Here is a 288,358-nt window from a genome sequence, read left to right as displayed (position 1 = left end):
GAGGAGTCAGGTATGCTTCAGCTGGGGGTATTTTTGGAGATGTGCTGGCCTGCTGTGACACAGCCATTTGTAGGATCTGCCTCTGCATGTCTTGGGGGACTTTGCATCAGTTCCAGGGAGAAGGAATAAGCTGCTCTGAAGTCTTCCAGGGCTGTAACCTGCTACAGAGCTTTATCAGGGAGAGTAGAAGTGAAAGCACTGAATGACATCTCTAATGGGTCCTGTTGTTAGTGTCTCATTTCTGGCTTCGAGAGAGGCAATTGGATTCTGGAGTCTGTTGGAGTGATGGATAAATGACAAGCAATTTCATGAGCTAGAACTGAATTGATGTGAAAGCAAGAAGCTAATTGGATTATATGCTTGTCAGGAGTCTTTTTTTTCCTGTCCTGTCAGAGATACGGGTTGCTTTGCACAGAGGCAAGTCAGAGCTGCACAGTGACCAGCACTCCTCTCCCAATGAGAACAGGACCAGTGGTGACAGCACCTCACATGCCCTCAGGTCTCGACTCCCCAACTTCAGCAGTGCTTCTCCAGATCACCACAAAAACAAGAAAAGCATTGGGCTAACAGGCCTTCCAAACAAATCTGCCCTCATTTCTGCCAAGTAACTGTGTGTTCAAATCTGTGGGGTGCTCCCACTATTTGGGGCAGAGCAAGAAGAGCACTATTCCTCAAAGTCATACGTTGCAGGAGAATGAAAACCTGCTGATAAAGAGATGAGACACTGAGGACAAATGTAATGAAAACTCTTCTACCCTAAGAACATTAAGAGGAGGAAGAGTGGCAGCCCAGGGAGTTTGTGCAGTTTTCCTCCTTAGAGGATTTTGGGACCAGAGCAGGAGAAGTCCTGAGCAAACTGCTGTTGTTAGAGCAGACATTGCTCTTAAGATGATATCAGACTATAGATCTCCCACGATCCCTTTCCCTCGAATTATCTGATGATGCCACAGCTTAGGAACTGGATCTGTCTTCAGAGACACCGGTACAAGCAATCTTCTCTGATCTTTTAATGCAGAAGCTATGTATGTGAAATGAATATTCCAAAACACCCAAAATGATTTAAATTCATGGCACTGTTCCATGCCACGAGGAAGCTTTGGGACAAGAAGTCCATGAAAATCCTGCTATTGAGTCAACCTTGTCCCTACACTTAGAAAACAGTGACTCTTAGCAGAGTCACATTGCATTTATGCACATGGGTAGGGGAATTTTGCACCAGCCTGGTTATCACTGACTACCCCATGATATTTAAGTGGAATGTGCTTGGCATCAGAAAAACTGCTTTGTCTGTAACTGATGTCATCCCATTTTGTCAGAGACAGGAAGTACAGTCTTTGCTGTTTACTTCAAAATGCAAGATAAAATCATCCCTAAATGAGATGGAGCGTTGGCACCCTGTCCTAGGTAGATTTGGCCAGAGGGTGTCTTATGCATTTCCACAGTCATCTCCTGTGGCAGTCTCAGAGGAAGTCTGACCATCTCTCAGCACTGTCCCTCACCCAGGGTGGTCGATGAGAGATCCCTGAAGGCACAGAGGGCAAGGACCTGGTGGGAATTATGCTCTAGATTTCTTTGGAGCCTGGCCTGTCAGAGTTGTTTCTCTGCTAGAAAAGGAAGATAGGAAATGTACAATCAGTGCATTGGAGAGGGTACACTGCTTGTTTATCTGGATCTTGGCCTGGCGTGTCCCAGGGAAGAGTGCATCATTAACAGCAGCTGCCAGAGGATGGCAGCAGAACCGACACAGTGAGGGAGAAGCTCCAAGTCCTCTGAAGTCCACAAAGCTCCTCTGTGCTGCTACTGACTACGAGAGGCTGATCAGCCCTGCAAGCCCTCCTGGCCCCAGAACACTGCAGGACTCTGGTGTTCAGGGTGCTGCAGGTTTGGGCTGGAGAGGACGTGATCCCCTGTGTCCCAGGGCCCAGGAAGCAGGAGGTCACTGCCTGGAGAGAGGTCACACTGACAGCAGCTCACAGCTGCTTTGTGTCCCAGGTGATACACCAGGACACAGCAGGAGACAAGTCTCTCTTGGAGAGGCTCCTATCAGTAGGATATCTCTGCCCAGCAGTAAGTTGGTGCCACTCCTATCTTGTCTGCCATGAGTGATGTGCAGAACTCAGGCTGTGGGTACACAAAAGCCCACACAATATGACGGTGGTGGTGCATTCAGTTCAGCAAGAGGAAGGTCAAATGAAACCCTTGGTGAAGATATCCAGCCAGTCTGGATGCAGGTCAGCCAATAATTCCCATGCTCCAAAGTCTGGTAAGGTAGAAGCTGAAAGCCAGAAGAAAGGTACCCAGCACAGCAGTGTTTGTGTATTGACTCAAACAGAAAGTGATTGCTGCCATGGAGCTCAGAGACCAGAGACATGAAGAGATGTTGGTGGCTGGAGGGCATTTGGGTCCATCCAGCTGCTAAATCTGCTGAATCAGATCTTTATTCTTTGTCAGTGTGCTTGGAGGAATCTTCAGAGAAGGGACTGGGCCAATGTCAGAAGGAGAAAAGAGAGCTCCATCAGTGTGAGGGTCGTTACTGATTGAAGGAATTAATTCTGACTTTTTAGATGTTTATTTTTCCCTGTTGTCATCAATTTTAATTACATTCTCTTTGTGGATTTCTCATCAGGTATTTCTGTCATTTGGGTTTCAGGATGCTTTGTAATCTCTGATATTTAATCATTCCTGTTCACAGGCATTTTTCCCTTTAAGACTGCCTTCACAGTGGGCTGTGCTGTTCAGAAAACTACAAGTTTATTAAACAAACAGGGATCTCAGGGGACAAAAGAAACACTGCAGCTGCTGGCTATCATTTTCAGAGTATACATTTCCTATTGCGGCTCATTGGAAATGCAGCATGGGCTGAAACTCATCACTATCATTTGAGGAATACAATATGCAGCAGAGAAATTGAAGCCACCAGTGCTGACAGGCTCAGCAAAAAAGGGGCATGGAAGTCCACGAGGCTCTGGAGCTCTCCTCACTGGTTTGATTTCCAGCTCTGTACTGGGACACCAGCAAGCAATTTCCCAGTTCTCTGGACTCTGCTAGAGGACAAAACCAATGGACTTTGATGGTGATTCCATTATTATGCCTGAAAGACGCCTCGGTCTAGAAATCAGTTCAGCCCATCCCCAAACACAATGCCATGCTTACAAAGCACAGAAATGCTCTGAGGACTTCCATCACCAGTTCCCTTGTTTTGGAGGTGGAGGGAGACTCTAAGCTCTGCTAATGTGACTTTTTCTACACTTTCTGGAGTATTAAATTGCCAGTCCTGACCCTGCTTGCTTGCTTTTTTTTTAATTCAGTCCCATTACAGTGAAATCAGATTGTACAGTTTCATTTTAAATCCATTCCTGACCTAGCAGCTCAGCACACCAATGCTTTTTTTTTTTTTTTTTGCTTTTTTTTTTTTTCCCAAATAGGATGAAAACCTTTTCTATTCATAAAACATATGGGCTTTGTTTGGCTTTGTTTAACAAAGCTTAAATTTGAAGCTGCAGACTACCCAGTGCCTTCCCACAGCACACACATGCTGCACGTGTCCCTTGCTGGCAACTCATTCAGATCAGATATTATTTGCCAGGAGATTATTCATCCAATATGCCCATTATTCACAGCATAATTTTCCTATTATTCATCAAATTCTGCCAGCCAAATTCCCAAACCTAGCAACACTTTCTGCTCTCCAGCATCAGAGTGAGCTAGTCCATCTCCATGCATCACCCAAGGCGTCTCAGTCACTGATAGCTCTACCAAGGCCACCGGAGACCTTCCTTGCAGGTTCAAGTGGGCAAAGCCCACTGAAACAGCCCCATCCTTTGCCATTTGCTCACACCCTCATCCCAGTGGTGGCAAAGTGGTGCTGTTGATGACCACAAGCTCAGAAATGCCATATGATGCCCCATCGTGAACCGTCATCGGCGCTGTTCCCATCATTGAGACCCAGTTCAGGTGTGGTCCTGTGCTACAGAAGAGATCCTTAGTGTTGGGACCCTTAGTACATGGTGAAGAGAGCTCTTCACAGCTCAACTTGGACAAGCCGTGTTACATCCCAGATGCTTCCTGTCATTTATTTCATAAGATATTAGCTAGTATTAAACCTAACCCGATTTCCTACATTAAAGCAGTTTGCTGGCAGAGGTTATTTTATTAACACTTTATTTTTACATCTTAATTCTCAGATTTATTTCTTGATTCATTTAGGAGCACAATTGTCATGCAGTTAATGAAATAAGTAATATTTTCTCATTCCAAGAAATCTCATTAAGCTAATTAGCATGCTCCACTGGCAAGCGACTTTGATTATACTCTTTTAAATGTGTGTGTTATTTATTTCTTTGCTCTCTAGGCCCTGCCTTCTCCCTCCCCATCTGAAGCTAAAGAAGGGCTGAGGCAATGCTCTGTGTCACCCCAAAGAAGTGCCACCACTGCCTGGCATAGGCTGGCCAATGTTCACTTAGGGTAGGGGAACCTCCTGCATTAGCAGGTGAGCATCTCTGCTTCTGGGATAAGGCACCCTGTTAAACATGAGAGACAGAAGGGACGCAGTTCAATGTCACTCTTTCAGCTCCATGCCATCTTTCTTGCACCCACTGCTGGTGCTGTAGCAGTCTGTGCTTGGGGTGAGGTGCTCACTCCCTGGGGGTTCTGTGATGTGAGGACAGCTGGTGCAGTGCCACTTCTGATGGAACAAACTGCTTGCGCCTGTCCTTCCTTGTGGGTCCAGGCACAAACCAGAACCAAATGAAGTGCAAGTATGTTGTTAAACCACGCAAAACCCTGTCTAGACATCCTCATTTCTGTTTGATTGTAATTCAACCGAGATCAGCTACTGATAGACTGACAGTAAATCAAACAAAAAAATACCTGGATGCTGCTTCCTCCACCTGTAAATTGAAGTCAGTGAATCAGTCATGACAGTCACTCATGGAGGGCTCAGGACGTCCTGAATGCTCAGAATGCTGTCCAGACTGACCTTGAGTGTCTCCAAATCCTTTGCATTTCTACCCTGAGAGCTTCTTTAAGGTCTTTTACACATTGAGAAAGATTACAGCTTCAATTCCTTTCCTAAGGCAGTCTGAAATTTCCTGTTTTTCAAAATACCCAATCAGGATATCCTGAACAGCAGCAGACCAGGATGTTCTTTCTGCATCCTCTTAGTTTTCACCATCTTGGTGCCCTTCTGACTCTAGAACATCCTTTGACAGTGCTTTAAGTTGTGGGATCGCAGCAGTTGTGCCATTCCTGGAGTTGGAAAATTTCCTTCTTGGAAATGATCAGCCCCTTGGCCTCCCATCAGTTCATATAACATTGTTTAATGGGAGCTAATTGCCTGTTCCTGCTGTCTCCTGCCCATCACCCTGACTGCAGCTTCTGGATATATGTCACATGGACCCTTTGGTCCCTATACAGCACAGATCATGGCATGTTCAAGGGGAGGAGATCTTTCTAGAAGCCCAGTCCATCAGAGGAGGTGAAGATATGATAGAGAGCAGCTCCTGCCAGCGAGCAACCAGCCAAGAAATGCTGTTTGATGGGATTCTGAGCTGATTTGATACTAACCAGCCCCATGTGAATAAAGAAATGAAACAATCTGATATAGGTCAAATATTCTATTCCCAGCCCTAGGGAAAATTGAATGTCTTTTCAGAAAAAAAAAAAATAAAAATAGCTATTGGAAAAGGGAGGAATGGCATCTCCTAAAGGAAAAATAATTGACAAAATTCCTGAATGTGTCCTGCAAGAGGCTCTGTAGAGTCCAGCCAGGGAAATGGAACGTAGCTCCAAAGTCACAGGAAGGGCAAGCTCACACCTGTTGGCAGCAGCATCCAGCTCTGCTCTGCTAAGTGCTTTCCTGCTGGCCATTTCCATTGGAAGCCTTGCCAGCACCCACTGCTGGATCTTGCACAAAAGAGCCTAATGGTCTTTGTGCTTTCTTATCAGGAGAAAAAAAAAAGTGATAACATAAAGAGCATTTAATCATTTGTCAAAGTGAATGCAGGTTCCCCATCAAACCCTCTGATGGATATGCTGGAGGAGCAGGGGACGAGTGTCCCTTCATTTCATGCTAGGAAAAACTGATGCTTGCCAAGGGGCTTCATAATTAACTTGTTTCTCCATCCAGGTGGTGAATGCACTCTGCAGCTCACTCATGAGGCCAGATGGAAACCACATGTGTTTTGCTCCCAAGCAGAACACATTCCTCCCTTTGGGTTTCATTAAAAGGTGAGTGATGTTCTTGTAGGAGATCAGTGTGGAGAGTAATGAGGCCCCAAGGAAGACATTTCCTGCAGGGCATTTTTTTTTTTAAGCTGAAGCTTAAGGTTTTTCCATTTATCATGTTTCTAAAAAGAGCTCTTGATTCCTGGTGACTTGCTCTAACAGGGGTGGTGGTATTGAAGCACCGATACCTGTGCAAGATGACTCAAAGGGAGAGGATTGCTCCAGCAGGTAAAACAGCGAAAGGGGACGGGAGGGAGCTTCTATGGGCTATATTAATAGTTTGCACTTACAAAACTGCATGTCATCTGCTACAAAACATAGCAGAAAGACTCTGTCCTAAGAGAAGCACATCTATTCCTTCCTGATCAGCAAGGAGAGGTGTTTTGCAAACACATGCGATCTACCCAGAGACAGGACATCCATCCTCCAGTTACCTTCAAATGCATTAACCTCTGTTGTGACAATATAAGGAAGGGTGGGTTATTGCGTGCTCAAGAATAAGACAGAGCAGTGAGGCTAAATCACATGCAGGGAGGTCAAAGATAGATTTACCGTTCCATTATAAGACATGTATTTGCACTTTCTCTCTTGAACATGCCACCATCATCAGTCCTTGCAGAACTGTTACACCTCTGTGCTTGCTGCCTGTGCTTGGGAAGACCAAAGCCAGAATGAATGATTTCCTTTCAGTCCCCAGTTGCTCACACTTCAGGAACCAACCACTGATGTTTAAGCACAGATTCTTTAGAACAAATTTATTGCTTTGCTCTGCCCAGGACAGCAAGTTTAGGTTGGCTGCCACAGTGAAAAAGAACAAAAATCATGGAATTACAAAATCATTTTAGTTGGAAAAGACCTTTATTATTTATTGGACTTAATAATAAGTCCAACCATCAACCTGACCTAATGAGTCCCTTCACTAACTCATGTTCCTTAGTGCCATGGCCATGTGTCTCTTGAATACATCCCAGGATGGGAACTGCCCCCTGGACAGCCTGTTTCAATGCTTGGCTACCCTCTCCATGAAAAATGTATCCTGATATCCCATCTAAATCTCTCCTAGTGCAGCTTGAGACCATTTCCTTATACACTGAGTCCCCACACTCGGTTTCACCAATGCTTTCACCAACAATAATTTGATCTGCAAGGCCCACGCTTCTGATGGCTTTCGGTAAAGACAAGACACTAAAAGTAAGTCAGGGTGCTGGAGGAAGGATCTGCCAAGATTCCTGTTTCCAGATTGAAATAGAAGATGGAGTAAGCATGCAAAATGAAAGTAATAAGAAGAAACAAAAGTTTTCAGCTTGGATTGAGATCTGAGATCAGTATTTCTAGGAGAGTTCATGGAAATGTGACTCTCCAAATGCAAGGCTCATCCATCAGTCCTGCTGTGGAGACGTTCAGGATTAGTATAAGACCAACATGTAAAAGCTTAGCCAAAATTCTCCTTGTCCATTTTAATAATCTAGGAAAAGGGTCTGACTAACGATGGATAAGATGGTTCACTTGGAGCACACGTGATTGTCAATCCGGCATGGCATTTGATGTGAGTCCTCCAGACAGAGGAGCACGTCCTGTAACACTGGAGAGATTAGACCCTGGTTTGTGATATACAGCATCCAAAAGAGCACGGGCAGCCTGGCTCCCACTGAGTCACTAATGCTGAGCCAAGCTGGGCAGGGCAGCTGAAGAACATTGGTCACAGTGGGTGCCTTGCATGTCCTGATCAGGAGGATATGTATACATAATAACGTATTATTTTTTACATAAGGTCTTGTATAAATCAACAGTCTTTTGGCAACAAAGCTCCTTTTCTGCTCTTTATAAAGTGTTATTATACTGGAGATATACGGAGGGCAGCAGTAATGAGGGAGTGTGCCTGTTTTCTCACACAGGGCACTGGGATGCTTCCTGTTACAAAGCTGACCACAATGAGTCCTTATAAGGCTGAGGTGGAAGCTCTGTTTACTCTGGTACACACTCCATCATCATCTGTCATTAATTAATCTAGCGTTTCTGCAAAGTGTTAGTGATCCTTGCCCTGCCAAAATGCATTTCTCCCTCAGCTACTCTTTAGCCAGTGTAAGCAGAATCATATTGGCATGGTGATTAAGGATTATGAAGAGGAGACATTATCATCTCTGAATAATTTAATGAATGCACACTTAACATGAATTGTAGCTGTAAAATCAGACTGGCTGCATGTCGGGAAAGAATTCTTTGTTAATACATTTATGGCTTCTTTACTGCTTTCTGATAGCTCCAGGTAGGGCTATCATAAAGGCTTAAGAATATTATCATAATTCACCACCAAAAAATGTCATTAATGCAGATTTAGTGACACTTCTCCTGTGCTGCTCTCTGCCTGTTCAATCACAGACTGCAAACAGAAGCGATGCACCCCAGCCCCCTCCTCCCACACCTCCCTGCTCCTGGGACAGGGATGCAGCTGGAGCTGCAGGTAGAGCTGCAGCTCTGTGAGGCATTCATTTTATGGTTCATTGATCAAACAGAGACCAACTGCACTAATAAATAATTATTTCTAGCCCAGCCAAAGCAAGACAAATCCAAACTTTTTTTCTATTGTGTAAGAGATGGAAAAATAGAGGAAAAGAGGAATCTCTGTAGCTTAGCTAATATTTTTTTGTCTCCTCCGGCTATGAAATAGTGCATTTAGGTTTTGCTTTTAAAATCTGAGAACAAAGTCTGTTTTACAGAGTAGTTTGGCTCAAAATCCCAATGGTCTCTTGTTGCTGGGAGCATCTGTAGGTGGTGGAGTACAGTATGATCTGGAGAGAGGCACTGGGATGTACACAAATGTTATGGAGCACATAGAGGTCCTGTGCCTTGTGCAGAGTGGCAATACTGGGCTAGCTTCTATTGCCAGTAAACAGTCTCAAAGAGCATGTATTTCTTTCAAAGGATGTGTCCCCTTTGAATATCAGGACTGCTAAGAACAAGTTCTTGAAATCCAGCTCAGGTCGCATCTGTACAAGCCTCAAAGAGTTCTCAAATGTTGCAGCGTGCTGTGTGTCCTGACATACTGTTCATCTCTTCTAATACCTGAGTTCCAATGCTCACCAGCACACAGGAACCTCTTCCTGACACTCCATGTGGTATAAAAGGAAACGAGAGCTCAGATTCCAAACAGAAATGCATCCTTATTTAGCCGTCTTCATAATGTTTGCTCCCAAAGCTAAATTCATACATCTGACAATTCCACCAGCCCCTCTTCCCTGTCCTCTCCCGCTTTACAGACAACCCATACAGCTGACTTTACTGCCAGTTTTCCCACACTGCTGATTTATTTTTCATTTTGTTCTGCCTATTTCTATTTTCGTATGTTCTAACAACTGTTTTCCTCTTGTCCACCTCTTCAAAGCAAAACCCCCAATGCAAAGCTCATCTCCTTCAAAGCCTTCTCCCCACGGATGGCTGCAGATGGTATCTGACAATGAACAACAGCTTTCCTCCATCCATATTACCTGTGTGAATCCCTGAAGGTGACTGGGAAAATCAGGAGCTGCTGCCAGCAGGCACTTCCCATGCATAATAAAGCACAGGAGGGAAGGAGACTTTTTCTGTAAGCATCATCACAGAGTCCTCAGCGCTGCTTGTGTGCAGCGGGCAGGAAAGCTGGCAGCTCAGTGGCTCTGGAAATGTTTGTCTTGATTAGCAATACGGACAGTATTTATTGCTGGGCTGTGCCCAGCGTGGTGTATGGGGAGGACACATGGGGCTTTTAGCAATAGGATGCTATCTGTCACGTGGATCAACTTAAGGCAAATAAAGACTTAAGAAGATAAGAGTTAAAAGCTCTTCCCTTCTTACTGCGCTTCCTTGGAATGACTGCCTGCTCACACTGCAGTTACAGCCACACCAGTTGGCTTTGGGATGTGATTTCTCCATTTGGGCTGTCGGTGTCCTGGTTATTCTCTGCGGCCCCTACTCACTCTGGTGTCACTCCATGGAAGATGACAGTGGCACCTTGTGCAGTTGGCACGCAGGGCTGGGAACACATCCACTGCCAGCTCACACAGAGGTGTCACTGCTCACACAGAAAAATGAATGAACTCATGAGGAAAATTAGCAATTACTCCATGATGTCTTCCTTATGTCTCTGCTTCAGAATTCTCTCCGTGTGACACATGGCTTGCAAGGTTCACCAGGAACAAGCGGCTGTCATAGTGCTCCAGCCAGCCATTACTCAAACACACACAGGCACCAGCTCTGTGAAAATCCTGCCTGGACCCCAGACAAAGCAGCAGTGGACACAACAGCATCAGGTTTGTACAACTCCCCAAGAGCTGGATTTGTTTCTTAGCTGACAACTCCGTTTATTAAAGTCTCTTTTCGGGGAAGGCTGCAACAGGTTCCTCTGTGATGAGCATGAGCTAAAGGACAGGTCTGCAGTGACTGCAGTACAGTATATGCAGGAGTTTTGTCGTAGTGTGAAAACCTATGGTGTTCAAGCTATGCTGGCGCAGCCCAAAAGAAATATTCTGGAGGAAAATCTCATGAGAGGAAACCCCCAGGCAAAATGACAGCAGGATTGGGTAGCCCAGCTAAAGAGCTGCATGCATTCATTTGGTTATTAGTATCTTTAATGTGACCTACATAAGGAGTGCTTTCCTGAAAACCTTGATATAATGATTGATAAATGTAAGAGCTTGTTTCATGTAATTCTTTGTTTTATCAGAGAAATCAACCAGGACTGATTCTAGCCAAATCCTCTCCTGTCCAGGGCAGTCCAGTCCTTGAGAACCTCCCAGTCCTCACTGCACTGAGCAATAGTCACATTTATGAAGCTCTTTCTCCATGGATAGACTAGAAATACTCAAAAGCCTATAAGATATACGTAGTCCAGACCACAGAAATGAACCCTTCTGGGAACTTTGGGAGGTTTGCATCTAGGATCAGCAGATGATCAAAAGACAGGGTCAAATGGAAACATGGTTTTGTATTTTGCAGTCATTTAAGGAACCTGAGTCCATAATTTTTATTTGGATTTCTTCCAAGTATTTACTGGAACAAGAAAACCTTTAGAGATTCTTCCATCATTAATAGGTTTTCAAGTGAATTGACATGAACTCAAGAAGCAAAGATACGGTATTCATAAAATTTAATAGCCCTTGTAATTAAAAATACAGAAAATATGCTTTTTTAAAAAAGAAAAGAGGATAAGATCGCCCCTATAAATGAAGGTGTTGCTCTAAATCGTTAGCCTGAATCAAGGGCTGATGCCCAGCAGTTCAGCTGCACTGCCTTTAGCACACTCACTTGACACTCTGCCCTCAGGTGCCCCACAGAGCAGCTGCAGAACCTCAATAATGGCCAGATAGATGCAGACTAAAGCCAGCTCCGTCCTCTGCAGCCAGAAGCCCTCAGGGCATCGCTGTCAGCCTGCATTTCTGAAGCGTGCTGTAATGAATGTGAGTATTTAGTACAGCCACTTGACACCCAGACTTCCATATCCCCAGCTAACAGGGCAGGAGCTCAGGACATCTATGCTATACGACTGTACTGCTCCCCCTACCACATTAATTTCACGAGAAGGGAATTTTTATCTAGTAAATGTTATCATTACAGCTTTTTATTATCATCCATCAATATCTTTCCTCCATAAATAACCTTCACAAACTTCTCCCTTCCGTTCTTCAGAGCCTGAGAAGTTATGCAACTTCTGTGAGCCTCTGACAGGTAATTATACAGTGCCTTCATATTTATTGCAATAGGAAAGAAACAATCAGATCTGTTGTTCTTGAGACTTTTGTACAGAACGTAGGTCCAGAGAGAGCCAATTCCTTAAAACTGCTGTAGTATGGAGTGGCTGTGCCATTTCCCTCAGTGCTGATCAGACACAGGCTGCTGGTGGAGCTCCCATCTGTCTTTGCAGAGGAATGGAGGTAGAACCTTGGTACCAAGGAATATCCACCTGAATGAATGTGTTTGTGTCTCTTTCCAGCAGCCCCATCTCCACAGTGGATAGAAAGGCTTCAGCCACTTCCTTTCTTCCTTAAAGCATATACCGGTGCTAAGTTTAAGAAGCAGGGACACACAGTGCTCTTGCTCTGTTGTCATTAGCAGAGCTACGGTTGTGGCAGCAAGTGTCCATCACAGACTCACCATTGTGTCAAAGGGAAATATTTGTGGCAACATCCCCCTTCCAAGGACATTTGATAGGAAGAGACTTTCTGATTTCATTGCAACACTGATGAAATACTCGTTTTTAACGATTTCTTGGGGTTGTCTTTTCATTCATTTATTTATCTATTTACTTACTTATTTATTTACTTGTTCTGAGCCTTTCTGCTTAAATATGAGTTATCACCATACTCTCTGCCCTAACGCTGTTGAAAGAAAACATTTATGTCTTGATAGAGGAAGAAATTTTAATTAGAACTGGTGGAAACATTTAACAAAACTCGCTCCCACAAAACCATACTGCCAGCCTGTTCTGTGGGAACGTAGTGGCTTGAGCATAGTTCTGGCAGAGGGTTTTTGAGTTTCAAGGTTTCCTTAGTCAAGAAACTCAGACTGAAACCCCTTCACTTCCCTTTTGCAAACAAATATTCAAGGAAATGCCATCAGCATGAAAATGTTGAAAGGTTTGGAGGTATTTTGTTTTTGTTTCCCCTTCATTACAATGTAAACAAAAATTTTGAAGCACAGAACACAATACCCGTTGGCTATTGTTAGTTTCGGTTCACTTCGGTACAATCTTCTCTTTTAAAAGCCAGGAGACAAGAGAAGCAATGTCAGGGCACTGGTGAGCTGCCCATGATGCATAGTTATCCTATGAGAATGGAAAGCTTTCAGGGCCAATGCTCTGGCTGGAGAGTCCCAGTCATTCCCAGTTTTGCATGATCTGGTACTGGCCCAGGGAAAGCTACTTCAATCTGCAAGACTGAGAAAGGATGCAATGAAATGGGTTTAGACAGATCCCCAAAGGCTCTTCAAAGCTGAGCAAACAACCAAGCCTTTATATTCCATTTAGACAACTTCCCAAGATGAAAAAAGACCATTGTGCACAGAGGAGGAAAGTCTGCACGTGGCTCAGTAGGAATTATGTGAAGGTTGATGGCTGCAAGCCAAGCTCACCTGTGGACCTTCATGTGTGTGGCTGCCCAGGCTGAGGGCAGTCATGCACTTCTCAGAGTCCATGGAGAGGCAGTGGGAAGTGGGAAGAGGTAAAGGAAGCAGTGAAATCTGTCTGACTGTACCCCCGAAGCTGGATATGAAACTGAATGGGCACAGTAGGGGACCACCAGAAACTAGAAAGAGAAGAAACATCTCTTGTCTTCAATTTCTGGTTCCATTTCTGATTCAAAATATTCCTCTTAAAAACTATTCCAGAGCAGTGATGGCAGTATTTTTGAGTTTTTCAGTATTTTTCAGTATCTTCGTAGGAGCAAAGGAGCCAGCAAAGTGTAAACACTGTATTTCAAAGAGGAAAGCTACATAGAAATAAGGAAATTTGTTTAGAGGAAACTAAAAGGAACAGCTTAAGGACAAAAATATGCAGAATGAAATATAGCAGATTGAAAAGTGCTTAAAGACACTGGGTGGAAGGCCCAGAGGAAACATATATCACTTACCGTGTACACCAAAAACTGCGGGATGGACAAAGAGTGTTGAAGTTTTCAAAAGCCAGGAAATAGTCGAGCTCTTGCAAGAGCCAAGAATAGCCTTTGAGGAACAACTTGCTAAAGGCATCGTAAACTGCTAATAAATCCCTTTTAAATTCATAAAGAACTGAAAGCCAGCCAGGAAATGTAGCACCAATAGCTGACCCAAGTATTAACGCGTCAAGGAAGAGAAAGGAACAGCAGAAAAACTAAATGAAGGTGCTTAGAGATGTGCTCATCCATCTTCATGGTGGATGAAGAAGAGGAGATTTTTTTGGACTTTTGGATCGGTAGAAGAGGCTTTGAACAATTCAGTAAGATAAACGGCGATAGATCAGGAGAAACGGGAACAATTTGCCCAGCAAACTGCTGAATTACTAACCATGGAGTGGAGCATCCTGCAAAAAGTTTCCTTAGTACAAGAAGCAAAGTCAGTCATAAATACTCTATCATTTCTTTGAAAATGGTACGTCTCAGATGTGGGAAGCTGCAGATGAGTATGTTTGATCTCCACAGAGCAGAATTAGCAGAGAAGTGATAAACATGATATGATGAAAAAGAGCTTCATTGCAGAGAAATCCACCGGAGGATTTGGGAGGAATCAATGAATAATCGAACAAGAACAGGGATTTTCGAGAAACTTTTAACAAGCTGCTTCACTGAAGCATTGGGATAAGAAGGAAATCCCTTGCATGAACTAAGAACTCATTAAAAGGGGAAGCAGCGGGCCGGAATAAATGAAAGGCGGTCCCAGGGCTCTGTGCAGTGACTTGTACTCTTCAGCATATTCATAACTGATTTGGAGAAGGGACTGAATAATAAGGGACCATAGCCTGCAGATATTTCATTATTCATGGGAGTAGAAAGGAAAATTGTCTAAAAGCAGTTGTAGAAGGACCTCATTGTAGTGAATGACTGTGCAGTAAGGTAGCATGTGAAGCTCAAGCACTTGCACAGAAGGACATGCAACGGGGGAAAAGCAAAGTGACGGGCTTTGAACTACCACCCCCACCAAGAACAGACAGCTGGGAGTCAGACACCTCAGAGAGCCATTGTGGGCCAAAAAAAATAATACACTGAATGTGAATAATTACCCAGAAAGAGAGAAAGAAACAGAAAATACTGACCTGTTTCTACATATATCGAGAGTGCTCCCCGTTTCAGTGTACATTCTGACTTCCTGGCCACAGTGGCAGAAGTGGAAATTGTTCAAAACAAGGATGAGCAGAAGGGATCCACACTGGTAGTTTAAGTCAAAGAGACTAAAATCTTTACAGTCATAGAATCATAGAACGACTTGTGTTGGAAGGGACCTCAGAGATCATCTGATTCCAACCCCCGGCTGTGGGTAGGGTTGCCATAAATGTATGGGAATGTGGCAGAGATTATACAAAGTGAGAAGGCATATGGATAGGAAAGAATCATTGAGCATTTCTCAGCAAAAGGATGTATTGGGGAAAGGTGATTTCTGTTTGTTTTTAGTTTCTCACTGTTCTAGTCTATTAGTAACAGGCTAATAGTTCATCACATTGATCTCCCTGTGCTGACTCTGTTTTGCCTGTGATGATAATTGGTGAGTGATCTCCCTGCCCTTATCCCAACCCTTGAGCCCTTTTCCATCGTATTTTCTCCCCGTTTCTCTGAGAAGGGGCAATGTGAGAGAGGTGTGGTGGAGCTGAGCTGCCCATCAGGGTTAAACCAGCACAGATTCACGGGAGGAAAAGGTTTCGGGAACTTAATCACAAAGATCAGCTTCTGAAGTTTCTGAGTCCCAGTTCACTGGAATTGGAACATAAGAAGAGAAGCATGGCTGGCTACTTTCTCTGTTTTTCCACTTCTCAGTAATATTATCTATCCAATGTGTTTGGTATACTAGGCTAGGATGGATTTCTTTCTGATTCACTGCAGCCAGTCCTATCTTCAGAGAGCAAGGCACAGATGTGAGATGATCCTCGAGGCTCAGTGCTGCCCTGCAGCAAGGTCCTGTGTACATCCTCTGCAGCATTGACCCTGATCTAGCTACCAGCAAGGGATTCAGGCAGTAGGGCTATGCCCTACCTGTATCCACCCAAACTCCTTACCTGAACCTTTACTATATGCCCACTGTGTTGCCATTCAAGTGCCAGCTACATGATGTCTGAAGTTGAAACATCTCTTGTTCTGCTCGGTGTTGCTTTTTGTTTAAGTGCAGTTCCAATACAATGATCCTAGCATGAAACACAGCTGCTGTCTGGGCTGACTGTGCATGTGTGTATGGAAAAACAGAAGATCTGATAGAATAAGGCCAGAGCATCTGTGACTTAGTGCAGAGTAGATCTGATTCAGCAGGGCTAATCTTAAATTTAGTGGGCGCTGGAGCCAGCTCAATACTCCATCTATCTCATTTATCTGGGAAGGTTCTCTTCTTAATAGGTCATTTGCCCATTTTAGCAAGAAAAGCATCAAATTTATGCTGTGGTGTGCTGTTTCTTCTGGGTGACCGCCACACTGTAGTGAGAATCTTGGTAAATCACATTTCCATTTCATTGGGCAAGGCAGCTTTTCGGATATGATAATCACTTTGTTCCTCCCACGCAGCACGTTTAGAGGGCTGGGAAGAGCTCTGGGGGACACACAGCACACAGCAATGTAACCTTGAGGCATGCTGTGGAGTCAATGCCCAGCACTCTGCTTGCTGAACGCGATGACGTTCACATCATGCTTTCACCTAAGAAGAGACAAAAATCCCACACAGGGCATTGTATGGAGCAGGATCTGAACGTGTGACAGTAGCAAAAAGCAGGGTGATATGTGGAAGCCGGAAGCCAAGTCCTAACAGAGTTTATAAACAAGTTCTAGAGAAGATACTTAACCAGCCAGTCATGGAATAGGCAGGCAATAAATCACGGATTATTTGAAACCGCTTTAAAACAAGATGGTAAAGGCTCTAACCTTCATGAAGAAATGATTCTTGAGGCTTTCTGGTCATGTGTGAAGGTCAGATGAGATAACCCAACCTGCCATCACTGTTCCTGTGCTATGGAGTTGCCTGTATGTTCAGGAGGCTGTGAGCAGAGCAGGTACAGAGCTGTCTTACTCAGTGAGAATCATCCTTTCTGCTGTTCTGCTGTTCACATGCTGACTGCATGAGGTTTTTTGTTTCCATTTGCTAAGCTGTCGTTCTACAAACCCAAATGGATGTACACTTGAATATTTCTTTTTATTTCAGTCTTTGTTGCTCCGTGGGCCTGTGACTTCCAGACCCATTCTCCACACCTGAGCCAATCTGCCTGCTTTTTTGTTCTTGACCCTCCATAACCCAACTGCAGGACTCTCTCGTTGAGACCACTAACAGCACATCACATCCCAGCTCCATTGCTGGCTCCACACATTGCAGACAACAGCAAGCAGAATAGGAAAAGCAAGAAGCCAAGGTGATATCTTAATAGGCTTCAAATGGAGGGGCCACAAAGTCACAGTAATGGGCAGAGGGCTGGAGTGCAATCCTCTCCATATTCACAGGGTCATTCTTCCAACTGGCACCATACCAACAGGAGAAAACCATTCCCTCCTCAGTGCCTCTGTTTTCAAATAATAACTAAGACTGCAGGAACAGGACGACTGCAGGAACAGGACCACTGCATCACAGCCAAGTAGTAAAGCAGTGAGTAACTGAATTCACTTGCTGGCCATCAGAGCCACAGCCTGGGAATGTGGGGCTGGACCTCCACCTTTTGTCTGCCAGGGAGCAAGAAAGCACTGCTGTGGATCTGAACACCACTAATAACTACACTTTCTGCAGCTCTTTCTTACAGAAGTTCTGCATGAGCTCCCAGGGCAGTTCTCTGGCATGAGGTAATGAGATGTTTGCATATGGAAATGGGGGCAAAGGAGCAGAAAGGGCATTTCCTCTCTCTGGAGCAGCAGTGGTGCTGACTGTACTGTTCCCATCTATATCTGGCACTTACTGTTCAGGAGGGAAGATGAAAACACAGAAAGAGTGCCTACAGAGCCATAACAGGATGTGACTGCTGGACAAAAAGTGCTGGAGTGATGTGAAGCACTCAGTCTGACTTGCTTTTAGAAAACAGACTGAAAGGTGTCTTAATGAAGGATAAAGTTACCTTACGGAGAGAAAACTCTGAGTGCTAATGGAATTTTTGGTCTTGAAATGAAAGGCAAAGCCTAAATACATGTCTGGGAGCTAAAGCTAGCAAATTCAAACTGAAAGCCAGGCACAGAGCCTCACAGCAAGGGTGACAAGATAAGGAACAAACCATGGATGAAGTAGGATGTTCTCTTTGCTGGTATCTTCAAATCTTGATGGACCTTCACCTGGTTAGATATTCCAAGGCTGCAGAGTCCCTTTGGTCCAATCTCTGAGTGCTACCCAGAAGGTTTTCCCATGCTGAGTGTTCTGTTGTGTTAATGAGGATTTTGGCACTAGACTGGTAGAAAGACAGGATATCCACATGATGAGAGCCCTGTGCTGGGATCCAGGACTACTGAGTGGTAACTCTGACTCCCGCTGATGACCAGTGCCCCTGCAGTACAGTTTTATGTCCTGTTCCAATCCTCAGGCTCACTGTGTAGTCAAAGGGACAGACTTACCCCTGATCTTTGATCAGTAAGTGCTCTTTTATATATCTAACATTTCTTCCTTTAAGAGTTTCTACGTTCTACTGGCTGGTGTTGGACCTGAAACACTGCTCTGTTTAGGCAGAAGTTCACAGTAACTCCCATCCATGTGTCTCCTCTGTCTCTTTGGGTACAGCCTCTGTGAAAGCCCACTGCTTGCTTTGCAAATGCACCTTCAGCTCTTCCCACTGCCACCCTCCATGCTCCCTCTTTCCCCAGAGCAGACCTCCTTTCTCCAGGGACTCTCACTGTCCTGTATGTTATCCAGACCAGGGACTGATGGAGTCCAGGCTGGCTGCCAGCACTCCTAGAGATGGGAGCTGCTGATCCAATGGCCTCCAGGCTAAAAAGGTGGGTGAAATCCACGAGAATGATCTTAGAGTGAAGTCTGAACAAGCTAGGAATGTTGGTATGAAGACAAAAGTTTCCTGCACAGGAAGACAGAAGGTCTTTTTGGCTTTCCTTGGAAGCAGACAGGCAGAAAGGGAGTTTCAGGCTGAATGCGAAGGCACTATCTTGTGTTGAGGTCAGACTGTGTGGTAGTTATGTGCCTGTCACCAGAGACCTGCAGGTCAGGCTAGACAAACATCTGTCAGGGGTGGCCCTGAGAGGGCTGGTCTCATCCTACCCTTCTGACCTGCAGAACTTTCAAACTGGCAATTAGCAATCACCATCAGCCAGCCCCTGCACAGAGCAATACATCTGATGGCAGCTGTCACCAGGCATAGCATTGAAGAAAATAATACAAAACATCAAAAAAAAAAGGCAGAGCTTTCAGCGGAAGCTCCTGGACCCCATTAAACATCAGCAGCAGAAGGGGTGGCAGGAGATGTGTCCTTCAGCACAAAAATTAGAAGCCTCCTAAAATGCTTTCATGTGCCAAACATTTTGTTCAGACAAACCCATGGGTGCTGCTGCTGGGGACTCTCAGCTCGCTTTGGGTGGTTGAGTCAGCAGAGGTGAACCAGGTCGTAACATCATGACCCAGTGCTAGCAAAGTGCATCATAAGAACTTCATTATCAGCAAGCTTGTGACAGCTGCAAGGCCTCTCCCCCAACCTGCTGCAATACAGCTGGCTCTGAGCTGAATGCAGGGGATGGGCAGAGCCCAGCATGCAGCTCTCATCTCCAAGAGGCAGAATGCTGGGGCCAGGTCAGGGCCTGGCTGCCCACTTCTGCTCTGCCAGGAGCCCTTCATGAGTCCGTGCACAGGCTTTCACCTGTCCCAGGCAGTTTGTGCCCTATGGGATCAGAGTTAAAGCACAATGAGATGATGCCATTCTAGTGCATCATTGGATCACCCTGGACAGTGATCCTTCTCTCACTGCTGCTCTGACCACGGCCCAGAACTGGCACTCAGTTACTGACTGGGCAGTGCAACTGCTCTATCCAACCCTTGCATATCTCAGCAAGCAAAGGATCCTGCACATCTGCTCTGAAACTGGCAGGCACATGGCACAGGGCACATGGCTCTCCCCTCTGCCTGAAAAGACAGGATTCAGAGGAAGGTCTCTCCTCAGGGACACTCTGCTGTCTTGGAGCCCCCAGTGCAGGGCTTTTGGAGACCTTGCAGGTATTTGGTCTGCTGCACTGAATTTGAAAGAAACCTATAAGACAGATTCCCGGTCATTCCTATGTAGAAGGCAGTTTTAGACCGTAGGAATCCAGAGGACAAGAGGGAAAGACAAGCTAGGAGACAACTGTGCTCAGCAGATCCTCCTTTCTGCAGGACTGCAGGCTGTGCATCACCAGACCCAGCCAGATCTTTACCCTCCTTTGGGATTCTGCAGCTCTGAAGCAGCCAGAGAGCACTCAGTGCCTGGGCTGCAGAAGGTTAAGAGAAAAATGGGGCTCTATCACTCTACATATAAACCACAGAGGAGTTCTTTGTCCTCCACCCTCTGCTCTTTTTGCCTCAAACTTGCTCATTTTTCCACTGCTGGCCAGTAGACAATTAGCACCACTGTACAGAAGGGTCTGAACCTGTACAGAAGGGTCTGAACTTGTACAGCAAGTGCTGACCAGCCTGCTGTGTGCTTTGAGACTGACAGTACAGAGTGTCTGTGCTTTTGTGCTGGAGTGTCCTGGAAAGGCTGAACCTAAGTCCGTTTGCATCTCTGTCTCCAATCCTTCCATCCTTCTTTACCTCCTAAAGCACTCTCCTACAAGGTTTTCTTCAGCTCAGGATGGAGTTGAAAACATAACAAGAAGGAGCATGCACGAGACAGTCAGAGTGCAGTTTTCTGCAGTCCCAGTGAGGCTCAGTGCTGGGAGGAGAAAGGACTTTGGGCTCTGTCCAAGGCAGAAATGTGTTTTGATGTAACCATGAAAATATGGTGCTTCTTGTATTGGATGCTTTTGTTTGGATTTGGTACTGACATCCTGCACTGCTCTTTGTGTGTTGGTGTCCTGGTCAATACCTCCTGGGTCTTGTTCACAGCAACACAGTTATAGACATTTCTCCCCTAAAGAGCTATTAGCAACTGATTTTTCTTTCCTGCTGGATCTGCATTAACAGCCCTACACCAGCCTATAGGAACAACTACATCAAGCCTTGCATGAGACCATCTATTCTAGCACAGCATCCTGCTATTCACTCTTCTTTGCAAAGGTGGCACTAGGTGCTCATTTTCTTGCTATCCTCTTCTAGCTCAACACAGACTGAATTTTATTCCCCCTCCTTATTTTACCCAGTAAGAAAGTCAGGAGCAGTTTTCAGTTGTGCTTGTTAGGGATGGGAAGCCATCCTTTCATCCTCCAGCAAGACCATGTGTGTTAATGATTCCCTAGCTAGTTCAAGGCACGTTCTGCATAATGAAATCAAGTTGCTGGGATGCTCTGCATACACATGCTCATACAATTTCATTAGCTTTGGGCATAAAATGACAACATGCCCTCAAAAAATACAAAACTCAGAACCCTAAAAACATCTTTCAGTTGCACATTACAAAATATGTTTGAGTTACGCTTTCTTATTCTTCGTGGCCAAGGAGATGCTCTGCATCCTATGTTCCATGACTTCTGACCCTTGAGATCTTTCTGGGACTGTGAACATATCGTAGAATCACAGAAGTGTTTGAGTTGGAAGGGACCCTCAAAGGTCATGGAGTGCAGCTCCCCTGAAATGAACAGCTTGATTGGGATGCTCAGAGCCCCACCCAGCCTGACACTGAGTGTCTTCAAGTATGGGGCTTCTGCTTTGTGCAACTTTTTCCAGTGTCTCAACTCTTACTGTAAAAAACCTTCTGTTTGTATCCAATCTAAATATCTTTTAGTTTTAAACTACTCCCCTTTGCTCTATCACACCAGACTCTACTAAACAGTCTGCCCCTTTCTCTCTTACAGTCCCCTTAGATACTGACAGGCTGCTCTCAGGTCTTTTCCATGCTGAAAAGCCCCATCTCTCTCAGCCTGTCCTCACAGGGGAGGTGCTCCATCCCTGGAAGATAAGGATGAACTGTGATGTCAAGACCTCCAGCAAGTTGGTTCTGCACCTTTACATAGACAGACATCACTCATATTATCACCTGCATCTCCTGGGACCTTCATTTAAGCTTGCTTGTGGCTCATGCCTTCACTGTGTTGATGGATGCCCCACTAATCCCCAACCTGCCTCAAGGCTGACTCTGGGCCTGCTTTATCACCAGGGGCTTGTCCAGCAGTCCCTGCGCTCTTGACTGGCCCTGATCCCTGTCCCAGCTGGGCTTGGTCACCTATTTTGGACACTACAGGATTGCCATGCAAGGACACAATCCTGCCTAGTTGCTGTCCTGATAGCAGCCCTTCCCCAGAGGAACCCACTCTGTGCACAGATGGCCGAGAGGAGACAGAGGAGTTCTGTGCTTACTCCCAGCTGGCAGGGCAGGAGGAGGGGAGGATGCAGATTTTCCACAGCTTTGCCCCAGATTGCAGCTCACCCCAACTCAGGCAGCTGCAAAGGAGACTGGGCAGAAACGTGCCCCCTCCCATCTGCTTGGATGTCACAGCTGGGGGAGGCTCTTGCAGATGGGCTCTGTGCTGTGCAGTCCTCTGCACAGGTTTCTCATGGGAAAGCCTACTGCGTGCCGAAGGAGGCAGAGGGCCATGGGGAGAAATGGGTTACTGCCGTGATGTGAAAAGCTAGAAAGACCCTCACCAGGCTGCACACCCATCACAGCTCTCAGCCCGCTCCCTGCTTGTATGTGAGAGGGGATTTTGTAGGCATCTTTGACTCTTCTAATACAACTTACATTGTGCATAATAACAAATAGCACGGGTCTGAGGTAAACTTTCACTTGGTTACAGTATTTATGGCCATTATTTACGGCAGCTCTGCGCAGCCACAAGGAGACAGCGTGTGTGACAGATGCACAGTGCTTTCTGCTGTGCTTTGTCAATAGTAAACTGACTTTTGAACTATGTGTTTTTCCTGCAGGAGTCCAAGTGATTCATATTTGTTTCAGCCCATGTTAACCTTCAGTGGCCTCTGCGCAGACTGCATGCAGGAGGCTGCAGCTGGCAATCATGTCCTTTTCCTGCAGCAAAGCTGTGGTTAATTAGTCCAGAGCTACCTCCATGCCCTACTTTGGAAGTGACATTTACTCCTCGAGTCTCTTCGGCTGCTGATCTTTAGCTCTAATTAATTTCCACGCTGCTCACAATGACCTGAGCTCTGTGCAGTGATTGCTGCCTGCCATTGCTGGGGGAGCCTTCACCACCCACTGTGCCCTTCCTAGGCGGTGAAGGCACAGCCATCCTTTTGCCCTTCCCCTAATAGATGTGCTGTTAATTGGCCTGGTTCCCTTTGTCACTTCCAGAAGATTTTTCTTCCTCGTCTGCAAAGCTTTAAGCAATAGCAAATGTTAATGGGCGACTGATGAAGCAATGGGAGTTTCCTCCAGGATGCTGCTTAGACACCAACTGCTGCTGACTAATAGAGTCAGGCAGCACCTATCTAGTGCAGGGGACTCGCTGACACTTCCCAATCTGCCAGAAAGATGCTGAAAGCTCATCAGTCATGAATGCTTTTAATTGCTGAAGGTATCAGATCAAGGCACTAATGACCACGTTGTTTCTGCACATTGCAGGGCAGCTCTGATTTGGGAGAACTGAGAGGCTGGCAAGATAAATCCCCCGTAGTAGAGGGTGTACCCTGGAGAGAATCCCAGACCTTCAAAAGCCAAAGCAAGTGATTCATCCAGCGGCGTGTGCTGCCTGGCTTTAAAGCTCTCCACAGTGTTTGGTGCTGTTATCATGTCCCAAAGATAAAAAGTGGGGAAATCAAATCTCCAGCAAAGGGAAATGAATGCTCCTCCTCCAGAGGAACCAGAGCTGCCTGCATCAAAGCCATCAGCACTTATTTTACTGGCTTTGAATGTACCTCTGCCACTCACACTTGGTCCTCGATTCAGCTGCTTCACAGGTGTGCTGCTTTACATCTTACAGATGGCCAATGGTATTTGATGGGGAAGGAGAGGGAATCTCCCACAGATTCTGAGCAGTGGATGAACCAAAGGCTCCGCTCAACCACCCATAAAGCAGAAGGGAAATGTGCAGGGAATGCTCTCACAGATCTCTGGGGCTGTCATGGTCCACTGCGCTGAATGCATTCTGTTTAATTAACAGTTATGTTTTTGTTTCTGTGGGCTGCATCTTTAAATCTTCACCATCTCTCTGGATTTCCAGCTGTTTTGAGCCACAGAAATGGGAAGGTGCAGGTCCTGCATAAGGAGATAGGCTCTGGCTGGAGGGAGTTCTGACCGCCTCTTGCTGCTGGCTGTGTGAGCCTTCATTCATAGCCCTGCTGAAATTGTGTGCAACCAACTCAGAAACTGCCTGAATGGCAGGGGAATGCACAAGTAACAAAGGAGCAGGGCTCATCCCCTGCAGCACAACCTGGCAGAGCTCCAGCGGGTCATGGTTCTGGTGTCAGCATCTCAAATTCATGATTTCATTACCTTAAAGGTTCAGGGAAGGGTTCTGAATGGAGGAGATTCCCCATCTTCCTGAAGGCTTCATATGGTGACACGTCTGTGGAGCAGCCACCCAGCCCCGGGTCTCAGCTCTGCCTGTGTCCCCTCAGAGCCTTGAATCTTAGCAGCTTCCAGATAAAAATGGACAATTGTTCAGGGAAGATTTTTTTCTCTACCTCTAGGGTTTCAGAATACTTGAAATCACTCGGATGTGGAGGTCAGGTTTGTCAAACAACTGGGTCGATGAAAAAAATATATATATTTTATTATTTTTTGCCAAAGGCTGTATGTTTCTCTTCTTGAAATGTTCCTAAATCAATTCTTTAAAGTTGATTTAAAAATCCAAGTGGAAAACTTCAGGAACTGTTTCTGAGATTTCAGAATACAAATGGTCTGAAATTTGGGCATGGGGATAGGAGATTAATTTTCTACAGCCAGAAGAATGAAACCCAGCACTTAAAGCTGTACTGCCAACTAAATCCCATCCTACCCTCTGCATTCCCTCTTGGAGCTGCATCTTGCAGTACAGACCTGGGTCACAGGATGGGCAGCAGGAGGATGAGCAGCAAAACCTCCCCCATGGAAAAACCCTCCACACAAAGGGATGACACCAAGCTGAGTGGTGCAGTTGATACAACAGAAGGAAGGGATGCTATCCAGAGGGACCTGGACAGGCTTCAGAAGTGGGCCCACGTGAACCTACTGAGGTTCAACAAGGCCAAGTGTTGCAGTCGGGTCAGGGCAATCCCAGACATGAGTACAAACTGTGAGAAGAACTTGAGAGCAGCCCTGCAGAGAAGGTTCTGGTGGATGAAAAGCTGTACCTGAGTCGGTAGTGTGTGCTTGTGGCGCAGAAGCCCAATGTATCCTGGGCTGCATCAACAGAAGGCTGGCAGTGGGCAGGGATGGGACTGTTCCTCTCTGCCCTGCCTTCATGAGGCCCATCTGGCCATCAGCACAGAGAGACGTGGAGCTGTTGGAGCTGGTCCAGAGGAGGCTCACTAAATGTTCAAAGGGCTGGAGCACCTCTGCTGTAGGGAAATGTTGAGGGAGCTCAGACTGTTCAGCCTGGAGGAGAGAAGGCTCCAGAGAGACCTCTCTGTAGCACTCCAGTACTCGAAGGAAGCTTATAAAGAAGCTATGGTGCCCCTGGAGCTGCCCAAGGCCAGGCTGGATGGGGTCCTGGGCAGCCTGAGCTGGTGGGCGCAACCAGCCCACGACAGGGGTTGGAGTGAAACAAGTTCAAAGATCCTTTCCAACTCAATCCATGCTGAGATTCTATGATTCCATGAAAGGTGGCATCTCCTCTCCTCACTTCTTCACCATCTCCAGCCTTTGCAGCAAACCAGCTCCCTCCAGCAGTACCAGATCTGTCACGGCAGGTACCAGCATGAAGCAGGGCTGGAGCAGGGCCAGGCTGCCCGCTAGCAGTGAGTTGGAGCTCCCTGAGCTTTGTGTGGGTTTCTCCCAGCACACGCTCCCGCAGCGAGGAGCAGACAGGAAGGCTCCTTTGTGCTGACTCCCGCACCGCCAAGCCAGCCTGCAGTCATTCTTTTTACTGCTGATGCTGCTTCCTATGGAAACAATTTAGTGCTAATAAGCTCCATTTATAATAGTAAGAAATGGTTCGGTGGAATAATTGTCACTAAATACCATTCAAGGCTTTGTTGCTTTTCCTGCATGTTGCTAATTATTCTGCATCTGAAATAGCACCCAGAGAAACCACTGAATGCCACTGAATAGGGTTCTCAGCACTGAAAGAGGCTGAGGCAGGGTATGATTAGAAATATCAAGGCCCTAATCCACCAGACAATGCCTTCCTTACTGTATGTGTTTCTGCAAAATCATAGCCTTTGCAAAAGCTGGGGGAATGCAATGTCCTCCACTGAACCTCGGGGCCCAGCAATGACTTCGGAGCACGCTCCTGTCCAAAGGAGCAGTGCTGCAGGATGGAAAGATGTGGACAAAGCAGCCGTAGGAACAAGGAGGTTGGGCCTTTCTGAGGGCCTCACAGGACCTCTAAGATCACTTAGTCCAACTGTCCACCAGTATTGCCCACTATCCATGTCCCTAAGTACTGCATCTACCCCTTGAATACCTACAGTGACTGTGACTCCACCACCTCCCTGTGCAGCCTGTGCCAGTGCATCACCACTCTTTCTGAGAAGTTCTTCCTAACATCCAACCTGAACACCCTTGGTGCAACTTGAAGCCATTCCCTCCTGTCCTGTCATGTTAAGGCTGGTGTTCCACTTTACTTAATGCATTTATCAGTAGGACACAGTCAGTATCTGTGCCACGTGTTTCACATGTGTTTAAATGAATCCACATAAATGAATCATGTGCTGACAAAAGCAGCTGTGCTGTCATCATGGGGCTCTGAAACCTAGGTGACTCCTGTTTATCCTTTCAGTGGTGCCAGACTTAAAAAGCAGCACAGGAAGTATTAGGAAATAATAATGTCCATCTCCATGGTGTGGCACTTGGCCACAGCTGGCATCAAGCCCTGGTTAGGTGCTGGTTTTAGGGCAGGACACTAGGAGACAAAGGAAAGGGAGAAGCCCCAGTGCTGAACACAAAGGCAGCATTTAGGGGTTTAGCTGTCTGCACCCATGGGTAGCTCACTGATAGCTATTTGAGAAACTTTATCAGCTTTGGACCTCTTCAGGAAAAAATTGGCTCAACTGAGACCTGATCAGGGGCTCCTCCTCCTTGTGGGAGCTGCTTTTACACCTAGGTTCTCATAGGATCACAGCATGGTTGGGCTGGAAGGGACCACAAAGCCCATCCAGTTCCAACCCCTGCTGTGAGCTGGTTGCCCCCCACCAGAACAGGCTGCCCAGTGCCCCATCCAGACTGAGTTTTCACTGGGCTGCATTACACACCAGCAGAACAGTTCCCCCATATTGGCCATCTGCAATAATGTCTCTTCTACCAGTGAAATCACTGCATGGCAGCCTGAGTACCTCTGGTACCAGTCCAGGACTGACACACAGTGGGTGAGAGCCCCATTCAGTCAGAGGGGACCATCACAGGCTGTCAGCTCATAACTAACACCCTACAAGCTGGGGAGCACTGCAGACCTACAACACATCCCAGTGGTGAAATGTCCCTCATGGGCTGCTCACTTCTTGAACCAGACAACTGCAATGGACCCTGAGCTCTGGAAATTGAAATCCGAGCCTTCTTCATCCCACACATGGTCAAGCTTATCCCATCCGACCCTCAGGCACAGTTGATTTGTGTAGACTTTAGGGTTTAATTCTCAAATAGGCTGTCAAAAGTATTTGCCATTTGACTTGCAGGCTCTTATCAGTGTAAGGAGCTGGGAAACCAGGTCCAGGACCGGCTCCAGCATGCACTTATTGGTGAGGAAACAGATCTCTTCGAAGTTGTATCCATGTATCACTATGGTAACCTCATAATTGACATTTCTGGGGTATTATAGAGCCTGAAAGTCATAAACTTAATGAAAGTATGTTTTTATTGCACTTCAGCTTCATCTCTGATTAAATCAAATTTGCATAATGGAAAGTTATTACATTTCCATGTTTCTAATTTCCCCCTTTTTTTTTTTCCCTCTCCTTTTCACTCCTTTTGCCAAGGATGTGTAAGGCTTTGTTTATGGTGGAAGCTGCTGAAGGAGGCCGTGCTTTTTTATCTGAGAAATGTTTTTAATAATTTGTGTCAGAGGAGCCCGGGAAACGAACCCCCGAGAGCGGGTTACACTGTGGTTCTTTGAAACACCTCTCTTTCTTCCCTGTAATGAGAGAACTGCAGTGCCCGTACCTTATTAAGTGGTTGTTGCAAGAGAGAGGTGCTGGAAGCACTGTGAAAGGTAATTTATCAAGGAGAGATGAAGCGTACCGCTCTTCCCCAGCCTTGCCCTCATGCCACCTTTGCCAAGCATTTTAAGCAGCGTGTATGTTTTTATTTTCAATAAACAAAAGCTCACGTCTCTGCCAGCACGTTAGTGATAACGTGTTCCTTGCAGGACTGAGTGACGGCTGCTCCTAAACACAAGTTAAGCAGAACAGCCCTGGAAGTTTTGCTCTCCTTGTGTTCTTCAGCACTGTGCAGCAAACAGTTCTCCATGCAGAAAAGACACTGCATGGTCCTGGTGTCACGGGGCAGGGCTCAGTGAGGTTCTTACTTCTGCTTTGTTCACCAGTGGTATCACTGTGGCTCTACCTCACTACTGCACGTCTTAAGGTGGGCTCAGGCAGGCTGTGAGAGTTTGAGGGCAAATGTAGTCTCTCCAAGTGAAGTTGTAGAGTTTGGGTCCATCCTTGGCTGGCAGTCATTGCTCATCCTTCATGGCTGTTTCAACAGAATGAGATGGAGGGCAGCCATCCGAGGTGTTTGAAATCAGGTCTCCTCCACCATGAAACCTCTGATCCTCCAGGTGCTTTCTTCCCAAATCATATCTCTTGTTGTTCGACAGATCACCCTCTGAGCAAGATGGAACATCTCCAAACAACCTGAGCTGCTCTGCTCTATAGGAAGGCACTGGAGGGAAAAAAGAGATCCCATCTTCAAGAACAGGAAGAAGATCTGCTAATGATCCAGCACTGCCAGGTGTGACAAGCAACAAAACTCTGGCCCATCACCTGAGGATCAGACATCCTGCTACCCACCAGCACACTCCCAGTAATCACAGAATCAGAGAATGGCTTGGGTTGGAAGGGACCTCAAGGGCAATCAAGTTCCAATCCTCCTGCCACAAGAAGGGTTGCTGGCTGCAAGATCATGTACTATATCAGGTTGCCCAGGGCCCCATCCAAACTGGCCATGAACACCTCCAGGGATGGGGCATCACAACCTACCTCTCTGGGCAGGCTGTTCCAGCACCTCACCACTCTCTCAGTGAAAATCTTCCCCTGACATCTAATCTAAATCTCCCTTCCTTTAGTTTAAAACCATGTCCCCTTGTCCCATCACTACCTACCTATGTAAAAAAAAAATTGATTCTCCACTTGTTTATTATCTCCTTTTAAATACTGGAAGGCCATAATGAGGTCTCCCCACAGCCTTCTCTTATGTCTTATCACATATTTTATGTTTTATCACTTTTTTTTTTTTTTTTATATTAACAGTATCACTTTGAATTGAGTGCACAGTTCTCCATTGTGCCTCAGGAGGACACAAGAAGTGGCAGAAGAGACTTTTAACCCCTTGGAACCTTCAATTATAGTCATGTTTTCCTTCCCAACCCCCAGCTGTTGCTTCAAAGGCAAGAAGAAATGCCTGGAATAGGTGAGATTGAAGGGAGAATTAACATAGCTATTGGCCAAACAGATGCAGCTCCCTCATTCTCACTTGTGTGTTATGCCATGGAAGAGTCCTGTTTCAGGGTTGCTCTGAAGGGCTGTGAGTCTTCAAGATTCATAGAACCATAGGATGTATTGGATTGGAAGGGCCCTTACAAGCCATCCAGCCCCAACCCATGCCATGGGCTGGCTGCCTCCCACCAGCTCAGCCTGCCCAGGGCCCATCCATGGCCTTGAGCACCTCCAGAGTTGGGGCACCTCAGCTTCTCTGAGCAGCAGTGCCAGTGTCTCTCCACCCTCTGAGTAAAGAATTTCCTCCTACTATCGAATATCTAAAGCTTGGAACACATCATTCAGGGCTCTACCTCTCGTCCTACTGAGCCCTATGGTTTTGTTATCCAAGCTTTCCATGCAGCACAGAGCACAGTCAGCGCCTTCCCTCTAACATCTCCACTGTGGCACAACTTCTCTCAGGTTTTTCTGTAGAAAATTTCACCTCTAGAGAATTTAACTGGGCCATTTGCTCTAGGGTTGAATGCAATTACAGGTCAAATGCCTGGGAGGTAGCAAGAAAAGCATGTCTGCAAATGTCCAAGTCAATGAGTTGCACTCAATCAGTGCCACTTGGCCCCAAGTGATGTCTAAGCTTAAGTACATAAGCTGGGGTCCTGAGTGGCCTGGCAAATGCTGGCATTGCTTGTAGAGCCCAGTGCTTTCTGAAAAGTCTTTATTTGCTGCCACCATAGGTGAGGCCCTTTTAAGGACCTCTTGGAGATAACTTCACTTCCCTAAAGAGGAAAACTGCAGAAGATCCCCTGGGTGTCCCAGAGTTTGTCAGTGCTGCTGTTTCATTAACCCAGGGCACGTTGATTTCTGCATACACAAATGTACTTGGACTTTGTGCAGGCATCCAGGAGCTCAAAGAGCATTGCTGTCCAGGATGGAGCAAGCCATGCACTCATCACACCTGTCTCAACTTCTCTGTCTGTGCAGGTCTGTGTCTTCCCAAGCACATGTGGCTGTTATGGGATGGCCTGTCACATTAATGCTGCCTCAGTGATGTTTGATCCCTTTCTCAAGCACAATGTAGCAGGCTGACAGGTATGAAACCCAGGAGATGAATGAGCACCATGTTTTGGCAGAAGGAAGACTCATAAGTGGTTCATCTTGACCACTGTCTTGGAGGGTGGCCCTTGGCCAGCCCATGGCCTCCTGGTGGCCCTGGACCCCACACAGATCTCCATACGGGCGAAAGTCACAGGTGAAAGGTGATGATCCTCCCAAGCAGGCCCTACAAATGTTGAGATCTTCTGGAAATTCCAGGCCAAATGCAACAAAAAAGGCATGAAGAGAAGTGGGTGAGGGAATCGCAAAGAAGGGAAGAGAAAAGCCAATGTCTGGTCCAAGAAATACAATTACTGGAATAATTCCGGACCTCTACGGAGATCATGCTCAGCCCTCACCATTGCGGGATGCCATGGTGCCTGTTCTTGTGTTTCTGTGCCTTGGATAGCAGTGTACTGACCCTGTGGGCAGCCTGGCATCAGATGCATTCCCCTGCAGCCCATTATGGGCATAGCGCATGCAGAATGCAGCAGAGCCTTGCTGAGGGTGTGGTGGGAATAGCAGATGAGACCTGCCTGCTGGCATCCCTTTTCCTGACCATTAACAGCCTCATTTCTCCCTCAACGAGGCAGCACCTGGAACAGAGGCACTATCTCTCAGAGGGACCGGTGCTTGATCCCAGCCTTGCCCCAGCTTAATTTACTGAAGCAGCAGTAAATGATGTGCTGTGGGGCCACGGTGTGGGGAAGGCTGCCGCTTGCTCACAGCAGAGCATGACAGCACTTGCCTTGGTCATAAAAATGAAAATCAATAAAACTGGAGCAGTGAAAAACCAAGGCTCATGCTTGACAGAGCAGGGCAAATCAGGCATTGGACTGACACCCTGGGGGGAGAGGGCAGCTTTACTGGGCAGGAGTTAATGATCCAATTGAGCCCCACAGAGGACAAGGGCTGGGGTTATTGTTCCCTTGCTGGTGTCTGCAGCCTAGGGGAGGATAGCACTGGAGAGAGCAGCAGCACCAGCAAGGAAACATTCTCAACACAACCAAGCAACATACACAGCCTGGGTTCCTGCTCTCAGTATGAAGGGATGAAAGCCTTTGTCCCATGGCAGGGAGGACAAGTCCTTTGGAAAGAGTTTGAGCAGAGCCCAGTACCAAGAGCATTCAGCAAACAGCATTGCATCTGGCTCTGGGGCATGAGGAGGGATGAGAGCTGCTTGAGCCATTTCTCAGCTAGTCCTAGCACGGGGCTGGGCTGAATCTAAAATGAAAAGTGCAAGAAAGTGATATTTCTTCATCCATTTTGATCTGCTAATGGTCAAGGAGATCTATTACTTATAATTGAAAATACAAACAGTAATTGCCCTGCATGTCCCAGTCCCTTTCTAATGCTGCTGGGCAATTGAGCTCTTAAAGGCATTTTTAATAACAATGATAAAAGAGTCAGAAACTGTCTGTCACAAAGCTGGTGCTACTTCTGTAAGTGATATTGCTCAGGTGGAGGACTGAGGTGAGGGTCAACACTTTTTGTCAAAGTCTTTTGTGTTGCCATTTGGTTCTATCCAGGATGCTCTGACCTCCGATGGGGACATGGAGCAAATGTGCAGCTGGAACCAAGGAATGTGATGCTGCTGACACAGCACCTTGCAAATGCCACAGTCTCAGAAACAGCACATGGCAGGCTTCAAGCTTCAGCGATTTGAACCCTATCAGAAGCGTGACATGAAAATGAATGGTCAGGAGGAGGATTCAGATGCCAAAACAGGTGCAGCCGAGATGCTTGTGCAGCTGAGATGCCATGCAGTGTAAAATGTGGGCCTCCTGTAGGCCTCCCTTCATATCTGACATCACTGTGGAAAGACCCTTGCACACTCTGGGTATCTCAGGCAGTGCCAGACACCGGTCTGGGTGACTGAATTCAGCCCTATGTGTCGTATTTTGGTTTCTTCCTGCCACACCTGAGTGGTGTTACAAGCTCAGCATCTCCCACAGAGCCTCTCAGTAACATGCACCATGGGAAGAAGTGACCAAACCAGATATGTCAACTTTGAAGGCACTCCATTTCTTGGAATTTCAAACCCATTCCTGGAGCCCATGCAAAGCTCAGCATCACCATAGCCATTGCACTAAAGCACTTTTGTGCCAGTGACCTGGAAATCAGCCCTTGCACTAATAAAAGAGAGCTGTGCTTATATTTCGTCATCTCACACATCAGTTCCCAGAAGTTTCTTTCTGCTCCGTCTGGCTGTCAGGGTGCTTACACAGCCAGGATCCAGCACTTGCAGTGAACCTACCTCTCTAGTGCTGCTTTTGTCTATGATGGTAATTTGGACATGAGTATGCCTGGGTATCATAGATTCTCATCCTGTGGCCTTAGAGGAGCCAGGCAGCCCAGTTCTTCCTAAGAATCAATTGAATTCTTCCATCTATCTTTAGATATTGCCTATGGGTAAGAAAGGGAGAGTTATTTCCTGTCTAGATATTAAAAAGAATCTGGTAAAAGGACCCCTGATACTTAACTGCAAGCATTTCAGCATTAACAGCAGCCCATGAGAGGGAAATGGTGGAAGGAAAAGGTCCATAGAGGAAGAGTTGTACAAGTAGTAGACATATAACACAAAGATATCCCAACAGTCTGGGGGTGATGGCAGTTTGGGTAATGCACTGATTACTCAGAGCACCAGAGAATGATCACAATCCAGAATTAGCCTTTTAGGGGCAGTCATCTCTTCATATCTGAAGAAACAAGGGCTGGTGTGTTGCCCTCCATGACTGATCTGGTGTACCATAAAATAGCTTATCTGTTCTCCTGTGATTTCAAGGAAGGTCTGTGGTGTTTGTGTGAAGATTGATGACACCTTGGACTAGACTGTCTGTGCTGGGCATGGGTCTGTGATAGCCCTTGACCTTGCACGCTTTGTTGTCAGCTAGGAATTGTCCCTTTTCGGTGTCCCCAGCTTGGGTGTTTGTGCACAGACACAGCAGACAATATGAGAAGGAACCAGAAGACTTGTCTGTGCTTTACCCCTGCTAACATTGCTCACATTTCCCATTTTCAGTCATTTCCCATCCCTGACACTGTTTGCCCATGGTTTTCACCTACACATTCTTCAGATCATCAACCAAATGGCTTGCTGCCACTTGGACCCAAGGTGCCTGTGTCTCCAGGCTCTGGGCCAGACACAGCCAACGCTGGCTGCACTGCTGAGCTGCAGATCCCCTGATCCAATGTGAGAATGTCTTTTGCTCCCTTTCCTCAGAAGTCAGAATCAGAACAGGCTGTGGGTGATAGTAGGACCTGCCACTGTTTCTCATGCTGTGAGCATCTTCTCCATGCTGCCCCACCAGAGCAGCCCACAGCTGGGAGCACCGACAGGCCTGTGGTCTGTGAGGGAAACACCTACATACTGACTTTGGGTTTACTTAATTAAGAGGTCATACGTTGTTAAGAGATGTCAAAGGATTTTCAATGTGAAGCTTTTCCACAGAGTTTCAGTGCCTCAGAGTTGGATCTGTGTCCCTCCTCCTTCCTTCCAGAGCCTCAAGAAGTGATCCCATAACTCATCCTTCATAACACCAACTGTGTCTCCTCTGCTGCGAGGTCGGCATTTGGGAAGGACCTTGGTCTATGCAGGAGCCTGCACATGGGAGAGAAGGTGCTGCTTGCTAGATGGGCCCATGGGCTGCAGTGCAACAAGCCTGATCTCAGCTTTTTGAGACACAGATGTAGGCAGGAAGTTGTGCTCAAAGCACGAGAAAGCTGTGAAGATGGGCCCGTGGGGATAGAGTCCTGTGCTCCAGGCAGTTTCCTTCACATGCTTTTCAAGAAGAGAAGCAGTCAGAGAACATCTGTCACATTTGTGATCCACCAGGACTGAGGCAATGCATGAAATTGGTCTAATTTTGCTGGGAATGCATTTGGGAATGCATTTGGCTCTGCTTGGCTGCATGGGGTGGGACTCAGTCACCCACACACAATGATGCCCACAGCACTCTGACGCATCCACGCAGGGTAAACAGATGTGACACAACAGTGGAGGAAGACCAATGAACCACAATGGGCCACAAAGATGATCAGAGTGCTGGAGCAGCTCCCCTATGAGGACAGGCTGAGGGAGCTGGGCTTGTTCAGCCTGGATAAAAGAAGGCTGTGGGGTGAGCTCATTGCAGCCTTCAGTACCTAAAGGGAGCCTACAGACAGGAGGGGAGTCAGCTTTTTGAAAGCGTTGATAAGCAGGACGAGGGGAAATGATTTTAAGTTGAGGGAGGGGAGATTTAGGTTGGACGTCAGGGGGAAGTTCTTCACAGAGAGAGTGGTGAGGTGCTGGAACAGCTGCCCAGAGGGGCCGTGGATGCCCTGTCTTGGGAGATGTTCAAGGCCTGGCTGGATGGGGCCCTGGGCAGCCTGTGCTGGTATTAAATGGGGAGGTTGGTGGCCCTGCCTGTGGTGGGGGCTTGGAGACTTATGATCCTTGAGGTCCCTTCCAACCCAAGCCATTCTGTGATTCTGTGATTCTGTGATTCTGTGATCCTGTGAACTCTTTCTCAGACGGTGATGGGAGGATCGTTGCTATTCTTGCGTGCAATGACAATGGGCACTTCTGTTCGGTTAAAATATGATACATACACACAAGAAAAGCTGGGAACATGGGGTGAATCCCTGTTAAAATACTTTGTGTGAGCAGCCATTGCCAGGAACAGTGCAGCTGCAGGAATTTGCACTAAAACCTTGCTGTAACCAAAAGAAGCTCTTTGAAACCCAGATTCCATCTGTGAATTTGATGTGATCCTTTAAGAGTTAACCAAAACAGTGACTCCTGTCCTTTAAATAAAAGTGTATTTAATCAAGATTTTTTTTCCCCTAAGTATGTGTTAATGTGTTTTCATATAGTTTTCTCATTTTTTAAGTTTTGGGAGTATTTGGAGTATGAGATTTAAAAATGTTCCAGCAAACAGAAATCCAATATTGACCAGAGGGTGGATTACCAGAGCTGAGATTCTTCTGCGTGCCCCAAAGACTATGCAAACATCACCGATGTAAGGGAGCAGATGGCAGCAGTGCTCAGATGCAGAGAGGTTGCAAAGACTCATGAGAGGCAATCAGGGCATTTTTTGAAGAGGATCTGATAAGAATTCACTGTCCCCAGACCCTGCATGCTGCATTATCTCTACAAACTTTTATCAAATGATGCCAACTGGCAGCACCACGTGGGAACAGGTCAGTCAGTTCTGTGTGCGCCTGCCTGGGGTAAAAGCAGCTGGATTCTTCCCAAAGCTGCCCTGGGACCCACACTGAGTGGTGCTGAGAACTCAGTATTGAGTCCCTCAATAGCTGACATCTCAACCTTGGTCTTTCAAGCCACTTGTGTTCCCTCCTGCATGTTTCAGAGAAGTGATTATAATGGTCAGTATTTACATGACTGCATAGTCGTATGGATTCTCAGGATGGTGGGCTGTCACATCCATAGCCAGATGATGTACTCATGCTTCATGTACATACATACATACATACATATATACAGAAGATGCGTCATAGTTCAGGTTGGTCAATAACCTCAGGCTGAAGCTATCTTGTCTCAGTCAGTGTGCCTGAGCAGCAGACTGTGGGCACAGCCCCAAGAAGCCCACCTTTATCCCAGTGGCTCAATGTCCTCATCTCCCAAGGGGTGCTCTATCTGCAGTGCTTTGAGATCAAGGATTTGGATGCACTTTCCTACAACATGCAGTGCAAAGCTTCCTCCAGCTGCTGTAATGCCAGCATTCTGCATTTCTCTGTGAGCATCTTCCATAGCTCACTGATGGGACAAACCCACAGCAGCAGCCATGGGCAAAAGAACAATGTGAAAAGGCACTTTAATATGGTTCTTTATGGGGGAAATAGGCATTTCTCAAGGACAGCAGCCACTTTCCAGTCTGAGGAGGTGTTTGCCTATGAGGGTGCAGTGGGCAGGCAGGGCTGTCTAAAGCAGACAAGAAAACCCTCACTGTGTGGGACCAGTGCCCAATGGCAGCCACTCTCTCCCTGGTACCCTGCTGAGTCTGGAGCGAGTCCAAGGCACCCAGACCTCAGTGCCATCAGGAGATGAAAGCAGGGAGTGTGTGAAGCTCCAAGATAGGAGTGATGGAGAGAGACCAAACACCAGGGAGCTCCAGCAGGAAGAGAAGCAGTAAATCCCTTGGCTGCTTGACAGGGACGTGTCAATCTTGCAGCAAGCAACGTTTCCAGCCTGCAGCGCCGGATAGGAACAACAAATTTTCCAACAGAAAATTCCCATTTCTCTGCCTTTTGGCCAGAACGCACAGCACTCCAGCACACCCCGTGCTGAGGACAAGCTTTTGCCTCTACCAGCACTACCCAGAGAGGGGTGGTGGAGCAAACATTTGTGTATCTAGAGAGGAGCCTCATGAGAGCACTGCAGCATAGCAGTGGTACAGGAAGACACTGGAACTGGGGTTGAACACCCTCAAAATGACTGAAAAAAACATTCTAGGAAGTAGATCCAGACACTTCTGTCTGCTTTGGAGACTGACGGGACTTGTTAGCATCAGTTTTTTCCCAGAGCAGGAAAGGAAAGTCCTTAAGACATCAAAGCTGTTTCCATGAGGGACAATATTCCCTGCTCAGCTTCATCACTGCAAGCACCACGGGAGCTGGGCACTGAGGTGTGCCAGCACCACGGGAAAAGCTGGTACCATGCAGCAGCAGTGGCCTCCCAGATATTCAAGGACGTCCTGCTCCCCAGTGTTTGTATACATACAGAACTTTGCAGCTTTCATCACAGCTTTTGTTCCAGGGGCTTTAAGGGCATATTTGAGTGTGGCTCAGTTTCCCTGCTCGTTCCTGAGGAGGCACCTGGAGGGCTGTGACCCCGGTGCTGTGGGATGCGGTCTGATCAAGAGCAACGGGTGGAAATCATGACAGTTGCTGCACATGGGGATGCTCCAGCTCCCAGGGCAGGTAGCAGTAGTGGCTGGCCATACCTGGCGTGCATCCTGAGCCATGTGGCACCATGCTGAGCCATGCACTACCATGTTGAGCAGCGCTGTACCATGCTGTGCCATGCAGCACCATGTGGTACCACGCTGTGCCGTACTGTGCCATGTCAAAAGGCACCATGCTGTGCCACGCAGCACCGCGCCACACTGTGCAGTATTGTGCTACGCCTTGCAGTATCGTGCCCTGCCATGCAGTATCGTGCCCTGCCATGCAGTGCTGCGCTGTGCCACGTGTTAGCACGCCGTGCAATGCAGAACCACGCTGCGCAGTACCACGCCGTGCCGTGCCGGGCTACGCGCCGCCCGGCGGTCCATCCCTGCCCTCTAGCGGTTCCTCCTCCCGCTGCTCCGGGAGCATCCGGAGGGTTTCAACCCGTGGAACCATCCGTGGGTCGTGCCTTATGGTGATATCTTGGGTTCTCCAGTTCCCCCGGGCTTTGCGGTGGACAAAACGCGCAGAGGAGAAGAGAGGATCCGCTGCCGGTATCACACACGGAGCAGAGCTGCCTGACTCCAGCTGCTCTGAGATTTGTGTCCACATCATCATTTATTTTTTTTTTTTCATATCAAAACAGGAAATTGGACAAATGGACAGCAGCAATGGACGGGTGCTGCTGCTGAGAATGACAGCAAAAGCCTTGGGCCAGGTATGCCCCTGACAGACAGACTGGAAGAGGAGCTCGGGGAGGTAATGGCTGAGCCCTGTTTTCAACAAGAGCATATCTCAGCAATTCAGGTCGCAGTTTCCCCCCTCAAATCTGCGTGGAGATGGGAATGGGGCAGGACAATGAGTTTCATTCAGGAACAAGTGTTTCCTGAGCTGAATATGTTCTGCAGATAACTGCTGTGCTGCCAGCATCTGTGTGTGCCACAAAGCCTGGCTGGAAGCGGGCTGGAAATGAAAGTAAGGCGAAATGTATCGGAACTGCACACAGTCTTCCTGTAAGGAGAGGCACTTTCAGAGATAAATGAATCTGGTATGTTAAAATATACAGTGAAATCAAAGGGGAGCCAGAAGGAGGTACAAAATAGATCGTAGAGATATGGAGGAACAGCTGGAGTAAATTAAGTTAGGTAATTGGAGCAGGATAAGGTAGGTGAGCAGCAAAGCTGGAAGGAGCTATTCTTAGTGCATGCATTTACCCATCAACAAACGCAATCCTCCTTCTGGCTTGTTGGTGGCCTCTGTGCAGTTTGCCGTTGGGCTGGGTCTGCTCTGCTCCAGGACCGGTGGAGACACTGGTAGGGGAACACAGACAGTGGCTGGGAGGCTTCTGGGTGCTACGAGGGGGATGCAAGGAAAAGCACAGTTCTCCTGTGCCATGCAGGAGGTAACAGCCCCATTATGGGGATGCTGTAGACTAGAAGATGTGTTTAGCCTTGTTTGGACCAAAAGCTGTCAGGGTCTGGAACCAAATTCAGCAGCTTCAGTCCTGCAAGCAGAGGCACTGCCTCAGCTGGGACAACCATTCAGACCAGTTAAGCCTCCTCCATTTGATATAAAATGTCAATTGCTATAAATCGTTGGAATGAAATAGCATGCTGCAGCTTCTTCTTATCCCTCAACAGTAGAAGAAAATCCCAACAAACAATTTAGAGTAAATACCGTCATTAAACACTTTAAGTGAAGCAGTTAGGATTACAACACATCTGTAAACAGGGGAACAAACACACTGATATAATCTCATACCAGAACAAAGCAAATGCCAAGGGGACAGATCCCTGCGCGCAGCCGAGGGAGCTCTCTAATAAATAGCTGATAAGTAAATAATAATAGGAAGGACTAATTCATAAATGTCAAGGCCTTGAAACTGCACGGGGTTTCCACTGATGGTTTGTGCAGAGAGAGCACAGGGAGCTACTGGGGACAGAACCCAAAGAGCCACATGTGGGCACTGGGATGGATGGAAGCCTCCATGCAGCACCCAGCAGCTGCCTTGTCCTCACCTTCCTCACTGTCCCAAATCCACCTGGGCAGGATGTGATGGTGAAAGTCCCGACACCCATCTCAGAATGGCTTCTGAGTGGTTCATCCTCAGCTAAACGTCACCTGGTCACGAGGTGGTGCAGCTCCAGTAGAGGTACATCATCATGGCCTTGGACTTAACCAGCACCAACATGTGCTCACCACATCTCTGTAGCTTCCAGTGAGACCAACTCAATAAACTCTTGCTGCAAGGAGAGTGAGAGAAATCTACTGGGGGAGAGGGGGGGCAGGAAAGAGGGGTCTGTCACTCATTGCCTGCCCAAGGACCTGGGGTCATGGGGCTCCTCTTGCATACTTGGTGCTCTTGCCCACTCACCCAAGCCTGTCTCTGATCCTCTCTGGACCAAAGGGGAAACTCTGGGGCTGGAAACTCTAAATACAAAGGGGAAAATGGGCAGGAACATACGTGCACGTGCGTGTGCATCCCCAACCACCCCCTCCATGCATCCGTTGCCGCCCTCCTCCAGCCCCATGTGGCAGCAGCAGAGCTGGGACAGCTGCTGGCAAGCTGCTGCGAGCAAATGAACTTCATAAATCAATTTACTGCCTCTGCTGTTCCCCAGAGAACACCCTGCAAAATAAATGTACCTCCTTAAAATGTAAAGAAATAAATAAATGCAGGCAGCCTGGTGTGAGGCTGAGCCTCAGGGAGGAAGGATGGAGGAGAAAAGATATCTTGGGACTTGGAAGCAGAACTTTAAATGTTTTGAGATTGTTGTTTGTTTCTCTGTTTTGCTCGGGGGAAAAATGAGGATAAAGAGACCATCACTGTCCTGGAGTCAACAGAACAGAGCTACCTGTTGTTGTGCACCATGTGAAATCTGGCTGGTTAACTTTTGTGTGCGGAGGAAGATTCCTGCTCGCTTTTCTGACACGGAAAGAATCACACTGCCAGCTTTTTGCCTCTGCAAGTCAGCCCTCCACTGATCCCTCCATGAAAAGATTTACTCCAGTAGCTGTGGGGCTGTACAGTACTTATTGCTAGTCCTGTTCTGCTTGTAAGTGCAAGGAGTGGGCAATGCCTATCAACACTTCTCTTCCCCCCTCACCCCGAGTAAAGTTTTGCTATTTTTCCAGAAAAAGGATTTGTCAGAAGGGGTTGCAGCTTTATTCCTGCAACTGATGGACTGGAAAGAAAAGTCCAAGCATCCAGATGACTTACCTGTGACACAGGGCTTGTCAGGCCTGGCACAAAGAGCACCAAATCCTGAGCAGCACTGGCAAAGATTCATCTCAGAACATCGTGTCTAATAGTTTGTCCTCCACAGCCCCTTGTTGGATCTCATTAAGAAGAACTAACAGCCAAGGGGAATTTTCATCCAAAGAACTTCATTAAGGTGGTGTTAGGGTTGTGAGCACCTAGAAATTATTTGCTGTCTGCAGGTCTGGCTTTCAATTAACACAGAATGAGAGCATAGATTCAGGAAACTCCCAGAGCCTTTGGGTGAACCTGAGCCAAGCTGGGGCTCTCCATTCTGCCATGGCTTTGTCTGACAGCCTCTTAACTCTATCTGCATTCCTCGTGGCAGTGGTTCTCCACCAACACCATGTCTGAGACACGCTACTATTTGCAGTCTGACATACTTAGGTCATTTTTTCCCCTGCCAGCTTTTCAATGCAGAGCAAACTTACAGAAATTTCAGCACAAAGCACTCTTTTTTCCCCTAATAGATAAAGAGGTTGGTGCTGGTTGGCTGCATCACCACAGAGGTGTGAAGATGCCTAAGTGCTGCTGTTTGCAGCCTGCTCATGAGAAAACTAACTCTCCATCCCTGCTGGGCAAGGGCCTGTCTCTTGGGGTGGCTTTGGGCTGATGCTTCCCACAGGCTCTGTGCCAAGCTCTGCACAGACATTTAGTCTGTCCCTTTGACTACCCTTGACTACCATTTTCCATTAATTTTGACAACCAGCACAGTTTTGCAGCTGAAAAAAGTCAACAAAGCTTCACGACCTTCCACCCCAGCTGCCACCCTTTGCATTTCTGACCATCCCCACCTCCTCTGACAGGTGGGTATCTCTGGGACTGCAATAGCAGATGGGGATAAACAAAGCTCCCATCGATCCCCAACTCCCACCTCCTCCCACTTTGTTTAGGAAACATCAAAATGCCTTGGGAAGCTTCTGAGGCTGCCAGGAGCTCAGATCTTCCCCTCAGACCAAAAAAAAAAAAAAAAGGGTTTCTTTCTTTGTTGTTGCTAAAAAACAGGAGGACTGGGAGGACATTTTGACCCCTTTTCTGAGAAACCAAGTTGCAGAAAATGCCTCTGAAACCCTACAAAGGAAAGCAGGGTTTTATTTTTGTGATTTCATACTTCGGTTTCATCAGTTCCATCAAAAAGGGGTGTTAAGCCCAGAGCCTAGCCAGACTTTAGAACAGGTGATTACAATTCAACCAACCTAAATTTCTACCCCAGTGTCACTTAAATGTTTTTTTTTTCTCTTTTGCTGCCTATGCTCACTGAATCAAAAGTGTCCTAAGCAGTGTGTACTCTTCACCATTTTGCCCTCCTTCCAGAGCTGGGCAGAGAAATGATCTCTACTGATCCCAGGTGATGCTACACCTGGAGGTCCTTGGATAAAAAGCTGCTGCAGAAGTGCAACGGATCATGATGAGATGAAGGCTGTAGAGCTGTAACCCACCCACGTTTTCACCAAGATAAAATCCAGCCCCTCACCCCCCTGATGCACAGGGCATATTCTCTGTAAGCAGGGCAAAAGTCCTTGGTGTGGATTTTGTTTTCACGTTCTGTGATGATGAGAGGTGATCCAGAACAAGATCAACTGAATCTCCAATTGAGTCCCCCCATTACACTGCCTGTACATCACAGCAGGCCAGTGGTGCACCGTGGGAAGGAGCCTTTTCTCCCCAGTGCTTTTCTGTAGTCTCAGAGTCTCTGACTGAGGGTGTTGACACCTTATAAAAATAAACAGCCTTGAAGAGACAGGCAAGCTACCGGCTACCATGTGGCTTCCAGCCACTCCACTCCCACTCTGCCATATGTCACACAGGGACCTGAAAGCAGCATCTCCATGCTGTCAGGGAGAAGCACCACCAGCAGGAAGGGCTGTGGGCTCTCTCCTTGCATGCAACTGCTGAGAGAATACACGGGGCTGGTGCAGGCATGCAGACCCCAGGCTAGATCTTCATCCCCTCTGCACGGTGAAGATGTCCTTGGACCTGCTGAGCATCATAGGGGCAGGGACCTGAAGCTGCTTCTTGTTCTCAGTCTCTCCTACAGTAACTGCTCCCTCCTGTCTCTGGGATGCTGTTCTCATGGGGCCATGTGCTGGGTGGCTCATGGTTACCCAGGGCTGGAAGTAAGGTGGGGATCAAGCATGGTCAGCACACGGGAAGAACACGGGAGCAAAAACTTCTCTGCCTTATCCTCTGTGCCTTATGAAACTGCTGCACAAAGGCCCACTGAGTCTCCCCTCTGCTTTTCAGCTCCCACTCTGCTCCCCTAACTGCTATCCTCATCCTGCCTGCACACTCTGAGGATGGCAGGGGCCTCCTTAGGCTGGGCATTCTGTTGAGGAGTGTCCCATAGATAAAAAGATAAAACACGACAGGATAAAAAGATCCATTTTTTTGAGCAGCCTTTTAGGAAAAGCTGTTTTGCTGCTGTACCCCACCAGTGCTGCTTTATATGAAGTGCTTTGTTCACTTGCATCTGCTGTAAATTCAAGATCTTCTTGATCTCTACTTGCAATGTCCTATATGTGTTTGCAGGGGCCACCTTCATGCTCCCTCTGTTCCTCCTTCCTTTTGCTTCCCTGGATGCCTCCTGTTCCTGAGCAGCGCGATGCTGTTTGATGGAGACAGCTGCTCTTGTCTGTTTGTCTCCTTGCTTTATGGTGTGTGTGAGCCAGGAGCCAGCAGGTCACAGGTTTGCAGATTTGCAGTGAACATGATTTGTGTCAGCGCAGGGGTCAGTGGCGTTCAGGAGATGGCATCTCCTCTTTCTTCCCTTGCCAAGATCTGGAGCAGCATCGCTGAGCATCGCCCTGCATCTCCTCCTGCTTCTATGGGTGAGCTCTGGGGCCCGGTGCTCCTCCTAAGGAGTACAATTCTTCCTTCAATCTGGTATGATTCTGTATTTGCCTCTATGCTGTTGCCCATAGGTTTGGGTCTCCTTGCCCTTGCCATTCCTTTAGGCAGTAGCTCACCCAATGCTGTATGTGTGGCAGCCCTGAGTCCTGCACTCTTGCTGTAACACCTAATTTTGTTCCACGAAGATTCACCCGGTGTAAACACAGGAGTTCTGCTCTGCATCCTTAGCAGAACCACTGGGGGCTTGAAGCACCAGATGTCGGACTGCAGATTCCCCTGAGCTTCACATCTGGGATGTAACCAAAAGCTATTTCCCAGGAGAAAAAATACTGCAGGGACCTTCTGTTTGGATGCAACCTCCCCACCTTTTGCTGCAAGTCTGAGAAATTCGGTCAAGCCCTGTGCTAGTTCTCAGCGTGGAGCACAGAGGAAGACAGGCAGTGCCTGCACCAGCTCCTCCCTGCCCATCTGCAGGGAAGGGAACCAGGCCTTGCCTTTCCACATGCATGCAGGCTCCTGACTGGGGATATTTCAGTGCTGAAAACCTGAATTGAAAAAGTTCTGTCTTTTCTGTAATTGCATCAATGAGAAGGAAAAAAAAAATGTAAATAAGAATTTTAATAAAAGCGTAACGGTAACCAGATCTAATCTCTAACCTTTAGAAATATAAAGAGGCTGCTCTATCTTCGAGGCAGCGCAATCTTTCCGCAGCCGCGATGGGAATTTGTGGGAGTTAAATTAACTGAGGCAGTGCTCCCCTCTTGCTCGTTGAATGTAAGCGAAACATATTGAGGATTATTGCAAAGGAAGAATTAATAAAAACTGAGTGGGGAAGTTCCAAAGTCCAAGCAGGTTTGCTCACAGCTCCCCACGCACAGCCGCACTGCATGGGGGGAGCAGCCTGCATCGAGTCTGCTTCCACTGGGAAAGGGGGAGAGGCAGCAAGAGGATCCAAACTGTGGGCTTTGCACTCCAAACACACAGCTGCTGGAGTGACTGATCCAAAGCCTGGCTCTAGCCCTGGAAATAAGTCTCCATTGTATGTTATGCCTGCCTGCAGTCATGCAGAGTGAGTGCAGGTTGACCCCAACCTGCTGCAGCTGGGGGCTGGGAGGGGAGGGCAGTGTAAGACCCTCTGCACTGAATAGTAAGCATGGAGCCAAGCAGGGCATGGATGCTCCTGTTATTGGAGGGGCATGACCAGTTCCAATCATCTGCAGTCTGACATCACAGCTATGACTCCAAATTCCCTCTCCTTCGTGGCCAGGACTCTGCTGTGCTGTTGGCCATACAGTTCATGAATCCTTCACTTTCCACACGGCTTCCAGTTTCCATCACTTGCCATCAGGTTTCTCTCTCCAATCCCTCTCTTCTCATGCCATACCGTGGCTGCTGAGGACAGTGCAGGTTATGCTGTTGGCAGCGGGGCAGCCATGCCTGATGCTCTTTACGTTTGTTCAGCACATCATTGCTGTGCAGCCACTTTCAAATCAGACACAGTTTGGCAAAAAATGCCCTTGAAGCACGTAGGTGTTCCCAGGAATACCACCACAGCATCCTACTACCACACAGCCATGATTTGTGTCCATTTCCACGGGCACACACCCTGCAAAACATGCAGGGAGAGAAAGGGAGTTTCCAACAAAAAGCCCATGCTGCACACACCCACACACAACAACACAAATGCAGCTTTCCTTTCATTCCACAGCAGCAGGGCACTCCTGGCATCAACTTGTGGCTGCACAACCAACAGAAGTGGCAGCAGCACAAAGATTTAAGGCAGAGGTTCCCATTTAGCCCCAGGGATGTAGTGGTAGAGGCACTGCCTGAGCAGCTGTGCTCTGTGACTTGACATTGCTCACCTGCAGGGTGATGGTTATCCAGCCCTGCCATGCAAGCAGCTTCCCATCCCTCTGTCTTTTCTGAATTTTGTAAGCCTGGGGCTCGGCTTTCTTTGGTCTTGCTCACAGCCTTAGAAAACATCCTGATCTCAGAGTGCTTCAGGCTCTCTTCATTATCAGCCACTTGCTTGGCCTATGGATAACCAGGGAGAACGGGCTCATGTCTGAGGATTTCAGAAAAGGTATAAAGTTCATCCGTGCAGAGAAACTTACAGAGGACTTACAGAGACAAGGGCAGGATGTATTACACTGCCTGAAGGCACTGCCACGCCTGTTGCCTGATGCACAGATCTCCCCTACAGACAGCCTGGCTGCAAAGAGGGGGATTGAGCACCCAATGGGCTGTTCTTCTGAGCTACAGCTACCTTCTTTAAAGACAGCAATGAGAAGACCTCAGGAGAAGCCCTGCCAAGGAAGATATATTATTATCTGCATATGAAAGCTGGGTCACATCACACCACCAGCAGTGTGGGAGCAGACGAAACCCCTCCAGGACAGCTTTATGCCCCCCATCCTCCCCAGCACACCTCGAGGAAGCTCTGGGGAGGACTCAGAGGCTCACCAAAGCTCTGCTCTGTGCTGTGAATCAGGCAGCAGGAATGGCTTCTGATCACAGCAAGGGGACAGGCAACCTTCCAGCACAAGGCCTGTGCTGCAGCTGTGCACTGGTCAGATTCGGGGCCAGTATTCCTGCCCTGTCTCTTCCTGTGGTCTCTGACTCAGCCACAGGGCTCAGCAGGATGAGAACAAGCCCCAGCAGTCACCATCCGTGTTACACCCACTGAAATGACCTCAGGCTTTATTTTTCCCAGCACCTGAGTTTCTCCTTAAAGAGCTACTGCAGATCTGCTGCACAGCCTCCCCATCTCTGTGTCCTGACTGCAAAGCAATCCTGATAGGCTAGGCATCAATTACAGGAATCCCATTGTTTAGGCAAGCTGCAGACTCCATTTTAGCACCTAGTCCCAAAATACCCATGGCCTGGTCTACTTCTTCTGAACAACTGCTCTGTTTTTTAACCTATCTTATACCATTCCATCCCATTTCTTATCTGTACCATCTTATGCTACACCCACCGCTGTAGCTTCTGTGCATCCTCTATCATCTGTCAAACAGGATTCCTTACTGACCAAAAGTGATAGAAAGTCTGATTTCTGCAACTGAGAAACCAAAATGAGCAGAGAACACAATGGCAATCCTATCCTAGAGGAGGTGCACAGTAGTCGTGCATGTGACCTTCCTTCTGATCAGGCTGAACCCTCTCTGTGAACCTCACGTGTAATTTGTTGGGAGTGGAAGGCCTTCGGGATTACAACAAAATAATCGATTTTTCTTCTGACAGCAGCTGGGAGTACCCTGCCCACAGCTCTCCTGAGATGCTGCCAGCCCAAGGCATCTGTCTGGGTTGTTCTCAGGCTTAAGGATGGGGCTGAAGGCTTCCTGCAAATCTGAGACCAGATAGGTGGGATAGGTGGCAAGGAACTGCTACAGCCCAGGGTGGTCTATGAGGACACGAGAAGGACAAACCCCCCACCTGGAAGTACACCTTTCTGCAGCACTTCAGCCCCTGGATTTTACTATTAGATGAATACATCCAGATAAAACTCTCATAGCTGAAGATCCACCCTTGGAGGTGATGCCTGGAGAAAAGAAAGATGCCTGTTCACATCACCTTGAGGCTCTTCTGACCCTGCACTGTCATCGGTATCCTGGCAGGTATGGAGACAGGACTTTCAGAGTTCAAAAGCCAGAACAGCATCCAGGAGAAGGAGGAAGCTGTCTGAGATCTATGATCACCAACACCAGGGTTAATAACTCTCATTTTGAGTTATCATCTGCATCTGCTGGGACATGACCGCGTAAGGTCTGCCATGTGTTGAGTCTGGTTCCTTCCATCTGCTTCTCTGCAGTCTTGGACAGTTTCTCCTGGCTCGGACTGGTTGGTGATGAAGGTTATTGAGCATGAGAAGAACAACTGCCAGCTCCAATGGGACAGTCTGATCTGTTGGATGCTGATGGAGCTGCTGGGAGGAGCAGGAGGAATCTGCCCTTGTGCTAGTGAGCTGTGCAGGCATTCACTGTTCCAACAGGACACAGTGCATTTCTGGAGCAATCTAGGGGTCTGGTTGGTCAGCTCTGTGCCAGAGCTTCTTCCATGGGAAAGGAAAGCACCCAGCTGGCTTCTGTTCATGTCAGGACCTTGGGGTTTGCAGAGGTGCAGCCATAAGAGCATTTTCTGAAGCCTTCCCTGTAAGCAAACTTGGATGATTAATGATGAATCAATCATTTGCTGAGAGGTTTTACCACGCTCTGCTTACAGACAGCCCATGTGGACATTCCAAGTGAGTGCAGTGACAAACTGTTGAGCCAAAGGACCTCAGGATGCACAGGGTCTGGAGAACTGCGTGCACATTTGCCAATGGCTCTGGCAGTCACTGCTCCCTCACCCCTCACTGAGACAGAAAACACAGTGTGAGTGCTGGGAATGCTCTGCAGACAGACACGGTCATCACTGTGTGTGACATCACAGCCTGCGGCACTCACTGCCACAGCGGTTGGGTGGATGGGCGGCAAGAAGGTGAGAGAAGCAAGATGTTCCCATGGGCAAAGGCAGCCAACGTTCCTCAAACTGCAGAAAACCATATAAACCACAGATTTCTCTCAGGCTCCAGGGAATAAAACAACTACTACAGGTTGATGGATTGCCTCTTTTCTGAGCTAGTTCGTTCCTGCTTCAGGATGCTGCAGAAGGAGTGCATCCCACCTGGCACTGCCCATGTTGTGCCTGTGAGCCAACATCTGCTTTTGTTCCCCACACTTTTCCCTGACTGGTTTCCATTCACTATCTGTTCTGCAGCTGAAACTGAGCAGCTCTCCAATTAAAACAGACCTAAGATCCACTCCCTATCTCACTACAATCATAAAGCAAGCCTATATTGAGCCAAGCAAGGGAAAAAAAAGGCTTCATAGAAATAATCCCCCAAACTCCTGTTACTGGCTTTTTGTAGCTACATTAATTTTAGAAGAAAAAATTAGGTTCAAAGTGCCGAGCTCATTTTAATAAAGATTCACGGTCACAACTGAATCCCTTGGTGGGGAAGAATCAGCTTTTGAGCACATCAGACTCATTACAAACTCCTCACAAAGTCATCAGAGTCCGACAAGTGGTGGCAGAGAAAAGAGGCGAAAGGTGAGCAGATCTGGGTACAGTGTAACAGAAGGCACTGAAACTGCATTTCCCCTCACTGCCAGCAGCCACCGGATTTCCAGGAGAGAGATGAAAGCGCCCAGCACAGCAGATAAACAAGGCAACAGCTCTGAACCGTGCACGCAGATCAAAACAACCCGGGAGGATGGGACGTGAGATAAAAGCGCTGGAGATCTCGTAGTGACTCCTAGGTGGGAAGGCAGTCCTGCTCTGCTGCGAGCATCTCAGCTGCTGTCCCCTGCTTCTGCAGCAGCAATGCAGCTGCAAGCCCAGAAAAGTTCCAGAAATCAGATATGGCTCCTCAGGGACTGTTTCCTTCCTTCTGCAACACCTTTAGCTCTTTCCATCCCAATATTTTGGCTAAGGGAGAGGCAATGGGGTTATAAAGGAGATCTGTGGAGGCTTTGTCCTTCTTTAGCATGCTCATGGATAAACTTTAGCATGCTCATGGATAAACGGAGCAGGAGGAGGGAGAGGTGTCTGGATATCTCATTGCCTCCTTCCAGTCCAAGCAGTACCACCCCAGCAAGTGGAGCCCAAATCTAAGCCAGAGCTGGAGTTCTGTCCAGGTGCACTAAAAAGGTAATTTTCTGACCCAAAATATTCTGTAGGGCAGAATACTTACTGCTCAGTGCTCTTCTCCTGGGGATGTTGTTTCGCAAGAAAATTTCTATGTCACTGTAACACTTGGCATAAGGACAGAGGAGTGTCAATAGAGTTTATGTCTCAAGAAGATAAGATCTCAACAAGTTCCTGACTGCCTCAGGCAGGGAGCTTTGCCCATGAGTGTGAGGATGCTGGGTTTCCCCTGCAGCAGTAAGTCTCCTCCCTAGAGGGGTTGCCCAAAGAGGTTGTGGATGCCCCATCCCTGGAGGCATTCAAGGCCAGACTGGATGTGGCTCTGGGCAGCCTGGGCTGCTGGTTGGTGGCCCTGCATGTAGCAGGGGATTGGAACTGGATGAGCATTGGGATCCTTTTCAACCCAGGCCATTCTATGATTCTGTGATTCTAAAGCAATGCCTCGCTGCAGACTTCAGTTCCTGCCCAACAGAGCAGAAAGATATCAGATGTGGGGAAGATTTGAGCATCCTGGCCTTGCTTCCTCCATGGAGGATGAGGAGGAAGGAGTCTGCTTTGCAATCTTTCAGATAAGGTTTTGTGAGACAACTAAAGCATCATCTCCAGAGGGAGGGATGTGAGCTGGGCTCACGGGAGGCAGAGTTCAGGAGGGTGGATGTATTAAACCAGCTCAACCAGCTGCCAGCTCACCACTGAGGCCTGGGCATGTCCCTGCACTCCTGGGGCTGTTGGAGTGGAGGGAGGAGGTGGCAGAGGGGTGGGAACTTGATGATCTTTGAGGTCCCTTCCAACCCAAACCATTCTATGCTTCCCCAGTCATCCCCAGCACTGGAGAAGATGTAGATGGCAGAGCTGAAGTTTGCCTTGCCAACCTCATCACCCACGGGCTCTCCTCAGTGTGTCACAAAGTGTGTCCAACCGTGAGCTGTGGGCACTTAAACTTATGTAGTCTGAGGCAATGATTCACTGTTGAGAGGTCCAGGGGAGGAGATTTTGGGGTGGTATCCCCTCCCACTGCACCGCTCCCCCTCTCCCTGTTCCACCATCCACTCCCCGTGTCCCTGACAACTGCTTGCCTACAGCCACAGGGAGTTATCATGGAATCACAGAACAGCTTAAGTTGGAGGGGATCTTAAAGACCATCGAGTTCCAGCCTCCATGCTGTGAGCAGGGTTGCCACCCACCAGATCAGGCTTTCCAGGGCCCATCCAACCTGGCTCAGCAATCAGCTGCAAAAGCAGTTACTGGTTCAGCTTACCTTGATCATCCTGGGGTTTCTGCAGCCCACAACAGATGGCTTTACCATCTTCTCTACCTCTCCAGGTATTTCAGATTCAAGAGATGATTCCTGTAAGACAAAGACCTGGGCCTCCACGGCTTTATAACTTGTTCAATATATCTCCGCCTAAAAGCAGCACAGAGCATTCTGGGGTATACAAGAGCTGAAGGCACAGAGATAGAAAGAATGGCCTGTTCTGCTTCCTACACATGGCACCAACAACTGGGGCTGCCTGATGACTTAGCTGCCCTTTACAAGTATTAATAACACAGAAAACTGCTCCAGTAAAATCTCAAATCCTAGATACATAACCATATCTTTATTCACCTGTGTCTTTCCTTTTTGATACACGTCATCCTCCTCTTCCTAGGAAGCTCAGTAAACACACATATGCATGTTCTTCTTTAGTTTCTATACCAGGAGAATGACATCCACGTATTGCAATAACACTGAAGCTCCCTGTGAAGTCTCCTTCTTCCATATCTACAATTTCTTAGCTAATTGGCTTCTTCCCATGCAATCTTCTGTATTCTCCCACCCAAAGGTGAACATCACCTGACTTGCCACATGCAGAAATATTCAGAAGAAAGCATCCTTCAGACCTAGTACCATTTACCACCTATGCTCCTCTAGAGCTGCTAGCAAGTACAAGAATTTGTTACTACCAGCTGTATTTCCTATGGGATCTGATTCATTGCTTTTAGATACTTTTCTAACCTGTAACCCTTCCCATTTGGTTTCTTGACTGGCAACATAGCAGTATTATTTTTAGGTTACTAACAAGCCAAATTTTCTTAGAGAGCCTGCCTAACCTCCAGTTTGATTGTAAATTGCTTCTGCCTTGCTGCTTCAGCTCCAGGTTTCAAGATTATCCTTAGAGGCAAAGCTCACTTTGAGCATCCTGGGACTTCATTTAAACTCAGTAATTTCTTTGCCTGGTTTCTCTGAAACCTCTCTGTATGTCCATGATAAATCATCTCTCTCTGTGCTCGGCTGTCCCAAACTTGGACTAACTTCACTGTTTTTCTCTGCCTGCGTGCTGCTCCTCGCTGCGATTCCTCTCTGCCCTCTGTGTGTCCTTACAGCTGGCAATGCCTTTTATGTCTTCGGGAAATGTTTATAAAGGCTTTCCTTCAGTTTGCAGTGGGACATGGGGGAAGCACCAGGACTTTGGATACCTGCCCAGCACTGTGTTGTGTTGGGACCACTGTCCTGGGACAGAAACTTCTGGAGGAGGTAATGGAGCTCTGCTCCTCAGCTGCTCAGCTCACAAACCTTGGCATCTCACACCTGATTGCACAGTTTCACACCAAACCTGCCTGCATTTATAGGGCACTCACACCATGCACACGGACCATACATCCCACTGTCAGGAAACATAACCAGTGTACATCCACAGGGTCCTTAAAACTGATACACACCTACAAGGTCCTCATAGCCCCCAAAATCCACAGGGACCACCATATTCCCCACACACACTTATGGACACTGTAACTTCACACACAACCTCACGTGCAGTGCATGCACACTTATAGTGACTGCACAGACCGTACAGATACAGCCACCGTACCCCCTTCCCCACTGTCCCCCGTACTCCTATAGGGTGTGTACAGCCAGCTGTCCCAACGGGACCGCATCCCCCGTAAGGATCACACCCCATGACTACGGGCCATCGCTATAGGGACCAAACCCTGGCACAGCTCTATAGGGACAGCGGCCCCACGCTCCACATCCCGCACACACCGGCGGGGACCACGCCCCCCGCTATAGGGCCCTATGGGCTCCAGCCCACGCAGCCCTTCGGAGCCGGCCGGACAGGCGGGACGGAGAGGCGGCGGCGGGCGGGGCTCGCTGCCCCGAGCGGGCCGGGGGGCTCCGGGGTACCACGGCCCGGGCCGACCCGGCGGCGGAGCGGCGCCCCGCGTGCGGTGACGCCGGCCCCGAGTGATGTAAGGAGCGGGCTCGGCGACGGGAGGCGGGCCTTACCGGAGCGCCCGGCGCGGCGCGGCTCTGCTCGGCGCCCGCCCCTGCTCCGCGCCCGGCTCCGCGCCGCTCCGCCCCCGCCTCCGCGAGGAGCGCGGGCAGCCCGCCTGCTCCGCGGCCGCGCTGCAGTCCCGCTCCGGCATGGTAAGGCCGTGGGCGGGGGGCGGGAGGCGGGGGCGGGCCGGGGTGCCCGGGGCGCGGCGCGCTCTGACCCTCTCCCCGTCTCTCGCAGCCCCTCGCCGGAGCAGCGCCGGCCGGCACGGGACTCCGCCGCCTCGACCCGCGCTCCGCCGGGCTCCGCCGCTCGCCGGCATGAAGCGCCCGGCGCCGGGCGGCCGCCGCTGAGGATCCCCGCGGCACGGGACCCGCGCCCCATGGGGCGGCACCGCGGCCGCTGAGCTCCGCGCCGCCGCCCGCCGCCCCCCCACCCCGCGCCGGCCGCCCCGCGGCCCCCGCCTCGCCCCGCTATGGGGCCGCGGCACCTGCTGCTGCCGCTGCTCCTGCTCTCCTTGCAGCTCCTGGCCCTGCTGCCGGCCGCGCAGGCGGCCGGGCCCCCCCGCGCCAAGGGCAACCGGACCCAGGGGGCGGCGGCTCCGCGGCGGACCCCTAAGCCGGGCAAGGAGCTCCTCAACCAGACGCTGGCGGGCCCGGGGGCGGCCGCCCCCACGGCGCTGCCCGGGCGAGGGAAGGGCGCGGGGGGCGGCAAGACGCCCTCCGGAGGCGGAGGCGGCGGCGGGAGCTCGGCACCGGCGCACGAGACGTGCTGGGGGTACTACGACGTGAGCGGGCAGTGGGACAAGGAGTTCGAGTGCAACAACAGCCTTACGGGCTTCCGCTACTGCTGCGGCACCTGCTTCTACCGCTTCTGCTGCAACAAGCGCGCCGAGAAGCTCAACCAGAGCCTGTGCCGCAACTACAAGAGCCCCGAGTGGGCCCACCCCACCACCGCCAGCGGCGCGCTGCCCGCCGACGGCAGCAACGGCGCCGACGGGGACGCCAACAAGTACGACCCAGACAAGGACAGCACCAACGCCACCGTCTACATCTCGTGCGGGGCCATCGCCTTTGTGCTCATCGCCGGTGTCTTTGCTAAGGTGGCCTACGACAAGGCGCGGCGCCCGCCGCGGGAGATGAACATACACAGGTGCGATCCTCCCCCTTTGGTCTAGGGACACCCCGTTGTCTGAAGTTCCCCCGTTGCTCTGATTGCCTGATGAGCTTTCCCTTTGCGTTTCTGTCCAAGGGTTCCCCCAGCGCACTACTCGTCCCACGAGTCCTCCTTTTAATCAGCCATCCAAGGGCCCGTCAAAGAGTTTCCTCTTTGCACCACCTGTCCAAGCATTTTCCTTTTGAACTGGCTGGCCAGATGTTCCCCTTTTTGCACCATCTGTCCAGGGGTTCCCCCGCTGCACTCCTGTTCAGGGGGCTGCCGTGTGAACTACCCATCCAAGGCTTTGCAGTGTCTGGATGAGTTTTCTCTTTGCAGCACCCTTCCAGGCTTTTCTTCTTTACACTGGTTAGGAGCTTCTCTTTTGCACCAAGAGTCCAAATGATCTTCCACCGCACAACCGCTTTGAGAGATCCTCCCCTTGCACCACTCACCCAAGGGTTTTCACCTTTGCGTCCAAGAATTCCATTCTTGCAGCACCCATCAAACGATTTTAAATTCCACCACCCATCCAAAGGTTCCCCCCTTGCACTGTTTCTCCAGGGACAACACTGCCCCGTGGAGCACCCCCTTTCTACTCCCCAACCCGGTGCCCAGCTCAGCCCTCCTCTGCCGGGACAACACCTTTCCCTTCCCTCCGCTGCACCCCGCGCATGGGGCAGGTGAGGCCGGGCTTTCAGCACCACGGTCTCGGACAGCTCCGGGGCTCGGCGCAGCCCCCAGGAATCCCGGCCGGCCTGGGGCCATCGCTGGAGCAGCCAAGGAGAAGTTTAAAAAGTGTGCTTTGTGTCCTGCAGGCAGGTGTCTTTGCCTTATAATCCTCAGGGGTATTAGAGAAAGCAGTGTTGGTTTCCTTTCCTTTCCTTTCCTTTCCTTTCCTTTCCTTTCCTTTCCTTTCCTTTCCTTTCCTTTCCTTTCCTTTCCTTTCCTTTCCTTTCCTTTCCTTTCCTTTCCTTTCCTTTCCTTTCCTTTCCTTTCCTTTCCTTTCCTTTCCTTTCCTTTCCTTTCCTTTCCTTTCCTTTCCTTTCCTTTCCTTTCCTTTCCTTTCCTTCTTTCCTTTCCTTTTTTTTTTTTTCCTCTCTCTTTTCCCTTCTAAATCCAGATATCCAAAGCTCGTAGTCTTTACTGGTTGGATGCTGGGGAGGCAGTTTGAAATCCTTGTCTCAGTGGTTTTACACATTGCTGTTTTAACGAGAAAGCACTTCTGATGTGTCAAAGGGAATCCTGTTTAAAAGCAGAAGCTCAGGCTTTCATAATACTTCTCCTTTTAGACAAATGCGTGTACACTCTCAGATCATGTTTATATTTGGTGGAAAAGTCCCTTCAAATTATGTGTACTTCTTGTGTGCTGGAATAGAAGAGGTTCTCATTTTGAACATAGAAATTAGTGAGCAGCTTCTTTATAAGAACAGCTGTGAGCACATGAGTGGGAGAAGCTCTTACATCTTCCAGATACTTCACAGAAGTTATTTTAATGAAGAAATTTTAATCAATACCAGTAAAACCCTAGACAGCATTTTTGAGGTTGAACTTCAAATGCGGTCGACCGAGTCTGGGGGGAAGAATTTTGTCTTTTTACACAGGAAAAGAGGTGAATGACGCAGTTTTTATTTATTTGGGATGATGTGCTTTATTTAGACTCCTTCCTATATAAGACTAGACACGCAGAAGTGCTGGCTGATGTAAACTGCCATTTCTTCAATGAGGCCAAGAAGTAATGCTGCTTTACGGTTGCTGAGGGTCTGTCCCACACATTCCATTGCAAAGCCCATCTCTGCAAGAAAATAACTTTGAGGTGTTAGCAATATTGTGATATCTCTTAGGTCACTTGTGTCTGTACAGTGGAGAGTCCTGGAAGCAGCTTAGTCAGAAAATAGGCTCTTTGTAATATTTCCCAAACTACGGTCTAGTTCCCAACTGCCCAGCTCATTTGGCTTCAAGGCAGCTGAATTTGGAAAGCTGACTTGGCTGTCCATGTGTTACTTTTGCTGTAGCTCCAGAGTGTTACAGGGTTGGATCCTACGCCCTTTGAAATCAGAGACAGTGTTGCCAGACTTGTCTGAATTATTCCTGATGTTTTCATTTCTTTGATGCTTGCTTTTCTTTATTTAGATAAGTTATGGAGAAATGATTCACCTGTGTGTAGAAGTATGAATGGCAGATTGAGTGCTTGGAAAGCTTGACTTTCAGTGCATTTTAAGGAATTGATTGACTTCTATAATATGGTAGCTGGTAAAAGATTATACCTTTCAGAGCTCTGTTACCTGAACTTGATCAACATTGCACGATGGTTTAAATATTATGAAGTGCATCTCCAGCAGACAGGATCTGCATCTGTCTGAGGAATTGTGCTATCTGCGCTCTAAGCAGAATGTAAATATGTGGAGTGAAGTGGTTTGTCTTTGTTTGCCTCAGAGAACTGCTGCTGAGTAACAGGGAGGGAGCAGAATGTAGTCAGATATTTATATCTATTTGAAGCTGTGTCAACTGGAGTTAAGTGTAACATCAGAAAAATTCACTGTAGTAATGGCACGTGTGCTAAATCTCCGTGTGCATCTCACCAAAAGCTGCGGATAAAGAACACCAGTTCAAACACTGCTGTCCTCGAAACAACCCATTGTGAGTGGTATCCTACACCCAGGGAGCACTGAGCCATCTCCCTACATGTCAGTGTGAGCAAGATCCTGCTTTAAGTCGTATTCCCTCATATATGGTCTGTTAGCAGCACTGTAGATGCTGTTTCTCTGCTACCTTCTCATCCAGCTCTTACAGAAAATCCTTATTAACTTGGTTAGAAGGAACGTTTTGATGAGGGCGGGCTCGTTTTCTGCCTTTTCATAGAAAGGAGGGTTTACAAATTCACAGGAGAGCTGTCACTCTTATGTGAAATGAAAGGCTGACTGTGCTCTGCGATATGCATGTGCATTTCAGAGCTGAAAATTGGGGCTTATTTTCAAGCATCACCACACACCTTTCAAGCAGAAGCACTGCTGTGATGCTGGGCTGAGCAGTGCCAGTAGCTGGTGCTTGGGTTCGTTTACGAGAGCAGTAAGTGGAAGTGCTTTGAAAAACAGGAGCTCAAATATTCATATTCTACAAAAAGCACTTGTAATATTTTATACCCAGCTGATTTTGTAATGATTAGAAGATCTTTCAGCCCTGCCGTACGTGGATGCCTCTTGCTTGGATCTTGGTCTGGAGTTACGCAGGCAGAACTGATGCATGCTGGGCTCCAGGTAGAGATGGGCTGATTTCTGAGAGTCACACCTAGCAGCGTTTCGCCTGTGCTTTCATCTGATTGCTTTTGTGAGGACGGTTTGTTTTCATCAGTTTGCTCAAGCATTTCTTACGTGAGCTGAGTGTTTGCTTTATTCTCAGCACAAAAAGGAGTTAGAGAATCTTTGGCAGCGAAGGAGGAATATCAGCTATTTGTTTTCAAAGCTGGTTATGTTCTTCAGCAGCGAGGAGGGGTGACCCAGAATATTTTCTGCCGGTGCTCACGACCCTAAATCCCCATGCCACAGTCCATAAATAATTCACTGCTCGTAGTATCACTCCGTGACCCCTATTTAGCTCTCAGCAGCGGGAACCGTCGCACTCATTGCTCAGTTAGGGATGCACAAATTAGAAAGCTGTTTATAGTTTGCAGCTCGGGTTGGAAATTCTGCCTCTCGCTTGCTGCATGGGCAGCCGGAGCCTTTGCTCATCACCATAGAGAGGTGGTGGCATGGGCGGCCCCGGGGCAGCGGTGGGAGCCCAGCTGTTCTCAGCGAGCTGTGAGAAGCGGCGCCGGGATTTTTCCCAGCAGATGAGCTCTGTGCTCTGCTAAAAGGCTCTGTCCAAGCACGGCGTGTGTGCCGATGAATGTTTTGGCTGTTGGAAGGGAGAAGGGACGCAGGTGCCTTCTGCTGGGTGCCCCGCTGCCGGGGCGGCTTTGTGCTGTGAAGAGGGGTGGTGTTTGTGCTCCTCTTCAGTCCCTGCCCGCGCATCCTCTGCTCTGTGAATAACAACAGGGGCTGTCTTTATAAGTGAACATCCTTTTCCCAAGTAGAGCCCCAGTGAAACTGATCCGTTCCTTGCCATTCTCTGAATTTCAGCAGGAACTGGAGGCAGCGGAGCTGTTTGTCCACAGCTGGGTGCACTGTTCTGCACCACGCTGGCTTAAAGCGCAGGAGGTTTTCCCTTCCTTCAGGCTGCACTCAGCACATCTCCTGCACCCCATGGCTGCTGGGGGGCTCACAGGAGGGCAGCTGGTTTCAGCTCTCTGTACCAAGGTGTGGGTCACCACCACCCACCTCCTGATGTGGTTATGTGAGCCATGACCACAGCTGGCTCGTTCAGCTCTTCTCTCTGCTGCTGTGCATTGCTTGGGCCAACCAGTCCAACTTTATAACTCTCCAGCACGCACCTGGCCATGGGGTCTGTGCAGAAGATTTTCTTTCCCAGATTCCACCATCGTTTTCTTTCTCTTTCTGCTGTTTTGTTTTTATGCTCTGCTTATTTTTACTCCACTCTGTCTCATTCACCCAACACTCGCATGCCTTTCAGCTGCTCCTTGCCCTGCTTCCTGTCACTATCTCTGGTGGCTTCTGAGTGTTGTGTTGCCTCAGATCATTTGCCCATGAGTTGGTTCTTCTGTTTCCCACCAACACAGCTCCAGACTCCCAGACCAGGACAGCCCTGAGCTCTGTCCTGCTTTGCTTGATGAATCTCCCACTCCCAGCTGGCCCAGCTATAGCAGGGTGTGTGTCTGTGTGCACACACCAGGACAGATTTGCTTCAGTCCCACATCCTGGGCTCAGCACGAAGCTCTGATCCCATTTTGTTTTTTGGGGGTTTTGCTGTGCTTCCCACTCAATCTGTTTTGTACAACCTCTGCCTTTGGTAACAGCACAGATTCTGGCTGCTCCTCAGTCTTCTCCTTTCTTTTTGAACTTCTCCCAGTAAAAGGCTGCACACACAAACTGTTCTCCCTCCACCAAATCCTTTCTGTGTCTCCGCTTGCACACATTTGATATTTTTCTGCTTTCTAATTAACTTGCTCTGTTAGCAACCCTCCATCACAAAGGTGTCAAGGGATTCCAGCCCAGCTCTGAACTTCTGTTTTCTTTTTGCCTCATATCCTTAACTACCAGTTGATCTCTGTGCCTTTGGAGATCAGAAGCTTTTTAAAACTTCTGTTTCACATAAGAAGATCTGAACCTTATCAGGAAAACAAGATCATGGTGTTTTTATGCCTGCCTTTGCCCCTACTCACATGGGCAATCTGTGTTTCCTTAGATCTGGGTGCTCTGTATTGTGCAGAAGTCTCAAACGTCTCATTACCCAGGCAGATAAGCCTGGAACTCTTTCACAACAAATATTTTGTTGTAGTTTAGCCCTTGCCCGATCTCCTTTGTTGCAACAATAGGGCTCTTTGGAGAAAGTAGGTTTTGCATCAGTTAGTGTAAAGCACTGTAATTATACCTGCAGCACAGGCTTTGGCGCAAAAGATACCTTGTGCACGAGTCTGCTTCTGTGTGCAGCTCACCCATGCGCTTTACAAAGTAATTCATATCCACCAACTGCTCTCGCTGGCTTTGTGCACCCAGGCACACGAGCACGGAGCCATACACGGCACACTGGAAAGCTGCACCAGCCGAGCTCCGAGCGCAACCCCTGCGGCTTTTCGTGCTTCCGAAGGACCTGCTTTTCCTAATTCCTCCTCTTTCCCCAGCCAGGACGAAGTCTCGTTGCCTTGCCGGTACTCCCGTGCTCTCCGTACTGCCAGGGCTCCCGCGTACAGCAGGTGGCAGCCGGAGCGCTGCCGGAGCGCTGGGTGCGGTGCTGGGGGCTCCGGCGGGCTGAGCCCCTCCCCGCTGTCCTGTCCCCTTGTTGTCCTTCGGGTGCCCCATCCCTGGAGGTGCCCGAGGCCATGGATGGGCCGTGGGCAGCCTGAGCTGGCAGCCAGCACGCAGCACAGGGGGTGGAAGGCTTTAAGGTCCCTTCCGAGCCAACCACGCCGTGGTTCTGCTTGGAATTTTGCTGGCAAGCATCACTTGAGAAGCTTTAGCTTTTACTTTTTAAGGAGGAAATCTTTGCTTGAAAATCTCCTTCTCTTTGGATGCGATGTGCTGCTTTCCAACGGTATTCATGTTTCCCACTGTTCAGTGATTTTAGCTAATTCCTTTCCCACGTCACAGCAAGAATTAGAGACTTAATCAGTGTGTATATTAGAGATGTAAACTGCTTGAGTCTCAGCCTAAGCACTGCTGGCAATTTGTAGAACCATAGAAGCTCAGAATGGCTCGGGTTGGAGGAGACCTTAGAGATCTTGTAGTTACAAACCCCTTGCCATGGGCAGGGTTGCCACCCACTGGACCAAACTGCCCATCCAACCTGGCCTTGAATGCCACCAGAAATGGGGCACCCACAACCTCTCCGGGCAGCCAATTCCAGCACCTCTGCACCCTCTAAGTAAAACATTTCTTCCTAAAAGAACACTGTCCTCTACTGTCCTTGATAAGAACCTGTCCCAAAGATGAGATCTTGGTTTTCCTGAGGTTGATTCCATCACACCTTAATGTGATGAGCTCATAGTGCAATTTGTTTTCTTGTTTTGGTATAAGTCCTATAATGCCATGTCTGTTTCAGCCGAAATGTGAGTTCCATACCTATAGGATAGTTATGCCACCTGTGTGCTTGTTTTATTTATCTTCACTAGGAAAGGTGGTTCAGGAACATTTCCAGCCTCATCCTGTAGCAGTGTTGGCTAAGAATCCCTCAGAATGCCCATAGTTTTCTAGTGAAATCTGTTCTTAAAGCTGCACTAAATTCCAGGAGCTTCACAGGTAATTTTTTCTTTGATGGCATCTGACCTTTCCTTGTAGCATTTATTTTCAAGAAAGAAAATTTCCTCAGTTTTGCTGGCTGCGGGAACACAATTGCTTCACACTTAGAAGGATGTCCTCATGTTTAGTCCTTTTTCCTTTTTAACTCCATGTGTGCAGTCACCCATTCCCATACACACACACACACGTGCATACTCAGGCACCCTGGTGTGTCCCTAGGGTTACTGCAGTGACCATTTCCAGACTTCCTCCCCAGAAACCCAGCTCTGAAGTTGCAGACGTTTCCATTTCTCACTGCAGGATCGTTACCTCTTTTGGTGTTGGGCACCTCCAGCTGCTGCCCAGCCCCTGCACCTTCAGAGCAGCATCTGCCGTGGGAGAATCACATCCAGCCCCATGGTTCTGTGCTGAGAGCAGAGCTCTCCTGTCCCTTGGGGTGAGCTGGCTCACTGCTGGATAAATCACCTCTCACGGCCGAACTGCTTTTCTGTCTAGTTAGTAAGAGGGCATAGGGGAGTCTTTAACCTCACTCTTTTTTTTTTAAGGACTTGTAGTGAAATCCTGGCCGTGCTGAAGTCGGTTGGAGTTGTGCCACAAGCTCCATCACTGCTATGCTTTTAGCAGGCTTTTAGCTCAGCCAGACGCTGCTCTTTTTATTGTGCTCTGCCAGATCCATTTGGTCATTCTTTTTCTATTCTTCCCCAAACTCACAGGGTCTTTGGAACAGGCCATTCTGTTTTCTAACACTCCCCTCGTTACCCCACACACGAGGAAGTCAGGTCCCCAAGAGTTGGGACTTTCAGAAGGTACTACTGCAATGCATTTGTGTGTTCTCGTCCCTGTATGATTTTGTGCAGACATCCTGCCTTTTGGAGTGCCAGCTCTGCCTGGTGCCTGCCAGAGCTCATTGCAGTGGCAAATGCCAGTGTGTGTGGCAAACTCACTTCTTAAAATACACATTCCTCGCTATTTCAGTGTTTTACTTCTCCCTGTCTACCCAGGACCCGTTGATTTTTATTATTTTTTTTATCTCTACCCTGAAAGGAGAGGGTTATACATGGACTGGAGACGTCCCATTAAAAACAGTCCTTCCCCTTCGCCCATATGGTCTTTGCCAGCCCTGGGATGCTGATGTTCTGTATTAATATAGATATATCCTATGGAAAGCTGTCAGGCACGCAAGGATAGCAGGGGTATGCTTACCTGAGTGCAGCATCCTTGGCTGGTGGAGAGGACGCTGGGCTGATGCTGTGGTTTGTGGTGGTCCCAGCCACATCTCAAGCTGGGAGACCACAATGGGATCAGTGCTTTAGGGTCCTGAAGGATCAGCTTCCTGATGAGAATTCTCTCTGCTGTGTTTTGAGCCCATTTCTTTGTGGTATCATGGGGCTGTGTCCTATGGGAGGGCTTGGTTTGGCTGCACAGCCTTCTCAGAAAAGCTGAAGACAGAGGCAGTTCTGGGGATCTGTAGTCAAGTCCATACCCATGCAGGCTGCCTGCAGTGGTGGCCCATTGGGTTTTGAATATCACTGTGGATGGAGACCAACAAGTAGGAAACCTGTCTCAGTGTTGCGTCACCCTAAGTGCAAAACATTGTTTTCCTGTGCATGAATAGAATGTCCTGTGTTTAAATTTGTGCCCATTACCTCTTGTCCTCTCACTGGTCACCGCTGTGCTCCCTTCAGGCATTGCTGCACACTGAGGAGATGCCGTAGAGCTTTTCTCCAGGCTGAGCCCCAGCTTGCTCAGCCTCTCCTCCATACACAGTGCTTTAAGCCCCAAATCACTCCTGTGACCCTTCACTCTCAGGGAGTCCAGCACTGCACGCAGCCCACAGGGAGCTCTGTCTGATCAGCACTGAGCAGAGAGGAAGGCTCACATCCCTTATCCTGCAGAACCTTTACTGGTTATTTACTGCCTTACTGAACAAAGAGGCTCCTCCAGCCCCTCCCCCATGCTGAAACCGAGATTGAAGCCTAGCAGATCATGCCTTCACTGTGGTTTGTTCCTCTGTGTTTTCCCATTCTATCATCCTCTGCTCACTTTCTCCTTGTTCTGTCCTGGTTTTCCGTCGCCCCTTGCTGTTGCCTCTCTCCCACCTTACATCACCCTTGAGTCATGTCTTTACCAAATTTTGTTGGTTGCATCTTTTGGCACCATGGTCCCATCTAACACCCAGCCTTGCCACTCTCCTGCTTCTGTCTCATTTATCCCATTGTATTTACAACAAGCCTTTTTCTTTTCCTCTTCTAAAATGGTCACAACTACTTCTTCACCCCGTTTTCATCCCTTTGTGATCCTTTCCAAGGAGCTCGCTTAGGCTACGCCTTGGAGTTAGGTGACACCTTCCCTGCTGCCGTACCCACTACCTGGGACACCCTGTCATCATCATAGCTCTGCTCCCACTGCCAATCCACCCCGATGTCGGTACCCGTGTGCTGGCTTTATGTGGAAAGAAGGGTTGGTGCTCTCACTTAAATGACGTGAATGGAAGTGCTGTCAGAAATGCTTATCTGGGGAGATGATGGTGCAGTTACGCAGCTCTGGCTGCTCCCTCTGCTGCCACAGGTAGCACGTCCTGGTGAGTGAGGTTTGTTTTCCTGAGATAAGAGCTGTGTCATCACAGAGCGACGTCTGGAGTGCCTCGGCTGGGTGCAGGTGTGTAGGATGCTGTGACATCAGTGAGACTAATTGCACCTGAATGGCTGCACATGCAAGACCCAAATATTTCAATAGAGTGTTAACCCTGCTTAAAGCTTTTTCAGTGGGTGATTAGAGTAGCTGCATCTGGAAGGCTTACCTGACCACAGCTTCCCTCAGTGAGGTGTGATGGACCTTTCACTGGTGTGAGGATCAGCCCTCTGTGCTGAATGGAAATAAACTGGATCGCACACAGCGGTGTGACTGAGTTGCCAAGGAACTGACCAGCCTGATTCAAGTTTAACTTCTACCTCCACCTGTTCTGCTGCTTCTGAGCAGGACATTTTTTCTCCACAGACATTAAAGAAGAGGATGAAGTGAGCAGTGAGGACACCCAGCTGTGTCCTGACCAGTGTGCGTGGGGTATAGCACCATTACTGGTGCTGGTGAGGAACAGTGGGTTCAGACCTTGCCTGTAACCCAGCATGGCTCTGTCAGGGGCTGTTCACAAGCTGAGGTACTACCCAGACATGTGCTTTGGTCCTCGTGGAGGGCAGCATGCTCTGGGTACAGCTCTCAGGTAGACAGTGACCAAGAGGATGGTTGGCTCCAGTCTGACCAGAATGTATTCCTATTGATTACTTCAGTTATTCTCAACGAAGGGAAGCAAGCTGTGCTTACAGGAGGCAGGGAAGCTCTGCTCTCGGGACTATATCAACCCCCTCTCAGGAAGGTGTAACACTAGGAGAAAAGAGAGCTGAGAGATGTGGTGACCAGCAGTGTGTGGTGTGAGCTCATCACAGAATGGAATGTAGGTCAGAAGGGGTCTCTGGAGGTCCCTCAGCCCTTCCTGCAACTTGTTCTGTTCCCCTCGTCCTTCTGCTGTGCACCTCCAAGAGCAGTCTGGTTCTCTTTGCTCTGCTGCACCCATTAGTGGGATGTGGATCCTCTCTTAGCTTGTCCTCATTGAATTATGAACAAGCTCAGCTCCAGGGAGAACTGGTCTGTACTCTGCCATCTCCATCCCACTGCTATCTCCTACTTCATTCCCACAGTTCTGAGTTTTCTGCCCTATCTCTGCATTTCTCACCTTGCATAGCTCCATCTGAGTGACCTGACCCTTTTGCCCAGGCTGTGTTATATGAAACTAAGTGGGATCTTAGTGTTATCCGTGCTCTCATCTTTCTCTGCCCTTTGAGTGATTGCACTCTTGACACTAAGAGTCTTTCAAAGGGCTCAGAATGAGCCCAAGCTGCTATGAGCCAGTAAATAATGGTCCTAATAGCATCCATGGGATTGAAAAATTATACTTCGCTTTTCTATCCTGCTGATACCATCAGATGGGCACCTGATGCTTACTATTTCTTGGAGGTGTGTACTGAGGGCTCAGTTCTGCCAGCCTGCCATGTTTAGGGAAAGCGTTGTCTCCAAAGGGGCACACTGGGTGCTGAGCTCTGTGCTCTGATGCTCCTCCTTAATCCCTAAGTAGAAGTATGTATGCACATACACACATCATGCAGTTGGTTGCAGCCTCTGTGTCTGCTCTCTCTATAAGCAGGGAATAATCAGATAAGGATCGAAAGTATTCTTATTATTGAGGGGGTGGTTGTGAGCTAATGCACTCCTCCCCTGAAGCCTCTGAGGTCTTCCAGGAGTTCCTTTGGTGCACATTAGTGTTGCGATTCATTCTGTACAAGGATGGCAGCCTGTAAGGGAAATGATTTGGAAAATGGAACAGTCTCGGGTCATACACTATTTCTTACATAAAAGACCAGAAATACAGTGTTTAAGGAACGCTAGAAGGTACGAGCAACACCACAATCATTCTCATCAATGTGCAGTGAAGGAATATCTCTTTTCTTGGTATCTGAGGTGACATTAGGCAGATTCCCTCTGCCAGGAGAAAGGAACCTTTCAAACTCCATCATTTTAAAATGCCCCTGTCCCTTACAATCCACACAAGCCACCCCTTTTCTCTTTTCCTGTGGCTCAAGAGATGGCTTGTGGTTACACTGAGAAAATCAGTGCATCTCACACTACAATTGTTCCACTGTGTCTGTGATATTCACGGAGAAAAAAATCTTTGAGTCTCCACTCATCCAAGGGGAACATGTTGGATGCTGCTGAATTCTGTGACATTTCTTTTCTTGGGGAATAGCAGTGAGACCTTAGAACCGTTAAAGGAATCCCTAATGGACAAATAGTTAACAATGGGAGACATTAACCCATGAAAATGTTTTTAGTTCTTTTCTTATGGACTGCTTTTTCTGCTCTGAGAAACCCACTCCCATCACTGCTATGTACTGAGGTAATAGCAGGAAAAGCTATTTATGGATTTATGGATTTATGGAGTGTGGGGACTGCATGTATGGAGCGTGGGGACTGGACTTATAGTGTGATTCAGTCTTAGACCAACAATAGCCAAACAAATCATAGAATCACAGAATGGCCTGGGTTGAAAAGGACCACAAAGATCACCTGGTTCCAACCCCGTGCTATGTGCAGGGTCACCAACCAGCAGCCCAGGCTGCCCAGAGCCACATCCAGCCTGGCCTTGAATGCCTGCAGGGATGGGGCATCCACAGCCTCCTTGGGCAACCTGTTCCAGGGCCTCACCACCTCTGGGTGAAAAACTTCCTCCTAATATCCAACCTAAGCCTCCCCTGTCTCAGTTTAAAACCATTCCCCCTGTAACTTTGTGCAGCAGACATTCACACACACAAAGAATCTGAGCTTTGAAGACAGATTCTGTTGTTGTTTTGTTGCTTTTTCTTCTGCTTGTGGTAGGAATCCAAGCACTGCGGGTTTCATACAGCGGCTCTGCGAGTGGAAATGCTGAATGCCATTCCGTCCGTTTTGTGAAAATATGTTTTTTTTCCCTCTCTCTTTCTCTCTCCTCAGGGCTCTGGCTGACATCTTAAGGCAGCAGGGACCAATCCCAATAGCACACTGTGAAAGAGAAACTATCTCGGCCATAGATACCTCCCCCAAAGAAAACACTCCAGTGCGGACATCTTCCAAAAACCATTACACCCCTGTGCGCACCTCCAAAAGCAATGCAGGTAAGTGCTGTGTTCTGCTTTCCCTTCCGAGCTGCTTGTGCCAATGCTTTGTTAGAAGTCGGCAGGACATCACACTTGGCTACAGCAGAGTTTGAAATCTAAAATTAGGATTATAAATGGTTTTCCAAGGTGATCAGATAGAGCGGAGCAGTGCAAGGGTTCTTGGTGTTGATTCTTTAAGGTTTTTGCTGAGCAGCGTAGCTATTCTCTCTGGGCGTCTTAAAAATTCTGAATCAGCGAGGTATGAATTCAGCTCGTACCAAAATGCTTGTAATAAGCTCAGAACACTGTGTATTTCCAGCCAAACACACATGCTGTAAAGCATAATTGGCCTCTCCACATGCAGCAGCTGAAAAGGAAGACATCCACATAATGGGGCCCATCTCTTCCATTTGGGTGAACCTCAGGCGTGTGCCAACAGCACAGTGTGGGAGGTGACCCTGGTGGTGTCCCAGTGGCTGAAGGACAGTGGCTTGAGGTCCTCCAGGAGCACTGGCCTGGGGGTTAAGACACACAGATGTTTTTCTGGGTTCTGCTGCTGGGTAAACTCGGGGAAACCACTCTGTTCATTGCCTTGATTTCCCCGGTGGAGCAGGATGCTTGCCTCTTAGGTAAAGAAACGGCTCTGATTTGTTTAATGCTTTATGTATTGATAATTGTCAGAACAATGCCTCGGTGGTTGCTGACCGTCTTCGTTAAGTGGGATGTGGTAGGCTTCCCATCACTTCCCATCTCTCAGCTGCAACTGGATGTGTGCCTCAAAGATATGCCCTCATTCAGTCACAAGCTATTCGGCTTCCCACAGAAGTTTCTGGATGGCATCTCCTGGCCTGTGTCATCCAGAGATCAGAGGGCTTTTGCTGATGATCCCTTCTGGGGGGGCAGGGCTGCTCTGCGACCTGCAGGACTTGGTGTGCTCCCCTCTGTGCAGGAAGAGCCGTGGCTGGGGGCACCGACTGCTCCCATGGCCTCGTTACAGTGACTGTTGGAAGGCTTGGGCTGCACTGTGCATCACCCTACAGAGACAGAACCAGGTGACTGTCTTCTCTGGAAGGCTCCTTTGCTACTGGGAACAAAATAATTTCCCTGAGAAGACAGAAGGATTTCTTTTCTTTCCAGTTTTTGCTTAGAGGCCAGTGAACTCTACAATTTTTTTATGCCAGGGAATTATACATGTGAAATGAGATGTTGGACTGGAGAATGGTACTTGAGCTGAACTGTCTGCAAGAGGAAGGTGCTTTTGCAAATCTGCTGGCTCGTGAGAGGCTGTGTGCTTCTGCCCCAGGAGAGAAACACAAGAAGTGAGGGTTTATGGCCAGGGAACAGGTACAGGCTCTTCTGGAGAGCAGCTCTGACACGGTGCTTGCAAGGAGGCAAACACCTTGTCTCCTCCCATTGGCTTCAGTGGTGGAGCAGGCATTGGTCAGGGAAGGTGGAGATGCAGATGAAATTCCTTGCTTCCAGCTAGATACTGGAAGCCTGAATTATGTCACATTTATGCACTGCCAAGGCTGAAAAAAGGGAAATGGGAAGGTTTGAAAGAGGAATGGCTTATTGCAGTACTCTTCTCTGGTGTTTGTCGATGGCTTCAATGGATGCTCTTAGGGCTTAAAAGGCACCCAAGGATGCAAGGACCAGAGAATGGGTACATCAGTGGGATGCTGGCACAAATATTCACAAATCCAGGTAGGGAGGAGAGGGACTTTGCTTCCAGCCCAGCCTGCCACAGCCACTGGCAGCTGGAGGGGCCATCAATCTCATCTGCCTGGGGCAGCTACTTGGACTCGCTGTCCCTTTGAGCCCTGGCCAAGCTGGGAAGGGAAATCTTGCTCTTGTAGTTTGCTCAAAAAGAACTTGTTCCTGGCTCAGTTTTGTCCGCTATTAACATGTTCTCATATATCAGAAGAGACAGAGAGCTAATCACTTACAAAAGATCATGAGCTCATAAAACAGCTATACAGTTAATGCTTTTTTATACTGTTTCATTTGCAGAATAGGGCAATGCTCTATCACAACTGTGCTTGATTACTCAGATTATTGCGTGAATCAGAAAATTGTATGAGTGAATTCTGAAATCTTTAAGGCTGGGGGAGAAGGAAAAGTTGGAGTACAAGATTGGGTTATATCATGTTGAACTAGAAGAGAGCTTTTAAGCTGCAGCATGGCAGTAAAAGAAGGCTCACTATCCATCCTTGCTTTTTGAAAATAAGATTTATTTTTTTTTTTAAAGAGAGAATGAGAAAAAGCTGAGAGTGGAGAGTGAGACAATAGCACGTAGTAGTAGGACCCAAGTAAAGCAGTGCTCCCTGGTGCTATAAATTGACTTAAGAAGACCACAGCTGTGGTGGGGTCTGAAGCATCAGCTCTGCTGGCTGTATTTTGTCTCAGGTCTCCAGAGTAAGGGAGGTTAAGCAACCAGAAAGGGCCATAGCTCTTACAATAGGCTGAGACTGAGCTTTATATTTGTTTTGCTTGGAACTCATGTTTCCAAACCTAGAACTGGAAGAGCATCCTTAAGTCTTCTAAATAAACCATGGCTTCATTTTGCCATCAGCCTCGTTTGGTGTCACTGAACAGAATGATGGTGGGTGACAATGACAAATTGAGGTGGCCCGTGCCCAAAGCAGCAGAGTCCAAGCAAAGCAGTGTGAGCAGAGCTGTGAGGGCATGGCCATGGTGCACGATATGCTGGCACTGCCTGTTCATTCCTGGGGCAGTTTTGGAGCAATGCCCACCTCCCACTGCCTCCATCTATCGCAGGTGCCCAAAGGGGGGCTTAAGACCAAGGCAGTTATGGAGATGAGTCCTCACTCAGGTGGTTTTAGAGCAGTCAGAGCTCTGCAGAGGGGAAGGAGGGCTGATGTTAGGTGTGTTCTGCAGTGCTTTGCCGAAATTTGAGACAGAAGGACTCGGGTCTAAGTGATGCTTTTTGAAAGGGAAAGAGAATAAGTAGGGCTCTTTGTCCTAAACATGGGAACTATTACTCTGGGGACCATTTTCTTCTGGTAAGAATGCTGGCTGTGGAGGCTTCAGCCTGCTGCCTTACAGCTGCCACTTTCCCCAGGTGTTAGTCAGAAGAAAAATGCATTTCTTCTTGCTGGTTCCATGTGCCTGTAGGGCTTCCCCCCAGAGATTCTTGCCTCTGAGAATCCAGCTGAAGTCCTTTTGGGATAGCAGGGAATGGTTCATCTCTTCTTCCCTCCACCCTCGCTGCTGCTGACATTTCTCTTCCTGGCTTTTACACAGTGCTGCTGTTTCGGTGGTGGGAGTGCTTTGCAGATAAGGGAAGCTGAAAGCTGTGCCTTACAGATTGCTTGGGTCAGAGCACACTTTTCCAGCTGTGCACCGCCTAATTAGTATGAGCTACAGTGCTGTCTGTAGACAGGAACGTTCCTCCAGCCCACTCAGACCTCCTGTTAGTTCCCTGTTTGCTATTGTGAGTAGCAGGTAAAGTATGATGAGGCTGAGATTGCAGAAGATCTATCTACAGCTATCAATTGGCATTTTTAGTGTCGCCATTGCAGTTGCACCTTTAGGGCTGTTGGAAGAAAGTTCTGCTCACGTTTCCCCACTGCTCTCTCCTTGGCCTCGTTACCTCTCTTGACATCTGCTGTGAAGGTTGGTGCCATTCCTTTGTTCAGCAGATGGCTGAAACTGGTGGCTTTGCTTCTGCATTGTTCACAGTCCTCTGATGTGTCAGAAAAGGTGTGGGCAGTGCCTGTGACAGTGATGCTGATGGCCCGTAGCATTTGTGGTTGCCGTAGCATTTCAGCTTAGACCACTATTTCCAGTGCCAGTGGGTACTGGAAAGCCTTCTGAAAGTTGGATGCAAGGAATTGGTTGGCTTTCATCCCAAAATGCAGTTGAGCAAAGGAACTGCAGGAGATGTCAGATTGGAGGTTTCTGACTGCTTTGGTGAGTGAGCAGCCAGCTTAGGACTGACTGCCGTGCAGGCAGACATGGGCCCTTTCTTTTCTTGCTCTCATTCTGGTTCTTCTGTCCCAGCACTTCTTCATACAATGCTCTTGAGAAGGGGGATACTCAGGACCATTAGGCTGACATGGAAAGCTCTGGGGGGGGAAGAATCCCTCCAAATATGTTCAGGACAAGGATGTCCTTGCTGCCACCATGCAGTGCTTTCAGTGACAGAGATGTCATCTACTCAAGCTCAGGGCAGTGGGTAAAATCTGTGCCAGGACTGATGCTGCTTCTCACTACCTGCAGGATCAGGAGGCAGAAAAGGCAATGGCAAAACTTTATTTTTTTTTTTTGAGCTTGGAGAAGGGAGTCTGGCCTAATTTTATATTCTTTTGTTCTATTAATTCTCTGAATACCACATGATCTCACCAACAGAATATGCTGAGTTAGGTCTGAAACCAGCCCCAGACACGCAGGTGAAGAGCTGACCTCGAGGCTAGGCTGAGATCATTTGCCAGTGCAGAAAATTCACCTGCCATAGGTCTGGGGGTGCCTGCAGGTGTGAAATGCAGCCTACAGACAGCATTACAGCTTTGAATGCAGCAAACAACGCAGCCTAGCGCTCTGATTAGCCTGATATATCTGGGAAGGCTTTTAATAAGCCATTTGAGTCAGGATGTTCCAGAGATGTACATATTCAAAGTGCTGTTTTCAGCGGTGCCTTCCACCCAGAGGCATCCTCTGAGCTTGTTCTGCATGTGAACAAGTGCTGGAGAGACCTTTAATCTTTATGGAAATTGTAGCTAGCATCTCTAACCAAATACAGGCAGAGCAGCACCATCCCAACCACAGCACAGGACAGAAGCTGTGCGGCCAGCATGCACACCCCCATAAGGGCAGTGTGAGTGGAGGCTCAGGTCTCCTCCACATTATCCAGGTCTTATTCCATCCACCCCTCCTCCTTCCCCATCCCTCCTCTCCCCCAGGGTTCCAGCTGCTCTCTGCTTCGGATTGCTTCCTTTATTCATTCAGCGAATCCTCCAGCTTCTCCCCCAAATCCCCAGCAAGTATTTGAATTAATTTACCAAAGATCAGTGTCGAAATGTATGTCGAAGGCGTTCAAATTCCCTGCTGCTTCACAGTTTGTGTTGTCATTTACAGCTGTTCAGGGGAATACAAAGCAGGTGTAAAATGATCCCCCAGTCCCCGCAGAAGCATTTTACAGCCCCTGGGCTTCATTGTAAGAAGCTAGTTAAGGTGCAGGGGGGGGAGAAGAATTAGGGAAACTGCTTGGAAAATACTCAGAGAGTTCCAGGAACAGGGTTTTTCTTTTCACTGTACTCCTACAGAGAAGCAAACAGCTCCAGAACCTCTAGGATCTGCAGAAGATAGGGCAACTCGAGGCCCCATCTGCTCCTCCTCCAGGCACACCTCTGTTGCGGTTATCCCCAGCCCTTCCCACAGCTTTCCCACCCAGGAAAATCCCAAATGGGTTAATGCTCTTTCTGAACAGCCAGGAAATGTCAGCTTTTTCTGTCTCAAAGCATTCTGAGTTACTCAGCATCCTGGAATTTGGGATGTCATTGCCAAAGGGGGGATCAGCAGAGAGTGGGGGTGAGGGGGTGCTGCCAGAAGTGGGGCAGGGCAGCTGAGCTAGGACACGGGCTGCTATCTCCTTTACTGTAGGATCTGGGCTGTTCACCTGTATAGGAGCTGTGTTAGACTGTGTCACACAACTCAGATATTCAGTCAGTTGCACTGGGGCAGCTGAGCCCCTCCTGCCCTTTGTGGCAGTGCCAATCTCCACTTCAGAGGTGGGAAAAGGGATCACAGAGAGGCAGGCAGTGTTAGTACCTTGGCTTCAAAAGAAATGCCCAAAATCTTATCCCTGGGTCATTTATGCCTCAGGACCACTGCCTTCCCACTACTGGCCCAGCTGCTGGACATGTGCTGCTGGGTGCATGGATCCCACCACCCTGCTCTCAGTGCCTGGGGAAGTTTCTTTTGCATGCAGCTCCTCAGCACAAACCTGGCTCCTTTGGCCTTGCATCTTGGTGGTCAATGAGAGCTCTGATACCTGGTGCTGGAAAGCAAGCACCTTGTCCCTAAGTATTTGGAGTCTGAGAGGAGTGGGTCAGAAAGTCAAGCAAGTGAGCCACAAAGCTCATGAGCTTCATACATGGGAGATCCACCTGATTTCAAGCGGATCTGTTAAACTGGGCATTCTTTCTTTGCTTATCTCATTTTCTGGACATCTTCTCTTCCTCCAGCTGCAGCCAGAGGTTGAGAAATGCTGTCATGGGGCTGTTCAGCTGTGGACAGCATAGGGACTTAGCACACATTGCCCACCAACAGCAACAATCCCTGCACCGTGCAGCTGCCTCCATCCTCCCCCCACCAGGCTGGGTCTGCACCTACCCTGCCTCCAGCCATTGATTTATTCTGCTCTCCCGAGCATTCCACCAAGCTGTAAAGTTTTAGGGTAATTGGTGAAAAGGAACCTTTGGGAAAACTCTGCCCCACTAACAAGCCCCATGAGACAGCAGAATATCCCCACTGCAAATGTACGTTGAGGTGAGTGTATTGGAGAACGAAAAGCGACAACGTTTGCAGCATCTCGTGTCTCACTTCCAAATATTTGTGCTGACTGATGTCAGGCTTTCATGCATCAAAGCAGCTAACGAGTGACAATGTTTTAAGAAATTTTTAAAGAAGTCTTCACTGCGGAGAGAAACGTGGGTAGGTGGAGTGCGTGTGTGTGTACACACACAAATAAATATAGGATCTGGGTAGTCTTGATACTCATGTGAGCCACATAGCCCTGACAGCAGCAACATCTAGAGCTGCAGGATAAATATTAGGCCCCTGGTAAAAGTGTTTTGGTGGAATTTAGCATTCGTTGGGCAGAGTGCAGTCCCAGAGCCACAAGGCCAGGCACGGCAGTGCTTATCATCCACAGCGATATCCAGAAATGCGAGGTTACTATGGGAACAGCATCCTTTTTTAAGAGAGACTAATACAAGTTGTGAGCAGGAGGGAGGATTAAGCACATAGATTTACTTTGAAACAAAGCCTCACAGGGAAACTCAGCTTGCTGAAAACAAGACAGCAGAACGCATGGGGAAGGAGGAAACTGACTGAATCAGACTTTTCTAGCGTTAATGTGGGAAGAGCATCTGGCTGGCTGATCACATAGTCAAAGAGTAACAGCACTGTAGGGGTGGCAAGGGGCCTCTGGAGATCCCCCAAAGCAGGTTCCTTACTGCAGGTCATACAGGAAAGTGTCCGGATGGGTTTGAATATCCCCAGAGAAGGACTCCACTACCTCTGTTCTGGTGTTCTGTCACCCTCATAGTACAGAAACTTTTCCTCGTGGGCAGATGGAGCCCCCTGGGTTCCAGTTTGTGCCCATTGCCCCTCGTCCTGTCGCTGGGCGCTGCTGAAAAGAGCCTGGCCCCATCCTTCTGATCCCTGCCCACTAGATATTGATAAGCACTGATATGATCCCCTCTCAGCTTTCTTTTCTCCAGGCTAAACAGCCCCAGCCTCTTGGTTTGAACCTGCATGCTTGCCTATTCGTCCCACCGAGCCCCAGGTTCACAGGCAGCTCTATGGCTCCTCTGCTGCTGGGCAGAGGTGTCCATGTCCTCCCTCCCTGCATGCTGACTCCATGCTGTCACATCCAGAATTTTCCTGAATTCACTTTTGACCCCACCGGTGGCTTGCAGTTATGTGTTCTAGTTTTCAGCTTCTCAAGATTTTCCATAGGGAAAAAAAGGGAAGCAGGAAAGCCTGCTGCTGTGCCCTGTGCTGTCCCGCAGTGCTGCTGGGCACTGGCAAAGGGTAAAATCATTCCTGCAGCAGGTTGGCTTGTCCCTGTCTGCCCCCACGCGTAGAGCTGGATCAATTATTGTTTGTAAAATGCATTAGATCTTCAGATGAAAGGCAGAAACACAATGTTTTCTTCCATTAATCAGAGCAGTTTAGAGAAAACATCAATTTAAAATGTTAAAGCCAATTTGCAACTTGTATTGACAACAATTAAATTGGCCTCCAGAAAGTAATGCAAGTGCTTGATTTTGACACTGTGAGGAATGAAATCTTTATAAGGACTTTATACTTGTTGACTTTCTCCCATTTTGTGATTGCTGATCTGATCATGCTATATAAACAAAGGTGAGGAGCTGGAAACAATCCTCCAATTAAGAACATATCTTAATCACTAAGCTCTTCTTCCCCTCTTATTGGACCCCAGCCCAAATATTGTGACTCAATCTATGCTCTGCTTTCATCGCTCTCAGCTTCCTTTTTTCTTTTCTTTTTTTTTTTTTTACTGCCCAGCTGGCTTTGCTGCCTTAAAATGATGCAGAAATGTTCTGAAGCAAAGCTTCGCCCCTTTATCCTTTATCCCTGGCGTTACACCAGAGGTGATGATCTCACAGATGACCACTGGCCACCACCTCCATGAAGAGCAGTTCCATGGTGTAATTCCCAGTTCCCACCCCAGTTCCGTGCTATCCATCCCAGTTCAACGTCATCCAACCCAGGTTCTATAGTTCCTCTCCCAGTTAACATCCCAGTTCCATAGTGTCCGTCCCAGTTCCCGTCCCAGCAGTTCAAGGCCATCATGGCCATGGAAGTCTTCCAGCTCAGCATACAGAGGTATAAAAATAAGTTTCAGAATCTTTTATTAGGGGAAGTGGAAGCAGCTCCAGCAGAAGATATTGCTCGCCACACTGAAAACCTAGCTGTTCTGTGGTTTAGTCATCTGAATCCTTAGAAGTTTTGCCTGTTCTCCCTTACTGCCCTGTCTCAAGATCTGCTCAGCAAAGCAATGAATGAGTAGCATCTGCAGGGCTGCCCCCCATTCCTTTCAGCTGGAATGTACACGAAGCAGTTGGCTTCTCCTTCCTGAGGCTCACATCTGTGGGTATTCCCACCTTCTGTGATACGCCAGGGCTGTTTTCTGAAGGCTTTCAGCAGGAAAGCATTTCTGGATTGAATGACAGCAGGAAGGTTTGGCTCACATTGAGGATCTGGAGGCAGCTTTTATTGTTGGCTGCAAACAGCTTTTATCGTCGTGCAAATCCCTGTTCCTTCTGGCAAACCAGCCGTGTGTGTGCAGCTCAGGGACTTTGTGCATCTTGCCTCCCTTCCTCTGCTTGGAAGCTTTATTACCCTCAGACCGTCCTACTTGTTTCAGGTAGCTGGAAGGACTCCCCTGTGGCTATTTATATGGGCATACTTAAGAGGGAATGATCCCCTTCTCCATAAAAGGACAAATGTAACTGCTCTTTCTGATTGATTTAAAATATTTGAGCAGAAAGGAAATGGGAGTACATCTGTCACAATCCTACTTACAATCAGGGAAGTTAATGGAAAGATCCCTTCTGACTCCTGGGTTTTGGACAAGGCTTATGCTGCAACATTAGCAAATAATGTAGTTCACGTCTCATCAAATCCTTCCCAGGAAAATAATTCTAATACAAGGAGATGGCCTTTTGCAGCTTCCTTCCCAAATCTGTCCCTGGCTTGTCAACTGTGCCAGCACCTCTATCTCCCTGTGCTAAATCACTCCTGTGGATAACTGTTGCTCTGCAAAACAAACCCCACAGATGATGTTCATTTGCTGCCAGTCACAGACCAGTGCACCATTGCCTGGAATAAGCACACTGAAAAGGCAGGAAGATAAATATTTGTTCCCAGGCGTGTGTCTTTCTACCCAATATCTCCAAACTGCAGGAATGCAGCCTCTGTGGCACTGCCTTTCATCTCACATCTCTTTTCCCTGGATCCACAGTTTTTCCTACCAAGAAATCATTTCTCAGCAAGCTCCACAGGCTGGGTGCAGCAAAACTGGCTACATCTTGTTTGCCAGAGGAATGTGAAATCCAAATCAGTCCTGGAACCGTACAACAAATCTCTTTATTCCTCATGCAGGCAGCCTGCACTCAGAATTCAGATACCTACCTACCCCCCTTGTAGCAAGCAGTGCTATGGCCTTTATAGCTGTCTTCAGGGAAGTTTGAGAGGAATTAGCCCTCGTGTAAGTGAAAGGATGCAAGAAGGGTGGTGAGAGGTCCATGCTGTAGACTAAATGCATATTAGGCACACGGAAGTTCTCAGGCTACTGGAAATCATAGATAAAGAGTGTACATCCACGTTGCCCAGCTCAGCAGAACAAGTGTTTCTACTAAATCCCACTTAAATATTAATGTATTCAGTGATCAGGAAGCAGGCAGGGGAAGGGAAGTTGAAAGGGCTCTTTGTGTGCAGGATGGACTCAGGTGGCTCCAGCTGCTGCCATCTCCGAGGCATCCCCAGCTGCCCTGGGGCTGAGCACTGTGGATCTCAGAGCTTTTCACCCCACTTCTCAAGTTTCTGAGTGCCCTCACTGTGTCACATCAGTGCCTGGTGCTAGCAGTGCTGCAGTGTGCTGGGTTAGCTGATGTCCTCTTCCTTCTGAGGCTGCTTGCTGTGTGGGTCATGCTACTCATAAGCATTTGCAAAATACAGGGATGACCTGAATCAATTCAGGTGCTACTTGACTGGAGATGCTAAGGTGGAAGACGAGCCTCCCTGTCAAACATACCTACCTTCATGTCCTTTCCTTTTTGCCCTCAGTCTCTCTGCTGTGGCAGAGAGCAGCACTAAAATCTGGGTTAATCACAGAATCGTAGAATTACAGAATGACTTGGTTTGGAAAGGACCTTAAAGATACCTAGTTCCCACCCCTGCTGTGGACTGGCTGCCCCTCAGCTCAGGCTGCCCAGGACCCACCCATGGCCTTGGACACCTCCACTGATGGGGCACCCATAAATCTGGGCGGCAGTGCCAGGGCCTCACCACCCTCTGTGTAAAGAATTTTCACCTAACGTCTAACCTAAATCTTCCTTCTGTAAGTTTAAAGCCAGTATCCTTTGTTCTGTCACCACACTTCCTTACAAAGAGTCCCTCTCCAGCTGTCCCGTAGGCTCCCTGAGGTACTGAAGGCCACGGTGAGGCTCTTCTGGAGCCTTTTCTTCTCCAGCTGAGCGTCCCAGCTCTCTTTATTAATAGAAGAGGAGCATCGTCTGAGCACCTTCATGGCCCTCCTCTGGATGTCCTCCAATAGCTCCTCATCTTTCTTGTGCTGGAGGCCCCAGGTCTGGACACAGTGCTCCAGATGGGGCCTCATGAGGGCAGAGCAGAGAGGGACGGTCCCCTCTGTGCCCACCGCCAGCCCCCTGCTGATGCAGCCCAGGATACCATTGGCTTTCTGGGCTGCAAGAGCACACTGCTGGCTCATCTCCAGTTTATCCTCCATCAGAACCCCCATTTAGTCCATCGGTGTTCCAGACAATCATGTTACACCTATACTTCAGTTGGAGTCTGTTTAGACTGTCTACATGATGCAACCAAACCCCAGTCCCACAGCATGACCCCTGGTGGTCCTCCTGCCTGGTAGAGAAATGTGTCAGCTGCTGCATCCAGAAAAAAGCTTTCCTGTTATCAGTGGTATTATTTCTCTGATCTGGAGGTGGGAGTTAAGCTCTCCCACAATGACGCACTTCTCAGTGGTGTATGACTGAGAACATCACGAAGGTTTCTATTGAAACTTGTGTCCCACTGTGCAGGCTCATAGCAGGCTTCAGGTCCTACAGTAACCTCCTTTTCAGCATCTTCTCCATAATTATTTCACCTGTGGTATTTACTGAATTCTCCTTCCCCTCCTAGTGCTCAGTGCCATGGACACATTTCTTTGCACCTCTCCCAAGGAGCATGCAGCTCATTGTGCCCAATTTCCCCTTTGTGTTGCTGCTGCAGACTCTGCTACCTGTGCTGTGTCCAGTTGCACATCCTGCACCTGAATTCCAGTTCTGCTTCCTTTTGTTCCGGGCTCCAAGCAAAGCCATTTGTGTCACTCACTCCTGACTATACCCCACAGCTTTCCAACCCCAGCACACTGCTGTTTCATCTGATCAAGTTTCTCCCAGATGCCTCCTCATCTCCCCTTTGCGCACTCCACATTTCATTGCTCCTTCTCTACGTGCTGTTGTGTCAGCTCCTCTGTCTGTTTCTGTTTCTCTGAGCATGCTTTGCATGGATGCAATGTAAAAAATCAACATTTTGCATAGGATTGCTGAGATTTTCAGCTGGGATCTCAGGGGGTGAGCACCACACTCAGCACAGGTTCAGCATCAGTGTGAACAAGGAGTACAAGTGCCCAAGGCAGGGCAGGTGAGGAGCACCAGCACCAGTGATAGCAAACTTACCCAGACAGTATGTTCCATCAGAAGTGAGCAGATGGCACAATGAGCGGGTCCTGCTGCTATTAATTTGTGCAGCTTAGTAGCCAGAGGAGCAAGGGACCAGCAGCAAAGGTCTGGTTCTTTTCTGTAGGAGAACCCCGTGATTTTGATGCATTTGGTTCTCCCGTGATTGGACTTCTTCAGTGTTCATAACCTCGAGGCAAAGAGCTGCTTCTCTGCCTTTGGCACTGAGGGACATCCTGTGCTGCTTTCTGCACAGAAGTACAAATGTTACTCTTTAACTCTCATCCTCACCTTTCTGCTGTCACCACATGTCTGTGTGTGTCCAAATTCAAAAGCATAGGTGCTTTCTTAGGAGCTGACAGAACCCAACTGTCCAGTCATGCCAAGGGATTTAGCTCTGCTCACACAGATGTGGTCCCAGCGTTGCATTAAGTTGCAGGATGACACCTGTGAACATGGGCTTAACATAATTGTCACAATCGTACTTGGTGGAGCTAATGAAATATTTACCTTTGAACAGCTGTAAGATCATTAATGTTTCACTGTCTGCTGCCAGCCAGCCCTTCATGATTTACAGTCTTGAATTGTGTATGAGGCTAATTGCACTGCCCTCCATAAATCAGGCACTCAGGCTTTCCTGGGGCACTTTTAATTAGCAAAAAACCCTCCACCTTGCTGGTGAGGACATCCATGGCAAGCAACCAGAAGATGGAGGCTGGCCCAACCCACGGCCTCCCATCTCAGAATGCTTCTTACCATCAGAGTGGGAGGGGTTCCAATCTGGGATTGCTCTTAGTGTTGGGATCAGTCAGTACCTCCAACTCTGCTGCAGGGAGCTCTGTTCCCACACAGCTCGGATGCATGATGCAGGGACTTTCCTTCTGCCAGACAAAAGGAGGTTTGATACCAGAAATATGTGTGATTTTTTTATTTTGTTTGACGTCTTGGGTTACCTTTGCTGGAGTGAGATATGGAATGGCGACCAAGGAGGTTCCCAAAGAAGTTTTTCCAAAGAAGAGGACACCAAGAATCGTTTCCAATTTTTCTCAGAATTCATGATTAGTGTTGGTGATGCCAAGCTTGGAGAACTATCCCCAAAAGCAAAACACAATAATTTTATAGCAAGTAACACGTTTGGAGCATGCAGTATTGCTAGAGAACTAAGGCAGTGTGTGTCTTCAAAACAGGAGGATGTTCAAGGAAGACAAAACCATTGGCCAATGGCTTGATGAAATCTGAACTGATGTTCTGTGCAGCATAGGGACGGGATATTCCCACGTACTGATGGTGCAGGGGCTGCTTCTGAAGGCTCCATAACACTAAAGGGCCACTGATGTTCTGTATAGAAAGGGAAGGGATTTTTAAGGAGTTCGCTGTAACCATTTAATCAGCCTTTGTGCTAGATGAGAGGAAGGAGGTGAATGCAATGCTCGTCTATAGAAAGTCTTTAGAGATGATGCTAGGAAGGTGAAAGACAAGCTGGTAGAGCAGGTGCACTGTGAGGGATTACAATAAAATGAGGCAAAAGAGTTGAGATGGCTTTTGTGAAAGGAAGGTGTGCATTGTGAGTCTGCTGGCACACTGTGAAGGAATCGACTGACAGGTGATGGAAGTGGTTCTGTCAATGCAGCGCAGACATTTTCCTTCAGAAATTGTCAGCGAGGTCTTTCATCAGCAGTGCTTGCAAATACCATGGGGTAGGAGGAAAGGGCTTCTCAAGAATTAAGAAGAGATGAAAGGATAGAAGGCAGTGAATGAGGATAACCAGACAGGTTTTACACGGGGCGAGCATTCTTGGAGTGCTAGAAGATCTGTTCAGAGATATGTGCTGCTCAGTGTGCTTTTGAGTGATCTAGAAAAGATGTGTGGTGTGGTGACAAAGGGTTGTGTGTGATGTGGGTTTATTCTGAACTCTCACATGTGACAGCTTGGATTTAGCTGGATGGAGACAATCACCTAACAGAAAGATTTCCAAGGGAGGCCATCCTGTTGGTCCACAGCACAGGAATGCTGAGCACCTCAATAGAGATTTATGCTGCAGTAGTTCTGACTTCACCTTTGCATTTAGTTGTTCAAAATGTGAAGTCTTGCAGAACATGTGCTCTGTATTTGCAGTGGCTCAGGCTGTCCAAATCTCCAACCAATCACACCTCTCTGAGAATCCAGACAGCTTCATCAGCTGCCTTTCTATCAAGACCTCTGGGTACCTGGTGGCCTCTCCTTGAAAGCAGTGAGCTCCTGGATGGCTGAGCAGCACCGTGTGCTGTGTGAATCAGTGCTCCGAGGTGTGTGCTGCAGCATCCCCAGTGCATGCAGCTCCCAGGAGGACACTCCTGCTCGGGAAGTTTGCACTTCTGATGTGACTTGGACCACAGCCCCATCCTTCCCCAGTGGTCCTTCAAGGCAGCCAGCTTTGCAGATGCTCAAGGAAGCATCTCCTGTTTATAAAACAGACATTGCTCTCCTTGACCTATTTGTTCATTACCTCCATAAATGTGATTTTGATTAAGGGTTTTTCCTAAGTAATTAGGATGACATTAGCAATTCAGCCAAACAGAAAATAGTCCCGCAAGCAAGGTGGCATGATGTCTGCCCCCAGGGCTGTTTGCTGACTGCCAAGGGATGGGCAGGGATGGAGCCAACACCAGCCCTGTGGGTGGGAGAAGTGCCCCAGGTGAGGGAGGTGGTGAAGGTTTATCCTGCCCATGGAGACACAAGGTACTGCCCATGGGGACAGGGTGTTCTGTCCATGGGGACATGAGGTCCTTCAGGCCACCAGGTCTATGAGCAGTTCTGCAGCTTTGCATTGCAGCTTCCTGCAGCCAGAGAGAGTTTCTGCTGCGAGCTGCAAATTCATGGGGTAAAACCACTCTGCTTACAGTTGCTTGTTAAAATTAAAATGCCCGCTGAGCTCGTGCTTTGAGCAGCAGGAGAGGAAGATAACACAGGGCTGGATGCGAGGCTCGATGGTGGCCATCACATCTCCCAGCTCCGGTCACAAGGAACAAGCTCAGTGTCACAGACCAGGCTGCTGATCAGACTCGAGCTGCTAATGCAGCCCCCACTCTGCAAGCTGCTTTCAGCATCCTTCCACATATGGCACCGCAATGATTTTACTGAGCCACCACGTACTTTCTCGTTAAGACTTCGCCACCAGAGAGCTCTGCCAGCGTTTTTCCAGATAGGAAATGACCAAAATCATGTGCAAATGTGGCCCAGGACTGGAGAAGGACAGGCTCAGAGTGACTCAGACCAAGAAAACTGTTGTTCTCAAATAAAACTATTTGACAAAGGGGCCAAAGCTGAGCTCACTTTCAGGAGAGGCAGAAAAATAATGGTGTCACCTTTAAGATCAAAGCGGCTGGCTGAATTCCTCCGTGTGAGAGTAACTACCTAGTAAACAGAGCCAGCACTCGCTTTCTGCAAGCATCTGCCTTAGCCTTCAGCAGCTTTCTAATGCAATTCTGGGGGAGTGCTGCCAAACAAGAAGGGACTCGTTCCAGGGCTTCGGCAGCGAAAATATAAATATCCCTCTTGTTAATTTTGGGTGCCATAATCCATCAGTGGCTGTCTTGTGCAATTTAACTCCCTGACATCTCCTGACAGCATGGGCACTAAAGCACTTCCATGCTAATGTAGGGCAGGCAGGTGCCAGGGTGCTTTTTCCAGCTGCCCGTTGCGCTGAACAGAAGGATCCATGGGTGGTGGAACGGTGCTGGTGTGTGGAGAAAGGAGAGAAGATCCCATCAGGGAGAGAGGAAAGGAGTGCATTGCATGGAGAAAGCTCGGAGGTAGATCTGAGGCGAAGTCAATGCTGTGCTGCGCTCACAGCAGTTCATCAACTCGGGCTTTTGACAGCATGGGGGAAGAACAACAACCAGAACCCTGTGAGATCCACAGAGATCTCAAGTGTACTGAAATCCCTTGCTCTGGCACCTGGCATAATGGGTGTGAGCCCTTTGGTGTCCACATCCTTGGGCTGCAGCTCAGGAAGGAAAAGAGAGGCAAAAGTAGAAGAGCTGTGTCATGTCAGCCTCTCACCCGTTAGTTCTTTCAGCCTCTTCCATCAGCACAAGCATCCTATCAAACATCTCCAGCTTGCTTCTCCAATCTGTTTTCTTCTCTTTTATCTTACTGTTGGCTTTCCTATTTATTTTTATTTGTATTATTACTCTTTTAAGGCTTGGCTGTAATATTTGTTGCCTTTGTTTCTGTTCATCCATTTCCAACCTACTCTGGACTGCACTACAAACACCTCTAAAACCTCTTGGAGCAATGAATGTCAAGGCTAAAATGAGTTTGAGCTGTCAGTGATGCATTTAGCCTATTTAACTTGTGATCATAAGCATGTTACCAGCTCTCTGTTGTGATGTGCACAGCCCATTATCATGGGCAGTTAAGATACATGGCGGGTCTGGAAACAAGTCACTTTGTGAAGTCACCTCCCTTTGGTTGGACCCTTGAATCACGGCCTCTTGGCAGGCAGCATCTCAGCAGCTGCACAGATCATCCATTGCTTGTCAGCACAACCTCTTGTGTTAGAGGACGGAGCCATCCTCAAGGGTCAGTTAGCCCAGTAATTCAGGGAAAGGTGAAAACACATCAGCTAAAATTCAATGAAAGCATGTCTGATAGTTATGCAGGACTGACATCCTTGTTATTCAAAAGCCATTTTCTAAGCAGTGCTTTCTTTCCAGAAAGTTACTTTTAAGCATTTAGATTCAACACCCATGATTTTTTTACAGATGGGAAAACTGAGTTGGGGGGCAATATGAACCATTTCCCCAGATTCAGTGAGCCATCATGAAGCCAAACCAGAACCAGTAGACAGGTCTTCTGAGCCGTGGTATCGAAGCCTGTAATGTGAAATATGCTGCATTCAGAAGCAATGTCTTTAAATAAGTGCTTGAGTTACATAGGGAATATTGCAGGTGGGTGAGTGTTTGATGGGTGACCTGGATGATGAAAGCACTGTTCAGGACAGCTCCCTTCAGAAAAAGAAAGTTTTTTTTCTGGTCCTTGTGGAGTAGCTTGCATAGAGGAAGGAGTGAAAAGTGCTGTGAAATGACCACTACATGAAAGAACTGCGTTTAGATAGTGGTAGCAGAAGGCACCTGCGGCTCAGAGCTCTACCATTACATGGGCAGTGAATTTTAGAAGGGATGAGTTTAGAAAGGTGAGCTTGCAGCTGTCTGCTGCGTTGGAAACAAGGACGAGGACAGAGTCAAAGCTGAGGACAGAGGAGGATGGGAAGATGCAAGAGGGAAACTACTACAGATGTCATGGGAAGATGTGTGGGTGAGAGGATCCCAATCCTGTTGAATATTTGTGCACCATGTTTCCTCTCAAAGTGATGTAAGAAGAGAACAGGATACTTTAACTTCAGCAGGCACCTGTCCACATCTTTTGGCATTTGAAGTACCTGCAAGAGGTTTACAAAATTTTTCCTGAATACAGTGGGATTTGTCTCTTTTCTTTCTTAATTGGGGCTCAATTTGAGGTGTGAGAGTTTTTGAAGAGGTTGGTGCTGACTTCCTCACTTGAAATGAAAGCAGAAACAAGAAGTGGTTGCATTTAGTGTGTGAAATAGGACAACTTATATCCTTAGACTGTCAATTTCCATTTATTTACTCACAATTATAAACAGAGCTGTTCATAAATATTAATAAGGAGCATCCCAAAGCCCAGCTGAGAAAATAAGTATTATCACCGTTTACCAGTTGTCAGACTGAAGCACAGGAGGAGACGTGACTTGTCCAGAGGGACCAGGCAGGCTGACATCACAACTGTCAGCTTCCCATCCATCAGAGCCACCACTGCTGTGTCCCCTTCCATCACCACTCCCACACTCAGCAGTGCCACCAACCGCTGTGCTCACGTGGGTGAACGTTCAAACACTTCCTTTGTAGCATTGGTTTTAATCACCACAACCCCTGTAGGAAAAATCTGAATTATCTTGGGTTTGGTGGCAAGTCAGGATGCGGGGCGTTTCAGTCATGCCTATAGTAACCAATCCAGTAAAGTTAAATGGCATTATTTTCCTAATAATTTCTCAGAGTGGCTGACATCCATCATGTCCCTGTGATGCTTGGGTCTTTAGAGCCTCTCATGTCCAGAGGCTCAAACATCTAAGAGCCACCTCTCTGACAGCTGCATTCAGACCTCTGAGGCTGAATGGGTCACCAGGCTCCTGCTGAAGTGGAGGCAATAGCAACCTTGGAGGTGGCTTTATCAAGTGACCTTGAAATGAAGGAGTTCATTTCTTTCCACTGGATGTAGAAGGGAGAGAACAGGGAACAATTGGATGTCTTGAGAGCTAAGTTAGGGCAAATGAATCTGTAGGAGGCTGAACTTTTGTTTTTCTGTGCATTGCCTTCAGAGCTGGGTTAGATCACCTGCCACAGCAGGTTGTATTACTCTGCTGAGGACCTTAATACTTGGACTGGAGTGTGAGGAAATGCAATTAAAACTGCAGTCTCCCTTCGTACTGACGTTTGGGGATCCTTTGGAAATTGTCAAGGATCCTTCTGGATTTTAGAAGTGGGTTGTGTTGAATTCTGGCACAAATAGCACAAAAGATGCAGAGGCACAAGAAGTGATTCAGTTGAGGTTCATGTTATGGAGCTTGTTTGACAGCTCCATATAGGGCTGGTAGAAATAGGAAGGTAAGTAGTGCTCAACACTGATCCTGCTTGTAAAACTGAGGGAAATGCAGTGCTGGATTGGGTTCTTGAAAGCAGGCAAGGTTTTGTAAAAAAAAAAAAAAAAAAAAAAAAAGTCTTTTTTTTCTTGAAGACAGAAGAAAATGTCATTTCTCTGTGTGAGTTGTAATAGTCCAAACCCCATCCCAAATGCAAAGTGATGTAAACCTGCAATGAGCTTGAAAAATCCCAGTATTTTAGATGTGGACATTGAATTGCTTGACTCCTGGGAAAACATTTGCTCTCAGCCTGCTCCTGCCTGCATGAACATGGAAATCTCTAGCAGCCTCATTTTCTGACCCCCCCCTTCCACAGTGACTGGGATAGGGATGGGAAGGCTCCTGGTTCTGTGTGGGACACCTCCCCTGATTGCTTGCTTTTGCATAGTCCTCTAAGTATGCCCCTTCCCCTCCTGTAAGCTGTAGAGTGCCCTTTCCCTTCAGGAACTACTCATGACAATCTTTAACCTGAATGCACAGGGCTACTCCTGCTAAAGAGTTTTTGGCTAAATTGCATCCATCCCTTTTCAGTCTTCATTTCTTTATCTTTCTGCCTTCCCACGTTCCTTTTCATCCCTCTATCTCCCAGTGTCTCCCATTCTGTCTTTTCTACTACTCCCTGGCCATGTGTTAGAAAAAGGAGGGAGGAACATGCAGATCTGCTGTTGGATCCGTTGGGATCAAGTCTGGGAAGTCAGTGGGACTTCCTGACATTTCTGGTGATCTGGGTCTGAAACTGAGGAAAGGGGGAAGGGAGGTTCCTCACTATTTGCAATAGGGACAGTGACAGGTAGCCCCACTGCTCCAGCACCCAGTGTGCCTCGTTGGGTTCCACGTTGCTCAGGCTTTGTTGCCTGTCCCAAAATTCCCTGGCTCCTGGAAGCAGTGTGCCCAGGCAGAGCAGGAAGCTTTGTCGCTAGGAACATTTTTTTCATTAGTGTATCTGAACAGCACACGTTGCTACTGGCAGATTCTCATTAAAGGGCTGAGGCTCCCTGAGGACTCGTTTCCTTCCTCTTCCAGCAGCAGGGCTGGGAGCACGCTGGGGTGAAGCAATGGCTGCACAGCACGATGCAGCAGCCACAGCAGTGCAAGAGAAAGCTGCCCGTAGTTCCCTGTGGTTTCGTTGCTTTTAAGATGCAGTTGTTGTGACACTGATGCCACATTTAGAGCTCTGGTTATTTCATGCTTTGGGAGCTTATCAGTGGTTTGCACCAAGTGCACATCGGTGTTGTGGGGTGATCCTACACAGCACCAAGTGCTTTCTGGTATGTGCAAAGCAGGCTCCATCCCTGGGCTCTCTTTCATTCACAGCTCAGCAGCACTCAGACATGAAGTTCTGTATCACCCATCTCCTTGTGTTTTCTCTCCTTCAAGTAGCATACCAAAATCAAGGGACACCAACACTGAGTTGTGCTGGGCTCTGACAACAGCCAGCTTCTCCCTTACAGCAAGGTGCAAAGCCACCCCATGGCAGATGGAAGACAATCTGCCTTCCTGGGTGCATCATCCTGCTGTCCCATAGAGTTTACAAAGTACAAGTTACTGTATTCTTCTAAAGCCTTTGGTTAGTTTCAACTATTTTCAGGATGCCCTCGGACTCCTAGATTAATTTTCCTTAGTATTTTAGGCTTATTGCACTCTCCAGATCTCATCTTCAAAGCACCACAATGTGTCTTTTCTGGTTCCTGCCTTTAGGGTTAGGCCAGAGGGTGACCATCAGATAGGAATTTTTTATAATTCTCAATGTGCATTCTTTCTTGGGCTTCCTTTTCTACCAGCCTGATGCATTTAACATTGACATTCTCCAAAAGAAAAAGATAAGGTTTCGTGCACAAAATAAGTTGCAACATCAATAGCTTCTCATCTTAAAAACAGGATAAAAAAAATGGAAGTCTAAAGTGAAATGCTTGGTTAAAGTTATAGAATGCCTTCTTTTCTATGTAATGATGAGGCTGTGCGATTTTGTGCCATTTCAACCCTAATTTCCATCCACTTTTGTCCGAGATCTCCAAAGCAAAAAGTCGTCTTGATGTCTTCTGGTCCCTTCTTTCTTGTGGGCCAGATGCCATGAAGTCAATCACCCCCATGTTCGGCAGCTGGGTGTCACATAAACCCAGTGTAGATGTAGGAACATGGGTCTCCAGATATCTCGTGTGTTAGTTCACTCATGCTGCCAGTTCTCTGAGCACAGAGGGACAGAGGGATGCTGACCTGGGATGACATAGTCTGAGTGCAGCTGCACAGCACCATGTGCTGGGGTTTGTCACTGTCCTTCATCCCATCATGAAGAAAGGTCACCATGCATGGCTGTGGCTCCTCCCAGCAGGCTGCCTGGCTCGTAGTGCTCCTCTCCTGCTTTGGAGTCCAAGTTCCAGCTGCAGACAGATGTTAAATGGAAGGAACTGCATTTTATGTGGGCTGGAGGAGCATAGAGAAGTCATAGTACTCTTCATCCAGAAAAAAAAGCGGTGAGAACTGGTGTTGGGACACAAAGTACCACAGGCCACATGAGAAACCTCTGTTCTCCTCCTAAAACATGCCATAACACTACTGAAAAATTTCCCAGACTGAACTGAAATCTATATTGCTTTCCCTCCCATAGCCTGTTCCTCTGTTTCAACACAGTCACTGCAACTTGCTGTAAGTCACTGCACTGGGCAGCACAGGCACAAGAGTAGGGGTAGACATTAATCCCAAGAGATCATTGTTGGTCATTATCATCACCACTGTCAGAGCTGTGTCAGATTTGCTCTGCTTGTGATGTCAACAGCCATAAATTGTAAAACTAGTAAATAAACAAACAAAAACCCAACCGGCCAATAACCTTTGGGAGCAGCAGAACAAATGTACAACTCACACTGGACAGTTTAATATACTGTTAGCAGTCAATGTCAAATCATTCTTGCCAGGTTTCCCAATTTGCCATGTTCTCCCCAGTTTACATCTCTCTCTCTGGAAAGCAAGTTTATTACATTCAATCTCATGCATGTGACGAGAACCCTTATAAATACTGGAAAAGTGAGACTGGTGCATGCTGAGGAGCAAAATCGAAGACCATTTCAATTCCACCTAAAGAATTTAAATGCCAATTAACCCAGCCTTGACTGTAGATTATAAGACAGCATAGGATGTGTTGTGCGGTCATGAAATTGGTGCCCAGTACTGTTGCTCTTGCTTTGTAATGATGAATCACAATTCAACATGCAATCCCATCGTCCATGCACCAGCTGCAGTTGACTGAGATCCAAACACGTCAGAAAATGTCACAAAACTTCTTTTATTTCTGGTCTCTTACTGTCATGTTCACATGCAGTTGGGTGTTGGCTGGATGTGTGTTTCCTAAGGAGAGCAAGGCTTAGCATTCTGAGCCTTAAAAGATCTTTCCAGGAATGTGGCAGGCTCTGAATGCCAGTGCTTTGATCAGCTTGTTTAAGGCAAAAGGCTTTAACGTGGTTTTCTTCCATTTCCCATCACTTACCCTGACGATGCTGTAGGAACGTGCAGCCCAGAAGACCATCTCCAGGAGATCTGTGTCCACGCAGCCCATCCTAAATCTCTGGTACATCTTCACAGGAGGATCTCACCACTCTGAGAGCAGAAACAAATCCTCTGCCACCTTCCTGTCCAATGACTTTCCTTTACAGTGACAACTTTGCCTGTCCCTGGGTTAGTGCTGTGGCCAGGAGGTTGCAGCCACCCTCGTCATAGGAAACTGATACAGCATTGGATATCTCTGGCATTACAGATATCTGGGCCTTGAAACATCCCTCTCCCACTGCTTTGGAACCCAAATCGATAAGGGATCTGCTGGCACAGGTTGCCTGAGCATTGCTGCTGCTCAGGTACCTTGAAGGGCAGTATGAGTGTGGAAGTTTGTGTAGTCTGTGCTTTATACAGCCTGAGGGGTGCTGCTATCAATGAATATCTTCAGTTGTGTGACTTTCAGCAGTTTCCAAGAGTCTAACAGAACAATTTCTTGTGATAAAACATTCTCATTTGTCTCAGTCTCCACTCCTTCTCTTTGCTATTTTTCCCTTTCATGCCATTTCACTACTTTTCTCTGAATAATTGCAGAGAAGGTCATGGCTGCAGTGACCAAACACTGGTGCTTTGTGCAATTTTGCAGAATATCTCTTGAAGTTTAACCTAGGAGCCCTGCTGCTGAATTCCCTTCACTTTTAGCACTCAGGTAACTCTGTTCTCCCACTGAGAACTGGGAATAAGGTCCAGGGCTTCCCAAGCTCCAGGACAAGCTGGCCGTGGCAGAAGTCAGGAGCAAAGGTCTCAGTGCTGAGCTCCATGGGGACCCTTCCCTAGCTTGCTACTCTCCTGCAGTGGGAGCACAGAGCTCCAAGGGGATAAGAGAGCATCAGGAACACGATCTGCTGCACAAGGCCAAGGGTGAGGTTCAGACCTGTTTTCATCGAAGCAGTGTCTGAGAGAGATCCAGCCATCATGAAGTAATTCTCATCGGACCCTCACAAAGGCATTCGGCTGTCACAGGAAGTTTATCTCTACCCTTGAAGTTCTGGCTGGAGGCAATTGCTCCTTGGTGTTCTTCCTCCATCTGCGACAAAGCAGCCTCCACCTTCCCCTCTGCTAACACCCTTGAAGCCGTGTGCGGTGCCATCAGCCCTCCTTTCGCCCTTAATCGCTTTCTCCCAGCCTATATAATTAAATTCCATCAGGTATTGCATCTAATTTTTGAGGAGCTCCCAAAGAACAAAAGCCAGTTCAGTTGCAGGCGAACAGAACAAATTAATTAGAAGGGGAATATTAGGCCCTCTCTAAATTAGATCAGCAAATCTCCAGCAGAAGAAGTGTAGCTTGACTAGCTCTGATGTTGCTCACTTCCCAAGCAGCTGCTCAGCTCCACGGATTGCATACAGCATTCTGTGTCTCTGAATTAGGCTTGGAGCAACGCATGCTGAAAGGCACTCCAGGGCACAATTTCAAAGCGCGACGCAGGGAGTTGGTGGCCTTGTGCCTCTCATTAGTGTTGTGCTGTTAGATTGCTTCGCTGTACTCGGGGAATGTCTCCCTGTCATATCCCTGCGTATGTAACCCCAATAAAGGAGGATGTTACTTGATTGCGGAGCCCTGCACAGTGCTATTTACCAGTATTCCTCCCAGCTATGGAGATTGTTATGAGAAAGCACTGGAATTATCATATAAAACCAGATCAAATACCCAGAAGCGATTCTTCATAAGCATTTAAACAAGTAAACAGATGGCGCCAGCACAACTTACTTCTACCTCTAGGAACCTGCAGTCCTGGGGGATGATTGGCACAGTCCCCTGTTAGCAGTGCGGGATGCAGATTGCACTCGGAGCTCAGGGACGGAGCTCCACACAGGTTGTGCTTGTGTCCTGTGCTCCTGGTGCAGTGAGGAGAGCTCCAGCTCTCCTTTTCCAAGTTGGAAAAAGACAACTAAGATCATCAAATCCAACTTTCAGTCCACCCCCACCATGCCCACTAACTGTGTCCCCAAGTGCCACATCTCCAGGTGTCTTGAACACCTCCAGGAACAGTGACTCCACCACCTCCCTGGGCAGCCTATTCTAATGTCTGATCACTCCTTTGGAGAAAAAATTATTCCAAATGTCCAACCTGAACCTATCCCAGCACAATTGGAGGCCATCACCTCTCACTCTATCATTGCTACCTGGAAGCAGAGATCGACCCCAGCCTCACCACAGCGTCCTGTCAGGAAGCTGTAGAGAGCCATAACATCCCCCCTGAGCCTCCTCTTCTCCACACTGACCCATCCCAGTTCCCTCAGCTGCTGCCCATCACACTTGTGCTCCAGACCCCTCACAGCCCCACTGCCCTTCTCAGGACACGCTCCAGGGCCTCCATGTCGTTCCTGTAGTGAGGGCCCAACACTGAACACAGCACTCCAGGTGCAGCCTCACCAGAGCTGGGTAGGGGGATGATCACCTCCTGCTCTGCTGGCTGCTCTGTTACCATGCTCTCTATCATTTCACAGTGTGCTTTTACCCAAGCTCTTTTCCTCCAGCCAGAAAAAGTCTTTTTGTTACTACCAGACTCTCATTCTTTAATAACAAACCCCTGTCTTTCCACCTTCTGCCCTTTCTGTTCCCACCGACAGGATCAGGCCCCTCAGAAGGCCTCTGAGGCTGTGACGTACATAAAGATATTTCCTCTCCATTCACCCCATGACATCTCCTGTAGGTTTCCTGAGTTGGCGTGGTTTAAGGACTCAGCTTCTCAGATCTCACTGAGACAGCAGCAGCTGCACTGCCATTAATTGCTTTACCCAACAGCCATTATTGCTGCTTTCCCCTGAAAGTCACTGCAGAAACATCAGGCTGAAGGGTCAGCACACGTGCACTGTGTTTCTGTAAAAGTTCTGTTTGCTCAGAAACAACCTTGCTGGCCCAATGCATCTGAGGATTGTTTCTGGAGTTTTGTAGCTTTCCTATTCAAAGTAATTATTGTAAATGCCGTCATTTCAGGTATTTCTGAAATGATTATCTTCTTATCAAAATGGCTGGTTTAGGATAATGTGGGCACATCAGTTTCACCAGCTATCTCAGGAGATAGCATTGCTTGGAAATTAAGGGCCACAGCTGCAAAAGTCCTTACAAAACACAATCCCAGAGCAAGGCTGGGAAATGTTGTCATTTGATTCAGAGATCACATCACCTCTTTTACCCTCTGGAGACTTCCCATTTCCAGCATAATTTGGTAATTTGTTCTTTTCCTTTACAGAAGTGCATCTCAATAGCTCATAGATTGTTAACATTATTTCTGAGCACCTGTGGTAGCAGAGCAGTAACTCTTCCCTGCTGCTTCCCCTTCAGAAGGCAGATTAGAGAGAACTGGAAAAGCACTCAGCACTTCCCCCGGGTTACTCTTCCGTGTCAGTAATTGCTGCTGTTTCCCTAGGGAGGCAGTGGGAGTGTGGTTGGAGGTGAGGGGCTGCAAGGCAGGCAGCATGCTGAGGGGGCTGTGCCTGTGTGCCTGCGGGAGTGGAGGTGTCCACTGCTATCTTTGAGTGGAAATGGGTAAAACCTCCCTCATTGTAGGGTAAATGGAGTTCTGCTGTGTTTGTACACTGGCCACAACATGCAAACCAAAACCCTTTAGAAAAGCATGTTATATAGACTGTATTCCAGTAGCACAGGAGCAGTGGCTACAGGTTGGACTAGAGCTCTGAACAGCTTGCTCCCATGCATCGCCTCTTTAAGCCCAGTACAGGTGCTGCAATCAGCCCTCCCTTACTTCTAATCCCCATGTGAATCCCTGTGTGTGTGAGTTGTCTTTGGGAAGCAGAGGTTCGGTCCTTTCTCGTAATGCAGCAAAAACAGCTGAGTCGTGAGTAACCCCAGCATCCAGCTCACCCAAGATGCCCCCAGCTTTGTCCAAGAACAGGGCAAGGCACACCCAACCCCAGATGGAGAGGATGAGACTTGTTTCAGCAGGGGAAGCTTGTGGATCTGACTGCAAGTGAGAAGTCCAGCTGGCACGTAAGAAGGATGGTTTGAACCCTGGACTGCGTTGCCTGCAGTGCTCTGGTAATGAGGGGCAGTGGAAGCAAGCAGGAAGGTTTGAGCAAACATCAAAGCATGGTGGTGTGACACCATCAGGACACTGAGTGGGGCCAGGGCCACGGGGCAGTTCCTCCTGCTCAGCATGGCTGGGGAGAGCTCGTGAGACGTGGAATTTAACTCTGCAATAGGGAAAGCAGCCGAGATATTTATGAGATAATTAATTAAGGTGGTTTCTGTAAATGTGTCATCCAAAAGGCTTTATGTGCGTCTAAGCTGGCATTTTCTCTGGCTGGAAACTTTTGAATTTCTTCCACATTCAACTGGGAATTAGTGCTGGGAGAAAGAAAACAGATTTATGCCCGAGCTGCATGGATGCAGTGTTACACACAAAATCCTGCACAGCCCACAGGAGATCACCTTGTGTGTGGAGCTGAATTTGTATGGTTAGTTAATTAGTGTCTTAGCACTCTAATCAAAGCACAGCAGTTGCAACAATACTAGCTCAAATTAATACAGAAAGGCTCATTTATAATGCCCTCAAAATGGATATATAAAACTTCATACTCATAGAACCACTGAATAGTTTGTGTTGGAAGGGATCCAGTACAATCCCTGCCGTGGGCTGGTTGCCTCCCACCGTATCAGGCTGCCTAGGGCCCATCCTCTTGGGCACAGAAGGGCAGAGCCTGTGACACGCGGCACTGGTGTAGCCACCATGGCCTCGTGGGATGAAGCCATGGAGCTGATGGCTCCTTGGGTGATGTATCGATCGCCTTCTGTTCTGTCACACCTGGCAACTGTGCCCTGGAGATTTTCTTCAAGAGATGTTCTGTATTTTTATTTCTGTGGTTTTGGTTGTTTGTTTGTTTTCTTTTTTAATGCTGTGAAGTAGGTGGAAACAGAGAATTACTGAAACCAGAAATCTCCCAACAGATGAGTGCTGTGTTCAGTGTTGGGCCCTCACTACAGGAACGACATGGAGGCCCTGGAGCGTGTCCTGAGAAGGGCAGTGGGGCTGTGAGGGGTCTGGAGCACAAGTGTGATGGGCAGCAGCTGAGGGAACTGGGATGGGTCAGTGTGGAGAAGAGGAGGTTCAGGGGGGATGTTATGGCTCTCTACAGCTTCCTGACAGGACGCTGTGGTGAGGCTGGGGTCGATCTCTGCTTCCAGGTAGCAATGATAGAGTGAGAGGTGATGGCCTCCAATTGTGCTGGGATAGGTTGAGATTGGATATTTGGAATAATTTTTTCTCCAAAAGAGTGATCAGACATTAGAATAGGCTGCCCAGGGAGGTGGTGGAGTCACTGTTCCTGGAGGTGTTCAAGACACCTGGAGATGTGGCACTTGGGGGCATGGTGAGCATGATGAGGATGGGGTGGGTTGGGCTTGGTGGTCTTCCAACTTTAATGATTCCGTGATTCTCAGATGGGCCTGGGGTTTGGAGCTGTGGGTACTTCTGGACATCACTAGATTCCCAGGCTCACAGACCAGCCAGCCTGCAGGGATCAGGAGAAGAAGCCTGGACTGTGCGGACCATGCTGGGTTCAGAAGAGCCATAGGCATGTAGATGCTCACCCTCAGTGATGAGGCAAAGCCTTCGGTGCTGTGTTGCAGGAGGGAAATTAAAGATAATGCTTCTGAGAGCTGGGGGAGCAGGATGGCCACTTAACCAGATAAAGCCATGCACACATTGATGTGCCAACCTGCAGCATTTAATCAGAACTGATAGTCTCAGTGTAGAACAGTTGAGATCAACCTGCAGTAATTGTTTCCTTGCTGGGGAGTGCAGCAGGTTGATAAAGCAGTCCTTGTGCTCTGCTTCCCTCAGAGGGTGTTAGGTGCTAAGCATGACTGTGTGTGTGCTGGGGAGATGTGAACTGATTCATGGCCTCATTTAAAAAGCAAAATACATAAAAATAAAACAAAACAAAAAACAGGAAAAAATAATGTTTTCTTCCCCTCCTGAGTCATGCAAGATGTGAGCTACCTCTGCATCCTGTGCAATTATAGGGTGTGGTAAAGGACGCAGAGGAAAATGAAGGGCTGCTTTGTCACTAATTTGTGACAGGATCCCTCGACACGTGGCTGCCCTGCTGCTCCCAGCATGTTGGGTTGCTTATGTCTTTGGTAGGGGCTTTTTTGCACTCTCTGGGCAAGGACTGCTCCCAGAGTTGTTTCCTATGGAGGTATCAGCCTGTTGGGTTTTGCTCACAGTTTGGGTGAGTCCCTGGTGCGCCCATCCCATCTGTTGGATCCCATCTCTTTGCTGATGGGAGGGTGGTTCCTGCTGGGGTTGGATGCTTACTCTTTGTGGAGCTGCAGGGCACATTCCATGGCATGCTGATGGGAAGCAGACCACAGGGAGCATCGCTGCTTCCTGCACACCAGGAGCTGCACTCAGTTATTCCACAAGCCAGCACGCATGCGTGTAGCCTTGGTGAGGTGCTGCATTTTGTTCTTCTGTCAGTGCAGTCCTCTCTCTTTGAAGGTGTTTTTATTTGGATGTTTCAGCTGAATGTGAGTTCATTGCTGTATTTGTGTCACCTCCAGTGGATGTTGCTGGTGAGACCCTCCAGCACTGCACTCTTTTCACAGATGCTCATTTTTTTAAGTTAACAGAATAGCAGAAATTGATATTTTCTGAAATTTTGTGTGGCTTGTTGTGGCTTCTAGGGAGGCTGCAAAATCAAGGGCAACTGCTGTAGTTAGTAGAAAAAAACAATTAAGAAAAGGAGATATTACCTCGATCTCTAATCAGGAAATGTAGCACAGCTATTAACTTTGCTTTCTTCATCTTTTATGTTGCCAGAAAAATATATGAGCACAACCAGCACTTGTGCAGCTCACTGCACCGGATTTGGCATGGCTTTTTGTGCAGTAAATGGGCGTAATTTAGGGCATGTCTATTGGTTGGGACTAACACTCTGTGCCAGGAGCTGTTTCCCATTCCTGCAGTGCTGGGGGAAGTCCTTCGGTCATTTCAGTCTGTGCCATTTTCCAAAAATCCCAGTTTTTGGCTAATAATTTCATTTGAGAGCTCCAGCACTGATGTGGATAGGAAGCTTTCACCCTCTATGGTTGTGAAGCGGACTGGATGACGTGATGCAAATGCACTCTGAAAACTGATAAGCATAGAATCATAGAATTGGGTTGGACGGGACCTCAAGGATCATCAAGCTCCAACCCCCTGCCACATGCAGGGCCACCAACCTCCACATTTAATACCAGCACAGGCTGCCCAGGGCCCCATCCAACCTGGCCTTGAACACCTCCAGGGATGGAGGGGGCGTCCACAGCCTCTCTGGGCAGCTGTTCCAGCACCTCACCACTCTCTCTGTGAAGAAATTCCCCCTGACATCCAACCTAAATCTTCCCTCCTTCGACTTAAAACCATTTCCCCTTGTCCTGCTGTTATCTACCTTTACCCTGATAAGCCAGAAGTTGCCCTGAAAAAAATGAAAAGGAAGAATAAGGATCTTCTTCTGAACCTGAAGTTCTCCCCTGGCTTGGCAGTGCTCCTAGGCTGTCCTAAAGACCTTACACAGGTTGCTGTGGTCAGCAGCCACGTGTGGTGAAGAGCCAGAGGGTGAGACAGGGGCAGGGGCTTAGGAACTCTGGAGCTGCCCAAAGCCATGGGTGGGCCCTGGGCAGGCTGAGCTACTGGGGGACAGCCAGCCCATGGCCGGGGCTAGGCACTACATGGTCTTTAAGGACCCGTCCAACCTATGCCGTGTCCTCAGCAGACACCTTGTGGTCTTTTTGTCCGTTCACATCCTTTGTGTTGATGTGCTGGGGCTGCTCTCTGGGCGTAGTTTATTTCCAAGGAAACCTTGGGACGGGGATGAGCTCAGCATCAGAGTGTGTGTCATCCCAACGGCCGTCCTCAGTGGTTCCTGCCTGCCCTTCCACGGGTGATGTAATCTGTGCTCAGTTATACCATTTCTGAAAGGTGGATAGCGGCATTTTAGTTCAGCTCTAATAACTCTGTTAAATCACAGGGCCCGTAATTGCTGTTTGTGGCTGAGTTTGTTCCATATGTGTGTTATGCAGCGTGCAGTCGTAATGAAATGTTCCCTCTTTCAGCTGTATGCCCTAAAGAATATGTCTTTGTTGTGCGGAAGGCACAACGCTCACCTGCTCTCTGCCTCTGCTATGTGCTATAAGCAAAGGAAAAGGGGGAAAAAATGTCATGTTCTCTCCTTGTTTCAATTTCTTTTGGAAATTTTAAGTTGAGTAAGTCCTCATTTGCTTTGGTAACATTTTGGCTTGCTGGACTCCAGGTCATTTCTTTTAATGGAAAAGCCTGCGAGCCCCTGTGTGTCTGAGAGTTTACATGCATTAGAGCACAGGGATATGAGTGTGAGCAAGAGTGAGGAGTGAGAGAGCAAGAAAAGCCTCTTCCAGGCACTCAGATACTGTGCTCTGAAGCAGCATTTTAAATTCCTTCTCAACCACAGACATTGAGGATGCAAAATTGCTTGAGAAATACCGTATTAAAAGGCAACATGCTCCATGCCATGAGGTGGGTGGTTGTGTGGCTTTGGAAATAGGGTGTGCTAGAGGGCTCCAGTCTGCCTGTTCAAGGGACAGAAGAGCTCCTCTCAGTGCATTGAACTGAGCAATGAGGAGAGGAACCCCACTGCCCGTCCCTGTGGCTGCTTGGGCAGTGCTGCCTGTGACCTTCAGTGGCTGCCAGCGTTTCAGCTCCCTGATAGCTGCAGCCGATGGCACATCTCGTCCTAGGGACATTGCCTCCAAAGGGAACTGTGCTGTGATGCACTGTCACATCAGGGGGAGAGAAAAGCAGTAGGAAGGAGCCTCGTGAGGCTTCAAAGTGAGATCCTTTGTGTCTTGGAATGGCAGAGTTTGCTCGGTTGGGTGTTGATCAGCAATAAAAATATCCTAGGTGTCTAAAATGGATTGAAAATAGATGAGTTTGCACCTGTTTTTCAAGGAATTGGGCCATCAGTTCTCTACCGTGGGGCAGAGGGAACGAACTTTTTGGCCCATGGGGCTCTCATCTCCATCAGCAGCTCAGCTCAGCTCAGCTCATGCTGAGCCCCCAGTCCTGACCCTGAGGTGGGAGCACACAGAGTAGAGGGGAAACACACAGCCCCAGTGAGGATGGGGCAGGGATGCTTTCTGCTTCGGCACAGCCCCAGCAGCCCCCAGGGCACTCCTACCAAGCTTGGTGCCAAGCACCTGGCCATGGCAGGAGGAATGATCAAAAGAGAGCAGGAAGAAAGAACCTTGTAAAGCAAATGGAGTGTCCTGTAATGTGCCCACAAAAAGGAAAAACTCGTGCTGCTTGAAGTCTACAAATTCAGGTTTCCCATGGGAAAACATGACTCCTGTTCAAATGCTAATAGGATGTTATCACAGGAATCTTTTAATTTAACTGTTATGTAGTGCAAGAAGGGGCAGAGCAAGGTTCAGAGAGCAAATGGGTGATGAATGATCTTCAATCTGCCAGTCAGTGTTTGCTTTTTTTTTTAAATATACTTCCCCTTCTTGATCTCTGACTTAAGCAGATCCTCCAAAGGGATATATAAAAGACAGCCATGGCTTCAGCTGGAGGTAATGGCACATATTTGTGTGTTTCTTTTATCCTCATTTAAAACCGCTAAGTGATGGCACTGCTGAAGTGTCAGTCACCTGCATAGCTGGCTCTGAGAGCATAGAAGTTGATGATGTCTGAGCAGAAATCGGTTTAAGGGGAAAATACAGCCCATTTTTGAAATGCAGTAGAGAAAAAGAGAAGAATTGGGCACTGTGACCACACACCCCTTCAGGTTCTCACGGCAAAAGCAGATCTCACATGGAGCAGGAGGAGCTTGCAGGCACTCATAGGCAAATTGTGCCATCCTCACCCTGCAACACAGCATGCAGGGCATGAGGAGCAAGGTGGGAAGAGCAAGAGAGCAGCCCAGCTCCTCTCCTCTGCAAACAGAAAATTCTTTTTTTCCTAGGAACTTCTTAGTGGATTTATGGGTGAAAGCCTCCACGTTTCAAGGTTTTTGCTACCACTTTGCATTGCTGTAAGAAGGAAACTCTTGCTGCTAATTCTCCTGAACCTGTAGAAACACTTTGTGTGTTTTGAGACGTTTACAGGGAGCTTTTGGCTGACCTTGACCAGCAATGCTGTGTGAGGAAAAGGAGTGGGATGCTTTTTCTAGTAGGTTGGAATAAACAGTTTTTTCAGAAATCTCAGCATCTCCTGCCACCACCATGTGTGAGCCTTCTCCAGGGATCTTCAGCATGCTCCTGGGGTGGCACAGTCCCACAAGTAGGGGGTGGGGTTTGCAGCCTGCTCAGCTCCACAGCAGGGCATATTATAGGGCAGGTTAGACCTGGGAAGGGTGCTCACCTTCAACCCAGCCGTATGAAAGGTGTGCTTTGGTGATGGGAATAATGGCTTGCAAGATTGAGAGCTAATGGTCTTGAGTTGTGCAAGGGGACATTCAGGTTGGATATTAGGAAAAATTCTTTCTCAGAAAGAGAGGTGAGACATTGGCACGGGGAGGTGGGGGGCACCATCCCTGGAGGTGCTCAAAAACTGTAGAGATGTGGCACTGAGGGATGTGGTCTATGACCATGATGGGGATGGGTTGGTGTTGCATTTGGTGATCTTAGTAGACTTTTCCATCCTTAATGGTTCTGTGATTCTGTGATGCTATGATCACTAGGATTTGTCTAGGCACTGTGGTGGTAGTCACTGGCAAAAAGGGAAAGAAGACGACTTTGCAGACTAATGAGATTTCAGAATTGTGTTTTAGTTTTCACAATGTTCCCAAAAAGCCTGAATGTGTGTGAGAACACACAGTATTTTGTCTCCGTTTGAAAAACAGGAAAGGGCTGTAGCATCTGTCAGAGGCACCATCAGCCAGCCAGAACACTGCCTTCAGGCTGCGTTTCCACCTGGATCTGGGATCCCATTTTGCCTTCCCCGTTGCCTCCTGACTCAGCTCTCCGTTCGGGTGCCATGCACTGCACCATCTGCTGAGCCCAGCTCACAGCCACCGGGGGTTGGAGGAACAGAGATGCATCCCAAGCATGTGCACCCCAGGCTTGTGCAGAGAGGATGGGAAGCTGGAATCTAATAGGGCAGGAGCTGCGTTCCCAGCCCCCAGTGCTGCCCTGCTTCCCTCCCCCTGCACCTATCTTATCTTTGTTTGTGAAAAAAGGGATAGCAAAATTAACAACATGAAAAGAGGAGGAGATGATAAAGAGTGTCTGGAAAATTATCTGTGTCCTCATTTTGGAGCTTTGCATGGTAACCAGAAGCCCTTTTTCCTTATTAATATATGAAAACCTTGAAAAGCTGGATGACTTGTGAGCAGTTGGTACCACTCTGTTGTGATGGACTAAGAGAGCTCTCAGGAAGTGTTCTGCAAAAGGCTGTCATGCTTGAGAAATGATCTGGGGATGTTGTTCAAGGACCAGAGCAAATAAATCACAGCTAAAAGGCAAAGTCTGCTGTTGTGCTGCTAATGGGCACTTGGGACAAGAGAGATACTGGCAACTTCACTTTTGGGCTGCAAAAAACTTCAGCAGTTATGTTGCAAATGCTGCCAAGGGCTTGTGTGATACCTCTGGAATTTGGAGTGTTTGCTCAGCAAGTTTAGGCTGTTTGGCTCCGCTGTCAGACTCCATTCATGCCATGGAAGTATCAAAATACTCAATTGTTCTTCCTGAGCCTTTGCCCATGTAGAAATGCAGTATTGCTGCAGTTATGTTCTGCTAAGCCCTCTGCTTATCATTCATCAGGTAACCGTGTGGTGGGGCTTGGTGCTCGTGTACGGGGGCAGCAGCGGGGCTGCATGGCATATAGCTGCACCTATACAAACACCTGAATAAAGTTGTTTTATTTTCTTTTCCTTGCCAGGTCACTATGGGAAGGATATTTATCGAAGTGGAGGGCCAGATCTCCATAATTTCATCTCCTCCGGGTTTGTCACGTTAGGACGAGGACACACGAAGGGTACAGTGGAAACAATTTTTTGCTAAATAGAAAAGATTCTTTTAAATAAATAAATAATAATAATAATAATAATAATAAAGATATAACTCAAAAGCTGGCTTCTAAGTGCTAGAGCAGTATTGGACTGCAGTCAGTCGCTTTAGTCTAGCAGATATAGCTGCAGGTAAAATACTGTGCTCCTGGCAGAACCTTTTAAATCGTAGCAGGGGAGACAGTGGGAGAGTGTTGAGTCGAACAGCCAGCCTCCAGGCTCCGCTCTGACTGTGCAGTCCAACAATTTATACTTCTTTGTGTGTTTTCCTGGGTGCATGGATGCAAACCACCATTGTGCTGCTGTACTTACAAAGGGAAAGGGAAGGAGTGTCATGCTGTCCCAGGGCAGGCAGTAACAGTTCCAGAGGGCGTTTATGGATTTCTTTTAGTTTCCAGGCTGTTTTTCTTTTTTTTGGTGGGGAAGGGAGGGGGATATTATGAGTATTTTATAAAATTATTTCTTTTTAGGTCCAAAACGTATATTTTATGTGCTCATATAATCTGTGATATAATGTACAAACGTGAAAACACAAAAATATACATATACTGCTCTGTGTATGTTCTGTGTATATGTACTGTATATATGATATATATTGAGAGACAGCTGTAGCTATAATAGATAAGTAACCACATATCCCAGGAGTTGTGGTGACGAAAAAGCTGTGTGATTTGACTCAAACCTGGCTGGTCACCAGAACCCCGGGGGAACGTTTGTTTTATGACCTTGTTGCCTGTTTGGTGAGTTTTTATGGTGTACAGTGAGACCGTGTTGGGAGCACCTTTCTGTTTGCACCCACACCCCGGCTGTGTCACACGGGTGCACTGGCAGTGGGTTGTGGCACTGGGTGTGCAAGCATGTGCCGTGCCAGTACGCCTCGGTCCTGTGTCCTGCTGACTACTGAGACTGCTGTACATCTCTATAGACACAATGTATGTGGAGATAACCTATATAGACAAAATGTACTGTATGTGGAGATGTGTCCATGTGCTCGCCTGGTTGAATGCACCTGTGTTGTTTCTGTGGATGACCACGAGTCACAAATTATTAAAATACCTTTATTTTTCCTTACATTTCCTGCACTTTTTCAAATTCTCCACGAGTGTCATCCAAAGCAGTGTTGGTCCTGTAGAACTGTCAGAGAAGAAACAAATATATGTATATTGTCTGTGTATGTCTGTGTGTGCTTAAATAAAGTTTACTGAGGCTGAGGCAGCACCCGTGGGACTTGTAATACAATACCCTGCAATTCCAGCCTGGCACCGCACCGGTGGAAGGAAAGCAGAGAAAACCACCATGAACCTTCAGGTGGGCTGGGAACTAAAGTGGTTCAAGGAAGGACTCATGGATGGCGTTTCACACAACGTTTCCCTTTCTCCTCTCCACCCAAAGGAGGTTTTACAGTCGTGTCCCATCACATTAGGCCTAACTTTGTGTTTAGGGTAAGGCAGCAAGAGGCACGTTCTGCTGAGTGGTGTGTCCTGATGGCCCTCGTCAAGAGCATGGTAACCCTGGGCAGAACCTTGCAACCTGCCTCTTTCTCTCTGACACTTCACTCATCTTTGAGCAGTTTTCTGTACAACATGCCTTTTCCAGTTCCTTCTCAGATAAAAATAAAACCTGCTTTCCTTCTTCAACTGAGGAGGCTTGGGGGGGGTTGTTCTTCCATAGATGGGCCAGTGGTTGTCACACCTTTCCCAGTGGCTTTGCTGGAAGCCTCGCAGAGCACCTTTCCCATCCCTGACAAATGGTAGAGTGGGCAATGGGAGCCAAATTATGTATGTATCAGAGTGCCAAACAGCCATCAGATAGAGTGGTGCTTTCCACCCTATCTGATAAAAGTGAATAACAGGCTTTTAGTTGAAGAAATTCAACTAACACAGCTGTTTATGTACCAAAAGTAATGGATTGTCTTTCCAATTTACTTCTAAGCTACCTGTAAATTCACATTTTATTTGAACTGTACCATAGTGTTAATTTCTAACTTCCTAATGGTAAATTCACATGCCCATGCTTGACTGGTGCAAGTGATTAACGTGTGCACACATTCTGCAGGCAAACTGTCTTGTTTGCTTGAGTAAATGTGTAGGTTTGTCTTTGTTTGTGATCTGATTTAATTGCCTATTTGTGCTGGGAAGGAAGGGGCTTTGTGTGTAGCAAGTAACTTAGGATCTCTGTCATTATGATTGCGCCCTATGTGATTGGATTATTTCTGGAAATATTACATGATAGATTCCCTGTATAGTGCTTGGACTGGCAGCACAGTCGGACATGTAGACAGAAAGGATGAGTGCACCTGCAAGGGATACACTCCTGAGCTTTAGCTGAGCTACTTTGTGCTCAGATTTCATCTTACTTCAGTTCCAGTGAATGAATGAAGATCTACACCTCAGCTACTGTTAACATAACCATGTCCTGTGTTGTCATTACCCCACCATGGAAGGGGGTTCTTGCTCTTAGGCTGAACAAAGCCAATGAAGTTTATCTCAATATTTCACATTTTTGGTGTTTTCTCAACCGTCTTCTGTGCTGTAGCAGGACTCACAAGTGCTGGGTAATATCTAAAAGCAAGTAACTAGTCTGTTTTGGGCAGAAAACAAAGATGCCAAACTACCATGGCTACCAAATCAGCATATTCACATCTGACATCCACAAGCTCCTTCAGGATTGTGATTTATGCATCTTACATGACACTCCACTGGGCACTGCATCACCGTCTGGCATTTAAATATATCAAATCACTGCATAGTTTGTTCTTCAAACCATGGTAAAGGCTTCAGTGTCAGCCTGTCACGGTGACCTCAGAATGAATCCAAAGGCTGTACAAGCTCTCCCAGGAGAGACACACAATGCAGATAATTTAATCTAGCTTTAGATAGCCAGAAATTGGACATTTTCTTCCGAAATGGTAGCCTTCAATTCCATGTATTGCAAGGCATGTACCTCTAAATGAGTGCCAGTGTCTCCTGGATGGTAAGAGGTGCTTCTTTTCACAGTCTAGCAAGAGGGGGAGCTGTAAGGGGTTGGGTCTTGTAGCATCAATGGCAGCTGAATCTCGCCTGTAGTTGCTAGCATGGGAGTAGTTACTATTGCTCTAATTGCTACGGGATTCACGAGGAGAGTTCAGTGCTCCAGTGGCACGAGCAGGAGCACTGAAGACAGGAGAAATCCCATTCCTCTGTGCACTAACTTAATTAAAGAAACAGCTTCTTCAGTGAGTCTCAGAGCATCCTGCTAACGTCAGGTGTCCCTGGTTGAGGCAGTCCCAACAAGGACCATTCTCACAGTCCTGCCAGGGCTCTGCTTGGTCACACAGGCTGCTGCAGAAACTCACCTGGCCGCAACAAAACATGGGGCAAGCAGCCATGGGGATTCTGAACTGTAGTGAGTCCATATGTCTTAAAGAACAGTAAACTCAATTCAGATCAAGATTGTTGAGTTTTCAGGTTAAAAAAATGTAGTCTTTATTTCATTTTATTTCATTGTATTTCATTTCATTTCGTTTTCTCACTGCCAGCCTCACACTCTAAAAATTGTTTCGGAATTGAATTGGGCTTTCTGTATTTCACCAATCCTTTTTGTATTTCACCAATCCTTTCTGTATTTCACCAATCTCTGCCAGCAGCAGAGATTCTGTAGAGCAGATGATGAGCTTGCTTCATAACTAAAACACTTCTTTGTTTTCCTGGTAGCGCTACAACAATCTTAAATATAGTGAGGCTTTTGCAGGAAAAGTTGAACTGAGCACTGGGGATGAGGGAAGAGTGAAGCAGGAAGAATGTGGGATTTCAGACTCCTCTACTGCAGAGTCATCTCTCAGGAACAAAAAAAAAAAAGACTTTTCCTAGAATTTGCAACTTTCATGTAAGCTCATGCCTTTAGGAAACTTTTTTTTCTTGAAGCATCACTCTAAAATTTGCACCAAAGTTGTTCTCCAGTGGTGCCAGTAGGCAGGAAAGAAAATCGAACCTTACACACAAGACAGCATGATGTGGCTGTTGAAGCATGACTCTGCTGCTGGCGTCGCCTTGGAGCATCCTGCAGTGTGGGCAGTGTGAAAAAGATGTTGGTGTAGGGTCTGGTGACTGAGCAATAAGAGCTACCCACAGTTAGGTTTTATCATGTGACATTTGGTGTAGATGTGGCAAGATGTACAGCCTGAATGTGGTATTTCTTGATGGGGCTTCTGTTCTTGCTGTCCTGAAGCACGTTTGGTACCTCATGCAGTCACATAGTTATGAGGAGAAAATTGTCCTTGTGGTTGTCTTACCTTGGAAAATGATCGCCTTTTCCTCCCAGGCCACGTGCAGGTGAATGAGCTGCTGTAAACAGAGACAGACCGTGCATCCCGAGGTGTCAGAGCAGTGGAAAATAGCTGTTGTGCGAGTTTGGGGTTTGGAATGGTGGTGTTTGTGAAAGTGAGAGGAGACAGAGATGGGGGGGAGAGCTGATCTGCGCCTCGTGGCTGCTCCTCCCTTGGGCTCAGTTTAGCATGAGCTGAGGGAGGTGTCGTGCCACCATCTGCTGCCAGTCCATGGCCAGACCTTCACCCTGCAGCCTCCTGCAGGGATTCCACTGTGCTCCCACAGTAACTCAGTGTGCCAGCACATGGAGGTGGAGGGCCTGATGTCATCAGGGTCAGCACACAGGTTTATTGCAAGACAAGCCTCAAGACTAAAGCAGCAGCTCGCTCTTTCTGACGGAGTAGCATTCATGTTTGCTACAAGGGAACCTCCTACAAACACAAAAGAGGACAATGCAGCTCTAGATCATACTTAGCAACCAAGATCTTCCCGAGCTGCTCTGCTGTCTCAGCCAGCGGAGGTGGGTGGCAGCTCCACTTTCTCATCTCTTTCTGCCCTCGCAGCTGCAGAGCTTTCCCTGCACTGTGTCTGGGCTGCCCCCCAGGTGAGGTGCTGCCCTCCTGCTGGATGGGCTTGGGAAGCACCAGGAGTTGACTCGTGGCTGTGTCAGTTTCCCCAAAACACTGCAAGTTGGTGTTAGTGCGACACTAAGAAGAGCGTGCTGATAATGATAGGGCTGTGGAATGTCCCATGCCATCAGATCATTTCCTTCCTGAGATGTCTTGACCTACCCATCCACTGTATTCCCTCATTTGCACATCCTTTCCACCTTCCTTGGTTTTTCTGCAAGCTGAAGAATATCTGCGACAGGCTCTGTATTTTGTAAATGACGTATCTGTATGCAAACTAATCTTCATGCAGACACCTCCGTGGATTTATAGCATTCAGCATGCTGCCAGCTTTGCTTAGGCGCCAGATGTGATACAGCGTGGGGCAAAACGGGATCAGGTTTTTATACTTGCTGGCACCATATCCTCCCCTTGTACATGTGCTTGCGTGCATTCCCCTTTTCCACACTCTTCTGTTCCTTTTGGAGAACCCGACATACAGAAGGCTGAGCTCCTTTTGCAAGCAGCAGCTCAGAAACCAATAGTTCTATTGGTCCATTGGCATGTAAATATGAATCAGAGATGAGTGTGCTAGGGGAAGAGATTTATTAACTAATTTGTCATTAGCAGTTTGAACGATCTGACTCCTCTCTCTCCAGCATTCCCCTGGTTCCCTGCTGTTGTAGCTGTTTTCTTGTTGCCATCCTGGCAGCCTTGTGTTTCTTTCCCATAGCCCAGGTTCTTACCTTCAATCTGTTCTTTGGGGGTCTTGGCTTGTATCTGTTATAACCCAGCATTGATCCCCTACAAAACATGCAATGAAACATCTACAAGGTGGAGTTTACTGCCTCCCCTGTCATTAGTAATCCTCACGTGCAGCAGACTCATTAAAATTGGGGAAAAAAAAAGAAGTTTAAGGGTCATTTTTTCATGCCTGCATCTGTAACACGCCATGAATAGATTACGTGAAAATTGAGGGTTAGGTGTCTTGAGTCCTTTTTCTCATTAAACATTTGTTACACATGTCATATCAATGGGGAGATGTCAAAGCCAGAGCCTGCAGCATCCCAATGAATCATTTTATGTTCATCCTGGATAATGTCTAATGACTTCGATGGTGTCTTGCAGTGTGTGTGCGCTAAAGATCCCTTGCATTCTGATTCCAGATTAATTTCAACGATTGCATATTCTGACACCTAATTGTATTGACTTGAAAATAGGATCATTGGGATGTGGAAACTGCTGCACGGCTTTGCAAAAAGATTCCATTACGCAATAGGGCATTTCAATCCACTCTGAATTATTTAGCCGACTCCAGGCGCGACCGTCCATTTCTCAGCAGTCTGGACAGCTCTTTTTTATAGCCCTCCGAATATCTGGCAGGGAGGAGAGCAGGAGGTCGCTGAAACCGTAGTAGCGCCTGCAGCAGCTGTGCAGCATGCCGCCTCTGTGGGCTTAAGCAAACCCAGAGCAGCCCCTGAGGTCACCTTCTGGCCTTGAATGCCTTGAAATAAGCAAGGTGAGGGGCTGGAACCCTTCTGCCTTCTCATCAACTGGCAGCAAATGGGGCATTAAGCACAACGCAGAGAAACTTTTAGAACAGGGCTCTCAGTGAGCAATGAGAAGGAGGATTGGTAGCTAATCTGAGAGCTTATTAAGCAGCAGAAAAATGACCACAAGGAGGGCATGGGGCACATATATCACTGCCAAGCCAGGAGGTGCAGCTTTATGGGGCAAGAAGCCCACAGCCGGCTATTGAGCAGAGCCCATTTCCTGCAGCAACAGCCAAACCTCCTCCTGCAGGCAGCCTCAGCGGTGTGTGTGAAGAGGCACTTGTCATTCAGAGTTCATGTTGCATCACCTGTTGATGGTGTTTTTAACTTGGCCTCATGAAGCGTGCTTCCTGGAGGACGCGGATGGGACTGAATCAGGAAGGGAGGATGCTCACCAGGTTGGGCGACTTCTTTCTTACTCAGTGAGCATTAAAACTTATGTTTCAGCAAGAAAAGACCACCCTGCCACTGCTGATACCTTATGTTTCCATGGCAATGTAAAGCACAGAAGCTCCACTCATTCTTCTGTGGTTAGCAAACTATTTTGCTGCCCACTTGTCCTGCAGACCCAACCACAGCCAGCATTCTGCTCAGTGCCTGGGAATGCTTTTCAGTAATGTGGTGCTCTAGAATGGATTTCTCTTCATACTGCTGTGTGCCAGCAGTATATCAAAATAAATTGCAGTAGCTGAGAGGAGAAGAAAAAAGCCCTGCCTATTGGATGCCCTTTCACAGGGAGTCTGTCAACTTTCTGCAACATTTTGGCAGGTACCTTTGAAAGCTGAGCTGAAGGCTGGTGAAAAACTGGCAATCACAGACCAGCTACCTGTGAAACAAGGAGCTTCAGCTGCATGCTGCAAACTTCTCTTTGAAGAATGTCTTTTTCTGTATTTATTATCAAGAATTGGTGTATAAAATAACCGTATGATTTTCTACTACAATGTTACTGAGCACCTCAGGCTGGTTATCTCCTCACAGAGGGCTTTTAAGTGAAATTAGGAATCCCCTTTGGATTTGCAATACTGTTTCTTTAGCAGGCCACCAATCAATTGTAATGTGTTTGCAGATTGTAAATAAGGAATATTGAAGTGCTATGAAAGAAAACCTGTGATTCCTGGGGGCATATGGAGGACTCAGCAGCAGAATCTGTAATTCTGATCTCTCCTGTTTCCTCAGAACAACCAAGTCCCATAGTCAGAGTTCAGCAAGTGAAGAGCTTGGCTGTGCCAAGTATGTACCGTTACAGCAAAGCCAATATATTATATACAGTTTATCTTCTTAATGCCCGTGGAAGGAACATTGGCTCATCATCTAAGAAGTGTCTTCGGAGACACAAGCCCTAGATTTGTTTTCCAGATTTGCTTTCCAGGTTTAATACTCACTCGTAGGAAAATTGATCCCAGGAGTTTCAGTTTACTCTTCAGTAGTCACTACAAAATGGTAGACAGTTGTAGGGGCTTCAAACAACGAATGCCATAAATGTAAATGCAGACAGTCTTTGAGAGACAGACTTAAGCTCATTTATTGACTTTTTCTGTTCTTTGAAGCAGATTAATCTCCATCTGTCTGTGCACAGGCCCATGGCTGTGATCGTTTCACATTGTGGTACTGTCTAGAAGTCACAGCATGAGGATGGGAACCACAATTCCTAAGTGGGGATAAATCAGGAAGAGTCATACACCAAATGTTTTCTTCCTTCTGAGTTGACAATAACCTGGAGGCCAGTTCCTGGCACAGGACAGCAGGAATGTTAGGTTTCACAGCTTACAGCATCACTTTGTTGCCCCAGACCTTTTCAGAGCTGAGATCACCAACAGGATGTGGCTTCCGCTCTGCTTCTTTTCCTTGCAGTGTGCCAGTATACAGTGTGGGCTGCTGGAAGCCTTGAGCTAGAGAAAGTGCTCCCATGCAGATGGCCTGTGCTTTCATAGGTTGGCACAGCAGGTATTGAAGGGACTGCTAAGAAGTTTTCATTGTGAAGCTCAGATCTGAGAAATTGGAGCCATTCCAGAGAAGGAGTGGTTTATCTCTGGCACGTACATGAAGGGTATTGCTTCAGCTGGAAGATATTTCTAATTGCTGAGCTACTTTTTGGGCATTCAAGGAGACAGAAGGCTTAGCAATTTCCCACATGCCAGAGTGGCTTTGCTGTGATGCAGTTTAGGTTATGGAACCAGGTTGTGGCATACCTCTTCTGTAGGCTGGGGAAGTTTGCGGAGTCCAAAGTTTGCTATTGTTCTCCATGGACAAAAACTGCAGGAACCTCAAAGGAGCAGGAATCTCACAAAGAAATGGGTAGGTAGTGATAGGACAACGGGAATGGTTTTATACTAAAGGAAGGAAGATTTAGATTAGATGTCAGGAGAAGTTTTTTTTACTGAGAGAGCAGTGAGGTGCTGAACAGGCTGCCCAGAGAAGTTGTGGATGCCCCGTCCTTGCAGGTGCTCAAGGCCAGGCTGGATGGGGCCCTGTGCAACCTGATCTGGTGCATGATCAGTGGTGGGCAATCCTGCCTGTGTCAGGAGGTTGGAACTTGCTTGTCCTTGAGGTCCCTTCCAACCCAAGCCATTCTAGAATTCTGTGATTCTAAGGATGCATCTTACTGGGGCACTGGGGAGGGCTGTGTGCTGAGGAATGGGAACATATTTTTTTTCTTTTTGCACATACTTTCCAGAGCAAAACCCCTTGCCTCTTTTCATAGACCAGCAAGAGCCATAAAAGTTATGGTCTGTTGAGAAGGATAGAGGTCTAGGGTTGATCAGAGACATTGGAAAGGAGAGGAGAGTTTGTACTGAGTCCCCCACAGCTCTGTCAAAAAGCATCTCTTTTGGAGGGCTGAGACCGTTCCTACTGCTAGGCTACTGCTTGTTGCTAGGATAGATGTTCTCTTTCTGAAAGCATCCCCATTTCTTTTCAGAACTTGAGGAATCCCATTCTGTCTTGCATACTCTTGGAGGTATTGGTTATAAAATTCCCCAGGGTCCTGAAATCCCTCATGCTATGTCCATTGTGCTCCTGAAAATAGATGACCAAACTCACTTACCATAATGGTGTGCTCTCATTTTCTCATATAAAGCAAGTCATGATGATTTCTCTAAAGGATTTTCGAGATGAGGGCATCATTTCCATTCAGTGCCTTGAGGCTGCTGCTGGTGCTCTCCCAGAACCTGGGACTGCAACAATTTCTAAGACTGGTGGTTAGATTGAACCTATAATTTTTTATCTGACAGGTGAAAAGCAAGAAGCATCTCTTTTTCACTGATTTTCTTTCTAGATTAACAGCTGTGTTTCAGCTGGCGGCAAACGACGAGGCAGTCCCTGTAGAAACAAGGTGCATGGAGCAGGAAGCCTTCAAGCAGGAATAGATCTATTCATGGCATTTTTTCTGACTTCTGGATAGTCGTAGCATTAAGTGAATGAAGAGAGAAGCTGGGATTTTGCCAGGAGTTCATATAGCTGACATACAGTTTCTGGACCACAGCCTAGTTCCTCAACTAAAGAGCCGATTCCAAGCCCACTCTCTGCTAATGACTGGTGTTTTTGAATCGATTTCAATGGCATTGGCTTGGATGTGTGGCAGAAAATACACTCGTGTATGCCAATGCAGACCATACCACATTTCTATTGCACACTTGCCCTGTTCTCCATCTTGAGAAAGTGTTGCATTTGTTTTCCCAAGCTACATTTTCCCCTCTGAGCAAGGATAGCATGTTAGTGTCTTTTTCTTTAAATATGCTTGGGCAAAATGTGCTTATAATATGAACGAAAAGGAGTTTACTGATCAGACTGAATATTTATCCCTGGCTCTCGGGGTCAAACTGGATTTTGCTATCAAATTCTGTGGGTAAGGCATAGAGATGGAGCCTGCCCCGACAGTGGCAGTAAGAAAAATGCCAGTGCAGACAGCAAGATGTGGATCTGCAGTATAGAAACCCTCATCCTGCACAGTCCTGGTTCTGAGCAGATCTGTTCTGTATGTGTGCCCATTTCTGAGCACACAGCACACAGATTTGTCTCTGGTAATGCAAACCTTCAACATTTTATTAAGGTGCTATACTCTTATCTGTTCTTCTTATGTCATCACCCTGCCTCTATTGTTTAAATGTAACACATTTTATTCTAAAGTACATGTTACTGTCATTAATTCAAGATATACTCAGATACTAAGAGTGTGCTGTCTATAAAAGGCACGTCCTCATATTCATTTTGAATTAGGAAACTAAAAATAGAGCCAGTTCAAATATAGGTGATGAGAATAACCTGAGACTCATGTTAGGAAGCAAAATGTGAATGAAGATTTTAAAAGTGCCTGATAAAGTGTGTGTGCTTCAGCAGATAGAAGTTTATAAAATAGCTTTGGGACAGAGAAAGTAGTTTTGGATACTGTGCATTCTCTCTGCATAGCACCTGAAAGGCATTGATTTAAAAGTGCTCTACTGAGCATTACAGCAAGAAATGCCTTTTTACGCAGTGTAATCATTGCCTGTGAATCTCACAGACACAGGATGGTGTTGGGAGTGCAGTAAGACTGCAGCCCAAAGGGACACATGCATTTGAACCCACAAACCACCAGCACTTTACCTTGTACCTCAAGCACTACCAAAGCCCTGCTCCCTGCCTCCAGGCTGGCTGCAGATTAGGGCATGGTAGCCACAGGGTGCCAAGTTGTCCCCTTCCCACTTGTGCCCTCCAAACATAAAGGAGAGAATAAGTCAGGTCCTCCAGCAGCTGAGCATCCTTCAGCACCATCAGTGTCTGGTGGAACATCCTGACACCAATTCTGCCATGTAAAACAAACACATGGCCCAACACCTCCATATCTCACTGCTGAAGCATCCTTCCATGACTTAACAGGGCAGCTCCTGATGATAGGACATTGTCAGTTCCAACTTTTCCTTTGGTGAGTGATAGGAGTTCCTGCTGTTCCAGTGAGGAGCTTCCTCAGAGAAGCTGTCTGGAAAATCTTGAATCTCTGGTCTTATTTCTTAGGATTCCTGAGGTGGCTGGTGGTTCTTCTGAAGTTTTTCGTGTGGAAGTAGAAGGGGAACAGATCCTGACAGTATGTGAAGGATGCAGAGAGCCATAGCTAACAGACAGCCACTGGGGCAGCCTGTCCAGGTCCCATCATGGCCTTCATCACTCATCTCCCTCCAACTTGCCACCAGGAAAAGCTTTTCTTCTTGTTCTCCGGAGTATCATGCATTCCCGTGATCATTCTCATTATGGAGCTTTCATTCCTTAGATGCGAACAAAGATTTGAATAGAGCAAGTGAAAACCTAATAGATAGCTGCTGTTGGAATTTCTAAACAAGCCCTTCAGAGCTGCTGGCTTCTTTTCATATGCAGATAAGAAGGAAGTACCTTGAAATATTTAGGCTGAACTCAGAAAAGGCACTGAACAGGGGGGATGGATGGCAAAAGTAGAAATAATTTTAACCATTTGCAAAGCATTTTCCTGCACAATTTTTCCCAAGAAACCCAACATATAATTTGGGATTACTAACTTAATTTTGAAACTGGCGAAACAGAGACAGGACAAGACAATGTATCTGAAATGATGCAGAGATCAGGAAATAAGTTTGGTGACCAGAGGGGAAGAAGTCTCAGTGATAGGAGACACAGTGACTGAATCTACATGATCATTAGTCATGATCAGCACATGACTGAGGTGATTTTCAGATCATATCAGAAAGGTGCCGATCTGCAGCATCCTGAGGCTGACCAGTCAGCATGGGTGGTACAGTCATGGACGTATTCAGGCTGTCCTTGCACCAAAAGAACAGGGTTTGCATTATCCTCATGACTTGATGGCATCCAGTTTCTCCATTGGTCACTTGCTTATGCCAACACGAGCGAACGTCTTTTCTTCAGGAGGATGCTGAGGTACCCTTTGCCATCCAGGCTTTAGGACAGTCCCATCCAGAAAGCATTCAGACACAGATCTCTGTGCTCTGGTAACAGTACTGATGAAGCTGAAATAGTGACTCTTTCTTTTTCTGCAGATTTTGAAGCAACTCTTCAGCAGCATTTGAAGGGAAGTGAGAGAGCATAAGCAGGGTTCACTTTTCAGGTTTCCTCTCATCATCCTGCACCATGGGGACTGAGAGAGACAATTCCCAGCAGAAGCCCCATGTCTGCACAGATGTCAATTCAGATATATTTATGAGCAGAAAAATTGCTCGAGTGGGACTAGGACCCCTGCCAGATTAAGTTGCTGGCTAGGAGAGAAGCCCATGTTTGTGGCTGCACATTTGCTCATGCAGATTTCCCAGGCATATGTGAGTCACAGCAGATATTCCTCTTCCCTTTCTGAAACAAGCAGCAAAGGCAAAATAGAGTCAATGTGGCCTCTCCATCTGACTTCGCTGCTCAGTCTCCCTCAGTATGGCCTGGGAAGAAGGAGACCCTGCTGTGTAGGACATAGAATCATATAATCATAGAATGGCTTAGACTGGAAGGGATCTTAAAGATCACCTAGTTCCATTCCCAATGGGTCAGGCACAAACTGTTCTTGGTGGAGCCATGCTGGTTGTCTCGGATCACCTCATCTCACATGTGCCTCAGCATCTCTTGCAGAAGGAACTGCTCCATGAGATTCTCAGTGACAGAGCTGGGACCCCCTGTAGTTCCCTACTGACTTAAGAAGATACTTTTCTAATAGATCCACTCTGAGGCGCTGTACTGATTCTGATAAATGCGTAGTCTTGGCATTGATCAGATACCCTGAGACAGAAGCCTCCAGCCCTCAAAATGATATGGCCATGCAGCTGTCTTGTATTATGGGAGAAGAAGAAAAGAGGGAAAGAAACCAAACAATCTGGTGCCTTTGAGCTATTATTTAGTCTTCTCCAGGTAAGAAATGACCCACAGAATTTACAGGAGTCACTGAGCAGCTTCTTTTTGTCTGCTGTGTTAAAGGAAGATTAGTTCAATCTCAAGCACACACAAAACCACGGCACAAAGAGGGTTTGCTGAGGAGTAGTGGTCATGTCAGGCAAACTGAGGCTGCAGGAGTGCAGCTTGCTTAGCCCAGGAAAGGAAAGATGGGAGGCAGGGGGACATTCTACACAAACACACAGTGACTTAATAGTTGTGAGGGAAAATTGTGTGTAAACCAGAGGACAATACCAGCACAAAGACAAGTAGGTGAGGACTGGCTATGGACAAGATTAGTCCAAGAGGTTTGAAGGTCAGAGCTGTGAAGTTCTCTGACCGTCAGCCAGTCGGTGTATTGGTTTGCGCTGAGAAGAGCGTGCTGGATCTGCAGCATGGAGCTTGGTCGGCGCATGAAGGAGCCTTATATCCCAGCATTCATGAAACAAGGCTCAGAGGATGGCAGCCTTCCAGTTCTGGTTACCTTTTTCTAAGCTAGGAGCACTGAGAGGAAACTTGGAGCCCAGCAGGGACAATGTTTCTGTAATAACCCTGGGCTGGCAACCGGAATGCCTGGTGAGAGTAGAATAAAGGACAATTTCTTTGAGAAGGATGGATTATTTGAGTCTTTATAGCTTTGTTCTGAAAGGACAAATAATATCCCCAAAGAAAGAGCTGCTGTCCTTCTGAGTCCATCAGCTTCCAACTGCTCAGATTTTTCATGAGAGTTGTGTCTACTTGCAGGCTTATTCTGCAGGAACTGAATGCATAAGAAGTAAAGCAGAGTAGGCTGTTGCATTCCTTGTCTGCCCACTGGTTTTCCAGCCAAGATAGGACCCTTGCCCCAAACATTAGGCCCCCATTGCTCTCCAAAAAGGAAACACTCCAGTGCAGCCTCCTTTCTCAGGTGGCCCCATGTCTTGCAATAATGTTGAAGTCCTCTATATTGCTGAGGGACATGGGATTTATATCGTCTTGTTTTCAGCAGCAGTTAAAAATTGGGCTCTCAGCCTAAGCTAATCACGTAGGCTCTCAAAAAGTCCATGGTGAGAGGTGGACATCTCTTCAGTGGGATAGATGTGTTTCTCTGCACACACAGCATGGATGGTTAATGAGACAATGTGTACAAATTTTACAGCTAAAGTCGGGGGATTTGGATGTAGTTTAAAATTGCATCTCCCAGCAGGGCAGCTAGGATAGATATTTTGCTCATCCTCTTCCTCTCCAGTGCCTCTTATTTTGTGCCACCACAAACACTGGTGTCACCACACAGTGGGTCAGGCTGGAGACTTCAAGTGGGACGAAACCAAACCCAGACTGGTTTGAAACCGAATCAATTCCTGCTGTGTCCCCCTGGATGCTGCACTGGCTGGATTACAGACATGGCAAGGAGCAAGTTGCCAAGGGAAGGGGAGGAGTGATAGACCGGGTCAGCAGCATCACTCCTTAAAACAAGTATGAAACTCCAGCATGAGTTGAAACCCATTCTTTAGAGTCACAACAGATTGCATTACCAAAAGTGCATGGCTTTATAGAACGACTAGCCTGGATTTGTAGCTTGCATCACATTTTGAGATTTGTGTTATGAAGTACGAGCTCTGGCTAACAGAAGCTGTATTTATCTTGCTTGTATTGATCCTTGCTGTGCCACAGTAATTTCTTGTCTTTAAGGATTGCAGGGTGTTTTAATGTAAGCCTTCACTGATAGCAGGGAGAATAGCAAAATCCCTTGTTGTTGTGTGAAAACAGGAAATTTGGGCTGGTGGAGCCAGCTGGCTGAAGCCACCCAGAGAATGGGGGTTTGCAAGGTGTTGAGGTGCTGGAGCACGCAGAGACTGAATTTCTTTTTCTGCATAAGTCAACACAAGCCGCTCTCACAGAAGGGCGACTTTCTCCATATCCATCCTCATTCTCTTTCTAATATAGAGAAGGAGAGCTAAAAAAACTGCAACCCAGCAGTTCTGCAAATGGTGCACAAAGCCATCCTCCATCAGGCTCCGAGGCAATGGTGACTTTGAAGGAAATCACTTAGGAGATTCTTTAGAATGCTTTTTCCATAAGAAAGAGGACAATGCCAGCATGGCTGGGGGCAGATTGGTCTGAACTGTAAGGGTGTGAACGTGCCCATACTTCCTCCCACTTCCTTTAAATCAGCTAATGCTGCCTCATCAAGGCTGCATGCAGATTTACAAACCCTAGGCTACTAAATTACTCTCACCACCCAGTGTGAGAAAAGTTCAGAACAGGCTGCTTCTGCTTTGCATATCTGCAACAAAGAAAAGAGCCCTTTGATGGACGCCTCAGATGTCCAAGAGCTGTGAATATTCAAGACATCAATGACAAAAAAAAGTCTGATAAAAACAACAGAAAACATGTCCTATCAACCACAAAGAGCAATGCTGTCTCCCTAGCAAGATCTGACATGACAACAAAGCACAGCTACCACTTTCTAAATAGGATGAGGCCAGTATAGGCACTTATCCCAATGAGAACAGCCATGGGCAAGCAGAACAAGGGCCAACAAGCTCCAGCTTAGTAGACAAGCAAGAGCCATTTTTCAGGCTTTTGCCACCATTGTGCTATTTTGGACTATTAAGGTAAGGGCAAATACGAGATGAACTGGCCAAGACTGTGAGCTGCAGGCTTTGTCTTTGTTGGAAATTCCTTTTTTTTTTTTTTTTTGTCGCCAGGGAAACAGAAGCAGAAATGACAAATGCTTTCCATTTGTCAACATTTTCCATGGGTATTTTTGGTTTTCTGGTGAAAAACAAAGCGTAGATATTTCCCAGTTTAAAACTATCTGATTCACTTTCCAAATTGAAGGTGGAAATGTAGTTGATGGGCTGAAGATCCAGCTGGGCTTCCTTATATCCCCTTCACCACTTGGGACCACCGTATCTGTGGAGTCCTTGGCTGGACTCCTTCCCACAGGGAACATCTCAGCTGCCACTGTGTCACATCCTGGAGCTGTCATTTCTTAGGGCACTGTGACCCAGAAGGGAGAACAGGAACATGAAGCAGCTCAGCTGCAGCTCAGTTCTTCGCTGTAGACAAATTCTGATTTAAAATGGTTTCATTTCCGGCACCATTTTGAATTTTGAACAAGCCATATTGCTGTCTGGAAAAATCGGAAATTGCGGAGAGGTGGGTTTGAGAGAGAATGTGTTTTCTGCATGGTTTTAAGGGGCAAAACTACAGACTTCCTTTCCTGTAAAACTCTCTCAGCACAATCATTTGATTTGCGAAGTTAATCTGGAAGAAATCCTCGGAAGTGAATTGAGGAGCTGTGACCTGCCTGGACTTTGCTCAGCTCAGAGCCATGTCTCTGGAGATTAGGTTTGGCTGGGCTGATAAATCCTGCTGAGATTTCTATGCAAGCGCCTTGTGGAGAGCAAAGCTCTTTGATTATCCTGTTGCTATTTGCCAAATGCAAAGGACCATGTAAAAAAATTACTTTCAGCCTTCAGAATTGCTATACTTTCCCTCTCCTTTTGATGTCTGAGAAGAAAATAGCCCTGTGAAGCAACTTGATTTGTTCAGAGCTATTAACGAATCTTCCCAGGGTCCCAGGGTGACATAGCAGGTCTGGTCTGACTCATTCCATTTAAGAGTGTCTCCTCCCAGCCAGAAATAGCTCTGTGTGCAGCCGTAAAGCACGTGAATCAATTAATGGCTTTTATTAACTAGAAATGCAGATAAATCCCCTGCATCAGGCGCAGGAAAATTGCTGGCCGCCACTCCTGCTCCCTCCCCACTCTCCTCTGTATCTGCTTTCTTTTATGAAAGATCTTTTTGGAAGTTGACTCCAGTTCACGTGGTTACTTGTGCAGCTGAATCTCAGACATTCTGGCATGGAGAAAGATATGTCAGGAAGATGCTGGATCGTGCTCCAGGAGATCATTAGCTTGCGGGGAGAATGAGGAATTCAAGAAGTGTCTTGGCCAGGGAGCAATAAGTTAAATAGGAGCGTAGGCTGGACTGGGAGAATGAGGCAGAGATAATGGCTTCACATTGAGTATGTGGGTGTATCGTACACAGGGAAGTCAATGAAAATCCTATGCACATACGTTAGTGGTATTTATATTAAAGAACGTGGCACACTCTGCTCCTGGCTCAGCTGTGACTGCAGCCTCTCCTTTGCTGTGATCTGATGAGCTGAATCCCAGCAGCTATTTCCTGGGAGCTGAAGGAGGAGGAGTGTTCCTTTATCCTCTGCTCTGGGACGTGGTGCTCCCACATCACGTGCCCCACAGCTGCACCACAGTGGGTTCCTTTGGGGACGGGTCCCATCAAATCCAGCGAGCGCAAGCGTGAGGACGTGAGGGAATGCTCTTTTGCACTAGGGCTGTACTTTTGGGTTTAGTATCCATTTTTTGATACTTTAAAGATCCATATTTCCATCTCATTCTCTTATTCGGTGGTCAAATATCATCTGCAAAGGTGTTTTAGCATCCCTACCTTTTGCTCAGCTTGGTACCAGTGACTGGCCATGCACACAGATAAGGCTCAGTCCAAAAACCTGCTTGCTGCTATTTTTAAAGGTAGAGGAAAAATACCTTTACTAAACAATCTCTACATCAAAATAGGTACATGAGTCAGAACACACATTGAGAAACAGGCAGGAAAGGCTTTAAGTAATAAGATTCATTCAGCTCAACCATCTAATCACCCCTGAAAGTGAAAGATTAGTTAAAACAAAAGAATTATTATCTGGGAAAGTAAAAAGAGAATCTGAATTTGTTCACTTCCGCACGTGGGGAGTACAGGGAGTCTGCATTTCATTATATGCCAACCCAGAGGGCTTCATTAGCCCCCGCAGTGGAAGCAGATCTACAACAATTTATGAACACCTGCTTAAAGATCTCCCTGCACCATTGCTTTGGTTTAACCTGCTTGCCAGCACAGCGGCTGCAGAGGGAGCAGCACAGGAAACTCCATCCAGCCTCGTGTCTGGGAGCGCATGAATAAAAGCAGTACAATCCCCAAAGAGTGGCTGAGCCTGAGGATTTTAAATCAAATGCAACAGGCTCCACTGTGCACTACATGGGCAGAAATGGGAGTCCTAGGCAGGAGAACATTTAGAAAATTTTCGTTTTACTTCTTAAAACAACAAATGAAATCTGCTGGGCAATAGAAACAAATGATAGACAAATAAAATGATTTTTAATTAAAAACAAAAACTCCAATCTGGCTATTGCTAACAATTTGCTCTGCTTTAATAGATTGGATTTTTTCTCTGACCTTTTCCTTCAAACTTGAGATTTGGTCTGGTACATTTTCAAATGACAAATATGAATCACTTGAACCTTCTGAGTTCATTTATTATCAGCCCATGCTGAAGATGTTACTGAGCCTCTAATCTATGCTGACACTCAGTGGAAAAATCAAATTTTTTGTTTTTCCTCAAGCATGTGAACCTTGGGAACAGTGGAATTCTGCCTAGCTGAGAGGTGGGAGGAAGAAAGGAGGAGAAGGCAAGATGATACTACTAACAATTATGCACAGTGCTGAAATCTGCCTTCCCTGCACTTCCGTGTCTGAAAATTTCCTGTAGCTGTGCAAAAAGCCCTTTTGACCACCTCCTTTGTAAGCAGGGGCCAGACATGGAAAAGTAAGGATATCTACCCATGGTTGTGTAGCTGGGACTGGAAACCTGCTTGGCTTTCATGATACTGGATGAAGCCAAACAACACAGGTATTGTGGGGAAGAGGCGAACACCAATGGAGGTATCACACTGTCGGTATGAGGCATGTGTGCAACAGCCTTCCCTTTGATCTGGTTATTTGGTTTGTCAAATCAAGAAATCCAGCAAGCATATTTTTACTTATGAGCCTAGCACTATATTCAAAGAGAGATATTAGAGAGATATTATTCATTGTTGTTGTTTCTGCTGTTATTATTATTTCTACTACTACTACTGTTATCACAAAGATAAGGATGCTGCTTGTTGGGCAGGTGGCAAGGCGCTAGCTGACAAAGTGAGAGGGCTCTCTTCCTTGAGGGAAAGAAACAATTAATAGTCATACTTGCATTTAGTCAGTGGATCTGGATAACATCCACTTAATGCGTCAATAGAGTTAACTGATAAGTATTCCACACCTCCACCAACTCCGCTAAAAAGCCACAGAGAACAGCAGGGTAGAAGAAGTAGTCACGTGTAGTGACAGTGCTTGGGAAAGGGATGAACAGCTGTCCTGGCAGCAGTCACCTGGTAAGTCTGATTTACTCCTCAGCACATGCTTCAATATAGCAGGCAGAAGTATCAACAGCAGTGGGCACAAAATGGGGTATTGCAACAGAAGTGGTGGATGTCTTAGGTGCATAAAGAAGGTAAGGAATATCTTAGAGGTCAAAGACAGGATTGCTTGAGAGAACTAATGGCACCCTCCAGGTGTGTTTTGTGCTGATGAAATGCTAGGTCTGTAGTACAGTGAGGTGTAGACGTGGGCTTTCCCCTTCCTTGGAGTAAAGAGCTGTAAAATCCATCAAGCCTTGAAAGCTTTGCCACCTCAGACTGCCTGAGATCAGAATCAGCCCTACTCCGTCTTGATTTCAGTTGAATGTTTCTGAAATCCTTCACACAATTAATTCAGATTGTCTTGGAGACGGGTGCTGACTGGGCAAGAGCAAAAACTGGGCAGAAGACTGCAATCAACGGATAATGATACGCTGCAGCACTTCAGATAACAGAAAGAGCTGTAAAAGAGCACTAAAAAAGGCCAGCATTTGCTCCATCTCTTCTCACTCTCCTATTAAGCATCCCATGGAGAGCAGGCCATGTGTTAATTGCATCCACACCAAAAGCTGGGAGCAAAAATGTGACTGAGGCCTCACACCAGGGATAAGGACACAAGAAGTCTCCTTTCTCAGCATTCTCTCCTTTGTAGGATCCTTGTGCAGCTTTCTCTGGTGGCTGGATGAGGCCCGTTGCCACCTGCTCCTCCTTGGGCAAGGCCTGGCCGTGGGGCCTCCTCATCTTTATTGCAGATCTGAGGAGCCCTAGTGGCACTCAGAAGAACTTCTGGGAAAAACACAGCCTGCAGAACACTAGGAGGGATAATCAGTGCTATTTCAGAGCAAAGGAAATGTCAGTAGGGCTGAGGCCATATGTCCTCCAGCTGTTTGGCGCCTGCTCAGAAGTACTCCCATTTTGTGGAGAAGGCATTCAGCTCTTTAGTGACCACATAATAGGCCTTGTGGCTCACAGGGCAAAAAAAGGTTGAATATCAGTGATGTAATTACAGAGCTGAAAGAGCAGCAGCAGCTTACAAATTGTAGTTAGCCTCTCATTAGTATGGTTGAGTGATGACTGCATGTACGAGTAGGGCTTATTCAACAATAAATGTCATACTTAAATAACGTATAAAATGATACAGGCAGATGTAATCAGGAACTAAAATAAATTAGGAAAGAAACATGTGGGCTGAAAAGCAGGAAAATGAAGGTTTGCTGGTGGACGCTGTAGGCAAAAGCAGTGTGGAAGCATTTAGAAAAAATTCTGTTATTTGGATTCTAGTGCTATCACTGGCAATCAAGGTGTTTAAATCCCCTAGACAGCAATGGAATTACTGGCCTTTAATCCACTGTGATATGAAGTATGTTATTGGGGCTGCCCTATCTTAGTGAAGGGGAAAGGAATTGTGTAATATTGATATTGTAACCACCTTTGGGATTTATTTTCAAGAAAAAAAATGGTGCATGAGTGCAAAATCCCTATGAAGTACCCCTTGTTCCAGGAGAACAAAGATCTGTCCTGAGTGCTGCTATGAACTGCAATCCCAATGCTTTTATAAATGACTTGGAAAAATTCACTCCGTACTATCTCAGATCAACAAACCTTCTGTATATATAAATCATGCAAGGTCATCCAATAAGTAAACCAATTAGAAAGGCTCTCAGTAAAATTACCAGATATCAAGCAGCTATTTTACCTAATAATTCCTTTTGGAGTGATGATGTAGTTATAGCGTGTTCCAACAGCACCTTCACCTCATTATGGACTTGATTTATTACCAGTTTCAGCCGACCAAAGGGACTAAATCAGCATCATCCGGATGGGTCTGCCAGAGCACCTCCGTGACTAGTTAGATGAATGAGTCTGAGCTGAGGACCTGTGGCAGCAGCCACACATGACGCATCAGCTCCAGCTGGAATTATATATCTAGTCCTCCTCCATGGGGTTTTAGCTAATTGGCACGAATAAGAGCTAAAGATGACATTACTCTTTGCACGAGATGGATAACAAAGACACTCCACTTTATAGATTTCTCAGTTCAATGTCACTTAGCTACGTGACTACCTCCAAAGTGTACAGATGAAAACCTAGCTCAAGTCATACAGGACTTGTAATGCTCTGCATTAGGTTTTAAGCAGAACCTGCATTACCTGGCAGTAGCCATGTGTTTAGTGTAAAAAAATAATTGGTAGTTATGTGCCATCTGGTCCACGAGAAGCAGCAGGACCTCATGACTAGGTGATGATGGGCAGCTACATACAGAGTGGTGTCTTTGGGGTGAGACAGGCATCCAGAGGGCATCTGCCCCTTTGTAAGAGCGGTGCCTTGAGGCAAGAAAACCTGCTTCCATACACCCTGTATCAAAATACTGAAGAACAAAGAAAACTCTTACACGTAGCCCTTACCCATCAGACAGCATGTCTTGGTGTCTGAGCCTCACAAGCCCAACAGCAGAGCACAGCAGGACTTCAACTCACCTAAAACATCTATTGAAGATGGAAATGTGTATGTACCTTTTTGGTACACTGACCTTTATGTTGGATTGACAGGCACAATGCAACTTAGCATACACACACAGAGGCTCGCAGCACTGTTAAGGAAATCAGCATGTCCATGGAGTTGGCCATGGAGTTGGCCATGGCCTTACAGGTAGTGTAGGGGGCTCTTCCCCTTTATCTCATCTTCAGAAGCATCGAATACCTGGGCTTAATGGCAATAAATACAGGTGGGTCAAAGTAATAAAATTTCTAAGACATTAAGTAGCTTAAAGTGCAAAGAGCATCTGGCTGCATTTTCAGAGGACTATTGCAAATTTCACTAGGTGCTTTTTAGTCTGACTTTAATTGCATTTGATGGTGAAATTAACATAATTTCTATTAATATCATCATTCAAAATGAGCGATAAGATGACAGGGTAGTTTGAAAGCCAGGATACTTAACGGGCGCTGCTGGGTCATGGCAAACAGCCTGGCCACACACATTGCCTTCCTCTTCAGCTTGGAGAAGAGCTAAAATTGCTCCATATGGTCAAGCATCCTTTTCGATGCCAGTGACCAGTCTTGACTTACAGTTCAAGCGAAGGTTGTGAGAATGAGCAGCAGCCTGGCTTCTCTTTTTATTGAAGTTTTTTCTGGTTTTCTTTTTTTTTTTTTTTTTTTTTCTTGAAATGACCAGCCTGGAAACTCGTAATTGCTACTATCTTTCCTTAAAATGAAAAGAATTAGCAAACCAAAATCTTACTGCTAACAAATACAATTACTTACTAAAAATGTTCTAAAGAAGTCAGGGTCATAGGAGCATGGGAGGTGCTGTCTTTATCTGTAGACTTCCCTGATGGTCTTACCTGTTTGACTTACCTCACAATGTGACCAAGGCCCAGTTTATTTTCACATTTCCTTTCAATCCTTTGAAGAGGAAGAAGCTTTCTTATCACTTTCCTGGTGCAACAGAAGTCATCCCCAGAAGTTTTTGTATTTGAGTTCTTTTTTCCCCCTCCTCTAACACCCAGTGTGGAAGCAGGGTCGTCAGGGATCTGGTTGAACAGCAGGCTGCCAATATGCAGTCTGGGAACTCAGATGTTGCTAAAAGCAATCTGAACCTGGAGTTTCCATAAGGCCAGCTGAATGTGCTACTTGTCAACAGCAAGGTGCTCTTTGTAGTCAAGGCGTAACATCTCATCTTTTAAAAGCAGACACTTTCAGTCTCTGTTGTGAAACCCAGCAAAGGCACACAGAGGCTTGACCGTGTCATTTTTTTTCACCCTCAATCACTGCATTAAAAAAAAAAAATCAAGGTCATAATTCCAAGTGTGTGTGACAGAGCTAAGATAACTGGCTCATTTATATGTAATATTTTGATTGGGGTTTTACATGGTTGCACACAGCTCTGGTCTCATCCTGGGCACAAGACTGATGCTATTTCTGATTCGGTACCTGCTCAGTATCTCATTAGGCTCTCTATGTATTTGTGGTGCCAGGCATGCTTTACTTTACTGCATATATTCCATGCTCTGCACTGAATACAGAAATATCAATTTCCTCATCATCCTTTCTAGGATGATCAGAGCATATTAATTCTCCCATGGTATTTTTCACTTTCTTTCTCACCATTTTTAAGGGAAGAAGAGGTATTTTTATTACAGCCAGATAGGTCTGCTCAGATTAAAGCCAATGTTGTCACTGTAGGCAATTTACTAATGCCAAATTAGAGATTTTCACTCTTAACATTCTCACATACTCCTGCCTGTTTTATCAGCTGAGTTTGCTCCACCAACTCCTTTCTCTATGTCAAGTATTGCAGCTCCTGCGCAAAATACTTTTGCTTGCATTTCTGGCACTTGCATTCACAATTGAGTTCTCATTGCGTTCAGCTGTGGGTATGAGAGCAGAATGCTTTTGTAGCTCTGCTCCTGGAATTTCAGACCCACTTTGCAGTTTCATGTAACACTAAAAAGTAGTAAAAGAGAAACTTCTACTGAGTGCCCTACAGGGCATCAACCCCCTGCTTCAAAACAGACAGGTGAGGTTATTAAAATACAAGCAAACCCTTTCCTTGCTGATTTTTACTTGGAAAAGGATAAAATATTTATCTGTGGAAATAATAGTAATAATGACAACAATGATAACAACAACAACAATAATAGTAACAATAATAATAAACTCTTTGGGATAGCTTGCCCAAGGAATTCAAATTTTCAGTCATTGCCATATTGAAACAAGTCATAACAATACAAGAAGTATAGGGAAACTTAGATTTAGGCCTTGGCTATTGTAACTGGGGAAATCTGCTCTTCAAGTATTCCCATCCAGCATTCAGGGAAGCATGGAGCTGTACACAGTGGTTTCTCATAGCTGTTTCGTACCATGGGTTGAAGTTTGTGCCGCAGTATTGCTCAGTCCCTTATATTAATTGCTCTAAATGTCACTGGAATTATGTTTTTTCACACCTAGCTAATATATATATGTAGACATTTATTATCTGCATGGATTTCTTGCAATAGCAGGTATTTGTGAAGCACCTTGCAGCAAGTACTTGGCAGTGCTGATGCACTTTATCTAGCTCTGGATGGCTCATTCTGTTGGGGTTGCAATCCTCCAAAAAATATTGAAACTGTGACTTGAAAAACAAAGCTTGAAAATTAAACAAAAACTTGAAGGTAAACACCATCAGAATGGTGGGCTGGAAGGAGAGCCTGAGAAGGACCAGTGAGCCTCAGGCACCTGCCAGGAGCTGAGATCACAGCAGAACTGTATGAAACAATATGAAGCCTCCCCCCACACGCCCCCCCCCAAAAAAAATAAAAAATAAAAAGAGAGAGAGAAAGACTGACCTGTCGTAGTGCCTGGCTAGGTGTTGTACTGAGGGACATGGCTTAGTGGGAGATATTGGTGAGAGGTCGATGGTTGGACTGATGATCTTGGAGGTATTTTCCAACCTTAGTGATTCTATGATTCTAATTTGCCCAAGTAGTTACTACACCGTGGCCATGACAAATGGCTTTGTTATGGCTCAAGTAGGCATCTCCTTGGCGGGTACATTATTTGTGGAGAGCTAATCCCTGCCCTGGCTGCATCTGACTGCAGCATTTATTTTTGTGTGGTCACTCTTGTCTGCAGCTCAAGTTGTAAACTTGAGCATGGCTGTCTTTACCTCCTACCTGTAATCTTATTTGATGATATGCTTTAAGTTGGCAGAGACAAGCTAAACCAAATTCACTGCTAACCTATGCATCAAAATGCTGTCCTTGGAGCCAGTTCTTCTCCCCGAGGGTTCACGTACTTAAGATACTGCTCTGGTAGTCTGAATCATGATCTCATCAGAGACAATAAGATGCTGAAGACAGTTCTTAAGTGCTCTGTTTAAGCTCCTATCAGGGAATCCATCTACCAATGTAACTAACATGTTCTCCATTTCCAAAGACATAATTCTATTTAGTCCCAAAGCTATCTTTGCTCCACTGTAATTTGGGGTCAACCCAATTTAAAATTGAGAAAAAAAAATGTAGTTGTGTCAATCTTGTAGTTTTGTGGAGGAGGTTAACTGAATAATCCCAGTTAGACAACATCAGTTATTCACAAATATGTGTGCCCACAAGCACAAAACAAATGCAGCTTTCTGAACAAAATTACAAAACTGCAAAACACGGGGAGTAAAATTACTGAAAACAGAACAAGTTTTGAATGTAAAAGTTCCAAATTTTCATTTAAAACACACTTTTGAAAAAAAATATGTATATATATATTTCTTTCATCAAAGTCTCGTTTTATCACTGGATGAAAAAAGATGCCTGCCCATAATATCTTCTGTATCATACATGGTTTTACTTTCCAACTTCAGAAGCTACAGAACTCCATCACAAGCTATTCATTTGCCCCAGTTCCTCTCTTGTGCAGTGGGAGAGGAAAAGGTCTATCAGCTTGTCAAAGGGTACCAGCATAGTACAGTAAGTTTTACTGTCAGTGATCTGCAAGTAGAAACTACAAATCTTTGATGCTTTGGTCTGAAGTCAGTGTTTGTTCAATGAAGGAACAGAGGGGAAAAGGCTAAGTAAATGTGCATCCACGTGTACATCTACTTCGCAGTAAGAGCTGGGAAGTGGGCTTCTTAATGGAGGAGTCGCATGTAAATGAAGATTCCTGCCTACTTTGTGGCCCCTAAAAATATTTCTTTTGAAGGAATCTACAGGTCATGGTCTTGCTAGCCTTATCCTTGATTCCTCGTGAGGTTTGTATGGGGAAAACTACTGGTAGCTGACACTCCACAGCAAGTCTGAGAAGCATCCGTGCAAGTGCAACATTTCTGATGCTGCTGCATCAGTCACATTTCCTCCATGACAGTGACACTTGGCATTGAAGCACCTTCAGACTCTTAATGAAAACTCCACCTCCAGCTGTTCCCATTTTGTCCAGCAAAGTGTAAGCGCTAGAAGATTTTCGAAGGTCTATACTGAAGAAGCAAGTGCCATGTTCCTACTCATAGAGTTAACAGAATACACTGTCCTGCCATTTCTTACAAGGACAGTAAGAAGTGCCATGCCAGCTGGAGACTTCTGAAAACTTCTGATTGTTTTTTAAGATAATCACTTTTCAGCTAAAAATCCAAAATAAAATAATAACAGGAATAAAGCTGAGGCTGGTTGTGACTTTCATAGAGGGATGTTCCTAGCTGATACTTCTTTGTTTCCATTAGTTCAACATGAATTGGCTTTTGCAGCTCCCAGCCTCCCCAGAAGGGGAAATATCTCAGGAGAATTCCCATCACTGCTCCCTGTGTTGTGTGATACCATGACAAGCTAGTGCAGGACCAAAAAAAAAAAAGATTGCCATTGCTCTAGGTTACAGGAGGCATTCCAGGAAGCTACTCTCAGTTCATAGAACGTAGAATCATTAAGATTGGAAAAGACCACTAAGATCACCAAGTCCAACCATCCATCCATCCCAACCCCTGCCCACTAAACCACGTCCCTCAGTACATCTACTCTTTTCTTGAACACCTCCAGGGATGGGGACTCCCCCACCCCCCTGGGCTGCCTGTTCCAATGCATCACCACCCTCTCTGAGAAGAATTTCTTCCTAATATCCAACCTGATATTATTCTACACTTTCCAGCTGTGCCAGTTTACTGCCTGTATTGGTGATCAACCAAGCTCTGCACTGTAGATATAAATTGCAGCCAGTGCTCACAGATCGGTAGCAGATTATTTTATTTACTGCCAACATAAAGCTTAAAAGACATTCTTCAAATGAAACCGGGGGGCAGGACTTATCTAAGGAAGGTTTTGTTTGTAATAATTGTTATTACAGATTAATGGTAATTCTGTAGGACCTACTGAATCCAGGAAAAGTCAGAATTTTGTTGTATAGTGTTGTGCAGCTGCAGGCAAAGAAGGAGTTGGTGATGCCATGGCATGGCAGTGCAGGAACAAAAAAAATGATTACCATTGCTCCAGCTTGCATAGGAGGCATGTTAGACACATGGTCTAAGTTCAGACATGCTTGTATCTGAATGAATTAGCCTTGGAAGTGCCCATTTCTGTTCTCTACAACCAAAGAACCTTAAATTACTTCTTTAGATTGGTCTCCTTGGAGAGGTGACGTGGCTTAGCAGAGGATCCCCAGGTGGCCCATTTGAGTCACCCACTCTTCTGATTCAGACACCAGAATCTGACCCCATCTCCCAGCTGCTAACTTCCTATCCAGAGCTGTGACATCCAAATGCACCCAGCCATTTGGGGACAAGTTGCAAAGAGATGGAATCTCCCCAGCCCACAGCTCCTGCCTGGGACTCCCCACACGTGGGTGCCATGGCCTGGTACATTTGGACTTGAATTCAACCCTCTGATCAGACCAGAACGCAGTCAGATAATTATAACTAATAACATGGCTGTAATTACTGTTATTACCATATTACTACTGTTACTTCTTGTTCCATCCTATCATTTTCATCTTATTATTATGCTATTTATGATTTGGTCATTATTCAAATAATAAAGTCAGATGCTCTGTCATGCTTCAGAGCTTCATGCTGCTGGATGCTGTTGTATCCCCAGTGAAAAGTCAGTCCTCACCCCAAAGCACTTAAAAATCTAATTAGAAAAGACGTAGCAGCATTATCTTTGTCTTCAAGAAGCTTCAGTAGCAAATCTGCTCCTTGGGATGTTCAAGGTCATTTCAGTAGACTTGCTGAACCATTGGTAGGACTCCCAATGTTCTTAATGCCTGTGCCAATGCCAGCTCCTACACAGTTCCATTATTTCCACCTTGTTTCTCTCATTCTTCCCGAACCACACGCATGCAGACCCACATATATATACCCTGCCTCACTCATTCTTTTATGCCATGCACACTGACTTTGCAAGAGATGTGGACTTTTCTCCACATCTTTATTTAATAAATCTGACGTGGCTAAACCACCAGAATTAGAGCCTCTGTTTATTTCCCCGTTTCCGATCTTTTTCAAGAAGTGAATGTTAGAAATGATGTATGAGCCCTGAGCTATAGTGCTTATTTATGGCTCTTGCAGTGCTTTCCCCGGGACTGGGAAGCGCTGGACATTTGCAATCAATTAGACTTCTTAGAACAGCTTCTGTCCTCGCTTTCATTAGGAGGTTGTCACAAAGTTATTTCAAAACCTTGCTCAAGTAAATTGGCTGCAAGTGGCGACTGCTCTGTCTGCTGCTGCTGACACCCTGCTCCAAGAAGCAAAGATCCAGAAAGGATTTGTTTCACCTCAATATCAAATTGTGGCATGCAATAATACTGCTAAAACTCTGTCTCAGAGAAATCTGGGATTACCTGCTGAAAGCATCGCATGTAACTACTTGCTGCGTGGATTTGCAACACAAGGACCTGCTGGAGAGCTGCAAAAAGATGTCCTTGGGGTGTGATGCCAGCTTACCCGTTGGGACAAAAGATGCTGATCTGGCACTGCTGGTGTTCCAGCTCATCGCTCTGCTGTGAGATCCTCTTAACACCAGCCCTGATTTTTTCCCACTCAAGTCGGCAATGCAAGTCCTACCAGTTCCAGTAAGATAAGAATCAGGATGTATTTTTCAAATATTCCATCCAGTTCTAAATCCCAACCCTTTTGGAGGACAGACAATGTATGGAGTAGCTGTTTGCATTCTAATAAAACATAGAAGGAATTATTGTTCCCTGAAATCCATAAGTATTCTCAAAATCCACCACTTCCTATTAGAATGCTGCAGAAGCCCATGGAGAATGATGACATTTTTACCCAAAAGGTTAAACAAAACATAATAAATGGAAAAAAATTAGCCATGATAAAATGGAAGCAGAAATTCTGAAGACTCGGAAAACATCTAGATATCTAAAGGTGTTTTTCTGAAAGAACGAATGCACTTGAAATGTTCTACGAAATGTGTTTTGGGCATGAATGCTGAAATATAATATTCAAATTTTGGTCAAAGTCACCTCCTCAAAATACTCCACAGGTGCTTTAAAACCTAAGTCCACTGGGTCTGAAACATTGTCCTTTAAAATGAAAATTGGAAATATTTGTTTGCTGTAGCTCTGATAACCAACAGTGATATCCTGAAAGCAGCTGCCAGGTTTGCTATCTGGGTCATCCAAGTGAGATGACACATTTCAGAACATCAGCTTTTTGACATCATTGGTAAAACCCTGGGAGAAGTTTGAGCACATCCCTTCAGTCCAGTTTCCTTTCCTTCACACAGCACAACGGAGATTACCCATTTTAATTTGGTATTACATCTTGCTTTTCTATAAGCTGCTTCTTGCAACCAGAGCATCTGCATAATTCTTTTGTAATTTCTTTCTCTTCAAAATTCTTGCCCAGGAGGAGAAGCAGCAGCTAAAATCATGGTATTTACCTGTTCTACAGGTGCTCAGAAGTTTGTCTTATGGAAGTTCAAGGGTTGACCTGGGGTGCTACACACTTGATCTGTAATAGATCAAGTTAACAAGTTACTGACAGCAAAATCTCCTAAAATTCAGGGCATATTTGTCCATTAACTCCAGCTGAACCCCAAGTCTTCCAGGCAGCATTCCAGATTCTCCTGGAGGTTTTAGAGAATATGGCTCACGTGATGCAGTGGTCATAGAAAGAGAAGTCAAGAAATGCCAAGGCATGCCTGCTGCTTGACATCTTCCACTAGTTTCTCCATTCACTTTAGCTGTCAAGGGAGGTCACCTCAATTCACCTGTGACATCCAGGAGGCACCTGGTTTCCTCACTGCTAACCACAAGGAAACCACCTCAAATAGCTGCCCAAAATGCTCCGACTGAACAGGAATCTCAGGGTATGAATGTGGCGGCAGCCATGCAATAAATGTGTCTTTGTGTCCCAGAGTCACCTACCTGCCATGAAACTTGAAGGAGGGATGGTAACTGTCCTTAAATGCCCTGTCCTGATAAAGGGGCTGATGGCAAATGCTTGTCATCTAACACTGCCACAGCATATGGCCAAGTGCAGCCGCTCAGAGGCAGAGGGCAGCAACTGGTTGCTGTTTCATCCACGGCTCTTTACTTGTTTACTTGGTATAGACAGTGTTGCTTGTATGTCTCCAGAAAAAGTCTGCTCGTGCCAGACACTCTGGTTAACAAAAGAACATTGTGTCAGTATCACTAGAAACCTGTGCATTGTCAGTTGTGCAAGGCAGGGGAGAGAATGAGTCTGTCTGGTTGGGATTCAGCCCCTGCCAAGAGGAAACCTGGAGCTTCCCACGTTACAGTCAGCATTTGAGGTGGCAGGTGGATGTGTGCAGCAGCAGAACCCAGATAACAAAGTGCTACTTGCCTGCATAACGAGATGGATGGAGGGATGGATGGATGAACCGGCTCTCTATCTCCCTGCAGCTGTATCAGCTCTGCTTCCTGATGGGAACACAAGAAGCAGCAAATATCCCTTGAACGACCTAGGAAAGGAGCTGATGTACCCAGCTCTTACCGATCTCATAAGCACCTAAAATGCTCCAAAGATCACAGAATCTGCACTTCATAGCAGCTTTTGCTCCAGGACACTTGGATGGAACTCAATGGCATGTGACTCTCCAATGCTGCAGTGTGAAGAAGCTTCTTCAGCAGGTCCAAACGAGAACACAGAGGAGATCTCCTCAGGTCTGCTTTGTGGCAATGTCATGAGCACCCATTTTCTGTATTTCACAGGGCTGTCAGGGAGTACTCAGTAGTGCACCGGCAGCATTGCAACAGTCCACACCTTCCTGTTTAGTTTTTTGTCTTTCACTTAGGGTGAATGCCTCAGTGAAAGTGCCCCAGATCCTGCAGAGTCATGTGGCTCCAGCTTTATTTGCTGTTATTGCTGCTTTCAAGTGGAAAATTGATATAATAGCAGTCCTTTCTCAACACACAGCAGTCTGCACATTTGTACAATGTTCTTTGAGGATGATCAGCATCCACTGGCATAGAAAAGTGACAGATGCTGTCTGCAAATAATGAGCTGAAGCCGTTTCCTTTGGAATGGAACTTAAGCAAAGTCCCTTTGAGTCTGAAAAGCCAGCGAGGTTCCCATGTGGAATCAGAAGCTGCTCATAAGCCTCTTCTGGAACAGGCATATTCTGTTAGTTCATATGGCATAATTATGTGTTAAGTCTGTTAACTCTTTCTCTTATGCAGACTTCTCTGGAGAGAGAAAATGACCAATTACTAACAAATTTACGGAGCCTTTTCTACCAGGGACAGGCAAGAAAAAGAATGAAGCTTATATCTTCTTCTGTTCATCCCTGCAGTGATCCATGTGGCATCTGCACAAAGTGCAGCTGTATAATGTATGACTTTGTGGTGGTATGTTTATCACATACCTTTGTGATCCCCATTTTTCCTCTTTCCATCTCACACGACCATTTTAACCATTTAACTAGGTCTTTCAGGAGTCTCACACTTGTAAGGTTGAAAGAAGACCACTGAGATGTTTCCTCCTGAGCCACTGATCCTTGCTCCTGGCTTTGTGCTTTCATCTAATTCAGATGCAGAGACACAGTCATGTACAGGGGAAGTTTTTCCAGATGTATTATCAGGTGTTCAGTCATCCCACCACCTCCTAGATGTAAATCCAGATTACTTCCCAGCCAGGCATTTTTAAAACATGTTAGTGGAATAGAGTGCACAGTTTTCCTTTAATTATGTAAATCCACTTGGTTTCTATTGTAATGCACACATTTCAGAATTTCATAATTTGTATATTCCTGAATATAGAATAGTTCTGAATCCTGATACAAAAGTAAAATATTTTGCTGTTGAAACTTTAGCTCTTGAGATTTTATAAAGAGACGTTCAGTTTTTGTTGCTTTCCACAATTATGAGATAAGTGAAATTAGCAAAGGTTACCAAATGCATGGGGTTTCTTCACAGCAAAACTAGTTCTTGATTTACTATCAGTCTCATTAGAGGGTTTAGAAAAGTCTATAGGAATTGATTTTCTTCTAGCATGGCCTGTTCTCTTGAGTTCCTCTACTAGTGGAAGTTCAAGCAAATCCAAAACAGGATGCTGTATTTTACCTCACATTGGATGGTATGAATAATGGAAGTCGCGCTGCACAGCACATTGAATTGACACACAAATGTATCAAAACAATGAAGCATCATCCTTTAAGGCATCAGAAGACAGAGCTAAGGAACAGCCTCAGTCTTAATTCTTGGTTTCTTATTTCAGATAGCACAATTCATAAGGCATTTCTCCCAGGAGTCATTTTATCTCTTTACCTGTTACGTCTCTGCACCCTTCTTTCTGAACATCTATAAATGAAATGCATCTGGGCACATTTAGAAGTGCACAACATTGTGACAAATTAATCAAGACCAATTATTGTTTATAGGTTCTACAGATGTAACATTTAAAAAAGAGAATGAAAAGACGAGGATCATGAAAATAATAATTCCCTTTGGACCTAACCCTACACATGACAATGACAGAGAGTTTGAGCAGTTGCAAAGAACAGAGACTTTTGTGTTATGAAGGGATGCAGAAGAGAGGAAGGCATGAGCAAACTACAGAACTGCCCTTCCTGTCTGCTGCCTCTGCTGACTTCCCTGCTTTCCTAAAATCTCCCATGGTTGCTGCTGAATGTATCTGTAGCACTGAGACTGCCCGCTGATAAATAACAAATCAAACACGAGCTCTGCTCACAGAATGTTCAGTTCACACGAGCTGCAGTTCTGCTGAATTTAAAATCTTCCAGCTCTGGACCTGAATTCTGAACATCCTTTTTATTCAGGCTTGGGGCTGGTTTGTTGGGGGTTTTTTGAGCTTTGTGGTGTTCAGTGGACTATATACCCTGTGAGTCGGAAAACACTGGTGCAGAAGGGATAATAATTTAGTGACAGGGAAGGACAAGAAAGCTGCAGAGTATGGAAGTTAAAAAAAAAACACAACAAAACACAACACAAAAACATTCCCAAATTGACAGACCAGGTAAAATACATCTTGCTGCCTTTACTGTCAGCAAGGTAGTTGCTTGAGTGAGTTAGACAGTCTGTATAATTAATAGGAGGAAAATGAGCATCTACAAGGAAAAAATAATCTAGAGTTGCTGGGGTGAAAACACAGTCTCAATGGAGGCAGGGCTGCAAGCAGTAAGGAACTGGCAAATAAATCCAAAAGCAAAAAAAAAAAAAGGAAACAAGTGACCAGAACAGGATGTGGTTTCACCTGACATCACATAGAAATGCTGAGAAGGAACCTTGGTCTTCAAAACAGCATCCAATTCTTTAAACACAAAACCATCTTTCTTTGCCTGCGATCCCTGTCATTATTCTCCTTCAATTTTTTTTTTTTTTTTCCCACAAAAGAAAAAGACATCTTAAACCCCAGGCACTGTGAGGACAGAGAAGTGCATTCAAGAAAAGGGTATTTTGTGCCCACGGGATCAAACCATGCTTTCCATTGCAGTTGCCTGGAGTCCTGAGGACCTGCACATGCAGGTCACACGTTTTCCCCATCAGAAACCATATGAACCCATATGAGAATGGGAGCAGGCTGATGCAGAAGCTCTGTTAACCCTTACTTTAGCAACAGAAAGGAATAGAAGCTTTGGTGAAGGGTACAATGAGGGTATGGATATTCAGCTCTGAGGCATCCCTGCAGGTTGGGAGTGAGATCAAATGATCAAGGTTGGGTCCTGAAGAAGACCTGCATCTGCAGTGGAAGGTCAAGGGAGGAGATGGAAGCTCTACAAAAGGCAGTTCATGGGACAAGGGCTCAGCCACAGCCCCTGGCATGGAGTATGAGATATACTGCATTGTATTATTTTTATCTCTATTTTGATGTTTCTAAATAAAGGGTTGGGCATCCAGGCAGGAGCAGTGCTGTCATGGGAGCCATGCTTTTCCTTCTCTATCTCGGCATTTTCTCAGATGAATGGGCCAAAAGGTATCTTGGGAAGATGGTTCCCATGGGGAAAGCTGCTGGGCCTTCTCTGGGGCTCTCGTTGTACAGCCCTTCCTCCATGGGCTATGGCTCTGAGTGCAGGGCCTGGTGCTTTTGGCCACCAGGAGACCAAGGCCTCCTTCCTGCGGGGGCCTCCAGGTGGCCATATCCTTCTGTGTCCCTCCCTTGTTCTGGTGTGTCTTGGACTCTTGATTCGGCTCCCAGAAGACAATCAGAATCAGAGAATCATAGAATAGCTTAGTTTGGAAGGGATCTCAAAGATTATTGAGCTCCAACTCCCCTGCTGTGTGCTGGTTGCCCCCCCCCCCAGCTCAGGCTGCCCAGAACCCATCCATGTCCTTGGGCACCTCCATGGATGGGCCACCCACACTTCTCTGGGTAGCAGTGCCAGGGCCTCACTGCCCTCTGAGTAAAAAATTTCTACCTAATATATAACCTCTATCTCCCCTCTTTTAGTTTAAAACCACTCCTCCTTGTCCTCTTACCATCAGACCACATAAAAATTCGGTCCCCCTCCTCTTATAAGCTCCCTTCAAGTTCTGGAAGATCCCAGTAAGGTGTTCGCAGAGTTAAACAAGCTCAGCTCCCTCAATCTGTTTTTATGAGGGAGGTGGTCCAGCCCTCTGAGCATCTTCGTGACCCTCCTCTGGACCCCCTCCAACAGCTCCAAATCTTTCTGGTGTTGGGGGCCCCAGGTCTTGACACAGGGCTCGATGGGACCTCATGAGGGCAGAGTAGAGTGGGACAGTCCCGTCCCTGCCTACTGCCAGCCCTTTGTTGATGCAGCCCAGGGTACTGTTGGCTTTCCAGGCTGCAAGCACACAGTCAGTGCTCAGGGACAGTTGGAGGTCACCACCTCCTCATGGCTTCCAGATTCCCAGGTTTGGGGAGGTGGATGGGGACATAGGCCTGAAGCATCCCCAAGGGCTGCTGGTTTTGGGAAGGAAGCTGGTAAGCATCCGATGTTCAAAGTGAGAGTATTTGGGCTGAGACAGGGAATGGCATGAGGAGGCAGAGAAAATGGTGGAGGTCAAATCTCCTGTCGTCCCCAGCTCTCCACCCAGCATCCCTGCCCACAGCAGCCTCAGCACCACTTTGTGCCTGTGCACTGCAGGCAGCCCAGTGCTGCTGCCTCCCCTGTCTGCCAGCCCTGCCTGTGCAGAGGCCTCGTTCTGCCTAATTGCACGGAGAAGAACGAATGTGAAACGCTGTCTTACCTTGAGCACCACCCGCCTCGGGAGTCGTGGAGCAGAGCCCAAGGGAGGCAGAGGGTTGGGATGGTTGGGCCCTTCAGGCAGCTCTGCCGTCCTGGTGCTCCCTGCAGCACTGCCACTGCTTCTCTGCCTCTGTGCAGCAGGTTGCAGGCACACAGCAAGCGCGTTTGCTGGACAGAGTCCACCATCTAGAAAACACGGTCACTGTGAGCAGCATCAGAGCAGCGCAGGTGACGCTGGGACAAGCAGGGCTTCTCCCTGGGAATAAAACCCACCCGGTCCAGGCTCCTCTGCTTGCTCCTCATTATCTTGTGTCTGACTGCAGCAAAGCCCTTGTAAGACTGCTGCCAGAACAGCTGGTTGCCAGCGATGTACGGAGTGATCGATATGTTTGGCTTTTCATGTTCATCCATCGTGTGAATCTGCTTTCATGCTTTCATTATGTGAAAGAGGTTTGAAGGCGGCTCTGAACTTTGCTCTCATGCCATTTACTGCCTTTGGCCTGAATCCAGAGTCCATGCAGCTCCCTGCTGCTCACCTGGCTCTCTGCAAAGCAGGGTTAATTATTCCTCCTCCTCTCCATCACCAAAAAATAAATAAAAGTGCCGGTTTTAGAATCTGAAAAATCTGCCCAGTGCAGCCGGGCACGCTCCTCCACAGACAGACAAGGCTCTGGAGTGAAAGCCAGAGGAAAAACAGAGCTCCCAGTTTGTTTACTACCTCCTGGCACACATCCATGCCCGGCGTTTTATATAGCACTTCCCCAGCTTTGCAGCTTGGAGAACAAGCCGCAGCATTGCCCTAGCTATCAACACACCGATGGCGACCAGCAGCATTCCTTGCTGCTCCTCCGACAGCGCACCCAGGTCCCTGCTGTGCCGAGATTTGTTTGTGTGTGCATGCTGCAAAGGCAATTTGCAATCTGTAAATAGGGGACTGTGAGCGTGCATGCGTGTGTGGTGGTGGGAATAAGGGATTTTGATACAAGCTGCATTGCAAAAAGCTTTGTGATGAATTTTCATGGGGAGAAAAACTGATGGCAGAGGGATGTTTCTGAGCAGGGAAATTTGAGGAGGTTTCTGAATATTGGAAGGGGGAAAAGGCTGATCTGAGGGTACTGGCAGACAGGAGAAGTCTTCCTAGGTGTATCCCAAGATGCAGCAAGTTGCATTTTAGAAAAAGCCTTCAGTCCCTGGGATGAGGGGTGGCCAATTGCAAATAGTTTTTCTTTAACTCTCTTCTTGCTGTGACATAAAGGAAAATGTGATCCTAATGCTTTGTAACACCAGAATGCAATTCTAGTAAGGCTTTAGGAGCAATGAGAAAAAAAAAAAGAGAAGGAAAACACTTCTGAATTTAAAGTAATTTTTCACCAAGGACTTGATGGCAACTTTCTTCCAGAGCTGGAAGAGAAGCCTCCATTCAGCTGCTGGATGAGGCTTCCAGGCTTTCTACCATGACCCTGTCGAAGTTTTAGTCCCCAGAATTTTTCCTGCAGTGTGGAAGCTTGCTTTCCTCTTGGTATCATTAGAGGCATAATGAAACTTCACAGTGACCTCTCCAGCTCCCTGTCCTCTGGTCTCTGGGTTCCCCAGTGTCTGTGCTGCCTGTGGGGATGCATGAAGGGTTGGAGCCATTAGTAGGTGACAATCCCAATTGGCAAATGGTCCCACTTCTGTGCCACATTCCCCAGACAGGCATGATGAGTGGGAGTGGGAGTTATTTTTCTAACACTTGCATTAATTATTTTTAATCAAGACGGCAAAACCACTGTATTTTATGGTGGACTTTTTAATTGGGTTGTGATTGAGGTTAACAACATTTAAATCAGTTACCATAATAAGCGGAGTAAAGAGTCAGGGGGCTGGAAGGAAACAAAGCTAATTAAAATAATCAGCTTGACTTTGATGGGAACTGGCCTGAATCCTGCAGCATGTGTCAAGGCTCGATGTTGTAAGCACCATTCCTGTCTGTGGGTGCATTGTATTGTATTATTGGGAATGGAGATAGAGCCCTGTGCAGGAAGGGGCATCCACATGACAGCTTGCTTCTTGCAGTGTTTGTGTTCCCTTGCCTTTCTGTCTTTACCAGGAGCAAGGAGAAAAAATATCCTTGAAGCCTTTCTTAGAGAGTTTCAGGAGGAGGCATCCAAGTGTAGTGTGTGCTGGATGTTCAGAGCAGCCTCCAGCCAAGTTAAGAGGTCAAGTGTGGCTCAAGACTGTCCGCTCTGTTGCCTTTGGGATGACTTGGAAGTAGCCCAGAAGAGAAACAGCAGATGGATGGGCCTGAGTGTCTGTGACTGGCACGTCTGCCTCCATCCGTCCTGCCTGGCACTGAACACAAGTGGCAGATATTGGGCAAATACTGAGGCTAAGGGGGGTTGTGAGATACGCCCCATTGTAGAAGGACTGTAAGATCTGCTGTGTTTGAGTCACCATGAAGATGTGCCATAGGGTCTTGGCTTTCAGAGGGCTCCAGGTAGAGGGTGGGCATGCATCCTGCCCACCAGCTGCTACAGCATCCAGCAATGCTCTGCTGGGTGACCTTGACAGTCACTGGGAGGACAGTGCATGGCATCCTTAAGAACTTGTTAGAGACGTGAACATATTTGTAAGTAATGTCCTAATTTGAAAGGATACCAACTTCTCTTAGGTGTAAGTAGTTATTAATTACAATGCAACAGTAAAACTCATTAGAGAATAGAATCAAACTTTCAATGTCATTTTCATCTGGGAAGATTAGATTAAGGTTTTATTTTTTTTCCTTTTTTTTTTGCTTTTAATAAGGATCTAGAAACATCTGCTAATTTCCAACTATTATAGATGCTTCCATAAAAAAAAAAGTGATCTTCCATTTGCATAAAAGAAAACATTTTCTGTGTTCACTCTGACTCTGAGCTGCCCAATTTGTACCATTAAATTGAGCTGAAGGCTGCCTGCACATTTGAATAGGAGTCTTTTCTTATGCAGAAATGCAACATGTTTTACCAGTCCCTTGGTGAACAATCCAGCATTATTTCTGGGGTTTATTTAACCTAGTCTCTAATATCAGGCTCTGCATGAGTCTTAGCAGTGTGGTTGAGCAAAAAGCCAAGCGTTGTCTCTTGCTGACTGTTACACAAACATTTCTTTCAGTCTCTTTTTGAAATGCTCACTTCACTTCTCATTTTCAGTCTTTTTCTTTCAATTTCGTTTTCAGTCTCAAAGTAAAAGCTTCTTAAAATAAAAGAGTTTTCAGATGCTAAGCATGAATTCCATATCATCGAAAATTAAATGAATTAATCACTTCCAGACTCACTTGGTGATAGGCTTGGTTTTCTCTGTGATCTGTGGACATGATTTTCAGGCCTGGAATTTGGTTCTGTTGTACATCTAAGAGGACCGTCCCATCATGTCCCTAATTGGCATGTTCCAAGAAGCCTGATCTTCATCTGCAAAGGATCAACCCAGTAATGTTCTCTGTCTCTGCAAGCTCTGAATAGGTGTTTTTAGTTGTATGAAAGTTTTTCTGATGAAGTATAAGCTGCATCCTAATGAATAAAATAAATAAATAAAATAGCTCACAACATCTCTCTGTGCAACCAAAACGAGGGGATCTCATAGAAGTATTTCCTCTACCAGATTTGTGTGTTTATTGCTGTTGCAAATATTGGATAAATCAGCTGTATGAGAAGCAAACAAAAAACACAAAGCCACACAGAAATAGCAATAATTGTTTCTCTAGTGATCTTGGTTGAAGGAGCACAAGGGAGAGCAAGCCAGATGAGCTACCTGACTTATATAGGGAGTCAGTAAATCTCTTTCCAAAGGTTGGAAACTAACTGTCCTATCTCAGAAACTGTGGTGTCCATCAGGACCATCATATCCTCTACATGCTGCTTTGCCCAGCCTCTCTGGAGATCCATTCTGCTGCATTCTTCCACCTGTTAGCCTAAGTAGATTCCCCAGGTAGAGCAGCTTGGTTTCACATCTCCAGTGTTACATTCTGGATCTTCTGATTTGCTTCTCGTGTCGCTATTTCTGTTGGCACTGGCAGATGTTGGAGGCAGGTTTCCCACTTGCTTGGAATTCTCCCCAGTCATATGGAAAACAGAAAGGATTGGAAAGGAACATAGGGTCACTCTCTGCTCACGACTCTCCCATAGAATGGAAGAGTTGCTTTAAAGTTGTACAGAATGATTTTGGGGAGCTAGGAAAACAGCTTTGTGCAAATGTATTTTAGTGGAGGAAAATGACAGTGGTCAGGCAAAGCAGGCTGATAGACCAGGACTGGCGTAGAGGAGCACTAAGAAAATTGTTTTCCTTTGCTGTTTTGAAAAAGTCAAATTTTTCATTTGAAATATTTCAATCCTAAGTTAGTTTAAAATACTTACAGAGAAAAATCCATATATGTTTCATTTTACCCTGGACATCTTTTGCTTTCTCATTAGTCCCTGATTAAAACAAAAAAAGTTTCAGATCACAGCAAAATGATTTTCTTGTTAACTTTTTTCCTAACATTCTCGAATAACAACAACAACAACAAAAATTAGTAACTAAAAAACTCACTGTTCCAAAACCCCTCTTCATTGGACCCATTATATTGGGTCTCTCTCCCTAGAGTTGCCCTAAGCCATGTGATAAATGTGAATATGAAACTGAGGGAGCACTTCCGAAGGCAAAGCTCAGGATATAAATCTATAGACCAGGGTTTCTATGAGAATCCTCGTTTTTTGGAGAAACCTCTCGATCTCTAAGCTTCGAATTCAGTAGTCAAACTCATTGCAGTTTCATACTGATGTCATTAGAATGAGCTAATGGCAGACCAGGAGCTGTGAAGATATTATTCCTAATATCTACTCTAAATCAACCCTCTTCCAGTTTAGAGCCATTTCCCTCGTCCTGTCACTGCATGCCCTTACAAAAAGTCCCTCCCCAGCTTTCCTGCAGGCTCCCTTCATGTCCTGCAATAGCAGGATGCCCCAGGATTGCAGACAGTGCCACTGCAGCACCCTGCAAGACCAGGGGCACAGGTTCTGCGTGTGCCCAGTAAGCAACTTGCTCTCTCAATGCCTTTCGTTTGCCCTTCATCTTACACTCAGCTACTTCTCTTCCTTCTCCTCCTCCTCATCGAAGCCTGGTCTGGGATTTTGTTCCTTTGATGGCTGAAAACTTCCTTCAATTTCCCAGCCTGAATTTATTCACAGCTAGCATACACTTTTTGTTCCCGTGCCAAGTTTGTCTGTTGGATCTTCTCCCTCCCCAGCATTTTCCCTCTCCAGGTTTATATATAGAAAGTGATTTTCTTTATTTCATTTTTTCTCAGAGCCCTCTTAAGTTTCAACTTATTTTTTTTTAAACTCAACTTGTGTATAACCGCCCAGTCCTCTTCCTTGGCTGTCTTTTACAGAGTGAACCTCATCTCTCCTTGGACTTTTGGGATTCATTTGCACAAGCCTGGGTCAAGGATTACGTCTCAGGCTTGTTTTTCTTGGTGAGACTTCAAAGTGCCTTTCAGCCGTCTCTGAGCCCTGTGTTTTTCTTGTCAGTTTAATATGCTTAGTAATAACACCTACCACTTTCATATGTCACACTCTGCACTCTTCAGACAACTACACATCGACTGGCAAAGCAACACAAAGATACCAAATTTAACCAGAAAGGAGAAATGTTGCTTTCTTTAATAACCTTTGCCTCCTCCAGGTGCTTGTGCGGGTCACAGAACTAGGTGCCTTGGTGACTCACAACTCTCCTACCTGGCAATTATTAGTCTGTGGAGCTCAGAGCAATTACCGAAGCTTTAAACATACCTTCTCTGGGTACAAAAACCTTGGTGACACTATTAGCATCTTGCCAGTGTTATCGAGAGTGCGAGTGTGCTGGGATTGCTGCTGGGGGATGCACAGTGGGGCTGGTAAAAATACCATGTGCTTCAAGTGGGGAAATATAAATAGATGTTTTAATATAACTCGGTAATACAGATCTTCACTGATGCCTTACAGACAAGGAGGATAAGATATTGTAATAATATAATAACAGTTCCTGTGAAAAGGGTATTTTGGGATGAAAAGTGGGAAAAATCCTGTTTTGAGAATTGAAAAATGCTTCAGGTTTTCAAAACATGAATCCTACTAGGAGAATGTTTCGAAAAGAATTCAGTTCTTCAAGGGAAATATTTGTTCCTTTTGGAAAGATGATTTCCCTTCAAAAACTATTTTTGGCAAACCCGTACAGATGGCTCCATTTGAAAAAAAAAAGCCAAAGGGGACTTGGAAAGGGAAACTGTGACTGATCCCAAGCACAGCACAATCTATAGGAGTGTTTCTGTTTAAAGCGAGCTTTGGATATGTTCCCACTGGTATTTAATGTTATAACTGAATCAGCTGGACAGATAAATGAAGCTATACCTATGGCACATCCATAGCTGTGGACTGTGTCCCCTCAGCTTGGCATCTCTAGGACATGGAGCAGATCCTCCTTGGTTTGGTAAGTGCAAGGAACTTGTGAGCTTTGAGATTTTGCTGAAAATGGAGGGCTGGGGAGAGTTTGGGAGCCAGAGGGAATGTGAGCTGCAACCATGGGGGCTGCCAGCAGTGGAGCTGCAGAATGACGTGAGAAATAGCTCAGAGTCTTCCCCACTGTCATCCAGAGAGTCACAGGAAGGACTGAGGATACCTCCCGGGTCCCTTTCCCAACTCCTGAACCAACACTGGCTGGTATTAAAGGTGATTATGTTGCTTGGGGTTATTCAACCTAGAGAACAGAAGTCTAGGGTGACCTTACTGCTGCCTTACAGTATTTATAGGAGGCCTATGAAAAAGATGGGCAAAGACTCTTCCCTGAAGTGTGTAGTGATAGGACGAGGGAACATTTTTAACAAAAGGATGTTAGATTTAGATTAGATACAGAAATTCCTGTGAGGGTGATAAGGCACAGGAAGAGTTTGTCTGGAGAAGCTGTGGATGCTTTATTTCCTCCTGGATGGGGTCCTGGGCAGCCTGACCTGGTGAGGGTGTCCCCATCATGGCAGGGAGTTGGACCTGAATGGCCTTTGAGATCTGTTCCAGCCAAAACCAGGTTCTGATTCTATTCAGCATGCCAGCTTTAGTAGGAAATGTGGAATGGAGGTCACAAGCTGCACATACAGAGCAGAATGAGGGAAGGTACTCAATGCAAATGTCTTTTCGAACCAAGCCTGTAGGGCTGGCAAAGAGGATTTTTGTTACGTTGTGAAGGGCTAAACGTGGAGAATGTGAACTGGCACACAGATAAGCAGCCCTAATTGCTACTTACCTTGTAAATGTCAAAATTTGGCTAGCTAAGCTAGAAGAACACTGTGAGATGTTAGCACAAAGATTTTAGTGCTCAACTAATTAAAAAAGTCATCTCTCACTCCCAGGGGATTTGATTACTTTTTTTGTGAAGGCTCAAGGTATCACACAGTTTTCAGATGATGTAATTAACCTGACCTATTTGGTGGCTCCATGTAATGTTTCTTTGTGATGGATTTACAATAAAACTTCATTATTAAAGACTTCAGAACAAGATTTATTATGATCTTGATTCTTTCCATTCATTATTTTGTTCTTCTCGTTTGGAAGCGAGTCAGGACCCCTGGGCACTTCTCTTGCATCTCCCAGTAATCTGCATGTTGCTCTGGAGAAAACATATGGGTTTGACCTCTCCGTTTTGCAATTTACTGTGTTGCAAAATGGGTGCACGGATAAACCACTGAAGAGTTTTGTGAGGCTTACGTAATTCATCCATGAGCACTGAGCACCAAGGAGGAGGCAGGCCAGGGGAGGCAGTGAGTTTTTGGCCGGTACACATTGTTATTCATGGCCATCTTTCTCCTTGCAGCTCTGATCCCAAATCCTCTGCATTTAGTGTAACGACTCCCACTGCCTGCAGTCAGCCTTGGTTCACCTGAAAAATTTCAAAGGCACTGAGAATGTGGGCACCCAACTGCCACGGGGGGCAGGGAGGGGTTACTCATTAATCCCCATTTGTACCTTAAAGAAATACCTATACAATCCCCTACTAGCAAGTTTTTCAGATTTCCATACCTATCTTAACTTGAAAGGTTGAAAGCAGTCAGCCCAAAGCCCACTGCCTGCATTGTTTCATTGATTGCCAGGAGCTGGGCACCCTTAATGTGTTGGTATCAAAGAAACAGATGCAAAACTAACCAGAGACTTTCGTTTCTGTTGAGCTTTGAGATAATGACAAATGTCCAAGGGTAACACGGATGGAGGTACTGCTACACATCAATAGCTGTAACAAGGCCTTTTGTAGGACCTGGGGAAACCTCGATATTTGGATGCCACAGTTGGCACTGAGCTTTCCTAAAGCTCTGCTAATTACAGGTGTGCTTGGTTTGCTCCACTGGGAACCTGCCTTTCGACACAACATCACCACTGCTCCCCACCAGCACAGATCCCAGCCTGCAGGGCAAGATACACAGCTTTCCTGAGAGAAAGTACTGCACAGTGTCTACACCATTCCTGGTGTCAGAATCCCTCTCCTACAGTAGACAAAGTTGTTTTTCCACTGCAGAACTGTGTGCTATGTGTGTGGAATAAGAACTTTCTCTGTCACTGGACATGTTTATCTAGGGGAGGAGGTGGTCCAGAAGCACCATCCCTGCGGTAATTAATTGGCGAATGCTGTAAAGCACAGCAGAAACATTTTGAGGGACATTATCTGCTGTCCTGCTTGAATTAAGAATTCATAAGGGCACAAATCATTCCACAGGCTTTGTTTAGCTTTAAGTTCTACTGTATACAAATGACCTGCAAAGAGAAGCTGATTAATGATATAGAAAGAGAGAGCCTAGCAGACTCTATCTCCTCTCTATCTCATCTCTTCCACCTTCCCTCCTGCAGGACCTTGCAGTGCAGACAAACTGAAGGCTCCTCTCCTGCCCTGGGCCCCTTTCCCATTTCTCTGTGTTAGGGGTTATGATAAATACATGCTGCTGTAGAAAGCTTTCAGTTCTGGGGGCAGAGGAAAGCAACTGTCACCCTCAGCAGCATCTCTGTTGTGTTCAGGGCTTCCGTCACTGCTTTCTGTCTTCATCACCTCCCATTTGCACCAAGTATTCACCAGGTTGTCAGGGAGGAAGATGGATGTGATTAGCTTGTCCTTATCTTACAATCCATTAGATAACCAGGTTTTTCTTTTGTCCACCCTTTCAAGACTTCAGATCCTGTGACAGCTTTCCAAATCTGATGACAGTGTTTGCTGTGAGCTGGAGCACTGGGTGGGACAGATGGGGGAGCAAGAAGCACATTTGCCAGATGCACTCAATTCTTCACTGAAGAATCTACAAAGCCAAACAAGTCCTCACAACCCCTTTAGACAGTCAGGGATGCAGCCCTCTGAGTGTCTGAGCTAAGCTATGTGTCAGGATCAACACAGGTAGGATCAGTGCCTCGGAGCAGGATGGTGAAATAGATGACCTGGTGAGAGCCATCCCAGCCATTTCCCTATGAGTAATTGTCAATGACTTCACCTATTACAGCACAGACCAGCAATTTAGGATCACTGAGTGCAGCAGCATCGGCTTCCCGATGGTCTCACATGCTGTGACCCGGTCTGGCTTGGTTCATCGTTACAGATCAGGAGGATCACAGAGCACAGTGTGCTCTGGCTGCAGAATGATCTATGGAGCATCAACTGAAGTTAAATTAAGCTCACAAAATAAGCTTTTCAGTGGGAACAGAGCTGATCTGCAGAGACTGGAATTAGAGTAGACCAAAAGAGTCAAGGGAAGAGGCAGGATGAACCACAGCTAATTTGCAGAACTTAAAATGAAATCACTACTTACCTCTTTCCTGAACTGCCACCAGGATCTTAGCTGGAGCCTCTGACCCACAAACTACAAATGCAATTTGCCACCACTCTGAATGCCTGGAGAGACCAGAGCTGGGGATATCGTTATTCAGTAAGAAATCAAAGCAATAAATCTGCTAACAAATGAGAGTTGCAGGAGTAATTGATTCTGAAAGAGGAACACAGCAAACAAAGCTCAACACATTTATTTCTGCTCAACATCCTCACTTCCAAAATAAGACCTTTTGGAGGCTCATGAGAAACAGGGACGAGGAGAGGTCACCTTCAATCAAGACCCTAATCTCATATCTGTGGAGGAGTTAGCAGAATGCAGGTGGGGTTTGGGGGCAGAACCTGCTCCTAAATGCAGAGATGGTCGCTGCGAGGTTAAGATGCAAAAACAAAAAGAGAAGGAGGGAGGAAAAGGAAGGCAGAAGACCTCTGACAACCCTGAGATGGAGAAGTGACAGCCACACTACAGCCAGAGAAACCCTGGGTACATGCAAGTAGGAGAGAGACAGAGTAGCAGGTGGTGCCAGAAGACAGACACAGTGAGTTCAGACACCTTTATTCCCAGCTCTACGCTCGCATGGACATTGCCAATAGATATACTACAGTAATGGGAAGGCAAGTCTATGCCTATGTAAAGAACTCAGAGCCTCTCCAGACCTTTCACAGTGGCTCTGCCCAACCTCGTGCTCATTTGTGAGTCCGCATACCCCGGACTTTGCAGAGGTCATAGAGTTACACGTTACTGTTTAGGATTTTTTTTTTTTTTTTTTTGAACAAACATAATTAAAAGTAAAGAAACAGTATTATCTCCAATCTAATGGGGAAAGGGCAGCTGTGATTCTTCATATGGGGTTGCTGAATTAACTACAGAAAAGAAAAAGAAACAAAAGTGATTTTCACTGCTCAGAGGCACTAACTGGAAGACCACAAGGGAAGCCAAAGTGGGATATTAGCTCTCTGATTTAAAATTAAAACAATTGATCAATTGTCCTCACTAGAATTAATAGCAAAACAAATAGAGCTGCAATACTGAACTGAAATTCATTGTCTAGATCTGGTCAAATCCAAATGTCTGTGGTCTCGTAGGATTCGTGGATATTTATTGTGGTTCAATGAATTGTATTTTTTGGTACATAAAACACAGATATTGGGCAGTTGAGAAGCAAAAGTCATTCTAAAATTGAGCAGTTTTTTATGTGTGCACGAGGGGATTGCAGAGCTGGTCAAACTACATGCTGCAAACAGCATACTGAGACATGGGCTGCAGTGTCTATAAAGAAGGTGGAATTTCAGTCAGCTTTTTGTGTAGCAATTACAGCTTTTAAAAATGCATCCTTTCTGATCTAGGTAGGTAAAGCAGCTGCTGTCAGTGATCACTATGATCTCATTAACTCATTAGCTTCTGTTTAAGCCTCAGTGGCAGAAGGGTTGTGATTCCATTTCTCCTCCCCTGTTCCTATGAAAGCATCTGCTTATTGGTAAGCCAGGCATGATACCATCAGTAGAGTTCACACCCATATACGCATCCTAAATCCCACCTGCACAGCAAATGCCTTACTGATGTCCATGAACACATTTGCTGGGGACAACTCAGTGTAATTATCCCAGAGGTTTCTGTGGTTGGGTGCAGAGCAGCATCCACGCCTGTCCTGCATTGTGGAAGTCTGAATCACAGAATCATAGAATCACCAAGGTTGGAAAAGATCTTCAAGATCACCCAGTCCAACCATCCACCTACCACCAATATTTAAGCACTAAACCATGTCCCTCAGTACAATGTCTGAACGTTTCTTGAACACCCCCAGGGATGGACACTCCACCACCTCCCTGGGCAGCCTGTGCCAGCACCTGACCACTCTTAATGAAGAAATTTTTCCTAACAGCCATCTGAATCTCTTCTGGCTCAACTTGGCCATTCCCTCTTATCTACGGTTCTGACAGCATTTGTCCCTCTTTCAGGCTGCAGTATCTGGGCACAGCCCGCTGCAGACAGCCCAGGGCATGTAGCTGCACCCCCATGTCATCCCCCCAAAACAGAGCATATACAAGGAGCTCCACAAAGCATACAACTCATTGGAGGTGCTGCACCGAAAATCCTCTTGAAGTGAACAGCAAGTGGGAACCTCAGGGTAAGGTTTGGATTCAGTAAAATACAGGGCAGCAGCACGTACCTGCACTGCATTTGAATGAAGGCGGATAACAAGGAATTAATGACCCAGAACCCAGGCTTATTACAGTGTCCCGCCTTGGTTATTGCTCCGTGCATTTTCCCTGTTGTATTTAATCTCTTCTCGGATGCTGATACATCCTTAAAGCCTGCACTGTTGCATGGAGGGGTTCTTACTGGAGTGTCAGTGCTGCTTGTGGATCATGGCCCCGGGTGGGGTTGCAGAACAGAACTCCTGCACAGCTGGATGATGTGGTGGGATGGGGCTCCTGTTTGCAGGCAGGCAATCAGCTGCTCACTTTCAGATGGGGCCTTTTGTTGTGTGTTTAACGATATGTTTTGTTTCCATTTCAAGATTTTTCTTTAAATTACAATTGAAGGATGTTTCCTAATGAGCTAGCTCTGAATGAAAATCTAAATGATTTCCCTTGAAGTATGTCAAAATGAAAGATTTCATCTGGAATTGCTTGTTTGCTTCTCTTTTCCTTAAACAGATAGTTCAGCAAAACTGAGATGAATTAATTAAATATTTCAGATTCTGCCACTTTTTATTGCAAAAAGAATGAAGCACTTGTGAAGTGCTGCAGCTATCCAGGACCCTGCCAGCCACACTGACCTTAGCAGAGCTGCTTTACAATCCTGAGCAGGTTTTCTGCTCCTCAGCTCTGGACCCCCAGTTCCTATGCTGCCTCTCAGAGCTCCTTCCTGCTGACTTCTTGGAGCCACAGGGGTGGGTGTTCAGACTGCAGAGAAATAAATATGTCAGTTTCATTGGTTCCCTTTCGCATTCATATAGTAGCTCAGCAGAGAACGATGAGATACAGCAGTTGTGGGAGGCACTGTGGCTGTGGCTGTGCAATCCTGGCAGGGGGAGGAGATCATTCTCACTGTAGTATCAATCACAGACTTCTCCTGAGCAGGCAGTGATTTTACACTTGTGCAATCCTTAGAATCAGTGAGACTGAAAACAAATTCAGGGAGTGATTTTTGAAAACCCGTTTCTCCCTCTTTATATTGTTTGATCACCTGCAAGAGGAGGGAAATAAAGTGCAAGAGCTGTTCTGAAACAATGATGAAGTATATAATATATACGGGGAAATCTGCTCATGCAGTCTGTCATTGCACTCCTGCAAGGATGTGGCAGGAACCTCCCTGTGCCATCAGGCTGGGAATAGGCAGCACTACTGAGATGCTCAGCCCATCCATCCAGGTATTTTCCTGCCAGCTGGGTGAAGCATCTCACCCCTCTCCCACCCTTCTGACCACAGGAACAGTCTTGGTGGATCTGGAATGGCAAACAAGGGAGCTGCGTGGCAGGCACCCCTGGGCAGAGTCAATCACATCTTTTTTTTTTTTCCCCCCCAATTTTTCAGCATCCTTTTTGCCATTTTTGTACCTTTGCACACTCACCCTGGCCTTCTCCCTTATAAAGAGCTTTTCCCCACTTAATAATCTCACCATTAGTACCAGTTTTGCAAAACTCACATCAAAGTTTGGTATTTCTGCTAGAGTTACAAAGGAATTCTTGGCAACATGGTTACACTGATGCTGTTGACCTTGCATGGTTTTGCTGCCCAAAAGCCCCCAAGACCCCCCAGCAACCTGAGAAGTTGAGCTGTTTCTCACATCATGTCCCCTTGACCTTCACGGGACTATCTGTCAGTTTTGTCACTTCTCACACTGCTATATGCCACATCTTGACAATTCTCATGTGTTCTCGAGCGGTTTTCCAAATCCTCTTCAGTTAGCATAGCCACAGCCCTGATCATTGGGCTGGCAGCCCTGGTTTCTCCTTGTGTGGTGCGATGGATGCCCAGCCATCCAGGCAACCTCCCAAGAGGCAAAGCCTTCCTGGCAGATGCTCATGAGCAGCACGTGAAGAAACAAACTCAGCTGTTCCAACAGCAGCATTTCAGCATCTCTCTGTGTTAGTGGTGATACTCAGACAACAGCATTAAATAGCTAATGATAAAACAGGGAGAACCTCCTCCTAAACTGGACGTGCTGCAAGACCTTGTGAGACATGCTGGGACCTGGGGCCTTTGGGATCCTGGGTCTTCAGGCAAAGTAATAGGACCCAGTCACCTTGGGATGGTGGAAGATCTGTTTTTAAATCTCTAAATGAAGTCAGAGAGAATACCTTGGACTGAAACCTCTGAGGGAGCTGGGAGCAATGATTGCAATTTAGTTCTAAGTCCACACCCAGTGCCCTAGGGAGGTAAATAAAATAGAAATCAAATACTTCAAAGCTCCCTGTACTCTTTCCAGAAAGCAGTGTGCTGTCAGGCTGAACGTGAGCCACCAGGGCTGGGGGTGCTGTGCCACGACTGGCTCTGTCTGAACCTCTTTGGCTTCAGCTGGAGATCTGCTTGATCAGCATTTCCAAACACGTTCCAAAAGGGACAGCCCCCACCATTTAGTCTGAGCCCCTGCATACCAGCCAGTGATCTCTGCTTGTAATGTCTACAGGCTATAGTTTGCTGGAATCATGATGATGTATGAATATCTGGTTAGATTTAAAGGCTTCATCTGATGGAGACCCAACAGCATTCTCAGATGATTTTCTCCAGTTATGAGTCTCCTTCACTTGTATGTAGTTGCACCCCATTCAACTGAATTCATTTACACCCTACTTGTAGAAACGAGTGATTTCAAGTTCCAACTTTTCCTACTCAATAAAAGTATCTCCTCACTACAAGTCTTTTACCTGCGTAGAAATCTGTGAATCACAGTAACTCTTTTAGTTTGATAAATGCTATAAATTAGAGCCATAAAATCAATCACAGAATCATAGAATGGCTTGGGCTGGAAGGGACCTCAAAGATCATCTAGTTCCAACTCCCTTGCTGTGGGCAGAGTTGTCACTAAATCAGACACCAGATCAAGCTGCCCAGGGCCCCATACAACCAGGCCTTGAACACCTGAAGGGACGAAGCATCCACAGCTCTCTGTACAGCCTGTGCCAGCTTCCAGGCCATGGTGTGCTCTCAGAGCAGGTGGCACCACTGTGTGCCCCCCACATGCAGAGACTGGTGGGCATTGGGATGTGCACCCTCTGCCAAGGAAAGAGCAGATCAAGATGATTACTGAGCAGGAGATTGCTGTTTTCTTCCAACTTGGTTTGCATCTGGATCTTGGTAATACCAACAAGCTTTTCTGTGGCTCCTACGTGAGACTTCAGTGAAACACCCAGGATGCTCAGAGAATTTGTATAATTTCTGGTATGTAAGTTCAGTTTATGAGGGGAATAAGCTGGTGTGGGACTTCTGTAAGCAAAATGTTATTCCCAACTCTCAAGCAACATCTTCCTGAACAACTGTGTTAATAGGCTTCAGGCAAAAGTGTGCTGAGACCTGTCCTGTGGATATACCTGTTATGGATTGCTACCAGTTAGGAAAACCTGACAAATTGATCATCATAATAATTGGTTTATTTACTTGTTATTTGTAGGTGCTCTCCAAACCTGCATAGCTTCTGTCTGAGTGCTCTACCAAGCACTGCTAGGGCTGAGACACCCACCACCACTGATGTAGGCTGGGTGCAAAGGCCATTGTAGGCAGGTAGGAGAAAATGAGCTCAAATAATTGGGTTTATAGCTAGTGGTAACAGGAAAGAAATTCAATCTGACAAGAGGTTGTCATTGAAAGGAGGACTGAAAAATGTAGGGAGAACAGTAAATAAATTGGTAGTTCCATACCATGGACCAACGCAGTGTGTCCCTGTCATGACCTAAGTGTTTCTGTCCACTGTGCAATACAAATAAATCTGTTGCTCACACCCTAAATGTTTTATATTTGCTGAAGTCCCACCCAAAAGCACTGCATTTGGTGCCACATAAGAAAAGACAAAAATACAAAAGCTGGAGTTTCCCAAGCCAGGCTTGTATGCAGTAGCATAGGGAGGTTCCTGAGGCAGGTTGTCATAAAGAGAATTTTGTCTATACCGTGTATCAGTGGGTTGTAGTGAGAAAAAATATTCATGGTGGTTAAGTGATATAGCTTGCAAGAGATCTGAGCATTTATCTATTGTTCATTACTCATTCAATTGGGTTATTCTGCATTCCTCTTGCACTGCAGTATCACTGCAAAACTGAGCAACCAGAGACAAGGAAAACTTCTCTTAGGACTACAATAGATGAAAGAGATTTAAATAAGGGTTATATACCCAGCGTGCAATTCACAGATGAGCTGATGTCTGCTCGTGGAGACCAGCTGTGAAGTCTAGGTGACCTCCTAATGTCAAGGAACAATCCATCTAGCAAGGTTAAAGGACTGGATTTAGATTAATTCGAGAACTTGTCCAATAAGATAAAGCAGTATAGCGAAGGTAAATATTTGCAGCTTTATTTGCTATGAGATTAATGTAATTGGCTTGGATTCCTTCACATCCTCCAGCCTCTTCATAAACACTGCACACTGTTAAATGCTGCAATAATGAAGGCATTTTGTCTTCATCATAGTGGAGGGCAAGAAGCAGGGGAGAGCTATTCTTGCAAAATATTAGCCCAGTTTTGCAGACCCCAGAGGATCTATTAATTTAGGTTAGAGGCTCTGCATATAAGCAGGGGCTGAGCTTGGTAAGCATGTGAAGCTTTCCATAGCCCCACCTCCATCTTCTCCTGAGCTTTTCTTTTCTCTTTTCTCTTTTCTCTTTTCTCATTTCTCTTTTCTCTTTTCTCTTATTTTCTTTTTTTTCTGATTTTCTCTTTTTTCTTTTGTCTTCCTTCCTTCCTTCCTTCCTTCCTTCCTTCCTTCCTTCCTTCCTTCCTTCCTTCCTTCCTTCCTTCCTTCCTTTTTTTTTTCATGCAACCAGCACAGAACTTGGATACAAAGCATTCCAGGCACTTGTACAGGCTGCCAAGTAGGGCTTCAGTCCACTAGGAAAATTCCACAACACTGTTATCTAGCATCACTGCTATAAGTTACTGCATACAGAAATCCTGAAACTCAGATGTCAGATGATAAACATAGTAACTGATCTTAAGGAACTGGATGATCAGTGGGAATGAGGAAGGGAGAGTTTGATCCTAGTCTGGTCCCAGAGGCTAATGCAGGTCTCTGTCTTCTGTTACACGTCATGGCTTTTCTTGTATAAACTCAGGATAAACTCAGCATTTGCTCAGGACAACCAGTACTTATTAGCAGCTCTCTCCCTCCAGCCAGACACAGCATCACAACATTGCTAGGGCTGGAGGCACTTCTGCAACCACCTGGTCCCACCCCATGGTTCAGTGCATGTCACCTAGTCCAGGCTGTCCAGGTATGCATCCAGCTGGATGCAAGAAAGGGAAAAAAAAGGAGCAACCACAAAAGCAGCTACTTTTCTTCTGTATAAGTGAAATTTCCTGTATTTTGATTTATACTCATTTTCTCTTGACCTTTCAGGGAGCCTGGCTCCACTGTCTTCACTTCCCCCATCACTGCTGAGTCACAACAGCACAGGCAATCATCCCTCCCTTCCCTCTGCCCAGATCCTCCCCTGCCACTTTCCTCCAATGCAGGCAGCAATGGACTTGGGTCTGCTGCTCAGAGTTTGGCTTTCCACACATTGCCTGTCCTCCCAATGCTAGCCATTAGAAACACAGATGGACAATGACAAATGGAACAGAAGCAGCTCTCTTTCACCGTGCATGCTGCTGGCAGCAGCTTGGCATTCAGGAAAATGAACCCAGCCTCAAAGGATAACAGGATCCACAGCACACAGCCAAAGCACGATCTGTGCGGGTGTTGATAGGCTCCAGTCCCAAACGGACTGTTAGTGGAAGCCTCTCAGTGATCAGGAAAGTCAATCTGTACCAAGTTATGTAAAATCAATTAAAATCTGCATGGCTCCATTGCAGGCCAGCCACTGGAACCTGCCCTTGTTTGTTCAGCCCATCATGACTGTCCCTAATTAATATTTTTTTTTTATGCTGTCATACTTTCTCAGTGCTCAGAGTCTGTTAAGCACTTTTGAGACTATTTTAGACCTTCACTTGTCTACCACTGCTTTGTGATTTACTTCCCATCCTGGAGCCATTCATTAGAGGGGTGCTTTGTACTTATTCTATGACTACTGTTGCCAAAATGACAGCATCCACACTGGCTTGTGCAACAATAATGACATATGGCTTGATGAGCTCCTGAATGAGGCCCAGGCAGGGGTGTTGATTAGGCTTTGGCTTAATTATTGAAGAGCAACAAAAATCGCTTATTGAAAATATCCTATATGGCAAGAGCAACCATTCGTATCATACAGCAAGCCATTATGTGGAAAAGCAGAGTCCTCTCTCTGATCTTCCTCTACCCCATGAGAACCACGGGAGCCTGCGGTGTGCAGGGGGTTCCACACCTGGAGGTCCTCTGGGAATGGGTGAGTTGAGGTTGAGGAAGGGCTCGTGCAGAATAGGAGTACCTCTATTCACTGGCCACCATCATGCATTTCCACACTACTTTTTATGGAGTAATACCAAACTTTCCTATACTATAGATGGTTAGATTTTGTCTTTCCAAGGTGCTACCTATTGTGCGACTTGAACACCCAGAAGGACTCTACAGTTTCAGTAGTGACTGGAGGAGATGATTTAGTGATCAGGACGAAACACCAGGAAGCACTGTGTTGGTAGCACTGTGTTCACCCACTTTCAGCACTGTCCCTGCTGACGGCTGGGGGTGAAGGAGGCCCTGCTGTAGGCTCACTTGCCCTGCATACACTATGCATGGTTACGGCTTCATCAGCCTGCTTCACAGACCTGGCACTTCAGATCCTTCTTCAGCTCTAAAAGTCTCCACTCCAACCCATAACTGGATGTCAAGACGTAGTCAACACATTACTATTTCTACAAGCTTGCTCTAGGAAACTGCAGTGTGGATCACACGTATAGGCCAGAAGGTGAGCATAAGCTAATTTCAGGTCTGTGATTTCTATATAAAAATTACTACCAAATTTAGATCTGTTGCTGTCAGCGCAAACCGCCCACCCAGAAACCTGAAGAAGTTTTTCTGAAGTATTACATAAAGGCTTTTCCTTGTTGTAAGCTCACCCTGATTTCCTGCAGCACCAGCACTACTCTCCTTGGCCAGATACCTTCTGTAGACTTATCCAGTGCCATCCATGCCATATCTCCTCTTGGACAGAAGAAGCTCAGAAAAAAAATGTAAAACTCTTGAAAGCACAGAGCAATATTTCCTTTGTCTCCATACTCCTCCTACCATTCCCGGTAATGAGATGTTTAGGGATTTCCATACCTGACAGTGTGGCTGAACTGCCATGTGGCTCTTTGCCTGTCTAATTTGTGCTGTTTTGGGGTTTTTTTTTGTCTTTTTTTTTTCTCCCTGTGTTAATGAAATTCACAGTTTAACAAGGCACTGCATGAGTAAGTACTTCCTTCTGTTTTCTGTAAACTTGCTGAAATGATAGTTTCCTTGGGTGGCCCCTCACGCCTGCTTCTTGACTAAATGTGAATAATCTGTCTTCACTTCCTCCTTCCTCAATCATAATTTCAGAGACCCTACATTCCTGCTTTTCCAGGGTGAGTCCGTGTACAGAACTTCTTGCAGTGTAACTTCCCAATCAAACCCGTGAAACACAATTGGCATAATATTAGAGCTGAGGAACATCTGTTATCTGCCAGTGCCAACAGGGAGAATATAATAGAGATATGTAGACTATAGAGAGAAAGGAGCTGAGAGTTAAAATAAGAGGAACTGAAACATATCTGAAACGTTTGGTGGCAATCCAGCCCAGAGCCTTGCTATGTAGCTCCAACTCTGAGCTGTGCAGCACTCTGTTGTACATAGGTGTAATTCTGCTCATTTAACAAACCTCTACTGATAGGCTGCTTCACATCTGCAACTTCAGTGACTTAGTGCAAGTTCTCCTTATGGTAACAGCAAGTGATCAGGGCTGGTCCTGCTGGCCTGGGAATCTGCTCAGCCCTGAGTGAGCTACGTTCACCAAAGCCTTGCTGGCACCTACTGAGAATTCATACAGAACCTCCTTTCAGGATGCAAGCTTAGAGTTTCTGATGGATGCATTTGCACAGTAAAGTTTCCAAGTGACCATCGGTAATTAACAGAATTTTTAATCAAGATCCCAGGTGGTTCAGCCCTGCACTGATGACCACTGCTAGTGGAAGCCCCAGGACCACCTGGTTCTGATGCTCCTGCTGACTGCTAGAGGACCCGGAGCTGTCACCTTAGCCAAGGCCTCCATTTCTTTACAGCAGTGGGAATTTCCCTGGTCCCATAGGTACAGAAGACATGGTGGGGAAAAGCACTGGGCTAAATTCATTTTCTCTTGTCTTGTGCAAAATTCATACTCCTCCTATTGCTGTCCTGGCTCCCTGAAGCTGCAATGCTGGGAATTTAATAGGAGATCCAGCAAATTTAATAGGAGTAGCTAGCAAAACACATATTTCACTCCCTGAGATGTTGTAGCTGAAGTCACTCAAATCACACAAAGGGATAACACTTTCCTTTTGAAAGGGAAGCCAGCGTCTGATCTACTTAGAAATATCTTTATCATTCTTTAATTGCTGCTTTTGTTTTTAAATAAAAGGAATAAGCATGAAAGTAAGCCAAGAAAAGCATATATTTACATGAAAGTAATTCAGATACATGAATGAAAGGAAATGAATCAGTTTAACAGGCAAGAAAGGTTAAAGATGATTACATGCCTTATCATCTATGCAGTCTCTCTGCAACACTTCTCATTCTAGAACGTGTCTACTATAACGTAAATAGCCCCATATTTCAGCCATCCCTTTTAAATCACTAAAAGGAGTTTTTCTGCATTAGGTGGAGAATGATGATATTTAAGGAAACTGATTGGTGCCAGGGAATGGCACCTGGCTTTTTTCCATGCTGTGTAGAAATGTCCCCCAAATGTATTTGAGAACTGAAATTTCAAGCCTTGCTAAGCAAAATACCATAAGGCACAGAGAGAGCTGGAGGGGCTTTCTGGTCTTTCCAGTGAAGATTTTGGTCACTGGGAAGAAGACTTTCCAATAAGACATTGGTCACTGGGATCTTTGAGCCTGGCATCTCACAGTGTTTCTGCATGGCAGATCCTCCTTTCCTCTCATTTTCCCCGTCAAAGCCTTCCCGAGTTTCCTCCTCCATTTTATTTCTCTCCCTCACTCAAGTTTTCACTTTTCTTCCAGACTGCTCTTAATAGAGTTTTAGCCAGGGTTGAGGAGCAGGAGGGCTCTCCGTCCTTCTTTTATTCAAATTATTTAGACTGCCGACCTGATCCTCAACGGCTCTACAGATCTCCAAGTCATGGAGCACCTGTTGGGCACAGGAGACCCAAGTCCACATCATGGAGCTTGCTTTGATGTGACTGCTCACCTGAGTCCTTGATGCTCTCTGGAAGCACGGTCTATTGATCCCATGGTTGTCTTCCAAGCCATGTATCCCAAGCCTGCCCACTTCCTGGCCTGCAGGCACTGCTTGGTCCCATCCACAGCAACACCCCAAAGAATGAAGCTGTTCCCATCTGCATTTTCTTCCCACGTTAGAAGCAGATAAATGATTTCACTCCCAACCCTCTCAGAGGACATCATAAATGTTTGCAAGGCAGTTCAGAGAGCTCGCCGCCACATGTTCATGCACACTGCTTCGTTCTGTGAAATTTCCAATTTTGTGAATGCCTCAGGCATTCTCCGTACTACTTAACCTCAAAACAGGGCAAATGGAAGCAGCCTTCTGAAATTCAGACAGCAGTTCACACATTTCGGATAGGAAACTTCAGAAGTGCACATACTTTAGTAGTTCGTTGAAAAATATGAATGAAAAGCGACACGTCGAAGCTTGAAAATAGCCTGGGTGAGATCTTTCTGATGAGGAGGAGGGAATGTGAAAAAAGAAGGATAATTTTAATGCACAACCTGAGATAGAGCTGGGTGCCTTTTTATGTCAAGAACTGATCATCCTATTTTTGAAACAGTGCCTCCTTTTTATCTACACATGGAGTCCCAGCGAGGGAGGACTGTGGCTGCACTGTTCTCTTGCATGTTTCTCACAAATCTGTGCTATGGGTGTAGGTGCCAGTGCAGTCAATATGGAAAGAAACTGAGAATTTGGTGCTGGAAGCACAAACCAGCATGACTAAGAAGAAATCCCCTTATGGCTCAGGAAACAGGAGTCATTTCTTTGTGGAATTCAATCACTGGGAGGAGGCAAATGTCATAGCCTCAGCTGGAAGTCTTCATGAAGGTCATTTGTGATGTGCTAGGAACAAAGGCCAGAGCTATATTTTCCTTCAGTCTCAGGACTGCACAAACCACACTCTATTTCCTAGGAAATGCCCTTTCTCACTCACCTCAGCTCTCGCTTGTGCAGACTAGCTCAGTATTTCTTTCCCAGAGCTGGTTGCCCAGCTCCTCGTTGCCATTCCTTCTGCCACCCTCTTTTCTCTTGCTGGCTTTACACAGCCCAGAAGTTCAGTTCCTCCTCTGAGTATCTTCGTGTCCTCCTCCGCACCCGCTCCAACAGCTCTGCACCTTTCTTGTGCTGAGGGTCTGGTCACAGTGCTCAGATGGGGCCTCACGAGGGCAGAGTGCAGAGGGACCATCCCTTTCCTTGCCCTCTGCCACCCCTCTGTTGATGCAGCCCAGAACACAGTTGGCCTTCCAGGCTCCAAGCGCACACTGCTGGCTCAATGTCCAGCTTTTCATCCACCGGAATCCCCAAGTCCTTCTCCGCAGGGCTGCTCTCTAGGAGTTCTTTTCCCAGTTTGTACTCATGTCTGAGATTGCCCTGACCCAACTGCAACACCCTGCACTTGGCCTTGTTAATATATATAAACCTCATTAGGTTCATGTGGATCCACTTCTGAAGGTTGTCCAGGTCTCTCTGGATGGCTTCCCTCCTTTCTGTTTTATCAACTGCACCACTCAGCTTGGTGCCATCAGCAAACTGCTGAGGGTGCACTCAATCCCACTGCCTGTGTCATTGACAAAGATACTGAAGAGCACCGGTCCCAACATGGACCCCTGTGGGACAGCACTTGTCACCAGCCAACACCTGGACATAATGCTGTTGACAACAACTCTCTGTCTATAACCATCCAATCAACTCTTCATCCACAGAATAATCTAGTCTTCAAATCCTTATCCAGTGTAGAGATAAGGGTGGGATGCACGAAGCCTTGCAAAGTCCAGGTAGATGACATCAGTTGCATTGCTGAGCAGCTGGGAAAAGGCTGATCACACTGCTGTAATGGCATGTAAGTCATTAACGTGTTGAAAGGCACCGTCAGCTGGACAGCAAGGCAGATATCCAGTAAAAGGGTATTAAAATTATTATTAATTCATGCCTCAAAGCCCAGACAGTGCATTAAGCTATGGGTGTCCTGCACTGCAGAAGATCTTTTAACCAGACAGAAAATAGCAGTAGCACAAAACACTGCAAGTGGTTAAATTACAGAGCAAGCCGCAGAGTTGACATGATTGATTAATCTCTATCAGAGCATCAAGAAACTATGAAACAAGCACACACTCTGGTGGGCTTTATCTCCCACACAACCAGCAGAAATGTCAGTTTCATTTGCTGTTTATCAGGAAGGTGGTTTGTATGCAGCCAGGGTAGCGGCACAGTTAGCAATCCATGCAGAACGCTCCCTGAGATATGTGTCCAATACTGCAGACTGGTGATGGAGACACAGTGTCAGGCCCAGAGGATGGAGCTCCTCAGCTCAGGCAGCTCTGGAGCTGCTGCATCTTAGCAAGGCAACTGCAGATCTGAATTCCTAAAGCACCAGAGGTTTCAATGGAAGCAAAGGGGAAACTGCAATTCCCACAGGGCAGCTCTTTATTAGAGTCCTGGTACCTGCTGTCACTTGGTGGCACATTCAATAGCTGAGTAGAAAGAAATATTTTAATACTTAGAGGAACAGCTAATCTCATGGAGAGCAAAGGGAATTTTCACTTGCAACCTGCTTCTTGCGCTACATGGCCCCTCCCTACCTTGGCTGTGCAGGGAGCACTTCCAGGCACAGTGAAGACCAGAGCATGTGCTGGAGGTTTCTTGAGTGTTCCAGTGGGTCCCCACTGGACCCTCTCCTCTAGAGTTCCTCCAACCTGAGTGCACTTGTTCTCAGCAGAGCAACAGCAGTACCACCACTCTAGATACTTAATGCATCAGGCTGGTGAGAAGACATCCTGGAAGCATTACTGAGGCTGATACAGAGCAAAGGTTTGGAGGAATTTTCTGGATCTGCATGCTAAGTGTAGAAGTATGGCAGAAGAAGGGTTTGAGAACTTTTAGGCACTGAAGAGAGCCTACATTGTCCTATACAGCCTCTAATTAAAAATTCTGCTTGGGTTGTCCTCTCAGTGGCATGTCATTATTTCCAACCAGTCCCAGAGGGTGACAAAGGATGCTCCTCTCCAGCACGTTGGTAGGAGGAGCTGTAATGACCCAGCATAGTACCAGGAACAGTGCAAAGGACACGAGTCTTGTAGTCTGCCCTGCTGTAAAGCAGAGCTGAGAGGCACAGTTACAAAGAGTGGAGGTACTGGCTTCTCCTTTGAGAGAATTCATACCATGAATTCTCACCTGCTAATTTTTTCTCATCAGAATAGTGTGTATTGAAAAACTTGCTGAATTACAGTGGAATCTCATTGTAATTACTAAAGTCTTCTATCACATGGTGAGACTGATCACAGTAATGTAAATGTTCAGTGAGTAAGAAGCTGATGATGGCAGGGCACAAATCCATGCAATATTGCACTGTAACGAGTGCTGCATCTGTTCTTCCTGATGAGTCAGAACAGAGAGGGAAAGCACAGCAACCCTCTGCTTCTCCCAGGCCACAGGGATGCCACATTACTTCCTATAATCAAGCAAAATCCAGACAGACTCACAGCGATGTTCTGCCTTCTCAGGAGTTTCATCCAGAGCATGGCAAGGGCCAGTGAACCAGTTCACTATTATAAACTTTGTAGAGTTCAGATAGCATCGTTGTGCATGCTTTTGTTCCAGACAACACTGCTGTTGTCTTAAATAGTGCTGAGCTGGAAGTAAATTCCTTGTCTGATCTGCTCAAGAGTGCTGGACTGCCAGGAGTCAGAGCATGGTCTCAGTTCTAGCACTGCAGTAAGATTTAATCTCTGGTAGCCCAAACTCTAACAACAAGTGGGTGAGAACTTTGGTATCATCATCAATTAAGACGACAGGTCCATGTCTGGCAGATCAGTCTGAGATGAGTGCCAGCTGAAATATGTCTTCTTGGAGATGATCTTTTGTACATGCACGAAGGATTAAGAGTTGCTAGAAACTGAAATTTTCCAGCTTGTGTTGAAGCTTGTTTCCCATATACAAGAACAAGACTGAGAAACCCTCTGTACTTTGCTGTAAAATTGCCTGACCAAGAAAAGAGGAAAGACCCTGCCAACCTGTGAAAGAGACGGAAAAGAAAGTACCAGAGTGAAGCTCATGCAGTAACTTTTTGGAATTACACATAGTGACAATTGGAAATGCCTGAGGTACAGAAAGACCTTGGTTTTGCTGAAATGCCCACAGCTCTTCCCCATTTCCTCTGCAAACCCACACACTCCAGGAAGAGGTCAGCAGAACCCAATGATGAGCTGAGGAAGGATGAACTCTTCAGCACATGGACTTTCAGGAGAATGTTTGTATCCACAATGCATGGCGAAGGTGGGATGCTTCACTCCTCTCATTCTCAGCTTCTGTTTCACTCGTAGGCCCAGAGCTGTTCTTTTGTTTAGAATCATAGAACCATTACGGTTGGAAAAGACCTCTAAGATCACCAAGTCCAACCATCAACCCATCTCCATCATGCCCACCAAACCATGTCCCTCAGTTCCTTAAACACCTCCAGGGATGGTGACCCCACCACCTCCCAGAGCAGCCTGTGCCAATGCATCACCACTCTTTCAGAGAAGAAAATTTTCCTAACATCCAACCCAAACTCCCCTGGCACAACTTGAGTCCACTACCTCTTGTCTTAGCACTGTTACCAGGAAGAAGAAGCCAACCCCCACCTCTCTCCAACCTCCTGTCAGAGAGTTGTAAAATGCTCCCAGGACTTGAGAAGATGTTCTACAAAGTCTTCATTGGCATCCCTTCTTTCTTGCAACAGTATTTTATTTTTGCCTGTGGAGGAAGGCTTCTGTACTTTCATTTGTCTCTGTGTTCTTAGCCTTGTTCCACTTCTCCAGTCCTTTACCTATTTGGCTCTGGCTCCGTATACCAGGAGTAAAACATGTATTTATGGAATGTCATTTTCAAATTCGATCACGCTAATTATTACCTTCATTATGGATCAGTCCTGAGGGAGAAATTAAGGTTTTGAGAGCTTTCTAATCAAATTGTTCCAAAGCTCATTCTGAGATCTGTTAAGACATGCAAGGATCTTTCACCTTTATATACATTTTCAGATTGCTAATGCTCTTAGAAATAGGACTCTTGTGAAAAATGAAGCACAGTATCAGATATACCGGGTAGATCTTCCAAGAAAGGAGTGTAGAAGGTGGCAAATTAAAAGGCTTGATGAATAAAGTTTTTCAGATTAGTTAAAGAAAATGAAGTGAAACAAGTTCTGTGGGTTCAACAGAGAGCAAAAGTAGCTTTTGGCTAAGGTAAGGAGAGAACTTGTTGGAAATGACCTCAAAGGGCTGTTTAATAAAATGATGACTCTTTGGCACAAAGTCAGCAGGACTTTATCCTGTTCCAGAAGGACCAGTAATTTGTGCAGTGAATTGGTGAAGGAAAACATGCCATAGAGGAGGAAGGTCAGCTGTATTTCAGGTCACCTTCCTTCATAAAATGCTGCTTTGCCTGCTAGGGTGGGATTTTGGGAACCGACTTTGTTTCTTTCCAAGTGAATTCTGCACATCACCAGTTATTTAGTAGCTTGCATGTTTGTAGCCATAAGGGAATGATGACCATATTTTTCCCTTTAATTTACAAGATTGTTTGCACACTGGGATGCCAGATGGCCTGAACTTTAAGTTAGGAGATAATGAAGTCAAATACCAGCCTCTCATCCTGAGAGGAGGAAAGAAAATCCCTCGGAATAGATGGCATCTTGCTGAGTGCTCACAAACATCTTCGTGCAGGGCATAAAGCCTCAGCAGGGGTAGCAGTCATACCAGCAGGTTAAAACATCACTCCAGCCCTTCCTTATGTATAACTGCAGGCTTTATCAGTGAGCAGCAGCTGTAGATCCTCCAAACCTGCTATGGGAGGTGAAGTCCATTAGATACACAGTCATGGATCCCCAAAACCTGACTCCCAGTTAGCACCTCTTCTCCTGAGACATGCCCAGCCCTGTGTGGTCTTAACACACAGTCAGAGCAAAGGTCCCAGAGACTTCTTCTCCCTGCAGATGTGAACTTCATCATGATGAGCAACTTTTCCAACTGAGACACTGCAGTTCAGAAGTTGCATCAAGCTAATGGTGGTCAACTGAGGGAGCAAGGAGCATTTCTTAGAAGGCAGATCAGGGAGATGTCTGTGCCTGTGAATATAGGAGAAGTCTATATGGGTGAGTCAGATGCAGAAATCTGTGCCACTGTCACTTAGAGAGAGGACATTGCCACTGCCCACACCACGTGTTCCCCTCCAACCAGGACTGAAGCTTAACTGAGTTGGATGTTGAGGCCAGAGCTTGATAGGACCAATCTATAGGTATGCTGAATCAGTCCCAGAGGGCATCTCTGACTGATAGGGAATGAAGTTTTGTCCTCTGAAACCAAATCACTAGAGTACTCCCTGCAATAGTCCTTATTGCTAGACTTTATGCCATAGATCTCTTCACTGCCTTCAACAAAGCCTATTTAAGGACTGTCATTGCAATACAGGCGGTAGCTGTCTTCAGACTCATCCTATGTTCCTCTCCCTTTCTTCCTGTATTGCTGCAGTTACAATTTGGTTTTCAGCAGTTTTCAATGCTTGCTATGGGAAAACCATCGGCACTAATTGATAAAATGCTTTCATTTACTTGGTGACAGAATTATTAGAGGCTGATAATTGATGGAATGATATCACATGGCTTTTTTCCAATGATCACATTAATTATATATCCCTCCTGCTTTCTTGTCTGCAGCACTGTTGCTTCCATTCATGTTCATTTAACTAGATTGCACATTTCATTAGAAAACAATGAAGTATGATTAGATATAGGAAGAATCCCAGCCATAAATTGGTGCCTGAGCTTCACAATCTAACATTAGGAAGGCAATCATTTCTAAAAGTGCAATTTGGAGAAGGGGAATATTTATTTCATTTGGTCAATAAAAGGCCCAGAGTCCATTGAGCTGGGGAAACCATCCTGTCACTTCAGTTTGCTGCAGACCTGCACGGTGAGGTCATCACAGTGAAAGGTCCCAGCAGGAGGTCCATAGCTCTCCAAGCTCATTTTATTAATAATTAAGGAAATGCTCAGTCTTGGGAAGACACATCGTGTAGCGTAAAGGATTTATTACAGAGAACACAGCTCTGGGAAAGGGGCTGTGTGAGGGTTGGGACAACACTATGGTCTCATTAGAAATTAAAGTCTGGTGTCTGAGCTGAGGTTCCAGAAAGAGAAAATTGCTTCATGCCGTTAGTGATGAGCTCCACCTCAGGACACATTTTGTGAGTGTAACATCACAGCTGGGTTGTAGTCCAGCCCTGTTCTGCTCATTTCTCTCCCACTGCAAGGCCCACGTTACCCCTCAGCAGGTCAGCACTCAGAGATGCACTCCTTTTGGTTATCATACCCTGTGCATGGGCACACAGCTCTTTTACAGCTGCTGCTCCTTTGGTCTCCGGCCCTTCTGCCAACAGGCCTGGATGGCCACCAGCCCCATCCTGACCTTCTTGGACCTCTGTCATTTCTGCTCTGTATATCCCATCCTCCCTGTCCTAAAAGTAGGGCAGAGTCTCCAGAATGCCTTGTTCTGTGCAGTCTGACTGTGTGTGGCTGTATGAGGAAAGATGCTGTGCTGTAGCGGGGGTACCTCTCCCTCAGAAGCAGTAGAGGCCTGAAAGCTGCTGACAGTGGCTGTAGGGTTTTTGCTGCTCTCTGAGCAGCTGTAGTGCTGCTGTAGTAGTTGCAGCATGGGGTGCTTAGTTCTGAGTCACGTGCAAGGAAAGCGGATATGCAATGCATTCACACTAACTGGAGAGCTGGGTCCATCAACCCCATAAGTACAGGAGCACACAGCAGCTGTGTTCTGTGGGGAACTCCTTTCCAAACCACAGGAAGAAAGCAGCAGTGTTTGTTCTGGTCTGGCAGTGGTGGCACAGGTTGGTCCTGCTCTGAACTGTTGTATTCCCAGCATGGATTTCCACTACGCTGGTACCTGTAAGATTATATCCCATCCCTCATTTTGTTAGACGTGAAAAACAAGACATGTTCCTATAGACTGGGCTGTTTGGGGGGTCTGCAGTGCTGTAAGATCATCGATGTCCTAGAGCACAGCAAAGCCTTTAACTGGGTCCTGTGCCACCAGAGACAAAGGCTGTGCTAAGAAGTCCTGGCTTTGGGTTTCTCTCTCAGGACTTAGTGGTTTTCTGCATTTTTAAGCACTCTGCTTATTCGTGAAGAAGCGCAGATAACATTTTATGTGAAGTTCTGTTCACTACAAAGTCCACAATGCCTCTGTCATGCTGCACTGAACCTCTTTCTCCCTTTTCTGGGCAGTGGAGTGAGTTATATCCACTTTCACTACACATGGAGGTCCCATCTGCTAGGGGAAGTTACTCCAGTTTAGAAGAGTTCAGGGAAATGCTTTAGTAAATTAGGTCATATTTACAAAGAAAAGAAAAAAGACAGTGTGTCCTCCTCCACAAGGCTAGCGTACCTGTATTGGGATCTGCACAGTCACCATATGGGCACTGTTGTGTGGCAACCTGCAAATCTCTGCTGCAAATGTCTCTTCTATTGAAGCATTTTCCTGCTGTTCCCTGAGACAATGGCTGTAGCTCCCAGCAGTCATGGCAGAGGCAGAGCTCCTTCCCAAACAGCAGCACTCACTCAGCACACATCCCATAGGGAGGGGAAAATGCTGCTGGAGTCTGCAGGCAAGAAAAGCACTGGGAATCCTCCAGCTCCTCCTTGGCTGCTATCTCTGTACTGCTGAGTGTGTCTTTTGGGGATCTGATGGAGAGCTGGGCTACATCTGGTGTGCTTTTAGGCTCAGTTCTTAGAAGGCAATGATTACAGCTTTTATCTCTGATCTTGTCTTTCACTTAAAAAAGATCGACAAATTTAATTTTTAGAGCTCATGGTTAGTGAAAAATGAGCTGTGAAAGCATTAGAAGCCTTCGTGCATGACCATGGGAAAGTCAGTTTGGGGTTAAACCACAGAGAAATTAGCTTATGTAGTCTTAGGTCATTCCACAAGGAACTTGGAGTATTTCAGTCAGATGGTCATGAGCTGAAACCTTTTCCATTGCATTTTGTATGAAACGATAGAAACTCACAAACTGCCTCCAAGCTATGGAACAGCTGTAGGTCCCTGCAGAGGCCAGGATGACCAGCAGCAGTTGTAAGGCACGATGCACTGCCTGCATTTAGCCACAGTCCTACCAGCACATGGAGGCAGGAAACACAGCTCTGCCATTTCAGTTCACTGGACATTTTGGGAAGTGATGTCAAATCACTCCAAATTGACTTGCAGAAGATTTGGAGACTGTTTTTCCTTTCACTTTCTTTGACAAAACCAAATTAAGCAAACTGAAAAATGTAAAGAGCTGCATTCTGAAGATGTCAAGGGAAACAGCTTCTATTGTCTGAAATGAAAAAAAAGATAAATATATGTAAGTATATATGTGTAGGGAGGTGGTGGAGTCATAGCCCCTGGAAAGCGTAGGTGTAGTACTTAGGAACATGATTAGTGAGCAGTAGTGGTGGTAGATGGGCAACTGGATTCAGGTGACCTTAGAGGTCTCTTCCAACCTTGATGACTTGGTTCTATGATGATGATGATGATGGAGCACATAATCTTAGCCCCAGCTTCTTACATGCCCTTGGATGACTGCTGAAGATGTTCCTACACTAGAAGGACCTAATCCTGCTCCTGCTGATGAAGCAGCGCATGCCATTAGTGCTGTGTGAGTGGCTCACAAGCTGGGGATGTTGCCTGCTAAGCTCACCCTTCTCAGGAAGGACTGGGCTGGGTTGTGCCCTAATACAGGGACCATTGTGCCATGATCACATCCCAGAGTCTCCAAGTCTTCGTACCACGATGTGGAACAGCCCCATCTATTCACTGCTCTGAACGCCAGGCAATTTGCTGAGTTTGATAGGCGTGCTCACAAATGATTGTAGCATCGCTAATTCATTTACAACTCACTGCCATGCCAAGACGAATGCTTCATTAGAGGCAGGGAACAAAACACGCTGCCTTATACACAGTCACTGCGAGCCACACTGATTTTGCATGCTGTATCATATTATGCATGCTATCCTGCTAACTCGATTTAGCATAAGTAAAAAAAATTGTATAAAGCAGAAATTAAATCCAAATCCTAGTATACAAATTTTCCCTTCCAGCTGTAGGATCTGTTTCCCTTTCAGCCATTCTTCATTGTGTTATGACCTTTGCTAGTTTTAGCCACCTTTGCTTCCCTGGGATCGGTTCACTCAACTGTAATTACAAATTATTCAGCCACCGTGTTGCCTGTAGCTGTGGCTACGAACTAAGAAAGCTGCTCAGCAGCTGTATCGGTGCAGTTTGGCAGCGCTATGCCTTTAAATCACATACCCATCATCTCTTAGATTTGCACTGTTCGAATCAAGTCATGACGATGTGAGTCAAGGAAAGCTTCTGGGAGTGGCAAAGGCTCCCAGATGTGGATTGGTGATGGGGAGCAGGAGAACGATAAAGGAAGAAAGATTGAGAAAGGCAAACAAATGAGGTGTGTGGCACTGTGTGCATCCCAAGCAAGGCAGTCCTGCAGGTGCAGTGCTGGGCTGAGAGCAGGAGTGGGTGCAAAGCTGAGCCGAGGGATCTGCGGTTCCTCTAACACTCAGTCTGTGCTCTTTTCAATCTGCAGATTTTTTATTATATAATCAATCCTGAGTACACAGAACCCAAGCACAAAGGATCTTCCAGAGGCACCTATTCATAAGATTAAGGAATTAACACATTTAGTCAAAGAATATTTTTGCTGCCTGCATTTTGCTGCTGCTTTGGCTTGGGAGCCAAACATATGGCCTTTCCTACAATGGGAATGAGGACTCCCCTGATGGTTATCGCTGACATATGAGACAGGACAGATTCTAATTTGCAGTCCCCTGGTAGTTGGAGGCATCTGTGGTTCTGAGAGCCCTGGGACAAGGCACAAAAGCTGCAGTGGTAAAGGGCACTGTAGAGGGAAGAAGAGAAGAACTGTAACTGCAGGGGAACTGAAATAAATCCTTTGGCTCAAAGTGAACTGCTGTGAGGGAGGCCCTAGCATTGGGCAAAATTGCTGAGATAATGCTAAAAATATAGACAAAGAACTAGAAAACTGTTTGGAGAAAGCCACCTCTGAGGGATGAGGTGTGTAACTGTTGACCTCTACAGGTGGGCACTGGCTGAGATCCCACTGGGAGCAGATGGTGGAAGAGTGCCTTTCATAGGCAGCTGTAGTCAGAGGGGGTTCACAGGGAAGCCTTCTTCCTGGCTTTTCTTACTGAAGCACTGAAGAAGCATCAGGGCTGCCAGGGCAGGGGAAAAGGCTGCCAGAAATGTGGGTGCCCCCTCCATGCAGGCACTCAAGGCCAGGTTGGATGGGACCCTGGACAGCCTGATCTGATGGGTGGCAACCCTGCCCGTGGCAGCAGGTTGGAACTGGGTGATCTTTAAGATCCCCTCCAACCAAAGCCGTTCTGTGGTTGTATGATTCCATGAAGCAGACAGACCCTGCACAGCGATGTCAGCAGCCCCGGCTGGGTCTCCACTGGTGGGCACTTCTCAGCTCTGCTCCGAATAAGGGGCAACAATGGCACTTCTTCAAGGGCTGCTGGAGCAGCAGATCTCCTCAGGATTAGTTTTATAAGGGGTTTTGTAAGGTTTGGTCAGGACCCTGGTGGGACCTCAGGCATTCCATGTTTTGGCAGAACAGGTCACCTGGCATTCCTTGAACACATAGTGCTAATCCACATTTTAGAAAACAACCCTTCCTTTTCACCCCCTTTTGTGCCACTGACCCAACTGGCAGGATCCTGGCAGAGGCTGTAGAGATATCCTGCAGAAATGGACCTAGACAGTATCATTTAAAAATTGTCTGTGATGCATTTGGCTCCTTTACCTGGAAGCAAACCCCTCCTGGGCTGAGCGGGACAGAAGTGCCTGGCTGTTCCCTTAATGGAATTAACAATGGCTTCATTCAAGTTTTTTTTCATGTAGCCTGTTCAAAGCACAGTGCCTTAGGAGAGGTTTTTAGGTTGGGAAATGAGTACTCAGACTTCCAGAGGCAGTGTGTGCAGCGGTAAAAAAAGCCAAGGTTTTATGTGCTTGGTTGAGGACGAGGCACCTCGCGGAGCTGAGGCACGGCGGAGCAGAGATTCGTGTTGAGAAAATACAGCAGCACAGCAGTGAGAAGCCTTTATAAATAATGTTCCTCCCAGTAATGCCACACATCAGTCACACTGACTCTGGGTTTATAGATCGTGCGCTGTGCTGTCTTTAAGAACCGGATTACACAGTCAGGAGCTGAGCAGTTGCACCAAGTGTCACAGAGGTGGTTCCCTGTTGTTTATTGTGCTGCACAGTGCTGGTACCCCTGGAGATACAATAGGAGCACTAGGAACAAGCCTCTTCAGGGATGCTCACAGCACTCACTGATGAGGGAGGTAATTGTCCCCCTCTGCTCGGCTCTTGTGAGGCCCCATCTGCAGCGCTGCGTCCAGGCCTGGGCCCCCAGCACAGGAAGGACGTGGAGCTCTGGGAGCGGGTCCAGAGGAGGGCACTGAGATGGTCAGAGGGCTGGAGCAGCTCTGCTGTGAGGAAAGGCTGAGGGAACTGGGCTTGTTGAGGTTGGAGAAGCGAAGGCTGTGGGGAGACCTCATTGTGGCCTGCCAGAACTTGAAGGGAGCGAATAAACAGGAGGGGGAACGGCTGTTTGTGAGGGTGGGTAGTGATAGGACGAGGGGAATGGTTTGAAACTCAGACAGGGGAGGTTTAGGTTGGATATAAGGAGGAAGTTTTTCACCCAGTGGTGGTGAGGCCCTGGAACAGGTTGCCAAAGGAGGTTGTGGATGCCCCATCCCTGCAGGCATTCAAGGCCAGGCTGGATGTGGCTCTGGGCAGCCTGGTCTGCTGGTTGGTGACCTGCACATAGCAAGAGGTTGGAACCAGATGATCTTTGTGGTCCTTTTCAACCCAGGTTATTCATTCTGGGCACCTCAGCTGCTTCCTCTGCACCCTTCGTCAGGGGATGGCAATGGCAGGGGGTTACATCCCACAGCCGGACAACCCGGATGGGGCACTGTCAGCAGTGATGGTGATGTAGACCACCAGTGAGGAGGAGCTGCAGTTCTTGTCTTGCTGCAACCACAGCTGTGCCCCAGTGTGTTGCCCAGTGCCTCTGGTGCAGCTGCTGGGCACCGCTGGGTGCAGCCCGGCTCCGTCCTCTCTGCAGGGACTGATGGCCATGCTTGGGATCCCCCTGAGCCTGCTCTCCTGCAGGCTGGGCCACCCCAGCTCTCCCAGAATCCCACCCCAACCGTTTACCATCCCTGCGTTCCCAGTGGTGCTGCCTGAGGAGGGGAGGGGATTCTGGAGAGGATTTTGGAGGGGAGGGATGGGGCTGGGTGGGCAGCCCTGGGACATGGCCCTTTGTGCTGCCCCGTCCTGCCCCGCAGGTGGGCACCGGGGTCTGGGGGGGGGGAGTCGTGCTGTATGAACAACTGCAGGCCGCCGTAGCAAAGTGAATATGACACATTTAATAATTTAAAGGAATTTAATGGAATTGAACATAAAATAACATAAAATATCATAACATAACAAAAGAAAACATAACGTAACATAATCTAATGGAGTCCCACACTATCCCAGACCAAGGTGGTGTTGGTGGACAGCCCAGGTTTGCAGGGGTTGGGCTGGGGCCGGTGCTGGTGCCCCTGGAGCACTGCCGCTGCTCTGTGCGAGGGGCCGGCGAGGAGCCCAGGGCTACAGGTGGCCTTATTAGTTGGTAATGGCCGTGTCTCCTGCCGCAACGTGGGCCGGTTCAGATGCTCGTGTTCTTGCTGAGCCCACCCAGCTTTGCCTAGCACTGGCGTTTTTGTTCTGGAGCATCCTGGCTCTCGGGCAGCTTCCTCTTTGCAGCTTGGATGCTGCCAGTGTGCTGCTCGTCCCCGCTGGTGGTGCAGGCAGGGGCTGGGCACTCGGCCGAGTGATCATCCATGTCCGGGATGTTGTCCGGGACGTCTATTTTGGGTGCCACTTCTGGAAGAGGAAGAAAATCCCCACAGGGGTAAAGCCAGCTTTCCCACACCAAATGGGTGCAAACACTCCCCCGCCAGCTCTGCTGCCCCCAAACTCACCGCTGTTGATCCAAGCCAGGAGGTCACTGATGTTGGTGATGTCCTCCGGGATCTCTGAGCTCGGTGTTGCTGCTGGAAAAGCAAGAAAATCCCCAGTGAGGCAACGCCATCTTTCCCACAGCCACCCGGTGCGGACAGCCTGCCGCCCGCTCTGCAGCCCCCAAACTCACCACCTGATTCCAGCGCTGCGGTGCTGCAGGTGAGCGGAGCCGTGGTGGGATGGGGGCACACGCTGATGGGTGCTGGGTGCCCCTGGTCCTCCATGTGCACCACGGCATTTCCACCGGGCTTCACAGCCTGCTCTAAGCTGGTGGGCAGGGTGCTGGGCACGAGGAGCCCCTGCTGCTGCACCGGAGGTCCTTGGAGGACAGTTGAGGGGCTGGGGCGGTCGGGGTCCTGAAGCGGGCAGCTGCCTGCGGGCTGCGGGGGCTGCCCACTCAACGCGGCCCCAGGCCGCAGCCCCATCGGCTGCTGGGGCTGCATCGTCCCTGCCGCCGGGGGATGTTCCCAGCAGTGGGCAGGGGCATTGGGGGGAGGCATGCCTGGCTTCATGCCGCCGGGTAGGAGCATGAGCAGGGGTAACTGCTGCCCCCCAGGTTGGAGATGGCCCACAACAGTGGGCAGCCCCTCAGGAGTGAGCTGAACAACGATCGGGGGCACCCCCTGAGGTGGCAGCTGACCCACAGTTGGGGGCTTCCCCCCACGTGGCCGCTTAACCACAGCTGGGGGCTTCCTCCCACGTGGCCGCTTAGCCACAGCTGGGGTCTTCCCCACGAGTGGGAGCTGACCCAGAACTTGGGGGACCCCCCCAGGTGGCAGCTGACCCACGGTTGGGAGCATCCCTCCAGGTGGCAGCTGAACCACAGTTGGGGGCATCCCCCCAGGTGGGAGCTGCCCCACAACTTGGGGGACCCCCCCAGGTGGCAGCTGACCCACGGTTGGGAGCATTCTCCCAGGTGGGAGCTGACCCACAACTTGGGGGATCCCCCAGGTGGCAGCTGAACCACTGTTGGGGGCATCCCCCCAGGTGGGAGCTGCCCCACAACTTGGGGGACCCCCCCAGGTGGCAGCTGACCCACGGTTGGGAGCATTCTCCCAGGTGGAAGCTGACCCACAACTTGGGGGATCCCCCCAGGTGGCAGCTGAACCACTGTTGGGAGCATCCCCCCAGGTGGGAGCTGACCTACAATTTGGGGCATCACCCCAGATGGCAGCTGACCCACAACTTGGGGGACACCCCCAGGTGGCAGCTGACCCACTGTTAGAGGCATCCCCCCAGGTGGGAACTGACCCACAACTTGGGGCATCACCCCAGGTGGGAGCTGACCCACAACTTGGGGGACCCCCCCAGGTGGCAGCTGACCCACAGCTGGGGGCATCCCCCCAGGTGGGAGCTGCACTCCCTGTCCTTGGACACCTGGTACCCCAGGCCAGACAGAAGCCTGAGGCACCACATAGGTGACATTGGGGACAGGGAGGGGTTGGACCGACACTGGCACTGCTCCGCTGATGTTGGGCTGCATTGCAGCAGTGGCCGGTGGAGGCACAAGGGATCCAGGGAAAATCGCGTCGGGTGTCGGAAGCACCGTCAGCATCCGTGGAGGAATTCTCTCTGTGGGGAAATGCCCAAATGGGCGCTGGAGTGAGATCTGGGGCACTGGCATCCCCTGGAGGGCCGCAGTGCCAGGAGCAGAAGGAGCCTGCTGCCTTACCTGCCATGCTAGCTCGAGAGTGGCAGTGGGGGGTTCCGTGACCGCTGGGGTCAGCCCCTCTCCCCTGAGGTCACAGTGCCCCTCTGTGACACGGTCCCGTGGTGTCACAGGCGTTGCTCTGTGCCTGCCCCGTCACCAACACTTGCTGTGGCTGCTCAATGCAGCCTTCCATTGTTTCAAAGGAGATGATAAAGAGGAGGGAAATGAACTTTTTGTGCGGTGATGGTGATTGGACAAAGGGGGAATGGTTTTAACGTAAAGGAGGGGAGATTTGAATTACACGTGGGATGGGATTCCGTCCCACTGCGACAGTGGAACATGTCCGAGTCCTCCTCACGTAACTGAATGCACATAAATCCATGGGGCGGACGATATCCATCCTGGGGTTCTGAGGGAGGTGGCTGATGTGGTTGCCGAGCCGCTCTCCATCATATTTGAAAAATAACGGCTGTCCGGTGAAGTCCCCGCTGACTGGAAAAAGGGAACCGTTGCTCCCATTTTTAAGAAGGGGTGAGGCCGGTGAGCCTCACCTCTGTGCCTGGGAAGACATGGAGCAGATCCTCCTGGAAGCTGTGTTCAGGCACAAGAGGTGATTCGAGGCAGCCAGCACGGCTGCACCAAGGGCAGATCGTGCCTGACCAATCTGGTGGCCTTCTGTGGTGGAGTGACGGCTTTGGTGGACGGGGGAAGGGCAGTGGATGTCATCTGCCTGGACTTCTGCAAGGCCTTTGACGTGGTCCCTCACCACATCCTGCTCCCTAACTTGGAGAGGTGTGGATTTGAAGGATGGGCTGTTGGATGGATCAGGAATTGCTGGACGCAGCCAGAGGGCTGTGATCAATGGCTCTGTGTCAGGGTGCAGGCCGGTCACAAGCGGTGTCCCTCGGGGTCGGTCTTGGGACCGGTGCTCTTCAACGTCTTCATCAGTGAGAGACGATGGCATCGAGTGCACCCTCAGCAAGTTTGTGGGGGACACCAAGCTGAGCGGTGCAGTCGATACACGGAAGGAAGGGAAGCCATCCAGAGGGACCTGGACAGGCTGGAGAAGTGGGCCCACGTGAACCCAATGAGGTTCAGTAAGGCCAAGTGCAGGGTGCTGCTGTTGGGTCGGGGCAATCCCAGGAATTGATACAGACTGGGGAAGATCTCCTTGAGAGCAGCCCTGCGTAGAAGGACTTGGGGGTCCTGGTGGACCAGAAGCTGGACGTGAGCCGGCAGTGCGCGCTTGCAGCCTGGAAGGCCAACTGTGTTCTGGGCTGCATTAAGAAGGGGTGGCCAGCAGGGACAGGGAGGTGACTGTCGCCCTCTGCTCGGCTCTTGTGAGGCCCCATCTGCAGCGCTGCATCCAGGCCTGGGCCCCAGCACAGGAAGGACGTGGAGCTCTGGGAGCGGGTCCAGAGGAGGGCACTGAGATGGTCAGAGGGCTGGAGCAGCTCTGCTGTGAGGAAAGGCTGAGGGAACTGGGCTTGTTGAGGTTGGAGAAGCGAAGGCTGTGGGGAGACCTCATTGTGGCCTGCCAGAACTTGAAGGGAGCGAATAAACAGGAGCGGGAACGGCTGTTTGTGAGGGTGGGTAGTGATAGGACAAGGGGAATGGTTTGAAACTCAGACTGGGGAGGTTTAGGTTGGATATGAGGAGGAAGTTTTTCACCCAGAGGTGGTGAGGCCCTGGAACACGTTGCCCAAGGAGGCTGTGGATGCCCCATCCCTGCAGGCATTCCAGGCCAGGCTGGATGTGGCTCTGGGCAGCCTGGGCTGCTGGCTGGCGACCTGCACACAGCAGGGGGTTGGAACTGGATGAGCATTGTGGTCCTTTTCAATCCAGGCTGTTCTATTGATTCTATGCTGGACCTGTCACCAGCGGCCTCTGTGTGTGCCTGGATATCCTCCTCGGCTGCCCCTCGCGTTGCCTCCCGTGCCTGGGCGCTGCGTGATGCCCTGCAGCCCCATTGCCCCCAGGTACCACCACGGCTCCCCCTCAGGCGTTAGGGGCTGGGAGTTGCCCCCTGGACAACGAGCACAGCCTCTGCTTCCCGGTGGGTGCTCCACAGGCCTGGCTGTTCCTGGGCACCTCAGCTGCTTCCTCTGCACCCTTCGTCAGGGGATGGCAATGGCAGGGGGTCACATCCCACAGCCGGACAACCCGGATGGGGCACTGTCAGCAGTGATGGTGATGTGGACCACCAGTGAGGAGGAGCTGCAGTTCTTGTCTTGCTGCAACCACAGCTGTGCCCCAGTGTGTTGCCCAGTGCCTCTGGTGCAGCTGCTGGGCACCGCTGGGTGCAGCCCGGCTCCGTCCTCTCTGCAGGGACTGATGGCCATGCTTGGGATCCCCCTGAGCCTGCTCTCCTGCAGGCTGGGCCACCCCAGCTCTCCCAGAATCCCACCCCAACCGTTTACCATCCCTGCGTTCCCAGTGGTGCTGCCTGAGGAGGGGAGGGGATTCTGGAGAGGATTTTGGAGGGGAGGGATGGGGCTGGTGGGGCAGCCCTGGGACACGGCCCTTTGTGCTGCCCCGTCCTGCCCCGCAGGTGGGCACCGGGGTCTGGGGGGGGTGGTTGTGCTGTATGAACAACTGCAGGCCGCCGTAGCAAAGTGAATATGACACATTTAATAATTTAAAGGAATTTAATGGAATTGAACATAAAATAACATAAAATATCATAACATAACAAAAGAAAACATAACGTAACATAATCTAATGGAGTCCCACACTATCCTAGACCAAGGTGGTGTTGGTGGACAGCCCAGGTTTGCAGGGGTTGGGCTGGGGCCGGTGCTGGTGCCCCTGGAGCACTGCCGCTGCTCTGTGCGAGGGGCCGGCGAGGAGCCCAGGGCTACAGGTGGCCTTATTTGTTGGTAATGGCCGTGTCTCCTGCCGCAATGTGGGCCGGTTCAGATGCTCGTGTTTTTGCTGAGCCCACCCAGCTTTGCCTAGCACTGGCGTTTTTGTTCTGGAGCATCCTGGCTCTGCGGCAGCTTCCTCTTTGCAGCTTGGATGCTGCCAGTGTGCTGCTGGTGCCCGCTGGTGGTGCAGGCAGGGGCTGGGCACTCGGTCGAGTGATCATCCATGTCCGGGATGTTGTCCGGGACGTCTATTTTGGGTGCCACTTCTGGAAGAGGAAGAAAATCCCCACAGGGGTAAAGCCAGCTTTCCCACACCAAATGGTGCAAACACTCCCCCGCCAGCTCTGCTGCCCCCAAACTCACCGCTGTTGATCCAAGCCAGGAGGTCACTGATGTTGGTGATGTCCTCCGGGATCTCTGAGCTCGGTGTTGCTGCTGGAAAAGCAAGAAAATCCCCAGTGAGGCAACGCCATCTTTCCCACAGCCACCCGGGGCGGACAGCCTGCCGCCCGCTCTGCAGCCCCCAAACTCACCACCTGATTCCAGCGCTGTGGTGCTGCAGGTGAGCGGAGCCGTGGTGGGATGGGGGCACACGCTGATGGGTGCTGGGTGCCCCTGGTCCTCCATGTGCACCACGGCATTTCCACCGGGCTTCACAGCCTGCTCTAAGCTGGTGGGCAGGGTGCTGGGCACGAGGAGCCCCTGCTGCTGCACCGGATGTCCTTGGAGGACAGTTGAGGGGCTGGGGCGGTCGGGGTCCTGAAGCGGGCAGCTGCCTGCGGGCTGCGGGGGCTGCCCACTCAACGCGGCCCCAGGCCGCAGCCCCATCGGCTGCTGGGGCTGCATCGTCCCTGCCGCCGGGGGATGTTCCCAGCAGTGGGCAGGGGCATTGGGGGGAGGCATGCCTGGCTTCATGCCGCCGGGTAGGAGCATGAGCAGGGGTAACTGCTGCCCCCCAGGTTGGAGATGGCCCACAACAGTGGGCAGCCCCTCAGGAGTGAGCTGAACAACAATCGGGGGCACCCCCTGAGGTGGCAGCTGACCCACAGTTGGGGGCTTCCCCCCACGTGGCCGCTTAACCACAGCTGGGGGCTTCCTCCCACGTGGCCGCTTAGCCACAGCTGGGGTCTTCCCCACGAGTGGGAGCTGACCCAGAACTTGGGGGACCCCCCCAGGTGGCAGCTGACCCACGGTTGGGAGCATCCCTCCAGGTGGCAGCTGAACCACAGTTGGGGGCATCCCCCCAGGTGGGAGCTGCCCCACAACTTGGGGGACCCCCCCAGGTGGCAGCTGACCCACGGTTGGGAGCATTCTCCCAGGTGGGAGCTGACCCACAACTTGGGGGATCCCCCCAGGTGGCAGCTGAACCACTGTTGGGGGCATCCCCCCAGGTGGGAGCTGCCCCACAACTTGGGGGACCCCCCCAGGTGGCAGCTGACCCACGGTTGGGAGCATTCTCCCAGGTGGAAGCTGACCCACAACTTGGGGGATCCCCCCAGGTGGCAGCTGAACCACTGTTGGGAGCATCCCCCCAGGTGGGAGCTGACCTACAATTTGGGGCATCACCCCAGATGGCAGCTGACCCACAACTTGGGGGACCCCCCCAGGTGGCAGCTGACCCACTGTTAGAGGCATCCCCCCAGGTGGGAACTGACCCACAACTTGGGGCATCACCCCAGGTGGGAGCTGACCCACAACTTGGGGGACCCCCCCAGGTGGCAGCTGACCCACAGCTGGGGGCATCCCCCCAGGTGGGAGCTGCACTCCCTGTCCTTGGACACCTGGTACCCCAGGCCAGACAGAAGCCTGAGGCACCACGTAGGTGACATTGGGGACAGGGAGGGGTTGGACCGACACTGGCACTGCTCCGCTGATGTTGGGCTGCATTGCAGCAGTGGCCGGTGGAGGCACAAGGGATCCAGGGAAAATCGCGTCGGGTGTCGGAAGCACCGTCAGCATCCGTGGAGGAATTCTCTCTGTGGGGAAATGCCCAAATGGGCGCTGGAGTGAGATCTGGGGCACTGGCATCCCCTGGAGGGCCGCAGTGCCAGGAGCAGAAGGAGCCTGCTGCCTTACCTGCCATGCTAGCTCGAGAGTGGCAGTGGGGGGTTCCGTGACCGCTGGGGTCAGCCCCTCTCCCCTGAGGTCACAGTGCCCCTCTGTGACACGGTCCCGTGGTGTCACAGGCGTTGCTCTGTGCCTGCCCCGTCACCAACACTTGCTGTGGCTGCTCAATGCAGCCTTCCATTGTTTCAAAGGAGATGATAAAGAGGAGGGAAATGAACTTTTTGTGCGGTGATGGTGATTGGACAAAGGGGGAATGGTTTTAACGTAAAGGAGGGGAGATTTGAATTACACGTGGGATGGGATTCCGTCCCACTGCGACAGTGGAACATGTCCGAGTCCTCCTCACGTAACTGAATGCACATAAATCCATGGGGCCGGACGATATCCATCCTGGGGTTCTGAGGGAGGTGGCTGATGTGGTTGCCGAGCCGCTCTCCATCATATTTGAAAAATAACGGCTGTCCGGTGAAGTCCCCGCTGACTGGAAAAAGGGAACCGTTGCTCCCATTTTTAAGAAGGGGTGAGGCCGGTGAGCCTCACCTCTGTGCCTGGGAAGACATGGAGCAGATCCTCCTGGAAGCTGTGTTCAGGCACAAGAGGTGATTCGAGGCAGCCAGCACGGCTGCACCAAGGGCAGATCGTGCCTGACCAATCTGGTGGCCTTCTGTGGTGGAGTGACGGCTTTGGTGGACGGGGGAAGGGCAGTGGATGTCATCTGCCTGGACTTCTGCAAGGCCTTTGACGTGGTCCCTCACCACATCCTGCTCCCTAACTTGGAGAGGTGTGGATTTGAAGGATGGGCTGTTGGATGGATCAGGAATTGCTGGACGCAGCCAAAGGGCTGTGATCAATGGCTCTGTGTCAGGGTGCAGGCCGGTCACAAGCGGTGTCCCTCGGGGTCGGTCTTGGGACCGGTGCTCTTCAACGTCTTCATCAGTGAGAGACGATGGCATCGAGTGCACCCTCAGCAAGTTTGTGGGGGACACCAAGCTGAGCGGTGCAGTCGATACACGGAAGGAAGGGAAGCCATCCAGAGGGACCTGGACAGGCTGGAGAAGTGGGCCCACGTGAACCCAATGAGGTTCAGTAAGGCCAAGTGCAGGGTGCTGCTGTTGGGTCGGGGCAATCCCAGGTATTGATACAGACTGGGGAAGATCTCCTTGAGAGCAGCCCTGCGGAGAAGGACTTGGGGGTCCTGGTGGACCAGAAGCTGGACGTGAGCCGGCAGTGCGCGCTTGCAGCCTGGAAGGCCAACTGTGTTCTGGGCTGCATTAAGAAGGGGTGGCCAGCAGGGACAGGGAGGTGACTGTCGCCCTCTGCTCGGCTCTTGTGAGGCCCCATCTGCAGCGCTGCGTCCAGGCCTGGGCCCCCAGCACAGGAAGGACGTGGAGCTCTGGGAGCGGGTCCAGAGAGGGCACTGAGATGGTCAGAGGGCTGGAGCAGCTCTGCTGTGAGGAAAGGCTGAGGGAACTGGGCTTGTTGAGGTTGGAGAAGCGAAGGCTGTGGGGAGACCTCATTGTGGCCTGCCAGAACTTGAAGGGAGCGAATAAACAGGAGGGGGAACGGCTGTTTGTGAGGGTGGGTAGTGATAGGACAAGGGGAATGGTTTGAAACTCAGACTGGGGAGGTTTAGGTTGGATATGAGGAGGAAGTTTTTCACCCAGAGGTGGTGAGGCCCTGGAACACGTTGCCCAAGGAGGCTGTGGATGCCCCATCCCTGCAGGCATTCAAGGCCAGGCTGGATGTGGCTCTGGGCAGCCTGGTCTGCTGGCTGGCGACCTGCACACAGCAGGGGGTTGGAACTGGATGAGCATTGTGGTCCTTTTCAATCCAGGCTGTTCTATTGATTCTATGCTGGACCTGTCACCAGCGGCCTCTGTGTGTGCCTGGATATCCTCCTCGGCTGCCCCTCGCGTTGCCTCCCGTGCCTGGGCGCTGCGTGATGCCCTGCAGCCCCATTGCCCCCAGGTACCACCACGGCTCCCCCTCAGGCGTTAGGGGCTGGGAGCTGCCCCCTGGACAACGAGCACAGCCTCTGCTTCCCGGTGGGTGCTCCACAGGCCTGGCTGTTCCTGGGCACCTCAGCTGCTTCCTCTGCACCCTTCGTCAGGGGATGGCAATGGCAGGGGGTCACATCCCACAGCCGGAGAACCCGGATGGGGCACTGTCAGCAGTGATGGTGATGTGGACCACCAGTGAGGAGGAGCTGCAGTTCTTGTCTTGCTGCAACCACAGCTGTGCCCCAGTGTGTTGCCCAGTGCCTCTGGTGCAGCTGCTGGGCACCGCTGGGTGCAGCCCGGCTCCGTCCTCTCTGCAGGGACTGATGGCCATGCTTGGGATCCCCCTGAGCCTGCTCTCCTGCAGGCTGGGCCACCCCAGCTCTCCCAGAATCCCACCCCAACCGTTTACCATCCCTGCGTTCCCAGTGGTGCTGCCTGAGGAGGGGAGGGGATTCTGGAGAGGATTTTGGAGGGGAGGGATGGGGCTGGTGGGGCAGCCCTGGGACACGGCCCTTTGTGCTGCCCCGTCCTGCCCCGCAGGTGGGCACCGGGGTCTGGGGGGGGGGGTCGTGCTGTATGAACAACTGCAGGCCGCCGTAGCAAAGTGAATATGACACATTTAATAATTTAAAGGAATTTAATGGAATTGAACATAAAATAACATAAAATATCATAACATAACAAAAGAAAACATAACGTAACATAATCTAATGGAGTCCCACACTATCCTAGACCAAGGTGGTGTTGGTGGACAGCCCAGGTTTGCAGGGGTTGGGCTGGGGCCGGTGCTGGTGCCCCTGGAGCACTGCCGCTGCTCTGTGCGAGGGGCCGGCGAGGAGCCCAGGGCTACAGGTGGCCTTATTTGTTGGTAATGGCCGTGTCTCCTGCCGCAATGTGGGCCGGTTCAGATGCTCGTGTTTTTGCTGAGCCCACCCAGCTTTGCCTAGCACTGGCGTTTTTGTTCTGGAGCATCCTGGCTCTCGGGCAGCTTCCTCTTTGCAGCTTGGATGCTGCCAGTGTGCTGCTGGTGCCCGCTGGTGGTGCAGGCAGGGGCTGGGCACTCGGTCGAGTGATCATCCATGTCCGGGATGTTGTCCGGGACGTCTATTTTGGGTGCCACTTCTGGAAGAGGAAGAAAATCCCCACAGGGGTAAAGCCAGCTTTCCCACACCAAATGGTGCAAACACTCCCCCGCCAGCTCTGCTGCCCCCAAACTCACCGCTGTTGATCCAAGCCAGGAGGTCACTGATGTTGGTGATGTCCTCCGGGATCTCTGAGCTCGGTGTTGCTGCTGGAAAAGCAAGAAAATCCCCAGTGAGGCAACGCCATCTTTCCCACAGTCACCCGGTGCGGACAGCCTGCCGCCCGCTCTGCAGCCCCCAAACTCACCACCTGATTCCAGCGCTGTGGTGCTGCAGGTGAGCGGAGCCGTGGTGGGATGGGGGCACACGCTGATGGGTGCTGGGTGCCCCTGGTCCTCCATGTGCACCACGGCATTTCCACCGGGCTTCACAGCCTGCTCTAAGCTGGTGGGCAGGGTGCTGGGCACGAGGAGCCCCTGCTGCTGCACCGGAGGTCCTTGGAGAACAGTTGAGGGGCTGGGGCGGTCGGGGTCCTGAAGCGGGCAGCTGCCTGCGGGCTGCGGGGGCTGCCCACTCAACGCGGCCCCAGGCCGCAGCCCCATCGGCTGCTGGGGCTGCATCGTCCCTGCCGCCAGGGGATGTTCCCAGCAGTGGGCAGGGGCATTGGGGGGAGGCATGCCTGGCTTCATGCCGCCGGGTAGGAGCATGAGCAGGGGTAACTGCTGCCCCCCAGGTTGGAGATGGCCCACAACAGTGGGCAGCCCCTCAGGAGTGAGCTGAACAACAATCGGGGGCACCCCCTGAGGTGGCAGCTGACCCACAGTTGGGGGCTTCCCCCCACGTGGCCGCTTAACCACAGCTGGGGGCTTCCTCCCACGTGGCCGCTTAGCCACAGCTGGGGTCTTCCCCACGAGTGGGAGCTGACCCAGAACTTGGGGGACCCCCCCAGGTGGCAGCTGACCCACGGTTGGGAGCATCCCTCCAGGTGGCAGCTGAACCACAGTTGGGGGCATCCCCCCAGGTGGGAGCTGCCCCACAACTTGGGGGACCCCCCCAGGTGGCAGCTGACCCACGGTTGGGAGCATTCTCCCAGGTGGAAGCTGACCCACAACTTGGGGGATCCCCCCAGGTGGCAGCTGAACCACTGTTGGGGGCATCCCCCCAGGTGGGAGCTGACCTACAATTTGGGGCATCACCCCAGATGGCAGCTGACCCACAACTTGGGGGACCCCCCCAGGTGGCAGCTGACCCACTGTTAGAGGCATCCCCCCAGGTGGGAACTGACCCACAACTTGGGGCATCCCCCCAGGTGGCAGCTGACCCACAGCTGGGGGCACCCCCCCAGGTGGGAGCTGCACTCCCTGTCCTTGGACACCTGGTACCCCAGGCCAGACAGAAGCCTGAGGCACCACGTAGGTGACATTGGGGACAGGGAGGGGTTGGACCGACACTGGCACTGCTCCGCTGATGTTGGGCTGCATTGCAGCAGTGGCCGGTTGAGGCACAAGGGATCCAGGGAAAATCGCGTCGGGTGTCGGAAGCACCGTCAGCATCCGTGGAGGAATTCTCTCTGTGGGGAAATGCCCAAATGGGCGCTGGAGTGAGATCTGGGGCACTGGCATCCCCTGGAGGGCCGCAGTGCCAGGAGCAGAAGGAGCCTGCTGCCTTACCTGCCATGCTAGCTCGAGAGTGGCAGTGGGGGGTTCCGTGACCGCTGGGGTCAGCCCCTCTCCCCTGAGGTCACAGTGCCCCTCTGTGACACGGTCCCGTGGTGTCACAGGCGTTGCTCTGTGCCTGCCCCGTCACCAACACTTGCTGTGGCTGCTCAATGCAGCCTTCCATTGTTTCAAAGGAGATGATAAAGAGGAGGGAAATGAACTTTTTGTGCAGTGATGGTGATTGGACAAAGGGGGAATGGTTTTAACGTAAAGGAGGGGAGATTTGAATTACACGTGGGATGGGATTCCGTCCCACTGCAACAGTGGAACATGTCCGAGTCCTCCTCACGTAACTGAATGCACATAAATCCATGGGGCCGGACGATATCCATCCTGGGGTTCTGAGGGAGGTGGCTGATGTGGTTGCCGAGCCGCTCTCCATCATATTTGAAAAATAACGGCTGTCTGGTGAAGTCCCCGCTGACTGGAAAAAGGGAACCGTTGCTCCCATTTTTAAGAAGGGGTGAGGCCGGTGAGCCTCACCTCTGTGCCTGGGAAGACATGGAGCAGATCCTCCTGGAAGCTGTGTTCAGGCACAAGAGGTGATTCGAGGCAGCCAGCATGGCTGCACCAAGGGCAGATCGTGCCTGACCAATCTGGTGGCCTTCTGTGGTGGAGTGACGGCTTTGGTGGACGGGGGAAGGGCAGTGGATGTCATCTGCCTGGACTTCTGCAAGGCCTTTGACGTGGTCCCTCACCACATCCTGCTCCCTAACTTGGAGAGGTGTGGATTTGAAGGATGGGCTGTTGGATGGATCAGGAATTGGCTGGACGCAGCCAGAGGGCTGTGATCAATGGCTCTGTGTCAGGGTGCAGGCCGGTCACAAGCGGTGTCCCTCGGGGTCGGTCTTGGGACCGGTGCTCTTCAACGTCTTCATCAGTGAGAGACGATGGCATCGAGTGCACCCTCAGCAAGTTTGTGGGGGACACCAAGCTGAGCGGTGCAGTCGATACACGGAAGGAAGGGAAGCCATCCAGAGGGACCTGGACAGGCTGGAGAAGTGGGCCCACGTGAACCCAATGAGGTTCAGTAAGGCCAAGTGCAGGGTGCTGCTGTTGGGTCGGGGCAATCCCAGGAATTGATACAGACTGGGGAAGATCTCCTTGAGAGCAGCCCTGCGGAGAAGGACTTGGGGGTCCTGGTGGACCAGAAGCTGGACGTGAGCCGGCAGTGCGCGCTTGCAGCCTGGAAGGCCAACTGTGTTCTGGGCTGCATTAAGAAGGGGTGGCCAGCAGGGACAGGGAGGTGACTGTCGCCCTCTGCTCGGCTCTTGTGAGGCCCCATCTGCAGCGCTGCGTCCAGGCCTGGGCCCCCAGCACAGGAAGGACGTGGAGTCTGCAGATGGAAACGAGCCCTCCCATGTCTGACTGCTGTGTGAGCACTGTCTGGCTCATATCCCATCTTCACCCTTTTGGACTATGGACAGCTTTAATTACAGCCTATGCCTGTGTTGTTGGGGTGCTTTACATGTTGTAGTTAGGGCATGTGCCAATAGCAAGCATTGTGGCATGGGCTGGAGGTGATCCTGGCTTGGCTCAGCTCAGCTGCTCACCAAGTGAGCAGTGCAGAAAATGTCACATCATTTCCACCCCTCCTTTCCTAACAGAGATGGCTCTGAGGTCCTGGGTGGTGTGTTGGACTGCAGGGAGGGCAGTGATGGGCAGCGCTGCCTGCAGGGCCACTGCTGGGAAACAGGAGAAACGTGAGGAGCAGAAAAGAAATGTGTGCATCTTTTTCAGATTGCTTACCCCAGCATTAAAACATCAAAAAGTTGTTCCCCAAAACACATGAAATTTTAAAAGACACTTCTTTTTTTACTATGTAAAGCTGCTGAGTTTGTGCATACTGTGCAGTAATCTCTCTCCAGCCAGCAGTACTGAATGCTGACATTTGTTAATAAAGCTGGATTACTTGTGGAGTAGATGGAGTCGAGAAGACGGGGTATTAAAAACCAGCTGAAAAAAAACAGTGCATTTTCTTGGGCAGAATCATGGAATTCAGTACCATTTTATTGTTTGTAATCAAACCACAGAGCTATTGCAATGCAGTAGGCAGTGCCACAGCCCTTGTGCCAGGCAATGCCAAACCAGGCTTCCTTAAGAGCTGCAAAACCATTTTAACCAGACAGGCTCAAAATTGGCCATTGCACTTTCTTTTTTTTTAATTGAAATTTATATTTCATCACTCACAAGAGACATGAAAAATCAATTCCACAATACATATTTTTTAAAGCAACATATAATTGCTTGCAAATAGGGACTTAGACCAGAAGTGCCTCCTTCAATTATACAGTGACGGTACTACAGAATTAGAACACAATGTATATTACTTTCTTGGCAAATCAATAAAAAATAAATAAACAAACAGCAGTAGATTGTGCTCATGTTGATGCCAAGTCCACTCCCAGAATGAAGTTTTATAGGTCTTATAAAAACCAAGTTTATATGATGGCATTTTAATTAGAACAGCACTTGCAATGCCGCTGTGTATTTATGTAAATTGTTGATCTCTGTGGACGGGACAGCCAGGCTGGAATTGCTGCTCCTGCTGGCACTTTCTGTAGCTGTAAGAGAGCTGCTTTCTCACAATTTGGGCTTCTGTGAGAAAAGATGAGACAGGAAAATGGAGCTGGGAGTGAAGATTGGGTGAGAAATACTGAGATTTAGATGTTTTTCTTTTCCTCTCCGAAAACAGAAGAAATAAAAGATATTTAAAAATATTCATTGTGACTGACAACAGAAATTTGGGACGGATCTCGTAACACTCCTCTTCCAATCTTTGAAGATATTTATTTCACTTGCAGTGTTTCACTTTTATTTCACTTTTCATTATACACAGAAGTTTGGAACAAATGTCATTTAGAATGAAAAAAACAAAAAACAGATCTTTTTTAAAATCTGACAAGATTTTAAAGAGTTTATGTCTGTTTGCCATTAAAGGTGTGATTCAAGTTTGTCAAAATTATCTTTTCTCAGAAATCCTTATGTTTCAAGAAACCATCATTTACCACCTGTAATAAATGATGGGAGAAGTTGGAATCATAAACTCATAGAATCAATCCTTAGAGTTGGAAGGAACTTCAAAGGCCATCCAGTCCAATGCCCCGGCAGTGAACAGGGACATGCACAGCTACACCAGGTTGCCCAGGACCTAGTCCAGCCATTCAATGTCTCCATTCAACTCTGTGCAACCTGTTTTGAGCACTTTGAGCTCTGGTGAAAGATAACATATAACAGCATTGCATTTGGTATACTTTATCCAGAATTTGAACCAAAACTTCATCCTAGGTAACGGAGTCCAGATCTTTGAAAAGGTCTCCTCAGCTCTACTGGGAATTGATTCCCGTTTCCTAAGAAAATAATATTTCTAGTTCTAGTCCTACAGATGCACCTGGTGATTATTTTGTTATAGTAGAAAGTAGCAGTGTGCAGGGTTGAGTGAAAAGATGCATTTGCACCACATTAACAGACAAGCGTTTCATAGACTCATAGCATGGTTTGGGTTGGAAGGGACCCTTAAAGGCCACCTGATCCAACTCCCTGCACTGAACAGGGACACCCACAGCTCCATCAGTGCTCAGAGCCCCGTCTGAGCTTCACCTTGACCTTCAGCCACAATGTCATTCAGAACAGCCAGGCAAACAAGAGAGGACTCTTCTGGCAAACCCAGTGAATCCAGGTCGTTGGATGTATTTTGGCCTGAATTAAACATTCTAACTTCAGGCGTCAATCTAAGATTTTTCACTGGGTTTATAGAGAAAAAGAGATTACGATAGGATTCGGGAAAATAGATATTCCCATGGGCATCTGCTATTTCCCTTGCCCTGTAGCCTCAGGCACCTGCAGAGCTGATTGTATCTGCTGCTCCTGACTTGCAGAGGGCAGACTAGAATTTTTTCCACAAACAGGTGGAGGGATTCAGGATGGGGCAAAGATGGGACTGGACAGAAGTCTCAGAAGAGGATCCTGATGGTTGCAGGTCAAGAAAAATAGCTGATGAAGTATAGAACCTCTTTGGAAACGTATCTTCTCTGAGATGTTTTGGGCATAAGACATCATTTAACAAACAGTTGCCCCCTAAAAACAAGCACAGTAGCCACCAACACATCTTCTTCTTCTCAGAAAGAGTGGTGATGCACTGGCACAGCTGCCCAGGGAGGTGGGGCAGTCACTGTCCCTGGAGGTGTTCAAGAACTGTGGATGTGGTTGATGGGCATGGTGGGGTGGGTTGGGGTTGGCCATGGTGACCTTAGTGGTCCTTTACAATTTTCATGATTCTACAATTCTGAATAGCCCTGGAAATATCAGTACATCTTTCCTGGGGTTTTGAACTGGTAAACTATCAGATTCACTCCGATCAGCCCACTGTGATGTGCAATTGAGGCTCCCTACATTTGGGAAGTTTCCTTGGCTGACACTGTGGACCAGCTCACACACTGGGGGGCAGGAGCTGCATTACCCACCAACCTCACAGAGCTACTCCAACACCTGCAGTTCTGTCATGTTTTGTGGGTGCTGGAAATGCTCAAAACTTTGCCTAGCCCATTCCAGTGCCTCTTCTGGCAGCAGCACTCCATGCACTGGGAGTTATCCAATAATGAGAAGAGCCCTTTCCTGAGTGTAGGGAGCATGCTGAAGTGCTTTCTCCTCTAAACACTCTGTCTGCCCCTCTTACAGTGAGAGTTGCCTTTCAGGCCAGTTGCATAACAGGCGAGGTGCAGATTTAAATGTACAAATACCTAGACAGGCAGAGTGGAAATCTTGCAATATTTGATTAACCTGAATTATTTGCTTTCATAAACAAGTAGGTTTTGAAGATCTCTCCAGGACTGCAAACGATTTTGGCAATTATCTCAGAGAGATAATTACAGATTTCAAAGGAGGATGCTCTAACAGGGATAAGGGAGGATACAAGGTGACCTACTGCAGTAATCCACCATGAAGATTAGGGAGGAAGACATCAAAAGGAGCTGGGTTTATTGATGCAATTTCTATTAACAGGATTAGTGGTGATAGCAGAAAACTACCCTAGAAGGAGACATCTCAGAGACATGGAAAGCGTGGGTGTATTTACTGTTCTGGAACCCATCATGTCTTTAGGCACCTCCACCTGGGAGAACTCAGCACCACTCTTCAGTCCTCTTCCTCCAGAGGAATCTCTGCAGCTCCACAATGGTCTGGCTTAGAATAAGTGATGAGGTGCTCACCACACTGTTCATTTTCTTCTGTCAGTCCTGTGGTCACAGGGAGTCTTCCTAGGGAAGAGATGTCATGAACACGTTTCTGTAGTAGAGTTTTCCATAAAATGCCTGAGAAATGTCAGCTCTGTTGGTTTGCAGATTTCCCGGGTCTGCTCCATGTACCTGTGTGCACTCGTTTGTCCTTCTAGAGGCTTTAATGAAGGAAAAAGTGCCTTGTGTTTTCTTTTGTTTTGTTGAGCTTTGGAGGGGAAACCATAGAAGCATAAAATCCTCTTGGCTTTTCAGGAGAGTGAATTGATAGAAAGAAGAACTGCCTCGTTGGAGATGTCCACGTGTGGGTTCTTGGCAACTGAGGGATTTTTTAGCCATTCATGCTGTGCGTTCTCCTGCTAACTAACAACAACTCTTATTTTTCTACTAGTGAAGCTGAGTGTGAACACACATCTCAGGCCCACACATACTAATTTTCTTTTTTCCTATGGCAGACCCTTCTAAAAGTACCCAGCAAAGCAGTTCCTGCTATTGGAACTCTGGCCATAAGGTTATGAAATGCCAAACACGATCCAGAGGAACCTCCACCATGCCTTGGCTTTCCAATCTGTGCTTCATAGTAAAACTCCCAACAAACAATGATGAGAACTGTAATTTATTTCAGTCTAAGATATTAAATTTTTACCAATAATTCCATTTTTTTTCCCCTTAGAATACTTGAAAACATCTGATAAAACACATGAATCATCCTCAGTTTAGGGTATGGTCCCCCAAAGCAAATATTGATTTAGGGATATGGTGTTGTGCTCAGCGAGTCTCTGATTAAATTTCCAGATTCTGTGATGAAATGTAAATGATAGATGGCAAAGAATAAAGGTGTCACTGTGGGAAATGGTCAATACATTTCCAGGATAGGTTTATGTAGAGGGAAAATTGACTTTTTAAATAATAAAAATTTTCACAAGCTGGTGAAAAAAAAAAAAAAAGTGCTATTGGAAATTGCTTTGATTTCAAATTTCTTTTCTTTTATCTGATATCCTCTGAACAAAAACTCAATTACTGTATGAAAAAACATACATAGTTATTTCTTTCCTACTGCTGTCCCTGTGATGTTGTATTCTAGATTAGAGACCTTTGCCAAAAAGCCTCAGATAGTTCCAGCAAGGAAACAAGTGACCCCAAATTCCTCCCCACCTCCAACTTCAAATTGGCAAGAAAATGTCCAAGGGACCTTAACAACAATAATAAAAGTGACAAATGGGTTTGCCTCCTAAAAAATATCACCAAAACCAAGCAGAGTCCAGAATGGCCATTGATGGGTGGGACAGTCAGCTGAGATGAGCTTGCTGCTTCACCCAAAGCTGCATCTGCTGAAAATGAGATGAAATGAGCATGGCTGTGATCTGCACCCCAGCAGAAGGAGAGGTCCAAAGGCTGTGTGGTTGGTGGGTGGATGTTTGGAATGGATGATCCTGGAGATTTTTTCCAACCTTGGTGATTCTATGACTTTATCTGTGCCCTCCCAGTGCTGTGCTGGCCCTTGGAATATTTTGGTGACAGTCTCGCAGGGGCTCAGGGTGCAAAGACAGTACCTTCAATATCTTCCACTCATCACACCTTTTTCCATCTGCAAGGTCACTGAGCACTAATTCTGAGAAGTTATTAACAGAGGAAGTGTGTAAAAGACACCTCTTGCACACTGTCTGTCTCCGGGATGCAGGGACAGACAGACAGACCTGCAGGGCTGCTCCTCTGGGCCCCTACAGTCCCTCAGGAATCAGAGCTCATGGTCCTTGGAGGTCTAGAAATAGTTCTCAAGGAGGTTTAGAGATTTGGGGTCTGGTTTTTAGAGGTCAGCAAGTATAGGGAGTGCTTCCTTGTACATAGATCACTCCAAAAGCGATGCTTCCTATTTATTTCCACAGAATCTACAACAGATACAAAGAGCACAATAGCACTGTTGGATAGAGCAAATTCTCAGCTACAAAACACTAATTTTCAGTACACCATTAGCTTCCAGCCATGAGTAAAGAGCCTGCACGCTGTGCTTGTAGATGTCTTTACCAGTGGAAGTGACCCAACGTCACTGTCACCACTGCTGAAATGTACCACCCACCACTTCACCGTGCTAACATCCATGCCATCCTTTCAGCAAGTGTCGATGAGTGTCGGTGGATGCAATTGTTTCTGCAGGGAGGAATTCAGTTCACCTCCTCAGGTTCATCTGCACTGCCCCTCTGTTGCCACATGTCAACAACACATAATGGGATATTGGTGGGAAGGTTCAACCCTTACTGCCATCCCACCAACATCCATCTCTGATGCTGTGGGCCAACATCATAAAATTGGAGGCATTACTTTTGGAACAGCCTTTGTATATCACTAAGGTCAGTTTAGAAGGAGGAGATTTCACCTCCTGCAGTACCAAGTCCAGTTGCAGGATGAGTTTCCCCTCCAGCTGCAAACCAAATATAGAGATGCAAACAGACATGCTGCCAGCCTCACATCCAACTCATCTCTCCTGCCTGCTGCATTGCCTGCACTGGGAGAGGAGCTGCTAAGAGCAGCCGCATTGCAGGAGCTGTGCAGATCACCTGGCATCAGCTCAGGGCAGAATCACATGTGCTCGGTGTCACCATCCCACCCCATCGCCTTGTTGGACCCCTGCGCCCCTCCCCAGACCTGCATGGAACTGACTCCCTTGTGCTGATGTGATACTCTGAATAATTGATGGTCCAGTTTGCTGACTGAATGAAAAACTGCTTTTTTGGGTCAATTCAAAATGAAATTCTCTTTTTTTTTCTATTTTCTTTTTTTTTTTTTTAATCTTCCTTGAACCAAGTTCTGAAAAAGAAGCCCACAGATGAGCATATTCAAGAGTAAATCGAGCATTTTGTTTTTGAAGTTCAGTTAAAACACTTTCTTGTGTCCTCTTTGGTTAAAAGAGGCTGAAGAGGAACGAGGGGAGAATAAGGAGATAAGAAATGACCAGGTTATGTCCCTGGAACCTGAGGCTCCGTGCTTGGCCACCCACAGCCTGGGCTTATGTGATGTGACCTTATCAGCAGTGTGGTTTCCTGCAAAACTGCAAGGCACAGCTGAGCTCCACAGCATCCTTCACACCGACTTAAAGCCTTGTGAGAGGAGCCTGACGAAAAGGATATAGAAAAGATGGGTTGAAAGGGCACATGCATGCAATTTCCCTCAAGGGTTTTTCCAACAAAGGAAAAGTCATTGCTTCTGCAAAGAAGGGCTTTAAGGAACAGGGTGTTCAGGGAGGTTGTGGGTGCCCCATCCTTGGAGGTGCAAAAGGCCAAGTGGGATGGGCCCTGGGTATCCTGGTTAGTGGTTGGCAACTCTGTCTATGGCAGGAGACTTGGAATTAGGTGATTTTTGAGGTGCTCTCCAACACAAGCCATTCTGTGATTCTATGATTCTGTCAAAGAGATGTGCTTCCCTCTCCCTGAAACAAGACAAACACTAAGCTGAGATAAGATGTGAACTTAGAATTAAAGGCAATAAGAGAAGACAAAAAACAGAGTTAGCTGTTATTTATATCCCATTGCAAAGACTCCTGCTGAGTTTGGTGCTGAACAGACACATCATGAAAGGCCTTCTTGCTTTTATACCTAAATAAAGATTCCTGCTGCATAAGAACCCAAGAATATTGACCCCCTGAATCACACTATAATGGCATAAATATTGGTAATCATTGAGGTAAACATCAAGGTTTATTGACCAAGGTGCAGTAACCATCTAGGTTTACAGAACCAGAGGGCACAGCAAATCATGTTTCATGAGACAGGCTGTCAGTGCAGACTTTTATCACCCATCTGATCCGGCACTGCCTGCCTCGAGCTTTCAGGCACAGGGACATTTTTCAGGCACATCCCCTCCCCCAGAGCACTTAACCCACTGCTGGAGCTGCTCTGGCCATGGCCGAGCCCATTCCCCCTCGCTGCCCCATGGCCACATGCCCTCACAGCTGTATGCTTTTCAAACACTCTGTGTGATATTCACTTACCTATTTACATGCTGTTTTGGGAAGCTTAGATAAGCTCCACTGCACACTTCGCTTGTGTGTACACATAGGAAATAGTTCTGGGTCATAAGCTGTTATCTCTCAGAGCCCAAGCCAACCACCAGTGACTGAGACAATTCCAAGGGAACATTTTCCCCAGGCACTTCATTTGATAATTGTCCACTATGGGGTTCCTCATCTGTTATTAGGCCCTGTCTGGACCAGAAGCCAAGCTGGGGAGGGTCCTGCTGTGATCAGGTCTGGTGCTTTCAGTTAGCAGGGTTCCAACGTGATTACCTTTTCTGAAGTCTTTCCTGCTCTGAGCTGACATTCCTGCTTGTCACAGCTCTTCCCAGGCTCTCACCACTCACACTCCTCTTACTCCATATAGGAGCGGGATATGAGGATGCCTCAAAGCCTCCCACATCCCTCCTCCATCCAGATGCTCACATGCATTTCCTGAATGTCTAAATATCATTCTGCAGAGCGTTTCCTGTCTCACTGGTACTTTTTCAAGTCTGAGGAGACAGAGCACAACGAGAGGATCTCTGTCACTTTGCAGACCCAATCCTGAAGCTGCCCAAACACATACATAACTGTATAAGTGGTGGCTGCTCTCAGCATCAGGTATTTCATTTCCATCCACAGCCTCTGATGACAGACTGGTCACTATGGAAACTCTCCCAGCCTCCTTCCTTCACCTTCCATTACAGATTGTCACTATCTGTTTGCCTCCAAGGGCAGAGATCCTGTGCAGAGGTGTTCAAGAAGTTGGCCTGGGAGGTCTGGGGCTGCTGAAGGAGGAAAAGAGAGGATGCTTACATGCCTGGCTTCCCTCCCTGCTATACGGCCATCCTCCCTGCAAGAGAAAAAACCCTTCTCACTTAATGCAGATTCAGGAAGGGCCATGAATATTCAACAACCCCCAAACAGGAAAGAGGGAAGCACTACGAAATTTCAGGTTGAATATTAAGCAATAATTCCTATTAATTAAAATTAGACTCCAAGGATTGGAACAGAGATTGTAGATGGAACCGAATGAATACTTAGCATCTCTTATTCCTACGATTCAAATACTCATTGAGCTGTGTAATATTTGACTCTGACTGTCCAGAGCAGTAGTTTGAATTTAAAATATATTATGAGAATCATGCAAGAAGTGGCAGAAACAGTCTTATTATGGCTAATACTTATGGTTAATACATACTGCTTTGTGCAGAAAAAAATAAAAGGTCCCAGATTTTTCTGTTGGTTTTTAGAATGCTTTCCTGCTAGTTTTGTTTTCATTATTATCATTATTATCATTAATTTTATTAACATTTATTAATATTATTATCATTATTTTCATTATTATCATTGCTAATATTGTTATTTTTACTTATTTAGTTGTTTTCTTACAACTTCTACACAAGAATTGTTACTGTTATTCCCCACATTACTCATTATGTAGTATGTAATCTGCTACCAGTTACTACATAGTGTCTGGGATGGATCCTTCAGTGAGGACAGATTCAAACTTCTTTCACTGCAATCTCTTTCTCAACCATGTATTTGTAAATCTGCAGAAAGTAGGAATTCTGCACCACAGCAGAACTTTCTTAGTTGCAATGATTTGTCCTTGAATCAGCCCAGAAATCTGGAGGTCCAGCTTGCCATTCAGGTTGTATAGCCTGCAGAAAATTATAAAATATTCAGTGTTTCTTTGCTTTTGCTGTAATTTTTTGGGGGCATTCACATTTGCCCTGCAGTCAGCATGGAGCATAGCTCCCAGTGCACCGCAAGGACCCAGCAGGATATGTCCTTCAACTGAAAGGTTTAATGTGAAACACCTTTAGACAGTTCATTGGATACCAGTCTTTTAACTGTTGTTAGCTGGGCAAGGCCCAGAGCATTCCTACTCCCGCAGACGGTGTAGCACAGCATAACTGAGACACAGGATCAAGGCTTCTGCTGAATCACGTGTCTTGAAGGTACGTGGACATCAGATGTCATTTTCATCCATTGCAATCTCAGAAAGATTTCACCTGTTTGGCCTCTGACCCTACTTTGGTGCAGGCTGACAAGCCATGAGGAGAGATGAGTGTTGAACTTGCCATGGAACAAAAGCAGAATTAATCAGGCGAACCTCCTTGCGTGTATCTCCTTTTCTCAAGTGCTGCCAAACTACATCTCAGGTATGGAATTAATGAGATGACTTCGTACTGAAATCACATTTACTTCCATCAGCCCAGCTCAGCCTCACAGCATGTGTGGTACCACCAGTACAGGGCCAAATCCCAGCACAGCAGAGGCAATGCCTGGGTTGGGATGCAAAACCTTTGCCCATTCTTGAGTTTGAAGATCTGCCTGCACGCATGTTATGAGAGCTGGGTTACGATGGGTTAGCTGGCACTGTGGGGGTGATGCAGGGTCCCTCTCTTGCAGTGAAAGCCTCTGACAGTCCTATTCTCAAGTTTGGACTTATTCTGTTGAATTGACCCCAAATCTGTTTGAGGGTTTTCATTAAACACAGGCAGCCTCCCCTTGAAAAACTGCTATTCCTGTGGTGAGCAACACACAAATGGTGTACCTCTGTGTTAACTGGTCTGTGGTCCTTCCCGTGAGACATTCAGTTCCAGTGGTGCAGAGTGTTCCCATTCAGACAAACTGGTAATCTTCCCAGCAATGGCTGCAGCAAAAGACCCTGCTGCCAGAGCTTGCTAAAAGATGCACGTCCAACCCTTGAACTTGTCTGCTGCAACTCCCACTCACAGTCTGCAAAGCATTTTGAAAGCTTTTGTGAAAGCTGGTTAAGATCAAAGAAATTTGGTTGCATAAATCATAATATTTCTGGAATACTAAACTGCAGAAGAACGAAGGCAGCATTGTAAATGGGCAGAAATGTAAATGAGGAAAGTTGAACAGTTTCCCCAAATGGGCCCATCTCACGCTCACCAACCTCAGCCACCAAATGGCAAGGGCTGTGCTCACAGTTGAGCAGCAGTGAGGGTGCAGTGCTGTAGCTGGGCTGAGAGGGAATCCTGCTCACTGTGCCTGCAGGTGGCCTTGCAGGCTGCTGTTTAGGCCCTGCTAAAACAGAACTATGTATTAGCATGCTGGATGCTCTTGTGGAAAAGGTGACCCTGCTGCACTGAGCCCACGGGATTGACTTGATGTCTATTTAACATGCTGAACCTTTACCAAGGTGGTGATCCCTCCCATCTCCCCAGCACTGGTGAGACGCATCTGGGTCCAGTGATGAGCTCCATAGGATAAGGGACATAAGGATATCCAAAGATAAGTCCAGAATAGGGCAGGGGGGATGACTGAGTGCCCAATGGAAAACAATTTCTCAGCAGATCTTTAGTGCAGCGCTTAGTTCTTCAGAAACGATATGGATTTACTGGTATGGTCTAATGGTGCTCTGCATCCATTTCTGACCATAGCAGGCAATAATAGTGTCACTTCTACAGGATTAAAGCAAATAATTAACTTGAGAGCTCTCTTAGATTGGTACTTCAAGTAGATAATAGAGAGGTCATGGAGCTGAGCAGCAGATTACAAGCAAAAATGCAGTATTATTAATCCCAGATGTAGCATCAATGTTTTACCTGTCAAATCACTTTGTATTACTATTTTGACTACCTCCTGAAAGCTAAAAATGCTCCAGGCAAACCCAGGCCACTAAGTTGTATGTAATAATGAAACATGTTTTGGAAAAATCAGTGATCTTAAGAACTGAGGATGTCTTAATAATTATCAGGGCTGTTCATAAAGGGACCAAAAGAGTTATCCTAGACATGCAGACATCGGTGTGTAGGTATCAGCTGAAATCATAGAGCCTACATTTCTCATATTACCTACCCTTTCTGTGGGCTCTTTGCTGACCATCTGTTTAAAACTGGTTAACTCCAAATTCCCTCTAAAGTCATAGCTGCTCCGCACATTTCTACCAGAACCCTGTCAGACTTTGTCCCTCCATTAAATTATTCTTCTGTAGCAGGACAAAACCAAGAGCTTTCAGAATAAAGAACACAGAGGAACAGTTAGGATACTGGGAAAAACTTCTTCCCCAAATAGCGGTTGAGCACTGGCACAGGCTGCCCAGGGAAGTGGTGGAATCCCCATCCCTGGAGGTGTTCAAGAAACATAGAGATGTGGTATTGAGGGATATGGTCTAGTGGGCAATAGTGGTGGGAGGTGCGCGGTTGGATTTGATCTCAGAGGCCTTTTCCAACCTTAATGATTCTATGACTCTATGATTTTAAGAGACAGGGTGGGATCAGCCAGGTCTCCCATTGCATTGAGGAGATGTGGCTGCACTGCAGTAAGCACTGCATCCTGAGCTCTTCCAGCCCAACCAGCAGCCTTCCTCTGCTCTTGGAGCAGCTGTGCTCGAACACACAGGAGCCAACCTCCATGTTCTTTATTGAAGGTGAATAATCTCACCATGAGACTTGAAATACTGTCTCTGCTCAAGCTTCAGCTCTCTTTTCCCCTGATTTTTGTCTAGAAATCCCATCTAGGTGCCAAGACGTGTTTCCCAATTAGGAAAGTGTTGACATTGGTACTTTCCCACAAGCAGCATTAGTTTAAAGACATCTACAGTTTTTGAGGGAAAGCTGTTTCTGGAAAGGCTCAGTGCTCTGCTGTGACCCTGCACCCTTCTGTGAGCCATCTGGGTGACATTTCCTCCCATGTGCTGGGCCAGCATCATCCTTCTGTCTCCGGGCAGAAGGTGCTTCGTGCCTCCATGCAGTCCTGCAAGTGACCGTGCTCTCTTGTCAGAGCACGCAGATTTAATTTGTCTTCCACAGACCTTGCTGATAATGATCTGCATACAAAGATTCATTAATAGGGCAACACACGATTTGCCCACATTAAGGAAAATGAGAGCAGAGTTGCTGTGTGTCGGTTACATTTGCATAGGCTTTGAGACCATTTTACATTTAATTCACATTCCTACTGAGGACATGTGTGGATCTGCAGAAATGCAAATGCATTGGCTTTTCTTTTCTACAGGGGTGACTTTGTGAACTCAGAGCTTCCCAGAGCAAATATCATGCCGTTACAATCAGACACCCCAGCAGAACTGTCTGAATGGGAAAAGAGTAGCTGAGAAGCAGAGATCACCTTTTGTCTCTGGTGAGAGGACAGAAAACCATTAAAAACAATCAAATCTGAGAAACAGAACAGGAAATCAAAACATCTCTTGCAGTGTCAGAATAGCCCACTGAGAGGCTGCGGTGTGATTGAGTCTTGAGGGATCTTGTCAGCAAGAGTTCGACAATTTCCTTGACCCAGTGACCACTTTGCACCAGACCACATTCCTCAATGAGACAGTCACTGAAGCAAAATCCCACTTCAATTCCACCAGCAGAAAAGAAAAAAAAAAATGAGAAGAGGAGCTGGTCTGGCTTCAGAGAGACAGAGATATATTAAGGTAATTGCTGAACTTAATACCTAAACCTGACGAAAGGCAGAATTCACAGTTCTGCTTTGAGCACACACTGCACAGTGGGTTAAACTCTACTACATTGTGCTGCAGTGCTGTTGATTCAAGCAGGTATGTTTGGCGTGTTCAAATATATTAGGGCTGATTTGAGCCTAATTTGTCCAGGCTGATCTGGAGGACTATCTTCAGGACTGGGGAAGATGCATCGTGATCAGATCTCTTGATGTAGTGCAGCACTCAAGGTCGTTCAGGTTTATCTGTGCTGTGACTGCAATCTCTGCGTGTTTCATCAAAGTGTTTTCACACACTTCTTTTCAGCACCCAGCAAAGATCCTGGGCTCCCCTCGCTTTGTGAATACTTCATGGAGACAGAGGCATGGCCAGATGGCCGTTCACCCAGCCTCACATTGCCAGGTATACACTAACCCTCTCAGGGAATTTGATAGGCACAATTTTTAAGCCAATGTTGTGATTTTAAGGATATATATTCCCTGCTATTTAAATGTCACACAATAGTTTTCAGATAACTGGTGTCTGAGTGAGTCATATCCTTTCCCACTTGTTTGGTGATGCAGAGGCAGGTTAACAAGAACTGAGCAAAGTTCCACCAGATGTTCTGTCCAAACACATGAGGTGTTGAAAAGGCAGAAAAGAAGGAGGCAACAGCTGTTGCAGCTCAGAGGATCTATCAGTCTCCCTTAGGGAGCATCAGAAGACAGCAGTCTGCTGGGTTTTGGTTCTGAAGTCATTGAGTCCCTTCCAGTGCAATTAATGTAGCCAAGAGACAGGAAATGAAATACTAGCAGTAAGACTCAGAGGGTTATCCCTTGTGCTTCGAGTTCAAGAAAAGCATGCCTTTGTACCAAGAAGTAATAGGTTGCAAGGAAGAATTCACTGCTGTGCCAACAGTATACCATGACCACTCAGAGCTGCTGCAGCGGGTGACACAAGGCTTGGGTACTTGATCAAACCTCTTCTTTTTGTAGGACTGCTTTTGGGTTGGTTGATTTGATTGAGTACCCAAGCCTTGATGGATGGGGAGGCACAACAGGGCTCTTTTCTGCAGGATTGTGAGTGTAGTGTTGTCTGGTCTGTGTAAGGACACTGGTTCTGCTTCTACTTGCAAGGAGTGGTAAGAACCAGATCTTAGTGCCGTAAAACTGCACATAAGGATAGAGAGGACCCTCAGGGCTCTGCTGACTGGCCCTGGCATCTCTAAAAAGATGCTGGCAGATTTTTTTTCTGTCTTTTTTTTTCCCCCTATCTTCATTTGAATCAGTGATTCAGTGTATTTCTCACTGCTAAGCCCACACAGTACTGCTGTCTTATTATCCGCCTCAAGAAATTGTTTTTGATCGGCATTGATTCGTGTTTGACAGAATTGTCACCTACAATATTGTTCATCAAGTTGTTTTCTCTAGGTATTAGTAATGGCCTTGATCTTATTTCGCACATCAGTTAGCAAGGCCCCAAAGTTAAATGCAGAGTTCTGCTATTTTCTGAAGCCTTGTTCTTGTCTTTCACAACCGTATGGGCACTACTGGAGAGCAACCCTCTGTTCTCTCGAAGCTTCCTGAGTTGTTAACCACAGAATCCCGCATTCAGCCTTCCCCTTCCACTGCTTGGGGTTCATTCTCCTCTTCTTCATTTCCCTCATCTTCATTCACTCGAGTCCAGGTTGTTCAAACTGGATTTTTGGGCAGCACATTTTCTTTTTCTCAGTATTGTTGACACTCCAAAATGAGCCTCCAATCCACATATGAATGAAGGTGAATAGGAATGTTTAGCTTTAGTCATTTTTTTTTTTAAATGAAGATTTCTGTGATATTGTTTTCCACTGAAAAAAATAGTTCATACTGAAATGTTCAACCAATTCAGCATGACAGATTTACTTTCCTTGTTCTGAGGCAACAGTCAAAGCCACACTCAGGAAAGCCTCAGACTGTCCTGTTACTGCTTCTGGTTTATTGAACCACATGTGCAAACCAGGAGGCAACTTACCAGAACAGCTTTCAGTACTGGTTATAAACTGGTAAGTGTGGAAGAAAGCCAAATACCTTACTGGGTCTCTTTGGAAGAATTTGGGAAGCAGCAAGGACAGTGAGAGGTAGTACTAGGTCATAAGATGACAACAAATGAGAAAATGTATCATGACCCACTAAAGACCAGTCTGGAGAATGTCAAAGAGCAGCCACTGCACAACTCTCTACGTCGTGTAAGAATCTCTCCCTCCTGGACTCTGGGAACTGCAGGATCACAGTGACTGCACCTCAAGTGCATCATGTCCCAGAAGGGTCAGCACCAACAGGAGGGAGCCATATGCTTCCCCTTCCACTCCAGCACATAGGGCAAGTGACTCCAGCCTCCATGTGACATCCTGAGCAGCTCGTGGGACAGTGCCACGCTGCACTCTCTTGTCTCCCTGTGCAAAGTTCAGTGCCATCATTTAGAATCACAAAATCATAGAATGGTTTGGGTTGAAAGGGACCTTTAAGATCACCCAGTTCCAACCCACTGCTATCGGCAGGGACACCTCCCACTAGATCAGGTTTGTCACAGCCCATTCCAGCCTGGCCTTGAATGCTTCCAAGGAAGGGACATCCACAACCTATCTGGGCAAATTTAGGATAGTGAAGGAAGATGGAGTGGAGAGGGTCAGGCTGAAGGAAAGCCCAGAGAGGTTTGTGACTGGAGGTGTTGAAGACAACAAAATGTATAAAAATATTTCCCATCCTAGATTCATTCACTTCTATCTTTTCCCTCTCTCATATTTGCATTTCTAACACAGTGAACTGTGAAGGAGCTTGATTTCCCAAGGACTGGCAAGTCCTTTATTTCCCGAGACATTTTCTGTTGGGTGGTCTGCAGAACCACGGCAGTGCTTGGTCAGGCATCAGTCCACTGCTGAGTATGTAGGAAATAAGATTGAGTTTTACTTTAGCTCATTAATTTGAAGAGACAGAGGTGTAGTAGAGCAAAACAGGAGCACCTTGCTTTGTAGAGCACGTAGTGGCTAGGTGTGGAGCCCTGGCTCATCAGCTTGTGCTAATTAGCAGGTAACATTACTGCTAGACAGTTATCCAAGCTATCTTCCCATAACTATTGTGAGAACCTTCAAGGTTTTAGTTCCTCCAGAGAACAACTGAAATGCATGTGTTGGAGATGTATTAAACTTGGTTATCTTTAACAGGCTCCCCAGACAGCGGTGGGTTCCCCATCCCTGAAGGTACTCAAGGCCAGGCTGGAAGGGCCCTGGGCAGTCTGACCTGGTGAGGGGCAACCAGACCATGGCATGGGATTGGAACTAGATGATATTTAAGGTCCCTTCCAACCTAGGCCGTTCTTTGATCCTGTCATTGATTCATAAAGAAGAAATAGCTTGAGGACTTCCTTGCAGTTTTGTGGTTCAAGACTTCTGGTGTCCTCTCCATTGAACTAGCTCCCTGATACAAGTGGTCCTTTCAAATCTCTTTGTAGTACCTATCTGCTGGTGCTCTGTGTTCTCTTTTAGGAGACTCATAGCAATTTTGTCATGATCCAGTTAAAAAATGAGACATACTGCAATGGATAATTCCTGGAAATGTTTGTTTGATTGCATAGCTTGGCCTGGATGAACCTTGTATCTGAAGGGGTTGTGGAAAGAGTTTAATATTCCTTAACAACAACATAATTTTTTTTCCTAACAAGAAGATATAATAATGCATATGCTTCTGTGATTCTGCTGTTAATATGGGTTAAATACAGGAATATCTGAGATGTGACAATAGAGTAAGAAAAATGCAACAGGTTTATGTTCTGACATAAACCTCTGAGGCTGTCCATGCTAACTTTAACTTGATGGAAAACTTAGTATGAGTGGAAAGTGTATGCACAGCTCCCAAGAGAAAGCCCAGTCCTTTTCAGGTCAAACAGATAACGGAGTTGCAGCCACTTAGCTCAGGGGGTAATGACAGAAGACAAGAAAGTGCCTGCAGACCTTTAGCTGAACTGCTGGATTTCTTTTGTTGTACTTATGATAACATCTTCCCTTCAATTCTCAAGTGTTCTTGTCACCTGTGCTTATGAGGTACCACAGACTCGGAAACACTTGGTTGGCATGCAGTTTTGAACGGAGGCATCAGGAGATGTGTGCCAACATCCACAATGAAATAACACAGCTCTTCCTCTGAATTTAAACCAATCAGCCATGAAGTGAGTGAGAATTGTGAATATTAGAGCTGAATAATTTCTTGATTTGAGAAAATTGGGCTTTGTTCCACAATGAAATCGGGGATTCAGACAGCACTGCATTTACTGAATATAAAGCTGGCACACACATATCAGGCAAGCTGAGATGAGATGACAGATCTAATAAATTGTTTCTCTAATAACTCAGCCCAGGCAGAGAGAGAAAAAAAACAGCTCATCTCAGGAAAGCAATATGGGCAATAAAGTCTCAAGATCCTCCATCTCTGGAGGTTTTCAAGGCGAGGCAAGGAGAAAGACAAAGTTCACCTGATGTAACTGCAGCCATGCAGCAATCGGGGTCTGAATCATCACAACAGAACTGCAGGAATTGGCTCCACGTGCCCAGGTTTCCACTCTGGTCTAAAGTGGGAGCCAACGTGCCTTCTGCCAATGGATAAAAATGGGACCTTGCTAACAAAATTCATCTTACTTAAGATATGAATTACTGCCTGGAGAGGGCTGCAGAGAGAATGTAGAATCCTGGGTTTTATTTGGATAACATTAGGTGGTACGTAACCCATCTGAGTCTTTTCCTAGCTGTGCAGTGTTTACTAAAGGAGTGTTCTGAGAGAAGAATTGTGCCTGAGTTTTACTCTACCTTCTCTTATTGGGAGCTCAGCAGGCTCCTCTGCAATGTCCCAGCTGTTTGTGATAGGAAGTTAATCTTTTAATGAGATTTTAGAAGACTTTCTTGCTAGTTGTATGTAAGGAATCCAGAATCCCAGTGTCAGGAGCTTAATAAATAAGGTTTGTTGGTCTGGGGAATTCCACGGGTCTGGAGCAAAAATTACAAGAGAATTTACTCATACATTAGGCTGTCTAATAGTCAGGAGCTTATTCTTCTTCAGTCAGTGAAGAGAAAGAAGCTCCTCTATTTGGCAATTCAGATCTCAAATGGAGCCTGTTTTCTGTTGCTTCAGCAGTTCCTGTAGAGTATTGGCCTTGAGCTCCATTTTTATAGCAGAGACATTGGGAGCAAAACCAATATACACGTCTTTCCTTTACACTATTATTATATTCAATAAATGAGTTCCATGGAACAATAAAATCATGCTTATTAAATGTTATTAATCAGCTGTAAGCCCCACAGTGTCTTACTGCTTCATGCAGAAGGAAGTTTTCCACTTTGATATAAGATTAACTGGAAAAATTAATTAACTGCTGACTGTACCTGGTGGGTAACTGGGAGGGTCTCAAGAAGGCAAATTTTCCATGAATTATCCTCACTTTTCTCTTGTTGTTTTTCATTGAGCCTTACATTTTTCAGGTGAAATGGGAATTGCTTGAGAAGCATATTCCTTCTCCAGCTGCAAAGATTTGAAAGTTGCTGGCAAGGCACATGTTTCTTGTTTTTATTAGAGGGCCATTTCAAATCAGTAAGGAAATGCAAGCATGAGGGACTGAGAGGAAAAATTGAGGGTTCATTTCCATTTTTCACAATAAATTATGCATTGAAATCAGTCATTGCATTAAAACTCCTGAATAGTTGCTGTCAGGTGGAGATCAGTAAAAGCCAAGGATGGTGTTGTTAGGAAGATGGTGACACTTTTCAACCCAATAGGATCCCAGTTGGCTAAACAGAAAGCAGCTGTTTGTTTAAACCCTGACTTGGAAATCTGCTGTTGCACTTCCTATACTTTCTAGGAATTGCTGTCTGGAAAAGGGAATTTCCCTGGCAGCAGAGCTGGTTTTCTGGGCACTTGCAAATGAAGAGCTAGGAGCAATGTGCTCGTACAATTCATGTCCTTTACAGCACTCCACTGCCTCTCTGTTCAGTGATCCCAGCCCTTATGTGGAGTGATACCACCCACCCTTCTGCCCTGATGTGATTTTGCAGCATACTTGAATTTTGTCCTGAACTGCAACATGATTATTCCCAATGAACTGTTTGTTATGTTTCCAGCCATCTTCACTGATTTTCTGCCTATGTTGCTGGCCTCACTTCATCTTTCAGTATTATTTCTCATCCTTTCTCTCTCATGTTTGGATTAACTCTGTGCTCAGCTCATCTGTGAATTTAATTAATGGGTGGATGCAGTGGTATGGAAAATAATAGATACAACGTGACATAACATATTCTGTCCTGCATACACACGGCCTTATCTGTTCCTGTCCCTCCCCATCCTTCCCTTGCAGCCCTTGATCCATTATTCAGAGCTTGCAGCACTGCCCATGGATTTTTCTGTTGCAGAGTTGTGAGCTGTGACCTCAAACGCCCTCACCCAGGAGCTGCAGGCAGACCCCACGCAGCTTTGGGGTCTCTGAGTGCAATGGGGCTGCTCCAGCCCCACTGCCTGGGGACCCCACACCCCAGAAATGGCATCTGTGAGGCAAGACACCAAAAACCGAGCTCACTGATGGGCCTACACTGAGTTTTGGATAGAGCTCCTCCATCAGCTGTTAGAGCAGGACGCCTAACTGACATCATTTGGGAAGGTTTCTCTTCCAGCTGCAAGTGTCAAGGTTGCAAGAGCTGGGAACAGCACCTCCATAATTTCTGAGTGCCAAGCTGTGAACACCACTTTCCTTTCAAATATTCACTTTTAGCAGAAGTACAGTGACCACCCCCAACAAATTCCCACTTTTTCTTTCCACCTTTTCCCATGACTTCTTTTTTTTTTTTTTTTCTTTTTCCCCCTTCTCATTCTTCTTTTTGCTTTCCAGGAGATTATAACAGAAGTTGACAGAGTGCTAATCTTGCTGAGGATTACACACAAGGAATCTCTATTGATTTCCCTTTTTCTTTTACAGAAATAATAAAAGCCTGCATTGCAGGGTTTCAGGAGCTGCTGGGGATGATAAGGCACTTTTTTCTAACATTAACTTTAAGGTTTTTACTTGCATAACATATTGATTTATTAGACAACCAACAAAAAATACACTTAGTAGAGAACAAGTTACATTTATATGACTGGAAATCCTCATTAGTGTACATAATAGCTAAGAAATAATACACAAGGAGAGGAATGCCATTATTGTTTTTATAAGTGCTGTACGTTTATACAGTGCTATACAAACTGTGCATGTACTCCCTCAGACACTTACTGTTCAGTGTGGTTTGTATCTCCTATTGGGTAAATATTTGCTTTCTAGCAAGTGAGTCTAATGCTGTAGTTATTTTTTTTTTTTATTTCCATTGCATTTTCACAAGAGCTGCACCAGCTGAAAAGGAAATCTGCTCCACTGCCAGTAGTTACTATGGCTGGACAGGAGAGATTGTAGAGCTGAATCTGTAAGGAAGATTATCTCATAGGCATTTGGCAAAAGTGCCTTGCACTGCATGGATCAGAGGCATGAATTTCATTATACTCAAAATCTTAAAGAATGCTATGAAACAACATTGTGAAGGCTATGGCTTCAGACCATTGATTTCTAAGTGTGCCCAAAGCTTCACATATTGATGTTGCAGCTGAAAATTGTAGAATGGCTTGGTCTGGAAGGGACTTTAAGGATCACCCAGTTCCAAACCCCTGCCATGGGCAAGGACATCTACTAAATCAGGTTGTCCAGGCTCCCATCCAGCCTGACCTGGGTGAATTACTCCAACCTATGTGTCAGAACCCAAGCCTGAACTTTATTCACAGAAATGGCACATGGGGAATGCTCCTTGAAATAGTGGCAGTGTTTCTGGATGAGGAAGGAGATATTGAGGAGACTTTGGTCACCCAGCATAGCCCTGGTTGGAAGGGGTGTCCTGGTAGTGCTGATCACTGGAAACAAAAATGCATTCAGGGAAGTGGGGAAGGACATTTCGCAACGCAGCAGAAAGCTCTGGGTGAAGTGTGTCATGGCAGGACCACAACACCATTCTTTTCCTCCCTTTTTGCCACTAACCTTTCCCTAACAAAATCTGGACAGGAAAACAGCAAAAGGTCATGTGTCTTCATAGATAATCACAGAATCACAGAATCATTAAGATTGGAAAAGACCTCTATGATCACCCAGTCCAACCATCCACCTACCACCAATATTGCCCACTAAACCACATCACTTCATACCACATCTACACGTTTCTTGGACACCTGCAAGGACAGTGACTCCACCACCTCTCTGAGCAGCCTGTTTCAGTGCCTGATTTCTCTTTCAAAGAAAGAGTTTTTCCTAGTAGGCATATATTCAAAGTCAGAGCTTGCTCTAGGAAGTATCCTGTCACTGAAGGGCAGCTCGTTTCCCTGCCTTTTGCAGAAGGAACCCCTCCACCACTTTCACCAGCACATCCCGTACAGATGGGAACACCCCACTCATGGTGCTCTGGAGATGATTGACACACTGCCAATTGGGACTGCAACTTGACAGACTATCACTGACAGTGTAGATGCTTGACAGGAGAATGGAAGATTGGCAACCATCTTTCTGCAGGGAAATTCTGGTGTCAGGGTGCCCTGCAGGATACTGGTTTTGAAGGACTGGTATGTTTTTAAGGTCCTTCTGTAAAGGTAGGACCTGTAACAAAGACATGGCAGTAGGTGGTACAGTGACCAGTCAGTCTGTCCTGGATGGAGAGGGAGTTATAGTGCACCGAGAAACTGCAGGCCTCTTTCAAGGACTTCAAATGGCAGATGATGGTTCATGTCCCCAGTTAGTCTGTTCTGACTCAGCACACCATAGGACGCCAGCGCTGTAAAATTGGGTGCATGATTTCTCCCTCCCTAGAGTGCCAATTAGATCTGCAGCAGCAAGGCTTACCTCTGCACAAGGTTTATATGTTTCCTCTTCTCGTTTTAATTAAATGAGTCTCAGCCACCTATGTGCAAGAAAACACCTTGTCAGCTTGAAGCTGAGAAAGACTTGGACATTTAGAAGTCTTGGGATGGTTCATGTACAGGCAGTCATTTCCCCAGTGATTTTGGCAGCTGTTTTGTCAGATATTTTCTTTGTTGCAGACTCCAAATCATATCATTTAAATGAAATTTTTGCAATACCCATATTGTCTCTTTTGCTCCAATAATAGATTGTTTCTCTAGAATGACCACAGAAAAAATGAGTACAACTCACACCAGTAATCCTTCCTCAGCTGTTATCATTCTCTTTCAACTTCCCATTAATTAGATTTCTATCAGTAGCTCCAGTGGCTGAGTCTACCCATCTGAAAGACATATTTGCCATAGTGAATGGTGTAGTTTTGGAGAACTTTCCCACCTATTTCAGTAGGATAATAATCAGCAGATTATTGTGAGAGATGTGCTGTTTACTGCTAGAATTCCTCACCATTTTCAAGACAAATAAGTAATTGTGATGGCTATCAATACAGTTATGAGGCAGCCACAATTGTTACTCCAGGGGAAGCAGTTAACCTTGAGTTTGTGAAATATATAAGAAAGTTATTGCTATGGAGAGATTATTACAACTATTTACTACCATGGTCAAATGTAGATACCTCTTAAAGTGAGCCTCATGCCCCCAGATTTATAATATACTTAAATAAATGGATCTCATTTACCTGAAACTCGTGAATTCAAAGTAACTCCAAGTGCAATCAGTACATAAAATCTGTTTCTTGTGGAGACTCGGAGAAGAGACATAATTTGTCTCTTAATTTCCACATGGGGTTTTGTGCTATGAGTCCCAGAAACACTGCTATCTACTGCGATCAGATCTTTATAAATGATCATGGCTTCTTTTATGTCTCTTTCACTGTATGGAATAAATGCCCATATTGAGCTCATGTCACCTACCCAGATATCACTGAATTAATTTCACTAACAAATGAGCTGTTCTCACTTATGAAAAGAAGTACTGGCTTCAACTCAGGGACTCTGGCCATCTACACAAGCTGAGTATCTACTCAAAAGATAGGATCCAAGACTTCAGCCACCTCCTGATATGATCAGGAGGTGAGCAGCTCTGTAGGACAACATATCACACTCTTGACCATAGTCTGGAAATGCCTTTTTCCTTTTCCTGTAGGATGAGTCTGAAGTCTTCAAACTTTAAGGTGACTGCAAGATACTGGGATGAACCCCACACTGTGTCTAACAGATATGTCAGTGCTCGTGCCCTTCTCTCACAGTAGGAGTGGTTTATGAAGACTGAAGAACAAGAAGCATGGTATGGGAAAGGCAACTTTTGATGGTTTAGATCATGCCTCACATTGAACTCAAACCTCAAATGTTCAAAATAAGTGTTATTCCATTTTTTCCTAATCCTTCCTAATAATAATGAAAATACACCTAAAAATAAAATCTTCCTATTAGGGGAGGATTTGAAACTAAGCTACATCTTCAGATTCTGGTACCAATTAATTTAACCTTTAAAAAGTGCTTGTTGGAGCAAATTACATCACATTCAGACATAGAGGTACAATAAAACAACATTAATTGCACACATGTTCTACCCTAATAACAGAGACAGTGGGCATACCAGTTGCCCAGAGAAGCTGTGGATGCCTCCTCCCTGGAAGCATTCAAGGCCAGGCTGGATGGGGCTGTGAGCAACCTGGTCTAGAGGGAGGTGTCCCTGCCTATAGCAGGGGGTTGGAACTACATGATCTTAAAGGTCCCTTCCAACCCAAACCATTCTATGATTCTATATCCTGCTCACAGATGCTCTTGATAAGGTTCCAGTTGTACACTTCATAAGAGATTCATAGAATCAAATCATAGCATGGCTTGGGTTGGAAGGGAGCTTAAAGATTATCCAGTTCCAATGGTAGACATGGACTGGCTGCCCCCCACCAGCTCAGGCTGCTCAGGGCCCACCCATTGCCTAGGGTACCTCCAGGGATGGGGCACCCACACTTCTCTGGGCAGCAGAGCCCACTGGCCTCACTGCCCTCTGAGTAAAGAATTTCTTCCTAATCTAACCTCAGTCTCCTCTCATTCAGTTTAAAGTCATTCCCCCTTGCCCTATCAATATATTCCTGTGTAAAAAGTCAGTCCCTCTCCTGCTTGTAAGCACGCCTCAGGTACTGAAGGCCTCAGTGAGGCTCCCTGGACCCTTGCCTTCTCCAGGCTGAACATCCTCAGCTCCCTCAACCTTCTTAATAACAGAGGTGCTCCAGTCCTCTAAGCATCTTCATGGCCCTCCTCTGGATGCCCTCCAACAGCTCCTCATCTTTCTTGTGCTGGAGGCCCCATGTCTGGACACAGTGCTCCAGATGGGGCTTCATGAGGGCAGAACAGAGGGGGACAGTCCCCTCCCTGCCCAGGGTACTGTTGGCCTTCTGGGCCACAAGCACACACTCTTGGCTCAGGTCCATCTTTTCATCCACCAGAACCTTCTCTGCAGGGCTGCTCCAAGACTCACGTCTGGGATTGCCACAACCCAACTACAGCACCTTGCACTTGGCCTTGTTGAACCTTATTAGGTTCATATGGGCCCATTTCTCAAGCCTGTAGGTCCCTCTGGATGGCATCCCTTCCTTCTGTCATATCGGCTGCACCACTCAGCTTGGTGTCATCAACAAACTGCTGAGGGTGCACTGAGCTCTTACTGTCATTGGAGTCAGCAAGGGTGTTCTAGTTGAGAGTTGCCAACATGAATACAAGAATTGCACATTCTAGCCATAAACAAATGAAAGTCAAGCTTCTGGCTGTACTTGTTTACTTGGGACCTAGTCTGTTTTCTGACACTGCACTGGATTTCTAGAACACTTTGAAGATAAAAGGAGTCTGAGGGCAAATCTTAAAAAAAGATGACAGGGAGGGGAAAGAAGTGTATCACAAATACTTTATCAGACCTTTCAGGTCCCATTTTGTCAGTCTTCTATAGATATATCAAAAAAGAGAACCAAGATGCCAGCACATCTCTTGATTGCACTATCTTAAGATGGATTTATACCAAATACACAAATAAATTGATTTTTTTAAGTCAACTATGCAGATGTTTGCATAATGTTATTGACATTTAAAGAGACTCAGAATTTTCTGTTCATTGAAAGTATTAAGGAAACCATTCTCCCATTTAATATCCCTTTAACAGACTGATTTACTTTTCTAATGCGTTCTATTAGCAAACATCAGTACATCAGCATTTTTCCTTCTAGTCAAAGCTTGGAAGGGTGATGTTTTCCAGATAATTGATGGACCATTAGAAGTTATTACAGAGAAGAGGACAAAGTGTAGTCATGTTGGAACAGTGCAAGAGTAAAGGTATTCTGGAGCCATTCTGAAGATACATCTACAAGCACTGGAAAGGTCAATCCTATCTGATATTTCCCCAATAAGCCCTCATATCCTCTGACTTGGGTGAGACTCACGTGATCAAAAAATGAGACAACTGTCATCCTTCAGTGTCTGTGTAAGGAACTGACGTTCCCACTGCAAGAAGGGCTGCTTATTGGGTTGTTCAGGTCCTCAGCTGATCCTAAACGATGTCAACAGACTCCAGAGCTTTATTTCCCAGACCAACCATTTCATCACCTTGACTCTATGTAAAGAAATAGAAGACAGCCAAAGCACCTCTTAGTTTACAGTGAAGTTCTGGATTGTCAGCAAACAGCAGCATGCACTGTAACTACCCTCGTGCTCACACTGCAAGGAACTTCTCCAGTTTTGCCTTAGTGCTGTTTGCCTTTCACTTGCTGTATGGTGCCCATATCTCTGAGTGCAAATCAAGCTTGTACTAAAGGAACGCATTGAAGAAACTATTCTTTTTATGTTCTCACCATTCCTCCAGCAGCCAGTGGCCAGCTATTGAAGAAAAGGCAGGAAAAGGAGTAAATTCTTGGAATTGGCAGAAAAGATAAAAAATCGAGGGAGAATGACCAGGTAACTGAATAGCACTGAAGGTACAGTTACTACATTTATCCAGAGGTTAGGGTTGGGCTTGGAATGTGATCTTTCACAAAATTTACTAGAGCTGATGAATACTCAAATGTACATAGGTCACTTCAAAAGTAATGCCTCCTATATATTTCCATGGAATCTACAACAAATACAAAGAGCACAATGAGACTATCTAATAGAGCAAATTCTCTACAAAACACAGCTGTTCATCACAGTCACCACCATTAGCTATCCATTTTCAACAGCAATGAACAATGGCCTGCACACCATGCTTGTAAAAATCTGTGTGGTCATCCAGAATGTGGCTTCTCTTTCACATCACTATCACCACTGCTGGAATGCACCTCCTCACTGTGCTCCTACCCACTGGTTGGTCTCCATAAACATTCAGCAAGCATTGATGAATTTCAGTGGGTGTGATTTTTTCCACATTGAGGAATTTAATGATGCCCTTTTGCTTCATACATACTTCCATGTCGGGTGCCATTCTCTCTGACTGCTGCTGTACTCACACAGCAACAACATCTTACAGGATATTGGTGGAAAGGTTCACCATCTACTGCCATACAACCAACACCTGCTCTGATGTCGTGGACCAAAATAATACTATGGGAGGCATTACTTTCAGAGCAGCCCTAATAATAGAAGGCATTATTTTCAGAATACCCTAATAATAGTAATAAAAACAACAAGAAAAACTAACAGCCCAACTTATTTCTGATGAATTTTATCTAATTTCCCATCATGTTTAATTGTGTCTTAACAACGGGATAACCACTGCTATACTGGAGAGAAGAACGGTGTTAGCTGTGTCTTCCAAGACAGTCGTAATCAGTGATGGTGAAGATGTTCTCAGAGCCTTCAGTGAAACAGAAGAGTTCCCTAGACAAGAGCCACTGGGGTTCTGTAGGAACATCTGGGCTGACTTCCCACATGCCCAGGCCATGTGGTCGTCACCCTGTGATCCACTCATCTTTCATACTTCTGCTAGCTGAGCTAGAACAGTTGTCTTTGTAAGAGAAAGATAGCTTCTTATCAAAGGCCTGAAGGGAAAAAAAGACTCCACTGAATCCTTTGGGAAGCTATTCCTTTTGTCATTGGACATACCTTTAACTTACTATCTTCTGACTATTTTCATCCCTTGCCTGAATAACGTGCAAACTAATGTTCAGTTTCCATCAATTCTATATAAGTTTAGACCACCAAATGGATGCATATGGTAACTGAGATTTACTCCTAGAGAAGGCTGTGTGAATATATTATTGATGGGGTAAGACAGAGGCCACTGCTTTCTCTTTCCAGTGTGGATTGAGTTTTTCCCATACCTGGGTTGTGTAAATGAGTATTCTTGTACCATTTTTTTAGTGAGGGGTAAGAAATAACCCAGACTGGGGGCTCAGCCTTTTCTGCACTTAGCTGGCTATGTTCCATTTCAGAAAAGAGAATGCTGAGAAATAAGAGACCTTATCTGGGGACTGAGCTGAAGAACTCTTGGATGGTGGCTGCTGAAATCGGAGCTAGATTTGTCAGTGCAGCCAGGAACCTCTAGCCTTTCCCAGGCTTTTACTTTTATTTTGAATTCCTACGGAAATCTGTTTCCTAGTGATGCTTATTAGTTACCCTGAACATCAAGAGTACTAGTCCAATCAAGAAATTAGTTTTTGAAAGTACTGATGTCATTCCCAAAATGAAAACTGTGTGTAAGATAGTTTATTTCAGAAATGTCCAGGGGTTAAATATGTGTTTATCACCTTTAAATCAAAGCACGTGGTACGGCTCACCCTTGGCCAGCTTCCTTGCTGTTCTCATTTATAGCATCTCCTACAAAGGTCACATTTAACTACTAAAAATAAATCCACAGCCCGAAAAACATTCGTTGTTCAGCAAACAGTTTGAGAAAATATAGGCTACTCCTGTATTAAAAGTACAGATCCAGGTCACCGAGCTGACCTACTTAGGGATATTTTAGGGCTTCCCAAAAGATTTCATGTCCTCCAAATGTCAATCTTGTTTCAGTTCATGCATCAGCATAAGTCTTACTTCAGAGGGGACTGTTATTTAGATGTAGATTTTATCAAAGTTTAACCAGCTTAACATTTCTTACGAGCAACTCATAGGAGCTGAGGTGAACTTGACCCTAGTGTTTAACAAAAGGAAGAGGACTTGATTAAAACTTTGTAGTTTGGTCCCAAAAGATATGACTGACTCATATCTCAGTCCTTTGGACTAGATGGTGAGTAATTCCACCAAAACAACAGGAAACCTGGGTGTGAGCAGAGCTGGACCTCTCTGTTTAAATGTTACTATTAGAGCAAGTTCCTTCTGAGCTCAGACAAGGGATAGTACTCAAGGAGGAGCCTGAAGTTCTATCTCATGGCAAGGGTGCTAAACACAGAAGCACAACTCAGGGAGTTACAAGAGAAATGGGAATGGGAAGCCTTCTTCCAACAAGGAGCAAAGCTGGAAATAACACAGGAGGATCGAGGCTTAGGTCTCACATTTCATCTTTTCTTACCTGCCCCAGGTGAGTATCTGCTCTGTGCTCTGGGTTCAGTGCATCCTGTACTGAAACTCTCAGCTCCCCCTTGTGTTGTGTAGGAAGTCTGACACTTTGCTGATGTTTGCAGGTATCTTCTGTGAGCCTAACTCACCTGAAAAGCAAGAACATTGCTTCAAGCTGAGTGGATCTTAGTGAAAAAAAAAAAAAAAAAAAAAATTCAGAAAGGAAAAAAACCCACAAAACAACTCAAAGATGAGCTCCTCAGGACTTCTAGGTCTCCATTTCCCCTTTTTGTGACACCTCACCATCTTTCTTTATTCTGTGCCCCATGAAGAGTAAGAACCTGCTAAAAACTCAGATCGATTTCTGACCTTCTTCTACTAAGGTGTCAACCGTTTTATTGTACAGTCTGAAACACATCATTTTGAAGAAATAAAGGTTTCTGGGACATCATGCCAGAGCAATCAGAGTCAGGTGGCAGTTTAAAGTGTGGAAGACACATTGCTGATAGGCGAGTTGTCTGTTGGAGCCTGCTATAGGGGCATCTCCTGGTGGGAGAGAAGGATAGCACAGCCATGATATCAAAAGGGATTGTAATTAGCCAGTGTCATTACTAGAGCAAGACCATTAAACCCAGCCTTGTGTGCTTCAGTCTAATCACATCTTCAGATGGAATAATACTTTAATAAGCCTTAAGCTAGAATTGATTTTTTTTTTTTTTTCTTAATACAACAGGAATTGAAGTCAAAACAAAAATGGTTGGAAATTATTTAGCGGTTACCAAGAATTAAGGAAAATCCCTTATTGTTAATCAAAATGGATTACTTTTTTTTTTTTTTTTCCTAGTATCAAGAGGCTGTATTTTACCCAGTTTATCATCTATGGTCTGCTGAGGATCAGTCTCCTAGAATGGCTGTCACTGAAGCTGACTGCTGTTTGCTATTGCAATATTGTTTGTTTATCTGCTTGCATCCAAGTAGTGCTCTGATGGATAAGTTGCCTTGCAGTGCTTTCAATTTGTGTAACAGCATGGTGCATCAAGATGCCATTAACACTGAACAAAAGAAATCTATTAATAGAGAGGTCTGGATGGTCAATAACTCCTCAGCATGTATGCATGGTAAACACTGAAGATGCCTGTACTATCCGTAGTTTGTCGTGCTTTTGGTCTCTGGGGATTACTTTCAGCAGACCAGATATCTTTACGTGCCCTGCTACAACAGAAGTCTCCCTGCAGCCATTCACTGCTCTCAAGCATAGCATATCATGATCAGCAGTCATCGTGCAGTGAAAGTGTCTCCTAGGGTCTGTCCAGGTCATACCTAATGTGAGCAGTGCTGTGCCTACAGTTCCCTTCATTCATCATCTCCTCTTCCTCTACAGTTCTACCTAGATGCTTCTCTTTAGACATTTTGCATACTCTTGCGCTGCTGCATTTCATTGTTTCCACAACATGTGCCTCACCAAATGGCAGTGGGGTTTTATTTACTTATTTATTTATTTATCTGTTGATTAATTTACTTAGCCTTCCCTCCTCACAGTTCTGCCTCCTGTCCTCACCAAAGAGTCTCATTAAACAAAACCATCTTTTCTGGCCATTCTCTGCAGAGCAGTCCTCCTAGGCACCACCAACATGGCTGGTCTTCACCATTCTATCCAAATCCACGTGGAGATTTCCTGGAGTTATTCCATTCCTCCTCAATACTAATAATCTTTTCTCACTTCATTCATGACAGCTTTTCACATAAGAGACACTCACTGTTGCCACTGTCACTATATAGGTCTGCACAAAGTAGACATACCAACACCACAAAATTCTCATTGTCTTTCTGGACCTCTTCACTCCAAACCATTTTGCAGGAGAAAAAGATCTGCTGTAGATTCCTATGCCTACAACACATTACCATGTGGCTCTGTGGGCATTTTCAATCTCATAACTCTTCTTGCCCACTTCTTCCAGGAAGTTTGTCTTACATATACTAACTGGTGATGAATGTTTCTTGGCAGGATAGGGACCAAACCATATTTTTACCCAAGGCCACCTACTTCAACAGGCTGTGCACTCATCTCATGGTGTTTCCTGCATGACTCATGTCAACGGAACAGTTGATGGTGAGACTGCATTTGAAGCCTCTTAGATAAGATAAAGCTCCCTACTCGCTATCACAGTATTCTGATAAATAATTTTCATTAGCAATAGTGCTAGGGGGATTTAAGACATGTGAAGTCACCTTTCACAGCCACTCTGACACATAAAGTGCTGAGTAGCCTGTTAGATTTACTGCATGGCCCAAGAATCTCTGATTCAGATGCATCACTTTGCATGGTGATCCTGCAAAGACCCAATCTCACCCTGGAGCCAAGTCTTCCCACAATCTGTAATTTGGCAGGGGTTTATTCCTGTTTACTACAGCTGGGTGACTTTTTCTACTTTCACTTCTTTTTGGGAAACTGTGGAAATCGACTTTGCTGAGAAGGAAAGTAAGTTTGGGGGCCAAACAGATTGGAGAGTCACAGCAAGAACTAATCTGGATTTTCAAGGGCACTTAGAGTGATAAAGTGCATGGAGAAGCAAAATATAATTTACAATAACACCTCGGGAAGCTATTGTCTAATGCCACAGAAAATCAATGCCTTAGTTGGAATATGCTTCACATTGCTGAGCTGCTGGATGATAAGAGAAAAATGTCTCTTGGAAAAAGAGACTAAAATCAAGGGCTATTCCCACTAGGATCCATAGTATTTCTTACCTTCTTCCACTTCTCCAGCACAACTTGAATTTTTATGCAGCAGCTTTTGCAAGAGGCATGTAGACTGTAGGTAACTGGATGTTGTGTATGATCTGATGGTTATGGTGGATCCAGGTGACCAAGCAGGAGGAGACATCAGCCTCTTGTTCTGAAATGCTTGTTGCATGGAGTTGTTTACAGGGCTTGGGCATGGGCTGGACCCTGCTCTGTTTATATGCATTTTTAGGCACAAGATGAGATATGAGATGCTTATCTTGAGCTCAGGTAGAAGGTGCCAGCTCTCTGATGAATTTGCACAGAAATTACAAGCACTGAGCTGTGAGCACACCAAGAATTAGGTGAAATCCTGAATGGTGTCTTTCAGAAGAGTAACTTCAAGCACTGACCTGTTGTCCTTCTTCCTCAATCATTATGAAATGGGGATTTTAGGAAATGGACAGCATTACAGTGTCGTTTTCAGAGAAACGTGTCCTGCAACCATACTAACATCACTGCCACACCATGCACTAATTATTCATTTCCACTTTTCAGTGAGTTTGGATGTATTTATATTTAAGCTCCTGCTCATTATTTTCTTATGTCTTTAATTGGAATGTTTGTGATATAAATCCATTGTGAGATAAGGTGATCTTTATGCTAACTGCATATGCTTTCACCCTTTGTCAAAGCTCATAAAAACATCTGCAGGCCATTTGTTGTTCTTATCAGTCAGGCTGCAAGATGCATATGAGATGTGGGACACAGTGCTTACTTTTCTCATCAGTTTCTTCAGCTCCCATCTTCTACTCCATCAAATTTATTTCTGTTTTCTTAACTGTTTCCACTGTAACCTCATGTCCAAATAAATACAGAATTTCAGATGGCTATGATTCTCACGAGAAGCTATGTAAAGAGTACCAATAACAGATTATGGCTGTTTTGCAGAAAACAATATTGGCCTCTTTTGGACTTCTTTCACAGTCGAAACTTTATTGCAAACTTAATCAAGTGTTTTGAAAAATACTGAAGTAGTATAAATAGAGATTGACAGAAAAATATCTTTGAATAAATAGAGCTGCTAGTTCTAGTCTGTGGGAGAATGCCAAGCTCACAAGTCGGCAATTTCAACCAAACAGACTGCTGTGAGTGAATATCTATATTTGCAATTATCCGTGTGGACTGTGGGTGGGAAAAATCGCTGGAAACCGGGTGCAAAAATGCATCAATTAATAGTGCAAGCTTAGATGGCTCCAACAGAGCAGTATCTAACTTCAGAATGCCATGTAGATAATGGTAGTGCGAATAACTGATCCACCTGCTGTATGTCGGCTCCCTCCTCAGTCCTGCTTTTGAGCACAACCATTTGACAAGGGTTGATTGGATTATATTGATCATCCCAGCATGTTTTCCCTCTCTCATACCATTTCTTATTCAGCTGCTTTAACAAGCTGTGATGCATCCACAGAAATGATAGTGCTGTATATGATGTGCACTGATAGCCAGCGAGCATAAAGGATATTATGGAGGATTTGCCACTGAGCACTGATTAATAGTTATCAAGCTGAAGTCAAACAAATACCCCAGAGAGCATCCTAGGACACCACACACTTTCAGTCACTCTCTGAATAAGGGTTACCTGTTAATTTGGCATAAACTGATTTGAATTATATTGCTAGAGAGAGAAAAGGCTCAGGAAGTCCTGATATTTCCTTTCTTCATAAACAGCAATTTTCAAGCAGTGAAGGAAACAAACAGGAGGGAAAGGCATCTTAAGGACATGGACCACGTAGAACCAATGACTCAAAGTGGCACTACTTGGAATTCCTAGATCACCTGCTTTGTAGATGGCCATGAGAAGTCATAACTGTATGCTGCAAAAGCCAAGCACTTGGAACCTCTCTCTCTAGTCAAACTGATCTGACCTGGACAACATCATTCCTTATTTTGCTGTAAGAAAGACCAATCTCTTAGATTAGTGTTGAGAAGGATATTAAACAAAGACAAAACAAAACAAAAAAACAGAAAAGATCTATAGAACTGTGAGAAAGTGATAACCTGGACATCCAACCCAGAGCCATCAGTCTAGGCTTCAGTTAGATTAGATGTCAAAGATAATGGAAAGTAACAGATTCCCACTGAAGCACTGTATTACATATGTTGCTTGTTGACCAGAAGTCAGAAGATTTTAATTGGGTTGAGCTACATCCAGCATCTTCCATTCAGTGACAGCTTGGTGAGTAGACAATCCAAGGTCATAGAGAAGGCAGTAGAAGACAGAAGACACATGTAACAGCAGGAATAGCAAAATATTGATGAGTTTACAGTGCTTACCCCCAATCTCTAGTTCATAGGGTTGTCTTATAGCAGATATTCATACACACCAAGAAGAAATAGAAAGGCAATGGAATAATTGTTTCTGAGTCTGACTAAAGGAGTCCAAGGAAGCCAGTCAATCCAAAATAGGATCTGGGTAACTCAGGCTCTGTTGCAAATATCTCCCTAAAATAAAGCCTTGCAGAAGAATGCAAATAGCTGATCCAACGAGATTTAATTTGACACTTAAGTTCTGCACAAACTTTTGCAGAAAGTTGAAACTTACTGCCCAGTACAGTATAGCTGTCCACTGAAATGGAAAGAGAAGGGAAGGGAAAGGAAGGGAAAGTATTTTGTAGGAAGAATTCAAAAAATACTTCAGTGGTCATCCCAGTTATAATTCTGAATGAACCCATGATGAAACTAGTCTTGTGTTGGAAGACTGTATTTCAGTGTCTGTCTCTAGAGTCTGAAAGCCCTCAGGACTGTATCTCTGAATCTTTTTCTCCAGAATAATCAGTGATAAGGAAGCTCCAAGAATGTCTGCAAATAAGGACATGAAATTCCAGGAGCCTGAGTCTAACGAAGTGCTGAGCACAAATCCCAAGCGAGGAATAGGCATCTCTGTCTGCTTCACTGCAACTCATAGCAATCACACTGAGTAGCTACCAGGAACAGATATTGTTTTGTTAACACTGCATCTTATTGTTGCCAAAATGAATTTTTTCTGTGTATTTCTGGTTTTCAAGATGTTACTTCAGTCAGAAACCAAATTTCAGAGAAACAGCACTTCCTGTGAAGTGCAAATCATGGCCTCATGGCTGCTCTTCCTGAAGCCTCACGTACTAGATCATATTGTTGTGATCAAGAATTTCTGGACCTCAACTTTGTGTTTTGTTTTCTGTCTCACTGGTGCATCTGTTTGTCTCTGTCAAATTCAAATGCTGTCTTTTCACTCACAAATGAGAAGCTGCTGTCTCGAGCCTTAAAGAAATCACAATTACTTGGAACCTGTTGGGTACCAGTATGGAAGTGGACCAATCAAGCGTTTCTGAAGATAGCATAAAGCTTACAAGTTCTTACTCCAAACAGCAGGAGGTGTCACAGTACCTGGAGAGGGAGGGAAGGATCCTGACTCAGGAGTCCGGTTCCCTCATCTGGATGGAGGGAGAAAGGCTCAGATCCCTCATCCCAGCCTGCAGCCTGGCAGCTCCTTCCAAACAGAGTGAGTTGCCATCAACCTGTTCCTCTCTCCAGGGCTCCAGGAAGGTCCCTGCTTGCTGACTCCACTTACTCAGAGTTTATCTTGAGCACAGCAGGGAATAACTTCAAAGAAACTCCACCCACCTCCAGACAGCTCTTCTGCTGCCTTCTGCAGAGTAAAATAAATGGCTCAGCATTGAGGTGACTGCTTCAGGTTCTTCCTGATCTCAGCTGACTTGTATCTTCCAGCTCATAGAAAGCAGGCTGAAATGTATGCCTGAATGCCTGATGTAAAAGCAGATGATTTCAGGCTGTTGAGCAACCAGCTGCATTCTGCTCCCAGGGGTGAAAGGTGGAGTAAACCTGTGAGGACACCAGAGCATCCAGGGCTTGCAACATCTGCACTAGGGATCGTCACAGATATTGCCCTTGTGCTAAACCAGTTGCATGGAGAAGGAGGTAGGGGCTGACTTAATCTTTCACCTTCATTTTAAGTTAGCAGTGAGAATAGGGAGAGAGAGGAAAGGGACAGCCTGCGAGAGAAGGCCTCCCAGGGTTGCTTGTCTGGGACACTCAGCAGAAGATGGAAGCCTGTTGCTGTGTCCCTTGGGGAAATGGCAGTAAGGCACAGAGGGAGGCAATAGGATTTTTCCCCCCACTAAATACATCTGCTTTGACCAAATCAGTGTGGACACATTAACAGCCACTGCACAGCTGGGCAATGTCACGCAAAATATCTTGCAGACCTGGTTCTGTTTTAAGCAGGTGGAACAAAATCTATGCCATGATGACGCTGCATGTGGCATCTCCAGCTGCACGACTTCACCTACTGCTTCCTTTTGGGAGCACTGCTTCTGAGGGCTGAAGGCTTGCTGCTTGACGCCAGCAGGGTTGTGGTGAGCACCATTGCTGTCTGCTGTGAGTGCTGTGCTATGGAACAGATGTTAGGAAGGTATTAGCCTTCATCCCATTGAGTGGAAAATGCCACTGCATGGAGTTGTGAGAGCAGTGTCGGGTCAGCATTACAGTCTGAATCCTCCATAAGAGATCATGCAAAGCACTGTTGAAGGAGAAGTATGGCAGTTAAAAGCATAGGGCAAACAAATTTATTTTACAATGTGGGAGTTCAGTCATTGCTCATTAAACAGAGGTTATGGGGAAAGTATTAATGCCATCTTAGAAATGCTCTCAGTCTGGAGCCACCGGGACACAGCCCAGCCTTTCTCATCTCAGAAATCTTTAACTGTGATTTGAGAAGGGCTTAAGTCTTCTCAATAGGTATTTACAGAGAAGAGAGCTTTTCTTCTTCCTCACTTCATGCATCCTCCAGCCCTGGTCTGTTTCAGTTCCTCATGAAGGATAAGATGACTGAATTTGGTAGAAGGGACTGCAGGGGAGCTCTGTGAGCAGAGCCCAGCACTGCCCCACGTCAGATCAGAGCTGCTCCAACTGCCCCAAAAGAGAACCATGAACTATGCTGGTTGTGCTCTGGATGAGTAGATTAAAGAAAGGGAAAACTGCTGCACAACAGCAGCTGGGACCTCAAGAGATCATTGAGTCCAACCCCTCTGCTAGAGCAGGATCCCTACAATAGGATGCACAGGGAGGCGTCCAGATGGGCCTTGAATATCTCCAGAGGAGACTACACATCCTGCAACCTGTTCCAGTGCTCCATCACCCTTACCAGAAAGAAAAGAAATACGCCATTGTAGTTAATTTTCTAACTCCTTTTGGATCTAACAACCCAAGAATCTACCTGTAAGTGGATGTTAGTAGCTTTCAGACAAGCATGCTATTTCCAGCTGTAGTTTGCTCAAAACAGCTAGCAAGTTTAACGTGAAATCTTGCTTGAGTGCCTGTATTACAAAGATTTAGTCTACTTTAGTAAAAGAGCAGAATAATTAAGAAAAAAAGTGCATTCTTAGAGCTCCCTCTCTGCTCAAACCACTTTCCCTACTCTCCCTGGTTTTCTGCAGATCAAATCAGAGTGAGAGAAGGCCTCTCCCTTCCCTGACCAGTTATAGTCATGTTTTCCTTACTGCTGTTGCATGAAAATGAAGTCTGAAAGCACGTTGGAAGAGCTGCCTCCCCCCACCCATCTCTCCTCTCTGAGGGAATCTGGCTGGGCTTCAGCTGGTTGTGAACTCTCAGTGTCTGAGACTGCAGACAAAGCATCCTTAAGCCCCTCTGAAACAACTCCCCTTTGATGTTCAAAAAGGTTTTGAGGAATGTTGACTCGCTGCTTCTGTTCTGTTCTCTTCCCTCGGGAAGGCAATTGACAGGTAGCCATATCTGCTTACCTCTGAAATCCTCTGGACTCAGTATCATGTCTCAGCTATCTATCACACACACATCAATGGGCTTTGCTGGTTCCTTGAATCCACACCTTGCAGATTTACCAAAGCAGATGCTGAATCCGAGGAGGGGTTTAATCTGCCTGCCCCATTCATGTGCTGCCAGCTACCAGGACACAATCGGGAGAGGTTTCGGGGCTGTAAGGGCCAACCTTGTCAACCACTGCACACAGGAATGCCATTGCAGGTGCTTGTAAAGACAAGGACACCATTGCAGTGCGGATTCCATTCCAGATACCAATAAACATAAATTTCATGCAGTCATTAGAAAATTAACTGCAGAGATGGGTTTCCTGGGACTCTGAATGCCCTCCCCGGGTTGTTTCCCAGGGCACTGAACATGGGCCTCCTTGCTGAGCCCCGGTGTCAAACCCCACTGACACACAACATTTCCAAAGAGAACAGCAGATGTATGATACGCAATTGGAGTATTGTTCTAAATGTAGAGGGTTTTCCGAGCTCTGCAGAACAATTGCATAATGATGAAAGAGCTTTTAAACCCCTCTGTGTTTTTTTTTCTTCTTTTTTTTTCTTTCTGCAGCCATAAAATGAAATGTTTTATTCACATCCATACTCCCATGGGTACTGTTTCTGTAATAAAAGACGCCACAAATGAAATTCTTAACACCAGGATTGGATTAGAGCATTTTGTCATTAAACTACTTAGAATTGTTTTCAGTCTTCTCCTCTAACTTGGATAAATTAGTTCATCATTAGTTTCCACAGCGAAGTTTCCATCTTCCTTTCTCTGTGTTTGATACCAAAGTGCTTCAAAGCAGCTTTCCTAGTGAGATACTGTATCAGAGAGGAGACATACTGTTCCCCAAACAGGGCTGCCTCTAATTTCTTAACCAAAGTACGTCAGAGAGAACAGTTTCAGAGAAAAAATATTGCTCTTTCTGTTATTAGGCATGCATATCTCATTTAATATCAATGTCAAAAAGTATGAATATGTCGAAAATATTTTATTCAAATAGGAAAAATGCATTTCTTTTTTGATATTTGTGATGTAAAATAGCTCTGAGTGCTCCCTGTCTGCAAACTGAAATGTTTGCCTTGCTCAGCAGCAGACACGAGGCAGATGTGCTTACAGGATTTCCTGCACTGCAGCGAGCACCCAGTTGTGCACTCATGGCAGGAAGGTTGGTGTAACCTCCTGCTTACTTAAAGTCACCTCTGAAACCTATTCAGAGGACTGTGCAATTTGAATAGTCTCCTTCCCCATCATTACATCACCCATGTCTGTAACAAAAGGCAACAAAGGACAGCTGAGGAAGTGTCCCCCGGTCATTGCTTGGCTGGTCTTCTCAACTGGCTGTGTTGGAGGCCCTTCTCTGGGTGCTCAGTGCCTCACAGATACTCATTGCTGCCCCGGTGCTTTCCTCTGCTCCTTCACTGCTTTGGTCTCAGTCCAACAAAACACATCACACAGAGAGGGGGAGGTCCGTCTAGGCTAATTCTGAGCATTTACTTGAAGTGCCTCGCTTAGGATTGCGTTGTGTGATGTGAGGTACATAAGCTCCCTCTTTAGTCAGTGACAAGAAATTGGCACTTCCAGGAGAATGATGAATTGCATTGGCAGGTTTCTGTCAATCTTGGCCCAAGCAAAAATCCAAATGTACAAAGGGGCACTTAGGTTGGTATACTGGGGATACCGCTGCTAAGCACAACTAGAAGTAGCTGGGAAGGAAAAAGAATATATTTTAATTGGGAATTTACAGGACTACAGGTAGGAATAGCCAGATTGTTTTATGCACTATTGAAATATCATTTCCCAGGATAATTTTGCAGATTGCTTTGCGGAGCGATCCTGATGCTTACTTGAAGCCTTGAAACTGCCCAAAGGCCTGGTGGGGTTGTTTGGCTCAGATAGGAAATATGTTCTTGTGATCGCGACGTGATGGGGATGTGTGTCAGCCCGGCACCACGTGGCCGGGAGCACCCTTGGTGCAGAGCAGCTGCTCTGTGTGCTGATGCAGGATGGCCAGCTCTGCTCTGACACTTGGCAGCAGAACACCATCTGGGATGAAGGTGACCTTCACTCTCAGCCTACTAAATGTAGTCGGTCTTACTGGCGATAGTCACTCTCAGGAGGAGCGCTGGTGCTTTCAGATGTATCCTACTTCTGAAATTAAGTCTCTTTTTTGGATTTACTGACTTACATCAGTGCAATTTCATTGTCCTCATTTGTGTGGCAGTGGGGCACGATTTTTTTTCCCAACTCTTAGCTTATTTAATAAAGAAGAATGCCTCTACTTTATTTGTATGAAAGCAATCATCCCACCAAGTTGGTGGGAGGTGCCATGGTTGACTCAGGTTTGGATGCTGCAGGGTTGATCATAGAACCATAGAATCATAGAATCACCAAGGTTGGAAAAGACCATCCAATCCAACTGTCCACCTACCACCAATATTTCCCCACTAAACCATGTCTTTCAGTACATCTAAATGTTTCTTGAACACCTCCAGTGACAGTGACTCCACCACCTTCCTGGGCAGCCTGTTCCAGTGCCTGATCACTCTTTCAGAGAATGAATTTTTCCTAATGTTCAACCTAAACCCCCCCTGGTGTAACTTGAGGCATTCCCTTTAGTTACATGGGAGCAAAGGCCAGCCCCCACCTCATCACAACCTGCTTTCAGGCAGGTAGAGAATGATAAGGTCTCACCTGAGTCTCCTCTTCTCCAGACTGAGCAATTCCAGATCGCTGATGGTATCTAAAGCCCAGGAGAGGGGACCCATTGGCACCCCCGAGAGAACTCTTATAGACTGAGTAGGCTGCTGGGGTTGAAATACAGAGGGAAAGGGATGACAAGGTGTGTAATCATCCTATCAATGTTCCATCTGGTTAGAAACGTCCCTGTCCCTGGCCACATTTGTGTTTTGGTCCTCTGCCATGAGCACTCTCCTGGAGGGAGATGCTGATAGCTTTGGCACAAATGAAGTCTGAGCTGTTCGTTATCTGCAATGTGCAATGGGATCACAGTGGAAACTAGGCAGCCTTCAGGATTATCTCTGTGTGAACAGTGGTTCTCCGCTATACGGCCTTAATATCCACTAAGGAAGGAATACTTGAATGTACTGGAGAATTTAGGGCTTTGTTTCCATGAGGAAAACATCCCATAGGTCAGTTGTGTTGTTAAATACACAACAAGCTGTGAGATATCTGGATGCTGCCTTAATGGATACCAACAACTGTGTGAGCTGAGAAGATGTGGCCCACAGCAGAAGCTGAGTGTTATATTGATTACAGACATAAATAATAAAAGTCCCTTGAAGATCTACAATGATAGTGAGCAGAAAATTTTACCTAGTGGTGTAATTTTTAATCGGTAGCCAACCTGTGTGCTGTAGCCCAGTTTCCAGTTATGCTTTTAGCATATATTTATTAATGTTAATTAGCACAAGTTGTTCAAATGTATCTGCTAAAAGGCAATATCAGCATATCTTATACTGATGCATTTCCCAAGGAAGGCTCAATGAATACCTGAGAATAGTCATGCTGGTTCAGTAATGAGATCTTTATTATTCTAATAATTATCATGGATGTGAATAATATTTTACCTTCAGACAGAAAAGTTATTCTTAAAGGATCCTCATAAGCATCCCAATCCTCTTCAATTCTACAGTGCATCCTAAAAAGCTCAATGATTCATCCATGCAGGCTGCCTGATGCATGCTGCCCTTAGAGCTCATGGACCTCAGGATCCTGCAGTTGTCCAGCAACACTTTAAAGGCCTCCATAGGGAAAAGACCTTCTGTTGTTATTCTGTTTTTTTTCTGGTTGTTGTTGTTTTTTGTTGTTTTTTTTTTTTTTTTTAAGAGAGCAGTGATCATTGTAAATCATCATAAAATTGTATATCCGTTTCAAATTCTTCTTGCAGTTTGAGTATATCTGTGGGGTGTTTGCGTGTTTGCGTGTCACCTGGTCCAACTCTCCTGCAGTGAGCAAGGACACCTACAGCTCCATCAAGTGCTCAGAGCTTGGTCCAGTCTGACCTTGAATGTCTCCAGGGAAGGCACATCCACCACCTCCCCAGTGGAGGCTTGGCTAGCCTTGAACACAAGAGAGGAGAGGTCCTTCAACATGCAGTTCCAACTTGTACCAAGCCATTTTGTTATTACTGACAGTGTAGCAAAAAGAAACAACTTTGGTGAAGATAGAGTGTGTTATTGATTTGCCTAGCCAAAGAGCTTTTCTTAGAAATCTTTTCCTGTCGAGCAGTTTCCATGTTTCAGTATCAGTCTCACCTTTTAACTTAAGGCTGTCCCTCATCAGACTTCACTAAACAATTTTGCTCCTCGCCTGGCTATTTAATCACTGTTTGGCCAAGCCATGCATAATTTAGTTCCTTTAATCTTTCCTATTTAGCTTGTCACTCAATCATTTTGCGGCTGTTCAGAATGCCCTCTGCGTTGGCTGTGACCTTGTGCTGCCAACACACCCAGCTCTCCTGCTGTCATTATAGCGCTGTTCTTTCATGTGGCCTCTATGCAGATTTGTGTCAAGTTTGCTCTCTTCTACTCCAAGATCTTCTTACCCATAATTACTGCATGTTTTTTGCTTCATAGCAAGGATTTTCTTCCATTTCTTTCAAAGTTCTTGAAATATTTTTCCAAGATTACTCTCTCTTTCAAGCTGCCCTTGCTTCTTTGTATTTTCAGGGGTGAGCAACAGCCTCACTCGGTTACAAAAATGTAGTTTATAAAAACCTAAGCCTTTTGCAATGAACCTTTTGAACAAAGCCGCTGTCAGTCTAGCCGTACCCCTTCTGGCCATTCTGCTGATAAATGGGAAGTGAAGCATCTTACAGAAAAAAAGATAAGTGGTTATCTAATTCATCTTGGTTGAATTTTTCTGGCTAAGATGGAGAAGAAAGAATGTGAAAGTTAAGGAAGTCTTGTTGAAAAGGAAGTTACAGGTCCTTAAATGTAGACTTTGAAAAATCTGGCTGAAGAAGAGCCTTCCACATTGAGAAGAGCTCCTTTGGAGAGTCCCTGGTCTTTGAGAAGATATCTGGAAAGCTACTTAGGCTTCCAGCAGTGAGAAATCCACAGAAAAAAAAGGACTTAGAGACATTGTTTATATATTTGTAACAGAAACTCCGCAAAACTACTGCCATTGTAGTAAGACTGTCCACTTGTAGAGCACAGGAAAGGACTGAGAGCTGCCTGGAAAGTGCCAGGAATCTCATGTCGACACCATGGAGATAGAAAAAATACAATAAGATTATCTTGCACTGGTTCATGTAACCAAGTTGGTGAGAACACAAAGGTTTGTAGTGATGAAGAATGAGAGGGGCATGCTAATATGGGGGCAACATGAACAAACTCTTGTAGACAACGAGTCTCCATCCAGAGAGAATGGCTCCTCCTGCTTCAGACTTCCCATGCTTTGCTCCATTTGCTGCTTTCGCTCCCAGGGACTGATCCCCAGCCACAAGTGTACCTCCCATCCCTGCCTATCGTGCTGTGTGCAAGCATCCATGCACTTCCCCAACAAACACCAGCCGCTGTGGCAGTTCTGAAGCTGGTAAGTATGTCAGCCAGCCCATTCAGCAAGGCCCCAGCTACACCCGGTGCTGGAAGGACTGAAACAGTTCCACAGTAAATACAAACATCTAATGGAAAGTAATTACCATCTGCTGCTTTCCAAGGCAACACATCGAAATTACCAATTGGGAAATAATTACAGCCCACAAGTCCCCATCACAAGGGCCTCAGCTTCCCTCTCGAATCTGCATAACTTTCCAATTTGTCACTAACTGCAGCCCTGCAGCAGGTGCTGATGAATCTGTTACCTTCTTCAGTTGCTGAAATGCACCAAAGATCAAGAAAACATTTGTTGAAAGAGTAAATAGGGAGATTCATTCTGGAGGGCTTCTCTTGTATCAGCCAGAGGCGTTTCACCAGCATTTGTTGCTACTTACCGCTTGAGTGAGCATTTGAAGCTGTGAGAGAAGGCAAGGCTTTGCACGCCCAGCTCCTGTTCACTGTTCCCAGGAATTTTAGCATCTACTTCAAAATCTAAAACAAAGAAGGGAAGCCAGGTGGCTGCAGCAGGACCCTCTGGGCCATGGGTTTCACCCCACAGTTCGCAGCTCCACGTCCTTTGTGCAAAAGATCCGTTCACATCTGCCCATAGGATGAAAAGCCTGGGTTTAATTTATGTGAATACTGATTAAAAAATGGGCTCCTTTGCTTTGTCTTTGCCTTACCTTTCTTTCAGCCTGGCAGCAAATGGTGCTAACTGTGCTCCCTCCCTACCAGCACTGCTGTGAGCATCAGGCATTCAGCTCTGCAGAATCACACCCATCCACAGCATCTCTCAAGGGGCATTCAGCTCATCCCACAGCAGTACAACAGAGCTGATTTCATTGTGTTGAAGCCTCTCTAATAGCTGGCTGTATATCAAAAGGGAGGTGGAGAGAGCAGCTTCTGATCTGTGCACTGATAATGGAATGATTAGCAAGGCCTTACTCAGATTTGTGCTCTGTTCCCAAGCTGAGGACTTCATTAGCCCACAGTTAAGGGTGTAAATATCTGGCAGTTGCTTGTATCTTGAGGCTTTTAACCCTCCTGAGAGCACTGTGCTTTTCTTGTACGTGTCCCTGTGTTAACAAGCCCAGAGTGCCAGGGAGGCTGGAAAAGTCCTTTGCAGGGAACAGCTGTAGAAATGAGGACCTTTGCACAGCAGATTTCTTTCCTCCTTGATATGCAAGTTACACTGCTAAAGCCTTAAAAGCATTTCTTTTTAGACTTATAGTTTGGACAGAGTTGTCCTCAGTAAAACTGTGGAAGAGTATCTGGTGATTGAAGAAGGAAGGCCTTAAAGGCCTATGGAATTTTCTGTATGGTGTGGAAGTGTATTCCAGTTTAATTGCCAGCATCAAGTCCAGTCAATTTCTCAGAGTGAGGCTAATCCAGTTATATGAAGTTCCCAGATGCCAGAATTGCCATGATGTGTTGTCTTTTGCTAGAAGCTGAGCTTTCAGCTTTTCTCCATAACCTTCAGTGTGCAGGAGATCTAAGGCTGAACTACCGTTTGTGTTCTCACATCCTTCTATGTGTTGCTTTCAATTTCTAGGCCTTGGGACGTGGTAATGATCTCAAGCAATATTAGTATTCAAAGGAATGCTAGAAACTGGAGGGAAGGACTGGACACACAATCCTCCTTCGTGACAGCCCTTAAAGGCCAAATACGTTCTGAGCTGGAGGAAGACAGACTGAAATTTTTCAGCCATGAGCTGATCAGGAGAACTTGAAGGCCACAAAGCATGGGAAGAGGACAGATGCTGGTAAAGAAACAGCTCTGAGGAATAGATTAGCTGCAGCAATTAGTATGCAAAAAAAAATCAGGACAAATGCAGATCCCCCTATACAGAGGGAAGAAGCATCCCATCCTAGAAAAGTAAAAGGGGAGAGCAGGAGTGGCAAGGATTACAATCCAAGCAAAACAGCACAGAGTATGGAGAATGAAATAGGAAAGCAGGAGGGAGAATGTTCTCAGAAAGAAGACTGGGGAAGAGGACTTGAAACACACAAATAACAGAAAGATCTGCGTTGTTGAGGAGAAAAACTAAAAAGAAAAGCTTCTTGTGGGACTTTGACCAGAAGGAATTAGGACAGAGGGCATATGATGTAGACATGGTGAGTTCTGTGGGGTTTATAGGATGGGGCTGGAGGGTGGGGGAGGGGAAGACAAAATAATTAGTAAAAGACAGCTTCAATATCAGTGCTAAGAGAAAGGTTCTAGGGTGTTCATTCTCTGGAAGGAACTCAGGATGGGCTCCACTTGAGGAGAAAGTTGGTACGACTGAGAGAAAATGGGAGGGAGAAAGCTGTGAGGGGCTCATGCATTTTCCATAAGTAGCAGGAGTACAGAGAAGAAGGAAATTTGGGTAATCGAAGACACCGGGAATCTCAGCAATTAAAGTGTGGTGGTAAAATGGGGTGGTTTTAATTTCATAGATTTACAGAACCAGAACTCACAGAGATAAAGGTCTGGCATCTGGGACATTTCTTTACCAAGCAAGAGGCAGTGCCTACACTTGTGTAGTATGCTTGGAGTTGTGAGGCTTTACAGATGGGTGGCTGAACAAAATAACCGTGGGCGAAATGATCACAAGAGGTTTCAGCTGAAATTAAATCACAGCAAAAAGGATGAACCTGGGGGTAAAGCTGTTCCTTTCAAAGGGGAAACTTCTCATAAACCCAGAGAAGTGCTGAGCAAGGCCTTAAGAGCTTGAAGAGTTTGGAAGAAGCAAATCAAATTGCAGGTGTAAAACAATTAGGAGACTGTACCCAGTAGAGTTTGCAGGGAATGGGGATCCACGATGAACTGGATTTTAAAAGGGCAGATGGGAAGTAAGCTGAACCTGCAAGGGAAGAGAGTAATTCATTCTGCAAACAGAGCAACTGCAGAAGCGTGAATGCTTACAGACATGTGCTCTGTTCCCTGTATTCCATGTACTCAAGAAGACCAGAAAACAGCTGATACAACAGACACCCCAACCTTGAAACTTCAAATGTATTCTCTCATGCCACTTTTCCCCACTGGGTAAAGCTCTGCACTGGCTGCAAATCACCTGAGGGTACGTGCCTGCAGAGCATGGCAAAGCAGCATGCACAAACCGGCAAGAATGCAGCTGCCAAATGGAATATATAATAGCTGATAGATGCTTCCTTTTCCCTAGATGGAGATGCTAATTTGAATATCTCTCATCTATTCCACTCTCTTTTTTTTCTTTTTTTTTTTTTAATAAAGCTTTCAGGATCTTAATGATCGCATAGATGCTTTAGGTGCTTCTGCTGTCCTTTCAGGTAGGGATGAAATTGGCTGTTGAGCTCGAACTTAGGAAACTAGGCTAAAAGAAGAGATTTCTCAGCAAAATACAACATCTTGGAGGTCCAGAAGCATAGTGATGAAGGCTGAACTGTCAAACGTCAAAGTGAGCTACATATTAGGCCAGAGAAAAAAGCTCTTTGGTTATGTGAATGAAATGAGGATGAGAAAGTAATAAGTGAGGCCATCATGAAATGAAGGAGAGGCCAAATTAAAGTCATCCTCAGTATGGCTCCAAAACAAAAGGAGGTCTTGTCTTCCTTTTTAAATGATGTGGATGTTGACAAGGGTATCAGAGGCAGGATGGACAGAGAAAACATGAGGACAGAGCTGTAGCAGTGTGACCAAGTGTGACCAGATGTTTCTCCATAGGTTCTGGAACAAACTCTTGTTTGAAGCACAGAAGGCTTCAAGGTTTGTTAATCTTTCACATTAGGCTAAATACTACATGTCTGGAAAATAGGAATTTGTTACTGGGTCCCTACCATCCCCTGCTCCAAGGTGAAATCTCCCTATCCATTTTCCTTAAAAGAGGCTGTCCAAAACAGACAAAACCAGATTTCAAACAAGCCAAGCTGGGTTTTATCTGAACAGCAACTGGGACAGCTGGGTCCCTTCTGGCAGACCCAGTGGAGTCCCACTGCCTGAAAGAAATATCAAACTTAACACAACCCTCCTTGGCTCGTACCTTAGTGCCACCTCTGAGGTCTGTCTGTGAGCCCATTTCCAGCTTTCTGAGCAGCCTCTGCCACCCAGAACCGCTCCAGGCTGTGCCTCGCCAGCTGTCCTCTGGGAGCTTTGCTCCCTCTTCTCACGGGAAGCCCCACAGCTGCAGCCTCCTCTGGGGACAAAGCCAGTGCCATCGGCCACAGACAGAAGGTCACAGTGCAAAAGGGTGAAGAACCTGATCTGGAGCCTGAAAAATGCAAGATTTGAAACAGATTTTAAGGGCAGAAGTAATTAAAGGCATGGATGTAAGTGGGAAGCAGGCTAGCATGAAGCATGGTTTTATCGGAAGGAGATTGCAGCAGACTAATCCGATATCTGTCCCTGATAAAGTAATGGAGTTTTCAGACAAAGGAAATTTATTAGATACCATCTTTGTGGACTCTAAGAAGGCATTTGATATGGTGTCACATGAGGAGCTGATTAGTGATGCTGAAGATAATGAGGATTATAGAAGAATTATAGGGGAAGGGAGGAGCTGCATAGAAAGAGCAAGAGGTTGCATTGAAAGGGAGGAGTGAGTCTGGAAGGAGGTTACAGAGCTCCTCAAGGGCTGGGTGGAAGGCCAATCCTATTTTATATATTCACTGAAGAGCTCACTGCAAATATGCAAAGTGCTAATTGCAAATGGCTGGGGAGTTCTGTCAGTCCAGCCACCATCTGGACACTGTAGGAAGAGCCATAGGACCTTGAGGATGAGAGAAATCAAAATTGGAAGAAACATTAAAAATATATATAATTGGAACAGAACCTGGTTGTGGCTATGTCTAAGGCGAGAATAAGCTGTTCCTGGCCATTGAAGCAGTGAAAAATATTTGCATAGGAACAGTAAATGGGAAAGTCACTACTGTGCTGCATCTTTCCAAGCTAAAGAAAGGAACGGTGGTATGCACTGCTTGTAGCAGAAATGAAGGAGCCTTGGTGACCCAGCTGTCCGTGCCTAAGCCCTTCCTTAGCTGCTTACTCCTACTTCTCAATTTTCCATTGCAGCACCTAGCCTGGTTTGCTGAAAGCCAACTGTATGGCCAGAAAACCAGCTGTATTCTGGGCTGCATCAAAAGCAGCGTGGCCAGCAGGGCAAGGGAGATTGTGTGAGGCTGTACAAACCTCAGAAATCCACTGCATGATCAAAAGTATGCAGTACCTAGGGCAATTCCTTCTCTTTTTCTTTTGTTCTGTAGAAAATCTTCCTGCTGATCTGAATTTCTGTAGTTCTGGGGACTGACCAAGGATAAAGCACTTTGAGTTTGTACATCTTTATTCCCCTCTGCCTGTCACTTACAGAGAGACACAAACTGACTTCAGCAGGGGAAAATCATAATTGGGTTGAATGGATTCTTCACTTTATGTCAGTCTTTTTTTAACCCTATTCTGCAAGCATGCTAGGTTTGGTGTGGAAGCCTCAGCCATACTGGGAATCACCAGTGGAGCTTCATTTCTCATGATTCTCCCTTCACATTCAGGAGAATCATTTCAGCACTGGGTCCTGGATGTTAAGTCTGAGTGTGAATCCAACTTCATCCTGACTGTGTTTTGCAGAGCCACTTTGGCACATATCTTCCTGTTTGTGCTGCTTTCTATATGGAAGCAAAGTCTTTGATCTGGAAGGATGCTTACAGCAAACCCCCAGCCCCTGTGTTTGGAGGCAGTTCTGCAGGGCTCCTTTGCAGGTTCCATAGGGAAACCACTGGGAAGTGGGCAAAGCCCATCTCCAATTCTCTGAGATCATAGCCACTAAGCACAAGTTGTTTGTATAGGAAGCATCTGCCACTGCAGGTCAATCTCAACAGGCTCTCTTCAGAGTGGTCAGAAAGAAACAGGCATTTCTACGGTACAATTCATCTCACACATCTGAATGCAGTACTTCCTATTTCTCCTCCTGCCTCCAAAGGGAGCCTGAGTGGATCAGCTCAGAGGAAGATGTCAGCATCAGAGGTATCAGAAAGCACAGGCCTGGAAATCGAGGTTCATTTCACCCAACTTTCAAGTGTTGTGATGCTGAAAGAGCCTCTCATTGGAAAAAAGGTCAGTTCCCTTATCCCTCATTACTCATTATCTTTTCATATCTGTTTAACATCAGCTGCTTGAAAAGCCATTATTCCAGAATGTTTAGTGGTGAAATCAATGAAGTGCTCTTCTCCCCCCATGCTGTGACCTCTGTGATGGTCATGAATAAAACTAATGACAATAAATTATAGGGGTGTTGCTGCCTATTGCCAGAGGAGTGATAAAATGTGATGGCAGTTAATAGAACACATTTAAGAGACACATGGCAACTGTTTTCTACCTAGAGACACCCACATGCATTAGTAAATAGAAGGAAGTGGCATTCCCGTTCTCAGGGCTACATCACTCAGAACCTCTCAGCAGCTTTTAGCTCTAACCTCTCTGGTGCTCCACCTCATAGGGCATCTGCTGCACAATTCCATGCTGCTTCTCACCCTGAAGTCTGCTAATGACACATCTAGACATGGAGCTGCCAACTACACCCAAACTCATTAGAAGCTCTCCACACTGTGTCAAGCATACGTGATGCATGCTAGAGCAGGGTATGTGTGTTTTGATCTGTACAATTCTGATCAGTTGTAATCAATTGTCTTAACAAAAAATAAGCGAGCCTTGCCCCAGTGCACAGACTGGCAGGATAAGCCCTCAGTCCACCTGCAGAAAGTTATATTCTCCTGTGCTCAGCTTTGCAATTGCCCCTTTTGTAAACAGCTGGAATGATGTCCCTTCCCCAGTGGGCGGCTGGGCTCATCGTTCATAGAATCACAGAACTGGTGAATCACCAAGCTTGGAAAAGACCTCTGGGATCACTCAGTCCAACCATCCACCTACTACCAATATTTTCCAACTAAACCATGTTGTCTCTCAGTACAACATCTAAATGTTTCTTCAACACCTCCAGAGATGTTGACCACCTCCCTGCACAGCCCATGGGGAAGTTACACTTCTCCCATCTCACAAAGCAGTGACAGCCTGCCTGCTTGGCCAGGGCAACACCATCTCCTACCTGCCTCCAATCCTTGGCCTCACCCCCCTGGCAGCACTAAGCAGACTCTTTGCTATAAGATCTTTCCCTGTGGCATCCAGTCTGCATCCCACTCAGTCTGGGGTGTGCAGTGTTTGTGCAGGAGCCAGGCAGCCAGTGGGGCTATCTCAAGTAAAAAATGATCACCGTCCAGGATTTGTTACATGCTCTTGCATGGCCTTAGATAATGTTTTACAGCTGCAAAGGTGCAACAGGCCATTCCTAAAAGAACTGATGGTAGACATCTCTGCTCAAAGTTATTGCCTGCCACAAAGGGCCTGGGACTTCTGTATCACATAACCTCTGTGCATTACAGCAGTGAGTGTGACTGCTTTTAAGGAAACTCTGCTTATCCCCAGATGTTTTGGTCTGGGTGAGTTAAATCAGCCTGAGGGCAGATTATTTTTGAGGAGCTGTGTTAGGGCTTGATCCGAACAGAGGAAAGCTGTGTGCTTTGATAGGAGAGTGTGTGTAAGCTGAGGGTGGCTGGGAGGTTTGCTCCAGCTCCATAAGACTTCCTAGTAAAACTCTGTCCAGTGTAAGAACTTTCAGATAGATCCTTCCCATTCTCCTGTGATAGTCTGAGAATGTAAAGAGAATGAGGCAGTGGCCAAAGCTGTACTGAAAGCAGCTACTTACAGAGGGTTGGGCATCAATCGTATACAAGAGAGGCATTCTCTCAGCACATAATTCACAACAAAAAGGCTGCATTTAGTCTCTGCACCCAGCTTGTGCAGGCAGGCAGGCAGGTGATGTCCCACAGAAATGGTGTCAGTATGGCTGGCACCCTGCCTGTTTATCTCTGGCCCAGATCATGAAACAGCTCTGAGATCCTTGGACTGTGGGAGCACTGTCCACATTAGCAAATGTGGTGGAGCAGAGCCTCTGTTGTTGTATGGGAGTCCCATGTTGCCCAGATGTAGTCTTCAGCTGCATGGAGGTGTTGGATCTGCTTTGTGCTGCACAAATGATGAACCAAACATTGTGCTCCGCTCTTAAGATCCTGTCTGCCAGCAGAAGATCCTTGTACACCTCTGCAAACCAGCTCATTGTTCTGCTGCAGCAGAGGAGGAGCACAGATGGTCTTTTTGGTGCCAATAACTCTTGTCCTGATGGCTAACCATGGCCTGAACTTCCCTATCTCACTGCCACATACTGTGGTCTTTCTGGGTCTATCTGAGATGAGATATTCCCCCAGAGACAGGGATACTGTGAATATATTTCTGTCACTAGCATCCCATCTGGGTGTAAAAATCATAAGAAGACAACATTTTTGGATGCTCTTGAGAAAAATGAGAAACAGTAGTTTTTTACAGGCTTTGTCTTTCTGCTTTTCTGCAATAAATTCCCCCAGCAGTAGAAGCAAGAAGTGTGTCTCTGCCATGGTTGAAGTGAGAGAAACAAACTCCTGCTGACAAATTATTGCTTCAGAGTTTGGTTTGTCAGTGCACGTACAAACCTCCCGTCTGTACAGACAAGATAATCAGGGGCTGTGTCTTTAGAGCCTGCCAGGGGGATCGAGTAGCTCTGAGTGTGCTCAGCAAACAGCAAGGACATCAGAGCTGGGATGCTGGAAGAGGCTCACGGGCAATTCCTCATTGCAGATCCCGCTCAAGGCTGAAGAGCAAAGTGCAGGTGTCTGTCTGATCTCCTAGCAAACTTAGGAAATTCTGAGGCCTCAGCAGTGCTTTGCTCTTGTAGGTCCTGCCGAACTCTTTGGATGTGCAGCGGCCTCAAGAACCTCTGATATTTGAACTGTACTCTCTTCAAGTGAGGACAACATTGTTGGTATAGCTGAGGAATGCGAGGGCTTCAGCACGATGGCCAAGAAATGCTGTATAGAACCCAGCTGGAGACTAAGGAGCCACCACTGGTTGTGGTGGTGCTGTGCAAAGCAGATCTTGCAGATCCCTCAGTGTCCTGCTTGCTCTGTGGGTCTGACAGTAACTGCAGATAAGGAAGATCTGGCCACATCCCACTCCTAAACAGGAACAGGAGAAGAGGGAAGGGTAAATAAAACACAGCAGCACTCATCTCCTGTTCCAAACAGCAGCAGCACAGGGGCTGTGATTGCTAATTAAACAATATCTCCCATGCAATGCAGGCATTGCACCTCTCATAGGCTATAAATATCCAGCTATAAGCAAACATTTCTAATCAGTGATTATGTCTGAGATTATTTTCCCTGACTTTATAAGTGATTGTTTGTTTATCCACAGTTAATGGGCAAGATCATTCCGGAGGTGCTGGCCAAGGATTCAGGCCTTGTGTCTGCATTGGCACCATGCTGAGTGCTGGGCCACCAGGTATAGGAGGACACTTCAGACCCTCCAGCACGAGCTGCAGACCTTGTTTTCAAGATCTGTTGGGCAAAGAGTAGAGCAGATGTGCTATGTGGGGAGGGTGCTGCGCACAGCCTCCTTGATTCTGAAGTTGCCTTCCCAGCCAGGTTTGAATGCCTGGAAGCTCAGCATTGCTGTGAAGCGAGCAGTGCATGGGGACATTGCCCTTCCATCTCACTGGGTGCAGCCCACTGCTCAATGGGGTGAAAGCAGACACACGGTGCTTTAGAATAATCAACCTTGAGACAACTGCAGGTTAAAGGAGACTTTTGCCCTGTCCACGTGCGACTCACTCAGAATCTGCTCTTGCAGGCTGCTGCGTAACAGCTAGACATGGAGCGTGAATCCGGTAGGGGCAGTGAATGTGTTCAGATCAGACCTTTGCTGTTGTTACACCGTCTGGGGAGGGAGAGACATTTTCACTGCACCAGCCTTTTCCACTCCAGTGAACACTCCCAAGCTGCCTGCACCACCTACTGCCTTCAGCAGCTGCACAGAGGCACAGGGCAGGGTAATCCACAGGGTCTGCCTGGGTAAACTCCTGCTCAGTGACTAGCAACGCCAACAGCCCTGCAAGGCATGCAGGGGGATATGGAGATATTCATGCTGTAATGATTTGTGACAGCTCCCTTCTTACTTAAGGGAATGGAACACACCAGCGTGTGGGGACCATGTGGAAGCAAATACAGCAAAACAAGCTCAGAGAGTTGGGACCAAAGGGAGCTAGGGGAACTCCTGTGCCAACAGCATTTTTACTAGCTGATTTGTCTATATTTTATTTAGTATGCTTTTTTCTCAAAGAAAAAGAAGCTGGAGGGACAGAGACAAAGCTATGTTCAGAGACAGGACAATATAACTGCAGGGCTGATCCTTGCTAGCATGAGTGCCTTTCAAACACTCCCTGCTGCAGACTTGATCATAGAATCATAGAATCACAGAATCTGGTGTTGACCCCCACCAGCTCAGGCTGCCCAGGGCTCATCCGTGGCCTTGAACACCTCCAGGGATGGAGCACCCACAGCTCTTTGGGCAGCAGTGCCAGGGCCTCACTGTCTTCTGAGTAAAGAATTCCCTCCTCATATCTAATATAAATCTCCCCTCTTTTAGTTTAAAACCATTCCTTGTGTCAAAAGTCAACCTCTCTCCTGTTTATAAGCTCCCTTTAAGTGCTGGAAGGACTTTATCAAGCAAAGCACTTGCTGGACTCAGTTTCTGGGATGTTCATGTGTTCATCACTGAAGTGTCCATCTTCTATCTCACCTAATTAGACTGGAACTTTGCTATTGCACAGTGCTTGCTTAGGATGCCATCCAGTGCTGGCTTGTTTCCAAATCATACAAATACCATGCAAACATACTGACAATTACTTATTTCACTGCACAGAGAAACCAGTTGTATATCCCACAGTAGACCACTCATCTGAAAAAGAATCAGCTAGGTTCTAGAGAACTGATTATTTTGCTGCTGGTACTGCTGATGGAAAACACTGTCAAAGCAAGCCATCTTGGGTGTCTCATGATGCCACTGAGTAGAATTTCAGAGACCACCAGCAGCTGCCTCCTGCCTACAAGAACCTTGGAGGACTTCCTCTCCACCTTCCACCTCACAAGGACCCTGCTGGTTGTGTGAGCTCTGAGGTGTTCCTCTTGCAACAAAGATTGCCTACTGATCATGAGATGACACCTCAACTGCTGTGATACCGGGTTTGATGGATTTCTTGGATTTCTGCTTGTTCTTGACATGTCCTCCAAGTAAACAGATGAGGTGTAAACAGGTAGTTTACAACATAGTAAACAGATGACAGTAAACAGATGAGGTGAAGAACTTTAATTTCCATATTAAGTGTCCTAAATAAAACAGCAGTTACTTGGTTGGAAGCTTGCATCCAGGGTATAAGTCGTTTTTATTTTTCCTTGCATGTAGCTTGAGTTGACAGTGCTGAGAATGTCTGTGTTCCTGTGGGGCAGTTAGCAGTGGAGCTGGTGGCCCATTCCCTGTACCTAGAATCAGGATTCTCCTTATGTTTTTAGAGTTCCAGTGGCTTGGCTGTGTACTGAGCTGTTTGAAACATTTCTAGAACAAATTTTGTTGGAAACTAAATTCATGGCAAAATGAAATTTACCATAAAAAGTGTCTGCTGCCCAGGGAAAAGGTTGAGTGTTTTTCTCCTGAAAAAGGAATGCCTCCTGAATCAAAGCATTTCTGATTCCTTGCCAAGTCACATTGTCATGGATCCCTATGATATGCACTCTTGCTCAGTTAGAGGGAGAAACTGATGAACATGGGGAAAGTTGTTGCACCTACAGTTGTCTTTCTGCATGCATCATGAGCTAAATGCTTGCTGCTTTTGCCAAGTCATGAGTGGTAGCCATCATTTTGCTTTGCGTTCTTCTCTTAGGGTTCTTTCTTCTGATTTCTTACCTGGAGTAACAGCCCTGCTTAGAGGGCTGAAGGCATCTACAGTGTTCCAAAAACACCAGAATCATCTAAGATATATCTTCTGTAGCATGGTAGTCTTCAATATGCAGGTTGCCTGTTGTTTCCCATCAGCCATTCTCTCAGTCAACCAGCATTTGTTTCCATGATAAGCCACTTACAATGACATTAGACAAGCCAGGCAGAATTATCTCTGAACACTGGAGACTGGAACCAATTGTCATCCACTTTCCCAAACTCTTTTGCATGTTGGCTACAGAAACAACTTATATTGTAGCATAGTAACATTACTTACTGCTTTATTTCCAGAGCCAGTTTCTCCATCACAAGAGTTATTTTCCTCGATCAGTCAGTGATTAGCACTGCTGTTAAAGAGGTAATGAGAAGATAAATTGTGCAAGGCAGCTGACAGCAAGAGCATGAAATTATGTCTCTGAGGTCTGTTGTCCTCAGGGAAAGAGGCCCTGATGGCTAGCACTGATTGAAAAGCTAATTGGGTTGGTAGGAGTGCTAGGGTTGCCCTCGCGAGATCCTCCCTTCATTGTCCACCAGGGCAGTACTGAGTCTAGGGAGAAGTTTAACACACCCTACCCATACCAACTGGTTAGGTCCAGCTTGAACCTCCTCATCCATGCTGGGCAGAGTCCTTTGCATGTGCAAGGCAGGACCCAGTGCCTTGGTTGCTTTTGAAGTGTGGGAGGCAGATTTTGGCCATGCCTCATTGAGCTCAGTTACCCTGTGTTCATTATCCACAGAACAAGTTGTCCATCATCCATGCTCCTGCAGGAAAGTTACCTGCTGCCATTTTTAGTTGAGCTACAAACCACCCAGCTGTAAGAACATTTTGTTCCTCTCTCTTGTCTGACTAGATGATCTCCTGAGGTCCCTTCCAAACTCTATGATTTTGCTACTGTTATTCTGTGATTCTGTGAGGCATCCAAGGCCACAGACATGCAGGGGATATTGGTGAGAGCAGTGTGCCACGGGTGACAGATAAGAAGGTGTGTGTAGGGTGGGTGGATGCATCAAGGAGAAGAGCCTTGTATATACTGTGTGGGAAGGTTTGTAAGCGTTGTGGAAAAGCACGTGCATAGACCACGAAGGGTGTCTATGGGACACCCTAGTAATAGTACCCTCGTACTGCAGTAGTAAAAGTAATCTGGCACCAAATATGTAAGGAAAACAGAGGGGAGATGCTGGTCACATGGCTCTGGGAAGCCCACAGTTCAGAGCAAGTAAAGATTTTGTTAGGCAATAGCAGTTTGCAATGATGCTGGCTTCCTGATGGAGACCAAGTGATGCCACTGGGCTCTGCTGTCAGCCTGCGTGCTGCACAGCCCTGTTTTCCCTGCTAATGATTCATCTAGCAAGGGGGATGCATAGAGGAGTGGTACAGAGGCTTCATGGAGAGACTGCATTAAGAGCTTTGAAATATTGATGCCTCTGTGCTCTGCGTAAACCTTCCCTCCTCCATCCCCAGGAGGGGAAATGTGGCTGTGGGGGGTTGGTTGTTCGTGAGCAGAAGCCTTCTCAGTACTGGAAATTAGGAGATGCAGCGCACTGGGTTGCAGTGCTCAAAGCACAAAAAGGCTTTTTAGTTCTGGAGAGGCAGGCAGGAGCAGAGCAAATCTGTGGATGACAAATGGGAAATGTCACGGGACTTTGAAGCACGGAGCTTGTCAGGCACCTGCTTCTCCAAAGCAGGGCTGCTAACCAGGGCTTTCCCAGCACTGCTTTGTCACCGTAGTGAGGGGACATGCAGCAGGGCTCTGCTGCTTCATGTCAGGGCAATGAGCTCATGTTAGCAATGATGAGGGAAAACAGATGAAACGTGCCCAAAGAGGCTTCTCCATGCGAGCAGCTGCCTTTGACACAGAAAAGGCTGTCAGTGCAGGGATGTGTGTCTGTGCCACAATGGTTATGTGAGTTCTAACCCAGTGTGAACAACGTGTGGAAACCCCAGCACCACCCGCAAAGTCTCCCTGGCCCTCCTAGGAGTTTGGCTTGGTACAAAAAGGTTGCTCTGAGCCCCATGAAATGATGTGCAAAGGTAGACGAGCCACACACAGGACTGGTTTGTGACTGTATGGCAAGCACTGAAATGGTTCCTACTGCCTTCATCCCATGCACTGAGTCCAGAGACAGGTTCACACTCCTGGGACACAGCTATCTGTGTCTTGACTCAGTGAGAAGCTTCACCAACCAGTTCTCCAAACCCTCATCAAACTCCAGTTTGAAAAGGCAGGGAGAGCAAGTTCTATTAGAAATAGCATGCTATCTCAGGATCCTTTCATAGGATAAAGTTTAGACCTTCAGAGGCTTCAAAGCAAATGTTTAGTGGGTCTGCAGTCTTATGATTCCCTTCAGGAAATGGTGAGACCTTTCTCCTGCATCACAGATTCTGGATTAGGCCCAAGGAACCTGGTGTGACTGCTCAGAATCTGCTGGAATGGGTCCTCATGGCTTTGGGCCATGTTTCAGCAAGAGCAGGCTCTGCTGCAGAGACTTACTGCTCTCCAGGAAGCCAACCCTAGAGACCTTCCCTGCACAGCAGAGCTCTTGATCAAGCGCAGCTCCCTGGCATGGTTGCTGCAGGAAGAAAACAAAGCGAATGGGGAGGTATTCAAGACTCCCTGATTGTTCAGGTCCGGGGCTCCCCTGATGCTTCCCCTCAGCACCCTGAGGCCATCCCTGAGGGAGGAATGGTTGAACATTGCCCCTGTGTGCACCCATGTGCCAAAGGCAGCAAAATGGTGGAACTGCCCTGAGCTTGTAACAGGAGGGAGAGCCACCAGTCAAGAGTGGGGAGGAGTACAGGGGTTGCCCAAAAGACTTTAGCAGCTCCCTTCAGCCAAGAAGAGACCACTCCTACACCCCACCTTGTTGGCACAGGGTGCTACTAGTGGTCTTTGTGGGCTGCCTCCCCTCTTCAATGCTCTCTCCACAGTGCGGACGATGCAGGGGTGCAGCCACAGCCACCATGTTGTCATACAGTGAGGAAATCACAGTGACACAGTGCTTTAACTCTGGAAACCTGAGAGCACGGCAGAGCCCTCCTGGGCCGGTGGCTGCATCTCCACTGAGCCTCCAAGATTATTCCAGATTCCCCAGTGAGATGTCATCTGTTCCAAATTGTCTCATCTGCCCCCACTGCAGGCACTGCCAAAGCCTTTCTGCTCCCCAGGGTCCATTTTTTTACCTGCTGGCACATCTGCAATGGCAGATGGGACAAGGCAGCTGCAGAATCCTCAGATCCAGCCACACCATAACAGCATTTTGAAGGACATGCTGGTACAATAGCTGGGTTCACTCATCCCTGGCCCCAAGGGCAGGCAGTGTTTCAGTCTCCAGTGGAGACACAGCTGATGGCACTGGATCGTGATCGTATCTGTAAGACCACAGGGTGCACAAGGAAGTGTCTCATCCTTGTGCCTGCTTTTAGATGTAGGTGGCTGAGCTGGATGGAGAAGGCAGCACGTGACAAGCATCTAACTCCATACACAGAGAGAGCACGAGGACTAGGAGCTGGTGAAAGGATCCACTCAAGTGATGTGGGGAAGGGGAGATCTGGAATTGCAGGGAAAGGGATGCATTCTCACCAGGTCATTCTCACAAAATGTCTCCTGTGCTGATCTGACTGGCACTTCTGGCAGAGGGCTGGGATGGATGGCTCACATAGTGCAGAGACCCTCAGAGCCTTGTTCACAAGTTTGTTTGGTTTTAAACTATTATTACTATTTAATTATTATTATTATTTTGAATTATTTGCATTAAAAACAGCCCCTGACCTGGCTTGATGCTGTGTTCACAGGCTGCATGTTGCTCACATTGCAGCAGGCTGGACTTGTGCCATTTACAGCAGCCTCAAAGCCAGATGTTGTGGCTGCAGTGCTTTCCCAGGCTGACTCTGATGAGCTCAGCACTACAGAGCGCTCTCCGAGGATGAGCACCTTCCCTTGCCTTGCCCAGAAGTGCTTCTTCAACCTCCACAGCATGCTGAATCCAAATCCACAGACCTCTTTCCTGAAAGCATACTGACCTCTGGTTCCAAATCCCATCTCAAAAGCAGCTATTAATCCTTCAATCAGCAAAACTGCCATGGTGTTGTTAGCTCTGCGCTCCACTTTTGATTAGGGCATCCCAGCCCAAACCCACAGCCTCTCCAGCACCTGGTGAGTGCCCGGGGTTGCCTGTATTAGCCCACCTTTGCATCCCCCTCCAGGGTACATCACCTCTCACTCCCCCCTGCAGCCCAGCTCTGCACGGTGGAGCAGTCTCTGGAGAGTTATGATTTCGCCCCTAACCATTTCTGCAACTCTGTGCCATATTGTCTCCTCCTTCTGTGTTTATGGTGGTAGGAAAATGACAAGTCCTGACAACTACTGTCATGGACCAGATCCCATCTCAGCCCATCCTGTACTGCACAGCCTGATGCCCGCTCTTAATGTTCTTCTCTTTATTGCCTGCAGTCCACATTTTTCTGTCTGCATGGCTTCTAGAGAAAGGAGCATTTCTGCAAAGTGAGAGAGAAAAGAGAGCAGGGGAGGAGAGATGAGATTATCCAGACCTTTTTATGCACCCAAGTTGTGTTTCTGCATTAGAAACTCTTGTCCTGAGCGTCATTCATAGAGAGCATGACTTGCAAGTGCTGCTTGTAGTCCCTGTCATGCCCCCAAGAGCCTGCAGAGCTGCTGTCTGCATTGACATCTCAGCAGTTGCATCCTGGAGCAAATCGTACTCGTGCTTACTACAATCCCACTCATCCATTTTTAGCATTGCCATGAATTGTTGAATGGCTGCGGTGTTCTACCCCAGCACAGCTGCGTTTGGTGGTGGGTATTAAAGATTTAAAGCAATTTTTTTTCAAGTGTGCAGAAATTCTTTGTAAGATGCCATGTTCACACAGTGCCCATCGCCGCGCTGATGCGTGTGAGGGGCTGGCCATGCAGAGCTGCACCGTGCTGGGAGGCAGTGCGGCATCGCAGCCTGGCACTGCACTGCTATGGCATGGGAGGGAGCATCTCAGCAAAAGCATGGTGTTTTCATCACCTGCTTTTATTACTGCCAGACCCAGCCTTTGCATTCTGGTCAGGAGCTAATGAATCACGATACGTTGCTTCACTTGCAGAATGCAAAGTATCTGAGGAAGAAGAAATAGGAAAAATCTCAAGGCCAGCACACAGGATTCCTCTCAGCCTGCCTCTGCAAGCAGCACAGAGAGGTGCTGGCATTCACCTTGTGCACCAGGGGGATGCCACCCCTGAGGCACCCATCTGTGCTGGACCACTTGGACTCTTTCCTTTCTGCCATCTTTCACTTTAAAGGCACCATCACTTTTCTCCTTTTTTTCCTCTCACACATTGAGTTTCAGAGCCTCATGCTGTGGCTGGTTCAGGTTCTTCTCATTTCCAGCCCAAATGCATTCACAACCAGATCAGATCCACTTGATCTTGTATCGGCTCCTCCCCTATTGCTCATCAGGAAACAAGAGACACTCGTTAGCATGTGAAGAAACAAATTTATGTATTATCTTTAAATCTATTTACTCAAGCCAAGTTTTGAAGCCAAAAGTTAATTGAGGTTTTTCTTAGAAAGAGATTAATATTATCAACAAGAATCCAAGGCTCTTTCTGTTAATTAATAGTCATTAATGATACGAGGTATAAAATAGTTAATCAAATAGAGGGATGTGTGATCCAACACCATCACCCACAGTGCCCTGCAGCGCAGGACAGCCAGTGGCTGGGGGGCACACGGGTCTCTGGGCTGAGCAGGACAGTGAGAGATGAGATCAGACTTATGTGAACTGTCCCCATGGAAAAGGCAAAGCAATGACATCAGCCCTAGCAAACTGCAGTCCTGCCCAGCAGGGCACAGGCTGCTCTGCTCCAGATGCAGAGGTCTGGTGCAGAGCTGCCTTTCTACGAGTTTGCAGGGGGAAGGTGGCCCATAGAGTCCTCTGTGCTTTTCTGCAGGATGCCCAGCCTCTACCCAGCTGCTGGGGCCCCTCAGAGAAGATATGGGGCTGCTCAGCCTACAGAGACTCGGGGAGACTCACAGCTTGGGAAGGCCTGGAGCAGATGTTGGCTTATCCCTAGGGCAGCCCTTATGCTGATCCTGCATTTCTGCCCAAACATTTCCAGGTGTGTAATCCTTGGGAGAATGTGTCACCTGATCACAGCTGAGATGTGAGTTTTATGGCAGCCAACTGCAAATAGGCATCTGTTGCTGAGGAATGGCTGATTTCAGCTTCCACTCAGCCTGGCTTTTCCAAGCCTATGGGTTTACAACGCTGACTGCAACATGTGCAGCTTCAGCCTTGCCTTCTGCTCCCTCATTCCTTTATGTGCTGAAGGATCTCCAGTACTTCTCCAAAGAGAGGCATTTCTCCAGTGGAGCTGGTTCTCCTGAATTTAGAAGCTGAAGGTGGAGGTGGCCTGGGTGAAAGAAAGCAGAATGAGTAAATAAAACACCAAGTAAAAATACTGTTTGAGGAGAGGAGAGCCCGTATCTGGAACAGCAAAATGCTCATGTGAAATGAGGCTGAGTTTGCATTTGGTAGAATTTTCCCTGTTAGATTTTGTAGAAGTGTATCTCTTCTTCCAAAATGCTCCAGAAAAGGGTCTGGGAAAGGAAACCACCAGCAGGAAAGTTGTCTCCAACTTAGCTGTCCATCTGGACAGCAGCACAGCATCATGGGGGGAAAGCAGATAAAGAGTAAAACAGAGAAAAGAGATGTTCTGCACTGGGAAATGTCCTGGACACTGTAATGGCATCCTGCAAGAAGCACTGTGCTATCTGGGGGCTTCTCCTCTTCCTTCTCCCAGATTCTCAGTCTGAAAAACAGATAAGGGATTTCCCCACAGAGCTGGAGGCTTTTTGGATTTAACAGGGGAAAAGAGAGATGTCTGCATGTCTACAGCTTGACTTGGCAATCTGCTTTGGATCTCAGATGAGAAGCATCCACAGACTGAGAAAGGATCCCAAACCAGCACAGGGGAGACAGACACATTGGGACAGAAACATCACTCCGGTCTGCCCCACATCACTCTGCCCTGGTGTGCTTTCACTTACATTCAGCCCTTAACTTTCAACATGCTCATTTCTTAGGTGAGTGCTATGGAGAGGGTTGCATAGGATGAAGGCAATGTGGTCATCATGCTTTTGCAACCACAGAGCAGGGCTTTCCCAGTCCTGCCATCCCAGCACACTTTGCTTGACTTCAATTGTAGTTCCAGCTCTCCTCCCATTTCCTTTGACTCCTTTCTCGCACCTTTGCTGCCCATCCTTTACAAGGACAGCCCTCACAACAAGCAATGTAATTAATTACTTGGCATCCCATGTCTCAGGGTTGTTTTACCCAAAGGCTGCAGACAGGACTGCTTGCCACATTCAGAAGGATGCAGTCAGGCTGTGCTAATTTATCTGAAATGCCTTGGTCCAGCTGAGCCCAGATTTCCTCCAGCTACAGCATAGTCCTTGAGCAGCTTTGGAACTATAGGATTTTGCAGCTCTTGCAGAGAATGGGGTTGGGAGGCTTGAAAAAACAGTCTAGCTTGGACAAACATCATTTTTCTTATTGAAATATGGTTGTGATCTTTACTCTGACCACAAAGGCCACTTGCTTATGCAAGTTCGGTTCCTTTAGCAGCTTCACATTTGATCCAGAACTGCTGAAGCAAGCCAGTCACTTGGCGTGATGCCCCAGTGCCTGCAGTCTGACATGAATAACATTTGTCTCTGTGAGGGGCAGCTGCACCCTCATTCCCATCTCCAGCTGCTCGGCACTACCTCCATCCTTTGAAAAGAAACTGAGATTGGGAAACCGATCTGGTCATAAAAACCATAGAGGATTTCCTGCAAGATCATCTATACACTAACATGATACATCTATACACAGGCACAGGAGATGCAGAAGCACATGGGGAGAGCTGAGGGAGGAGCAAGACCATCTTGTTAGTGCATCACATCCAGCTGATAAGACTACAGAACTGCTTTCCTTGGCCTTGGTGAGCATGGTGCAGATATAAAATTAAACAGCAATAAAACTATGTTCCAACAAGCACAGCTAAGCATCAAATTTGTGTAAGTATTCCCATGGAAGGCAGTGAGTGAGTAAATAGATAGAAATTGCTTTACCTACAGGAGAGAGCTATGAATACTATGCCTGGTCACATTGCCAGGATTCAGTATAGGAAATACTGCATAAGGTAGTGAGGAAGCTTCAGTATTACAACCACACGTGTTAAAGAAAACATAGAATCATAGAATCATAGAATGGCTTGGGTTGGAAGGGGCCTCAAGGATCATGAATCTCCAACCCCCTGCCACAGGCAGGGCCACCAACCTCCACATTTAAACCAGCACAGGCTGCCCAGGGCCCCATCCAGACAGGCCTTGAACACCTCCAGGGATGGACGGGGCATCCACAGCCTCTCTGGGCAGCTGTTCCAGCACCTCACCACTCTCTCTGTGAAGAACTTCCCCCTGACATCCAACCTCAATCTTCCCTCCTTCAACTTCAAACCATTTCCCCTTGTCCTGCTGTTATCTACCCTTTCAAAGAGCTGACTCCCCTCCTGAAACCACAAATGAGGTCTGAAAACAAACCTGAGATTGTATTAAGGAAAAAAAAAAAAAAAAGACAGGCTCAAAATAAATAAATGTTGAGTTCTTTTCTTTATCTTTTTGCCTTCAGGGCCTTGGAGGTGCAGTTTGTTGCTGCTGCTTTTGCACTAACAAGTGAGGAGGTGGGGAGCTCCCTTTAATGAAAAGGACTGATGACATTGACATTCCTACCTAGTGAAATGATTCAAGGACCTGGGGATCTTTAAAGACGTGATAAAACACCATATTTTGGCTAAAATTAGGATAGTACAAAAAAAAAAAAAAAAAAAAGCTTTTATGTCAGGTAATCCTCATTTTCTATGCAAAGAGATACTGGGGTGCCCCAAAAATGTTGTGGAAAGACAAACTATTGATTTCATGGTAACATTAACAATGGATTTAAAACTATTCCTTTAGTGGTTAGCATAGGATTTCCAGACAAGAAACCTATTTGAGCAAAACTAAATATACAGTGAATATTCCTGAGCAATTCTATGATTCTATGTGGAGTGTTGTTAGAAGTAGGATAGTACGGTCAAGTTGCAGTTGGACTTGCTGATCCCTAAGGTCTTTTCCAACCTGAGCCAATTCTATGATTCTATGATTGCATTGTAACTTACTGTCAATAGAGACAAATTAATTATTTAAAGAGCTTTTGAGTTGCCAAGCTGGTGCCACGCTTGGTGCACTGGAATCCAGGCAGGTTTTCTGCACTGTGTGGACTCAACATTCTTTGAGATCAATGTCAGCCACAGTGTGCTTTATTACGTCTCCTTCCTGCAAAGAGGAGGGCAAGTTCCTTGAAGCACATCCAGATCTTCTCATTTTACATGACTATTTCTTTTTCCTTTAACATTAATCTTCCAATTTTCTCTACATTTAAACCTCCCTGTGACTTACAAATACACCAAAAATAATAATTAAAAATAAAATAAAAAAATTAGTAGTTCATCATCACTTCAGCTGGTTTTGAGTCGGCCAAGCAGAAAATTTCTAATTAGAACATATGGAAAAGGGCTATTTAATTGAACAGTTATTTTTAAGAAGTTAAAATAAGAGGCGTGCAGAACGTATCCAAAGGTCTGTGTTCATGGGGGGAACACAGCACTGCTGGCGGTCGGAGTTAATGCAGCTGTCCTCAGCTATTTCAGAGAGCATGCATTGCTTTCTCCCACATCAGATCAGGTGGAATGGCAAGACTGCAAGAATAGAGCAGGTGATTAACAGCAAAAAAAAGAGATTTTGATGCTGGCATATATAGATATTACTACAGGAGTTCTATTTTGAAAGCCACCATTTAATGTGACTTCAGTTAGACTTAAGCAGATGCTTAAAGTTAACCACCTGCTTAATTACTGCTCGGCTTAGGGATGGATTTAAGTAGAGCTTTTAGTTCTTCTTTAATACAGTGCCACTCTCTTTTTGCCCCAGTAAAGCACTTCTGTCTATGGTTCATTTTAAGCGCTTCATTAGCGTTCGTGACTTCACTTGTATGCTGAAAGTTAAGAACATGATCAGTGTTAGATTGCATCAGGATCTTAATTGTCTGTACAGTGCTGCTCCAAGCAACGCTCCGCAGTTAACAAGCATGCAAACAAGTCCTGCAACAGGGAACAGAAAATGCCAGAAATCAGCACAAGGAGGAAAGAGGCATCAAGAAATCCTGACACACAGGTTGCTGTTCCTGGCCCATAGCAGAGAGCTGTGCTGTGTCACATGAAGTCCCCGTGTGGCTGTGCAGGTGCTGGCAGATGAGCAGCAAGGGAATTTCCATATCGGGAGCATGATTTAAAATCAGTGGATTATATTACGTATAGATACATATAAAATATATATGTCATAGGTGCTGGAAAGGAGCTTACTTCACACCTGCGACTGGAGCAAGAGCACCTTTCTCAAGGAGCTTTCTTCTGCTTTTCCAGCTGGCTGGCTGGACAAGCTAGTGGTTGCATAGTGGGAGTTCCCTGCTTGCAATCCGTAGAGTTATGTTTTCCTCCCTTGCCAGCAGTCTGAATGTCATATTCACTTATGGATAAAATTTCTATATGTAAGATTTTTATATGTAAGAAGTATAACAGAAGTGAATCAATTATTGTCCCAGCTGTGCCTGGACAGTCAAGAGACAATCTCATACGCAGTGGATTTTTGCTTCTGGGGCTAGAAGTTCCTTTTCCTTGCATTCCATGAGTGTTATGGTACATCAGTTAGGTGTGCTGAGAATTTCACAGCCCCCACGCAGGCTCCTTTCTCTGCCCCACAGAGCTGCAGCTGAGCTCCAGCAGCCTCCTGGTGCTGCAGACCTGCACTCCCCTGCTCCTCACCTTCCTTCTCCTGTGAGATAACCCCATCTGGTCTTTGCTCTTCTGCCTAACCAAGGGAGTTAGAGCACTAGGATGTGTCAGACCATCTCTTGAGTTTTCTGTTTTTCTACCCAATCACAGAAGACACCAAACCACTGGACACAGTCTCAGTGGACCATGTCATACATTGGATGCCCCATCCCTGGAGGCATTCGAGGCCAGGCTGGATGTGGCTCTGGGCAGCCTGGGCTGCTGGGTGGCGACCTGCACATAGCAGTTGAAACCAGATGATCATTGTGGTCCTTTTCAACCCAGGCCGTTCCGTGATTCTATACACGTTCTCAGGAAACCCCATTTGGTTACACAGGAATTCATATAAGGTTCTTTTTGTGCCTGGAGTGTAACAAGTAAGGTGGCCCTGAGTTAAGCTTTCTGCTCAATCCTCTGTATTTTCTGTATAAAGAGAGGAGGATGGGACAGCCAGGCTCTTTTGGGCTGTTTCCTGAGGCTCAGCTCGCACAGCAGGAACACTGACACATGGACACCCCTTCCTGCAGGGATTTCATCCTTACTTTTTGTTTCTCTTGCTACCTCATGAACGAAGGATAAACAGGGGGAGGACTTTGTGTTCCCATTCCTTCTCCTTCCTGCCAATACCATGGGGTTGAAAACAACCACGTGTTTCTTCCGAAGGCATTAGCATAATTATCTCTCCACTCTGAATGTGTAATATCTGGCTGTATTCCACATAAGACTGCATTTAACTAATCCTGCTTTAGAGACTCACACTATTTATACCTTCTAAAATCAACTTCATCTTCAGAAATGCCCTTTAAAGGACACATTTTGTTCTATTCTGACCATATGTTTTCACTGTGATCTGCGTACTTCCAAAGGTTAGCATCCAGGACTGCTCCCCCAGATGCTGTTTGTGCATCGCTGCCGAATGTTAGTCATGCAGCCTGCTCAGCTGCTTGATTTCTGAGAATCCCAGTCCATATTTATCTAATTACTTTGCGTTCAGAGGGTTGGTGGGAAGTTCTCAAACACAGAGGAGATCCCAGGCGCTGATTGCCAACACCAGCTAAGTTAGTCCAAGAGGATTTGCCTCCAGCTGTGCAGTTTTCTGTCCCAGAAAGATGCTCCCTGATTTCTTTCTTTTTCTCTGAGTTTCTTCTATTCATTTCACTGCTTCGTTCTCCTGATCTGTGCTGGAACATGCAAGAAAAGGCAGCCCCAAATATACAAAAATTAAAGAAAATTGGAGCAAATAAAGTGTGAAATGCTACAGAGAAACTCTGGGTCAGCAGTAAGTTCAGACTTCCCCATTTTGGGGTATCATTGTCTCTACTGTTTTCTAAATTAGGATCTTGGAATAACCTTTATCTTCACCATAGCATTGTTCTTTTTAAATATCATTTTAGCCAAGATTGGGAAATATCCTTCTCAAGGCTTTGTTTTTGTTGTGTTCTGTTGTTGTTGTGTTCTTGGGCAGCCCAGTGAGTCATGTACATTTTCTGAAGCAGTTGGGCTAGTCAACTTCAAAGCCCATTGCAACCAAGTATTTTCCATCTGCAGCTGCACACTTGCCTCTGCCTTGATTTTGTACCTGTTCATTTCAGTCTCCACTTCCAGGAGTGTTAAAATAATGAATGACCAGTACCCATTGCAGTGAAGCAGTTATGGCTGCCATGCACAACCCGACCTGTTGCAAAGCTGAGTGATGGGGAGCGTTTCACTTTGAAGGAACTGAGATGGCCACCATCACCATGTATGCTTTGTTTTTCTGCATGAGGATCATTTCTCACTCTTGGTAGTCCAAGCACTTCAGCCTCCAGACTGGACAGCCACATCCAGCCTTTGAATTACCCATTTCCAACACGTCCTCCCTACGGTATCCCTCATACAACCCAAATATTGAGGGACATGTAGTGACAGGACAAAGGGAAATGGCTTTAAACTGGAAGAGGGTTGATTTAGATTAGATATTAGGAGGAAATTATTTACTGTGAGGTTGGTGAGACACTGGAACAGGTTGCCCAATGAGATTGTGGATGCCCCCTTCCTGGAAACATTCAAGACCATGCTGGATGGGGCTGTGAGCAGCCTGGTCTAGAGGGAGGTGTCCCTGCCTATAGCAGGGTGCTGGAACTTCGTGATCTTAAAGGTCCCTTCCAACCCGAACCATTCTATGATTCTCTAAGTGTCTGCAGAAAATCAGACAGAAAGAATTGAAGCTACAATGCCATCATCATGCCAAAATAAGGTCCATCTGGGAAGACCAATGCTTGTATGCATTACTTCTGTGTGCATGTGGGCAGTAAAGAGAAGTTTATAAAGTCTTCCATTGAAGGTGGAAAACCAAGAGGTCAGCAAGTAGCTGATGTTGGAGTTGAGGTTTCCTGTGTTCCTTAGCTCATACAGTCTTCATTTTCCCAAATGAAATATCTGTGTTGAGCACTGCTAGGGCAGGGTAGCTCTGGGCGTTACTCTCTGCCATGTAGTGCTCACCTTGCTAAGGCAGCTAAATGGAGTAGGCAATGGCTGCTGGTGCCCTGAGCGATGCTGCTGGGGGCAAGAAGGGGATGCTGGGTTCTGCTGGTGTTATTTTGCCCTGTGGCCTGGAGGAAGCTGAGTCAGTTAATCATAGCCTTGCAACACTACTTTGGTTTCTTTCTGCTTAAGGCTCCAACACCTGCAACGTGATATGCAGTAGTGCTGAGCACCTGCGAGCTGCTCCAGCCACAACGTGCAGGATGTGCTTCCAGCCTGGTGCTGTGCTGGGGGAAAGGGGAGCATTCCCAGCATTCCCATCCTCCCTGTGCTGCTGCGTGGTCGCATGGAAGTGCTTCCACCTGCCTTCCCTGCTCTCCTCACCTGTAAATCAGAAACAATTGCACCTGCCTTACCTTCCCCACAAAAGTGGTATGATTAATTAGCATCTGATATATGCTTGCTAAATCCTATTACAAAATCCCCAGCGTAATCTGCAAAATCTGACCTGCCTGTTCCATGGCAGTTCCTCCAAGTAATAAAACCTTGCAGACGCAGGTACAATTGCTTTCTGGTTCAGCTTAAACAGAGCCCACCCTACCTTCAGTGGGAGCCTGGAAACTGTTTATGAGATTCAGATGAGCGCTAAAGGAAAGCCTGCATGGAAAATAACCATTCCGTAATCAGTGCAGTATATGGATGGTGTGGGATATTAAAGAACAGGGCCATTCACTGCTTAATGAGGATTAAAATAACTCGTGAATAGCTGCCTTATTCCCTGAGCATCCTGTTCAATGAATGAGTCACAGGATTACAGTTGAAAAATAGGCTGGAACGGTGGAACAAAGACCTGACATAATGAATATCAAATTAAGGATTTGGGGGCAGCCTTTAATCTGGCATTTCCAGCCCCTTTAGTGACTGACATTCTGACTTTATTCACAGCTTGTTTTTGGTTTTTGACTCGTGTGTTCCTTGTTACAGTCCCTTTTTTGGGTGTCAGTTTGTTTGGGGATTGTCAGCCAGGTGCAGAGCACTGCCAGCTGGATAACCATAGCATAAAGGTATCAAGTAATTAGTTATTGGCTAAGATATGTGAAAGGCAGCTGGGATTTAATGATTATTAGGCTTAGCATTCATATGCTCAGCACCTTGCTAAGGCACCTCAGAGTTCTGGCTGGCTGGAACCTTACAGGGGATCAAGGGCTCAGCCTCCCCAGTTCAATGTGATGGTCCCCAGTGCTGGGAGATGCCCTCTGCCTCCATCCCTGTCTGATCTGGACTAAAGGGTCAACGCCTCCTCTCCTCTCACAGGTGCCCAGCTCAGATTTGCCTGACCAGCATGGCAGCAGTTAAAGGACATTGGCTCAAAGGTACTCCTCCAGACAACAAATTGTGAAATTTGTTCGCATTCTTATCATCACTTCTTGGTCAGCTTCTTTCCTTGCCTTGGAGGTCTGCATCTCGTTCAATTCCTGGAGCCTGAAGTCTTTTGTAGTATTTAAGTACTCTGGAAGATTAGGCTTGAAGGGGATTTTCATTTCATTAATGCAGACGCGGAGCAGTTATCTTGTCATCTGAAAAATAAACTGCTTGCTAGTCTTTCTTTTGCTGAAAAATCTCAGCTGGAAAAAAAGGGTTGAAGGTAGGCAAATGCTGAAGTTGCTGAAAAGACCAGAGGGGCAGAAGGCAAAGTGTATTTCCTGAGGGAATAGCTCCCATTGAGACCATTTCTTTTGTCCTGTCAAATAAAGGTGGTAGAGCAGTTCCCAGTGCTTTAATAAATACTGCAAAACTAACACAAAATATTGCATGACTTTCAGAGCCATCGTATATCTGCACTATAGCTGGCATATATTAAAAATATCCTTCCTTTGCAGTTTTTATTAGGGAAGACAGGCTGGAAAATACAGCGTTTTCTTTCCACTTGCTATTTTTTCCATTATAGATCACAATAAATCTAGTTTTTATTAACAATAAACACATACAAAATCCCTGAGACTGAAAAAATATACCCTAGAGTAAGCTAAAACAAAGTACTAAAGGAAAGGTTAAGTCCTGACACAAAGAAGATCCTTACTTCAAAGAATCTCCTGGATAAGAAGAGCAAAGGGAACTCTTTAGTGGATATTTAAAGTTTTCTTCATCACTAACTCAGAGTTTTGCAGCTTGAAGCACAGAGTTTGTTTTGTGCCCCCTGACCCAGGGAGATCCCTTCAGTGATACCTCAGCAGATGGAGAGAGCCAGCTCAGAGAAGAAGAGACAAATGGTTTCCATCCATCCATCCCACCTAGAACTGGCCCAGGTGCTCTGATGTCACTGCCCACCTGATTTGCTGCAAGCACTTATGACGCCCATTGCCCAGAGGCATCAGAGAGAGTTCATGTCCTGATGCCAAAGTTGCTCAGCTGCAGTATCAGGACCATAAAGCACTATGCACATTCAATGGGAAAACTAGCCTCGTGTTTTATTATCTACAGCAGAGAAGTTGTTTCTGTTTCTTAGAATCAACCACTGGATGCCACAGCTGACACCAGAGTAAGTCTTTTCAAAAATGCACGTGCACTTTCAGTGAAATCTGAGGGATTATTAAATGAGTGATCCCTCCTCTCCATCTGGAAACACTGGCTGGGGACACTGAAGAAAAGGATTTTGGGGAGGTCTGTTAATGCAGTTTCTTAGAGGTAAATCCTACACAGAAGCATTAGAGCTTTTGGGGAGCTCAGACAGACTGACAGCCTGTCTGGTGGATGCCCCATCCCTGGAGGCATTCAAGGCCAGGCTGGATGGAGCCCTGGGCAGCCTGACCTGCTGGGGAACAACTAGCCCAAGGCAGGGGGTGGACTGGGGGAGCTTACAGCTTACAGCTCCCTTCCAACCCAAGCCATCCTATGATTCTACAACTGCAGCACAAGGATCACTTGAGCAAGGCAGCACAGCTATCTAGACAGGTCCTTGTCCCCTAGCACTTGCCAGTACCAGCAGATTTCTTCTTCCCCCTAAATGCTCCATCTCCTTCCCATCTCAGAGGGACTCAGCCTTTCCAGCCCCCCTTTGGCCTGTGCCACCCCTCACACAGCCACCACCCCATACAGACCCAGCATCCCACCCCTCCAACCCCTTCTCCTGCCGTAAGTTAACCCTCAGCCCCACGTGGGTTGCACTTCCCAGAGCAGCAGTTGGAGGATTCACATGTAGACTACAGGCATAACCTGATGGGATGCAGCATTTCACTCTGTCCTAACTACTCAAATCCATTTCCTTTGCAAAGAGACATAAAGCCCTTAACATCCCTGTGTGGGAGCACAGGTTTCTTTCTCCCCATAGAATGCAGCTTTCTTTCTGCTGGTTATTGTATCTGATAACTACTCCAGCTGTGCTCAGAAATTTTGCATTGTGGTCTGGCAATTCAGAGCTCTATGAATTCTTTATTTCTCTAATGCAGTTTCCTAGTAAATAGCTTTGAACTCAGATCCTTGTCTCTACAATAGCTATGCTTCAGCCTGGCTGACACACTTCACAATTAACAGCATTATCTTGTTAAACCTGGAGAGGTGTAGGAAGGTTCACGCATCATTTTAAAGCATTTTATTGCTTAGAAGCTGTTTACAATAGGCTACAGCAGTTGTAAATGCAGACCAGTACTGCATTCAGATGCCTGATTAGCTCAGCCATGTGAAAATGCCAATAATTCAGGGTTCTATTTTGGACATCATTTCTTAAGCTGTAACCTGAAAGCACCTGGGATTTTTGAAGAAAAAGAAATGAAGAGAAGGCAAAAAATAAGAAATAGGATGAGATTTGGGGTGAAATGGAAAGCTGTATCGCAAGGCTGTCGTTCCTATTCACGTTGTTCTAATCACTGCCCTCAGTGAAGACACAACTTGTTCTGGGAGTTGCCAGACCAAGTCACTGCTTGAGCACTCTGTGCCTAAAGAATAATAAAAAAATTTGTTTCCCTTCTGGAACAGTTAATGTGCTAAGGTTTTGTCAGCTACTGCTTTACGTGCTTACATTTCACACCCACAAGCATCTCCATCAGCACCGTGTAACCTTTCATCTGTCGGCTCCTGTAGTGTGTGAGCTGCAAAGAGAACAAAGAATCTGTATCTTTGGGTTTCCAGCAATTTGATTTGAAAATTGTCTCTGCTATAGCCAAGCTGGAAGTCCTTGCTGTGCTTAGCTACCCTGCATGACTGCAACCCTACAACACCTGACTGAAACCCACAGGAACCAGCATAGATACCACTGGCTACTATGCAAAGCAGATGGACGTATGGAGACCTCCTGTGGAAATATCTCCCTTTCTAAGGCTTTTGGGAGAGAAATGGCTGTGTAGATATTCAGTCATGCTCAGTGAAGTTACCACTTGCAAACATCAAGGAGAGGGCACCAGAAAATAGACCAGGCTCGTTACTCACTACCTAGTTTGCACCTCTCATAAACAGATTTAATAACTTTATTTATAAGTTATATATATATAATTAAAATATTATATATATAAAAATTATATACATATAAATTAAATATATATATAATTAAAATAGTATATGAATGATGGATAACATAATGGATAACATACAGAACGGACACAAAGCTGAACGTGATCCAGCAATGTGCTCTTGTGGCACAGAAGTCCACCAGCACAGAAGAAGCACTGACAGTAGGCTGAGGTGGGAGACCCTGCCCCTCCAGCTAGATGTGTAGTGAGACACATCTGGAATGCTGGGCTCTCCAGTACAAGAGAGAGGGGTATGAGAGAGGGGTATCCTAGGGAGGCCCTAGAGAAGGACCACAAAGATGTTGGAGAGACTGAAACATCTGTTATATGGGAAGAGACTGAGAGAGCTCAGCTGCTCAGCCTGGAGAAGATAGGGCTCAGAGAGATCTAATCAATGTATCAATTGCTGATGGGGGAAATAAAGACAGGCATTTTTCAGTGTTGCCTGGTTATAGTACAAGAGGCAATAATAATGAACTGAAAAACAGAAAGTGTTGATTAAACTTAAGAAAAAGCTTTCTTACTGTGAGGGTGGGGTGGTTGAACATTGGAAGAAGTCTCCGTCCTTGGAGATAGTCAGAGTCCAAATGTTGGGCAACTTGATCCAGCTTTGAGAAGGGAGTTGGGCTGGATGACTTCCAGAGGTGCCTCCAGCTTTGCAGTCCTGTGATTCTGTGAACTCAGTGACAGAAAACAAGCTGTGAGAGAAAAGCAGTTGTTCTCAGGGCACAGACAGCCCTGATTTACACCATGTAAAACAGCTACCTTTGTGACCTTACAAATTCTGCATAGAGGAGACTGCCCCAAAGTTGTGCATCTGACTGTCTCAGCATCCCAGCTGCTGGCTGTAATGACTACACACCACTCAAATGGTTAAGACCCAAAATACATTTCTGCCTGAGAGTGTCATGAACTGATTATCTGCCCAAGGAGGCTGTGGATGCCCCCTCCCTGCAGGCATTCAAGGCCAGGCTGGATGTGGCTCTGGGCAGCCTGGGCTGCTGGTTGGCGACCTGCACACAGCAGGGGGTTGGAACTGGATGAGCACTGGGGTCCTTTTCAACCCAGGCCATGCTATGATTATGATTGAAGTCCACAGATAATGGCCCAGAATCTCCATAGATTTTTCAGAAGCACAAACTGTTTAGATTTTTTAAGACAATAGTCAGGTTGCTGATTGACAAGCCTCTTGAGCTAGAAATATCTTCCTTTGGAGGAGTTTTCTAATAATAAATTGTTTTCTTACGCTGGCCAAGAAGTTTGAAAGACCTAATAGTTGTTGAAAACAGAAAAATGATTCAGTTGAGAACTAAAGTATATTGTGTTTCTGGTAAGAGAGACTAAAAATACTGCAGTTATAAGTATTTGTCAGAATTACCATCACATAAAGTCTTTTAAAATTATATTGCTAAAAATGTCTGAACTCCAGAACACGTTAAAACCTAATGCAGAAATTAGCAAATGGAATTCTGTGCTGTGCTCGCTGAATACTGGGCAAGAAGTGTCCTAGGTGATCCTACACTTCTGACAATCCCTCCAGATTGTTAGGAGGATTCCAGAAAAATTAAAGATTTTTCACATTAGAGGGCAATGAGACGGCTGAGAGGAACAGAACCTGAAATAAAAGCACAGAAGTACGACTGCAGGGGTTTTTGCTTGCTAGAAGCAGTGAGCAGTGGAAGATCAAAAGGGAAATTCTGCCCTGGTAGAGCTGTATGCCACTTAGTGGAGGGCACTTTGGTGCCTATGTGAACCTGACTTCATTTCAAGATTTGTTCTTTGTATATTGGTACCCAAGCTAATAACTTTTCTGACCTTCTTTGGTGGTGTATTTAATGAGTGTCTATATTCTAGATGGAGATGTAAGTTAAGCTTCCCAGTTGGTTGAAACCTGAATAAATAACCTCTGATTTTAGTCTTAAGGGTGCACGGACACTGAGCATATTGTGTAGAGAAATGAGTTTCCAACAGGAATAAAGTACTGGCCAATGTGGATTTCTCAGAAACAAATCATGTCAGGATATTCTTTTAATTATTGTCATTATTTACCATGTTCTGTGGTCAGGGAGAAATAGGTTGTATCAGGGATCATGACTTTTGCTAGGTTTTCAGTACTTTCTGGAAAAGTAACGTGAGACTAATGTGAAAAACATGGTCCGAATGAACTTCTATAAGGTAGATGTCATACTGGCTGAGTAACCACAAAAGGTGAGTAAAGATCAGCAGAGAGATGAACGGATGTGGTTCTACATTTAGTCTTTTTGTTCATGGTAGGAAAGAGATTTCCTTATTAAATTTGCAGATGGCGTGAAGCTTGGATGACCGTGAGTCTATTAGAGAATGGTATTAGAATTTAAAATATTCTTTACAAATTGCAGAAATAGACTGAAAATAAATTGATTAAATGGAGAAAAATGCTACATATTGGACATTTCAAGGAATACTAAAAAGCCTTTTGTACACTGAACAAATGACCAAGAAGCAGTCCGTTTGAAAAGCAGTAAGGAATCATAAAGGATCACAAGCTTGCTCTGAACCCAGAAATATGGCCTAGGTTGTGTACTTGAGAGGGACCGAGGTCAACAGCGGAGCATGAAGGACACTGGAATGAAAGCAATCAAAGATAAAGCAAACATTACAACGTTAAGGGAAACATGAAGGAAATTACATCATTTAGCTTGAGAAATACGGGAACACACAGTAACAACTTTGTCACAAAGTACTACTGCAGAAAGAACGGGGATTTTCTCCGTGTCCCTGGCAGACAGGAAGAAGGAATTGTCCTTAAAAGCAAGATCTTATGGAACAGACCTCCTGGGGAAGAAATGAAATGTCAACGAGAGGTCTTTCAGAATAGCGGACTTAACATCAAGCACGAGGTGTAAGTTTCTAGAAACCATCTCACCACACTTTAATACATGCCCCAACCAGGCCAACAGATCTGGACAAAGACGTTTCATTCCTTATCAAAGGTTTTCTGGAAGCTAAGGATGACCAAAGTTAATCAGCAGTCACTTGCTTAGCGGTTTTTGTTACAGCGAGACAAAGAGAATGGTGTTTTCCATCCCAAAGGATGGCAGCTAATTACTGCTGCCATTGACCACTGACCACGCCATGACTACTGCCATTGACCATCCCTCCTCCTTTTCAGCTTGGTGCATTTATCTGTGAATGCATCAGCTCTTGTGGGATCCTCTCAGAGAGGGAGAGCTCCACCCAGGTGTGGCTATTGAGCCCTTCTTCCTGCATTTATGAAGCTATTAATTTGATCCTTCCCTGTACTCATGTGATGTTGTTGTGGATGGCTGTGGTCACAATGGGAGAGTCTGTTTTCCACGTAGTGGGTGCTGATGTCCTGAAAGCTCCATGTTGGATGGAGAAGGCATGGAGCTGGGGCCCTGAGGTTCCATTTCTCCCAGGAAGGTATCACTGATGCCTGCTAGTCCCTGTCTGGACATGCTTTGCAGACTACTTTAATTTGCAGGCTCAGCAGAAGGGGAATAGTTTCTTATTATCATGTTCTTCTTGCTTCTGGAATTTTAAGTGAACTGTATAACAGACTCTTCTGCTTTCTTAAGCATTTTCTTCTCCTTTCTTTAATCACGCTGAGATTTCCTGTGAATGCTGTGAGCTGTAATTATCATCTGCAGATCAGTGGGTTTGCTAAGCTGTTTCTTAAAGGGTTTTTTTTTTTTTCTCTGTGAATTTCAGATGACCAAGAACAAAATTATAATCACCTGATACTAAACAGTGCCACCCAGACACCTACACATGGTAAGAGAAAACAGAGCAAAATTACACATGTTGTAACTTTCCTCTGCCAGCCAGTAACATTTACTGGTATCAAAGTATGTTTAATGTTAATTGAATGGTTCCCATGGCAATGATGCATGAATGATGGATTCCATTAGCATTAAACATAGGACCATATTTTTCATTAGTGCACACAATTAAATATGGCCCAATCTTGTATAACTTTAATCATCATCTTTGTGTTTCCCCCTGCCTGGTTGCTCCCTTCTCACTTCCACATCAGCGAAGTGCTGTCAGATATAACCATACAAAATGATAACCAATGAAAGGTCCATCTTGTTGACCAAGCCACTCAACTCGTAGTGCTGATTGTGCATATTTTTCAGATAGGTTAGAAGGACACTGAACATGGAGTAAGGGCTCTTAAGCTGATGTGATTTTGGGATTAATGGCCAGTATGTGACCAGAGTTTGGGATCCTCCAAGCTATCCAACCCATACTTGCATGGGTCTGGCTGGGATAATGTACTGAAGCCCCTGATGTGCAGTGGCACAATGCACTCAGAGTTTGAGTTTCTTGTATGCAAGGTAGATAAGGACTGTGAAGAGACCTAGGACTTCCCCTGCCCACTTTTCATAACCAGAAATACCCTTTACTGAACAGTTTCTGATGTTTGCTTCCCAGCCCTTTATTTTACTGTGGGAATGTGGACGTTTCCCCACCCCTAGGAACTTATGAAACCCGGAGCATTTGTCATGTCACTACACCCACAGCAAGGGGGGCTGTCACTGAGCTATCCTCATGGCCTCAGAAGTGACACCTCAGGAGTTGTCTGGGGCAGTCTATCTCCACCATACATCCTGTCCATCCTCCAAAGCTCCCCTTGCTTTGGTTCTCAACACAAACAGCTTCAAATGTGTTAAGTCTCCTTCTAGCACTGCTCTTGCTGAGCTCCATAAAACCACGATTTTCATGTATTACCTCTATGAATGGTTTAACCTATTTAGTGACACCTTTCTCTCCAGTTCCTGTTCTCTTGACCTAGTAAACTTATGAATGCCCTTCGTCAACCTTCAGCCACTTTCAAGAGTTCAGCTGCACCTCAGATATTCCTTCACTCTCCTCCTACTTTCCACTGGAAATATTTTAACCTGGAGTTGTGCCTTCGCTTCCCCTATGGCCAGAAGCCCTGCCCTTCTTCCTCCTCTGCCTGAGCTCCTTCCTTGCTTTGACTTCCTCAGCCCAAGATGAGAGTCACCTGTGGGCAGCATGTCCCTCCCTGCACTGCAGCAATCACAGACCTCCAGCAGAACCCCCTGCATCTTCCTGGCTCCAACCAGGCATGAACCAGTCATTGACCCTCTGCCTCTGTGCAGTCAGCCCAACCTCTGAATTTTTTTTTTTTATTTGCTATTTGCTGTGCTTTCTTCCCTCTTCACCTGGTGCCTTGTCTCAATCTCCTCTTTGTTCCTCCCTTTACCCTTTGAATGTGAGATACTTCTCCAGCACTCATGGCTGGAACCCCCCCTTGCTGAGGAACCAATAAGTGATGACGTCTCATCCTAACATATATTGGTTCTCTCTTCTTGTAGCTCTAAACTGATGTGTTTGTTACTCTTTTTGTTTTGGTGTTTGTTTTTAACTCTGTAACTTCACTTTGACAAATATTCTGGAACTGATTTATTGTGAAAGTTGTGTGTACTCCTATAAGAACTTCCACATTTTGTTATAAAAAATGGTGGGAGAGCAATTTGCCCTTGAAGAAGTCTCCTCCAAGCTTTGGTGTTCCCCCTTCCTATGGGCTGAGTCAGGCTGCTGCTCAGCCTGCACCTTACTTTCTGCTGTAAGGATGCTTTTTTTTTTTCATCTCCCAAAGAACTCAGTGGCCATACAGGAGTGTTTACTGAATGTGAATTGACAGCCTCAAACACTCTCCAAAACACGTTGTTTTTTCTTTCAATAATGTATCACTTTCATAAGAATCCTAATAGGATTGGAATTGTATTTCCTTCTGTCTGCCTCTCTGCCTCCTACTACTTGTTCCCCACATCCCCAACATGCCAGGTTCCCAGAGCTGCCCCACCTGACCCAGGTGAGCCCAGCTTGCCTGCATACGTGTGCAGGAGTGTTAAGGTAGTTCCATTTGTAGAACCCTACTGCATTCAGTAATTCAAACTAACAGCATGTGCTCAAACGGTTAAACTTTGCTCTGGGCCTGACAGATGCCTTTGTTTTTTATCAGCTTGAGAGAGAAAATCAAAACAGACATATTCGTGATCTTGCGTTAGAAACTTTTGCTTTTGGTCTCCACTACTGTTATCTGAGGATTTTGGTTGTACAAAGCAACTCGGATGATCTGGCTGCACATAACAGTATGATTTGGAGTTATCTTTTGTCCCTGAGTTATCTGTGTGGTCATGGCCACTTCTGTTTGAGAGACAGGAGTGCTGCTGATGATAAGCCATTGCTTGGTGAGTTTAAAGAGGTATTTGGACTTTTCAAATAAGGGATCAAAAGAGCATTCAGATTCATAATTTATTGCTGAAATTCTGAGGTAGTTCAGCAAAGCCACAGATCTAATTTAATTCTCTTCCCGGGTAGGACATGGCATACATTTTTCTGTGTGATTATGCAGATCTGTAGCTGGACATGAGCTGTCTCTGAACACTGTTTGTGAGCTCTGCCCCTCAGCCTGCCTCGCACCCACCACAAAGGGACACCTGCAGCAAGCAGAAGAAGGGAAGGCAACCAGTACAAGGGTCAGGACGTGCCCTGCATCACACATGGCCCAAGTTCACTCTCTGCTGAAGCAAAAAGACAGAGAAGAGTTCTCATGCTACCAGCAGACTGCAAGCAGGGCAGAGGATGTAGGCAACATGCCACTTAACAAACAGTATTGTTAACACAGAAAGACATTTCAACCTGAGCAGTCAGAAAATCCCTCCTGTGTGTGGAGGAGCTCCTCACAGCCTCCCCGGGGCTGCCTCACCCAGCAAGGATGCACTTCACCTGGTTTATGTGAAGGGGAGGGCGAGTTGTTGCAAAGTGGAGATGCCTGTAAGGACTAAAGCTGAGAGGCTGATGATCTCCTTCCCATCTCCCATCTTCCTAGCAATGTTACCATTCCTTACTTTCTCCTCCTATTCCTATTTTAGTGACCGTCCAAAGTCATGTAACTGTGGGAATAAGCAGAGGAAGTTCTCCACAACCCAGCTGTGGTAGATGTGGGGCCCAGGGCTCTGCACGGGTCCTCCTCACTGAGGAGGGATGGCAGCCAGGCCCCCAGTGCTCGCCTTTCCCTGCATTGTACAGCTAGTCCTTAGTAAATGCAGAGCAAACAGCACCTGATCATCAGTATCCCCAAAGGTTTGGGAATCATAACAACCCACAGTACCTCCATTAGCAACACAGTTTTGTTCAGCTGGTACGGTAAGAAGATGGCCAACACCCATTTCCATGAGCTGATTTTACCTGGTGGCCTATGTCCTGCTGCCTGCAGATGCCACTGTGATGAGCCCTCTGTGAATACAGGTAATGTCGATCAGTTCCACATCCAAGCACTCTGTTTTGTTACTATGGCAGATTTTTTTACCTTAAAGAAACAAATTGAAAGACGATAAAGTCAACCCATGGCAACAAGGATCAAGAAAAAAAAAAAACGACAACAAAACAGACTGGACTTGAGTTATGTGAGATGCTCTGGTTCATTCATCAACTTCCCAGAGCTGAAAAACCAAGAGTCTCTGGTTGAACTTGCCTTGGGTTGTAGCACACATTTCCTCAGTGCCCATCGCAGCAGGTTGTGTGGCCATGTGATTACACTGAATGCTTCCGATGCAGGAAAGGATAACCACTAATGAATGATGAGATCGTGTATAATCCTTTCTGTCAGGCTGCTATCATTTAATTAGCCAAGTGCTGGTAGAACAGCCAACACAGGGTGAGAAGAACGTCTTCCTTTTCCTGCTGCCTGGCTGGAATGGAGGGTGTACAGAGAGGTGGCACATATTTATCCTGTTGTGGATAACAGGACATGGCAATTTCAAGTGAAGATCAAGAGAAACAACCACAGGGCTGTTGAGGACCCAGAATTCAGCAGCATGTCTTCCAGTGTCCTGCCTCTGTAAGAAGGCTGTTGATTTTCTTGTGATGAGGGCCTGTTTGTGTACCTAATTCACTCCTAGGGCACTGAATGTCCCATTACAGGACAGGACCCACAGTCCTACATACCGCTTTCAGTAACCTTCAGACCTCAGTTCCACTGAAATCAGAAGTTTGATCGTGTTTCCTGGATTTGCATTTTTTCCTAGATCTGGATTTTGCAGATTTTAGCTCCAGATGAAGAATTCCAGAATTGTTTGTAGAAATGTAGAGATTTTGTATGTAAAAGGTGAATGTGAGTGCTCAAGTGCTTCTTTCTACAATGTGCAACTAAGTTTTTAATGTGAAATGCAAAAACACCTTTTGATACATTCAAATGTCTTGTTTAGCTACTCAGTTTTTATACAAAATAAGCAGACAAAAAAAAATTTTTTATGAAAAATCTTAAAATATGAAAAAAAATAGAAGCTAAAGTAGAGAACTGAGGCAATAACAAATACATGCTGACTGCTCAGGCTCAGTTTCTGTAAAGCTTATTACTTTATTTTTTACTGCTACTTAAGTTTAGTTTCATTATATTTACTGCATATTTAATTATGCTAAACCACTAAGAGCCTTGCATAAACATTTTTTATTTCCATATAAATAACAAGGAAATTGCTAAATAATATAGTTAGTAGGAAGTTCATATCATAATTTTTATGTTAGTTCATTGCCTTTGATGATCGTCTCAAAAAATACTTGGTAAAACATAAGGAAAAATGGTTTCACTTCAAATTTTGAAGTTGGTCAAGTGTTTTTCCAGATAGTGTCTGAGTTTGCTCTCAGGGAGGTAAACGCAGTTGTAGCCATACCCATGTGAACTTCAAACAAATTAAGTGTATGTGAGCATCTTTTTTTATATCCCTTCCTCCCTCACTCCTTCCGTCCCTCCCTTCCTCCCTTCCCTCCTTCCTCCCTTCCTTCCTTTTCTTCATTTCAGATATTCAGGGCATTCCTTCCCACACAGTAACAACACTTTGGGGGATATATTGCTAAAATAATTCATTTTCTAACATCAGACCCAAAGCTTCAATGTGGGACAATCCCAGAGGATATGAAAATGATTCCCTGTACTGTCACATCTCCTCCAACAATTTGTTGAGAGTTCTGTATCTATTGTGTTTAAGACACTGTTTACAAAATCATAACAATTAAGGACTGTTTAAATTAGATTTATCCCCAATGGTAATATATGTGAGGAAATTGGAAGATAATCAGATCTCTGGAATATAACCTACAGAACAAGTAGACACATTATGTTAACGTTCTTTGTGCAGAGAGCAGATCTTTAATAAAAGTGGGAGTAGAGATGAGCCAGGTGATCTGGGAGGACCAGGCAGCACAGTGCCAACTTTCTGATGCATTCCAGTCACCATGTGTAATGGAGATGTCAGTGGCAATCAGTGATTCAATCACCTTATGCACAAATTCTGCTAATCAAATTGCACTACACAAATACAAGGGCAGATTGAAGCCCTTTAGTGAATTTGAATTGTCATTTACCTATCTTTACCCCAAATTTTGCTAATAGTATCCTACAGCGATATCCTACAGCTCCGCATAGGGAACGCATCGGTTTGCTGGGGCCATGAGTGCACGTAAGGGATGCAGCCAGCCTCCCTTAGTGTGTGCTGAGCTGCAGGGGCTTCAATGGCAACTGTCTTTGTATTTAGCACAGGAGCAACTGGTCTTTTCATTTAGTCTAGTCTAAATACTCAGTGCTCAAAAGAACCACTGTTCTCATGGCCTTGGTATAGAGGGGCTGAGCAAGGAGGCCTCAGCTTGCAGGTGAAAGTTATAAGGACACCAATTACATGGCCCACCATGGCCCAGCACCCAGATAAGCACCGTGTCTCCACTCCTCCCTATGGGAAGAACCTGAGAAGCTCCTCTCTGTGTCAACACCGTTAAGCACAGGGCTATGTGTGCTCAAAAGCATCTTCATGCCATTACTGATACGATTCAGCTATGCCGTTTGTGCTGTGCGCATTTATTGTAGGGGCATCATCTTGCAATGTGCTGGTGTGGTTCACTTTGTTTCTTTAACACCTCATTACTCTGCAATGAGGCCTAAAAAGCCTCCTCCAAAAGCCATCCTGATATGCAGAGGTATTTCATTCTCCACTAACTGAATTTAAAACCCCACATCTCCAACTCCTACAAACGAGGGCAGCTACCCTCTGGGGAGCTGCTGGTTTACACTACAGCAGCTGAGCTGGAAATGTATGAACCTCTGTGAGATTCTTTGTGAGAGATGTAAAACATGATTAATAATGGTGTTTTTAACAAGAAAAAGAAGAAAGATGTTTGAAAACATAGATAGTTCCACTCCCCCCAGCCCCCCTTCCAAAGCGCACACCAGTTCTGTGCCTGCTGTAGCAGCATGGCATTCCCAGGATGGCTCAGGATGGCACAGGAGGTACCAAACACCAACTGGTACAGGCAGATTTTCCTGGGGAATATGTCCCTCTGTATGAGCTTGCATCAGAATTGGAGAAGACTTTGTGTCTCAGCCTTCAAGTGTCTGAGCAGAAGGCGGTGCTGGGGGAGCATTGCGTGCTGTGACAGAGGGCTGAGGCTGTGATGAGCTGAAGCTGAGCAGCAGAAGGCTTTGGTTGTATCAGCTTCTTCTAGGTGACATTGTTTGCTTTCTCCGGGTGAATGTTTTAAAAGGCATCTGTTGAAATATGTTGCAAAATTCGCACAACATATGTGCAGGCTCATATGCAAATATGGAGCACATCCTTTTTGCCACTTGAGCTTTGTTTAAAACTTTGCCATAAACCCACTTTTTTTGTTGTTTTGTTTTGGGTTTTCTTCCTCCTGGTTATCATTTGCTCCTCTCTCTGTTGTCAGAAGGGTCTGTGCCTCGTGTAAACAGACTTAGAGACAGAAACTGCTGTTAAAGAACAAGCTGATTTGCAGGGACTTCAGGTCTGTTTTCCATAACACAAGCTTCCAGCTTTAAAAACCCTGAGTCTGCTTCTCAGCCCTGAGTGCTGGAAGCGGAACAAGGCTCTCAGTCAACAGAGAGTGCTTTTCCCTCCTTTGTAGATCATAAAGCCACTGGGTGTGTGCATAACACAGAGGAATGAACCCATAATTGCAGAGGGAGGTGCTCCAGCCCTGAAATCCACACAGGTGAATCCATGCTCAGCAAAGGGGAAGTGCTGCAGGGCTGAGCCCTCTCCTGCTGAATTAATCAGAGAGATGCTTTCAGAATCTTAAGATGTTCCATTGGTTGTAAAAAGGTATTATTGATTCCATGCTATAGCAAGGAGAATTTAGAAACCAGAAGAAAAGAGACTGCTGGGTGATGTTCCCATCTCTGTAGTGTGTGCTATGCACTGGGAGAGCTCAATTTCCTCCATGCTCCTCTGCAGATAGCTTTGCAAATTGTGCCCAGAAAGGATGGTGTGTCAGAGGGGCACAAACTGGCAGGTGGCTGCAGGACAGAGGTGAGGCAAACATGATCTAATACTGACTTTCAAAGGCAATTGCAGTAAGCATAGGACATCCAAAATGCTGAACTGAACTGGAATGAGTGGCAGTGCTGAGTGGAGCAACCTCAGCTGCCATGCAGGAAATGGAGGGATCTTTTTATTTATATCTTGTTAGTTAATTAGGACTAACACCTTCCATAGAAGCCAGTGAACACCACAAAGGAAAAAGGGAGAGCAGGGAAAGGTGTGATTCAAATTTGGTGTAGAAGCAAAGAGTTACTGCTGGATTAATCTCAGAATTTAAATTGCAGAAGAGGTTTCTCCTTCCCAGCACCTCTCAGTTCTCCAGTGTTGCCCTCAGACTACATAACACAGAAGACACCTAAAGTCATCTTGGTCACTTCAGGTATCCGTTATTTTGCTGAACGATAGGTAGTGAATTTTAAGGTGACTTCTCATTTGCCAAAATAATGATGGTCTGTTCCTGACTGGCTGGATGAAAAAAGCAATATGAAGATGCAGTGATTCTGCAGAAGCCCATTGGATAAATGTGTGGCAGTTTATTTCACACTCTCCATGCAAGTAGTCAGTTCATGCTCCTGCTTCAGCACTGAACACGGCTCCATGCATATAACTGGGCTTATTTCAGCTCATCCAAACCTCCATGCAGAATGAAGATTAGATACAGGTTCTAGCTGAAAAATCTGCAGAGAGATGTTACCCCAGGGTCCTTGCCCTACACGCACAAGTAGGAGTGAGCATATTGTTTCAATGCTGATAGAGTCTCTGTTTACTGGATAATATCTAATCAATTGTTTCCACCTCTCTGATGATGTGATGCACTTCCTAATCCTGCAGTCAGTCTATTAGACATGGGTTGAAGTCATCAGCAGGAAAATAACGCTCTCAGAGAAATGATACATTAGCTATATACTCACTTGGGGTTATGTTCTTTTTGCCAAGCAATAACTATTCCAGGAGTGTAGAGACATATGTAACCAATAGGGAAGAAGCTTTTATTAACCAAGATGGTTATTGCATTGTAAAGAGGAAATTTTCACCTTTGCTAAATTCTGTCGGAAAGTGCCTCATATTTTCTCAGAGCGAGGATCAAGATGATGCTCTGGCAGAGAATTGAACTTTTCCTTTTTGTTCAGGTGGCTGTCACTGGCTGCCAGCTTTCGAGCCCAGAAGAGAGCATGCATGTGCTTGATAAGTGCCTTGGCAGAGAAATCTCCTTAACCCTCATCTTTTGGTGCTCCCTGTACAGGATATGGTGCCCCATGCTGGGCTGGGGGGAAAAAGCTGCTCCTCTACTTGCTGTCAAACCCCACAGATAGATATTGAGGAAGAAGGCCCTGATATGATGCTCTGCAGGAGGCTTCCTCATGTGGAAGAGTGCACAGAGTCAGTGACAAGAGGGGCAGGAAGGAATGACTTTGGGCTTTGTTTGACATGGTGGTCAAATATGGTGATTGTTATTCACGTGCCTGATAGTTCTTCCAACCCTGTGCACATCGCAGATGCTCTGGCATAGCCCAATGACTCAAGTGCCTCTGGACTGAGCCCTGTGGGAGCTGCAGAGGAGCACTCTGAGGAAGCTGGCTTTAGGAAGCCCTGAGCAGCCTTCTTCAGGAAGATAGGACTGTCAGCCTCTCCTTGGCTGAGAAGCATGCAAAGAATAGAGGATAGAAGTTCTAAAATATCTATCAGGAAACTCAGTGGGAGGAAGATCGTGGAGGCAGCTCTGCTTCCCCACACACATGGGAACTGCAGCACCCATTCTTAGGCAACAGGGAACACCAAGGAAGTTTGCAAAATGTGAGTGCTCTGAGAAGATATCCTGTTCTCCAGTGCAAACGGGACTCCATGCAAAACTACACAGTAGGGGAGGAGGCTGTGTGACTGAAACCACTGAATTTCGGAATCAAGTCTAGAAAATATCTGCTGAAATATCTTCACTCGGGTAGTTCTCATTTAATTTTTTTCCAGGAGATGAGAGAAGCTGGAAAACATTGGACGTTGCACAAGGCTGGCACATTTGCTCCAGTTTTGGGCAGAAGCTGTGACTTAGCTCACAGCAGCCCATAGACCAGGGGGGGTCTATGAGAGTCTAAAGGCACGTGAATAAGTGCTGAGCTTATATTGCATTGCTCTTCATGAGTACCCTTTGGAGGGCTGCGTGGCAGGGAAGGGCAAACCTAGGCATTCTGCTGCTCCTCAGCCACATCAGAACATTTTGCCCTCTGATTTTCCTGTCAGATCATATCACAAGTGGCCAGCTCCTTGGCCTTCTCACCCAGCTAACGCATTCCAACATTGATTCAAGCCCCCACAGAGTCCTTTTCCATGACCCTGTAGCCTGTTCTAGCTTTGCTCCCAACAACTGCAATCCTTGCTATTTTCAATACTCTTATCTCTATTTTAATGCTTGAACACCAGGAGTCAAAAATGCTGTAATTCAGCAGGTCTCTGTCCCTCAGCTGAACTGATGAAAGACCATTTTCCATCCAGCTTGTGGCAAAGGGCTGAGATTTCAGTTACAAGGCAAATTCTGCAGATTGCTTGGACTTGACTTCTAACATCCCAACTCAGTGTTAATCTTTATTGACAGTGCCCTCAGCATTAGCATCCCAGCGGAGGGAGTTTTAAGCTGACCAGGGGCTCCTTTAGTGACCAGCAAAGTGAAGACAAGCAGAGGGCAGTATCCTCCAGCCCTGCTTCTGTGCCTCAGGAACCTCTCCAAGCCTTGCTTCATCTTCTGGTTGCAGCCAGATGTGAACTGCACAGCTGCACTTCATGCTTCACCACAAGCAGGGGATGTATGGTCACCCCCAGAGCCCACCAGAACACTGGGGACATGGACTGGGTTTTGTATGGGAGCTTCCATGTTTGGAGCAGTGACCCAAATTCTGGCATGATGAAAGAGCAATTTGATTATTAAAATGAACTCACAGGCACTTTTCAATGGCTATGGCGAATGGAAAAGTGCAGCTTGCAAGGTAAAGGTAGGTGATGGTGCATGAACTTGTGCAGGATGCAATAGGGCCAGTCCACCACACCATGATGGAGACCTCCATGGTAAGTGAGCTGACCCTCATTCCACCAGAACCATGGAAGGAAGGTTGGTCTGTCTGGAGGCTTTCGAGGCACCAGTTTGCCTCTCTCCATGATCACTGTGGACAAGGAAGCAAAGCCACATAATCCATTTCATATCGAGCTGTTGGAGCCTCTTCTAATCCTGTCCAGGATCTGTCGCTGAGGCTGGCTCAGTTACAGCAGTTCTCCCTGTCCAGAGCTGTGGGAACAGCTCACCCCTCTCAGCTTGTTTTCATGCATGCTCTGAACATGTCTTTTTTCTTCTTTTTTCTTTTTTGCAGACACGCCACGGATGAACAACATCCTTACTTCTGCCACCGAACCTTACGATCTGTCCTTCTCCCGGTCCTTCCAGAACCTCTCTCACCTCCCACCATCCTACGAGTCTGCCGTCAAGACAAACCCAAGTAAATATTCTTCTCTGAAGAGACTAAGTAGGTGTCAGCTCATTTCATTTCCTTTGTATCTCATTTGCTTGTAAGCCACAGCGGGCACAACGTTAAGGCAATGATCTTCTTCCCTCTGTTGTTGTACTGCCCAAGTTGGCATCTCCGGTAATGATTCTCCTGGCTGTCGCTTCCCATCAAGGAAGAGTAGAGAGAAAGAGTCACTTCATTACTGCGAGAGCACATGTGGTTATTTGCTTACTGACCTCCATGCTGTGCTGCCTCCCCCAGCTCCGCCTCTCTCTGCTCCTGATAGAGTCATCTGAGAATCCTTTTTTGCTTTCTGGCTGCTCAGATCAGCCGAGCTCAGCCCGATGCACCCAGGGCAGATATCTCACCATCTGCAGGAGCAGCTGGAACCAGATGACAAACCCAGGCTGATAAAAAGCTGCTGAATTGGCTGGGAACCTCCATTTCAGTAGGAGCACATCTGCCTGTCCTCAGCAGTGCTGCAGTTCACCATGTTTCATGGTCCTGAACAGCACCTTACGCTGGCCTTTGGTGCATTGCTGATGTCTTTACGTGTTGCTCTCTGACCTGTTCATGCCAGTTAGTATCTATTCTTTCTTGCTGTTTTACATATTGCATTGTTCTGTCAACTTTTCTGCAATGCTCCAACTCATTGCTGCTCCTGATGGCGAATATTCACATGGAAATATCTTCAGCTTCAGTGAGATTTAGAAAAAAGCAATATTTGTGATGAAAAGTGCTCTCTCTAGACTGAGATGTCAAGTCTGTATTGTGTTAACATGGACATTTTCTGGGTGCAGAAAGGTATTCATGATGCCTCAGTTGGAAAAATAATTTCAGTATCTATATTTGCAATAGCTTCACTGAAAGCAGATCGGGACAAAGAGCAGATGCTACATCCTTGCTCTGTATAAAATCTGCATTCCCAATTTAGCCTGCTAAGAGAGACGTACAAAACGAAGTGGCAGAGAAGCCCTTGGACTGTCCATAGCACATCCTCACGCAGAGGATTTTCCAGAAGAGAAAATGCAACAGAAATGTGGCACATAAAAATCTCAGCCCACTCCTTGGCACTTCACTGTGGAATTTAAATATGTGTTTAACATTTAGGCAAGTATATTTGACATGCTGAAAAGTAAGCATGTGCTTAACCATGTTGCAGAGCAGAGATAAGGTATTTAGGGACTGGATACTGCCACGTATGTGACTTTTGCTTCCTGATAACATTTGGAGTCACTCTCCTAACCAGAAGCATTTTCCTTTCCCTGCATCCCTGTGATTAGCTGTCCATGTTCTTGAGTAGCTTTGATGATATTGTTCAATATTGGGAAACCCTTGAAATCATGACATTGAAACATAACTGCTTTAAAACGTCCTCATTTCAAGGTGATGATTTACTTTCATTTTTCAGGTGATATAGTGTAAAAATGTATCAATTGGATAGCCCCCGAATTGCTCTTTCATTTCTAATTGATTTCCAATGCTCAGGATTACCTGGGATAAGTACTTCCAGCTCAGAGGCTGGGAGATGTCTGTCTTGACATTATTGGGAACACGTTAGGGAAGCATCCACCAGGAATTGCACCAATGACTCTTACTGTGGCTCTTATTATGATGAAGGAGATGGTCCAGACCTCTTCCAGCCTGACATTCACCTATTGTTTTATATACTGTGCATAGATGCTCACTGAAAATGCCTTGAGCTTCCTGCTAAGGATATTGATGTATCTCACTGGAACATTAAAAAACAACAAACGAATGCTAACTGAACCTCCCACACCTTCCACAGCCAACATCTGGAAACATACATCAGATCTGAACTCTTTTCTGTATCTACTCCTGCAATGCTTATCCAGCTCACACTGAATATAAATTCACTCTGACCAAGCAACTCCATCCATGCACTGGTGATTACCAGGTGTCTGATCCGTGGGGTCTCAAAAAACTTGTTTTGCAGTTGAAGAAAAGACATCTCCTTATATGTCCAACGTGCCCCTCAGCAGCTTGCAGGAGGGAGTATGTATTGACTTCCTGCATTGTTTCCCAGATATTTGTTTAAAGAGGCAAAAATAGATTTGTGTTAAGGTATCAAGCTCAAATGCCTTCAAGAATGTGCTGAGCAGAGTCAGCCTTCCTCTTCATAGAATCACAGAATGACTTGGGTTGGAAGAGACCTCAGGGATCATTAAGTTCCAACCTCCCTTTCCTCCCCACAGGCAGGATTGCCAACCACTATCTCATGTACTAGATTAGATTGCCCAGAGCCCCATCCAGCCTGGCCTTGAACACCTCCAGGGATGGGGCATCCACAACCTCTCTGGGCAGCCTGGTCCAGCATCCCACCACTCTCTCTGTTAAAAACTTCCCTTGATGTCTAATCTAAATCTCCCTTCCTTTAGTTTAAAACCATTCCCCCTTGTCCTATCACTAGCTACCCAAGTAAAATGTTGATTTCCCTCATGTTTCTAAACTCTCGTTAAATAATGGAAGGCCACAATGATGTCTCCCCACAGCCTTCTCTTCTTCAGATTGAACAAGCCCAGTTTCTTCGGCCAATCTTCATAGAAGAAGTACTCCAGCCCTCTGAGCATCTCTGTGGTCCTCCTTTGGACCTTCTCCAAAAGCCCAACATCTTTTCTGTGTTGAGGGCCCGAGACTGGGATGCAGTACTCCAGATGGGGCCTCATAAGGGCAGAATAGAAAGGGGCAATCCTCTCCCTTGCCCTGCTGGCCGCCCCTCTTCTGTTGGAACCCAGGATACTGTTGACCTTCCTGGCTCTTGTTAAGTTCTCTGTCAACCAGGACCTCTAATTTCGCTTCAGCAGTTCCTCTTGTGAGCAATTCCTGCCCCTCTGGGCAGTCATTGTTCCTGTCCCCATTCAGGAGACACGTGGCAGTCAGTATCAGTCTAGGATTATGAGAATTAATCTCTGGTCATTGGCTGTGGAAGATATGTGGGGTTCATCCACACTTCAGCAGCATTGGCCTTAGAAGGAAATTCTTGCATCCTGCAAGGAAAACACCAGCTATTTGCCCATCACTGGCAGATCTAGGTATACTTTGCATCCCCATGAACAGTGGCTGATAAATGCCAAGCCAACTACCCCACACTGTATGTTTAGGTAACTAAATGGTTTCAGCTCTAAAAGTGCTAAGCACCCCACGCTACCACTGGGCTTGTGAATGCATTGCACCTTTAGTATCACGGAATCACCAAGGTTGGAAAAGACCTCCAAGATCACTCAGTCCAACCATCCATTCCTCACCAATATTTCTGCAATAAACGATGTCCCTCAGTACAACATCTAAAGGTGTTCCTTGAACACCTCCAGGGATGGTGAATCACAGAATCACAGAATCACAGAATCACAAAATCGTAGGGGTTGGAAGAGATCTCCACAGATCACCGAGTCCAGCTCCTCTGCCAAGGCAGGTTCCCTATACCAGGTCACACAAGTTGATGTCCAGGAAGATCTTGAATATCTCCAGAGAAGGAGACTCCACCACCTCCCTGGGCAGCCCATTCCAACACCTGACCACTCTCTTGGAGAAGAAGGATTAATGAATCCCATTCTTATAGCCAGTCTTCTCTGAAGCCAAAAGGAAAAAGGAATTCAGACCTCCCCTTTAACAATGCCAGCAATATCATTTTCTTATTCCATATAAAGGAGCTACAGACAACATAAAATCTGGGGCTTTACAAATGAATTACTGTACTTCAGTTTTTCGTATTTAAAACTAGTTGTTTCTAATGAACTCTCTGCCATCGTTAAAAAAAAAAAAAGAAAAAGAAAGAAAGGATGCTGTGAAAAGCTCAGTAACAAAGACTGCCTTTCTATTTGAGTCAAAAGGCATTAGATACTGAATGAAACTTCACCTAATGGTTTGGGTTGCTTCAGATTAAACATCACTTGCTTTCACTAGTAGTGGAAGACCCAAATAACCAAGACGAAATGTCGTTTACTATCACCTTGCTAATGATGAGGAGCCAGAGCTCAGTGGGGATATGGTCAGATCCTACCCTACTTCAGCCATCAGGCATCTGGCCTTCTTTTCATCCAGGCATCTTCTTAATCAGCAACAAAGGGCAGCCATCTCTGTATATCAAGGTGCCAGTCTCTCACTGCCCCCCGAATTGCTCTGACAAACTATCAAACCCATTGCTGGATAAGAAGCCACCTTTGATGCTGGGCTTGTGCATGGGAAGAGCAGCAGTGTGTGGAGGGTGGGAACATGCAGCTGAGCAAGAGCATCTGTGTTAATTCTGCCCTGCCCAGCACCCCAGGGAACTGCTGTCCCAGCTGAGTGAGAAAGGTCAGTCAGAAAGGAAGCTAATATTTTCAGGCATATTAAACCACTTGGTATTGGCTGAAGGATCATCACAAATGACTTGGCAGCTTGAAAATGTTAAAGAGGAAAGACAAGGCCAACGAGGGAATGCACTGGAACTGCTGAGAAAGAAAAGCAAATAAATTGCTCTGATGACCTTACATACAGATGAACGTGCATATGTTTTAATCATACTAACCACAGGGAGAAAAATCATCCTTGTCTTTTTCACTCTCTTTTTCCAAAAACCCACCAATGTACCTCATTTCTCTAATCACAGCATTGGAGGAGCTGTGCTCTGCCTTCCTGCAGTGGCTTTGTCTCACTCATTTTAGGCAGGCTGAGGTGAGATGTGAGGAAATACTCATTTGGGGCTCTCCCTGCAAATGACAGAAACAAAAATCTGCCGTGCAGGTCAGCTTGTCCTAAAGCAGTCTGGATGCTTGGGGAGCCAAGCCCTGGCAATGTTCCAGGAACTAACATGAGGGGAAAGAATGGGAAGAAAAGAAAAATAAATTATCCAGAAAAGTGTGATTTCCCTTAATTCCACTGCTAAGCATTTGAAAAACATGAGCAAAGCACCATAAATATGAGGGTGGCTTTTTTTTTTTTTAAAAAGAGAGATCTCCATTAATCAATAGACCAGTGATATCCTCCTGTCTGCTCATCATTTCTGGCCCTTAGAAATCCACTCAGGACACCTTTTTGAATTTAAGCACATCTATAAGAGAGAAACATATTCAATTGCAGTTTTATTTTGTCTAAATTTAAAAATGCCAGTTATCCCATGAGCATCAATAAAACAATAAGGAGCAGCAGTATCAGTGTCTTGTTATCCCTGTGAACTTGCTGATGCAGTGAGGATGGGATGAAACAGATTGGAAGGTTTCAGGTCCTGGGCACGTGGATATGCCCAGGGAAGTGGTGGGTGACCCATCCCTGGAGACATTCAAGGTTAGGATGGACAGGGCTCTGAGATCTGATCAAGCTGTAGCTGTCCCTGTTCATTGCAGGGAGTTGAACCAGATGGCCCTGAAGGGTTCCTTCCAACTCAAACCATTCTATGATTTTGGTTTGAGCAAACAAAGGTGACCAGACATCAGCAGTTCCAGCACCACCAGCACTTGGTGATGCACTTGAAGCCTTGAAGCTCTGAAGCCTGAAGCCATGTGTGTTTCACTGTTCTTCTCTGGTATGGAAATGTTGCTGTAGAGCTTTCCCCTCACACACAAAGGCACTGGTGTGATACGTGGCCTCTCAAGGAGTCAGCAGCCTGCTGCCTAACTAAACCAGCACGTTGTCGTCATTTTACAATTTTGATTCCTTTGAGAAGATGTGAAGTTTGTCCACGCCTGAAAATATTCCTGGAATAGCTGTGCCAACATCTACATGTGTCTCTCAGCAGCAAAGGAGGAGACAGCCTATGTGAGATTAGGAACGCCTTTAAAGTGCAATCAGGACCTGAATGGGTTAGCAACTGCCAGCAGAAGGCCATGCAGACTTCCATCTCTTAAAACAGTGCAGAAGGGATATTTTTAATGAAGGGATATTTTTAATGTTTCTGATTAGCAAAACTTTTTGGAGTGTAGGCCATGCTGCATTGTTCACCTAAATTAGCAAGGAGCAACTTTGAACCACTTTTAATCAGCTGATTCTGCTGCCTCAGTAGGAGGCTCAAAGCACTGCAAACCTCACTTAAGCTGGTTTAGCTGCTCTGGCAATTACCATGGCCAGGTGTGAGCATCCAAGCACATCTCCATTTGGGATGTTCTCTGCTTTAATTACATCTATTTAGAGTCACTTGGGCAAATCCAGCAGCAATTCTCTCATCCAGAGCAGAGGCCAAGTGCCAGAGTGCTAATTGCTCAGCTCCTATTCTGCAACCAGCCTCACACATCATTATCAAGTCCATGCACACTAAGTGTGTGCAAGTCCATCTATGGGCACAGGACAGAATACCAATATCTAACATTACTGTGGCCATATCAAAATTCCCTAGTTGTTCCAAGGCCTCTTAAAGGTGGTTTTAAAGGCACAAGAGTTGGATGACAGGAGAGTTGCTCTCTGACATTTGCAACAAGATTCTTCCTAGAAGTTTTTTATTATCACAAAAAAAAAGGATGCATTCCTACAATATATACTCTGCTGAGCAAATCCCGTCCACTGTGAGCATGCCAACAGAGGAGAGCTCTGGGTAATCCTCATGTCCTGGCAGAGTGTGGGCTGTCAGAAAGAGCTCAACAGAGATGGTGCCAACAGGGCGTGCATTTCAACACATGCATTCTCAGCTTGGATTTTTGGATGCAGAAGGACCAGCCACCTTCTTCATGGACCCACTGGGTTGTGTGGACTGTTTGCAGGAACATGAGGAAAAACATCCAGGGGGTATCAAAGAGCACTGGACACGTGGGAGAGGAGGAAATCAGTGAGTGAGGTCACCTAGCACAGGCTGCTTGCAGCACCATGAGTTCTTTCTGAAGAGCCCAAGGCACTAATTTTAAATGCTCTCTTGTGAACGAACTTCTGAGATTTGGGTGCTGTCAGCACCCAATTATCATAAAGTGCTGACATTTCCTCAGCTAACACTACGCCTCATGGGACAGCCAGCCAATTCCTCCCCTGATGTGTTGTGTAAAAACTACAGATTTATGTCTGTGTCAGAATAAACAGTTTCTGCTTAAGTACATCTCACCAAGTTTCTGCTTAACTGCTATATATATTGAATGTCTACATAGAATCCAAGCATTGTAGAGCAAGGGTATAGGCCCCACCATATCATCAGGGCCATGTCCCAGAACAGGATGCTGTCCCACAAGAGGATCATCTACTTCACCCGCTTCATGTTTACCTAACAGTTCTGAATCAGATCTTTGTGATTTTTATCACTTGAACATCCTCAGACACTCTACATGTGCATTTTTGCTCTTCCACCATTGTATACTTTCCCATCTAAAATCATCTGCATCAGGGGAGTGAAATACTGCAGCTGAGAAAATGAAAGGCCTTCCTTTTCTTACGATCTTTATCATACGTGTCTTACAGGCAAAAGATTTTGCAAAGAATTTGTATGGCAGGCTGTAGGAGTGGCATTTAGGAGATGATGTCCATCAGCATTTGGCTTGAGATGATAAGTGCATATTGGGTTATGCGTGTGTTCCCAACTCTGTGGTCCCTGCACCAGGTTGCTGCCATCAGATTAGTTGCAAGAGACCTTGTTCTCTCTGTAAGGTGGAGAATTTCACTTTGTTTTCGAATGAGGAAGACACTTCTTGCACACGAGAGGAAGTTCTGCTGACTTCTCCATGGAGATGAAGGCTGTTTGCCACGTGTCTGTGATGAGTCTTACTCTGGGGTCTTCTGGAGCCACTGATGAGCCAGAAAAGATGGGGCACATCAAGAAAACATCTCAGAAAAGGAAATAATGGAGGAGAAAGACACATACAGATTCTTAGTGTTGAGCTCTAGACACAGACACATCTCCACTCCCTGGAGACACTGTTGGGAACTTCCATTCAATGGTAGCGTATTTCTGATAAGGGACTGGTGCTCCATGCTTTACACCTGAAGTCACAGCCACATCATGATGGTCCACAAGCTGTGCTGTCTTGAAACCCAATGACTGATGATCCTCCTTCCAGCTAGGTAGTCCTACTCCCCCAGCATAAGGCATATGAACATCAAAGTTTTTTACTAGAAAGCTGGGTTTTTCCTTCATCTTCAAACCACAGGTTGTTTGAATCAGGTCATTCCATCTGCTCTGGGATTTAAGTAGTATGCTGGGACGTATCTGTAGCAGATAAAATCCTCCCTGAGGCTGAAGCATTTGTTTGAAATCCAAAAAGAACTCTGCAACAAAGAGATCATTTAAGGCAGAGAAGAAGCAAACTGAGCAAGCAACTTTCCATGAGATAAACTCCACAGTATCAAGCAGTGTATAGAAACACTGGAAAACAAAACCTCAGGCATATGATTTAACATCTCAGAGCAAACATCCCATTCTCACCAGAGACACTTTGTAAGCACATTTACAAATATTCAAGAATAGTAATTAACGATGTTTTGAGGTAGCTTAGGGGTTTCACAGCACATCCATGTTTGAGGCCAGAGGTATGAGTTCCCACAAATGGGGAAATTGCCTGCCTCACCCTGCTTTCTCTATGTTTTCTTTGTAAGTGCATTGTGAAGGTGATGTTGGATCATTTCTCCATAACTCGCTGTTTCTGCGAATTGTGTGATACCATGGTCTGGACTCAGCAGCAAACAGAGTCTGTTGTGTCTGCTGTGCAAGAAGGTGTGATGTACCATGAAAGGAATTACACCTGTCTGCACACAATTATTGCTGATAAACCCATGGCCACACAACCCACGTGGGGCTGGTGTCCCTCCAACAGGCAGCATCCAGACGTGGATGTCCCTGCCCAGGGCCAGCTGCTAGTAGACAGCCCTTGGTCTTACTGGGAGGCTTCTACATGGCTGTGTGAAGCACGCCTCCCATTCTCAGCCTGTGGGAGAGCACTCTGACATTTCTAACCGTTCCCTTTCTTTTCCCACAGCTGACAAAGAGGCTGATGAGTACTACATGAGGAGGAGACACCTGCCTGACCTGGCAGCCCGGGGCACGCTCCCCATCAACGTCATCAAAATGTCTCAACAGACCAACCACAGGGACAGGCCCCGCCGTCCCATCAGGGCCATGTCCCAGGACAGGGTGCTGTCTCCTGAGAGGATCATGCCTGAAGAGTTTAGCATGTCCTATGAACGGATCCTCTCAGATGAACAGCTTCTGTCTGCAGAGCGTCTCCACTCCCAGGACCCTCTGCTCTCCCCGGAGCGGTCGGGATACCCCGAGCAGTCCATGTCACGGGCATTGTCACACACAGACGTCTTTGTTTCAACACCTGTCTTGGATCGCTACAGGATGACAAAAATGCACTCCCATCCTAGTGCCTCAAATAACTTGTACAATACCTTAGGGATGAACCCAACATCCGCCAAGCGCCAAGCGTTCGCCTCCCGACGGCACAACACGGTAGAACAACTGCATTATATTCCAGGACACCACCACCACTACCGCACAGCGAGCAAAACAGAGGTGACTGTTTGATATGACCTCGAGCATTGTAGATATTCATTAAGGACTGGGGTGGCCACGGCACCCCGTACTGCAGTGGCCTTATAGGCCAAGATAACCTCTAATAACTCAGTGTCTGAAAGGATTTCTCTGACAGTCCCATCCACATTGTTTTTAAAGCCGCCTCTACATCGATTACATAAGAAGAACCCAACTAAACTGAAAATAGTGAGGGATAATGGAGGAAACTTCCTGACGTGCACCAGTTTCTGTCAAAGAAAGCCATAGTAAGTAGATGGCTCCTTCCAAGGGCTCACCTACATTATCTGATTATTTTTATCAATTTAAGACTTTTCAGTTGCTACAAGCAAAACCAGTCTCATGCCCGTGACAGGGAGGAGGAAATGCAGCGCTCCATCCTGGCAGGAAGGGGCCCTGTTCTCATCCCTCATGCCAGTCCTCATCGTTGACCTTTCAGTAGCAAGTAGGTCAGCTTCCGGCAGCTGGGGATCACCTCCAGACCACTCAGTACCAGCCAGCACCCATCCATCTGTTCTTCCTCACCCTTGGAACAAATTCAAGGGCAGACTTTCCTAAGGGACTGGCAGATCTAGAGACAAGAATAGCCTGGCTGAGAAATAAAGATTTAGTTTATATTAAATATACTCATAAGATAAAAATATACTAGTGCCTACAAATCGCCTGCTCTCTCAGTGTAGGAAGTAGTGGGGTTGATGTGTTCAATAAGCACAAATATACTGAAATGCTTGTTAGACCCCTTCTCCACTCATTCTAGTATCTTACTGTCTCCAACATGTAAATAGGAAGGAGGAACAGCTTATCTCTCCTCCAGCTTCTTGCCACTGCTGAGGCTCTAGTGCCAGAATTTGTTCAGCTTCACTCTGCTGACCTGTGCTGGGGGAAGTGCCGACTCCACCAACACCCCTGCCAGGAAAGTCTACCGTGGGTTTCATCTGAATTTCTCCCCAGGAGTTTCTTTTCCTGATAGCATTTTCCACCAGTCCAATTCCCATTTCCCAACATGTTTCTTTCTTTTAGTTGCGACCTAGAATTCTGTATGTAGCAAATCTCTTTCCAGACTTAGCAGAAGCTCAAAGCTGAGAGTGTCTGTCTACAGAAAAGCAAGCCGGTAATTTTCCATGGTTGTCTTACCATATAATGGCCCAAAAAGAAACCTTCCAAATTCCAATTCCACCGAGTCCCAGTTCTAACCATGCAGACAGTTCCATTTCATGCATATAAATTATATATCCAGCATAATTATAATAAATGGGCATGTTGTATATCTGATATAATGGTAATTAGATAATGTATATTTGTAAAATCTTTTAAGAATAGACTCGTGGGTCCAGAATTTGTGAGGGTTTTATCTCTGGCTTTCTACACAGATTAGGATCTGCTCTGGATTTTTTTGTTGTTCTTTTTTTTTATTATTATTATTTGTTTTCCTTTTATTTGTTCTCCTTTCAAATCCTGCAGAACCAACTCACACTAGAACTTTCTTTAGCCAGGAAAGGGTCTCTGGTTCTGAAGGCCACGCAGCCCCAGTGCTGTAGCTGCAGTGGTGCTGGGCACTATCCAGCAATTCCTGTCCGTGGTGTGAACGCAAAGTCCCAGCACATGCATGCACCCATGCACCAATCCAAAAGACAGGCATGATCCCTCCTTGGGGTAAAAAGATGACTGACTTTAGATTGTAAACACGTTTCCACATGGCACATCTCTCTCACATCCTCACCCTGAGTCATTTTCTACTTTCTCTTCAGCAAACTCTGTCTAAATTATCTCTGTTCTCCTCTTCCCCACAAATACCTCCCGCCTCTTGGCCTTAATGATGTTCCCAGCTCAATACTGCATACATTGATTGTAGGTGGTGAGCTTGAGTCTCATGCAGTGGCTCATGATGCAGCACCGGGTTCTTCTGGTGCAGGATAGGCAGGAGGAGCATGCTGTCTATTCCAGGTGATTTCAGAAATAGGCTTCCGTGGGGTGGCCATGCTGGCTTTCACTGTGATAGTTTTCAAAAGAGAACCAAGGCCCTCCACTTTCCCAGACCAGCTGGGTTTGCTGCTCCTAATTCATGGGCTTTCTTCCTCAGCTGATGGAGCCTGTGTTTAGAATAGACTCCATCTGAGAAAAGAACTGGGGCTTTGTTTGACGGAAACTGAGCTGAAAAGGAACAAATAAGAGCCTATGAGATCTAAGTGGCCATTACCATGCAGCCTTGCGCAAAGCCGTTCTGGGCAAAAAACAGAATTGTGCATGGATCAGGGTGGAAGTTCAGTGGTGTGGGAGGGACAAGTGAGAAAAGGCTCACACCTCATCTTCTGACCCTTGGCTTTGATGGACACTCCTCTCCCCTGACTACCTCCAAGCTCCACAGTTCAGTCACAGGATATTTCTTCACAGAGCACACGTCTGTGTGCAATCATTGCCCTTGGTGACTTAATTCCTTGCAGCCAGAAGTTTGTGACTGATTTGAAGAGAAATGTACGTGACTGACAGGGAGGCAGTCCCTGCTAATTTTCCGGGGCTCTTCCATTCACTTTTGTCCCAGACAAAGCCAGGATCTTCCCCTCTGCAAGCAGAGAGATGAACACTGTGGGCGAGGAGAGTCCACCCTAAAGTCTGCAGGAGCTGAGGTGGCAGAGCTGGAGGAGCAGAGGTGACCACGTGAGGCTGTGGGTAGGTCAACACTCTTTCCATTTCCTTTGCTGTTTGTCCCAAGCTCTCATCTTTGTCTAAGTGTTCAGTTTGTCAACTAAGAAGCTGCTGGATCAGATGCAAACATGGAAGTTTTCCATCCAAGTCGCCCACGCAGATGCTGTGCCCCAGGCCTTTTGACCTCAGAGCCATCTCTTATTCTGACTGACCAACATCACAGGCCTTCTGCTAACTTGTCAATAATTCTCCGAAGAAATCTTGTCCCCATCTCCTCACCTCTTCCACCCACACAGCAGTTTCAAGCAGATGTGTCCCATTAGAACAGCCTTTCTAGGCCAAATTTCTCCTGGAACTCTGCCACTACCACAGAAAATTTTCAGCAAATTTCTTTCAGAAGGCACCAAGGCCAAATGGCTGCAACTTCTTCTGGGCATTGTGAGTTCCCTTGGCTTGTGCTGTGTGTTGGAATGGGTTGGTAGCTAGAGTAGTGGCATTTCAGCACGTACAGGTGTTCCTACGTGATTTTATTCCTTTTTCTGAGAGTTTGTCACCAAAATGGCATTTGGTCCAAGACTGGGAGTCATGGTACACGGTCTGGTCCCTAGCATTTCTGTTTTCTGTGGTCAACACGTGATGATAAGAGCAACACTTTCCTATTCCACAGAGGCATTGTGAGGGTTCATATCATAATGTCTTTGAAGTGCTTTAAGACTCTCTCACAACAGGCACTGTAGAAGAGAGAAACATTTTTATTACTGTTGTTTGTCACCGTTGTCCTGCCACATCGTGTCTGATGTGTTGCAATCCAGTCTGTCCAGAATGAGAGTGCTGGGGTAGGGGGATGCAGCCCCCCAGACTTCACACTGCCTTCCTTCTGGTCATGGTCCCACTAGCAGGCAGCAGCTCTGAGGAACACTGTTACCTGCACTGTGATTTTTCTGCTTTCTCCTCTTGTCTGAGTCCCCACTTCATTCTGCACTCAGGACAAAAGCAGGAAGCAGTCACATTCCTCTGTACAGTAAAATACGATCTGCCTTGATTAATCTAATATACTCTGAAGAATTGATCTTTTTCTCCAACTCACAGGTGGAAACACATCTGTGGAGCATCCAGTTCCAAGTGTGCATGTGCAGGGACTGGGGGAGAGTGAGGTAGAAAGGTTTATATTCTTTCCTACAAACTGATAATTACTTGCATTCCCCAAGCAGCAACACTTAATAGTGAGCTGCACTGGGTTTTATATAATTGCATACAAATGTCTCATTGATACAGATACATGTATGTTTATGTTATACACATAAACACACATATATATGTATATACTGTAAAATGCAGTCGTAAAGTACTGATGGACCCTGTATCAATCTAAGCTTCCAAAATGTATTGACCCACTCTTTGAAATGTGGAAAACTGTTTTTAATGAAGCGTGCAGATCACCATGTGGAACAGAAATTTTGTCAAAGAAGACTTCTAATGACAGTGAATTGCGTTTTAAGGAAAAACAAAACATTTTTCAGTGTTTTAATGTTCCTTTTATAAATGATATTCTCTTTCTCTTTCTTGGGGATGGGGAGGGTGGGAGAAAAAGTTATGCGGAAATAAGCCCTCCTTTCCTGGCCTAGATTTACGTTCTGCTAACCTAGCTGGCTGCAATGCTAATCCCATAAATCTGGGCTTCGAGCATGCATATTTCTGTGCTTTTGTCTATCAGAAGCTTTCTCACCAGAAGTCTGCAAGAGCCTGGCGTCATTTTTGTAAGAGAGGTGTAGGTCCTAATAGCTGGGAAGATTTCTTCATCTTCTTCCTCCACATCAAACAAAATCACCGTGAAACAGGGTGACTTTAATTGTATTTGCAGTAAGCATTCTAGTTTGTTAACAATTTGCCATCTGCAGTTCATGTGATGGAGAGATAGCTTAGTTTTGTTTCGAACTCAGCTGAAATATATTTAACACATACAGATTTCACATTCAAGTGTATTTCGGTTGAGTAAGAAGTTTGTAGGGGGAATATGTGAGAAGGAGGCTGAAATATTTTTCCTACGAAGTGTTGCTAGCAATAAGCCTGTGCTGGGGCTGCTTCTTGGAGAACGGTCGCTCGTGTGTTGTGTGCCTGTGAGCAGATGGTGGAAGGTGCTGCTCACAGCCTCTCCTAACTGGCTCAAGGCTGCCAAAGAGATGCCCTCAACGAGCCCAGATCCCACTTGGGAAAACCAACCTACACTTCACCTTTTGGGAGCGAGGGGAGAGTCAGACCAATGGCATGAGACGTCGGAATGAATCTGGAAATGAGATCTCAGCAGCGAGCAAGGCAACGTCTCACGTCTCCACCATGACCTGTGATGTCCAGGAGGTCTCGGCCGGAGGAGATGTGTGTTGCCCCATCCCCACCCTCTGCCCACGTGCTTCGTATCCACTCCCAACTTTCTGTCTGTAAACTTGTTAGGCATTTTTGTAGCAAGAATTTCTTGGCTCTGAGAAAGACACTTCTTACTGTAATATTTTTAGTTTGGGGGACAATATTTCCTAAGAGGGGTTAAGTGGATATTTTTGTGCTTTAGCCCAGTTTATGGATTCCATGTTTATTATACGGTAGTACTGAAGAGGAAGTACGTTTGTATCTATAACTTTGCACAGACTCTTGGTTAACCATTAAAGAGGCTTCAAGATGAGCAGTATTTGACTGTTTTTCTCTGTATTATTCTTGTTGTTATACTTACCCGTAAAAGCACATTCTGTATGTACTGTAAACAAAAATATTATCAGTTTAGTAAAATTTAGTCTTAAGGATTTTTCCACTTTTGTCAGTAACAAATATTTATGGATTCAAAAATAAAGGCAATTTCAACATACAAATTGTTTCCTTTTGATATCTATTGGAGAAAAATAAAAGGCCATTTTCCGGGCAGCCTTCCCAACCTTTGTAACCAGCATTTGAAAGGTAGATATCTATATTTCTGTGTGTACTTAAATAGCATCTATTAAAATGAAAGCTGCAAGGTCTGGAAGAGTCATTATTTTTATGTATGTATTTATTGCATTTCATCATCATGCCAGAAAATAGCAGGGGGAAGAAGCGAGATGTTATTATATGCTGTAAAATTTTGTCATGCGAGCCTATAAGCTTTTATTTTCAAATCGGCCTCCTTTAATTTTACATTGGCAAGCCATGATTCACTCTCCATCTAGAAAGCCTTGTTCTGCAAAACCATAACTCATGAAATGCCCCATAGTGCTGGAGGCTTCAGCTGGGGCTTGGCTTTTGCCATTGGCAGGACTGCACATGCAGGAATTTCCTCATCACTCATCTGAGATGCGAGCCAATGAAGCCAGAGATGTTCCTCACTGAGCATCCCTCACCACTACCATCAAGGATGAAAATGGAAGAGTATTTCTCTCTCTCTTTTTTTTTTTTTTCTTTCTTCTTTTAAGGGGAGGAAATGTAAAAATTTGTATTTTGATGTTCATATTAATTCGCTTTCAGCATTATGCAAATTTGCTTGCATTACAAAAATAGGATCATTGGTAATTAGGAAGGATTTCCGGAAATGAACACTGTTGAGGCATCAGAAGGCTTTCAGAGTACACTGTGGGGACAGGATGATGGAAGGCAGGTGCTCCCCTCCCAGCACGCAGCTGCTGGCAGCCAGTCCCCATGGGACTCTGGGCTCTGGGAGAAACTCTCCTCATGCTGATCTCACATCTCTGTCCCCTGTCCCTCTCTGCCCTTGTCCATCCTCTGCAAACTCACAGCTCATATAGGCTGAGGCATGAAGCTCGAGAAGAGTGATTCGTTCTGGAGATCCTTCCCCTCCACCTCCTTGGTGCATAGATGACCACATCACCTTCCCTCACCACCTAGATCCTCTTCTGTCTTTCCTCATCGCTTTCTGTTTCCTTTGAGGCTCAGCTTAAACAGATTAACGAAGTTCTGAGATGCAACACCCCACTGCCACTAAGAGAAGATAATCATTTTCCAGGGCAGGTCCAGGGGGAAGATGTGCCTTTTCCTACCCATCCGGCTGGGTTGGTGCTTGG

At 46.5% G+C, this 288,358-nt stretch overlaps 4 protein-coding genes across 5 annotated transcripts; 1 reads left to right on the top strand and 3 right to left on the bottom strand.

Annotated features, from left to right (window-relative positions):
• The first annotated feature begins 52,548 nt into the window (after positions 1-52,548).
• On the top strand, positions 52,549-287,176 carry SHISA6 (shisa family member 6). 2 transcript variants are annotated; one of them, XM_085240271.1, is made up of 7 exons: positions 52,549-52,886; positions 52,975-53,886; positions 66,282-66,442; positions 100,722-100,817; positions 261,094-261,156; positions 272,102-272,254; positions 281,119-287,176. In XM_085240271.1, the coding sequence occupies exons 2-7, from the start codon at positions 53,210-53,212 to the stop codon at positions 281,667-281,669; spliced, it is 1,701 nt and encodes a 566-aa protein (XP_085096397.1). In that variant the 5' UTR covers positions 52,549-52,886; positions 52,975-53,209; the 3' UTR covers positions 281,670-287,176. The 2 variants fall into 2 exon arrangements, with proteins under 2 accessions (XP_085096397.1, XP_085096398.1); XM_085240272.1 differs by lacking the exon at positions 261,094-261,156 and having other exon boundaries at positions 52,550-52,886.
• LOC109370513 (uncharacterized) lies at positions 171,501-173,499 on the bottom strand. Its single transcript, XM_085240273.1, has 6 exons — positions 173,212-173,499; positions 172,985-173,154; positions 172,772-172,949; positions 172,147-172,669; positions 171,977-172,048; positions 171,501-171,878 (listed from the first exon to the last, which is right to left on the bottom strand). The coding sequence occupies exons 1-6, from the start codon at positions 173,497-173,499 to the stop codon at positions 171,700-171,702; spliced, it is 1,410 nt and encodes a 469-aa protein (XP_085096399.1). The 3' UTR covers positions 171,501-171,699.
• Positions 176,622-178,421, bottom strand: LOC146543051 (uncharacterized). Its single transcript, XM_085240473.1, has 3 exons — positions 177,068-178,421; positions 176,898-176,969; positions 176,622-176,800 (listed from the first exon to the last, which is right to left on the bottom strand). Exons 1-3 carry the CDS (start codon positions 178,419-178,421, stop codon positions 176,622-176,624), a joined length of 1,605 nt encoding a protein of 534 aa, XP_085096599.1.
• On the bottom strand, positions 181,545-183,164 carry LOC146543050 (uncharacterized). The gene is made up of 3 exons (XM_085240143.1): positions 181,991-183,164; positions 181,821-181,892; positions 181,545-181,723 (listed from the first exon to the last, which is right to left on the bottom strand). The coding sequence occupies exons 1-3, from the start codon at positions 183,162-183,164 to the stop codon at positions 181,545-181,547; spliced, it is 1,425 nt and encodes a 474-aa protein (XP_085096269.1).
• Positions 287,177-288,358: the final 1,182 nt, after the last annotated feature.

Source organism: Meleagris gallopavo, chromosome 20 (genome assembly GCF_905368555.1).
Source record: "Meleagris gallopavo chromosome 20, MGAL_WU_HG_1.1, whole genome shotgun sequence".
Taxonomy (NCBI): Eukaryota; Metazoa; Chordata; class Aves; order Galliformes; family Phasianidae; genus Meleagris; species Meleagris gallopavo.
This window is presented reverse-complemented; position numbering and strand designations above follow the sequence as displayed.

Bases quoted from the DNA above. Each gene is read 5' to 3' on its own strand.
- SHISA6 (XM_085240271.1), top strand. From the start codon at position 53,210: ATGGGGCCGCGGCACCTGCTGCTGCCGCTGCTCCTGCTCTCCTTGCAG. The intron at 261,157-272,101 runs GTAAGAGAAAAC...TCTTTTTTGCAG, and splicing joins CACCCAGACACCTACACATG to ACACGCCACGGATGAACAAC. The intron at 272,255-281,118 runs GTAGGTGTCAGC...CTTTTCCCACAG, and splicing joins TTCTTCTCTGAAGAGACTAA to CTGACAAAGAGGCTGATGAG.
- LOC109370513 (XM_085240273.1), bottom strand. From the start codon at position 173,499: ATGCAGCCCAACATCAGCGGAGCAGTGCCAGTGTCGGTCCAACCCCTC. The intron at 173,155-173,211 runs GTCCCCCAAGTT...ATTGTAGGTCAG, and splicing joins GTCAGCTGCCACCTGGGGGT to CTCCCACCTGGGGGGATGCT. The intron at 172,049-172,146 runs GTGAGTTTGGGG...TTGCTTTTCCAG, and splicing joins CGCAGCGCTGGAATCAGGTG to CAGCAACACCGAGCTCAGAG.
- LOC146543051 (XM_085240473.1), bottom strand. From the start codon at position 178,421: ATGCAGCCCAACATCAGCGGAGCAGTGCCAGTGTCGGTCCAACCCCTC. The intron at 176,970-177,067 runs GTGAGTTTGGGG...TTGCTTTTCCAG, and splicing joins CACAGCGCTGGAATCAGGTG to CAGCAACACCGAGCTCAGAG. The intron at 176,801-176,897 runs GTGAGTTTGGGG...TTCCTCTTCCAG, and splicing joins CCTGGCTTGGATCAACAGCG to AAGTGGCACCCAAAATAGAC.
- LOC146543050 (XM_085240143.1), bottom strand. From the start codon at position 183,164: ATGCAGCCCAACATCAGCGGAGCAGTGCCAGTGTCGGTCCAACCCCTC. The intron at 181,893-181,990 runs GTGAGTTTGGGG...TTGCTTTTCCAG, and splicing joins CACAGCGCTGGAATCAGGTG to CAGCAACACCGAGCTCAGAG. The intron at 181,724-181,820 runs GTGAGTTTGGGG...TTCCTCTTCCAG, and splicing joins CCTGGCTTGGATCAACAGCG to AAGTGGCACCCAAAATAGAC.